The 279410-nt window shown below is 39.4% G+C and overlaps 36 protein-coding genes and 3 non-coding genes across 88 annotated transcripts; 19 read left to right on the top strand and 20 right to left on the bottom strand.

Moving 5' to 3' along the window:
* Positions 1-3328: 3328 nt before the first annotated feature.
* LOC111600534 (transcription factor collier) lies at positions 3329-40816 on the top strand. The gene is made up of 11 exons (XM_023316672.2): positions 3329-3793; positions 9498-9715; positions 9772-9827; positions 19680-19753; positions 22024-22092; positions 36204-36285; positions 37360-37540; positions 37763-38044; positions 38126-38270; positions 38338-38627; positions 40591-40816. Exons 1-11 carry the CDS (start codon positions 3618-3620, stop codon positions 40680-40682), a joined length of 1665 nt encoding a protein of 554 aa, XP_023172440.1. The 5' UTR covers positions 3329-3617; the 3' UTR covers positions 40683-40816.
* A 4045-nt stretch (positions 40817-44861) lies between these two features.
* LOC111600592 lies at positions 44862-47376 on the bottom strand. Of its 2 annotated transcripts, none has more exons than XM_023316785.2 (2): positions 46817-47376; positions 44862-45749 (listed from the first exon to the last, which is right to left on the bottom strand). In XM_023316785.2, the coding sequence occupies exons 1-2, from the start codon at positions 47052-47054 to the stop codon at positions 45193-45195; spliced, it is 795 nt and encodes a 264-aa protein (XP_023172553.1). In that variant the 5' UTR covers positions 47055-47376; the 3' UTR covers positions 44862-45192. The 2 variants fall into 2 exon arrangements, with proteins under 2 accessions (XP_023172553.1, XP_023172552.1); XM_023316784.2 differs by lacking the exon at positions 46817-47376 and adding an exon at positions 45975-46330.
* Positions 47377-50461: 3085 nt separating this feature from the next.
* LOC111600561 (patronin) lies at positions 50462-70751 on the top strand. 33 transcript variants are annotated; one of them, XM_023316715.2, is made up of 25 exons: positions 50462-50588; positions 51432-51821; positions 55754-56065; positions 56137-56225; positions 56289-56424; positions 56492-56742; positions 56812-56912; positions 57983-58135; positions 59284-59397; positions 59679-59885; positions 60774-60836; positions 61033-61176; positions 61248-61377; positions 61440-61806; positions 62101-62202; positions 62487-62633; positions 62810-64510; positions 64865-65101; positions 65158-65356; positions 65804-65878; positions 66151-66240; positions 66785-66889; positions 68510-68578; positions 69731-70013; positions 70258-70751. In XM_023316715.2, the coding sequence occupies exons 2-25, from the start codon at positions 51792-51794 to the stop codon at positions 70400-70402; spliced, it is 5250 nt and encodes a 1749-aa protein (XP_023172483.2). In that variant the 5' UTR covers positions 50462-50588; positions 51432-51791; the 3' UTR covers positions 70403-70751. The 33 variants fall into 33 exon arrangements, with proteins under 33 accessions (XP_023172483.2, XP_023172486.2, XP_023172485.2 ...); XM_023316718.2 differs by having other exon boundaries at positions 50462-50603; positions 66151-66222; XM_023316717.2 differs by having other exon boundaries at positions 50462-50603; positions 68516-68578.
* Positions 70752-72214: 1463 nt separating this feature from the next.
* On the bottom strand, positions 72215-73049 carry LOC111600565 (U3 small nucleolar ribonucleoprotein protein IMP3). Its single transcript, XM_023316749.2, has 3 exons — positions 72837-73049; positions 72572-72783; positions 72215-72508 (listed from the first exon to the last, which is right to left on the bottom strand). The coding sequence occupies exons 1-3, from the start codon at positions 72971-72973 to the stop codon at positions 72312-72314; spliced, it is 546 nt and encodes a 181-aa protein (XP_023172517.1). The 5' UTR covers positions 72974-73049; the 3' UTR covers positions 72215-72311.
* Positions 73050-73125: 76 nt separating this feature from the next.
* LOC111600564 (anaphase-promoting complex subunit 10) lies at positions 73126-73975 on the top strand. The gene is made up of 2 exons (XM_023316748.2): positions 73126-73339; positions 73416-73975. The coding sequence occupies exons 1-2, from the start codon at positions 73201-73203 to the stop codon at positions 73868-73870; spliced, it is 594 nt and encodes a 197-aa protein (XP_023172516.2). The 5' UTR covers positions 73126-73200; the 3' UTR covers positions 73871-73975.
* Positions 73976-74046: 71 nt separating this feature from the next.
* On the bottom strand, positions 74047-77352 carry LOC111600566 (ras-GEF domain-containing family member 1C). The gene is made up of 6 exons (XM_023316750.2): positions 77179-77352; positions 75987-76956; positions 75159-75920; positions 74955-75098; positions 74694-74899; positions 74047-74634 (listed from the first exon to the last, which is right to left on the bottom strand). Exons 2-6 carry the CDS (start codon positions 76812-76814, stop codon positions 74397-74399), a joined length of 2178 nt encoding a protein of 725 aa, XP_023172518.1. The 5' UTR covers positions 76815-76956; positions 77179-77352; the 3' UTR covers positions 74047-74396.
* A 524-nt stretch (positions 77353-77876) lies between these two features.
* Positions 77877-82487, bottom strand: LOC111600547 (digestive cysteine proteinase 1). The gene is made up of 5 exons (XM_023316692.2): positions 82145-82487; positions 81949-82083; positions 79034-79252; positions 78764-78972; positions 77877-78666 (listed from the first exon to the last, which is right to left on the bottom strand). The coding sequence occupies exons 1-5, from the start codon at positions 82238-82240 to the stop codon at positions 77964-77966; spliced, it is 1362 nt and encodes a 453-aa protein (XP_023172460.2). The 5' UTR covers positions 82241-82487; the 3' UTR covers positions 77877-77963.
* Positions 82488-83120: 633 nt separating this feature from the next.
* Positions 83121-85622, top strand: LOC111600586 (protein 5NUC-like). Its single transcript, XM_023316776.2, has 7 exons — positions 83121-83223; positions 83540-83775; positions 83831-83981; positions 84043-84299; positions 84396-84672; positions 84726-85026; positions 85082-85622. The coding sequence occupies exons 2-7, from the start codon at positions 83552-83554 to the stop codon at positions 85567-85569; spliced, it is 1698 nt and encodes a 565-aa protein (XP_023172544.2). The 5' UTR covers positions 83121-83223; positions 83540-83551; the 3' UTR covers positions 85570-85622.
* A 275-nt stretch (positions 85623-85897) lies between these two features.
* On the top strand, positions 85898-88168 carry LOC111600548 (protein 5NUC). The gene is made up of 6 exons (XM_023316693.2): positions 85898-86199; positions 86254-86389; positions 86458-86714; positions 86767-87043; positions 87236-87536; positions 87591-88168. The coding sequence occupies exons 1-6, from the start codon at positions 85970-85972 to the stop codon at positions 88166-88168; spliced, it is 1779 nt and encodes a 592-aa protein (XP_023172461.2). The 5' UTR covers positions 85898-85969.
* Positions 88169-96519: 8351 nt separating this feature from the next.
* Positions 96520-102623, top strand: LOC111600567. 3 transcript variants are annotated; one of them, XM_023316752.2, is made up of 4 exons: positions 96520-96571; positions 99300-99675; positions 99772-99921; positions 101697-102623. In XM_023316752.2, exons 1-4 carry the CDS (start codon positions 96520-96522, stop codon positions 102613-102615), a joined length of 1497 nt encoding a protein of 498 aa, XP_023172520.2. In that variant the 3' UTR covers positions 102616-102623. The 3 variants fall into 3 exon arrangements, with proteins under 3 accessions (XP_023172520.2, XP_023172519.2, XP_023172521.1); XM_023316751.2 differs by having other exon boundaries at positions 99769-99921; XM_023316753.1 differs by lacking the exon at positions 101697-102623 and having other exon boundaries at positions 99772-99925.
* Positions 102624-104011: 1388 nt separating this feature from the next.
* Positions 104012-105909, bottom strand: LOC111600588 (protein 5NUC-like). 2 transcript variants are annotated; one of them, XM_023316779.2, is made up of 5 exons: positions 105605-105909; positions 105411-105546; positions 105069-105325; positions 104727-105003; positions 104012-104316 (listed from the first exon to the last, which is right to left on the bottom strand). In XM_023316779.2, exons 1-5 carry the CDS (start codon positions 105802-105804, stop codon positions 104041-104043), a joined length of 1146 nt encoding a protein of 381 aa, XP_023172547.1. In that variant the 5' UTR covers positions 105805-105909; the 3' UTR covers positions 104012-104040. The 2 variants fall into 2 exon arrangements, with proteins under 2 accessions (XP_023172547.1, XP_030082034.1); XM_030226174.1 differs by having other exon boundaries at positions 104012-104284; positions 105605-105906.
* A 735-nt stretch (positions 105910-106644) lies between these two features.
* On the bottom strand, positions 106645-108773 carry LOC111600539 (protein 5NUC-like). Its single transcript, XM_030226168.1, has 6 exons — positions 108542-108773; positions 108336-108486; positions 108019-108275; positions 107670-107946; positions 107309-107609; positions 106645-107255 (listed from the first exon to the last, which is right to left on the bottom strand). The coding sequence occupies exons 1-6, from the start codon at positions 108763-108765 to the stop codon at positions 106675-106677; spliced, it is 1791 nt and encodes a 596-aa protein (XP_030082028.1). The 5' UTR covers positions 108766-108773; the 3' UTR covers positions 106645-106674.
* Positions 108774-111956: 3183 nt separating this feature from the next.
* Positions 111957-114970, bottom strand: LOC111600535 (protein 5NUC-like). Its single transcript, XM_023316673.2, has 7 exons — positions 114884-114970; positions 113947-114182; positions 113736-113886; positions 113415-113671; positions 113059-113353; positions 112700-112997; positions 111957-112637 (listed from the first exon to the last, which is right to left on the bottom strand). The coding sequence occupies exons 2-7, from the start codon at positions 114165-114167 to the stop codon at positions 112078-112080; spliced, it is 1782 nt and encodes a 593-aa protein (XP_023172441.2). The 5' UTR covers positions 114168-114182; positions 114884-114970; the 3' UTR covers positions 111957-112077.
* A 2963-nt stretch (positions 114971-117933) lies between these two features.
* Positions 117934-120962, bottom strand: LOC111600550 (protein 5NUC-like). Of its 3 annotated transcripts, none has more exons than XM_023316695.2 (7): positions 120799-120962; positions 119795-120023; positions 119587-119737; positions 119278-119531; positions 118931-119225; positions 118573-118870; positions 117934-118514 (listed from the first exon to the last, which is right to left on the bottom strand). In XM_023316695.2, the coding sequence occupies exons 2-7, from the start codon at positions 120013-120015 to the stop codon at positions 118030-118032; spliced, it is 1704 nt and encodes a 567-aa protein (XP_023172463.2). In that variant the 5' UTR covers positions 120016-120023; positions 120799-120962; the 3' UTR covers positions 117934-118029. The 3 variants fall into 3 exon arrangements, with proteins under 3 accessions (XP_023172463.2, XP_023172465.2, XP_023172464.2); XM_023316697.2 differs by having other exon boundaries at positions 120873-120959; XM_023316696.2 differs by lacking the exon at positions 120799-120962 and adding an exon at positions 120089-120165.
* Positions 120963-122375: 1413 nt separating this feature from the next.
* Positions 122376-122894, top strand: LOC111600549. The gene has a single exon (XM_023316694.2). The coding sequence runs from the start codon at positions 122376-122378 to the stop codon at positions 122892-122894; it is 519 nt and encodes a 172-aa protein (XP_023172462.1).
* Positions 122895-125319: 2425 nt separating this feature from the next.
* Positions 125320-129803, bottom strand: LOC111600530 (KH domain-containing, RNA-binding, signal transduction-associated protein 2). Of its 3 annotated transcripts, none has more exons than XM_023316664.2 (9): positions 129584-129803; positions 128595-128989; positions 128419-128543; positions 127607-128094; positions 127444-127545; positions 127140-127375; positions 126466-126794; positions 125990-126384; positions 125320-125580 (listed from the first exon to the last, which is right to left on the bottom strand). In XM_023316664.2, exons 2-7 carry the CDS (start codon positions 128914-128916, stop codon positions 126712-126714), a joined length of 1356 nt encoding a protein of 451 aa, XP_023172432.2. In that variant the 5' UTR covers positions 128917-128989; positions 129584-129803; the 3' UTR covers positions 125320-125580; positions 125990-126384; positions 126466-126711. The 3 variants fall into 3 exon arrangements, with proteins under 3 accessions (XP_023172432.2, XP_023172434.2, XP_023172433.2); XM_023316666.2 differs by having other exon boundaries at positions 125990-126381; XM_023316665.2 differs by lacking the exon at positions 129584-129803 and adding an exon at positions 129287-129529.
* A 161-nt stretch (positions 129804-129964) lies between these two features.
* On the top strand, positions 129965-133886 carry LOC115483803. The gene is made up of 4 exons (XM_030226122.1): positions 129965-130396; positions 130454-131112; positions 131844-132765; positions 132845-133886. Exons 1-4 carry the CDS (start codon positions 130090-130092, stop codon positions 133459-133461), a joined length of 2505 nt encoding a protein of 834 aa, XP_030081982.1. The 5' UTR covers positions 129965-130089; the 3' UTR covers positions 133462-133886.
* Positions 133887-136198: 2312 nt separating this feature from the next.
* On the bottom strand, positions 136199-143038 carry LOC115483817 (alpha-protein kinase 1). Its single transcript, XM_030226169.1, has 2 exons — positions 142839-143038; positions 136199-138777 (listed from the first exon to the last, which is right to left on the bottom strand). Exon 2 carries the CDS (start codon positions 137905-137907, stop codon positions 136309-136311), a length of 1599 nt encoding a protein of 532 aa, XP_030082029.1. The 5' UTR covers positions 137908-138777; positions 142839-143038; the 3' UTR covers positions 136199-136308.
* Positions 143039-143673: 635 nt separating this feature from the next.
* LOC111600584 (dynein light chain roadblock-type 2) lies at positions 143674-144215 on the bottom strand. The gene is made up of 3 exons (XM_023316771.2): positions 144114-144215; positions 143981-144059; positions 143674-143918 (listed from the first exon to the last, which is right to left on the bottom strand). The coding sequence occupies exons 1-3, from the start codon at positions 144114-144116 to the stop codon at positions 143707-143709; spliced, it is 294 nt and encodes a 97-aa protein (XP_023172539.1). The 5' UTR covers positions 144117-144215; the 3' UTR covers positions 143674-143706.
* A 1051-nt stretch (positions 144216-145266) lies between these two features.
* On the top strand, positions 145267-161409 carry LOC111600571 (myotubularin-related protein 14). Its single transcript, XM_023316756.2, has 6 exons — positions 145267-145993; positions 158117-158901; positions 159170-159808; positions 159909-160088; positions 160150-160551; positions 160818-161409. Exons 1-6 carry the CDS (start codon positions 145877-145879, stop codon positions 160951-160953), a joined length of 2259 nt encoding a protein of 752 aa, XP_023172524.2. The 5' UTR covers positions 145267-145876; the 3' UTR covers positions 160954-161409.
* On the bottom strand, positions 149392-150095 carry LOC111600581 (glucose-induced degradation protein 8 homolog). Its single transcript, XM_030226173.1, has one exon. The coding sequence runs from the start codon at positions 150045-150047 to the stop codon at positions 149433-149435; it is 615 nt and encodes a 204-aa protein (XP_030082033.1). The 5' UTR covers positions 150048-150095; the 3' UTR covers positions 149392-149432.
* Positions 161410-161519: 110 nt separating the features above from the next.
* On the bottom strand, positions 161520-162929 carry LOC111600577 (pinin). Of its 2 annotated transcripts, none has more exons than XM_023316765.2 (2): positions 161936-162929; positions 161520-161896 (listed from the first exon to the last, which is right to left on the bottom strand). In XM_023316765.2, the coding sequence occupies exons 1-2, from the start codon at positions 162836-162838 to the stop codon at positions 161687-161689; spliced, it is 1113 nt and encodes a 370-aa protein (XP_023172533.2). In that variant the 5' UTR covers positions 162839-162929; the 3' UTR covers positions 161520-161686. The 2 variants fall into 2 exon arrangements, with proteins under 2 accessions (XP_023172533.2, XP_030082032.1); XM_030226172.1 differs by having other exon boundaries at positions 161521-161893; positions 161933-162929.
* A 665-nt stretch (positions 162930-163594) lies between these two features.
* Positions 163595-165454, top strand: LOC111600576 (actin-like protein 6B). The gene is made up of 3 exons (XM_023316764.2): positions 163595-163970; positions 164035-164877; positions 164945-165454. The coding sequence occupies exons 1-3, from the start codon at positions 163769-163771 to the stop codon at positions 165178-165180; spliced, it is 1281 nt and encodes a 426-aa protein (XP_023172532.1). The 5' UTR covers positions 163595-163768; the 3' UTR covers positions 165181-165454.
* A 75-nt stretch (positions 165455-165529) lies between these two features.
* On the bottom strand, positions 165530-167274 carry LOC111600579 (S-methyl-5'-thioadenosine phosphorylase). The gene is made up of 4 exons (XM_023316766.2): positions 167196-167274; positions 166854-167015; positions 165957-166736; positions 165530-165899 (listed from the first exon to the last, which is right to left on the bottom strand). The coding sequence occupies exons 2-4, from the start codon at positions 166902-166904 to the stop codon at positions 165861-165863; spliced, it is 870 nt and encodes a 289-aa protein (XP_023172534.1). The 5' UTR covers positions 166905-167015; positions 167196-167274; the 3' UTR covers positions 165530-165860.
* A 119-nt stretch (positions 167275-167393) lies between these two features.
* On the top strand, positions 167394-169144 carry LOC111600573 (threonylcarbamoyladenosine tRNA methylthiotransferase). Its single transcript, XM_023316762.2, has 2 exons — positions 167394-168407; positions 168461-169144. The coding sequence occupies exons 1-2, from the start codon at positions 167409-167411 to the stop codon at positions 169121-169123; spliced, it is 1662 nt and encodes a 553-aa protein (XP_023172530.2). The 5' UTR covers positions 167394-167408; the 3' UTR covers positions 169124-169144.
* Positions 169145-169162: 18 nt separating this feature from the next.
* On the bottom strand, positions 169163-175784 carry LOC111600572 (uridine-cytidine kinase-like 1). 5 transcript variants are annotated; one of them, XM_023316758.2, is made up of 9 exons: positions 175356-175695; positions 174126-174356; positions 171396-171682; positions 171224-171330; positions 170982-171152; positions 170321-170457; positions 170068-170254; positions 169414-170007; positions 169163-169348 (listed from the first exon to the last, which is right to left on the bottom strand). In XM_023316758.2, the coding sequence occupies exons 1-9, from the start codon at positions 175418-175420 to the stop codon at positions 169232-169234; spliced, it is 1896 nt and encodes a 631-aa protein (XP_023172526.1). In that variant the 5' UTR covers positions 175421-175695; the 3' UTR covers positions 169163-169231. The 5 variants fall into 5 exon arrangements, with proteins under 5 accessions (XP_023172526.1, XP_023172525.1, XP_023172528.1 ...); XM_023316757.2 differs by having other exon boundaries at positions 174126-174374; positions 175356-175694; XM_023316760.2 differs by lacking the exons at positions 174126-174356; positions 175356-175695 and adding an exon at positions 175728-175784 and having other exon boundaries at positions 169164-169348.
* Positions 175785-175969: 185 nt separating this feature from the next.
* Positions 175970-181721, top strand: LOC111600570. Its single transcript, XM_023316755.2, has 3 exons — positions 175970-176358; positions 176493-176656; positions 176917-181721. Exons 1-3 carry the CDS (start codon positions 176301-176303, stop codon positions 181516-181518), a joined length of 4824 nt encoding a protein of 1607 aa, XP_023172523.2. The 5' UTR covers positions 175970-176300; the 3' UTR covers positions 181519-181721.
* A 354-nt stretch (positions 181722-182075) lies between these two features.
* Positions 182076-183128, bottom strand: LOC111600580 (proteasome subunit alpha type-5). The gene is made up of 3 exons (XM_023316767.2): positions 183029-183128; positions 182820-182966; positions 182076-182759 (listed from the first exon to the last, which is right to left on the bottom strand). Exons 2-3 carry the CDS (start codon positions 182950-182952, stop codon positions 182155-182157), a joined length of 738 nt encoding a protein of 245 aa, XP_023172535.1. The 5' UTR covers positions 182953-182966; positions 183029-183128; the 3' UTR covers positions 182076-182154.
* Positions 183129-186384: 3256 nt separating this feature from the next.
* Positions 186385-188019, top strand: LOC111600589 (skin secretory protein xP2). The gene is made up of 4 exons (XM_023316780.2): positions 186385-186466; positions 186593-186823; positions 186886-187365; positions 187457-188019. Exons 1-4 carry the CDS (start codon positions 186458-186460, stop codon positions 187724-187726), a joined length of 990 nt encoding a protein of 329 aa, XP_023172548.1. The 5' UTR covers positions 186385-186457; the 3' UTR covers positions 187727-188019.
* A 1113-nt stretch (positions 188020-189132) lies between these two features.
* On the top strand, positions 189133-214564 carry LOC111600604 (RING-box protein 2). The gene is made up of 2 exons (XM_023316799.2): positions 189133-189286; positions 214093-214564. The coding sequence occupies exons 1-2, from the start codon at positions 189133-189135 to the stop codon at positions 214272-214274; spliced, it is 336 nt and encodes a 111-aa protein (XP_023172567.2). The 3' UTR covers positions 214275-214564.
* LOC111600602 (facilitated trehalose transporter Tret1) lies at positions 191213-201438 on the bottom strand. 2 transcript variants are annotated; one of them, XM_023316796.2, is made up of 8 exons: positions 201374-201438; positions 197995-198243; positions 196100-197142; positions 195780-195930; positions 194060-194185; positions 192324-193109; positions 191971-192256; positions 191213-191910 (listed from the first exon to the last, which is right to left on the bottom strand). In XM_023316796.2, the coding sequence occupies exons 2-8, from the start codon at positions 198103-198105 to the stop codon at positions 191723-191725; spliced, it is 2691 nt and encodes an 896-aa protein (XP_023172564.1). In that variant the 5' UTR covers positions 198106-198243; positions 201374-201438; the 3' UTR covers positions 191213-191722. The 2 variants fall into 2 exon arrangements, with proteins under 2 accessions (XP_023172564.1, XP_023172565.1); XM_023316797.2 differs by lacking the exons at positions 195780-195930; positions 196100-197142; positions 197995-198243; positions 201374-201438 and adding an exon at positions 194259-194535.
* Positions 205292-205364, top strand: Trnam-cau. Its single transcript has one exon. It is a non-coding gene; the product is annotated as a tRNA-Met (tRNA).
* LOC111600603 lies at positions 210964-211862 on the bottom strand. Its single transcript, XM_023316798.2, has 3 exons — positions 211749-211862; positions 211310-211645; positions 210964-211244 (listed from the first exon to the last, which is right to left on the bottom strand). The coding sequence occupies exons 1-3, from the start codon at positions 211842-211844 to the stop codon at positions 211098-211100; spliced, it is 579 nt and encodes a 192-aa protein (XP_023172566.1). The 5' UTR covers positions 211845-211862; the 3' UTR covers positions 210964-211097.
* Positions 214565-214976: 412 nt separating the features above from the next.
* On the bottom strand, positions 214977-215049 carry Trnam-cau. Its single transcript has one exon. It is a non-coding gene; the product is annotated as a tRNA-Met (tRNA).
* A 201-nt stretch (positions 215050-215250) lies between these two features.
* Positions 215251-215323, top strand: Trnar-ucu. The gene has a single exon. It is a non-coding gene; the product is annotated as a tRNA-Arg (tRNA).
* A 15-nt stretch (positions 215324-215338) lies between these two features.
* LOC111600598 (small integral membrane protein 12-A) lies at positions 215339-215839 on the bottom strand. The gene is made up of 2 exons (XM_023316790.2): positions 215615-215839; positions 215339-215550 (listed from the first exon to the last, which is right to left on the bottom strand). The coding sequence occupies exons 1-2, from the start codon at positions 215742-215744 to the stop codon at positions 215414-215416; spliced, it is 267 nt and encodes an 88-aa protein (XP_023172558.1). The 5' UTR covers positions 215745-215839; the 3' UTR covers positions 215339-215413.
* Positions 215840-216567: 728 nt separating this feature from the next.
* On the top strand, positions 216568-229943 carry LOC111600585 (F-box/LRR-repeat protein 20). 3 transcript variants are annotated; one of them, XM_023316772.2, is made up of 10 exons: positions 216568-217252; positions 225480-226696; positions 227140-227256; positions 227322-227405; positions 227476-227570; positions 228119-228296; positions 228364-228552; positions 228755-229048; positions 229111-229323; positions 229417-229943. In XM_023316772.2, the coding sequence occupies exons 2-10, from the start codon at positions 225989-225991 to the stop codon at positions 229522-229524; spliced, it is 1986 nt and encodes a 661-aa protein (XP_023172540.2). In that variant the 5' UTR covers positions 216568-217252; positions 225480-225988; the 3' UTR covers positions 229525-229943. The 3 variants fall into 3 exon arrangements, with proteins under 3 accessions (XP_023172540.2, XP_023172542.2, XP_023172543.2); XM_023316774.2 differs by lacking the exon at positions 225480-226696 and having other exon boundaries at positions 216739-217252; positions 229417-229933; XM_023316775.2 differs by lacking the exons at positions 216568-217252; positions 225480-226696 and adding an exon at positions 218959-219189 and having other exon boundaries at positions 229417-229933.
* Positions 229944-231714: 1771 nt separating this feature from the next.
* Positions 231715-261050, top strand: LOC111600601. 2 transcript variants are annotated; one of them, XM_023316794.2, is made up of 8 exons: positions 231715-232804; positions 250950-250991; positions 254865-256274; positions 256337-256473; positions 256783-258160; positions 258224-259117; positions 259188-259528; positions 259679-261050. In XM_023316794.2, the coding sequence occupies exons 3-8, from the start codon at positions 255015-255017 to the stop codon at positions 259872-259874; spliced, it is 4206 nt and encodes a 1401-aa protein (XP_023172562.2). In that variant the 5' UTR covers positions 231715-232804; positions 250950-250991; positions 254865-255014; the 3' UTR covers positions 259875-261050. The 2 variants fall into 2 exon arrangements, with proteins under 2 accessions (XP_023172562.2, XP_023172563.2); XM_023316795.2 differs by lacking the exon at positions 231715-232804 and adding an exon at positions 247586-248479.
* Positions 261051-263396: 2346 nt separating this feature from the next.
* LOC111600536 (acyl-CoA dehydrogenase family member 9, mitochondrial) lies at positions 263397-265773 on the top strand. Its single transcript, XM_023316674.2, has 3 exons — positions 263397-264527; positions 264595-264919; positions 264977-265773. The coding sequence occupies exons 1-3, from the start codon at positions 263452-263454 to the stop codon at positions 265499-265501; spliced, it is 1926 nt and encodes a 641-aa protein (XP_023172442.2). The 5' UTR covers positions 263397-263451; the 3' UTR covers positions 265502-265773.
* The last annotated feature ends 13637 nt before the right edge of the window (positions 265774-279410 follow it).

Raw genomic sequence — 279410 nt, 5'->3', positions numbered from 1 at the left:
TTATCAGAAAAATTAGCTGATTTAAGCTTGTACATCGTGCTAAATAAACAAATATTTAAATATTAAAAATATCAAATTTCTGGAAAAAAAATCAGGATATATTTAGATATCAGGATATATTTAGATATATTTTTGATCAGGCCAATTAATCTAATTAATTAAAAGAAGTCAACTTGAAGTCAACTGCCCGCTCTCCGAAGTCGTGTCATCGCTGTCATTTAATGTTGTCTTTGTTGATTTTGGCTTAAAGTTAGGCCGCACATTCATTCATTCAAGCATTTGTGTTAATAAGGACTCATTGCACGCATTTTGATAATCCCTTAAGTCGAACAGCGAGAATTTAATTGCCAGACATGAGGACCAGTTGAGCGACTGCCACTGAAAGTGCCTGTGACCGAGGCTTATAACTTAGCAATTGGTTAGTGAGTGAGCCGCGGTCATGTAATCCAATTGAAAACAATTCGAATTTGCGTTTCCAATGACAAACAAATGGTAGGCAGAGCGGGCCAAGGGAAGGAGGCGCAACGGGACTAAGGTGAGGGGAGGCAAGTCGAGGCGAGCCGAGGTGAGGCGAGGTGTTCTATGACAGCTGCCAGGCAATGTATAAAATTTTGGTACCGGACCCCTGGGCCCAGATCCCATGGAGAATAGCGCGTGATAAAAGGGGTTAATCGAACGTCCGCTAAAGTCGTTGGACCAGCGAGCGACTATTCGCTCGGGAGCATCGGAGTTGCGGTCTCTGGCACGGATTTCACTTCTTTTTGTTTTTGTTTTTTTTTTTTTTTTTGTTTTGTGGTCGAGCGGGCGCTAATGAGTTGCCTCAACTGGAAAATTCAGAAATTTTTCTTAAGTTTTGCGCGTAGATTTTTGGGGCTCCAGCAATTGCTTAATTGGCGACGCCTGGGGACATGGTTTGTTGCCCTTTTGATTCGAGCATTAAATATGAATGTACTTGAGAATTCCTGCGCCTTATTGACTCACACAAATCTATTGGGAGGCATTTCGACTGTCACTCAATGGCCAAAATAGACCAAGCCACAAATAGACAAATCTATGCAGAACTATTGAAGAATATGCCTATGCGTAGCTCGCAGTTGGGTTTTGACTGAAAAACAGATTCAAACGCCCCTTAAATTAATTCACAGAAGCGAGGCACAGCCAACCCTTTGGCTCTCGCGTCTCTTTCAATGGCAACCGCAAAGGCGGAAAATGCAAATGGTTTGCTTGCCTGAGCCGACTGCCCGTTGACTTTTCTGACGAGGCGTAAAAATTGTAAAAATTTTGTGGGCGGTTTCGCTTATGTTTGTAATTTTCGAAGGCAACACCAAAATGCTAATCCAAAGGCAGAAGTAGGTACTCGAAATTGTTTGACAACTTGCTTAAGGCAAAGGAAAATCCAACAATCTTTTCATTATTCCCCGACTTTTCAACTAAAGTCAAATATTAATAGAACTAACTGAAGGTAAGTAAACGTAGTTAAGCTGACATTAAGATGTGAAGGTAATAATGTTCTTAGAAATTATATTCAAAATATTAAAAACTAAATAAAAATTCAAGAAGTGAATAAAGACTTAAGGCTAAGTTTTCGGGGTGATATATGTACGATTTTAGATTTATTAAAAATGAGTTAACAATAAAAGAAAATTAAACTAAATAAAAAAATTTTCTGAGGCAAAATTCAAAAACATGTTAAGTTTATTAAACAATAAATTATTCAATAAAATAAATTTATTTTTGTATATACATTTAATACTTATTATAAATTAAGACTTCTTGAAAATATTTAATTTAGATATATATATATTTCATTTAAATTGTCGCGCAAAATGGACAGAGAAATTGTTGTTCTATTTTGTTTCATTTCATTCATTTCGTTTCGCTGTGCACTGCCCGCAAGCTGTGCCACTGCTTAGCCGACTGCTTGGCAAAGAGCAGTTGGTACGCTCTCTCGCGCGCACTGCTCTCTTTGGTTGCATGGATTAAGTGCCGTTGAGACCGCATTGGCCAATCAGCGACGGGCACACAATGACATTTTGTTTTGATTCCCAACTGACTTGATGTTCGCTGCGCTGTGGGATGGGGCGTTGACACTTTTGGCTGCTGGTTGTGCTGCTGCCTGGGCACCGAAATGTTGGCAGCCGTTGTCTGGGAATAGCTATAGATAAGCCAACGCGAGCAAGGGGACCTGTACTTGGCCCAAACAGTTGGCACAGCGGGCCCGTCTAGCAATACATACGCCTCTCGACCAGGTTCCATGGGGCACCCACTTGGGCTCTGCAGAAGAGTCGGAGACACCGATGCTGCTGTGTCAATTCCAGCGTCCCACAACAGGTCAGCGTCGGCGTCCTGGTCCCCACACACACACACAAACACACGCACGCACACGCACACATTCAGGTGCTGCTATACACACGCATATAAAGAGATATTTTCTGCTCGCTTTGCTCTCCCGCTCTCTCTCTCTCACTCGCACTCTCTTGCTCAGGTGCCTCTCGCTCTGACTCTTGGCTCTCTGTCTGGCCCACGTCCTCGCCCAGCCAGCGTCGAGTCGTCATCGTTGGTGGATGGTTGCTGACAGTTCGGCTCTCAACGGACGTCGGACGACGGACGGGCACAGGTTTCCCTTTGGCCTGGGCCTGTGCCACGACGCTCTATGCCTGGCCTGCAAAAACCACCACTCCCAGCGATAGGTTAGATTTCCATTCGCTCATGCCTTGCGCGCTTACTCGGTCGCAGGCAAGTCTTATTGCTGCTGCTGTTGTTGTTGGTGCAGCGTGCACCCTCTCCTGCCAGCCACCCGCTGTGCTCCTGCGGCGCACGCTCGTTTCGTTTCCACCGCGACTTCAACTCTCGTTGGTCGTTGCGGCTTGACTAGCGCTGCCTTCGCCGACGTCGCAGCTCGCAGCTCGTAGCTCGAAGCTGCGCAGTTGCCTTGGCCGTTGCCGTTCGATTGCAGCAGCAGCATCGCAGCGGACTCGGATTCAGTTGGGGTTTAACAGCCACTCGGGACGGTAGCGCGCGCCGCTTAAACTTGTTGCGAGACCAATTTTCCGAAAATCCCAAATTCTCCGCGGTGCATTGGCACTTACACACACACACATACATAGCATACACCCGCTCACCACGGCCTATACCAATACACAATACTGGGTTCAAATCAAATCCCCAATTACAATTGCCTTCAGTGCCAATTTGTGCGCCGGTATTAAAATTAAGGGCTCCGCATCTCCAGCTGTATCCGTATCTGTATCTGTAACCGTAACCGTATCTCTATCCGTGTCGCGCTTTATTGATTGCCGTGCCTCTCCAGAGAGATCAAGTGACCCAGACAACAACAACAAACAGCTTTTTGTGCTCAGTGTCAAATCGTGGCAATAATTGCAGCAGCGCCATCGCCAACAACAGCATTCACAACGGCTGCCACAATTGCCCCAACACCTGCCGCGAGCAACTACACAAAGGTGAACGACTATCCGTACGCTGATCTCCATCAGCATCAGCACCATCACTTCGCTAGCACAGCGCCCCTGACCAGCGCCGAGAGCTTCAAGCTGCGCTCCGAGGAGCCGGTGCCGGGCTTCAGCTCGGCCTCGCCGTGGCCCACTTTGGAGCTGGGCATGGAATGGGGACGCAAGCTCTATCCCACCGCGGGCCCCCGATCCGCTGGCGGCTTGATGTTCGGCCTGCCGCCCTCAGCGGCGGACATGAACCAGCCACGCGGACCGATGACATCCCTCAAAGAGGAGCCGCTGGGCGGCCGCTGGGCCATGCAGCCGGTCGTCGATCAAAGCAAGTAAGTCAAATACAAAATAGACTGTGATCAAGTGAACAGATGAGAGTGAAAAGCAGTTGAAAGTGTTAAGTAAACTTGAGTGTGGCAGAATCTATGTCTTTAAAGAGCTTAAAGCCAAAGACTTCATCTGAGATTGTGAATAGTTTTGGTCAGATGCTTGTATCCCTTGAATTTGAATTGGAATTATTTAAGTAATTACAATATATATATAATCCAAATATCTGTATCTGTATCTACTTAAGCAAAAGTTCATCAAACGCACAGTTAAATTTTCATATAAATCAAATTCTTCGCAACATTTTCGCATTGTGCAATGAAATCTTGGCAACATTTTCGCATTGTGCAATCAAATCTTGGCAACATTTTCGAATGACTTCAGCAACATGTTTACTAGCTAATATGTTGATATAATTTTGTTAGATCTGCACATAAATTTCTGACTTACAACTTAATATAGTTATTAAGTATGCTGGTCAATTTGAATCACTTCTTCTGCGCATTATCAATTTCGAAAGCGTGGCAACATCTCACATGTTGCAGCAACAAAAAAAAGTTTCAACAAGCAAAAAGTCTCCAAAAAAGCGTTTGTTTACTTTTGGCCAAAGCCGGCTTTAGCCCGATACGAGTGCCCCCGGGGGAAGATATTGGCGAAAACCCGCAGCCAGTCGGTCAGGCAAAGGGGCTTTTTATGGCCGCCCCCGCAAGGTGGCCCAAAACAACAACAAATTCCACTCAAAATCTCACTCAAACAAGAAACAGCTCGGCTAGACATCTTCATAAAGGGCGCCGCACGCACTTTCCGGGGTTGACTTCTGATGCCGGAATGCTGACGCCGTAATGCGTAAGCCTCTTGCCGTGGTCGTTGCCGTTGCCATTGCCTTTGAGCTGGTGTGCTTTTTATTTTGGACGCTGCGTGCGCTCAAAGGGATGTTTTTGTTGGCGCTTCACTTTCGCTTTTGCCTTCGCCTTGGCGTTCATTTCAATTGAATTACAAGAAAGAAGAGCGCCCTCCGGCTCTTTTTGGGGGTTTGCAGCTGAGGCAAAAGCTTCGCCTTGTGGCGCGCTTGTTTAGTTGCGTCTGAGATGTTTCTAGCGTGAGATGTTCGCGCCGAGAAGAAGTGCGCGTGTGGCAGAAAGCGAAACAGCAACGGCAACGGCAACGGCAACGGCTTCAGCCACGGGAATTGCGAGTGCGACTGCGACTGCGAGTGTCACATTGTTGAAAATGACCGCGGGCTTTCATTCGGTGCATTCAGCGACGGCAAATCAACAGCAGCAAACCCACTCCCACACACACCTGAGCAGCAACACAGGTGGCCACAGCAGCAGCAGACATTTGCATCTGCTGCACGACGACAATCTGCATCAGGATCACAATCATAATCAAACACTGAACAACACAAACCTTAAGATAATGCGCTGTGATGTGAGGTAAAATTGGGAAGTTTTAATAAATATCAAATATCATGTGATAAGGGCTTTAGATTTCATGTGAATATTAATTATAGCACCTGGAAATCATATCTATTTGTGGCTGATAAGTTTATGAAAATATTCTTAGCTCTCACTTCTCTTAACATTTTCCAGCTGTGATATTTATTTTTCAAGCTCTTTCTTCATAATAAATAGTTGATATTGGAATAAAAAAAATTAATAAAATAAAATATACAAATACAAATAGCTCAAAATGCCAGATTTGAACATATTTCAAGCCAATAACTAAATGCGCTCATTTGTGTATATAATTAAGTAGAAAATTAAATATATTATTATTGAATTTTAAAAAAAAAAAAATATAAAATTTATTCTAGATTTGCTCATTTTAATATAAATATAATAAAAAATAATAATATAATAAAAATAAAAATAAAATACTTAATCTTCCAAATAAAATCTATATATTACAATTATAAATATATTAATTTTTAGTTACAAAATTTAATATTATGTTTAAAAAACTGCAAATTCAGTTAAATATGCACAAGATTCAATTAACAAATATTTTTTATTTATTTGTTTTATTTTTTATGAGCGTAGAATAAATGTCAGATTTCTGCTATTCAGTTTTAAAATTTGTTTTGAATCATGAATGCCTATTTGAAATATTTGTGAAGTTTGAATAGATATTTCGAAATATTATTAAAATATTAAAATTATAATTTATTCTGATTTTTGTGGCAAATAAGTCAGTGAATATTTTCTTATTTTCTAGTTTCTCTCTTGAGCGATGGCAATATACACATTTAATACATATATATGTATTTTTTTCTGTGTTTTTTTTTCTATAATAAGAACTATATATCTTTAAAAATGTCCCCATATTCATTAGGAAATTGTATTAGATTTTTTATTTATACATAGAAAAGGAAACAAATCCTTTTGTTATAAAAGAAATACAAATAAGAGCCCTGCAGTCTGCAGTTAATAATTTAATAATATTTTATCTGCATCTCTTGGAAGTTATAATTTCCACTTCAAGTGTCTCTCACACGTGAATGGCAATTGCAACTGTAAACTGTCTTGTTGAAGCCAATGTATTTTAAAACTTTGCCCAAGGAATAAATTTCACACTTATCTCGGGCTAATCAATACTTTTTGCTAGGTAGACCTTCGGTTATTTATTTATTTATTTATCTATTGTCGCACACAGACACACATTGTACTTAATATTAGTTGAAAGTTGCAACAAAATGTTCGAACATAAATCAAAAAAAAATATTCGAAATTTATTTCAACAAAGATTGCGGCGAACTGCAATCGAGTAAAACAATGCAACAATGGCCATAAAATGGATAGCAACACACGACAACAACAGCAACTAAGGCAACAACAATGACTGTAATCGAAGTGTATTGTAAATAAAGTGTCCTTTTTAAAGGACATTCCATGGAAGTTTAGTGCAAAAAAAAAAAGAGGGAAAAGCGCAAAATGGAAATTCACGTGCGCGGAAATAGGCAAAACGTGACCACGACTCATGCCTCGCCCCGCTGGCGCGCCCACCTGCTGGTCACCTGGGCATCGATTTCCGACAATTAAATGTTGGCATAATAAAATCAACAGCAAAACGGCCACAAAACGTTTTTCGCAAATTGGCGGCAAGCGCAAACAAGCCAGAGCATGAAAAAGTCCACACAATTGCGACTGAAGTCGGCAGAGTCAACAGTCGAGTGCTTAGCCACAGAGCGAGCCAGGAGGCGAACACTTTTTTATTTGGCCAGCTAACTTTTTGGTCGGGTCATATACGTATACCTGCATATATATGTAGTCCTCCTGCTGCTCCATAACAATAACCTTTCGCCCAGAATGTAACATGTCTGGCATTTATGTGTCGTCCCCGGACTCGAACATCACTCGCAACTGGTGCAGCTTGTGTGTGGGCAGCCACTCCCAACTTGCCAACTCCGAACTCCAAGCTCCAAGCTGCCCAACACCTCGCCTACTCATTCACCTCTGTGCATTGGTCCTGGCACATTTCTGCTGCAGCCACAAATTGTCTAATTTCATTTGTTTTTGCAAATTGCAAAATTGAAATTGCATTAACAAAGGAGCAAAGTTGCATTTTCCAACTGCCTTTGTGCCACAAATGCCAAATATTCGAAAACTGTTTTCAGAGACCTTTAAAACTAGAGCAGCTCAGAAAGTTTACAAAAATATTTGGTCTATAAAAATTATAAATAAATTGCAGTTGGATGAAAGGGAAGCTTGGAAATTTTTAAACAACTTTTTGAAATTTTTTTAATATAAAAAAAATTAAATCAAGTTAAAAAATAAAGCAGCATTTTCAACTACAAAAATGTTAAGTAAAATATCAGAAGCATAAGATTTATACGAAATCTTTTTTGACAGAGCTTGAAAAAAAGAATGAGTGAGAGAGCGTAGAAAATATTAATGATTTAAAAAAAAAAGCTACATTACCAGAATATTCAAATATATTATAGAGAATATAAACTAATAAAACGATTCGAACTTTGACTGTATATAATTGAATTTTTCGTACGTTTCGATTCGTTTGCTAAGTTTTATTAAGGTTTTGGAACTTTTTAAAATGTTTACTTGATTCTAAACTTACTTGAGCTTCGCATGAGTCTACTCAAACTCAAATATAATTTTCATTTCATCTGAAGCACGACTATTAATCGACATTCAAAATTTTGGAAATATTTTAACATTTTGGCCACCGATGCGTAGTTCAAAGTTCTGAGTTATGAAATTCCATACATGTTCCAAAAGACAAAATTGCAGAGAAATGGACGAATAGAAATAGAAGAAGTTTGGAAAAACTTGAAATACAAAAAAGTATTAAAAGTGTTAAAAATTTAAATTTTGAGAGTAGCTAAAAAATATGGAAATTTATTTTGTTGCATTTCCAAGTTTAAAACTATAAAATCTAAAGTTGTACTAAATATTATAGATTTCATTTTAAGACAAAAGAAATGGCAAATTGAAACAGTATAACTAAAAGTTACTTGAATAATTAGTAAAATATATATATATATATATTATATCATATCATATCATGGACATAAACATAGTTTAAATTGATAAAAAAAAACCTCTGCTCTGCTTAATCAATATATGTCGCAGTTGCAATAATTCCGTCGAATGCCCTTGAGAATCAATTCATGTTTTGTATCAAATTATTATTTATATAAAAGTAAGGTAAACAAATAGTAAAAAAAACGGCGACATTTGCTGTTGGCATAACTTAAATTGCTTCGATTTTGTTGTTGTTGATGTTGTTGAGAGAGCGAAGTGGATAATTTTGAAAACGATTTATCATTGAGGCTATCATTAGCTGAGCAAAGTCCTCTAGCATTATCCTTTGGCAAATGTGTATATAATTGCGCCCGGACATTGGATAGTTGGCATAGGAGCTGGGTAGCCGTTGCCTGCGCGCTACTTCTTGACATTTGCCTGAATAAATAATAGAAATCTGATAAAATCAGCATTTTCTAAATTAAATTGTTCGTTATGCATATGCATGTGTGTGTGTGTGTGTATAAAAGAAAAACGCAGACGAACAACTCGGCCGTGTCCGAGGGTCGCAGCTCTACTGTTAGGTAGTTAGCATTGCCCAGTAATTGCGCTGACAGACAGCAGTCGGAGAAGGAGGCACAGACACGAGTCATAAGCCATAAGGTGAGCAGCAGGAGCAGGAGCAGGAGCAGAAGCAGCAGCAGGAGTAGGTTGCAGTGTTGACATTTGGCATATGGAGTGGACAAGCCTTTGGCTCATGTCCCATGTCCAAGTTAAGGTCTATGTGTGTGTCTGTGTGTGTGTGTGTCTGTCCTGTACTTATAATTACAGTGTTTGCTTGGCCCACATAACATAAATATTTGTTGACGAGTCGCTCGCCCGCTCGCTCGTTCATTCTTTTGCTTCTTGGCCAAGAGCCGACCCCTGCCTGAAGCTGTTGTGTGTTAATTCCTTTATTCATCAGGATTATTGTGTCACGTTGAAGTTGCGCTTATGCGCTTTTAATGATAGCTGTCACTGGCCACTAACCACTAGACACTGGACACTCGACAGTGGACAGTGGCTGCTGTTTAAATGTCACTGTCAAGTAATTGAGTTGTCTGTCCCAAAACAGTGTGGCATATTAGTTGGGAGCTCGCCTAATTGCGGCTCTATTTACATTGCTAATAGCGTAATTTGAAGTAGGCCTCCGTTTTTAAAGACACCTTTTTTCGGCTTCTAATTGCAGCCTGGGCATTGGACGCGCCCACTTTGAGAAGCAGCCGCCCAGCAATTTGCGCAAATCGAATTTCTTTCACTTTGTGATTGCGCTCTACGATCGCGCCGGGCAGCCCATCGAGATAGAGCGAACGGCCTTCATCGGCTTCATCGAGAAGGACTCCGAATCGGATGCCACAAAGACCAACAATGGCATCCAGTATCGCCTGCAGCTGCTCTACGCGAATGGTAAGTGCCAACTCTGTACACTGTGAACTAAGCTAACTAACAACTATCTTATGCAGGTGCCAGACAGGAGCAGGACATATTCGTGAGGCTCATCGATTCAGTTACCAAAGCAGTAAGTCAACTATGCTTAATTTGTAGTTCTCGCATTCAATTAAAAGTGAATTCCATAAAACAGCTTTAAAATAATGGAAGTAAAATATATTTAACTGATTTGCAAACACTTGGATTATTCAATAATTATTAAATCTAAGAGCAGAACTTGGTCTTGAAGCTGCTTTTACCTGAATTTAGTTTGCTGCTTATGAAGTTTTTGATGAGCTAAAAACTATTTCTATTTACTTCTAAGTGTCATATTCCATTCTTAAACATATTTTAATGATTTTCGTTGAGTTGGCAAATTGATATATATTATTTATATTTGTATATGTATATTTAGATCATATATATTATATTACTAACAATTATTAAGTTGATTTTAGCAAAAAGATTTCTAAAAAATTTTTAAACAACTTAAGTTCATGAGTTGATTAACAGTAATAAGCAACATAATATTAATAATATTAATAATGATAATAATATTAAAAAAATAAAAATAATATTAAAATTAATAATAATAATAGTAGTAATAATAATAATAAAAATAATAATATTAATAATAATCAAAATAATAATAATAATAATAATAATATTAATAATAATAATAGTAATAATAATAAAAATAATAATATTAAAATTAATAATAATAATAGTAATAATAAAAATAATAATAATAATAAAAATAATAATATTAATAATAATCAAAATAATAATAATAATAATAATATTAAAAATAATAATAATAATATTAATAATAATGATAATAATATTAAAAAAAATAATAATATTAAAATTAATAATAATAATAGTAATAATAAAAATAATAATAATAATAAAAATAATAATATTAATAATAATCAAAATAATAATGATAATAATATTAAAAACAATAATAATAATATTAATAATAATAATAGTAATAATAAAAATAAAAATATTAATAATAATAATAATGAATATGCAGTGCCTGAAAATGCTTCATTTGCTTTTAGCCAAGTCGTTACGCTGGCCAATGCATCTGTACTGTACTGTACTGCATTTAGTATTGCTACTTACCAAAAGAAAAACTCCTCTCTTAAATTGCCTCGCACCTTGTCCACTTCAACCCTTCTATGAGCTGAAGCTGCTCACTTTCCTCATTGCACCCTCGTCCAGATCCCACATTGTGCACGGCAAACCTTCTCAGCGAATTCGTAAATTCCTCTTTTCTTGGTCACATTCACTCTATTATTTTACCCACTTTGACTTCAGCTATAGTCCTTGGTCCTTTCTTCCATTCACCTTTGGTAGTGCAGTAGTAACAGAAGATACTCTGCTTTGTCCTATGAAATACTTTCAGAAATAACCACGGCCCGAGATCATTCGTGTTCCCTCTGATATAGTAGGAATAGTCATCGCCTTCCAACTCCTATATCTCTCATTGCTCTCATTCATTCAGTCTCACTGCTATAGTGGCTTTATATAGTCGTCCTATTATATCTATCTAGATTCATTTGAAATGCAAAATGATTTAGAGTCTGGCTGGCATAGAAATGCATATTAAGATACTAAATGTAAGAGCTTGAGAGTTGCTCTCGGATAAACAACTTAATTTGATTGCTTTAGAGCCAAATCTAATAAAGATTAATTTCAATGCACTTAAAGTTCATTTCCCTCTGGCTGGGCTGCTCAGTTTTTTTAGGCAAATGCCTTGTGCCACGCAATCGAAAACTAATTCATTCCACTTGGCTGGCGCTGCTTCGGTGTCCGTGCACTCTGAACTCGCTGGGCTACGTCTTTTTGTGCTGATTCGAGCATAAGTTGCATTCGAAATTGATTGTCACGGCTAATTAAGTGTGTCCCAGGTTGTGCGTGTGTGTGTCCTGCCAATAAATTGAGTCGTCAAACGGCGCTTCGCAGTTGAAGCTGGGCAGCCAAACGAGCAATTCATTCGCACAGGACAGCGCATCGGTTCGCCTACGAAAGGGGTGTGACTGAGACTCCGGTGTCTGTCCCGGTCCAATCCAATTGAACATGGCTAATGCGCTTTGTTGTGGGTGCTACGAATAGATGTGCGTTATACGCGCTGCAGGCTATGCCAGTGCACCATATGTCAGCTTTGTGTGGGCCTAATGCGTGTGCCCTGCCCCCTGCCGCATGCCGCCTGCCGCCTGTGTACTGCCCCTTTTCTTTCTCGCTTTTCAAGGGCAATTAATTTCTCGAGTGACAAATTTTTATAGACGTTTGTCGTTTCGTTTGCTTTCGTGCAATTTCTTGGGCATTCCATTATTTTGGCCGTCCATTGTGGGCGTTGCTCCGTTCACCCGATCGCAATAAATTTATCCACAAATTATCGATACCTAAGCGTAGCCCATAGCCCGTAACTGGTCACCAGTGTCAGGAATCCATTATGTGAGCTGTTTTCGGTGTGAATGCGATGCCGAAAACATTTACACATCCAGCTAAATATTTCCATTAACAATGCCAAATCTCACGTTGTTTACAATTATCAAAATACGCATTTGAGAATGAGAAATAATAATTATAAGGCATATATTTCATAGTCAATTAAAATTGTTATCGGCAAATCATTTTAAATTGAAATGAAATTAATTGATTTCACTCAGCAATCTAGAAACTTAACAGCTTTTAAGCTAGCTGAATAAATAACGAAAAAATTCACAAATTATATTAAAAAACAATATGTATATATATATTTCAACAACAATCAAATTGTTCATATACACATAGGTATATCTGGACAGAGCAGTTAAGCTTAAGAATAATATATTTTTGCATATTTGAGTAACTTTTGTTTCATAGTTCTTTGTTTATATTACAATACAATTACAATAAATACACTCAAAAAGTTTAGCTCGAGTCCTTCGAGTGCTTCACTCCCCTAAAAAGGCTGTGCAACATTTAACTGTCTGTCAGTTGTCAGACGAGTTTAAAATGAGTTGCAATTGCCAGAGTCAACTGAACTGAGGGCTAACAGAAAAAAAGACGAAAGGAAAAGAACAATCATTTGATCGGATTAGTTGGATTTTGGTATACTTGCCAGAGCTGGTCAGACGTCAACCCCCTTTGAATGTTCTTTTTGCATACGCGTGTCGCACGGCGGGCGCAGTGTTTTATCTGAGGCACAAACGGTGCGTAACAGGTAAACAAGGAGGCGGACGTGAGCCGGGGATAAGTGTATTCTTATCAAGGGGTGCCGCATTGGCTGCAAAGTGAAATTTGAAACTGTAGCAGCAATGCGATTAAACAGCATCCAACTGCTGCGTGAGACATTGTCTTAGGCATTGATGTGAAAGCAATGCCAACGCTATACAATTGTCACGTGCCGCAGCCAAAAAAGAGAGCACGAGAGGGAGAGAGAGGGATAGAGACAGGAGAGAACCCTTGCCTGTGGGTCGCGATTTTTATCGGCGTGCCCTCACTTCGCTCTTGCTGGGAGGCTGGCAATGTTGCAAATCATCGTCATAATCATAATTACATTCGATCAGATAACGGGCAATACAACGCGACCAAACGCCACGAAGGCGGCGCAATTGCAATTTGAGCTAACGACCAGCAGCAGTAGCAGCAGCAGCCGCAACAGCAGGAGGTGGAGGAGAAGGAGTACCACGACAATCAGGATGTGTACGGCTCAATTGGTGCGGCGTTCGCTTCATTTGCGCTCATATTTCATAGCGCGTTCGCGTACATGTCCTGGCCCGGGTGCTCGGCCTGGTTTGGTGGGCCCAGCATAAACATAAAACAAAAAGCGACTGCCAACTGCGACAACTGCCCGAAATCCTTTCGGTTACCAGCCCCGCTGCCAAAAATCGCGCTTATCGCGATTTACACGCATTATGCGGCCGGCCAAAAAAGCGCAGCGAAATTCTAAACCGAACAACAGTAAAGGGCGATTGGTGATTGGTGATAGGCGGCGATTAATGCAGCTAGATAACGGGATGTGCACATTGTGCAGCAACAACAACTCAAAATAGTGAGCCTGTTCACTATGTGAGCTAATGAGTCGCTGAACCGCCTAAAAAGCCGTTACTGCAGTTGAGCTGCCCAATCGTAAACGTGGATAAATATTAGAGATGTGTAGAAATAAATGTGACCAGCACCAAGTCACTATCTTTAAGAAAATAACAGTTGCTGTGTAAAGTCACTATGTCTACTGTGACTTTTCAACAATGCTTTCATGCGACGTCACTGCATATGCAAAAACACGTTTCCCAGTGCAACTCCAAACGAAATCGCAATAATGCGCATCACTAATGCATATTGGCGCATACACTAACACAAGCACATAGATCACACACGCCATTGCCAGCGCAGTTGTTTGTCTCGCTCATTTTGCCGCACACCCAACATCGTGCGGTTTCTCTTGCTCTCTCGCTTGCGCCTTTGTGTGTTTGCATCGTGTTAATTAAGCGATAATATTAATTTGTGTGTCAACACTTAAAAATAAAGCGTGCAAAATTTTCGATTAATAACACATTTCACATTTCATTTTGCCATTTTATCCAGTTAACAATTGCTTTTGTTTTTATTGCTCTTATTGCTGTAGGCAGTTCAGTAAATTTAACAGATTGCACAGAAAACTCGGCAAACAGAGCGCCATTTGCGCTGCTGATTTGCTTGCATATATGTATGTAAGTATGTGTATGTGAATGTGTATGTGTACATATCTCTGGTGTTGTGTATGGCAATACGATTAAAAATGCTTTCACGGCAAGTGCTTTTTTCATTTCTGCGGTTGACGCTGCACTGTGGGGCAACGAGACAAAAACTGCATTTCATATCGCGCTCATTATGCAAATATTTTTGTCTGCAACATTTGCACATATCAGTTGTGCATATGTATATATGTAAATATATTATGTTAATATGTCACACATATACATATATTGTGTGCTCGCCCTGTGCTCTGCCCTTTATTGTCTATTTCAACTAGAATATTTTACCTTAAACATAATTCCTTTGAAGTTCAAGCTTATTAAATAATTTTTTAAAAAACACGTTTTTTATTCTAATATTATTTATGTTAGGAATTTGTTTATATTTATATAAAATCAATTTTTAAATTTCATATAACGTAATTTTTTCAATTTTATATAAAATAAATTTTTTCAATTTTATATAACAATATTTTTTTTATTAATATATGTGTACAATTTGTATTTAAAAAAAATATAATTTCAAATAATATTTTTCTTTAATTGAAACCTCAAGCTGAAACTTCAATTTACATAAAATAATTCAAGCTCTTCGAAAAACATTTTACGAGCACGTCTTGGCGAATGTTCGCATTAGGCAGACTTTATTGTAATTAAATATGAATTTTTTGTTTTTGAAAATAATTATTCTAACAAATATTTTAAAATAAATATTAATATGACTGAAATGTTGACTCAAGTTCAGAACATTTACCCATCAAAACGGCCATATAAGGCATATAGTCTATATATATATATATAGTTTATTTGCTGATATAAATCCTTACATGTTGTCCTTTTACGAGTCCTGAATTCCGGACGCTGCCTGCTGCAAATTTATGCGTTAAACCGGGCTCCAGAGCTGCGCTGATAAATGATGCTTTAATAAATTAAGAGTAACCCTCGATGTATTTTTTTAAATATTTTTTTATATAAACAAAGGTTTTTTGCTTGTGCTGTAGCCGTTTGTTGCTGCCAGCGATAATTTATCTTGTTTGGCGAGATTTTTATTTTCACGTTAAAATATGCAGCATGCAAGCGCGTAAATAATGCAAAAGCCGTTGCGCTTTTTATTTTATTTTTATTATTATTTAAAAAGCGATAATAACAATTTGCAAAAATAAAAGAGAGCAAAGCATTTAACGTCGCGTCGCAATGTTGCAACATTTTTATGCAGAACGTTTAAATTTTAACAGCCACGTCAATCGGCAACTCTTCAGCTACCAGCTCCACCTCCTGCTACTGTTCGTGCTGCTGGCTCAGCTTTCATTACCAACTGCTGCCTCCATTTGCCTGCCACCAGTTGGGCTCGTCACATCAACACTCAGTTTTCTTTTTTTGTAGCTGTCTGTTGATTTTTTGTTGCTTTGATTGTTCGTTTGCCGTTTATTTTATTTTTTTGCCAACTCCTGCTGCTGCTGTTGCTGCTGTTTGGTTGGCCGCCAGGTCAGCTCTGCTCTGCTCTTGTCTGGTCTGTGATAAATCGTAGTTTAAACGCTTTTCCTCCAGTTTTTAGTAGCTTCCGTTTAGTTTTTTATTAGATGCAGCATTTAGGGGCACTTTGCCAGTTCAGATTTGCTCCAGATTCGCAGCCGCACTAATTGTTTCATCTCCTGTTCGCCCCAAATGATTGATGGCTTTGGAATTTGCTTATTTCTCAATGGACTTCCTATGAATGGCTTCCGTGTGTGGCAAAAACTTTATGCGGGCGATAGAACTGGAGGCAGTTCAAGTTTTGATATGGAAATAAAGTCGAATTTATATTCAAAGCAAAAATTTAAGATGTTTTATAAACAATTGTCTTGTTTTTTGTTGATAGTTACTTAAAATTTTTATTATTTAATTAAGTATTAACTATTTTTAGCTCACTTTTCGATATAGAATTTTCTTACTTATTTGATTTTTTATTGACTCAAGCTCTCTTGATTTCTGATAATAAACTTTTATAACTAATTATGTATACTAAATGCTTATTATGTATACTATATTCTTTAATAGATATAACAGTTAAAGTAGTGTGCTAAACTCTTCAAAATAATGCTGGATTGGCATTATTAAAGTTTTTTTTAGAGTTGTACAAGTTTAAATTATACTAAAATTAAGAAATATATATTTAATACAATTGAAACAGACTCTATTAGATAGAAAATTGTATGGCAATTCAATATATAAGCATTTATTATCTATATAAAATATTTATTAGCAACATTAGATTCTGGTTATAATGCCTAAATGCAATATGCAAGTTTTCCCCTTATCAGAGCTTCGAAATTCCCAAGACATTACCATAGAAATATTTTAAGACTTGAATTATACCAAAAAAAATCGTATATTAATTTTTATACCTTAAGTAAGCTTTTTTTTTTAATTTTTAAAATTTTAAAAATTTTTTTTAAAATTTATATATTTTAAATATATTTTTTAGCAATCTCAACTTTTTTCACTTCAAACATTCAATATTATTTTTTGTAAATATTACAAATACATGAAAGCAAAATCAATTTTGGCAAAAACATAGAAAAGCCATTAGAACATTTGTACAAAAATCGTTGACGAAGGATATGCCAGCGGAGTCTGTTGACTGAGCTGGGCCGGCTTTGGAGTGGGCCCAACTCTATAATTAGCTCGCACTTGTCCCACAAAAAGCAAACTCACACTCGGCCAACGAGCTGGCAACTAGTTGACATTGAGCCAAGGCATTGGCTGAATATCCTTTGCAGGATAGTTGTTGTTATCCCTGTGACTTAGAGAGGGCTTCAGCCGGGCGGAAGGGCAAGGCTGTTAATGTTTTTACTTGTCGGGGGAAATTATTAACCCGACAAAAACGGGATAATAAGGGATGATCATAATTTTACATGTGGCACTGATGCTGTTGGCTTTGCCTGTGCCACAGCAGGGGGTGGGCACATTGGGAGGGGGTGTGATGGGCTGGTACTCGCTGCATGTTGCCGACTACCGGTTACCGGTTGCATTGAAATTAATTTCTGATTATCTGTTTGGCTTGGCCCAGCGAACAACAAAAACAATGCACATATGCTTGTGACGTCAGCAGAGGCACTCGTCCTTGACGTCCTTGCCTTGTGGCAAGTGTGGCATCACTCGCCGGTGGATGATTCGCTCTGCCATGTGTATCTAGGTAGTTATTGTTATTACTTTTGCGTGTACACGGCGCACGGAGTACATGCATTTTTACAGCTCGTACTGATAGTGATGAATGAGTCCTGCTTACCCACCCATGAGTCCTGCCAGCCAGAGTGGGGGGGCTTGCTGGCGCATATGCCGTGTTTTTCACCCAAACTAATTCATTGGATGAGTGTTGGATTACAGAGTGAGCCGGCCAACCCGCTATAATCATTTTTAAATTAGAGAACTATGCGCCTTTTCTGGGTGGTGGCTGCTGCCTCTCTCCCTCGCTCGTTTGTTTATCTATTTGTTTTTGTTCTACGCGAAGGCTAACACACACTCGAGTGGTCGCCCCTTGGCATCTTCGGCTCTTGAAATTGCAGCAGATTGTCTGACGAGAGAAAGCTGCACTTGCGGTTTCCATTTCCCTGCCTCGGCGACTGCCAAGTGCGTGTGCCTCGCACATGCCACAATTTTTGTATAGTCACTGCCACTGCCACTGCCAATGCCACTGCCACTGGCACTAAAATGTTTTGCCTACCCCGCCCGAGTTTTACTTCTCTTTTTTACCGCCTAAGCAAATATAAATACAAATACCAAAATTGCCCCTGCCACAGTTATTATTAGCCAAAATTTCGACCACCCGCTTCGAGTGTGTCAATATTTGCTCGGTCCGTGTGCCCCATATGTCGCAGCGGCCTTCTGACCAACTCGAAGCTCTCGAGTAGTTGCACTGTAATTAGCATTTATGTGTGTTTGCCTTTGTGTTCCTGAGATGGGGCGGGGGCAGGGGCAGCGGGCGCTTGATAACAGGCTGCCATTGATTTGTAGTCATGATATACATATATCCATACGTGGCGACGTTTGTGAGGTGGAGTTAAGCACTCGAGTCAACGAATCAATAGCACGGATCAGTTGGCCTAGATTTGCGATAAGAAAAACCGTCAACAAAACAGAGGAAACACATTTTTGAAAAAGTGTTAAGCACTTTAAGCCTATTTAGTAAAGCTAATTTGTATTTAATATACTTAAGAGCATTTCTTATAGTTCATGTATGCCAATTATTATGGTACTGATAATATGAAATAAAGCCGAAAGTCAGCATGAAAAAAATATTTAAGAATTACAGAAAACCTTTTTTAAATATATATTTATTATAATATATATTTAAATATTTTATTTAAATATATATTTAAAAAAAAAAAGAACAAAAACCTAAGTTCCAAATTGTGCAAAATTTTAAATACTAAAAAAACCATGAAATATTTTTTTAAATATTTTCTTTCCTTTATCATTTACAATAGCATTAGTAATAATATATCTAATCTATACTTACATTCTCACAGTATAGCATAATTTAAAAATAACTTTTATAAAATATTTAATAAGCCTATAAAATTAAAAAAAATTCTTCTTGTTTTAAGTATTGAATTTAAATATTGAATGTATATATTTTTTTAATTTTGATACTCACGTTAGACATTATAAATTTATTTTATAAATTTTAACTTATTTTTTTAAATCTTTTATTATTATTGTTTTTAATTTCAAAACTAAACATTCAATTTTAATAATAATTTCAAGTTTATTTGTTCTATAGATTTTTATTATTTTTTTTTTTTTTTCATTTCATAATAAAGTTATATTTTTATCGATCTTAGAGTATTTTTAAACATATTTATAAATATAATAAGTTTTATAAAACAATGTTGCAATCAATTTTTTATTAAATAGATTAAGCTTTTTAAAATTACTTTAAAATTATTTAAGTATTATTTTATTTAATTTTATAAACATATTATATTATAATAAAGCAAAAAGAGTCTTCAAAGACTTGCTCGAAATATATTGCTTTACCAGAGTAAATGTCATCCAAGCTTGCGTAACACATAAAGACAATCTCTTAAGTCTAGTCCAAATATTGCAATATTTTCGAGCAAGCCCTGACTCTCTGTATAAGCAGACATCAATTCCAATAGTAGCTTTAAGACCAGCTAAGACCGTGTAGCTAGCAATTACTTACAATTTGAGTGTGCTCAACTCCATTGCAGGCCATCATCTACGAGGGCCAGGACAAGAACCCGGAGATGTGCCGTGTCCTGCTGACGCACGAGGTGATGTGCAGGTGAGTGGCTAATTTACCGAAATTCGGTTTCTGTTTTAATAATCTGCAAATGATTTGGCTGCATTGACTTTTGCTGCGACTCGCACTGCTCACACTAATCCACACCTTTGATTCCCTTCAGTACCCCTGCCCCTTCCTCACTGCCTCTCTTGGGAGGTTTCAGTGGCCGCTCTGCTCTGCTCCCCAGAGCTTCGTCCAAGTATTTATATATTTGGCTTGTAAGCTTTACTGTCCTCGCTGCCTTCTCTGTTCTTTTGCTTGTTTTGCTTTTTTTGTTTCTTTTTTTTTCTTGTGGAAATTGGCAGCTACGCTCATTTGTTTTAAGCGTTTTCCGCGTGATTTTTCCACTACGCAGCTTTTGTTTTCTTTTGAATTTCTTTTTGCTTTCTTTGAGCTTTTTGTGGGCGCTTCCCTTTGCTGGCTGCTTTAATATTGTTGATTTTTTTAGTTTACCTCTTCTGCGTCCCCCCAACTGCCCTTGTTCCCCTCTATTTTATCCTATTGCTGTTCCGTCCGTCCGTCTGTCTGTCTGTCTGTTTGTCAGCCTTCGTTTTATTTTTACGCTCAAACGCACGAGAGCTGAAACGTATAAATGGCAGCCACTCCACCTCTCTTTCTCTCTCTCTCTCACTCTCTTTCTATCTCGCTTTCTCTGCATTTTTTCTGCTCTTGCTATCGTCATCTAGCATCATCATATCTCTGGGCAGTTCACCCTTCTAGCGCCCAAAACAGAGGCTGACAGTTGAAGGTTGCCTCCAAAATAATACAAATGAAAAGCTCGCACTGCATGCACGACTATAATATACCCTGCAATATGTTAGTAGTATAGGTTACAGCAGAAACATACTTTTTCCAAATAGACCAAACTAATATGCCCAATAAATTATGCGATTTATAGCCTATGCTCAGCGCACCTTTTCGATTATTATAATAAAATATATATAATTTCGAAATAAATCCATTTTTAACTAGTTCGAAGTGTATTAAGCCCAAAATAGCAAAAAATCCAAACGCACAACAAAAAATTACACAGATTCGCCCCCTTTTTTTAGCCAACTGCCACCACCCAGCGCCCAGCGTCCACCGCCCCCCGCCCACCTCTATGCGGCACAGCTTCAGGGTGCGCTTGGCCGGCCATCTTTTATTATTTCGGATTGGCACCCAGTTTTTATGTTTGCGTAGCATTATCAAAACAAGGGGACAACGCACAGGGGTTGACTGGCCCCTGACTACTGTCTCTGCCCCGTCGCTCTTGCTGCCTCCAACTCCACCTCCACCCCTGTGTGTGCCACCCGCTTTTAGCCTTAGCTTTCGCTTTGGCCAAGAAAGCAGCAAAAATCAACAGCTTCGCGTAACACAAAGCAAATACAATGGCGTTGGCGTCGGCGTTAGCTTTTGCGTCTCAGTCGCAGTCGACGTCGCAGTCGACGTCGCAGTCGACGTCGCAGTCATGGCAATGGCTTCTTCTTTATCGTTTGGCATTTCGCCCATTTTAGTCATCCATGTTTATGTTGTGCCCAGGACGAAGCCAAAGCTCAAGCTTTAGCTGCAGCCACCCAGTTAGTGTTCCCGCCCCCTCAGCCATCCCCCACAAACGCTGCCCAGCGGCTGTGCGGCCAAAAATTACGCAGCCATTGAACTCAATTCGAGTGTGCGTGTGTGTGTGTGTGTGTGTATGAGTGCGTGCGTGTAAAAGGAATAGGAAGAATGCATAGCGCCAAATATAGCAAAAATCTCTTGGATGCGTAATCTTATATTATTTTGTGGCACCAAAGAAAATATTTAAATATATTTTTTTATATATGACAATTGTATAATATTTAAATATAACAAAATATTAAATATTTTTTGAATATAAAAAATAAATAGTTAAATACTTAGCTAATATTCTAATAAATATTTAACTAATATTTTGTTCATTTAATTAATTTGTTTACTTATTTTAATTAATTGCTTAACAAATTCAAATATATAAAAATATAAAAAATATATATATTTAATACAATTATAGAATTTTTAATCAGATCATTTAATATTACAAATAAAAAATATTTTAATATAAACAAAAATTTAGTTTTTAAAGATTAAATTGGTTATTTTTTATAACTATTTAAATTTAGTATCTTAAAGTTAATCAACTAAATTTATTAGTTGAAAATATTTTAAAAAAATTCTAATAAATATTCATTTAAGTTATATTTAAGCCATAAAGTTCAAGGAATTCCTTTTAATAATTTTTAACCAATTTGAACTTTTTCTTTCACCTGCAGCCGCTGCTGTGATAAGAAGAGCTGTGGTAACCGCAATGAGACGCCATCGGATCCCGTCATTATCGATCGGTAAGTTGTAGCTCGTAAGCCGTAGTGTCCCGTCGCATGGAGCCCAATACAGCTCCAGCTTCAGCTCCATAGAAAAGATGACATTTTAAGCTGCTTTTCATCATCGTCGTTGTTGGTTTTTTTTTATTTATTTTGCCTGCCTGCCTGGGCCACTGGCTGACGGGCTGGCTGCCTGACTGGCTGTGTGTATTGCGCATATCGTTGATTTATTGGCATTATTATCAACTGCAATATAAAACATGATGCGGCAGCTAGCCACGTCGAGACAGCAGCCACAGAGCGAGAGCCAACAGCTCGCACAGCTCTGAAAGTTCATCAAAAAGGCAAATTCTATTTTCATAAATTTTGTGAATTGTAAATTGAGACGAGTGCAGCAGCAGCAGCAGCAGCACAGCAGCAGCAATTCGACACCCCAAAGCCCTTGTTACCCTCTCCCTGCTGCTGCTGCCTGTCTCTGTCTCCGCCCCCTGCTCATGTCACGTGTCAAGCGAATTATGTTAATTGTATGCACATCCTTGCGGCTGCCACTTCCCAGCCGGCAGTGCGTCGCCTCTAATTGGCTTCCACAAAATATTATTAGTGGCTTACAAATTGTTTGCTCAAGACATAAGTAGCCGCGCAGTAGGCGGTCGATTGCGGAAACTGAAGCGAACTCGATTTTAATTGAAATTGCAAAATGTTTACCCAAAATTATATTTCAAAAGAAATCTTTCAGTTTATATTGTGTTTAAATATGAAATACGTTTCTCAGTTCTTAGCCAATTTAAGCTGTGGAGAGAGAAGCAATAGCAAATTACTTCCATGTTATTTTCTTTGCTAATCAAACTCTCAACGATTTCCCTTCATTCAGTTGCCTCATTGAACTAGCTGCTATGCCAACTATTTGAATACTCAATTCCATTTGGACAGTCATGCTTTAAGTTCGTTTGTTGTTACAGTTGTTGTTGTTGCTGCACGCGACAAGACTGTTGCAACTATTCCAAGTGATCAAAGTGGATCGCACCATATGCAGATGGCGAACGATGCGACAACTTCATCGCAGTCCCTTCAAATGGTGTCTGAAACTATTTGACTACTGGCCACATTCGCATAGAGGCCCACTAGATTGCCCGCCATGGTGGTATTCTACGAAAACAAGGGACTTAATGATTCTATTACATATTACAGCCGAAGCGTTGAGGGACGTTGCAACGACGTTGCAGATGGCGACTCATTTATGCGCTGGCCAGGCCGGCTAGGCTGGCTGGTTGGCTGGCAATCAGACCATAATTGGTGTCATAATTAAATTTAATTGATTGCCTGTTAATGTTGTTTGCTATACTAGATAAAATGAAAAGAAAAAGCAGAGCCTGCCTTGGCAGCAGTTTGCAAATTAGGAAATCTATAGCAGCAACAGCTGGTGCAACGAGCTGCGAGCTGTGGCAATGGCTGCGGCAAGATCAGAAGCCCATTCGCATTTATGATCTTGTTAAAATTGTTGAGCGTGTTTTGCTTTTTGTTGCATCGAAATGCCAGCAAAGAACAGTTACTGTCCGACAGACAGAGGGATTGCATCTCTGATCTCGTATCTGGGATCTGGCAACTCGCATCTGGATCTGGTATCTGTCCACGTGCTCAGGCGCGATATTTACGATTATTAATTCATTTTTCGCCTGTTTATTTGCGCTATGCGAGTGAGTCGGCTTGTTAGCCGCACAGCTGTGGCATTGACCAAATTGGTTAATCCCAGCCAGCCCAACGCATTCCTGACTCTCAGTCCTGAGTCGTTGGCATTTTCGCTCGGCACATGTCGCATTTGTCAGCCTACCTGTAACTTTTGTCGGCAATCTCTGGGAGATGGGTGATGGGAGATGGGACGAGCGAGCGAGCCAGGGAGAGAGGTGCATATCAATCAGCAACTCTAAAGTTCAGTCGGCATGGATCACTCGAACTGGCTCTGCGCTGCTCTGCTCTGGTCTCATTGATATGCCAGTAGTTCATGCCGCCTAAGACGCAACTCGTTCTGCCTTTTGGATAATCTATGTGTATGCAACTAAATGTTGCAAGAGCTCCACACGCTAAAGCGCTAACTTGGCTGGTGGTCGCGCACATTTTGCCACTCAAGCTACGATATTGTGCCTGGGCCTAAAACTTGTCACTGGGCGCGCAACAATTGGAACTGATTGAAAATTCCGACTGAATCGCTGTCGACAGCATTTCAAAGTGCGCTCGGCTCGGCCTGGCTTCGCTTGACTTGGCTAAGCCAAAAACTCTTGATACATATGACAACAACAGCAGCCAGTCAGCCAGCCAACAGACACAACACCAATCGGCCGCCCAGTTGCCTGCCACTTCCATGACGCTCGAACGTGTGCCGTGAGAGCTGCTGCAGCTACTGCTGCTGCTGCTGCTGCTGCTACTGCAACAGGAGCAACTCCAACTCCAACTACAACAACAACCAGAGCCTTTGCTTCCACATGTTTTATTGATGAATTTCTGTTATTCATGCAACGATCTGCAGTTGGCCAGCAGCGCGAGCGGCTTTACAGATCCCGAAATTGCGCACACAATGCAACGAGCGCACAGTGGGCCCAAAACATAGCCAATCAATTCAAAATCAATTTCATGCAATTATATTTAAATTGTTATTCTCCTGCTGCTAAGCAGCCAGCTCTAAAGTATTTTTACAGCGCTTAAAAATGGCTTTAAAAATATTCAAAGTTTTTAAATTCTATTTCTAATCAGATTCCAATTGGCATGTATCAGCTAGTTTAATCTTTGCCTGGATATATAAATTCATTAATATAAATTAATTTAAATAAATTTACGACTTTATAAATTCATATTTTTTACGTTGATAACTGCAAAAACATAATTTAAATATATTAACAAAGTTTCTAAAAATATATAAAAAAAAATAAAATGATGAACTTAAAAAATGTATATATATATATATATATATATATTTTTTTTTATTTCCACATTAAATATTTTAATTTTTACAAATATACCTAAAATATAAAAAATATATATATATGAAATAAATTAATATAATTTAGATGAAATTAAATAAGACATATTAAAAAATATATAAGTATGAAAACTTTAAAAGTTTTATGAAAGTTATTAAAAATTAAAATGCTGTAAGCTATGTGATAACACTAATCAAATTCAAGTTACAACATTTTAAAAGAAATTTATATTATATATTTTTCAAATAATTAAAAAATATTATATATTGTTTTTTTTTTTAATATTTGATTCCTCTTAAACACTTAAATAAACTTATTCGTATTCGATAAAATATATATAAATAAAATATATATATTTAAAAAAAATAGTAATATTGAATAAATAATAATATATCCTTACTAAATAAATATATAATTCTATTCTATTACTCTATTCTATTCTATATTCAATTTTTTTATTTTATTTTCAATTTGTTTTCTTTATTTTTATTTCTGTTATTTTATTTGATATTATTATATATAACAGCTAAATAAATTAAATATTAAATACTTAATGAATTGGATAGTAAATCTTAAAAATATATAAAAAAAATATCTATTTATTTTATATATTTTATATATATATATATATATATATATATATATATATATATATATAGTTATATATATATATATATATATAGTTATATAGTTAGACCAGCTCAAAATATTAATCAACAAAATACTGAGTTTATAAATTCTAATTATTAAGGCTGTCTTCAACCAAACATGAGCAAAACTTGAGTAAGTTTTTTGTAATAGTTTATATATTCATTTGAAACTACCATTTTCTGGCTTCAGTAAATTTCTTGAATAAACAAATTATTTAAGTGTTTTAGTCACAGTGTCTAAAATTATATCAGAGGATTTGCAATTACCAGCGCAGGTGAGGACACAGTCAACAGCGACAGCAGTAGCAGCTACAGCTTTAGCTTCTCATCTACCGCTCTCTGCTCTCCTCTCCCCCCTTTCTCTATCTCTCTCTCTCTCTCTCTGTTTCTTCTGCAAGCTTGAGGAACCGTCTCGGTTCTGCTTTTATTTATGATTTGCGAGGACATTCGCAGCATTGTGTGGATCGATTGCTACGCATTTTGTCTTATTTTTTCGTTGTTTTTGTTGTTGTTGTTTTTGGTATGCCCTTCGTGTGTGTTCCATAATTAAGTGAATTTAAAGCGCACTTCGGCGGTGGTCGCATTGTCGCCGCCGTGGAACCAACTGCAGCATTTCTGTATCCCACTCTCTCTCTCTCTCTCGCTCTCTCTCCCTCTGTTTGTTGTCGTTCGGCTAGCCAATTTTGTGGTTGTTGCTTGTGTCGACTGCGACATGTTTCACGTTTTTTTCACACATTTTCGTTGATCGCTGTTGAACTTGAGCTTTGTTTCTGTTTTCAGTTTTCTGTTTTCGGTTTTTTGTTTTCAATTTTAATCTCATTTTATGCGGCCATTACATGGGCACATCTGGCGTATGCGTAATTAGGCTCTATCTCTCTGCATTAACACACATACACACACACGCACACTGCACTCACTCCCGCAACATTTAACGATTATCGCGTGTCAAATAACCGATTCGACTTTTTAATTTGAGTAAATTGTGCACCAAAAAAGACGAAAAAAAACAAACGAACAAATAAACAACTACAACATCAACCATCTGTTGGAAAAGCGGAAAATTGTTATTTGCAAGAGTGGCCAACACAGCTGACAACAACAAAACGAGTGGAGAGGGGCGCCAGAAACGTAGCGCAACAATCGAAAATTTGCCGCTTTTGCATTTATCCATGTCATTGGCATTTTCTTCGCTTTATTTCAATTTTCTATATTTTGTGCCCGACGCGACAAATAAACTAAGTGCAAACTCACCGGCAACTGCGCCCCGCCCACCAAAACCATCAAACCCCCAAGGCCTCCAACCCCAAACCCCCTCTACTAACGACGGCGACAAATAGAATTGACGTTTTGTGGTGTCCAATATGCAAACCGCTTGGTTGAATACAGTGGAGGCCAGCAAAATGGGTCAGCTGAGTTTAGTTTGAATTTAGAAACTAAAAATAAAAAGTTGTATTCAAAACATAAAATTCGTAAACTTTGTACTTCATGAATACTCACAGAAGAATCATGTGTAAAAACTGATCAAGCTCTTAGTCTAGCTACAAGCTTTGCCCATTATTGCGCGCCATGACTGTAAACAGGGCATTGGCTGCGTGCGGCAAGCAAATGTTTTTGTCTTTTTTTGGCCATTGCATGCCTTGATAATCGCGCTAAAAATGATGACAAAACTGCTGCTAGTTGTGGCTACAATTTTTAATTTTCTAAATGCATTGAAACCCATCCACTTCTGCCGTAACCAGACCAGGTGGACAAATGGCATGAAGCGTACGAGACTGTGTTGGCTACATTGCCAGCAAGTGAATGAGTAAGAGCGAGAGAGCATGTGATGTTCACGCTTTGGGGGAGGCTACTCAAATATTCAAAGCGACGCAACAGAGAAAAAAGGAAAAAGTACCGTAAAGAAATAAAACGCAGACACAAATTTAACGGCACTTGTGGTCAGCCATCGACAGGCATATGAAATATTGGGCAGACAGAGACAGAGACAGAGAGAGGAAAAGAGAGCGATAAGCAAAGAGATAGACGGAGAGCAGAGACTCAATAACAGTTAATTATCGCTAAAGATAACCAGCTCGTACATTTGCTACTTTATCGCTGCCAGACAGTCGCGTCCCAGTAGATGCAGCCACATTTCTTTTGAAGTGGCGTCTGCGACTGCACCTGATTCGCACCTCGTAAATCAATGGGAAGCGCAAAATTTCGCATTTTCGAATTGAATTTTGCATTTCAAAGAGCTCGCACAATTTGCATATTCGTTCGGCTGTCTATTGAAATTGAATTATTAATGCAAATTGCTGCTCATCCTCTAAATGGCATTCGATGCGCATCGTTAGCTCCTGGGAAAAGAACAGTTTATTAAATCATAAATATCTATTTTCAAATTGCAGAATAATATTTTACTGCTTTTTTTTTTTTAATTTTGAATATAGCGCATTTTGACTTGCCAGCTTTAAAAGTGTTTGCTGGCATTTGTTTAGTGGCTTTAACAAATACTAGAGTTATTTTGTGTAATATATACCAGCATTAACTAAACTATACTAAACTCTTTTTAATATAATAATAATTCCATATACTCCAAATTCCCATATGCCAAGGTTATCCATTTATAATAAATTAGTTGAGCTCGAGCTCTGATGGAGCAAAAGTACATGAAGTCAAGTTAGAGTGATTGAATGCTCGACTTGAAAATACCTTGCACCCTGTGCCGAGCTGAAACTCTTAGCATTTTAGGGTCATTATATTATATTGAAATGCCAAATAGTTAGAAACTTAAATAAAACCAAATAAAATATAAATTTTTATCGATCTTAAACCTATGTAATGACATATGAGGAAAAAATATTTATTTTTATACCCTGATCCCATTAAAAATGGGAAATCAGGGTATAATGGTTTTGTGCAAATGTATGTAACAGGCAGAAGGAGGCGTGGCAGACCCCATAAAGTATATATATTCTTGATCAGGATGACAAGCCGAGTCGATTGAGCCCTGTCCGTCTGTCTGTCCGTCCGTCTGTCCGTCTGTCCGTCTGTCCGTCTGTCCGTCTGTCCGTATGTGTGAACGCGTGGATCTCAGCATCTATAAGAGCTAGAGACTTGAAATTTTTTTTGTAGGTCCGTATATAGCACGCGCAGGTCAAGTTTGTTTCAAATATTCGATAACTATTCGCATTTAATTGTTATCGAATAAAAACATTATTGAAATGCAATAAATAAATTATATCTCGAACGTCTTAAGAGCTAGAGCCTCCAAATTTTGTATTTAGTCTTATGTATATTTTATGCAATTTTGATTTTTGTTGGATTTTGGATACCGGCTCCAAATTCCCCCAAATTCTTAGAATTCAAGTTTAGTTGGAACTAGGGCCATTATGTGAAGACGTTTGCATCTCAACCAAGCCAATAGGATATGTAGATCATATGCTGAAAATTTCATTAAAATCCATTAAGTAAAACAGAAGTTATTAAACAAAACGTTTGGTCAATTTGCAAAAGCACATGTCAGCAGCGCCACGCGCACGCATTTTTCCTATGCTTGTGCACACATACATTCAAATGCGTGTATTCTTTTCTATTCCAAGAATTGAAATTGCGATTGAATTGAGCTGAATTATTAGCTGCTACTTATGTTCAAATTTGCAACGTCTAGCGTAAGAAGGGCAGTGGCTGCGTTAGTAGAGGCGCGGCTCGTATGCAGATTGGTCCCGGTTCGAGACCAGTGGGGACGAACAATTTTTTATTGTTTTATTTTTTTTTTAATTATGAAGTGGCGGTGTTGGTAGAGTTTGTGCACGTTGCGCAAATAATCCGGGTTCGAAACCTGGTCTCACAATGTCGATTTTTATTTGTTTTCTTTTCTTTTAATACTCGATAAGGAAAATATTAAAAAACTCAAAGGACTGGGATCAGGGTATCTCCTAGTCGGGCACCCCGACTAGAGCTTTCTTACTTGTTCATTGCATACTTATTAGAATAAATATTTATTTTCTATCAAATGTGTAGATTATGTAGATTACGAGCTTGCTAGATCAATACAGCATGTCATGAAGTTTAAGAACTTGCATATATAATGCGTAACACTGCCTGTTATTTATAGGTTAACAGAACCAATATACCCTAACGTTCCATTTTTAATGAGCATTAGATATAAGAAAATGTTAAAATTCTCAAGTTCATTTTGAAGATATATGTATAATATAGGACTTTCAGACATTGTTTAAGAGCAGAACGAATATGCCCTTTATGCAGATTCCTAATGAGTATTACAAGACAGCTTATACAAATTTAATGTATCTCAACTTTACAATGTATTTATCTTTATTTCGACATAACATTTGGGCTATGATTGACTTCTCTTAGTTCGCTTTAAATTTCGTATAATTTCTAAGATTTCTATGCCTCGTCAAGCAAACGATGAATTAACAATGTTGTGTGCTTCAAACTAACTGATGTGCATAATTGAAAAGACCGCGAAGTTATTTAAAATTTACAGATGCAGATACGGGAAAAACGTCTTGGATATAGGTCTGATTAGGCAGCTGCTAAAGGAGCTCCAACTCATATGTGATTCCGCTTGGCTATTTGCCGTTTCAGCCATTTACGCATGCTGCATAATTAATTATATTAAAAGCGTTAACTGGCAGTCAACACACACACACACACATACATATACACACTTGCGTGTGGGTATAAAGTAGTTAGCATAATTTGCGCATTTCAATAAGGTCGATAATTTGATGGCTCAGTAGTTCGCCAAAGGTTAGAAGCAACTGCCAAGGCAGGCATAAGCCAAAAAGGAGTAGCAAAAGTTAAATCCACACACAGATACACACACACACACACACACACACATGCACAGCTACAGCCGCACGGCTGTCTAAGATACTTTCGTTTCTGCGCTCGTCGTTTGTTGTATCTTTGTCTGCTTGTAGCTTTTATCGATGTCTGATATTTAACCTCGATATGGTATTTTTATGGTCACACACACGCACACACATGCTGCGTGTGTGTGTGCTTACAGAAATAATCAGTTTAAAGATGAAGAAATCGCAAACAAAAAGAAAAAGCTGCCATTGTTGTTGCCAAAAAAACAAACACAACAACAGTTACGAGGTATTTCCCTGGTCCCAGCGGCATGACATTGAGTCCCAAAGCAACCCCCAACACACACACACGCACGCACAGACAACTCTACCAAAAAGCAGCAGCAGCCGCCCCCTTCGCACTTGTTTAGATTCATTCACGAAAATGAACGCATGCAAAGCTTCGCTCAAAAGACAGCCGAAAATTCACTCAAAGACTCACTCATTCACTGTCGCTCTCGCTCGCGCTCTCTTCGCTCTTCTCTCTTCGCTCCACGCTCTTCTTCTCTCTGCCAGCATATGGCTGCTGAAGGCTAAGCGAAAGTGTTTTCAACAAGTTCCATGCTAATGTTTTTCTCTTCCGGATGAACCACAATGAAAACGAAAGCGTAACAATAACAAGAACAACGACAACAGCAGCAGCAAACAAACCGCCCTCAAAGTCTATTGCTATACAAAGAGTCCCAAAAGCTATGAACTCTCAACAAGGCGAAGACGTTCGCAAGTCGCAAGTGCGATTTTGATAAGGATTGTGCCGACGCGACATTGAGATGGCTAACGGGAAATCTTTGTAACTGTTGAGGGTTTGCGTAAACTGTGGACTTTCGACTTTCTGTGTGTCTGTGTGAAGTCTTGTGCGTGCGCCGCGAAGCGTGCAGCGCTAAGCTGAGAAAGAGCATAAATAAAAGTTCCAACAACAATAGAGCGAACAACGGCAGCAGCCCTGAACCTGAACCTGAACAACAACAGTAAAATGGTGACGTCGGCGGCTATCTTTTGCCTTTGTATGTGTGCGTGTTTGTGTGTGTGTGTGCAAATGCCATGGAAATGGCGCCAAAGTAAGTTTATTCTGTCTCTGTGTGCGTGTCATTGACTTTATGCGGCAATAAAGTTGAAAATTTTGAATATTATCGTTAGTGAAAAATTAGCGCCAAGTTGCCCGCAGCGCCAGCAAGGTGAATGGGCAGGTATGCCGTCCTGACTGCTCACCTGTGCCCACGGCTTAAGCGTTTGGCGTGCGCCACAAACGCTTTCGGCTACATCCTGTTGACGCCCTCAGATAATATCGCCGAATGCTTCGGCGAGCGAGCATTGAGCCCGGAACCCAAAACGATTTATGCACGTTTCGTATTCATCATTAAATTGTTGTGAAAAGCGATGCAAAGATAAAGCTCAAAGTTGTTATTGTTGTTGTCGTTGTTGTTGTTGTTATCTTAACTGTTGTTGTTCTTGTTATTGCTGTTGTTGTTGTTGATTCACAAATTCACAGTTAATCGTTGGCACGAAATTCGCGTGAAGCTGCAAAAGTTTACAACCGGCTCGAATTTATTTCAATTGTTAAACGAATGCCAAAAGGCAATTCTTAATTATATTGCTTTTGTTTTTTTTTATTTTTAAGCAGCAACATACAGTTGTTCTTGTGGAATTTATCATATTATGAGCTATATAATAAAGAAAATAATTAATTTTGTAAACATTTCGATTATATAAAATATCTTAGAAAAGTTCTTTAATTTGTTTAAAAAATAAATATTTTTTTTTTTTTGTAATGATAATGAAATAATATATAGTAATATTAATGACTATATTTGATATAATTGCTTAATTTTTATAATATTTAAAGTTCTAGTCGAACCTTTTTTAATATTAAACTTCATTTTTTTTAATTACTGATTGAACTCTTTGAGATAAAACAGAAATGTGATAACATTTACTATTTAAAAATATATTTACATTGATTTTTGCATTTTCATTTATTCTCAACATTTTTATATTTATTAATTTATATTTTAATTTTTTAATTTACATTTTTATATTTATATTTTATAATTTAAAATTATTAAATATTTTATAAAAATATTATAAATTATGTAGTATTCATTATTGCACTATAAAAATAATATAAAGAAATTAATAATTTAATTTTTAAGAAAAATTAAATTAAATTAAACTGAAAAGTTTCTGAATTTATCGTTGCAAAAAATTCTTAGAAATTCAGAACTTTACACAAAATATATATAGATATATATATCTATATCTCTTACACATTCAGCTCATCAGTTGAAACTTTCCTTGCACTTCCATTTAAGGAATTTTAGGGAATTTCGCTTTTCAGCAACTTTAAAGTCTTAAGCAGCATTCGAACACAGTGAGCCATTGACAGCTTTAGTCCTAAGAAGAGAGTAAAAAAAAAAACAAATATGAATGACCAATTATGCAGTTCGTTGGGTCTACGTGCTCGAGCTGCCAATGGAGTCAATTCATGGCCATTTTGTACATTTTGGCCATTTTGTGCTGGCCCGGCCAATGTCGTGTGCGCGCGTCTGATGATGCGTAGCTTTTCATTAAATGAAAATTTCGCCTGGCTGGCAGGCCAAGGCAGGTGGATACTTTGTTGGCGGCAGCCAAGACAAAGATGTAGCGACACTTTGATTTATTGGCAGGACGCGAGCTGAATTTTTAATTGTGCCAGCAGCCGGGGCGGGGGCGAAATCCAGGCTCGGCTTCAATCGAATCAGCGCAAGGATTCTCACAGTCCTTCGTGCGGCTGGGCATATGCAAATGGGACGACACGACTCTTAGCTCCGACAATTTATGCGTCCTGCCAGTATATTTGACAACATTGTAATTCAAGCGTGCAACGACCACGGCCGTTTCCCGATACTTCCGAGAAAGTCAATTAGCTGTCCATAAAGATGCGCAATGCTGACAACGGGGGTTGGACGCTAGCTCATGATCCATAAATGAGTTAACCTATGCAGCTCTCAATATCCACTCGATACGTATTCAAATTACAAAGTTGCATCTGTGAGGGACTCTCGCTGTGTAACTCGATATTGCATCTGACAGATACGACACGGCGCTCAGTTCCTAGGGGAATGTCGATGGCCTTGTTAATGATGCTGCTCATGTTGTTTGTTTGTTGTTGCTGTTGGCACTGTGTACGAAATAAAAAGTAAAGTAGATGTATGCAATGCAAAGATAAACACATCTGTTTTCATTCCCTTCCCGTCAGCAACTCGATTTCAACAAGCTCACAATCAGCTCGCATGGCCCAATACCTACTATATATATATATATATATACATGTTTATATATGCATATCTGCACATACATTATTCAAGGTTGGCAATGTATCCCAGTTCATAATTAATTTTTGCCTAACGCGCGCCCTACTCAAACTCTACGATAAGCCGAAATGTTGTTTGAGGCATGTGTTGGACTCGTGTCTTTGTTTCTTTTTGTGATTTTTCAAATTCGAATTCGAATTCGAATTGAATGAACATTCATTTATTCTGCAGCAATTAATATTTATTTATAAATCTTTTGCAAAAATCATAAGCATTTTCGATAAACGTAATCTCGTCGAAATACATTTGTTATTTATGTTAATATTTAAATCAAATAATTTTTTAATACTCGTTCACGTGGAGATAAGGAATGTATGTTTGCCTGACCTCAGGCAAATCTAGAAATACTATGTCTAGTAACTAGAAATGCGGCTTACACAGTCGCGTGCACAATCAAAGACTAAATATCTTCTACCTGCTATATCTTCTACCTGCTATATCTTCTGTAACTACTATATCTTCTATATCTTCTATATTTTCTATGTTTTCTATATCTTCCGTATCTTCTATATCTTCTATAGCTTTATATTTTCTATCTTCCACGGTCCATCTTATATTTTTCATCATCTATTGTCTATATTCCATCTTTCATATCTCACTTTCTATCATTCATCATTCATCTTTCATCATGATGGAAACATTTATCTTTCATCTTGCATCTTTCATCTGTTACTTTTCATTTTTCATCACTTTCCATCATTCATCTTTCATCTTTCATCTTTCATCTTTCATTTTTCATCTTTCATCTTTCATCTTTCATCTTTCATCTTTCATCTTTCATCTTTCATCTTTCATCTTTCATCTTTCATCTTCCATCTTCCATCTTCCATCTTCCATCTTCCATCTCTCACTTTCCATCATTCCATCATTCATCTTTCACCTTTCATCTTTCATCTTTCATCTTTCATCTTTCATCTTTCATCTTTCATCTTTCATCTTCCATCTTCCATCTCTCACTTTCCATCATTCCATCATTCATCTTTCACCTTTCATCTTTCATCTTTCATTTTTCATCTTTCACCTTTCATCTTTCATTTTTCATCTTCCATCTTTCATCTTTCATCTTTCATCTTTCATCTTTCATCTTTCATCTTTCATCTTTCATCTTTCATCTTCCATCTTCCATCTCTCATTTTCCATCTTTCATCTTTCTTCTTGCATATTCCATTTTCCATCCCTCTCCTATCTTCTATATATCGATATATCTAAACCGATTGAAAGCGTTGCAAATAGAGCAAAAATATATCTTTTAAAGTTGTATAACTGAAAATCAACATTTAACGATCGAGTTGCTGTTGACGCCTTTTCTTGCTTCTTGGGGCGTGGCACACAGTAAACAAACTATATCAAGCAAAGTCTTGAACAACTCCAAAGTGAGGCAGTTAATGCAGCTTGCTGTAAGTTGAAGAAAATCAAAGTATCAATAGGAAATGCAAAGTATCGAAAGTAATTAAAATGAGATCAGATAAAGTAAAATCTTAGCATCTGCAGCAGAAACGCATTCAGCTTCATCACCTTCAGATGCTCAGACAGGCTAAGCCAACTACTTGCTAGGGGAACTCATAAACTGGGCAGAAATATCTTTCAACACATCTGATGCCTTTAAGGATATCCTCTTAGCTCTCATAAATGACAACAACAACAATGACAACAAACATTTATGACACATATGCAGATGTTTGCGAGCTGCCTGCCCCTGCCACTCGCTGTTCAAGTCATGTGCAACGCCCCTTCAACTAATTTGTCCAATTTGTCGAGTGAAAAACAACGAAAAGCAGCGCGGAAAACAGTGTGAAAAAGGGAAAAGCTGCGCAAATGCCAGCCAATTGGATGGGGGAGGGGGGAGCCCCGCAGCGACAGTAGCAACAAAATATTATTTCGGCAAATAAAATCAGCGGGGGAGAGGCAGTGGCAGAGCAGGCCGTCGGCTGTTGCTGCACGTATATATATTTTAGCATTTAAATGCGCGACACACGGGTGTCAATTTCTCGCATATCCTGCCTGCAGGACATCCCATTCAGATGGCTGTCACCCTCTGAGTGCACGTATCGCACGCTGCGCTGTCACGCCGCAGGCCGAGGCTGGTTTTAGCCAGGCAAGTGGATTGACTCAGGCCGCAGGCTAAACATCTGCCGCAAAACGTGGCAAGTGGCAACTGCAAAAGGCGCAACCGATCATTAGCAGCTTATAAAGAGCTCTGACTCAATCAGTAATCGAAGCTGTTGCCCTGCTTTCGCTGCCCATTCTGAATGGCTGCATTGTTAACGAGTTTATTTTGACATCTTTTCGTACTTTCAGCTTTTTCCTCAAGTTCTTCTTGAAGTGCAATCAGAACTGTCTCAAAAATGCTGGCAACCCACGGGACATGAGAAGATTTCAGGTGAGTCTTCATATGATTGTTCATTCAATAGCTTTAAGTTGTATCTAAAGATAGGGAGATCTTTCCAGAGCCCTGGACGTCCGGCAACTGAGAAACTGATAATATTTGAATATCTATCTTTATATAAAATGTGCTAGATTTTTAGGTTACTGAGCTAAAAATCTAGCACATTTTAGATAAAGATAAAAATTCAAATATTAGCAAATTCTCAGTTGCAGAAGGCTTTAAGTCTGCAATTCCTTGTAGTTTTAGTTCTATATATCTAAAGCTACTTCAATTTTTAGTTATCTATATCTGAAAGCTCTGCAAGTCTTTGCTTTTTATATGTATAACTCGACAAATGCCTAGATCTTTATATATGTTATATTTCCTTGAATACCTTAGCTTGCATAGCTGAAACTTTTTCTGTATTCTTACTTGAAGTCCATTCTGTATGCATATTCGAAACTACTTGAAGTCATAAGTCTCTATTCTTCATACTTTTGCGTGACGTATAAATGCACATCTGATAATGCCAAGATTCCCATGTTTGCATTGGTGAGACTTCTAGAAGTCCTAGATCTCTCTAGCTAAGGACTCTTCAAGTCACACATAACTTCTGGGGCTGCAGTATAGTATAACATAACTCAAGCTTAAGACTACTTGGAGTCCTGAATCTGCCAGAAATGGCTAGTGTATTCTAACTCCATCTGGAAACATGGCATGTGGTTCTACATCTGTAGATGTCTTTCAAATTTCAAGTCTCTTCATATTTATAAGGTAACTTCAAGCAGCTTCAGACTTGTCTATCTACAGTTTTTTTAAATTTATAGTTCCAAAAGTCTAGTAAGTTCTTGTTCTGTCTGAATTTTGTTTTCAATCTTATCTCTGCATATTCGAAATAATGGAATATGATTCTAGCTTTATGTATATCTGGAAATTCTATCAATTTTAGATCTCTTAGATTTGTAATTTCTTGGAGTTTGGGATAAACTCGAAGAGCACCTTTCTCTAACAATAGATTATAAATATTTTGTCTTATTTAAAATATTTGCAATAATTTATTAATAATATTAATAATATAATTCCTCTCAGGTTGTTATCGCCACCCAAGTGGCCGTTGATAGAGAACTGCTGGCCATCTCGGACAATATGTTCGTGCACAATAACTCGAAGCACGGACGCCGCGCCAAGCGACTGGACACAACGGAAGGTACAGGCAACACATCCCTGTCCATATCCGGTCACCCCCTAGCGCCCGACAGTACCTACGATGGTCTGTAACTAAATTCCAATTACTCGATCAGTTAGTTAGTTGCCTCCGCTGCGGAGCACATTTCTTTTACTTTGTTTTCAGTTGAGTCTAAGTTCTGCTTAGAGATTTTCCTTTCGATTCTGTAGCAATTGGCAACTCGAACCCGTTTCTTGATTTTTCTTCTGTTAACTGACCAACGCCTAGCCCAATGAATCTGCCAACTGACGCATTCCACTATTTCAGGCCTCTATCCACCTTTGCCCGTGGCCACGCCCTGCATCAAGGCGATATCGCCCAGCGAGGGCTGGACCACAGGTGGCGCCACAGTCATCATCGTGGGCGACAATTTCTTCGACGGCCTGCAAGTGGTCTTCGGCACAATGTTGGTCTGGAGCGAGCTGATCACGTCGCACGCGATACGGGTGCAGACACCGCCGCGACACATACCCGGCGTGGTCGAGGTGACGCTCTCCTACAAGAGCAAACAGTTCTGCAAGGGCTCACCCGGACGCTTCGTCTATGTCTGTAAGTAGAGATAATATTGCCCGCTCGCCCCCCACCCGAAGCATGTCTAAGCTTATGTTTGCCCTCCCATCGATCAAGCAGCTCTCAATGAACCCACAATCGACTACGGCTTCCAGCGACTGCAGAAGCTGATACCCAGGCATCCCGGCGACCCGGAGAAGCTGCAGAAGGAAATCATACTAAAGCGCGCCGCAGATCTCGTCGAGGCACTCTACTCCATGCCCAGGTAAGCCTCACCTCAACTCAGCTGCCTCAACGGCAAGTATCGTAATGCTTCGCTTGCTACTCAGCAGATCGCCCGGCGGCTCCACCAGCTTTAACTCGTACGCTGGCCAACTGGCGGTGAGCGTGCAGGATGGCAGCGGCCAGTGGACCGAGGATGACTATCAGCGCGCCCAATCGAGCAGCGTCAGCCCACGCGGCGGCTACTGCAGCAGCGCCTCAACGCCACACAGCTCGGGCGGCTCATATGGCGCCACGGCAACCACCGCTGCCGTTGCAGCCACAGCCAATGGCTATGCGCCCGCACCGAACATGGGTACGCTCTCCTCATCGCCAGGCAGCGTCTTCAACTCAACTTCAAGTAAGTCTCTATAACTTGGAATCTGCCAGATTCGACTTGGAAACTAGTTGATATATAAATATATAAGATTTGGTATAGAAAACATTTCTAAGTAATCTAGCAGATAGTAAGTAGAGCTCACATCTGAGCTCTACTTACTATCAATGCTCAGTTATTGATATTGATTAATGATTCATAACTCAGGCCTTACTAAGGAAACTAAGCTTAATGAAGTAAAGAAAAGCCAAACAACAAAAGATTGACAGTCTGCAGATTGGATAGGTAGCTCTATTCAGTTGATATACAAATTGTCAAATATTATTCAACTTCAATAATATTTTTGCTGTTTGAACTAGTTGCGAATCGTAAGCCTCAATGAACGAAAAGTAGGAAAACGAAAGTGTACAAAAAAGGAAACTATCAGATTGCAATGAAGTTGTATATAATATATAATATATATTATAAATCTATCTATATAATTCTCTCGTTCTTTTGTTAGTCGAAGGCTTCAAAGTTTTCTATATTAATCCATTCTCTAAAAAACCTTTGCGAATCTAACAATATTTCCAATATAATTTTTTCAAACATCATTCAAATCTAAAATATAAAAAGCTACAAAAATTATTTTCCTATGTTTCAAACATTTTCAAAGTTGTTAAAAAACATTCATAGAGCTACTTTTCGACTTAGCGAGACTTTACTGTAGCTAATAGTGCATATTTTTTTATAATTTTCATAACCAACCAACTCAACCACTCAATCAAAACCGAAACAAACAACTACTCGCATATACTATATACTCGCCCCAACTCTGCCCCGCCCCTAACCGCCCACAAAGTGAATCAAAATTTGCTCAGCAAGTGCATTTTCGACATTAATCCACCAACAGTGTCCGTGTCGACGCCTTGGCATTCGGCTCTTGTGCAGCATCATCATGCCACCGCCGCCGTCGCCCACCCGCATCACTATCCGCATCCGCATCAGCCGTGGCACAATCCCGCCGTGTCGGCAGCGACTGCGGCGGCCGTTTAAGGACTGCAGGATGAAGCAGCAGCAGCAGCAGCAATAAATGCATGGAGCATCGAGCATGGATCAGGCAGCAGCCTATACAACTACACACGCACACCCAAGCACACACACACACACAAAGAGCACAATCTTATCGGCAGCGACGCCCCCTAAATGCGTGACAAGAACAAAAACTAATCAAAATTGGCGCCATCTGTTGGTCAATAGCAGCAGCTGCTGCTGCGATAACAGTGTAACTCTCCAACTCCAATTCAAACTCCAACTCCAGTTCCAGTTCCAGTTCCAGCGAGCGTGGGTGTCTGAGATTCCGTCGTTGTGTCTGGCATAAAACACATACACAACAGCTACAACAACAACAACACACAACCAACACACGTTTAACGGTATTTATAATTTATTTTCAACATTTTTTATCATGTTTAATTTAAATTTAAATAATTTGGCTATTTTCAAAAATACTTTTTACGCAAAAAATACTTTTTGCAAGCTTGCTCAAACTTAACCAGTTACTGAAAATTTAACGAAGAGTAGCTTAAGCGTTGAAAGTCTGTAGACTTTTGAGGCAGCTGCCAGTAGATGTTTGACGAGTAATAGAATTCTACTGAGCTAGTGCCTTTTTAGTTCGAAAAATAAATAGAACTGTGTATAGCTTTCTCTATGTAAAGCTGATTTTTGGATATCGAGTTAAGTTTTTATTGAAGATTTTTTGTAATATTATAATATAGATAATAAACTAATATTATAATATTAGTATGTCTGATATTTGAAGATATGCGCATTATAAAACTTAGAATTTTTGAAAAGGCCTAGTCAGGTTTCAGATTTGAGTAGAGCCTGAGGAAAGGTAGCAGACCGTCTTCAATCAAATTTGAATGAGCTGTAGCTAGCTTAAGTATACAATAGTTATATACCTTATATATTCTCTATACTAAACCATTTTCTCTCTTGTTTTCAGGAGTCAGCAGCTTGAGCTTCAATCCATTTGCCCTGCCCACCTGCAACACACAGGGCTATAGCACCAGTCAGCTGGTGACATCCAGTAAATAATATTATTATTAAGGTAGTCGGATGTCCTTGCTGAAGTAGCACACACACTCACACACACGCACACACACACACACACACATCCAAAAGTAACCAATGAAAATGAAACAAAAACAAAAAGACGCTCGAAAGTGCAATAAGCGATAAAAAACTGTTTCCAAAATTCAATAATATTTAAAAAATTTAAATTAAATATTTATTGAAAAATGAAAAAAAAATAAAAATAATGAAAGCAAGTTGTTTATTTTTGATTGATTACTTTTTTGATAAATGTCCTTGTAAATGAAAATAAAAAGAAAAAGAAAAACTCTTTTAAGTCCATATCAAACTAACAGAAAACATATGAAAAAATTAAAAAAAAGAAAACAAATCATTCATATCATATAATAATATCATAAGATAATGTGAAGTTCGAAACGGAGTCGACTCTGCACATTTCAGCTATGCTTGATTAATCGATATATGTACATATATATATATACCATATATATACTATATATATCAAATATTCTATCGGATGTAGTAATCAAAACTGTGAATAGAACAAAATATACCAATTTACACCTAAATATACCAACATTAATACGAACCATCTGAAAGTAATACGAAAATATTATACAAAAACGAAAACGAAGAATGGAATTAACTTAAATCAATTTTGGATATATCTAAATGCTTGTATACGAAAATTAAATACCAATACATAAGAAATACATAAACTATTATATATATATACATATATATATATATATATATATCTTCTTTTTGTTTTGAAGTTCGAATACAAACAGTTTATATCATATATCATATCATTTTTCGAAAAGTTATACGAAGTGAAATTTGCCCCAAAAAAGTAGATAAAGAACCGTAATCAAAATGCTAAATACCTACAAATAAAAGTTATATATATATACGATTGGGACTAGCTAAATATACCCAAACATATTGAAATTTGCAAATTAACAAATAAATTAAAGTAAATAGCATAAAGCATACTTAAAGAACGATCTTTGGCAGTCAAATGGTGCACTTAATCAGATCCCATCTTGCATGAACTAAACTCTATAAAAATCAAAAACAATATATAAACTTCATTCGTATTGAAACATCCACTATAGAGAAGAAGCAGAGCAGCAGAAGATTAATCAACTAAAGACATTTGTTGACTAGCATCACAGCATATAATATCATCTACACTGACGAGCAAAACTGTAACACAGGTTCAATGTTCTCACTTCAACGGTCTGTATTATCTTTTCTACTTTATGCATGATTATGATCATAGTCTTGTTTCGTTAGTGAAATATTTGGCTCTTTTATCTATAAATTTGAAGACATTTGATTAGCGATAAGAGAAATACAATAGCAAAGAGTAAAAAAAGTCAAATGTTACAGTTTTGCACTCGCAGAGCAAAACCTATTTACTTTTGTTTCAAAGCTTTTTTTACCATTAAAACTTATTTGTTTTTGTTTAAATCGATAAGCCTTGATCATTTTAAGTCAATTTGCAAAATAATTATGATGGCTGATGAAAAGAAAAAGGAAATAATCGAATTATTGATAGGGGGCGAATCCGTTAGGAAAGTGGCTAATAAATTTGGTGTTAGCCACATGACTGTGCAGTGTTAAAAACAAAAACAGTTCAGAAAACATTAAAATCAATAAAGGAGGCCGACCGCGACTTTTAAGCCAACGTGACACGCGCCACTTGGCTAACTTAGTTACAGGCAATCGCGACTTTATGCCAATAAAAGCGGCTAATGTGTTAAATTTAAATGCCAGTGAGTGGACAGTCCGTCGCAGTCTCGGCAGATTGGTGCTTAAGGCCAATGAAAGAAAAAAAAACCATTTCTAGCTAAAAGGCACATTAATTTGCGTAGAAATTTTGCTATAATGCATGAAAATTGGGCTCTAGCTGATTGGGATGCCATAAGTTACAAATAAAAAGCTTAAACGATGCTAAACTAATTTTTTCAAGGTTATTTGGTCAGATGAAACTAAAATTAATCGTTTTAAGTCAGACGGACGATCGTGGTATTGGACTAGGAATCCCACAGTCCAATCGGCAAATACAGTGCGGTGCACGGTGGCGGGTCCATAATGGTTTGGGGCTGTATTTGTACAAATGGAGTTGGGCCCTACTGTTAATCGATGGGATAATGCGTAAGGAGCAATACCTAAAAATTCTTCAAGAAAATTTGGGAGGAGTCATTGGCAACATGGGTCTGGCTGTTGAAAATTGCATTTTTCAGCAAGACAATGACCCAAAGCACACATCCCATTTGGTGAAAAATTGGTTATTGAACCAAAAGTTTCAAACTATGAAGTGGCCACCGCAATCTCCAGACATGAATCCCATAGAAAATGTATGGAGCCATCTGAAATCGCAGCTTGCGAAATATGCGGCCCCTCCAAATGGCAGGATGGAGTTGTGAGAGAGAACGAAGGACGTTTGGTACTCGATTCCACCTGAAATGGTGCGACGCTACACGCAAAGTATGCCAAACCGTATAAACAACCTCAAAAAATCAAAAGGGCTGTGGACCCGTTATTAAAAAAAAATTAATAAAAATATTTGTTTAAAAATATTTGCAGTGCAAAACTGTAACATTTGACTTTTTTTACTCTTTGCTATTGTATTTCTCTTATCGCTAATCAAATGTCTTCAAATTTATAGATAAAAGAGCCAAATATTTCACTAACGAAACAAGACTATGATCATAATCATGCATAAAGTATAAAAGATAATACAGACCGTTGAAGTGAGAACATTGAACGTGTGTTACAGTTTTGCTCGTCAGTGTATATCTATATATAGATATGATATATGGAGGTGCATATGATATATATAGTAAGAACATTGTTTATTACTCGATCTGTAGGATTTATTGTAATTGATATTGTATAATAATATATACGCGTATTTCTAGAAACAAACACATTGAAAGCTATAACAAACAATTTATTGATACAAAAAAACTAAGAAAAAAAAAACAAATAAAAAGAATAAACATTTCTAGTTCTAAGCATTGCATAAGCCATACGAATTAGCTCCAGAAATCGATTTGTAAATTATACTATACTAGTAATGCTCTCTGTTTTGTAAATCTCAACAAGTTATTTAAATAAAATTTATTTAAAACATAAACGAAACATTTTTGACAATTTAAAACTCACTCTAAATTGCGGAATCAAAACAAAATTATTTTGGAAAATTTCAAGACAGATTGTAGATCTAAAACGGCCATATTACCCGATTTGCCCTGCCTCCAATAGGCGTAAATATGCCTACCATATATTTATAATCTTCGGTTGTCAGTGCGTATATTTATTCAAAATTTCAAGTCTCTCGAAAATCTCACATGATAGAGTTTCTGTTATACTTAGTAGAATATAATATTTTCCGATTTGTCACGAATATGAATAGGTAACCAGAGTTCAGCACTTTCTTGTCAGAAATGTTGTTGGAAATTTTTGTTTTGTTTTGGAAGTGAAAGAGAATGACAGTTAGATACCAATAAGCACAATTTGTAAAAGGTTCAAATATCTGAAAAGAACTTTTCACATAAGATTTGGTTTCACAAAGCTTTTGAATTTTGTTATAATCTGGTTTTCTAATATTTGGTATTTCATTTGGATTCAATAGAAACTTATGCGTATTATATTTTCTCATCCACCGCTGCCCTGTTTGAATTGTATAGATAGGCTATAATATATATAGAATACACTATATGTATATGGACTAAACTAGTACGCTGTAGTCAGATGGTAAAAATAATACAGTAATCTAAAGATTGCTAAGTCAACAAAAAGAAACGTTCAGCATGAATCGTGATAATCTCACATTTAAGTTTGCTACGATAAGCACCACAGATAAGATTATTTGATGAAGCCAAACAAATACAGGAGAGTCTTTAAATAGATTTCTTAAATAACGTTTGATGATGTGTTCTCTGAATGATTTTGAGCATGTACAAAATTGTTATACACAAGGCCAGAGCTGGGACCCATCTCATATAGGAAATATACATTTATACACGAAGAAAAACAAGTTAAAAATTAGTATAGAAACAATTTGAGTACAGTTGATAGCGATTCATTGCACCATTGGACAACAAATTAAAAGTTGTGACTGTAAAGATACATTTTACTTAAAGTTATTCGATTATAATGTATGCAGTGTTTTGGAGTTCTTAGGTAAATTTATTAGCGTTTTGTAAGGTTTTGCATTAAATATTTGAATACATTCATACAATCTAAATTATCAATATGAATTCCTCTCTGTTCATACATATGTTGTGTGCTTATTAATTAAATGTTCCAACAAAGATTGCAAATTGTACGTAAAACATACGTAAAAAAGAAACATTTTAACCTACATGAATAATTGTTGATAAGATACAATTTACTTTTTTTTTGTTATTTTGTATTATTTCTGCTTTGTTTTCCTTTTTTTTTTCTTGGATAAATTTAAAAATGATTTATGCATATCCGTAGCTTATACTTTGAACTACTATTCAGTTTTAGTCGTAGTCTCCTCACTCTCTTTGTACAAAATTTCATGTATTTTCGAGCGCACATACAGCTTTCGGCTCACTGACAATTGTCGCATAGTTGGTACGAGGCTCAGTGCGAAGTAATAGTCATCGTCCTTGAGCTGTTGTTCCTCCTGCTGCTGCTGTATAACGTAGCTAAGCTGCTCGCTGACCGTTGTCAGCCGCTCAATGGATGTTTCCAAATTGTTTTTCAATGTCTTTGCAGCGCTCGAGGGCGCTGAGACCACTGTGGCTACAACTGGATTTGCACTGGTTACCCTGCTGCTAGTCATTACGGTGACTTTGTCGCCTGTGTCTAACATTTCATCCTCGACCACTTGTATGGGACTGTAGCAGAGCGGATCTTCATTGTATATGATGTCTTTGATGTCCTCGCTAACTTCGTCGTTCTGCTCGTACTCCTCCCATTTCTGTGGCAATGCACCAGCTATAGATGCATGTACATCGATTTTCGGTTTCGCCACACGCAGTGGCTCTCGCACAACTTTTGCCTTGGCGATGCGAGACGTTTTTTCTGCAGAGACGACAAATAAAAAAAATCACAAATCTTTTAGTTAGGCTCTGCGATAATAAAATCATATGTCAATTAATTGCCGGCTCGCAGCTGTAAGGCAGGGCTGGGCGTCTCATCGGTTTACGATAGTTTCTAATTGGGGACAGTCGCGCGGGATCGATAGGTGCGTCGTCAATAGGTCAATGCATGTTGCTGTGATAAGCGCTAGTTGCATATTGCGTTTACCTTTTTTTAATGTAATAACTGCTGGTCGACTAACGGGGCGCTGTTGTATGGGATTAACGAGCACCTCGTCAGCGTGCTTGTGCCTTAAGTGCGTCCACAAATTGGTTGTATTGTTGCCCTTTAGATTGCTGGCCATTCCACCACGCGATATATTATTGCCACAATAGCGACAAACCGCAAAGTTTTCGCACTCCTCATTGATGTCGTAATGCTGCCAAACACTGCTAACGCGACCTTTAGGCATTTTTATTTATTTTTCTTTATAAAATATTTGCGCTCAATTATAATTTTTTCCCACAAAAAAACGCAATAGCGATGTTAGCGTTGTTGGCGACGGTGTTGGAAAATCCTAACTGAAAACAGTGTTGCATAACGACAATTTATAAGTCAAACAAAACAAAGAAACTAAATTACAAAAAAAAATCAACATTTAACATTACAATTATAAAATCATATTCGTTAATATAAAACATTGCTAAACTTATTTTATTTTTCAAATCTGATTTATATTCATATAGCGCTCATTAAATTTGGTTTTCAGTTCGTTTAGCGAACTCCGTATTTTTGGCGCACCTCATATACCCTCAGCTGATTGTATGTAATTGGTGGAAGCAATTTAAAAATTTAAGATAGGCAATTTAACCTGCCCGATTGCAGTGCCTCGAATTATGGAGCATACTAAATGCATAGCACAACATATCACAACACTAGGAAAAGCGGTGGCAGTAGCGATGACAACAAAAAAAACAATATCAACGACAACAACGACGACGACGATACCCGTCTCTGAACACGCGTGGCAGTGTGAGGGGGCGTGCGTGAATATCAGATCCAAAACTTACCGTTAGGCGTGTGTAAACATCTATGGCGCAATAGACTGCCAGTTCCTGTTTTCCCGCTGTAGGATAATAGATCACCACAGGTTTTACAGCAGGCATATGGCTCTATTCGATCATCACACGACACCAGGTTAAAGAATCTCCAAACACAACTTTTTGCATTTCGTGGTTCAACCAATTTACAACGCTTATCGCCCGACTTAAGAAGACTTCTTAGCTCCGATTTCTTTTCGACGTGCATTGTTGCTATCCTATGCAGGCGGTATCAACAAAAAAATATATAAAAACCAAAATGTAAAATGTACTTTGCGACACGCATGTCACGATTTTTAGTCACGCACAAAACCGTGTTGCAAAGCACGACAGTCCAATCAATGCAAAACTTTACAGCACTAGCACGAAAGTGCACGAAATATTATGACGTCACAAATCCATTGCTTTGCGGCTAGGGACAGAAAATTCAAATCTTGAACTCAAAAGGGGAAATTTAAAATTTTCATAAATTGTGTACTATTTAATAATGCTTTAAAACAATTAAAATTCCACCAGTAAAATCTCGTGTGTACACACATATGGTGTGTAATTTCTAGTCTTCATTAGTAAATTTAAAAAATTCAATTATTAACTATATAATAGTGTTTGCTTAGGATGCCAGAAATTCTTGATCAGAACGAGGGCGAGAGTACTTCATAAATGACAGGACAGGTACAATGCACTCAATACCATTTTTCGGAGAAACAGCCAGTTAGTTATAAGTTGAATTTTCTTTTTATGTAAAAAAATGCAATAACAAGCATTCAAATTGGACGTTTAATAATAATATATAGAAATATATATATGCTCTACTTTGTCTTGTGTATATAATACCGCAATAAGGTTCGTCCAAATTTCACTAAATCTTTGAAGCTATGATTCACATGATTCAGATATGCCATCGTCCAATTCCATGTTTGCGATGGCACATCGATAAGCCTTCGATACTTGCAGTGATATCAACATAAGCATCTGATATTAATTAATTTAAGTTGCGTTTAAAAATTAAGAATATACTTGTGACTTTATTAAGTTTGCTTACTACTAAAGTTAAACCTATCATTAAATCAGTGTGCTGCATAATTACTGTTGGATTTCGTATACAATCTTAGCGCCGATTGGCTATGGCGGCCGGTCGATAGTCATATTTGGCATTACTAAAATACAATCACACCACAAGTATTTAATTGACTACAAAGTATTTCATTGTATGAAATTATGGAATAGACATATTTAAGTTCCTTTCTAAATGAGCTCAGAGGCATACTTCAGTTGATTTAAATCATAAACTATTTCGCGTTGTGTAAAAATAATACTGTGCTGTCAAAGCAGTCCACTCAATAGAAGGCAAATGACTCATGAATCTGCATAATCGCTTTTGGCATACTGATTGGTACGTATTGATATATATACTAGTAAGTATGAGTAGATTTTTATGTGAATTTGGACTATTAATAGAAAAATCGTCGAAAAATGAAAGATGAATCGGGCAGCTATGACAATGCCTCGATAAGAGACAGAATTAAGAGTGGAGAATTTAAAGTCGTTCCGAAACGAAGTCGTAGTAGAGTCTGGAATGTCTTTTCCAGAGTTATTGATCAGAATGGAACTGAGATTAATAATGTGATATGTCGTACGTGCCCAAGTGTCTTCAAATTCCATGGCAGCACTTCGAACTTGGTTCGACACAAATGCTATAAGAATGCGATTGAAGATTTGGATTCAAATGAATCGCCGAAGGAAATGAAAAGAGTTAAGGTCAAGTATTGGAATATACGTGAGAGTACGGATGAACAGGAGTACAGTGCTGATACTACAGATCCATTGGATGAACAGAATAGCTCATCTATACTGGACACCGAAACAAAAGAAAAACTAGCTTTTGTCTTAAGTGAATGGACTGTGAATAACTGTCGTCCTTTGGAAATTGTGGAGGATGCCGGCTTTAGAAAACTGGCAGAACTTTTCATTGAAATCGGCGCCAACTTTGGTAGACAACTCAAAGTGAAAGAACTCTTGCCTCAGGCAGCCGCCATTTCTGGAAACATTAATACGCGCTACTATGAATCAATGGAAAAGTTGCGCTTGGAAGTGAGTGAAGCTAGAGGCCATGGATACAGCATTACCTGCAGCAGTTGTCCAGATAGCTATATGAAGAGCACCCACCTGTGCTTGACTATGCATTACGTTAAGGACAGTGCACTAGAGCATCGATTGCTTTCATTTAGTTGCCTCGAGGAGCACGACTGCACAGGTGAGCATTGCTGGATATATATTAATAATTTTTTAATATATTTTTATTTATTCTTCTATTAGATTCAATTTTCAAATCAAAAATTGATCAAATCATGAGCCAATTTGATTGCGAGTTGATTGAGGACAAGCCCATTTTTGTAACAGCTGTCGATTCAAATTTGAATGAATTATCCCTGGGAGTTGAAATCATAAACTGCATGAGTGATTTGCTCAATAAACTCATTGAGCAAGCATTCAGTGAAGTAACCGAACTTAAGGAAATCCTAGGCCAAGCCAAAAATCTCATAAACTATTTGCAAATGTCGGGCGATTCAATGAGCTTAGATCATCCGTTAATCAACTACGCTCCAAGCAGATGGAATAGCATATACCATATGCTAAGCTCAATAGATATCAATTGGTTGGATATCTTAAATCTATGTGGAGAGAGCAGAGATGGATTTGAACAGATATTAAATTTAAAAAATAACGAGATTTCGTCAATAGTCCAGATTCTCAGCCATTTCGTAAAATTCTGCAATATTTTAGAGGATGAAGTGCAACCAACTTTACATTTGGTTATTCCAATTGTACACAGATTGCGAAAGTTATGCAGCGGCTCGTCTATAAACGAACTTGTGGGTAAGATGAAGTTCAAACTGAGAGAGCTTTTGGAAGAGTTATCAACCAAATATATTCGCAAACATCACAAGATGGCCATGTATTTGTTTCCACCCACTAATCAGCTGCTGCAGTGCACCCAGGGCGAAAAAGAAGAGACAATTGAGGAATGCAAGTTATTAATGAAAAGATATTGTCCCATAGAAAGCGAGCATCAAGAGGAAGTTCACATCAAACAGGAATTGGATGACGATGATTTGTTCTCGGATTTCGTTGCGTTGCACACAAACGAAGACAAAATTATGAGAGAAATTCGAAGATATTCCGATCTTCAAGTGCCTCTGATCGATGGGTTCGATGTCTTGCATTGGTGGCACTCAAACAAAGATAATTTTCCGTTGTTATACCACATCAGTTGTACAATTCTGGGCACACCTGCCTCTAATGTGACATCACAAAAAATATTTGCTAAAGCGCGAAATTTATTGAATGATGTAAATCATAATCATGATTTGACAAATAAAATAATATTTTTAAATAAAAATTATGTATAAAATGAAATGCGTTTGTTTTAAAAAATGAAATGTTTAACATTTTAAAAATATCTTTGGTATTATAGTATATATTGTATCAAATGATTCATATGATTCAGTTAAACAATAGCGTTGTTGATAGTTTGATAATTTGTGGCGGTTGGTCGATTGAACCACAATCTACTGCTGCCAGTGTTAACAAAGGCAATATATTGACACTGTTGAACACTTGCATTCAGAGAAAATTTTAGAAGAGCAGCAGCTAGTTGTTATTCGATCTTAAGTGCATTTGTAATTAAATAGAAAGTGTTAAATTGAATGCGAACCGAGCGCGTAGCGTGTAAAATGCATTTGTATGAATCCAGGCGGTAAAGCAATGTTAAATTTAAGAAAAATGTGCGTTTACCACGCACACATAGCTTCATTTTTCGGTCATCATTTCGTTGCTGCTCGCAAACTGACGTCAACGTTGGCGTCGCTGCCGCAGTCGCTGTCGCCGTCGTCATCATACGCCTAGTCGCCAATGAGAGCGAAGAGCATAACAGTGTCTACCAGTCGGACGGCGTATCGCGCATAAAAGAGAGAGAACAGTGGCGAACGCAACAGCAACAACAAGCAAGGCAAAAAAAATGTTTTCATTTATTACTGCCTGCAATTGCGGAAAAGTGGAAAATTGCAAAAAACTCAACTGCCACGCCAAATATTGTGCACTAATTAACCAAAAACTAACGTCAGTTTATCAAAAAGTGCCTTTCTGTGTCTATTCTGACCCCTATTTGCAACAGCTGATGCTGTGACAAGCCACTAAAAATCATTGCCACCTCTGCCGCTGCGTAACTGCTGTTGCAGTGCACTGCTCTGCTCTGCTCAGCTCTGTGCTGCTCTGCTTCTGTTATTCTGTTATTGTGCCAAGCACAATTCCACGGCAAAGTCAACCCCCTGTTGCCGCCCACTGCAAAGTTCGCCCAGTGAATGATTCACATTTTTCCTTTGCTACTTTTCTCCTCTTTCTATGTTTTGTGTTACTCCGCATGTTGTTGTTGCTGTTGCTGCTACTGTTACTGTGCTTCGCGAATAGTTGGCAAATGCGTGCGCGCAATTAATTTTTTGCGAAAAATTCAAAAATATGTAGTTGTAAAAGTGCTTATAAATATTTATATATGTTTGTATTAATGTGTTTGTGTGCGTGATTTTAGGCTGCTCGACGGCTGAAGTGAAAATTCCAAGCCAAAGAGAGAAAGAAGAAGAGGAAGAAAAAGAAAGAGAGGGAGAGATAGTGTGAGTACGAGAGCAAGAGACCCCAACATAATAAGGAAAGTGTGGAAAATACAACGACAACGGCAACGACAGCAACAATAAACTGCTTGGCCAGTGAAGAAAGAAAAGTGAACTGCAAGTGCAGCGGAGACTGGGCGTCGGACAGCCAGTGACATCCGTTGCCCCCGCTGCTGCAACTGCAACTGCAGCAACAATTTCATTGCAAGAATTTAGTCAAAAGTCGTTGGCTCGGTAGACGGTAAAGTGCAGCGTCATCATCGTCATCTCCCATCTCCAAGATGGATGCCGAAACACAGGAAATACGACAGGTAAACATATTTTTAGCCATTACAAATGCTAACCCCCCTGTTTTAACAGAAACTAATCCGTGTTGTTGTTGGTATTCGTGGGAGCACACACACAGACTCACACAATTGTACATACAATTGTATGCGTGTGTGTGTAAGTGCTTCTAATAACTTATTATGTGTGTGTGGCTCGCAAACTAAATATCGCGCTCATTAAAATTCCTGCACTGACTGCGACGTCGATACCGCAGCCGCTGCCGCTGCCACTGCCGACGTCGCTGTCGTAGCTACTCCCCAAAGATTTGGACGACGACGTCGCCGTCATTAATTTGCTTAACGCCTTTGCAATGCGCTCATCAAACTCTGCTAGCTTCTCTGCTGCTAGCCATAAGCGTAACGGCACAGCGACGGCAGCAGTAAAGTCAACTTCGACGTCGGCGTTAACGTTCAGCCACCTACTCTCTTTGCCAAAATGGTGCGCTGAGGTAACCGCTCACGCCACGCCGCCGCTCCCACTGACCGGGCAAGTGGCTAGCGCCTTAATATGCGACCGACACCTACTTACCGTTTGACTGGTTTTTAGCCCAATGCAAACAACAAAAGCAGCAGCAGCAGCGTCAGCAGCAGCAACGGCGACGTCAGCAGAGCAATCAGTGTGACCAGCTGCTTCGTATTGGCACTGGCAGACTGCTGTTCGCTGCTGTTCAATCAACTTTAAAACTCCCATTCATAAATTGGTTCCACAGCCGGAAAATACTTTTCAATGCGGCTGCTATTGTTGTTGCTGTTTTTGGCGTAAACGTTTGTTATAGTTGCTGCTGCTGCTGCTTTAACTGCTGTTGCATGACCTAATCGCTAAATACAACAGCCAAGAACAAACCTACATTTATATGTATGTACATGTGTTTGTTTGTCTATATAATGTACGCAAAACCAAGAAAAAGAGACACAAAAATGTAACTGATTAACTGACGGTCTCACTTTTTGACAGTTTGGCAACCTTCAGAGCTCGATTCTTAGCTTTTAAATAGGTGTGTAGCTTGCTTGCGTGCGTGCTGCCTGGCAGCTGGCCCCTGTCCCCTTCACTACATTTGGCTTGCCTCCCTAGAAAGCTAAACGCCTCACACACAATCGACTGTTTCCAACTGTTTATCTAGCTGCCATTCCAATAGCCGCTGTTGTTGTAGCTACAGCTAAGCTCTTTAAGCAATTAGCGCATTATGGGCTTTTAAAACAAAAAAGAAAAGGAAGCCCATATAAAATATAAAGCGCACGCTCAACAGCCTCAAAACATTTGCCGACAATGTCTGCGCTGTTCGCTCTCTCCCGTTCACTTTGCGCGGTCTCTCTCTTTCCCTCTCGCTCCATTATCCAAAAAAAAGTTCGCTCACAATTGTCAAAGGCAGAGAGTTTTTGTGTGTTCCTTTTGCATTTATATTTAGCCTATCGTCACATTTCTCTGGCACGCCAGCCAACAACAACAACAACAATAACAAGATAACGACAAATTCATAAATAGCGCCAAGCCGTAATTTGAATTGCGAGCACTTCCAATATGAAGTGTATTGGTATTGGTGCACTCAAAAATACACACATGCATGTCTGGATGTAAATACGTGTGTGTTCCATATGTACTTATTTATACATACACAATGCTAGAAGCGACAAAAATTGAACTATCTATGCCATCCATGTGGGCGTTCAAGCCAACAGCAATTTATTATGGCTGCTGTTGTTGTTTGACAGCAAAATGTTTACATTTTGAAATTTGAGTTTGAAGCACATATACAAACAAACACTTGGGTATTAAATAATAATAACAAAAGAGCTGAAATAAAATGCATTTTCTTGCCAGTTTTGGCGCTGGTGGAAAGTGTGTGAAGAAAAACTGGTTGCACAGGAAGTTTGGCCACCTGTCCACATCTGTCTGTCCGCCATTCGACTTGTTGGCCAATTCGCATAGTTCGACGGTCTTCGACCTACGGCAACATATTTTTAACCTGTTGCTCGAAAAACTGCAGCAAATATATCGATTTTCAACCCAACTAAAAACAAAAACTAACTTTTCCCATAAGTAACAAATGCTAAAAAAGGTCATCCATATTATGATAACTTTGTTTGAAGAACTGCGTATTTCTGTATTCTTTCAATAATGAGTATATTAATGTTAAGTTCGAATTGTGGACAGAAATAATAATATATGTTTCTTTATCTTCATGACCTTGTGCAATTATACCAAAAAATAATTTAATTACATATTCTCGCATAACATAAATGCTCAAAAGCCAGTTTATGTCTTCCGATATTACGCATATATGAAACAAAGTATAAAACTTGTTCAGGCTTAAAAGCTCATTCGAGTTGAGACTATCTGACTGCTAACTATGTTAATTTATATATAGTTATATTATATATAACCAATAAATATATATATATAATCTGATATGATATTATATGATATATATATTTTGTAAAGTTTTAAAAACTACTCAATCAATCCTCATTCATATTTCTTTGTTGGAATTATTTTATATTTTTTTTAAACAAACTTATAATAGTTGAAAAAAGAATCCTTCAATTTTGTGCTCTTGTTTAAATCAACATTCCAGAGAAACAATCTATAAATCTGTTATTTGGTACAAAACAAATAAAGGTTTCTTATCTATTATTGGGTCAGTTTTATATACCAACATAATCCGGCACTTATAAATAGTTCAAATAAAAGCGAAAACAGAAAAATTTGACTTCACTTATCAAACACATTCCATAAAGATACTAAAATGTCGAACATATGTTTGTTTAAAATGGTTTCACTTGTCGATAAGACAAATTGAATCACAGTTAGAAATTGTAAGTCTTATCTCTGAGTGCGTCTTCGAAATTAACAAATCGTTGAGCCAAATTGTCAAGCAATGCGCGTTCGTATTCCGATTGGATTCCATTAAGAATCTAATTGAGTAAAGTACTCCATAAATGGGCAAAGCTAGGCGGAGGCGGAGACTGTGTATGAGTAAAATTGATAGTTGCATTTGAATTGATTCAAATTGAATCGGAGTTAACAATGGCAACAAGACTGATCTGGGAGTGGGTCGACTGGATCGTTTAAGTAATCCGTCAGATATGTCTGCTCCCTTTGCGATAAGATTCCATTAAGATTCCAATTGAACAAAAACAGCAGTAAAAAGAACTAATAAGAGCTCATGCTCAAGTTGCTTCTAAGAAAAATGGGCAATGCTCAATGGCTGAGGCGGAGACTGTGCATAAAGTATGAAATATTGTTGCAAATGGAAATAACTTTCTGCTCTTGAGATTCTAAAAAGATGCAACAGCAAGAGCAAAAAGTGTTCACTGTTTGGCCACGGGCCATGGTATGGGCATTCCCTCTTTTTCATGCTGAGTGACCATCCAAGACAAACAGACACACGGACAGACAGACACAACGAAGAAACGGCGCACGCCAAGCCAAACACCAGCGAGTTTATCGAACTCATATTGAAGATTGTACGCATGGCTTCACAGAGATACAGATACAGATACAGCTGGGGCACAGATACACTTACACAGATATACACAGACTAAGCTGCGAGAGTGCACTACATAATTGCTTCAATATGAAAATGCAGCATTAAATGCGCCGTAAGGCTGCCAGCCAATTGCTGAATTTGTTTATGCTTTCTTTTCAATAACCTTCTCTATTAGCCGGATGTAGGCTTTGACACAGCATGTTGACAGAAATTGCACTCAAAGTTCATCAATCAAACAGTATGCGAATAAGGTATAAATATATATATACGTCACATAAAAAGTCTGCTTATTTGACTTGCTAATGCAGATAGATAAGAACTATACATTAATTGATTGATAATATTGGAATACTACATAGCTTATTTACTCATATTGACTGTTTTCCTTATACCAATGATTATAAACAATATTTCTCGGTGGTTTTGCAGGCTCGTCAACGTGCTTCCGTCAAATGGCTGCTCTCGAAAGCATTCAACAATCGCGTGCCAGACAACCTAAAGGAGCCGTTCTATCGCGATCACGAGAACCAGGAACGTCTCAAGCCACAAATCGTTGTGGAGTTGGGCAACGCAACGCTTTATTGCCAAACTTTGTCCAATTTGTACTCCGATCCCAACTACCAAAGCTTAAATCACTGGTCAATATTACAGACGCTAGCGCGCAAGGGTGTCCCAGTGGCCGAGTCCTCGGACATGCCCATTACCGAAACGGTATTAATTCAAACGAATCCGTTGCGAATTGTAAGTGATCCTCGTTAGCTCCAAATATTAACTGATGTACTTCGATAACTAACTATTTTCACTATTTACAGAACGCCCACATGTCTGTGATAGAATCGCTGATGGTTTTATATGCAAAGGAAATATCATCGGGTGACCGTGTCATGGCGGCCATACGGAGGTGTGTAGCAAACCAAGTTTTCTTTTGACATCAGCTTTAATTAACATCTTTTAAAATTTTCAGAATATCTGGCACCAACTATCAAGCGCCTCAAGGCCAGTCCTACGAGCAGGGCCTTCTCGCATGGATATCGCATGCGTGCGCCGCGCTTAAGAAGCGCATTGTCAAGGAGCTAGAGTCAAGTGTACCGGATGAGATCGTAAGATGAACAATCATTTTAATCAAATTTGTAATTGAAATATTAATTTCTCTTATATTTTGAACAGGGTACGCGTCTGCAGACACCGGACATACCGCCAGTGCGCGACTTTCAGGATCTGTGCGATGGCATCTGCCTTGCGTTGCTCATCTCCTACTACTGTCCCAAGGTGGTTCCGTGGACGAGTGTGCGCATCAACTATTTGCCTGCCGTCGAGGACTCCATACACAATATACTGCTCGTTAGCAGTTTCTCCCAAAAGCATTTGCCATACGGCGTCTTCCATATGACGCCCGAGGACATAACATATATGCGAGGGTAGGTGCTTCTCGATACAGCGAATTATTTGCTCGGTTATCACAGTTGCGGCTTCTCATTTCTTGACAGCTCAATGAAACTGAATCTGGTGTTGCTGTTGACGGACTTATTCAATTTGTTTGAAATACACCCAGCCAAATGCGTCTGTTATCCGGGCATGGATGGGCAGGGTAAGTTACAGGCCATATAAACCATTGAACTATGCACCGCATCGCATTCCAAACTACCTCCCGACCCAACCAACAACTATCCAACCCATTGGCGTTTGTGTGTTCTCATCTGGGGCATGTCGTCGTCGTTGTCTTCGTCGTCTTTGTTGTTCTGTGAAGTTTGGTTCATAAGCATATTTTGCCTTTGATTTGCTTTACTTTTTTTTACTTATTACTTTTATTTCTTACGCTGCATTTTAATTTTATGGCTGCGTTTTTTGTTTTGTGTAAAGAAATAGAATTTCAAATTAATCTATTAATTTGACAACATTTCGGTTTATGGTCAATAAACTCAATGGGAAATAAAATACGTTAAGAGCGTAAATATTTACAATATTTCAATTCATATAACAGTCTTCTACATAATGTAGCGATTCGTAGTAATTTTCGCACAATAAATTCTCAGCATATGAATTGTTATCTCTTTGTTTGTCTCGCGGAACTATTACTAATGCAGCTTAGTTAAGAACTGTTTCACTAAGCAAATGTATATTTCAGGATTGAGCAGTCACAAGTTGAATCACTCTTTCGTTGATAGCACCTTTTGCTTTGCAGTTAACCAGTCAGTAGACCATAAGAAAATTGCTTTGATTTACTGCGGTTGGTTATCCCATCACACAAATTGGCGCCCAACAATCATATACCACAATCATTTAGTTTCGATCATTAATCCGGTTGCAGTCATCCCGCACCTGAACCATTTCGAAAGCAATATGAAGTAGCTAACATAATAAACAATTCAATACAATTCAATCAAATCAAATCAAATCAAATCAATTTTATATTTGAATCTCTTTCTTTGTTTATGTGCAAACGCTTGTGCAAACCACAAATCACCAACTGAATGGGGTGTTAACACTATGCTCTCTTTATTCAACAATACACACACACCCAAACACATGCAACCACAACGACAACAACTACAACAACTACAACTACTACAATATTAACAACAACAACAACAACTACCTCTACTACTGTGACATTTCGTATACTTTGATCGACTGACGCCTGGCTGACGTGCCGTGTAGATGTCATCCTCAGGCGGAGCCAGGGCGCCAATGAACACGGAATCTGCCATAGACGGGGCCTCACTGTGCAACCCGTAACGCCCATACCCGATTTACGCAGCGATCTTGACCAGCCGCCCATTGGGTCACCCTCGAGTCGGCCGCCGTTTCAAGGTTTATCTCTTTGTCTCACTCTCTATTAATTGCAAAATATACTCAAGGGGTCCCCTCAGACCCCGAGAGCTATTTCTTTCTGTGTGTTTATTGTGTGTGCCCCGCCAACCCCAGCTCAAATTCCATTTGTTTGTTGCCTCGTTTCTTAACGTGAATGTTTTGCATTTTCATTGTTTGTTGTTTGTTTAATTGTTCGTTTGATGATCGTTTGCTTGTTTTGCTCATATTCCGTTTCTGATGTTTATTTCCCTTTGCCTCCCCCCACTGTGCCGCCGCCGCTTTGTTCTTGCAATTTACCAACTAATACTAAATAATTGTAGTCTTGGTCAACTAATATCACAGCCAGCATTCAAATGTACACCAGTTCGTATTAATTAGTAGTAATATATCACAAAAAATTGGAGTTGTTTCGGAAGAAACTCTGCTCACTCATCTGTTTGATCGTTGCATCACATGAGATACTTATCTCCAACACATTTCGAAGCACCTTTTGCAATGCATCCACAGACCTACGCAACTAACTGACAAGACAATTAAGTAATATTCACATTGAATATGGAAAGCTAAACAATGGATAAGGAAAAAATTATTTAGTAATATTATTTAATGAGATTTAAGGTATTTTGGGCTAGAGTCAAGAACTGCTTAAGAAACCTAATCAAACCTGTTTATACACAGATTTTCATTATAAATTTTAATGCACTTAACAAGTATTACAGATAATCTTGCCTTTATATTGTATATATACAGTCCAGCTATATATAGCTAAAGTATAGTCTATAGTGCTTTATAGAGAGAGAGGTCTTCTACGCAGAGAGATCTTATTTGAGGAATAAATTTGGTTAAGATGAAACTTTCAACTCAAGTTAAGACTCGTTTTCTTTAAGCACTTGCACTAGTTCATAACCAAAGGGTTTTTACAGGGTATTTTCAGCGAGATTCAATGCTTAGGCTATAAAAGTTCTATGGGGAATCTTTCACAAGTTATCTTTTTCGAGCAACCCACACCGAATTGTGACTTCACTTTAAATACATTTATATTTTGCTTTTGCTAATTTGAAATGCATATGAATTGGAATTTTGAATTTATGTTATTTTATAAGATTGATTTTTATTTGGTTTGTGTGAATTTCCATTTGTATTTTTAGTTCCGCACACAAATTCATTTAGCGTCGGCGTCGGCAGCTTAAATCGCAGATCAACTCCGCCCACCGAGTATCAAACGATGCAGTCAAATAACTTTGATGGCAATCAGGCCGAAGGTAATTAACACTAGACTCCTATTTACGAGCTCTTTTCTTTTTTGATTAATTTTAATTTAACGATTTGTAATCGAAAATTGAAGTTTTTAATTTTTAATTGCAATTATTTTGTTTTGTTTCTTTCTTTTCTCCTAAAACACCAACCGAAATGCCAACCACACATGCTTTAACACTGCCCGATTCCCACATCCACGCCCACTTGCACTGCGACGCTGCTGTCGTCAACGTCACTGCCACCGCCACCGCCACCGTCGCCTCTCTCCTCGATTCGCATGTGCCAGCTTTCGTCGTGCACAAGTCGCGTGGCATTACCACACTCTCATCCATGCACTCGCAGCAGCAGCAGCAACAGCAGCAGCAGCAACAACATTATCAGCTTCAGCACCAACAGCAACAGCAGCCGCAGTCACAGCAGGAGCCCTTGGTTCCAGCTCGCTTGCGCCAGGCTAAAGAAAAGAACAATGTCGAGTCGAAGGCAGACGAGAGAGGTTTGGCAGTCTTTTAACTCATATTTCATATTATTTTGCCACACATTCGCGTGTCCGATCCCACAACTGCGTTAATTGAGTTCCAGAGTGTAGGCAACTGAATAATTAGCAGCATTACGTGTCTATTTATTCTATTTGGAGAGATCGCATTGGTAGTGGCTCAGCTCAAGAGAAAATATTCAGTCTTGTCAGAGTTTGAAAAGAAAAGATCTTAGATTAGCAAGAAGCGAATGCTTTAACTGAAGTAAGTTAATGCGATTTAGTTTAACTTCATGCATTAGTTAAGCTTTCTAAATAATAGGCAAAGGAAATAGGAGGATTTTGAAATCATAGTTTAATAAATAGAATTCTTGGAATTGTAAATTGAATCGAGTCGAATTACCAAATTGAATCGCTTGGAATTTGATGCAAATGAAAGATAATCTTTTACATATTTTATATTTGTATATGAAAGGCTTAAACCAGTTTGACAGAAGGCATATAGATATAGATTTAAACCATGAATCAAAGCACCAAATGTGTTTATGCCACGTTCTTAATAGATATCCAATCTTATAGACGTCAAATTAAATGTATAGATACGACAAATATTTAGACTTCCGATGCAGTGATCGAAGAATAACAGAAGCTAGATTACATTTGCTATAACTGCAGACTTTCGCCAAATCGAGCTGAATTAGTTTTTTCTTAATGTAATTCCCACGAGCATACATCACACTTTCTTTTTATTTCTTTTAAGTTCATTCTGTTTGTTCTTTTAATCATAATTTGTAAATCATTTCAAATTTCATGTTTGTTAAAATAATTTCTGTTTTCATAACTCTTATTATTTACTTATTACATTTTGTTTTCAAATTAATTTGATTCTTAAATTAACAATCGAAACAGGCGATTTTGTCGCTGCGGGTCGACCAAGTAACTGGGATCAGAACCGGCGTCCAAGTTTCGCAGGTATGCTAAAAATCTCTCACTAGTCGCTGTTTGAATTCCCGTGCGTGTTTGTGTGTGTGTTGAATGTCTATAAGATATTTTGTTATCTTTGCTTTTGGTTATTTTTATTAACTAAATGCGAGTAGCTTTCCCCTTCCATTTGATCGGCGAGCGTGCCAAATATACTGAAGACTAACTGTGAATAATGATGTTTCAGGTCGTCGCTCTCGACGAAACTCCTCCAGCGAAGACTCGCAATTGACAATCGAGAACTTTGGCGGCTCACAGGATCAGCTAAATACGCTGGGACGCTACGAGCGTGAACGGGACAGAGAGCGGAAGCTATCGAACACAAGCGTGGGTAAGAAGAGATCTCAATTGTTGATTCTTCGATTTCCATTTCTCAATTGGCTTCGTTTATTTCACTTTCAGAACCAGCCGTAGCTGTGCGATCCTCAATTGCAGATGCTCGTGGCACATTACAGCTAGGCTACGATACGGATTCGGGATCTGAAAAGCAGGATCGCGAAACGGAGAAGTATTCAATGCGTCGACAAGCTAGGTGAGTTAACCAAAAGTCAAATGAGAATAAACACCTAAATAACTATTTCTGTTTTATTTCAGCAGCACCGACAATGTGCCCACAGCCTCTGCGCATAATCTGTCCAATGCGGGCAGTCCGTTGCCGGCGCGTAACAAGCAACATTCCATCGACAGGGGAGAGTACTCGAACGCTGAGCACTACAATGATGCCCGATCGAGTGGCTATGATCCAGAGAGTACACCTGTGCGTAAATCCTCGACCAGCAGCATGCCAGCAAGTCCGGCTGCCTGGCAGTATGAGACATGCGACGATGACTTGCGCTCGCTGGAGAATGCCACCAAGCTATCGACGATGCGTATGAAGCTGGAGGAGAGGCGACGTCGCATTGAGCAGGATAAACGCAAGATCGAAATGGCAGTGATGAGGCACCAAGAGAAGGTTTCTCAGGTTGTAAAAGCTTGCAGTCTACTACAATTAAATTTAAGTCAAAGAGATATGCAGAGCATAGACAGAAATGAATTGCAGAAAAATCCGGACATGATTAGATTTGATAGATTTTAATGGTTTTCAAACTCGAGACAACCCAAAAAAAAAAATTAATAATATTCACAGCTTCAGCTTCAATCACATTAGCTTAACTAGCCAAGAAACTAAGTTTTTGTTAGAATCTAACAATCCGAGAGTTTAATGTACACGCATGTGTAACTGTATTATTAATTGAATCTGTTTATTTTCCTTTAGGAGGACTTGGAATCGTGTCCCGACGTCTTAAAGTGGGAGACCATGAGCAATGATTCGAAGCGCACGCCAGAAATGGACCCGGCTGACATGGACAAATACCAAGTGAGTTTAACTTTCACACGCAACTCCTGCATCTCAATGTGTCCACTCCAGCGCTTGTTCTAACCCTTCGGATAAATGTTAATTCGCTTGTCTCTCTCGTTTTATATACCTCTCCCCACACATTGCGTTTATTCTATGTTCGTGGTTGCTTCGACATAAACATAACAATTGTACACAACAAACACACTCAACACTCACACAACCACACACATTAACACACTTAACATTGGTCTTGGATGTGTCCTGTCTTGGAATACGAAAAAAACACACAACCCACAAATCAGCAAAGCATTGCCATTATGAACATGAATCTGCAGGATATCCAGCAGGATATTCATCGGCTCGCCACACAGCAAAGCCAAATGCAGGCACAGCATTTGCAAGCGCAGCAGCTGATGCAGGCACAACAAATAGCCAACATGCTGAACCAGGTAAGCAACACACAAACACGCACCACGCATCTCACCCAATTGCCAAATTAACAGAGAAACACAGTTTGGTTTGTTATTTCTTTTCTTATACTTTTTGTCTGCATTTCGTTTCGTTTGTGCCTATGTTCTTGACTAACTGTAAATTTGTGCTTCCTACCCGCTAACCGCATCCGCAGCAACAAACCTATGGCTCGCAGCAGCATCTGGCTGAGCACCATTACCAGCAGCGACCCATGCAGCAAAGCTTTGGCTCATCACCGCATCTTCCGCAGGCCTTCAATGCGCCCGTCAGCGCCTACAACTCCCGTCCGCCCAGTCGCGATCCCTACCAGCAGCAGCATCATCCACATCAGCAGCCCATGCAAATGCCTCCGATGCAGTACGTCAACGAGCACGGACAGTACATGTCGCCGCCCGCTCATTACATGCAGCCACAGAGCCTCTACAGCGACAATGGTGGTGCACCCTACAACAACCACTCGCCGTATGGAGCACCTCCGATGCAGCAATACCAACAGCAGCAGCAGCACCCGCAACGCAATAGCGTCTACGATGAGTACGGACAGCCGGCCAATCACTTTTACCTGCATGAGTCCCCGCCTCAACCGCATGCGCACCCACAGCGTCGCACCTGGGCACACTCGGCCGCAGCGGCTGCCTACGAGCAGCAGCAGCAACAACAGCAAGCTCAGCAGCAGCAGCAGCAACCACTGCTGGACGTGAATGCCTGGCAAACACAGAAGAAGATGCAACAGCAGCAGCAGCAAAGCTGGCCTAATCGGCCACCTTCCAGCGCAGGCGCGTCTCAGGGCTTTGTGCTGCATCAAAATGGTGGCGGGGGCGGCGGGGAGTTGCAGCATCTGTTTCAGGTGCAGTCGTCACCGCAGCATGGACAGCGTATGCATGTCGGTGGCAGCGGTAGTGCCAACGGCGTACAGCGGCAACAATCGCTGACGAATCTGCGTGACAATCGCTCACCCAAGGGAAACTTGGGCCAGCCTATGGGCATGGGGCAGTCGGAGGATATGATGGCGCCACAAAGTATTTGCTTCATCGGCGACGAGGAGGATGTTGACGAGCTGGAGCGTAATATTATCGAGTCCATGCAATCGACTCGAATTTCCGATTTTGTGGTGCAGCAGCAACAGCGGCTGCATCACCAACAGCAACAACAACAACAGCAGCAGCAACAACTGCCGACGGCGCACAGCGGACGCGGCAGCAGCTCCGAGGACTACGATAGTGGAGAGCTCATTTCCAATAAGCTTAACATCACCAGCGGAAATCTTACCTACCGCATACCCTCGCCCTCACGCCCCTCCATACAGGCCAACAGCTTTCAGGATCCACGTGGAGGTGGTGACAGGAACGGCAGCGGTGAGGAGCAGCGGCCTGAGAAGGGCTTCTATATATCCTTCGACAACGACCAGCCGAAACGGCCCAAGCCGCCATTGCGCGCCAAAAAGTCGCCGAAGAAGGAGTCCAGCAGGGATAGTGTGGACAACCAAGTTGTCCTTAAACGTGAATCGCTAAGTCAACTGCACAACAGCAACAATTTCGCCAACGAGGAGGCCAAAAATGCTGCCGCCAGGCACAGCATTCACAACTTCCCCGGCGTCCAGTCCAACTCCTCAGCCGGCAACGCAACCTACAACAAATACACAGACGAGCCGCCCATCCAGCTGCGTCAAATCGCCACATCGGGAGTCGAGCCTGATGTCCACGAGCGTCGCCACCTCGAGGACGTTACCAATCAGCCACAGCAGCAGCAGCCGCTCTCGCCTTCACGCCTGAGGGCTGAGCATAGTATCAGCAGCGCCGAGGCGGCCAAGAATAAGGCGTTAGTCATTGGCGTCGATTCAACTAATCTAGATCCGGTAAGAAATGGGGATTAATTAATAGCGCAACTTAATTAGGTGATAGGAAACTGAAAGACTTATTTCTGTTTATTTCGAGATTATCCAATTGATAATTGATTGATAATATTTAGGCAAAGAAATTGAGCAGAGTAGGCTTCGTAGTGATGTTTGATTTAAATTTTGACACATTTAACACTATAAAATTAACACCTAATTTATTAAAATTTATTTTACTTTAAACAGTTTATTTTTTAGTTTTTTTACATGTAGTTAAAGCTATTTAAGCAGATGGTACTATAAAATAAGATTGCGTCTAGCAGAGGTAACATAAAAAATGGTTTTAACATTTCTTTCTTTTTCTTTTTGGCTTAGGAATCTGTTGACGAAATGGAGCGTCGAAAGGAGAAAATAATGTTGCTATCCTTGCAGCGCCGACAGCAACAAGAGGAGGCGAAGGCGCGGAAAGAAATTGAAGCATCCCAGAAGCGAGAAAAGGAACGCGAAAAGGAGGAGGAGCGCGCACGCAAAAAGGAGGAACAAGTGGCGCGACGTGCAGCCATATTGGAACAACATAGACTAAAGAAAGCCATCGAAGAGGCCGAGCGAGAGGTAACTTTAAACTAATAATATGCTATGAGATCGAACTAATGTACCTTTTGTTGCAGGGTAAAACTCTTGACAGGCCCGATTTGCATGTGAAGCTGCAGCCCCAGTCGTCTAGCTCATCCGCACCTCGTCTTAGACAGCAGCGTGTGACCAGGCCACGACCCAAAACCATCCACGTCGACGACGCCAGTGTGGATATTAGCGAGGCTTCAAGCCTATCAAGTCGGGGAAAGAAGGGCTCAAGCTCAAACCTAACCGGTGAGCGCTGCGTTCAAACTTTTGCACGTTTTTTAAATTCGACCCTAGACACACAACGACAACAAGAGTATTCACATCGAGTAGAATACTTAACTTCCTTCCTTGTCTGTGACTTCAGCTAAAATAATGCTGTGCTTCATTTCTGAACTAGGTTTATAGAGTATAGCCAAATACTATCACTATCTATATTTATTACTGGCTAGTCTGATTTTAATGCCCTGCTTTTTGAACTATGTTTTATGTGCTTAACCTATTTGTAAAGATATAAATCCTTAAATGTGTATATTGCTTGTTATGTGTGTAAAGAATTTCGGCTGGTCGAAATTGTAAAAAATGTTTGCTTTTACTTAATTATTAATTTGTGCCGTTTTATTTAATTGATTTAATTTGCTTTACCAATTTGTTTATTTTTGTTTTAAAACTTGGTTGTCCCCTAAAAATGTACAGGCTACGGTCAACTAAGCTCCAATTCAATGAAAAGAGACTTTTATAGGGGCTCGCAAGACTCGCTTACAGTAAAAGGTAATTTATGTTTTGTTTTATAATTTATTGTATGTCATTTTATTTATTATTATTTTATAGTTTTTATTTTATATTTAGCATGCGATTTTAGTTTGTAATTCTGATTTTACGTAGTGTCCTTGCTTAAGTTTGCTATTTATTTATCCTTGATTGGCTTGGGAACTTATGATTTGATGAAAGTCTCATTTCCAAGCAATGTAGTCTTTATAACACAATAATTTTGGGTCGAAGAATTTTATTGTTAAGTCATAATTACTAATCTCGTTCAACAGAATCACCCGATGATTACCCTAGCACAAGTTCAACTCCGATTGGACGACGGGGATCTTACAAAACTTCCAGAGGTTGGTGCTGGGTAACAAGTAATAAATTCTATTTTTTTTTTTTTGTTTGTTTTTTTCTTTCGTATCTGTTTTTCTACTCCTGCTTTTGTTGGTTAGTTCGTGTGATAACAGCGAATACCAAAAAAAAGATGAAAAGCTGGCTTGGACTTGTTTGACTCGTCCCCCCAACACGCTGATTAACACATTTTTAATTTTACTCCCTTAACTGTAAATTAAGGCTTAATTACCAGAGCTACTACTAAAAAAACACTGCTAAGTTATAATATTCATAATATTCCTAAAACACCAAAAGCAATTTAAAAAATTATTAATACCCACATTAAAAAAATATGCACAGGGTAAAATTCACAGAGGTCAACGTTTTTTTTAGTTTTCTTAAATCTTATGGTTTTGGGGGAGGGTTAAAGGTTATAAAAGGAAAAACGTCGCTTAAGTTTAAGTTTACCAATTGCATCATCATATTTTGTGTTGTGACAAAACTTAAAACAGAAAACTGAACCTTGATTGATATTCGTATTATGCACTCGGCTCTCGTATTTCCCGTGGTGCCAACTTTTTACAGAGCCAACCGTCGAAAGGGGTCGCACTCTATCGCGTATATCAGTTGCTAAGGGGAGCACACTTAATTTCCGTGGCAGAAAATCCAATTCGCTAATGAATTTGTGCGGTAAGAAGCGTTCCACAGCTACAAAAAAAATTTTTGAAAAAAGCTGCTTGCCTTTTACTTTTTACTCTATTTTCTATCTACCTAACTTTTATCTTCTGCTACTCTATATTTTATTTTGTGTGGTAGCCTAAACTTTTTGTGGTTCTGGTTAAATGCAGATAATTATGATTTATGTCTCTTTGTTTTTCCTCTTTTTACTCTGCATTGGTCGAAGGTTTCTTCTTTCATTACTCATTAGTGTGAGTTATTAGATATATCTATTTATATCCTAAGTTATTTTCCTTTCTATAAATATCGTTGTCATTTATCATTTGCTGGTGAAAGTTTACATTCTTGTATTTGTACTTTGCTTATTTTTTAGAAATATTTTCTCTTAATATTTATTCATTAGTTTTTGAATGTAGCTTCTTTTTTTAATTTCTATTTTATTTTTATTTGAAAATATATTTAGTATTAGATGAGAGTAATGCAGAACTCTAATTGCCTTCTATAAAAATTGTAAAAGAAATTATTTATTTTTACCGCCAACAAACAGCTCAAAGAGTATACTATATTTTTATTTATATATTTTTTATTATTTTTTCTTAGTTAGAAGATTTATAAATACTTTAAAATAATTAACAGTACCTTACAACAATGTTGTATACTTAAACAAAAGGTTTTCTTACATGCATTACTCTCCTTTAAATAATATTATTTTGCAATTTATTTCCATAATTTATATTTGAATTTTTTTAATATTGAAATCAATTTGGTATTCCCTTTGCCTACATAAATATAGAGCTCTTTCACTTGGATAGAGTTTTCTAATGAGTTTATTTGTATTTATATATGTATTCAAATATATTTTATTTCGTTGTCAACTTTTTTTTTGCTTACTGAATAATTCTATAACTATAAAAAATCGGTGGCGGCATTTCTGTAAACAATTTCCAAAATTTGTACACTGGAACAACATTCAGTTGCCAGTTTGGAAACGTTTGATATAATTCGCAAGTGGTTCTGGTTTGCTTTTCGACTTGTATTGTCCGCTTATTTCTGGGGAACAGGATTCTGATATTGTGAATTAACCACATACACATCCATATATATACATATACATATATACACACATCGACACGCACATTCACTCACAGTTACTTGCACACTCAAGCTCTCTCTCTCTTGGTCTCTCAGACTGATCATATTTAGGCCTTAAGTATATACGATCTACAAAATTGTTTTTAACTAAATTCAATGCACACATTCTCTTTTATTTCTCGTTTCTTTCAATTCAAAACTTGTGTAAAAATGACCCGAATTAACAACAAATGTGAAAAAAACGAATTAACTAAAAATCTATTAACTAAATCGATAAATGCCTTAACACTCATCGCTCGATCGCTTCCATCGACATCATCCTGTGGCAATTAACCAAATAACCAATTCGAAACGAATGATTTTCGCATACTGCATGGATGGCTCTCTCTCTCTCTCACGCTCGCTCGCTATCTCCACCTGTGTCTCTCACTGACTGACTCCCTGTGGTTGTTGGTGCTTTTGTGTGACCTCTGTGTGTCTCAATGCATGCATGATGACTGATGTTTGATGAACGCAACGATCTGCTCGCTTACCGGTTAGACACAGATTCGGGACTGGGACGCGCCACTCCGCCGCGTCGGGCTCCGTCACCAGGAATGGCGGCATCAGGTAGGCATATGCCATCTCCTTCTGGACCAGGCTCTTTGCCGCCAGGTTTGATATCGAAGCGTCGCGGATTTGATGATGGATCAAGCGATACGTCTTTAACTGCGAATGCTATCATGGAATACTCGGGTTTGTACTTAGTCTCAAAGAATTCTCAAGTTATTCATCCACAACAATCAATCAATCAATCAAGCATCATAATCGTATACATACACCATATACATATATTGGTTCTTCATGCATATACATCATTTGTACATCATTTTGGAACGCCTCATAGAAATTTCACACGTTTCGTTCATTCCGTTTATTTTCGCTCAGTTCTTAATTTGTTGCAACCATATACCAATTGGTTTTTCGTCTTGTATGTGCATTTCTTTCTCAGTTTCATACAATTATGATTTTGTGACATTTAACATACATATCGAGTTTATCCGCATATATATAGATATATATATATATATATGTATATATGATCTATACGAAAGTACATCAATGTACTACATAGGGACGTCGCGCGTATTTCAAGATGCAATTCCACTTCCATTCGTTGTTCCGTTTCGTCGTCAAATCCACGATTTCGATAGTCAAACCGAGCTGTGTCTTCTATAATATTATTATTAGTATTATATGAAAACGAAATTCTAATTAATCCCGATTGGTCCAATTAACCGCTGCACAATTGCAACAAAAAGAAACTAAAATTTATATATATTAAATGCAAGCAATTTTAATAGCTCTAAGTTTTTATCTGATTTTTTTTGTTATATATATTTGTTGTATCTATTTTAATTTTGGAATGTTTTAGAATAGCTAGTTGAAACTGTAAGTACATATAAATTAGAAATTTGCAAGTTCAAAAACTTCGGCCTTATAGCTAAATTTCATAGAAATTTTTATGAGTTTATATATGAAATATAACAGTAAACATGCATACATCTGCTCTACTAATCCAGATTAATACAGGCCAAAGTTCTATGGAACATATCTCTTTTGTATGCACGTTGCCTGAAAGACTAGAAGCAAACAAAAGAAAGCAATTGAAAATATTTGAAAATGAAAAAGCTTGCATTAGCACCGAGTAGAAATCCACGTGTAGATACAAAAATTGTAAATGTAGTTGAATACTAAGTGATATATGCTGTTCATTCGTAGGTCCAAAACTGTACAAACAACCAGCGGCCAAATCGAATCGCGGCATTATACTAAATGCCGTTGAATACTGCGTGTTTCCTGGCGCCGTGAATCGCGAGGCCAAGCAGAAAGTGCTCGAGAAGATTGCACGCTCGGAGGCCAAACACTTCCTTGTCCTCTTCCGGGATGCGGGCTGCCAATTCCGCGCCCTCTACAGTTACTTGCCCGAGACGGACCAAGTGACGAAGCTGTACGGCACGGGACCTAGTCAAGTCGACGAAGTCATGTTCGATAAATTCTTCAAGTAAGTGTTGTGTCATGTTTCGTTCAGATTCGTTCGTTGAGTTATTCACTTGTCCGTTGTGAGTTACCAATTGGAATCGACTATGAACTTTTGAACTTATTCAGTGATCAGGGAGGCAGCTAGTTCAATTGTTCATGAACAATTCCGATTGAGCTGTTCAGCTGAAGCTCAACGAGGAACTGTTGAATTTTAACATGAATTCCTAACTATAGCCTGTCGTTTAACGATTTTTCTCAATTTTCAGATATAACTCAGGTGGCAAATGCTTCTCACAGGTGCACACAAAGCATCTGACCGTTACGATAGACGCCTTCACAATACACAATTCCCTGTGGCAAGGCAAGCGAGTACAGTTGCCCAGCAAAAAGGACATGGCGCTTGTGATTTAAGTCGAAGTACGAAGCTGCTTTGCCCATGGCCCACTATTCTGCAATTTTAAATCAACTGCGAAAGCAAAGCGAATTAAAAGTTTTACTACGACATCAACAGAATGCACGAGTGCTTGGGTTTTGGGGCAGGACTCTAGGGCAAGGATTAGAGTCAGGATTAGGGTCAGGGTCAGGGTATGGCATATAATGGCTTAATAACTAATTGCACACGTTTGAGCGTCAGCAACAAATTGGAATTTACAAATATATTGTATTTATATTAATACAATGCGATAAAGATATTTAACTTGAATGTATACAGCCTAATAATAGAAAGAAAAAACACAACAAAAAAAAAACAAAAAAAAAACGATCAATAGAAAAAACTCCCGATATAAGAGCCAAAATAAAATCCAGCGGATAGCTTACAATTTTTTTGTCACATACACAAAAAACACACATACACACCACACACACATACAGAGAAAATTCAAAGATAATGAACAACAGATATTGTAGAAAATCTTTATTTTATTAATTTGTTTTAAATTGTTATGAAGTTTTTATGCGAAATATTGTTGTTTTGCCCCGAGAATTGTGAATGGGGGCTAAGAACAAAGAATTCGCCAGTCGACACTAATTTTAACGCCACTAGCTATTTATTTGTAAGACTAATTAATATTTACTTTTTATGCAAACTTAAAAAGGATTAATACAACTAATATTTAAAAGATACATACATACATATACCTATGCAACAAACTGAAAAACAAAAAGACTTTTAACTGGCTGACACATTTATTAGCTGTCGTCCTTGTTGTACAAATTATGGAAATGCTAACCACAATTAATTTACTAAATTAATTAATTATTAATTAATTTATTAAATTTTTTAACAAACACACACACCCACGCACTTATATATTTCATCGGAAAGTCAAATGCTTCAATGAACTCTAAAACAAAATTAGTAAGAAACGAGAAATATTTTCAAAAACTTTTTAACTCGTTTTCATAATATATTTTAAAGAATTTTCTTTTGGCTTCATTTTCACACCTTTGGAAATTGACATTTCAACTTGTTAGCGTATAACTGCCATTGACATAACTTTAGAAAATGTTGTCTAAACTTCTGTTAAAACAAACAAACCCCCAACACTTTTCAGACCGCTCAACAGCGCACCTAAATTCTGTTTGTTTTTTTTTAAATATTTAGTATGCATACTTAAATAAACTCATTTCTTTACTATAATTTTATTTGATTTTGTTTAAATAATTAATTTTGATTCGATAATCGAGCTAATTAACAACCTAAGAAGTGACAAACTAATAAGGCATTAAAACTGTGTGAACCGCCATAATTAGAAGGATTATAATTATATGCGGCCTCGGGCATATGTAACAAAATGGATAATACGAGGATTTGATTGATAAAACAAGTTTATAATATGTATGTACTATATATATATTTATCTGTGTCAGCGTTGTTGCGCCCTTGGCGTGAAAGGCTCCAACCTAATGAATTATATTAATGCGATCTAAACATTATTATATGAAATGTAATAAAGTTATTAAAAATGAATAATTTAACAAATTACGTTCACAATTGTATTTTGTTTTCGATCTAAATACCTATGAAATTAATTTTACAATTAAAGAGAAGAGATGTCGCCGTTATTCGAATCAGCAAAAAAACCGCGCGACTTACATTCGGCAAATTCACATTAACGCTCCCTGCGGCGGCGAAAGCAAACCCGAGCTGTTTGGAAAATTCTTAGACGTTGAATTTTAAGTTTTCTAGAAAATAATCTAGTTTTCTTTTAATTTAAATACTTATTTTAATTACAACTTAAAGATATAAAAAACCAAATTTTGAGTAATACAAAATTGGAATTTCATATATTGTGCTTAAATACGATAAAATGGGTTTTTACATTTGGAAATCATCACGCATATCATTGTAACGCAGAACGTGCTCCTTAATTTTGGATCCGTCAACCCATGTAACAAAATCTTGCAAATTCCGAGAGACTAGAAAAGCGGGATCCTTGACCATTTCTGGGCCTACGCGCACATGGCCCTGTTCAATAAGGTCGGTGGCGTGTTTAAGGTTCTCCGACATTCGCACTGTAAGTGTGTATGTGACCCATTAAATTTTAAATAACTATTTTATGTCTAATTTGTACTCACGTTTTACCATTACCACGGGCAAACGACGACGACAAAAATTACTAGCACACATTTTACTGGCGGTCTCTAGACTGAAATGATCATTGGAAACACCCAGGGCATGGAGTTTGTTCATTAGCATGGTAGATGCCTCAGCCTTGAATGGATCCGTTGCATCAAGCTTGGCTATTTTCTCAGCAAGCTCTCTAACTTCACGCGACAATTTATTATACCTGCGTAAACATAAATAAGTCACTATTAAAATTGGTACATACTTTGTACATACTTTGTGTAGTCCTCTCGCTTTTGAATGTGATAGCGCCGTAGGATTTTATTCTCATTGCTGCTGTTGTCCACTTTCCATGTGATGAAATCTACTTTTTTGAGCAACTTCTGCTCGTGATATTTAAGTTTTCGCACCATAATTTAATTTATTTAATTTTCTATGCTGCTCTGCTTGCCATGCACATGTGCGTTGTTATGACGTAGTGTTGGTAAACGTGGGTTGTGGTCTGCGTAGCCGTCAGCTGTTTTTGTTTGACAGCCAGTGTTGGAAATTGTAAAAAAAAGGTTTGCCTGCGAAATGTCAAGCATAATTGAATAAATATTTGCGGTTTTGTTTACGTTTATTAAAAAGCGCTGATCAAAGTATGGCAGCTAGTATTGATGAAGAGTCCACAGCCAAACCATCTGTCACCAGCGAAGAGGATCCGCTAGCCGAAGAACGACTTGGCTATGTACGCGAAGTTGGTTCACAAGCCGTTTGGAGCTTGTCATCCTGCAAGCCAGGTACGTTCTGCATATAGGAAAACGAGCAAGAGTAAAAACAAAATATAATTTAATAATTTTCATAAATTAAATCTAGGTTTCGGGGTAGAGCGCTTGCGGGATAATATAATGGACACTTACTGGCAGTCAGACGGCCAACTGCCTCACTTGGTCAACATTCAATTCCACAAGCGCACCAACATTAGCCAGATCTACATATACACCGACTACAAATTGGACGAGAGCTACACTCCATCGCGCATTTCGATACGCTCCGGCACCAACTTCAACGATCTGCAGGAGCTTCAGGTCATCGATCTGACCGAGCCCAATGGCTGGGTGCAGATACCCATTAAAGATGGCAATGTGAAATCGCTGCGCACTTTCATGCTGCAAATCGCTGTAATTTCTAATCATCAAAATGGCCGTGATACTCATATGCGGCAGATTCGGGTTCACGCCCCCTGCGGCGGCGAAAGCAAACACTATCCTCTCGAGTTGTTTGGCAAATTCGGAACCGTTGACTTTCAAAAATTTGCTACCATACGTTAATTTAAAAGAAACTATAATCTATAAGCTGTTTTTTTTCACTCTAGTATCCATTATAAATTCGTTTAATATAACAGTCCCTACTTGATTCACTCATTTTGAGTTACTTTTTATAGCTATTTAGTAAAGAAAACTGCAACATTTTATTAAAATGTCCTCTGATAATGGAAAGCAGTATAATATTTAGTACTCTATGAGTACACGAATATATTATGCATGTGTAAATTTATTGGAGCTTCAATTTGAATACAAATAACCAATTGTTTACAATCAGCTTAATATGTGTATGTGATTTTGTGTGTTGGTGTGTACCCTAAAGTCTTAAGTACAAATTAACAAATATGATTGCGTTCTTTATGTTAAATTATTATCGTTATTATCGTTATTGCGATTGCAAATGCAACATGGAAGTATCAACAAAAAATAATGTGTACAAACTTTATGGAAGCTTGTGCGAGGCTCGAATGGATTCGATTTTCGCCCTAAAAAAATATGTTGTCTTATGGTATATTTCGAATAATATGTTCTATTACTTTGCAGTTTTCAGCGTTTTGTAATGGTCTCTCTCTCCAGCATCAGTTGGTGACTCGCACTCATATGAAGCTTTCTTAAGACCGTCCTCAGTTAAAACTTCAGCCTTCTGCAAATAGGCCACAACGTTGGCCAACTGCTCGTAGGGGCAATCAAGTTGTTGACATTTATAAAAGTTGCGCAGCTGTGTGCCAAGAAGTGTACACTTCTCAAAATTAAGGAATCCATTAGCAAATCTAAAAATGGATTAATTATTAAGGTGTAAATTTAAGGAATTTAATATTGATGTGCTTGCCTAGTTGGATGACTCTCATGAATGGCGTAGATATCCTTTAGAAATAGCGAGAAGAATGGTATGATGGCACGTTCAATTTTATTAGCTGTTTCGCGTTCGGACCGCCAAATGGCGGCTTTCATGGTTGATCGATAGTTTTGAAAATCAGAACTGGGATTCATTTGATGTTCCAAGCCCTCAAATTTGGTTGTCTGCAGCTTAGACCACTGCAAGAAAATATAGTTTATGATCCAGTAATTTTACTTTAAGAGTTGCACTTACAGTTTTCTTAAGCCGTGATATATTTGTCGTATTGAGAGCTGTCAAAATAGCCATCAAACTGTTAAAATTTCCGATATTAAAACATTCCAAAGCTGTTTCAATCCAGAACTCAATCATCTGCGCACGCTGGGACTTTTTGCCAAGCTGTTGATGGGAAGAGAGTAGGTTAATAACGTGCATTTGATGTGTGCTGGACTTACTCACCTTGAGTATCTCCGTGGCAGTTAATGAGGAGAGCTGATTGAACCACTGCACGTAGGCTTCAATGCTTACATCAGCCTGTTTTGCTGAGGTGCAGTGGGAGCCTAACGTGCTGGCCTTTGTTTGTGACATGCACACTTTAAATTCGCCGTTGCTTATCAATTCTATAAACTCTTCCAGTCGTAACTGCGAAAGGTAGGCATATTCAATGGCATAAAGCTGGTGTGCCAATTCAAATGCGCTGCTGCACTTGGTGAGCACATTATCTGTTTTATAAACATTCGCAGCAAAACGTTTTAGTGACTTAATACTGCTCTGTCGCCCCAACGAACTGGCCGAGGCCTGCTTGGCCAGCATATACTGTAGTTGTGAGCGTCGACTTGCATCCTGGCGATCAAGTGTGTCGGGCAGGCAATCAAGAAAGGAGCTTAAAGCTTTGTTGCCGTTCTGTTTGCGCAACTGTTGAAGCAGTGTCTCGTTCCGAAAGTCATTGGGGCATATGCGCAACCAGTGGCTCAGGAGACGCAGGAGCTCATCTTCTTGTCCGTGGCACTGTTGAATCAACATGGACAGCAGTTCTTGCATTGGTACAAACAGACGAGCGCATAATATAAATGCTAATTCCATGTCCTCGTTTTTGCAGCTGGCCAGAAGCGAGACAAGTGTGCTCAAATTACCAGCGGCTGGCAAGTCTTTGGCATAAGCTGGCGTTGTTTGGCAATCGTTAACTAAATCGCATGGCTCTGTGATTTGTAGGTGCGTGCTCTGTAAATGGAATGCCATTAGAATTGATTTCTATTTATTATTATTGTTGATGCATTGTGTCCTTACCAGCATAGCGACCGACACGGCGTCAGCTTCATCAGCCGAGCTGGGAATGTCACAGTACAAAGAATCTGTTTGCGTGTCGCGAACATTGATTTGCGTATAGGGCATACTCATTGAGACGCTGTGGAAGAGGCCGTCGTGGCCCGAATCGCAACTGCTTATATTCGAGCTCTTCTCGCCCAGGGTTGTGGCAGTTGACACATTAGAGGCAGAGGCCGAGCCAATCACTTGATCCGAGCCGGTAATGGCAGAGCTGCTCGACATGAGTGAGGCATTTGAAAAGGTTTGATTCAATTGACGACCCAAAGGATCACCAGCTCTATTTGGCTCCCCATCAGTTGTTGTCTGTGAAGAGAACGTGGAGTTCGAATTTGTCCGATACTTCAACGCATTCTCTGGCGTCGCACGTGCCAATGCGTTTTGCTGTTGAACTGGCTGCCAGATCTCTTTCTGGTGTGACTGATGGTTGAAGTGCTCTTTGGTTTCGACAGTTCGTTCGTCCAGCACCTGTCCGTTACGGGAGACCAGCACCTCCTCGGTGGTGGTTAGCGAGGATTTAACAGTCAGCGATGTTTCCACTTCAATGGGCTGTTGCGCGAGTCCAGCACGAAACAGCAACTGGTTCAAATGCTCTACAGCCGGCATCTGTCCATCGAGCAGAGCGCTCTTAATGGCACTGGCATCATCCGCCGGCAGGCCATCCAATTTGACCGGCACACCATTGATCAGCAGCACCTCCTCCTGTTGCACCGAAGACGACGTTTCGCAGTCCACAATTTTAACATCCTTGCCGAAAAGAGATTCTACTGCATTCATAATGTCTTCGTCCATTTTGAAGTTTGATCAGTTAGTCAATAGTAGGGTATATGGTAATTAATTAGGTATATGATGTTGGCTTTGTGTTGGTAAAATGCATATGACCCTGGGGGTTTCTTTGGATTAATATCAATGCACTAGACTAGCGAGCACATTTCTGCAATAAGGAATTCGAATTAGGCAATTAGGCAACAAACGCACACACAAAGAACAGTTTAATTATCAATGAAAAATGTTGAACAATGGGAATTGTTATTGAATAAAACGAGAACGTGAATGAGAATTCAGCCTTGTGACACGGGGGTGACAACGCCCACCACTTTCCCAAAAAGTGGGTTGGGCATTTGGGGTCTGTTTTGTTAGAATTGTAGCTACACACCTGCAGGAACAACATTAGGTATTTGCGTTCCAATTCACGCACAATTCACATTTTTTATGGTGTTTGCATTTTCATGCACATTAATAGCTCGTTTCTGTTGCGAAATAAACAGTTTACTTGGCGACTATTTATATTTATTTATTTATTTATTTCCCACTCCAGCAGTGTTGTGTTGTTCACGAATGAGTGAACAATAGAACATGAGAAGAACCACTTGAACCAGTTGACTGAATGATAACGTTTTACAGCACTAATAACAACTACCCGAAACTTTGCGCTCTGTATTTGCTTCACACTCGAATGAATTTATACTGTTTAGTAGATTGAAGCAAAAAAAAGAAGCCAATATTTACCGAATTTAATATATGAAAAATGAAACAACTTATTAATTCATTCATCATTCATTAATCTTATATTATTTGCTGGCTTAAATGAAAGCCGTAAACGCACATTTTACAGCCATCACAATCTTTTGTAACGATGCAGCCCTGGACTCTCCAATATGATAATTGGCGGCAAGTTTTGAAAGTCAAAATAAATGGAGATTTCCACTTTTATGATTAAATCAACGATTTATATTCCTTTATTAATCAATAATAAAAATATATGAAAATAGCGCATTCATTTATTGTAATTAATAAACATGACCTTGAGTTCTCTAATCATATAAAAAGTGTTAATTAAACATTAATCAAGTCTTAGAACAATAAAATTTATTTGTTTGAAATTGTATAACTTTTCTTTCAATACATAGACAAATATTTAGCTATAAAGATATTCTGTCATTAAACAATGGGATAACTGCACTCGGTGGCAATGCCGCAGAAGTTTTTGCCACGTGGCAAGCGGAAGTAGCCTTGTTCGCCCCAGATCGTGTCCCACGAATTCTTGATAATCCAATAGTCCTGTCCATTTTCGGAACCGTAACCAACGACCAGAACGGAGTGATTTACCTCACCCTTGTTACATTCCTCATCCGCATAAATACCACTCTTGTACAGCAGCAAGCTCTCCAGTCCGTACACCGAGCAAGCCAATGGACCCTGAGTAGCAATCACCGTTTTCATGGCTTTTTCATCCTTGGGTGGAATAGCTGCGAATCCGGTGATTTGTGCGCCAGACAAGTTACTCTTGTACTTGCAATTATCCTTCCTATCCACGTAGGGATATTTGCCGCCAACGGCAATGCCATCCTGCTGCTTTACAAAATTGAAGGCATACTCCTGGAAGCCGCCATCGCAGCCATCAAGACCCAGATTCTTGGGGCCGCAATCGACCAGATTCTGCTCCGACAGATTTGGCAGTTTACCCGTTTTCCGGAACACGTGACCCTCAATGGCACCAGTTGCGGCAAACGACCAACAGGAACCACAGTCGCCCTGGAATTTGACGGGCGTGACGCCGCCCTTCTCACGCCAATCAAAGGAGTCAGGCACCTTGGCATTCTTATTCAGCTTGGGTGACAGACGATGCGCCTTCGCGCTTTCTCTGCAAGACAGCAGAAGAAGACATCCCAGTTGAGCACATAATTAGTTTTTGCTATTATATGTCAAAAGACTTGACTTTGATTCGTGCGTTCACTTACTCGCCGGACGATGACTTCCTTAAGCCAGTCAACTGCTTGAGGAACTCAGCATTCGTTAGATCAGCAAATGCATTCACAGCCAGCTCATAGGTCTTAGCTCCGCCCTTGAAGGCCGCATTGGTGGCATCAACCAAGCTCTTTCGTGCACCAAAGATGCCCTCTCTCAACTGACGATCAGCTGCCGAGGCATACGTTTTGCCAGATTGCGCCTATTGAACAGGCAATTTGTTAATCATTAGCTCTTTTTTGGTATTACTCAAATGAACTTACCAAAAATTCACCAAAATCTTTCACATTTGTGATCACAGGCGGTGAAGGCAATCTGCTGGCAATGACTGAGACCGTTTGCTGCAGTCTATTTGCATGCTGTTCCAGATTTGATCCCAAATTTGCAGCAAAGTTACCACCGAAATTTCCACGAAAGCCACCGAACTGAGCAGAGGCTAAGGCCACGAACAGGGTTAGGATTAGCAACTGCCTCATAATGATCTGTGAGCATGAGAGGAAGGTTTCCAAAGGTTACATAAATTTCTATGCAAGACGGTTAACTGAGCTTCAGACCAGAATTTGTCTGTTCTCAGAGAAAAGTATTTGAAATGACATTCACTCTAGAGATTGCATATATATATATATATATATATATATATATATATATATATATATATATATATATATATATATATATATAAGGTGTACAAAAAGTCACAAGGTTTTTAGAAAATGAATAAGCTTTTAATTATTTTTTAATAATATTTAGTATTTCGCAACGGGAACTGTTGCCAGGCTACACAAAAAGCATTTATTGAAATTGATTGTTAAATTCTGAAATCAAGTTTCGCCAGTTAATTAGGCGTCACCAGGTTTGTGTTTATGAACAAATCAAATTAAACGTAAATCTTCATCAATGTGCTTTTTTTTATCATTATCAATGCAGTTTGCTGCTGCTGCTTTATAATTTTCACTTGAGCGACGATTAGCCTGCGCGGTAAAACCAGAAAACCTTGCACCTCATCAGATCGAGGTGATTAAAAAAAGCAAACATTTTATTGACATGCGGTCGCTGAGCTGACTTGCTTTAGAGTTCAGTTAAGTCAGATATTATGCAATTATTGAAAGCACATTTCGTGCTAATTATTTAAAATGCATTTCGCTTTGTTGCTTAATCACATTCAATTAACACACTCCAACAGGATTTAGTAAACATTAGAATTTATACTATTTTAAAGGTTTTAAGTCTGTTGAATCCGAATCGCTTTATCTACTTTTGAGTTTCTGTTCTTGATTATTAAAACTTATTTTTTTAAGACTTTATCATAATATCTGAAAGCACTGATCTTCGCCTTTGAAATTTTTGAAAAGTTATTTATTAAATTGTTCCTTTCTACCTCTCTTTCCCACATTTATGCCTCTCTTTGGCTAGTCTCTTTCAACGCAAGATAGTTCATTAATAAATATTAATTTTATTTTTTTTTTCAAAAATATTTTGTAGCTAAAAAGCAACACTTTAAAATGCCGTCTATTGTTTTTTTTTTTTAAATTTCCACTTTATTGTAAAGATTTTAAAAGTTTTCAAAAATTTCGCTTTCGACACTTTTCTCAAAAAAATCTCAACCACAATTCACTTTCTTTCATAATCACACTCAAAACTTTTTGTCACTTTTATATTATATTAAATACACATCTATATATGGTCTATTTGTATGAGCTATATGAGCTCTTCTCTAGTATTATAAATAACCTTTCTGTGCTGTATCGTCAGTAGCAATGCGAGAGCCAGATGTTAGGAATTGCGCTTTTAAAGCTGCGAGCGTCGTCGGGGCTTGATTCTGGGTTTTCATGCAAATTTAATTAGAAATGTTTAATACGAAAATTTATAAGCCAGTCGCCCCTCGTCTCAAGTTATATGTATGCATATGTAAGTCACAGATATTGTAGAAAAACTGGATGCTCTTACATTTTTGAGTTGTCTCGGCGTTTTTAATGTGTTATGTCTACTGGTTTTTGGGATATATTGACACTAATTAGCGACATGTATAATAGCAGCAGACCTACGATAAAACTATAGATATATATGTATATATTTTGATATATATCAATATATAGATATAAACATTTGTATATCTTCTTTCAAGAAAGCGGAACGGGTTCTTTGTTTGAGTAAACAAATACAAGAGTAGCTCCTAATCAAGCATGTGTACCAGGTGAATACTTTTCACGGGGACTCCCAATTGTATAGATATGTTATTCTGTAAAGGAGGATACTACTTATATATATATTAGTTAAGTTATAACAAAGTTTTGAGCTGTAACTTTACCTTTGACTTACTTTCAGCAGCAGCACAGCTGAATACATAATTAGTTTTTGCTTTTATTTATCAACAGACTTGGCTTTGATTCGTTTGTTTGGTTACTCGTCGGACCATGACTTCCTTAAGCCAGTCAACTACTTTAGGAACTCAGCATTCGTTAGATTCGTTAAGTTAAAGCTTCGCCCTTGAAGGCTTAATAACCCAGCGTAAATTGCAGATAAACAATGGTTCGTTGACATAAGAGGTAATTTTTGGTGAATATTTTAGGGTATGCAATAGGACTTCCAACTCACAGCTCTAGCAACATGTGACTAATCATGTGAGTCACAAGCTGATTCTGGATTCTTCAGTGCTAAAGCTCTTTATTATCTCTCTATTATCATCTTCTGTTTCCACATAATACGTATTTTAAATGGCATATTAATTCGTTGTCTTGTATTAGATTCAATTAGACTGGAGTCGCTCATAACTGATTCCATTCCGAGATGAAGCCAGCAGCTGTTGCTGCACAGCATTAACTTTGCCATGAACATCTTAAATTTGCTTAAATGTGATTGTTTATTTTGTTTTATTTAGGTGTTCATTTTAAATGTTAATTGGAGCTTTGCATAATTTAATATATATGTATATATATATACATATAATTTTTGAGTTGTATAAAAAGCTGGTTAAGATTCAGTTCGTTAATAAATAAATTACGTAATGCATAATGTATGCTGTAAACGTTTGTTATGTTTTGTTTCCTTGTTCTATATATAAAAAAGAAATACAGTTTGCAATTTATGAACATCTTTATATATTATAGTATCTTCAGTATGTCATTTACAGTAATTTAACATAAATAATTAATATACGATTATAAATACAACAAATTCAGTTCTTCTTCAAGGGACGCGGCGTGAGCTTTGGCTCCTGTGGCGGCTCTCTAATAGGCGTTGCCTCTGGCAGGAATATAATGGGTAGACTCAGGTCCACAGGTGGAGCTGCCCAGTTCTCAGTCATGGCGAACCGCTGCAAACGTTTGAGAGAGTTATAAGCTGTAAACTAGGCTAAGTAATATTTTCTGACTTACTCCACTGGGCGCATATATTGAGCCACGTTCGATCTGAGGATGGGCTGACGCAACAGCCAGGATCAGTGCAATCAGAGCTACAGTGATGACCTTCATATTGTTTAGTGTGTGTTGCTAAGGATGCTTGGCTAAGGAATGTTCTCACGATTCGAATGCTGTGCTTGCAATGATTCTGCATTGTGGAGGATTTTGCTTATATACAAACGCCTTTCGCTTTGCCAAACGGATGCAAAAACACAAAGTGCAAGTAAAAAATGTTTATTTTAAATCTTTAAACAATTGAAGTACTCACAAAGCTTCCGTTGTATGAATCAGATTAAATTTATATTGCAATTGCTTGCTTCCTTCATTCATTTTTCACTTTCGATTGCCACAGGTCGCAGCAAAGGATTTTGATATAATATGATGGTAAATAGAATTTCTGCTGCTAAGAGAATTCTCTTTATTTTATGTTATTAACATAATTGATTGTTTGAACAAAGCTAACAAATTTAAAAGAGTATATTAGTTTTATGCAATTGAAATTTCCCGTTTTCCCCATAGCAAAAGGTATTTAATACATAAGTAAATAATTAAACTTTTAATTGAAATAGTCATAATGATATATTCAGAGGTCTTTGGTAGTGCTTGCAGTCGAGTGAGTTTGCAAAAATTATTTTAATCTTTTATCTACTTTATGATGAAGCCAATATTTCGTAGTGAACTTTACATATACAATTTTTACATTTATATTGAATGAATGAAATTTAAGAGCAGCTTTATATTGCCCAACTTATAGGAACTGTTACTAAAAACCGCTTTTTGATATATATTTCCACGCATTTTTTCCGATTGGTATAGCTTCAAAGGCCGATTGAATTTTTGCATAGGGTAGCAGCAAATGTCACCAAACGTCACCGAGAATGACGTATATCATTGCATCATGATAAGGCACTTAGCAAGTCTCAACCGTATCCGTCACAGTATCGATAGCATTTGCCAGCCAGCATCCATTCAATTGGCAGTGGATTCGTAGACGTAGCTGTGGTCGGTTATAATACACTCAAAGGTGTTCATTTCATTCTCATTCTAATAATCTTGTAAGTTTACTCCTTGAAAGTATTTTACTTTGAATTTAAGATTGCAATTTATATAAAACAAAACAAATACTTTTAAATATGTAACTATATAAGATATAATTATACTGCAAAGTGAAGAAGATCTATTAGTATAGCCCATATATATAATATGTATACAAGGTATGAATATAGACCTCATAATTTAAATAGAAAATATGATAGATCGCATTAAGCTGATTTGACGTAAGGTACCTTCAGAATTATAATTAAAGCACATTATGTTTTACACATATATTAAATTATATTTCATATTATATTACGACAAACATTTTTTTAGCTTCCAAGCCAAATGATTCATCCATGGAAACTTTTGGCAATTATCTTGCTACTTGCCAAACAGCTGACAGCAAGTCCTTTAGAAGCGAAGCCCGTGGTATCAACTGAGTTTATAATACTCCACAATAATGATATGCACTCGAGGTTCGAGCAGACGAACGTCAACAGTGAAAGCTGTCCTCCGGAGGATGTCAAAAACAATAAATGCTACGGTGGCTTTGCACGTGTAGCCCATGAGTAAATTGCATAAAAGAGATTTATCACTCAGGTAAATAATAGTACTTTGTTACAGAGTTCGCAAACATCGTGCAGAGGCCAAGAATGGAGGAACTCCAGTATTTTATTTGAATGCCGGTGATACGTATGCTGGAACCGCATGGTTCACAATCTTCAAACATAAAATCGCCAGTGATTTTCTCAACAAATTGAAACCAGATGCCATGGTAAAAAAACATTATTAAAGTGTGTGAAATAATTTATTGATATATTATATTTTCATTTTAGTCTTTGGGAAATCACGAGTTTGATGAGAAGTTAGAGGGCCTCATACCATTTTTAAATGACGTCAGTTTCCCAGTGTTGGCCAGCAATCTGAACTTTACAGGGGAACCAGCATTGGCTGCAGCTAAGCATTTAGCCAATTCAACTATACTCGATGCAAATGGCACAAAAGTTGCTGTGATTGGATACCTCACGCCAGAGACGAGTTTGCTGTCAATAAAAACCAATGTTGAGTTTTATGAAGAGATCGATTCTATCAAGTGAGTAGCCTGATTTGGTTGATTGTCAGCTACTTAAATAATGATAGTAATATTAATTTATACACCTTTACCCTTATGTGAACTGCTTACTTTCAGCGCAGAGGCAGCTAAGCTTACGGCTCAAGGGTATACAATTATTATTGCCTTGGGACACTCAGGCTATAGAAAGGATCAGGAAATAGCTAGGAACTGTCCCGAAGTCGATATCGTTATTGGCGGACATACGAACACTTTCTTGTTCAATGGACCACAGCCAAGTGTCGAAAGTATAGACGGTCCCTATCCGACTATGATAACACAGAAGAGTGGGAAACAAGTTCCTGTCCTTCAGGCCTACGCCTACACGAAGTACTTGGGCAAATTACATGTGAAGGTAAGTTGAACCTGAAACAAACAAACTATATACTAAAGGAGGTTTATTAACAGTTCGATAAAGATGGAAATCTAATCGAATTTGATGGCTCGCCGATACTACTCGATGCTAGCGTGCCGCAAGAGAAGGACGTGCTGGATCTGCTCAGCGTGTACAGAGAGAATATTACAGCATTAGAAAATTCTGTGGTAGGGCATTCCAAGGTGTATTTGGAGGGCCGTAAGGCCTATTGTCGTTCCGTCGAGTGTAATATGGGAAATCTAATTACCGATGCAATGATATTTAGTAGAGTATTGGAAGATCAGGGCGGCGATTACTGGACAGATGCAGCTATTGCCTTGCATCACGCGGGCGGTGAGTACTTGCTGTAAATTCAAGAGAAGTATGAGACTTAAGCCTTACATTTCAGGTATACGCAGCTCAATTGAACGAAAGTCGGATGGAATTATAACTTTAGGCGATCTCATTACGGTTTTTCCGTTCGATAATGATATATATGTCTCACGAATTAGTGGCAAGACTTTAAGAAACGCACTTGAGCATTCGGTTTCGTCTAGATTCAATGAATCGAATGGAGCGTTTCTTCAGGTATCCGGCATACATGTGGCCTACAATAAAGCTATGCCAGATGGTAGCCGTGTTGTATCTGTGCAAGTGCGATGCGCTGACTGCATAGTGCCTTCGTACAGTGATCTGAATAATAACGCCTACTACAATGTGATCGTGCCACAGTTTATTCTTGATGGCGGGTTGGATTTCGCTTTGGTAGAGGAATCTAACCCTGTGAAAATACTTATGCAAAAGTCTATCGTTGCAGCTGTTCGCCAATACTTTAAGTACCGTGACTTCGTATTTACGGGACTGGAAGGTCGCATTGTGTTCACGGGTTCAAATTAATCCAATTTATATACAATAATATTAAGCAGAAATAAAACTCGATCACAGCCAGAGAGCAGTTAAAAATATTTAAATATCAATATTTTCGGGCTTTCCGTGTCGAGATATTAAAAAAGTAAAGTCAGATAATATTTATGAAAGTATGTGCATATATAATATTTTACATTACAAACATTATAAAACTAGCTAGAATTCGATTACCTGTAAATCGGTATTTAGCACAATATGAGTTCACTGAAAGTATCTTTCAATATAGGTACTAATAGCAGTAAAGTTCTTTAGTTTTGAGATATATATTTCGTATATCAGTCTCATTTGCAATGCTGCCTAGTTCATAGTTAACTTATCAACTTCAATCATTTATAGACTAAATAACAAAATAAAAACAGCAAATGAATAAATGAGTCTCAAAAGTGTTTCAATGATCGTCAAGTGGAATGTGGATTACTGGATTTTCATCATACTATTGCTATTGTTTGTTGGGCGAAATCTAGGCTTTAGGTTCTCCATAGTACACAACAATGATATACGAGGCAGATATGTGTCTATAAAGAGCCCCAAAGAAACTTGTCCCATAGGCGACGATGAGCGGGGTCTGTGCTTTGGGGGCATGGCGAGAGTAGCTACGGCGTGAGTATTTCCAACGATTTGGCGTTTGGATCGATCCAGCTGCTTTTTGTTTAGTGTGGCCAAGGCACGAGCTGAGGGTCCGACGATTTATCTGAATGCTGGCAATACATTTCAAGGCACGCCCTGGTATACTTTATACAAGGGAGATCTAGCGGCTGAGCTGCTGAATATTATTGAACCAGATGCAGTGGTAGGAAATGAAAACGTTCATTAAATCTCGTAAACATCCCAGACTTACACATTTCCTGCCTTAAACAGTCTTTTGGCAATCATGAGTTCGATGACAACGTGAAAGGTCTGATGCCTTTTTTAAGGAATGCAAAGTTTCCCGTTGTCTGCACTAATATGGAGTTTGAGAAGAATCCAATACTACGCAACATTACCAACTTAGCCAAGTCGGTTATCATCACAAAATTTGAAATGAAGATTGGAGTCGTCGGCTATGTAACACCCATGACAGTGAGTGAAGTGGCAGGTCTTCAAGTTGAAATTCAAAATGAAATACCGGCCATAAAGTGAGTCTGAAATCGGACTATTTTACAATAATCACGTAGTTTGTCTCATTAGTGCCGAAGTGAAAAAACTAATTGCTAAGGGAGTTAAGATCATCATTGCCCTCGGAAACTCTGGCTACAAAATGGATCAAGAGATTGCCGAGAATTGCATGGATGTCGACATTGTCGTCGGCGGACACTCGAGAACGTTTCTATTCACTGGCTCTCCACCAGCTAAGGAGATACCTGAGGGCAATTATCCGACTGTGGTCACCCGATCAAATGGTCAACAAGTGCCTGTGGTTCAGGCATATGCATTTGGCAAATATTTGGGTAAACTTGATGTCGAGGTAAGTTAAATGGGGAACAATCAGTTGAACTCTCTGTAGAACATATAATATAAATAAGTATTAATAGAGATAGTTAGTCGGCTGTAGGTAGGCCATTAGGTAGGACAAGTAAACACGGGAAGCATTACATAGAACCAATAGACTCATTTCACTATATGAACGAGCATGTATTTATAAGATAAATTCGAACAGTTTGACAATGGAGGATATCTGATCAAATATACTGGCTCACCCATACTATTGGACGATTCGATACAGCATGATATCAGAGTCCGATCTATGTTGGCCGGAAAGCGAGCTACAATAGAAAAACTTGAAGAGAAAATTGTTGGCACAACGAAGGTGCTGCTCAATGGGGACCCATCCGTGTGCCGAGAGCGCGAATGTAATTTTGGCAGCTTCATTGCAGATGCCTTTGTCTACGCCCGTGTTATTGAGAACTACGGCGGTGTTTATTGGACGGATGCTGCAATAGGCATCATGAATGCGGGAGGTAATTGACTTAAATCTTTATATATTCAAGAAACTTTTGACAGATCTCCATTAGGTATACGCTCGAGCATAGATCCGGGATCAGATGGATCCATAAGCGAAATGGATGTCATGAAGGCTTTGCCCTTTGGCAATCGCGTAGTAGTCAGTCGGATTACGGGCAAAGATCTTCTCAAAGCTTTGGAGTATTCGGCCACGTTGCGTCACACCAAGAAAGATGGCGGCTTTCTGCAGGTGTCTGGCATTCGCATGGTCATCAACTACAATCAACCCAAGGGAAGGCGCATCACATCAATAAACGTTCTATGCTCTCACTGTAGAATTCCCGAATACCTGCCCTTAATTAAAGACCGACACTATTCGGTGATTGTGCCCAATTATCTTTTCAATGGTGGCGATGGTCACAAATACTTCAAGGATCCCACAGAACCGAGTTTTGAAGAGCTCGAACTGATTGATAGGGAAATCTTAAACAAGTACTATATGGAGCACAAAGTGGTTTATCCCATGCTGGAAGGTCGCATAACTATAATTAACAAAAAGCGGCGAACAAGTGCCGCATCGACCCAAACACAATGTTTACTCATTCCCATTGTTCTAATTACCAAATATTCTATATTTTTTTATTGGTAATACCCTTTATGATATTTTGTAAAATATATATTTAGCTATATTTATATATATATATTTATATATATTATTTATATATATTTAAGACAAATCAGGAACATATATGCCATAGTACACATCGCGTCTTCTGCCCGTTACACACAGAACAAAAAACATTTGAAGTAGAGTATCTTGCAATCGAAAGGTTTCTCACCTGCTATTAGCCAGACTCTGCATGGAGAAACTGCAAGAGACTGCTAATCGCAGTCATTAATTGACAGCAATACCTAAAGCTAAGGTCTAACTAAGTATGTAATATGATCATCTTCGTTCTTCCACGGTGGATCATTAGCGATCTAATGTGGACTTTCGTCAGCTCAATTTTTTTAGTTTTCGTTAATTACTTAGTGCCGGGTCGTCGCACCGCCAGCTTGTGCATTGACCCTCCACCATTATACGACGCCCTTGGGCAGAGATGTGTCTATTTTTTATTTTACTCCTATATATGTGTGTATATATAGAGCCTCTCTGTAACAAGACACGCACTAATAAACACGGTCTGCTTAATCGGCTCGCACCTACCTTAGCTACCTCTTTGTCTGCCTGCAATCAAGTTAGAACACCAATTTAATCTTTGGCTCTTACCAAGTTGATCTCATCACAATTTCGAGAACCCAAATACAGATGCAATTCAAAAAGCAAATTACTTCACTAAAAGTGCTGAGCAAAATATATTACGTATATATAAATGTTCTGTAGTTTCCGAAAAGTTAGCTTTAAATTATAGTTTAGAAAGTTACGATATATGTTCGATAAAACTAAGTGTTATCATCGGGATTTCCTCTTGGAAAGTATTTTAGTCTAACAGCATAGAAAGAGTTGAATTTTTGTCAAACAGAAACATATATTTTTATATTATATATGAATGGGTGGAGTATGGAACGGTCGCCTGTGTAAGGTAAAAACATTGACTAATTATTTACTTTATGACATTTGCAGTTCAAGTTCCTTTAGAATCTAATACTAGTTTTAAAAATTTTCTGAGAAATAGAAAAATATGCTTGTAATTAGGACAAATATTATTATACTTCAAGTCTCTAGCTAGAACAAACGTATAGACAGATAGATTCATAGATTTGGCTGTTCTTACGAGTCAAGAATATATATACCCTATGCAATCTGCCATGTATTCATATTTTATTATGTTATTTTAGTAATATTTACATCCACTTATATCATAAGGGTCAATCATGTGGCAGGTGACATCCAACGGATCATTAAAAGAACGAGTTTATATTATTATAGTTATAATTTGTTTAGCTAAGCTTTTTCCGCCTTTTGAATTAAACCTCCTGGTTAGCTTGCTTCAATGTGCATTCGCGTGTGCCCGTTGAGCTTGAGATCTGAGTCCCCCCAATCCTTGTGCTTGCCCTTGACTCTAGATACGAGTAGCTACCGGCGCGTTTAGGTGCTACTGCTGCTGTTGTTGCTGTTGCTGATGTCGTGAGAAACACACTCACATACATACATATACACACGTACATACATGCACTTGAAAGGCAAAGGTAAAGACAGCAAATGACTCGGTCGTAGGCGACACAAAACACTATCTGCTGGCAGTGGCTGTGGCTCTGGCTCTGGCTCTGGCTTTGACTTTGACTTTGACTTTGACTTTGAGTTTGGCCTAGGGCTTAAGGCCCTGGCAATGGGGAAGTCTTCTTCTTCAGTAATTATAGCGAGCAGCTTAACTTAAACTCTGTCTCGCCACTTGATGTCAGCTGTGCTTTGGATTCTTGGTTTTCGGCTCTCTCCGGGGTCTTTGGCTGGGCGTCGGTCAAGTGCAGAATCGGGCATTTTGCACGGCACTTTAGCTTTCAGCTATCAGTCATTCAGTCATTCGCTCATTCAGTTAGTCATGGTTAGCAACAACAACAAGAGCAGCAGAAAAAGGTTCTTGAACTCACCCACACCCGAACCCGGACCCGCACCCGCATTTCTATTCGCATTCACAGTCACATTGAATGTCTGCTTAAATGCCGAGATGTTGGCAGTGGCATTTCAATTTGCCAAATAGACTCGCCACTAACTAAGTGTGTGTGTAGGTGTGTGTGTGTGGGTGTGTGAGTGTCTGTTTGTAATGACCCTGGCCGTGGAAATGAGACCTGGGACCATCTGTTAGGCTGACACTTGGTAAGAGCATAGGTAACTCGTAAGTATAAGCTTCTTCGGCCTCCCATCCCCCTCTTCCTCTTCCTTGCCCAATTTAAACGGTAAATGTTCTTATAAAAGAGAACTTCCGTCTTTGAGTTTCATTGCTGACTTCCTCAACTCCGTATTCTAATGGCCATATTAGTGGCACTAACTGGCATTCACGCTGCTCTACATCAAATTGAGTCTAGGAGCTTTGGGGCACGTGAGTGTCCCCACGAAAGATCATGTTCGGTTGATAAGTAGGTTGGGGGCTGAGTATGTGGAATAACAGTTGAAGCAACAAATTAGTTGAAAATAATCTTCATTCAGCGCGATTTTCGTGTTTTGACTTTTGTTGTAGTTGTTATTTTTCATGGCTTTGTTATTTTGCTGCCAGTTGCCAGTTGCCTATTGCCTTTTGCCTTTTGCCTTTTGCCAGTTGGTCGTGATTTTTTTGCCGCAGTTCGCCAGAAACGTTGAATTGGCTTCACCTTTTGACATGGAATTCGAAATGACGTGAATCACACAAAGAGGAACTCAAAACTTCGTTATTGTTGTTGTTGTCGTTGGTCTTTCGTGGACATCATTGGCATGGGCCAAATTTGCCTCGTCCTCATTCTCTTGATTGCCAAGCTAGCTAGCTCTCTGCTCAGCCATAGGCCATTAGGCATCAGGCATTCGGCCAAGAATCGGGAATCGGGAATCGGGCATTGGGCATGCCAAATGCTCATGTCTCTTTGGCTGGCTTTTGTGATCGAAATTATTTACCGTTGATATGGTTATGGCTAAAGCAGCGTACAGCTTGCTCCGATATCAAGAAGCGCACAGACGAGTAATCTGCTTAAGATATTATACCCTAGCATAAGCATATAACAACTTTGTCACGATTCGTGTAACGCATGAGTGGGCGCATTTCACAATTTCTGCAGCACACTTCATACATATTATATACTCATCTATGGCATATATATAGGAAAATATTCATATTTATAAATCACATTAATCTGTTTGACTGATTGGATTTTAATGGTCTATCGAAGACGTCGATGCTAGGATGCTTCAGCAAAAATGAAGTTTTTAAACAAAAAAATCTTTAATAATTAGGAAATATATTCATATATATTTTTAGAAAATCTTCAAGGGCATCAACTCCATTTTCTTTAAAGTGCTTTAAAATAATTCCCTTTTTTATCTATTTTATGAATCAATCGAATTGAATCATTTCAATATTCCTGGCAGACTTAAAAACAGTAAAAAAATGTGTTTATGAGTCAAATATAAATTTCAATTTCAAATATAAATTTCCCATTTTTTTACAATAATGAAATTCTTGAACTATTCAAATATTGATTTTTAAAAAGTTCTTATTTATAATATACATCAAATATATTTGGGGCCAAGCTGATTTAATATTAAGCTTACTTGCTTATGAAGAAGTACTTGACACAACACCAAATACATAATTACGAACACTCAGCGGGTTACTTCACCAAACTGAAGTATTAATCTCGTAATTTATATAGATAATACGGATTTGAAATATTGATATTCATATATATAATATGTATCTAGCCGAATGAACAAATGTCAGACTACAAATTGTTGGGCTTAATGCTTATACTGTAGTATATTTCATAGATAGAGTTTAAATCCAATTCCAAACAACTCCACAATTTGTTGTTCAAACCATGATAACATTAACATTAGCCTTTCGTAGGGTATATAAAGTTCATCTTGGGTAATAATTTCGTTAGTTACGCTTAGCATTTATTGCAAATGCTGATCGCGATTTCGCATATTTTAATAACTTATTGGAAAATTCGATGGGACTGCGAAGCATATGAATTTATGTATGAATAAACTGGAGGGCAATTTTGTGGGCTTGGCCATCACGACACGTGGTAAGTGATGCAGGCCAAGAGATGCAAATGCTGATGACCTTCGCATATCAAGGACAACAGCAGACAGCAGCAAAGGATGACTACAAACACACATACGTACCTACACAAATATGTTTTGTATGTAGATTTACTGCTGACATAGGTTCAAATCAAAAGCAAATGCCAAATGGGATTTGAGCATCGGATCAGCATCATGAGCTGAATGTCATTATAGAATATTTAATCCTTTGATTTGATGCGGAAAATCTACCTGTATAATATAGTTGATAAGCATACCCGTCGCCACTCTCTTCCACTCTCCGCTCTTCAATAGGCAACATACCATGACCATGACCATGTCATCATCATCAGAGCTCAAGTTGACGCTAAAGTGGATTGCGAGTCGCTTTATACAGGAGCAATGCACGCACCTGAGATACAGATTCAAATATTTATTTACACTTGTGTGCGTGCATGTGCGTGTGTATGGGTATGGGTAGAGGCAAAAATAAACCGAAGCAACGACGCGCTGTTGCGCGTCTGCGCGTGTTGCCAAAGTCCGTTTGCAAAGTCGAGGATTTTCTACCAAAAGGCGAATTAAATTCCTCAATCTTGTGCCAAGTTTATTTTTAGACCAAACAGCGCAGAGCCCCGAACAAGTCGCTGCGAAAACTAGCAATGAAATAAAGCTAAGAAAAGGGATACAACGACAACAACAACAACAGCCCAGAAAACGAAGAAGAAGAAGAGCAGCAACAGAGACGAAGACGAAGCTGAAAAGAAGCAGCAGCAGCAAAAGACGAACCAACAAAGTAAGCACACAAATGGTGAAGATCAGAAGATCAACTAGCAGCAGCAGCAGCAACAGCAGCAGAAGCAGCGACAGCAGCAGCAGCAGCACTAAAATAAGCAAGGGAGCAACAGCAACATGTATAGATGGATATGGATGAATGCTGTTAAGACGAAGGCCATCCAAATAGTTGCCTTTAGACGCCAAAGTTCTTGATCCAGCAGCAGAGCTGTGTCGTTACGTTCAATTAAACAGGTCGTTCAAATGAACAGTTCAAACATTCATTAGCACCAGTTCAATGAGAACTCCAAATGAACTGCTGCCCAACGCTGAACTAGTGCGACTCAAATATGAATCATGGAACTTATTCATCATATTGAACTAGAATGTTCAACACTAAATCCCGATAGCGAGAAGACGCGACGCGGCGGTCACATTAAACTGAATGCGTCGACAGGCCTACGCTGCAGCAGCGGCAGCGACAGCGACAGCGGCAGCAACAGCGACGTTACCGTCAGCGTCGGCGTCGCCCCGGCGGCAAAATCAGCTTCGAGAACAACAACAACAACAATAACGTCAATAAACGTTACACGTAGGGCGGCCCAAAATCTTGGTGCGTTCCTCGATAGAATTTTTGATTGCACTACGCACGCACAGACTCGGCCACAACCTCAGCCAACATTTTGCTGCTGCTGCTGCTGCTGGGCAGCAGTCAACAACCGCCCAGATTGAAGCTGAGACATAGGCTCAGCCCTACTTACTACTAGACCCATTGCCATTGCCATTGCCAATGCCAATGCCAATGGCAATGTGGCAATGTGAGGCGTTCGCAGGAAGCGTCTTTGGGCCTGGCCAACTGGGAAAATGAACGCATTCCATTTCCCATGACTCTTAATCACCTGGCCATTATTATATTTACTCGAACTGCGCGACTCGTATATAATTATACCCCACACCCACCTATCCAACTAACCAACTATTTAACCATCCATGTGTCGAATTGGATTAACCATCGATTACGACGCTGCACGTTAAAAAGACACACAGGGGGATGCCACAAGATACTAGAGATGCTGCAGCATCACTCACTAAACGAAATTATATATATAGAATATACGTAATATCCTTAGTTATCTGATTGGAAATAGCCAATTAGAGTTTAAACGTTTTGTACATAAATAGAGAAATTAAAAAAAATTTCTATTGATATAATTAACATAGAAACTTACAAAGTTAATAAATAAACAATATAAATGATTGATTTTGAATATTTTAAAGCACTAAAAATAAATTTATAAAATTCTAGTTTATTTATAATAATTGATTTTTTTCCAAAAATTATTTTTTTAACAATAAAATTAAAGCAGTACAAATGTTTTTTATTTAATTTTTCTTTTTTAATTCGAATTTATATTTACTTAATAATTTTACTTTAATTCGATCTTAAATAATAATAATATAATAATAATAATAATAATAATAATAATAATTTATTATAATATGAGCTCAAAATATTATAATAAATTAATAGTGCTCCCCAATTTTCCACAGTTTTAACAATATCTACAAATTTTTAAAATTAGTTTCTAATATTTTACAAAAATGTTGAATATTGATCTAAAGGGAAAATTATTTGATTTGGAAGACTCTAATTTTAGCAGATGAATAAATAACAAATCGTAAAGCTACAAGCTTTTTAGTTAACTTCTTTCAGAAAAGTCTAGCAAAAAGAGCTGAGATTTTAAATACCAACTATAATATTCCTTGCCAGATAGATTGCCATACATATACACGAGTAAATATAGATGCACATAAACCACTATACATGTTCGAACTCATATTGCGGATCTTTCGGTTGGCTTTTGACTTGATGGTATATTTGATGGGAGCACCCGCAGAATTATTGTCAAAATGCAAAAGAGAAGATCATTATTACATTTCACGCTTCCAGGCAGGGATCGTAAAACCGAAACCACAAACCAGTCGAAACGTCAGCGTCGCAGTCGACGTTTGCCGACGACGGCAACTGCGATAGCGTACCAAATTAATGGAACCACCGCGCAGGGCTGGAGCTGGATGAGCAAAGGGGCGGCGGTGTTCACGACGCAGTTGTGGCACGGGACGGCAACGGGAACGGGAATGGGAACGGGAACGTGAACGGGAACGGGGCCCTGACACAAGCCCAGGTAAGAAGTGGGACCAGCAGAACCTAAAACCAAAGCCGCGTTGTGGGAGAAAGAATAAAACTAACAATGAACAGCGGACTGCGGACTGCGACTCCCATTGGAATGATGGCAGCAGCGTGCAATCCAGGCACGTTTGCATATGTGTGTATGTGTGTATATGTGTATGTGTGCAAGTGGAAGTGTATAAAAGTGTGTGTGTGTGTGTTTGGTATTTCGGTTTTGGCCCGCTTGTCTGTACCTTTGCACCGACGCCACCGTCGCGGCTTTATTGCGCTCTTTGTCTACCATTCTGTTCGGTTCTGTTCAGTTCTGTTCGACTAAGAGCAAGAAGTCATCAAGTCCCAGTGCCGCACGATCGCAAGCACGCACGCACACAAGCAAACACACGCACACACACATACACACACACATATTGCACACGACTACGAAATGCGCAAATAGTTGTTCGGCTTTTGGGAATGGGTACGGGTTCGGGCTTGGATTTGGGTTCGGGTTCGGTTTCGGATTTGGTTTCGGGCTAGTTCTTGTATTTTCTTTTCTACTGCCATCGTCACACGTACATATTTACGTTAGTATTTGTATTCTTCGCTGCTTTCGTTGAGAATTCATTCATGTTCATACGCATACACATACATACATGTGTGTATATATATATATGTGGAGAGAGATGCTTACATACATACATATAAATATATGAATCGGCCTTTTGGGCCTGACCGCCAATTTCCTTTTTAAGCTAACAATCTGGCCCTCTTCACGACATTTACCATTGTGTACTTGGCCAAGCAACAACCGATCCGTAAAGAGCTCACAGCGACCCCAAGCAGAAGCCACGAAAAGTCCTCAGATTCTATTTGTGTGTTCATTTGGTGCAAGGATTTAAGACGCGTCACTGTGTGTGTGTGCGTGTCATTTAGTACTTTGTGCCTGTGCCTGTGCCTGTGTCTGTGTGTATGTGTTGAGTGCGAGTCATCGCCATCGTCCATCGACTCAATTCGTAACGTGCTGCGCGCATTGGAATAGGAAGTTCACATCGCAACTGGAAACTGGAAATTGGAAATTGGAAGTGTTGGCGTTCTGGAATCAGGCAGTCGTAGCAGCAGAAGAAGTCGCAGTCGCAGCAGCAGCGAGTTTCTTCTTCGGCTCTTGACGGTTCGCGGTTGCGTGATATAGCCTGGCTATCAGTTAGTTCAGTCGAAGGCTTACAGTGAACGCGACGCAAAGTGCCAACGGTTCTTCGATCTCTCAACAGCATCTACGCGTTCTCGTTACTCAAATTCCCTTGTGCACAAGAGATCCTCGAGAGTTATTAACCTCTTGAACTAAATCATGGCCAAAATCATTTTGTTTTGTGTGCTCAGCCTCTTGGCATGCGCTGCAGGTTAGTAATAAAATAAATCAAAAATACAAACAAATTAATATTAAATATTTCAAATATTCTGTTAAAATTCAAAATTAATGTATATATCAAATATATTTTTAACATATAGTATTTTTTAATCTTTTTGAAAACTTGAGCTATATTTGAAAGATAAGTAAAATTTAGTTAAATGTAGATTTTTAATGTTGAAATAGGTTTTTACTAGAGATCTACAAATTAATTACTATCTGATCGAAAATGATTTAGAATTTTAATATATTTTTAATATAATATCTCCATATTTATGCAGATATTTTTCCAATTTGTCAAAACACTTCGAAAACTGAGCTAAGCATTGCCTTCAAAAACTGTAGTGAATGCTTCTTGAATTTTTATAAATTAAAAACGTATTAACTAAAGTACAATTCTTACTGTAAAATAATAGAGCACTCCCATCATTATTTCAAAGTCATTAAATATGAATTTTCTTCAAGCCGATTAAGAGTAGAAATGCTTTTTCTATAGCTCTAAGCTATTTAGTTTTTATTTTTTTTATAAATTTCGTTCCTAACCCGACCCGATCTTGAGATCGTGCATAATAATCATTTGGCTGCTAACCGGAGGGAAGTTAGGTGCCAACAAATAACTAGGCAGGAGGCCATCATTTGATTGCATTTGCGCCGCGAGGCTCGTGAATCGAGATTCGCGATTCGCGATCTGTGATCTGAGATCCGCGTTCACCAAAGCTGACTTTGAGTGCATCATTAGAGACGTGCTAGATTCGTGGGGAAACGCTATAGACTGAATATGGGGGCCAGGCAGAGAGCCTAGCTAGGCAATTACCTTGAATTATAGTGCTCCAACTAAGTTTGGAGCTGAGAAACTGGGCGAACTGCAGTTCAATTATTGGGTTACCCGATGGGCTGCTCATGCAGAAGTCCAGGCCAAATTAGCGGCAATTCAAAATGGGTTCGCAACTGCTTTTCCTCTACGCCAAATGATAAAAAATGAGAAAAAAAAGAGAGAGAGAGAGAGAGAGAAAGACAGTTAAGTAGATGCCATTCTAGTTAGATATCCCAATAATTTGAAAGACCTTATTTTAAGACAGACATTCATAATCGAAGATATATTTGATAACAATAATATATTATACTGAAAAGGTTATAAGACTCTAATCTTTACTAGTAACAAATAGAGGGACTTCAAGAAATGTAGGAAAACATTAAAATGTAAATGAAAATAGAAAAGTTTAATGAATTATTAAACAAATAACAAAATGTTTTATAAATAAGATTTTGAAATACAGAAAATATGAAATAAATGACTTAAGGCAGAGTTCAAGTCCTACTTAGTAATCAAAATATATTGAAATGATATTTTACAACATATCGATTTACCGATTACAATACTACAATAATAATATAAAAAAAATAAATATTAATTTTTAATGATATTCAAACTATTGAATAGATTTGGAATAAGCCAAAAATTCTGTATATAAATTTAAATATATTTATGTATTGAGCAATATATATTCATAAATGTAATTAAGATTATCTGGGATCGCTTCAGTGCAATCGCATAATGAAATTCATTGTTGATATATTAATTATATTGATGGTTTATTATATTTTGAGCACAGAGTCTTTATTCATTCACTTCAGTATAGGAAAAGATCCTAACCGAGATAGAGAGAATATATGCATTGGCACTCCGCCTGGCTGTCCGCCTGTCTGTCTGTCTGTCTGTCTGTTTATCTGTTTGCCTGTCAGTGCTACGTTTACTTTGACTCCGATGTGTTTGTGTCTTGCATTTAAAATTGCCGGAAATAATTTCATATACAAGCATAAGCGAGGCAAACATTGGAACCCTCACATAGGGTCTATAGGGTAGTACCCATATAGCTCTCCGTTGCCTAGCCATCACAAGTTCCATAAATAGGCTCTTCCGTTTGGCTAGAGTCAACGAATCAGCATTGAAAATGAAAATATCTATAGCTATAGCTGTTTGTACAACCAATACAAATACACACATACTTAGGTTGTTGTTGTTGTTTAGCATGGTCATGAGGTATTCGACCATTCAAGCCAGCTACCTGTTAGCTCATGTCCAAGCAAAGTCAACTCATTGTCATCTTTGAGAGTTCCAGACGATTATATAAGAAGAAAAAGAGGAAGAAGAGGAGGTAAATAGAAACCCCAAAAGCTGAAAGATACTTTATTATTATTCTGGATACCTTCTACCCAACATTCTTCTTGGCATTGGGCTAATTAATGTCATCATCGCTATTATTTTTCATCAGATTTTATGTAATTAGCTTAAGTAGCTGTATCTGTATCTGTATCTGTATCCGTAACTGTACCTGTACCTGTGTGTATGTGTACATGCAGCGGGTCATAGACCGATAAATGCTTCTGTTCATCATCATCATTACCATTGCCATGAATCATCAAGCACTTGACTCTAACTCGGTTCTCCCTTTGTCCAAGTCGCAGCCCAAGTCCAAGACCAAGTTGGACTTCTGCTTTTTATAGAAGTGTGTGTTTGTCATTCGGATTGCTCGTTTTGGTAATCCTATTTAATGATATTTACTTTGGATACGATTACGATTTCGATTCCCATTGCCGTTACGGTTACGCATTGCGATTGTTCAGTATTCAGAGCGGATTGTCTCACAGGTTCATTGACCGGAAGTTTTTCGAATTGAATTTGATTTGATTTCTGTGGTCTTTTTATTCTTTTTGATTAGGTCAACGCATTACGACTATACATTTGGATGGTGTGCAGTATTTTATCAGTCGTATGAATCCGTATTCACCGGAGCTAAACTATTTCTTGGCCTATCAGTACTGCCGATCACTGGGCCTGCAGCTGGCCTCGTTTGAGACCAAGGAGAAGGCCGAGTCGATGACCACATATCTGAAGAATGCCGGCTATGGCAATTATGATTTCTGGACCTCCGGAAATCGTTTGGGCACGGGCATGTTCCTATGGATGAGCACCGGACTACCGTTCAATGCAACATTCGATTTCTTTGAGAATTCGGCCGATGCCATCCAAGCGGGCCTGCTCGATCCCGTCGATCACAATAGCAACACCTCGCCACAGCGCACGGCACGCGACAGGTAAGACATGATTCGATTATTGGGAAGTTCAATTGCTGCGGAGGAAGCACAGATTTGACTTGAGGCTACCTTAACTTCTCTTTGTCTATATAGCAGCAGTGGTGCCGAGAAGGGCTGCGTCATACTGAAGCAGCCGACGCTGAAATGGATGCCCGAGGACTGCTCTGCCGTTAAGGATTTCATTTGCGAACAGACTCGCTGCTATTACTACAACTATGGCAGCATTCCAGTATCGTCTGCGCAGGGGTAAGGACTACTAAAGAGAGAGAGAGAGAGAGAGAGAGAGAGAGAAAGAAAGAAAGAGAAAGAGAGAGAGAGCAACGATATAAAAAGCAAACAAAAAGAAAATATATAAATCATCAATCATAAAAGAAATATAACTTAATAACTACGTCTACTATTCCCTCCTCTAAGTATAATAAATCGAGCTACACGAATGCTTAAGTTGCACTTTAAGCGTATATTCTTAATTAAGTATATAAACACCCAACCCAACCCAACCCGAAATAAATATTTATATAACACATAACGCAATGATACGTGATTAATAAAAAGTTAATTTAGTTGACCACAAAACGAAACAAAAAAAAAACAAAAGAAATCAAAAAGAAAAACAGAAACAGAGACTCATATACACACACAATGGAACGCTGCCAAGCGTTCAGTTCAAAAAGTAATACAATACTTAATCAAATAGGTGAGCTAAACCCCAAATCGTTAAACTTTACAATTATTACACACATATGCCGTACACATATGCTGATCCTGAATCTAGTTCAGGCTCTGCATATTTGTATCTATGTTATATATCTAATACAGAAGACTAATGCGCAGCTACCAGCCTATTTACTACTAACTTAAAGAACACTACAAATTTATCATAAATATATTTATTTACAACAATTCGAGGCTTAAAACAAATATGATACCAAAACAAAAAGCAAACCAATTTGTGCAAGCAGCGGGAAAAACAATGAAGATTTAATTTTTTTAATTAAAAAAAAATTTATTAAAACTTAATATATATTTAAAAAACAAATCTTGATAGGAACTAACTACATTTGAAAGAAAATATATTAAATCAATTAAACATTATTTGTAATTAAATTCTTTTCGTCAAATTTATTGTCCAAAATATATTTAGATTATTTCAAGAATTGCACTTAAAATTAATTGATAAAAAGATTTAAAAATAATTACAATACTGAATTCAGTGGGAGAAATAAAACGAAAATCGAATTTATAAGGTAAAATGAATAACAAAATAGAGAAAATTAAAAAAAAATGTTAATAATAGTAATGAATAACAATAATATATAGGAAACAGAAAATTAGAATAAAAATTCGAAACCAGTTAAAACATTTAAATAAAGCTGAAACTAATGAAATATGATTAGGCTTTAAGATTAAAAGAGCTACAAAATAATTAGGAATTAATTATAAAAAAAATAGTTCAAATGAAATATTTAAAATTAAAATTGATTATGAAGAACGTAAAGCATTAAAAACAATACAATACAATACAAGCAATACAGAATAATTTAATAATACATTAAATTACTAGGCTGAAGCGTAAAGACCTAAAAACAAAAGTAAATTTTAAAGTAGAATTTCATAATTTTTTCTAGAGGTTTGCACAAATTGGGGCCATTTGAGCGTCACTTTCGAGACTCCTATTGAAATTTGGTGGTTTGGGGCTTAGCTTTTCCCATAGAATGTTGTTGTTGTTGTTGTCGTTGTTGCTGTTGTCACTAAGATTTGTGCTCAACTAACTAACTTTAGCTTCCGACTCGCACTTTCGCACTAACCCAAATGCCAAGCTCGCTGCAAGTCAATCGACCTATGTAACACACTGATGCATATGTATATGGCATATTTTCATAATACATACATGTACATATGCTTTTCTCATACATATATACATATTCATATACATATATATATATATATATATATATATATATATATATATATTGGTTCCATGTATGTAATCTTGCTTTACTTTGCTCCGCCTGCTGCAGACGTCCCATTACTTCAACCACACCACGCACACCTGCCGATCTGCTGAATCTACCATCGACCACGCCGCTGCCTCTCATCATGTCCACCAGCGTCGGCGGCGGTCTCTTTGCCAAGCCCAAGTCATCCATGTCGATGTCGGATTCAGCGCAGCAGCCCTCAACTGTGTGGTTCAAGCTCAATCACGATCGCTCGCTGGTTGATTCGGATGCCACTGATGTGGACGCAGACCTCGAGGCTGATGTGGAGGAGCACGACGATGCTGATGGCGAGACTGATTTCGATGAACATGAGCATGAAACTGGCGATGCCTCCAACGAGCATGCACGTGAACTAGGCGATGCCGACGGCGATGTTAAGGAGCACGTTTTTCCGCTGAACGACAACGAGCTGCACAACGAAATGCATTCGATCGAGGAGCTGCAGCTGCAGCTGCAAGCTCAGGCCAACGAGGAGCAGCCAGAGCATGAAGAGGATGCACCAGAAGCGGACGAGAATGCCAGCGCAGATCACGAGGCGGAAGCCGAGGCTGAGTCAGAGTCTGAGCCTGAGACGGACTCGCACTACGAGTCGTCAGCCAGGGTCAGCGATGCACCAGCAGCTGCATTGCCCAGTTCCACAGAGTCGCCGGCCATCGAGGTGCGTCTGAAGCAGATAGCACAGGATTTCGAGAAGATGACCAGTTCCCAGGAGCTACAACGCGCGGCTGCTGCAGGCGTCAGCAAGGATGAGATGACGCCACAATCCTCGCTCTCACTCAGCGATCTCATCCGCACGCTGCGTCCCAACGAACAGCAAATCATACCACAAATCGACTCCGATTACTCCAATGCAATGCGTGTGCTGGGCAAAACCTCCGCCGTGGTTGGCAACGAGGATTCGCGCAAGTTCAAGGTGTTGCCCGAATCGCACAACTTCTAGCTGACCTAAGGCATAAGTGCGAAGTGTGAACATCAGTTTATGGGGCACTGTCGCGGGTTCCACTGAGGAATGTTCATTATAGATGCCCAATGACGCTTCTCTCTGCGGACCCACAACAGCTAACACATACTCTCTCTCTGTAGAAATTAATTAATCACAATTTGTCCAATCCGAGCTGAGAGTCTGCCACACTTCTTATATACTACTTACTATATAATAATGTATGCTTTAATTGTATGACAAAAAAAAAAACAAAAACTCTTGATTAATAAAACGAATTTGGTAAATGTAAAAACGAAGGCTTTTAATTGACTCCATTAGGTGTTAATGAGGTGAAGTTAATAACTCGCACAGCCAATAAACATAAATTACTTGAGCAAAGTTAGGCGATGAATCAGAGAAGCTGTGCAAAAAAGTGCAAATCATTTTTCTTAATTTAAAGAGGATTAAAAGCGTAAAGATAGAAAATGAAGCTGAAGCCGAAGGTGAACAAATCGCGTTGGACTGTTGGCCCGTTGAAGGTGGACAGAAGACATTAAGCAGAAGGAGAAGATGTCTGCCAAAGGAACTTCGTCTGCAGTTTAGCTCTAAAACCAACTTCAACTGCTGCTCAAACACAGACTCGAGTTCGTTTGAGCTGACTGATGCGAAAGGCAGTTTTACACCTGCCCATATACACATAAACATATACACATCTAAATATATATATAGATGCATTTGTGTGCAGACTTGTGGTTCGTCAAATAACCTTGAAAAGTTTTGCTGGGTCCAACGAACGTATATTTAAAAAAAGAAGAAGTTTCTCTTTTGCTGAAACGGCAATCTCAGACACACAAAAAGGTAAACATTCCTCACGTACATCTTTGAACAGCAACAGCAACAACAATAACAGTAACAGGTAACAGGGATAATTGAGTGCGGAACTTAAGAATCGCGTTTCTGCTCTTCAGTTTTTATGGCCTGCACCCAAATGCTAAAGAAAAACATTTCCAAATATATAAAAACGGTATTATAAAGTTCTTGTCGTTAATGCAACGAAGTTCCAATTTATTTTCAGTTCGAGTTTGAGTTTGGTTTGGGTTTTGTGTCTTAAAATGCTTTTATTGTTTAGTCATTGAGAGTTTTGGTTAGGAGAATTCATCTTTTATGCTTCTGTTCATCTGTAGGTTGTAAGCGAAACAATAGAGCAAATAAAGTTTGCTTATATAGAATACTTTTATGAAAATCCTTATCTTATAAAAGCAGCTCTACACTAGATATTAGGTGTGACTCTCAATCACACATGCTGGGGGACACATGGATATTTCTGGCAGCTATAAATACGAACCTTTAGCTATGAAAATATTTAATATGTTTTTATTATACAACTTTATTCGACTGTTTTACATTTCTTATGTGGTACAACAGGGTATGAAAAAGCAGTTGCTAGGCATGTCGATCGTTGCATACTAAGAGAATTATTAACAGCAAGAAAACAGCAACGTGTATAATGTTAGCTATATAATCATAATCTGTAGAGTTTCTTGGGATCATTTCGGTTCTGGTTGCCGATTTCCTGTCTTCGGCCTCTTTCATATCCATAGAATCAACTCGCGATCTCTTTGATGCCAATATGCCCATAATATCGGCTTGTTGCGGAATCGATTTGTCCAACAATATGGGTTTACCACTGAAATTTATTAGATTCCCATAATCGTCAAACTACAAATGTGAATATATATTTCATAAAAATATATTAGATTGTGAATAGTGTAAAACTCAATGAAAGAATCAAATCGAATGGTTTATTCTAAGATTCATATAATATTTGTTTGTCTGTGATTAATACTACTACTCAGTAAAAAATACTACTAACGACTAGCTTTAAGAGGCTAATCTGTCCTAGCATACGTCTTATGATTTGCAATTTACCCATTACAATAACAGTCAATAAACATTTTTAATTTCCATTTAAGTCGATTAATATCGTTCTACTACTCTAAAGTTATTTAAATATGTCTCGGACGTTTGAAGTATTTGCTTATAGGACATCTTCAAGTATACAAAATTATAGAGTATGTTCCCAACACTTAATTTAGAGCTGCTCTGTAAGTCTTACTACGAAATCTTACCACTAAATTGATTACACCCATATATTTGGTAAACGCATAAGCTTGGAGAACTGGCACTTGATGACCATTTGGCTTGGTCACAATTGTGGGGTAGTTACCCTCTGGTTTCTCTATATCCGGTGGGCTGCCCGTGTATAGAAAAGTATGCGAATGGCCACCGATGACAACATCAACATCAGTGCAGCGCAATGCGATTATCTTATCCATTTCAAAGCCGGAATGGCCAAGAGCAATTATTATATTAACGCCTTGACTGCGTAGCTTCCTCGCCTCGATGCTGGCAGGATGTGTAGGATTATTAGATATTTAGTTCAATTAACAGATTATATATTTTTGCCATACTTTATGGAGGGTATCTCAGCGAAGTAGCCAATGGAATTGTAAGGCACGTAATATTTTGTATTTGGGGTTATATAACCAATAATGCCAATATTCTGTTTAAACTTCCTGATGATCGTTGAGCGAACCAAACTTCTAAAATTGTTCAGCTCTGGAGTCATACGCAAATTCAAATTACAGCAAACAATGGGAAAGTTTGCTCTCTTAAGGTAAGGTATAAATCCAGGCAGGTCCTCATCCAATTCGTGATTGCCAATCGACTTTATAGTATAATGGATCAATCATTGCAACGGGGCATACATATATCTGAGTTATAGATAATTCTTTGTCGATATTTAAGCTTACCACCGCATCGGGCTTTAGTAAATTCAAAAGCTCAGCTGCCAAATCTCCCCCAAAAACTCGATGCCAATTGGTGCCGGAGAAAGTATCGCCTGCATTAAGATAAATCGTTGAACCCTTGGCGCGGGCAGTAGTCACACTTAGTTAAGGTCAGTTATAAGTCAGTTCTTGGACTACCAAATTCCACATTATCTTACACTGTAGCTATCCTAGCGAATCCTCCAAAGCATAAGCCCCTCTCATCGTCACCTTGGGGACACTTCCCACAGCTGTTTGTAACTGGATCGTATCGGGCGTGCATATCATTGTTGTGTAGGAGTGTGAAACTAAAGCAATGGACATGTGTGGATAATAATGTCGACAGTATTACGATACACGGCACTGCTAAGCAATTCATGGAAGTAACTTAATATACGCGCTATTATTTTTTTGATATTAGATGTAAACATGATATTAGAGCTATTAATAAAATGTTGCTAAGTTTTCCAAATTTTAGAAAACACAATACAGTATGTTTGCAAGCGTATTTTAATATGAATGTATGTTTTAAGTTAAAGTCTATTCAGCTTGGTTATAAGCCTCCATTAAAGCTATGAGTGCTTATAGCCTTGCAGTAATTAGACAGACCAGAAATTTGTAATTGGGCTCGGCACTCGAACACACCAACCTCAGGTCGTTGTCGCAGCTATTGTTTGACAGCTAACTGTACAAATAATTGCTAAGTGCTAAGTTCAATGTATTGTTTACTAGCGGCTAAAATCATTTGAACCAGAAGCTGAAGCCCTTGAGTGAATACCAGAGCCGAATCCAATAACCCAGCTCCGAGTTGTGCTTAAGTGAGCTGCGGGCACCTTCAAGCAGCTTTTGATGCGTTGCTTTAGCGTCCCGAAGCTATATTCAAGGCAAAAACTTAGTTGATTCGAACCATACTGAATTAATTCTAAAATTCCGTACTTTTAAATAAATAATAATCATTATCCAAGACGAATTTTTAGGAGTTTGAATAGGCTACAACAATCGAATGCCTTACCTTATATATTGTTTCGGTTCTATACTATCTTGAAGACTGGCATCTCAGCTATTTAGTTGCTTTAATATATTTACATATTTTTCCGATTCTGATCAATATAAAAACATAAGCAAAATTTATAGTCACATAGTATATATTCTTCTTATCGATTGTTAAAAACACTAAATTGTGCAAAATGTGAAATGATTAAGAATTAGATCAAATTACTGCCAATAGTCAGGTACACATTGAGTAGAACTAATTAACGCTGCGATTTACGACAAGTGTAAATAGCATAAATGCGAAAGAACTCAAAAAACTTCTTGTAGAGCGAGTTCCCGACGATTTGCTCTCGCCGAAGCCTCTGAATTCGATGCGACCTTCGACATCGGGATAAACGGGATCCTGTTGATGCAGATATTGACGAACTGCTTCCACAAAAGTTTTCCTCATACGTGTGGTCACATTGATAGCTTGATCAATAAAAACGTATCCATCACCACCACCGAACAGAAATTGTGGCACAATCACGTTGTAGTGGGAGCTCTCATTCAGATTTCTGTAGGACGGCACTGGGCAGTCGGCGCATCGCACTTGCACAGATTCAACTCGATTACCCTCCGGCTTGTCTGGATTGTAGACCACATGTAAGCCGGAGACCTGAAGAAATGCTCCATCTGAATCCTTGAATCTTGATGCGGCTGAATGTTCCAAAGCATCCCTCAAGATCTTGCCACTAATTCGTGTGACATAGAGATCGTTTTCAAAGGGCAGCACGGTAAGCAGATCACTCTGGGTAATAACACCATCGGGCTTTCGTTCAATTGAACCACGTATACCTGAAAAAAAATGGTATACCCAAATTTCTTTTCAATCTACGACAAGTACTTACCGCCGGCTTGATGCAAGGCAATAGCTGCATCTGTCCAGTAATCGCCGCCCTGATCTTCCAATACTCTACTAAATATCATTGCATCGGTAATTAGATTTCCCATATTACACTCGACGGAACGACAATAGGCCCTACGGCCCTCCAGATACACCTTGGAATGCCCTACCACAGAATTTTCTAGTGCTGTAATATTCTCTCTGTACACGCTGAGCAGATCCAGCACGTCCTTCTCTTGCGGCACGCTAGCATCGAGTAGTATCGGCGAGCCATCAAATTCGATTAGATTTCCATCTTTATCGAACTGTTAATAAACCTCCTTTAGTATATAGTTTATTGGTTATCTGTTTTAGGTTCAACTTACCTTCACATGTAATTTGCCCAAGTACTTCGTGTAGGCGTAGGCCTGAAGGACAGGAACTTGTTTCCCACTCTTCTGTGTTATCATAGTCGGATAGGGACCGTCTATACTTTCGACACTTGGCTGTGGTCCATTGAACAAGAAAGTGTTCGTATGTCCGCCAATAACGATATCGACTTCGGGACAGTTCCTAGCTATTTCCTGATCCTTTTTATAGCCAGAGTGTCCCAAGGCAATAATAATTGTATACCCTTGAGCCTTAAGCTTAGCTGCCTCTGCGCTGAAAGTAATTATCATTATCATATATATCATTATTTAATTAGCTGACAATCAACCAAATCAGGCTACTCACTTGATAGAATCAATCTCTTCATAAAACTCAACATTGGTTTTTATTGACAGCAAACTCGTCTCTGGCGTGAGGTATCCAATCACAGCAACTTTTGTGCCATTTGCATCGAGTATAGTTGAATTGGCTAAATGCTTAGCTGCAGCCAATGCTGGTTCCCCTGTAAAGTTCAGATTGCTGGCCAACACTGGGAAACTGACGTCATTTAAAAATGGTATGAGACCCTCTGCCTTCTCGTCAAACTCGTGATTTCCCAAAGACTGAAATGAAAATATAATATATAAATAAATTATTTTACACACTTTAATAATGTTTTTTACTATGGCATCTGGTTTCAATTTGTTGAGAAAATCACTGGCGATTTTATGTTTAAAGACTGTAAACCACGCAGTTCCAGCATACGTATCACCGGCATTCAAATAAAATACTGGAGTTCCTCCATTCTTGGCCTCTGCACGATGTTTGCGAACTCTGTAACAAAGTACTATTATTTACCTGAGCGACAAATCTCTTTTATGCAATTTACTCATGGGCTACACGTGCAAAGCCACCGTAGCATTTATTGTTTTTGACATCCTCCGGAGGGCAGCTTTCACTGTTGACGTTCGTCTGCTCGAACCTCGCGTGCATATCATTATTGTGGAGTATTATAAACTCAGTTGATACCACGGGCTTCACTTCTATAGGATTTGCTTTTATGTGTTTGGCAAGTAACAAAAGAATTGCCAAAAGTTTCCATTGATCAGTCATTTTTAATCTGGATCCCAATAAAGTAAAAACGATAAGAATATGATATAAAAACAGACTAAAAAATATATTATAATGAATATCAACACTCTAACTCTCTTTCAGTGAGAACAGACAGACATTGCAATCTCTCGATATAATGAGAAAACAGGTCTCTAAGCTGTGCATTTCTCTCCTCTTATATATCTCTCGATAGATTGAAATCGCAATGGGCCTCTGACTTGTCACTCTATCTTTCACAGTCTTTCCTTCTCTCGTGTTCTCTATAAGTTATCAAAGATGTTTCAATAGTTTTGTTCTAGGTATACGGTTCACTCCCCTGTTTACGTTATTCAATGCATATATTTTTCATAAATTTTTCATGAGTTCGTGAGAAAAAAGCAATTAAAAAATAATAAGTTAGCTTTAGTTGACAATTTTATGGCTTTTGGAAAGATAAAATAGTGTATTTCATAGTATTTGATTTAAGCTTACTTATTAAAAAGTATTATTATCAAATTTGTTTATAAATTATATTAGGTCTTGCTATTAAATTAGTTCATGACTTTCAAAGGTTATCTTCACATTAATTTAAACTATCCTATAATTATATTTATGTACATTACACATCTTTATTATTTTAAAGGCTATTAAAAGTTACTTATCTTGTGTCGAAATAGTTGTGTCTTAATAGATCTATCTTTTATTTACAGACTCTGTAGACGACTTAATCAAAAATGATATTTGCTGATTATAAATGATTATTGTTGTTGAACAATGTAATGTTTATAGCTAATTGTCCACTGATAATTGGGATATATATGTTTGTATATGTCTCTCAATTTGCTACATTTATCTATTGAGTCAAGTTAATTGCTTCATATTACATAAAACATGGTATCTGAAGCCTGCTCGACAAGCCAAGCAAGACCTAAGCGATACTTTTTAATAAACAAGTTTTTGTTTTGAACAATATTATTTTTAGCCCAGTTAATTTGTTTATTTAACTAATTTATAAAACGTATTCAGCCTTTACCTATACGGCTTCCACTCTAGGGTGACGTTGTTATTTTGTGTAGATGTCAATGACACAAACATCGAAACTTCCCGCAGCTACTACGTAAAATATAGATATATATACAGATTTAAACATATCAATCATATTAAACCTTAGGAAACAAATAAACGTGGCATAAGTAATAGTGTTCCGTTTAAAGTGATCGGCTAGCAAAGACCTTCTGTTCCGTGACGAGCAGTAATTTATACCATAAATTCTCAATTTAAATGGGTTTTATGAAATTCAATCTGTATTAATCGAGTTGGTTAAAACTGTGCGTTTTAAAGTATAGTTGAATTTCACTAATAGATGAATAGTAACTATATAGTATTTGATGTTAAATGCAGATTGGGGGTTTTTAATTTTTTATATATAAATTTAAATATTTTTTTGTATTATAATGACGATAAATTAAAAATAATAATTTTCACTGTTGTTTAACACAATTACAACCTCATTTAAATCAGATGAATAATTCATTTAATTCATCAAAACATTAAAATAATTGTAAATAATAACTTAAAAATTTTAATTTTCATGCTTCACAATTGCCATGACATGGAAAACTCAGAACCGTTAACTCACTTACATGCAATTACTTTAAAAGCAACTGACTACTAAACGAAGGTATGGTATCTCTAAGATACGCTCAAAAAGTATGTGTATATACCCATACCAAAGAGCTGCTATAATAGCCAAATTGAAATCGATTATGAAAACTCTAAAGTGTAGGTTGCTTGGAAACAGGACCATAGCAAGCCAATCAACACTCGGACACATACCTTGCAAATGTAAACAAATGCTCCGTCACATTTGCGAAGATCACAAATGCAACTGGTTCGTGCTGCCAGCGATACAACTGTTGCCACCAACGTCCACAGTCGCACTGTCGTTCGAGCAGAATCAAACAGAGACACAGCAGTCTGCGCTCTTTGAGCTCGCAGCCGGTCTGGCACTTATAGAAATTTGTGACATATTTGCATTTCTAATTGCCAAGCAGAGCAACAATAGCGCAATATCTACGCAAAAGGCAGAGACCGGCGTGAGCTATGACCCCTGAAAGAAGAGAGATGGAAAGTGAGAGTGAGATTAAAAATTGAATATGCAATAATCAGTCGGAGTAAGCAAGATAATTTATGCTCTGTTTCAGTTGCCGTGCGATCGGCCGACCATTTGACGAAAATTGTAATGCACTTACATTTCTGCTTGCCAAGCGGGCCACGACAGCACACATCCACGTCAAAAAAAGAGCAGAGAACAATAAGAGAGCGTTCTGCACTGGCAAAGAAGGAAAGAGAGTAATGCAATGAGTGCGTGAGATTAAGAATGTAAAGTAAGAGTAAGTAAGAATGTAAAGTGAGGGAAAGTGTGACGGAGAGTGGGAATGGGAGCAAGGCAGGGAAAGGGAGTGTGAAAGGAAGCTGTAACATATCGGCGTGCTGACTGCCTTATCGCCTTATACAGACGCACATTATGTCTGTATTTGTACCTGCATCTCTTGTTGTATCTGTATCATTGGCGTTGGGGTAGTGTTGAAATTAAATTGAATAATGTTGCAATTCGCAAACGCATTGAATCGAAAATTGAAGTAAAGTGTCTGTGAAAAGGATTTAATTTTAGAGCACACATTCGCCAGACACACAAAAAACTGCAGCACATGTCTAGTTTATGCAGCGCATATCATGATAAACATACTCAATTTCTAGTTAAGGCATTTCAAGCAAGCAACGTGACAGCTGTTATGCGAATTACTTACAAATTAAAAATAATTCCTGACTATATTAAATTGATATTATAATCTAAAACTCTGATATAGAAATTATACCATATGGTTTATAAAGAAACATGTGGAATAGAATAACCTTAGTTCATTTCATTCTCAATTTAAATTTTATATACTTACGCAAAAATAACGATTAGAAATTGCAGAACTTTTGACGTGATAAGAAATTAAGTTATCTCACGATGAGATTGTGTTTATAAGTTATTATGACAATAAACTTCACGATGTGAACGCAATGTGTAAGCGTCTCGACACGCTATGCTCTAGTATTTACTCAAGCACAGAATGAATTAACGCATACTGCCACACGTGATGTTACAAATAGAAGAGAAACGTAGGATTTTCGATGACAAGATAAAGCATGATATATTGCTCTAGAGATCTATGAAGGCATTAAGATATTTATTGTACATTCATCATCTAATAAATTCAAACTTATGTAGTTTAACAAGTGGGACAGTGCTTCTTTTCAGATATATTTACAGTCAGTTACAAACTAGTTAAAGAATCGTGTGATCAAGGAAGACAATAGTATCAAGGTCACCGAGCCAATGATGCTACCAGCAGCATCCTTGGGTCCAATGATAACAATGCGTCCCTCGTTTTCGGGATAAACATAATGACGCGCCTCCAAGTAATCACCAAATGCAAATTGATCGTTTTTCTGCAACAGCTCATTATAGGGTTCATTTTCTTCAGTGAGAACATAGCCATCGCCGCCGTTCAGTAAAAACTCCGATACGATGATATTATAGTGGGCAGATATATTCAGATTACTGTAGCTAGGCACATTGCACTGGGCGCAACGCACTAAGGCGGAGACCACACGATGCCCATCCTCATTATCGTAGTTGTACTGCACTCGTAAGCCAGCAAACTGAAGAAAGCCTCCGTTCGAGTCCAGGTTTCGCAAATGCGCCGATCGCTCTAGGGCTGTGTGCAATGTTTTGCCAGTAATACGCGTCAAATAGAGTGCGTTCTCGAAGGGAAGCGTTGTCAGGATGTCGCTGCCAGTAATCGAACCAATTGAATTTTTCTCAATCGAAGCGCGAATTCCTACAAAACCAAAACTTCATATGTCTCATGACTATTCCATAATTGAATACTAGCAAACTTACCGCCTCCTTGGAGCAGAGCTATCGGCGCATCAGTCCAGTAGTCATCGCCCTTGTACTCTAGCACTCGAGCATGAACCATGGAGTCTGCAATCAGATTGCCTAGATTACACTCCCTTAGGCGGCATACATTTCCGCCCTCAAGGTTGACTTTGGTGTAGCCCACAATTTTATTTTCCAATCGTGTGATATTTGGACGATAGACTTCAAGCAATTCTAACAGTTCTGGATCCTGCGTAACTGATGCATTCAACAGAATTGGCGATCCGTCGAACTCAATTAAATTTCCCTCGGCATCGAACTAGCGGACGAGTGGAAATGTAATTAAATATCACCTATTTATGAGCTAAGGCTCAACTCACCTGCACATGGATCTTTCCCAAGTATTTCGTGTAAGCAAAAGCCTGAACCACAGGCACCTTTTTGCCGCTTTTCTGAACCACTGTGGTGGGATAGGGTCCTCGAACAGCTTCAGCATTGGTGTCGTCCTTGTCAGCAACAGGTTGATTAGCATCCAAAAAGGTGTGCGAATGACCACCAATGACTATATCAACGTCGGGGCACTCTTTGGCAATCTCCTGATCCTTCTGGTAACCAGAGTGACCCAAAGCAATGATAATCTTAATGCCTTCAGCCTTTAGCTTCTCTGCTTCAGCACTGGAAATAGATCCGTTTGTCTTGATTGATCATAATTATCATAAGATTCAATCATATTTACTTGATTGATACGATCTCCTCTGCATATTCCACATTGTTTTGGTATGAAAGGTTCTTGGTATCTGGAGTCAGATAGCCAATAACACCAATCTTAACTCCGTTGCTCTCCAGTATCGTGGAATTGGCCAGTTTCTTAGTGGCCGCCAAATCGGGCTCCTTCGACAAGTCCAAATTGCAAGCCAAGACGGGAAATTGCACAGCATTGAGGAACGGTATCAGACCTTTTACGTTCTTATCAAACTCATGATTTCCCAGCGACTATAAAATAAAAAACAAAATAATAAATTTAACAAATTAAATTTATAATCCAAATAGCACTTACAATGGCATCCGGCTGTAGCATGTTTAGAAAGGCGCTGGTAATATTGTCCTTAAAGACTGAGAACCAGGCTGTGCCGGTGTAGGTGTCACCTGCATTTAAATACAATACAGGTGTGCCGCCCTTCTTAGCCTCGTCTCGATATTTGCGAACTCTGAAAAAATTTGGTTTTCAAATCAATCATCAGCGCGTCGACTTGAGTCGCGTTACTCACTCGCTGGCAACACGTGCAAATCCGCCGTAACACTTATCCGTATTGGCATCCTCCTGAGTGCACGTGCCTCCGTTCTTGTTCGTCTGCTCAAATCTTGCGTGCATGTCATTATTGTGCAGTATAATGAGCTCTGTGGCTACGCTGGCCTTCGGTTCAATGGGATTGGCATAAGTGTGGCTCAACAGCAAAATACATGCCACAATAATCGACTGATAAGCCATACTCGACCTGAAGAGCTATATATATATATATAAGTATATAAGTTGTATGGTATCAAGTTTTCTTTGCAATTTGATCTGGGATTTTAATTGCAAATGTCAGCGAATTGTTAGCCTTATCAGTGCTTTGATAATTTCATCAAAATAATCAATATATTTATTATTATTAATATCTAACCGAAATTAAACGTCATATTGAATTGACGAACGATTTATAAAGGGCTTATCGAAAACAAAAAAAAAAAGAGAACAGAAATTATCAAAGCAAATCAATTTGTAGACTTATTAAAGCTTCTAAATCTAATCAGAGGGTATATCAAGCCAACACACATGAACAATTCGAATGAAATACGTGGAACGACGAAACACAAGTTTTCTTTCATCAAAATTGATTTATGACCTTTTTTTAAATACAAATGCTAATTAGTGTTACGTATAGCAAATAGTTAGGCATATAATATGAGCCAAGCATTATGGTTATGAATATTAATACATATAAGTACCTAATAATTAGCAGCTAATTCTGCGTGGGCTAAAAGACATGACTCTATGCTGGAGGCAAGATACTGCAAATGCTTCACTCGCTCACTCTCTCTCTCTCTCTCCCTCTCTTTCTCTCACTCACACAGTAATACAATTGACATTTGCACGATATCATCTGGCACAGGTAATTGCTCTTAAATTGCTTTTACAGATCACTCAAGCCCGTTGCTACTTACATGCTCTTCTCGCACAATCCGCCAACAAACTGGCCCGAAATCGTGTGGAACAGCGGCTATAACCGAAACACTTGAACTGCGGAGCGAACGATTACGATACGAACAGCGCGTGGTTGTGTGTTGTTTTGTTGTATTTTTTCCTGTTTGTTTTTTTTTTTTGTGTTTTGGCTCTGTTTCAGGTAGTGGCAATGATTTTGAATTGTATTTCGTTTTTGCTCATTAGATACGAGCACTACGACTCTAATAGTTATTGCTCTTTGTGATTATCTCTTGAATTTTGTTTGTTTTTTTTTTTTTTTGTTGCTTTTGACAAACAGATAGAGCGCTTATCACCTGCCGAATCTGTATACCAGCTAGTGTCAATTCCTTTAGGTAGCTGATAAAAAAGAATCGAGTTCACAATTTGCAGAATATTATAAATATATATATTACATAAATATATATTTATATAGTCATTGCATGTTTTATATAGAAAATACAGTTATTACACAAGTATAAAAGCTACATGTCACTTATCCAAACAGCTGCTTCAACAGAACGTGATGTTCCCACGCAAACATCAACAACAATCCAAATATACATTCATACTTTTTTCGTGTATTTGTTTTAGCTACTGTAACTTTAGCAAGCACTCAAATATTTATATATATATAGGCTATATATAAACACTCTCATAGCTCATATGTCAGTGTCAATATAAACGACCAAAAAAACGGCCTCTTTGTGAACTTGCAGAATTTGCCAATATTAAAAAAAAATAGAAACAAACAAACAGATCTTTAGAGCAGACATTACACAGACCAAACGAATTTAGTAACCAGGAATTTACTATAGTTTACCCAAGATTTTTGACTGCTATCTAACGAATATGTGGATTTATAACGTCCGTCTTTTATTTTGTTTTTTCTTTAAAATTAAAAGATATTGGTTTATCTACAACTAGCATGTCCACCCTTCAAAATCATTTTTAAAATTTTTCAAAAGTCGATATTTATCCCTGATATTAGCTAAGGAACTTATTGATCAGTTGCCATAGACCACCTCTCGCTCGCCTGACATATAAATATTTTTAAAAATTGTAAATGGAATATTAGAGGAAAGACCTAGTAAATATAGATACTTTCGCTCTTTCTAAAAAAAATAGAACATATTAAATAATAATACTCAGCACATAAAAACTTTTTAAAAATTATAGATATTATTATTTTTGCTTACTAAATTAAATTTTGTTGCCAAGTGTTATGATTGATTCCAAAAACTTCTTCAGCTATCAATATTTGATTCGTGATGTGGCGACAAAGCAATATGTTTGTTCTCTCAATTGTAAATCATCAGAAAATAAGCAACATGTCTCACATTATCATTCATATTTATAATATATAAAGTATGCTGGCATTGTACATATGTACGTCGTTAGGCCACATATATAGATTCTGACTTTGACACTTGCCACAAAATATTTATTAGTCTCTGTTCCAAATAAATAATTCTGTTCTTAAGATCTTAAAACGACTGACTACCGACGCCTGACGACTGATGACTGACAACTTACGCACAGTAATTTCCAAATACTCTTTGTTTAGAATGCTCTTATGCAGTCGAGTCGCGATAATTCGTTCCCTTCTAAGTCGAAACTCTCAATAATTCGTAAAACCTGCTGTTCCCTTGAAAAACCCATAAGCTCGTAAAAATGTCACGCAGTTAATCGTTAATTCGCAAACATTATTTTACCTCTTATAAATTATAATTTTCTTGCAATTCGAAATCCAAACGAAATTTGTTATCAGACAGTTAGTTAAGGCGCGCTTATGTCGCTCTACATGCTCAATTTTGTGGATCTCAATAGTTGCGATTTTTGGTTTCCAAGTGTTAAATTGATCTGTACCAATATCAAATAAACGCTTGGTTCTATACCTTATGAATCGCTTAAAACGGAACATAAATTCAGTCACTGATAATGGAACAAAAGGAATTGAAGTGGCGAAACAATTTGAAACAGCTCTATCAACATTCACACGATACGCGAGGAACAAGCTGAATAAATATGGAATATGTTATTATGAATATAAATATTATGAATATATTATGGATCAAGCTGCTTGTTAAATTTACTGAGAAGCACTTTCATGACTCTGTTTGGCAGGTCTCAGATGACTTCTCGATTACACGTACAATTTTAATTAAATTTCAATAGAGAATTTGGGGGAGACACTAAACTTACTTTCAGATAAATCAACACATTGAGGTCTTGAAACTACAGCAGCTCAAATGTACCCAAGCAAATAACTTTGGCAATTTTATTTGACTTTTTTTTTTTGTATTTTGGACCCACGGACAAATCTGGCTAAGCCAAGTCGACGTAGTTGGCCGTACTGATCATAAATATATAATATGAACATATTTAAGTGTATATTACCATTATATAATAATAAAGTATAAAGTAAATAATAATAAATCTTTACACAGAAAACATATACATATGAAAAACTAACTTTTAAAAGGCAAATGGTTTTAATTTAGCACAGATTTTTATTAAACACAGCTGAAAGTTTTCTATTTTCTTTAACTCCAAAGCAAAGTTTGACACTTCCGGGTGTATTTTAAGCAGTCACTAGTAAATTTGCCTGAAACTCACACGATTTTTTCCAAAATATGTATTTATTCGTGAATTTAAGATTATGCTGAAAGTCGATCGCGCTTAACCCCAACGTTCTCACTTGTTTGAGTTTGATCCAACATGGAAATGACAACATTAATATTAATAACTTTGTATCTTATCTTCATACAAGGCGTGTATTATTCGAAGAATCTCGATAGCCTATTTAATTTATAAAATACTCAACTCAACAATAATCATTGGGCAATCGAAAAGCTCATCTAATTCACTTCGGACACATCGAGCAAAAAGTGCTAAAATATTTAATTATCGCTTTATTCGTAATCAATCGAAGAAGTAAAAGTGCACAAGAATATATTTATTTATTTTGACATAATGAAAAATATATAATATACGAAAATATAATTATAATCTCAAATTAGCCATCAAATATATTCAATGAATTTGGTAAATATGCTCATAATTAGTTTATTAGAAGTGGAAATGAGTATTTGAATACTAAATATTTAAGGAAGTTAACGCGATTAATTTATGATTTTGTTATAACTATGCGACCCTCTACGCCAGTGTAAACTAAATTGTTTCCCTCTAGATACTGTTGTAGAGCACCTTTATCATCCTTCCCCAGTAGTTCAGTGAAAGGATTGTTCGCTTCAATGAGAGTAAATCCATCGCCGCCATTCATGAGAAACTCGGGCACCACAACGTTGTAGTAAGCCGATTCATTGAGTTTACTGTAGGAAGGAACTTTGCATTCGGCACAGAGCACTAAAACGGATGTTACTTGATGTCCCTCAGCCATATCGTAGTTGTACTCCACTCGCAGGCCAGATAGCTGCTGAAAGCCGCCGTTGGAGTCTTTGTTACGAACAGACGCTGAGTGCTCCAAGGCATTGAGCAGGGTCTTTCCGCTAAGGCGCGTTACAAACAGTCGATTCTCAAAGGGAATCGTTTCAGCCATGTCTCGAAAAGTTATAGCTCCATCAGCCTTCTTGTTGATAGAGGTGCGTATGCCTTAAACATGTAGGAATAATTAAATCGTGCATCTATCATTAGTTAATGTACGACATACCACCACCCGAAATCAAAGCAATAGCTGCATCAGTCCAATATTCGCCGCCCTTATTTTCCAGCATGCGAGAATACACCATTGAGTCTGCCACCAGATTACCCAGATTGCATTCTCTCAGTCGACACATATTGCCGCCCTCCAAAAGTACCCTGGTGTGGCCTATAACTTGCTCGCCTTTAGCCGTTATATTTGGACGAAACACGTCCAGTAAATCCAGCATATCCTGCTCCTGTGCAACTGAAGCATTCAAAAGAATTGGCGAGCCAGCAAATTGAACTAAGTTTCCATCCGCATCGAACTGCGATTGAAGAGCGGTTTTATTTATGTAATTCAAATAAAAGGTAAGGTAAGGTATTACCTGCACATGTAACTTGCCCAAATACTTCGAATTGGTGAATACCTGAACCACAGGTACTTTTTTGCCACTTGGCTGAACCACTGTGGTGGGATAGGGTCCTCGCACAGCCTCAGGATTGGTGTCGTCCTTGTCAGCGATGGGTTTATTGGCGTCCAAATAGGTGTGCGAATGGCCACCAATGACTATATCGACATCGGGACATTCTCTGGCAATCTCCTGATCCTTTTGATAACCAGAGTGGCCCAGAGCAATGATTATCTTAATTCCTTGATCCTTTAACTTTGTTGCCTCAGCACTGAAAATGAGTTAATGAAAATAACTAAAAGAAAAAACTTCTAAAAACTTACTTGATGGATGTGATTTCTTCACGAAACTCCACTTTGTTGATGTAGTCCTCCTTGGTTTTTGGTGTTAGATAACCAATAATGCCAATTTTAGTCCCATTGACCTCTAGAATTGTCGAGTTGCTCAATTTATTGGTGGCAACCAGTTCGGGTTCCTTTGAGTAGTCCAAGTTCGACACGACAACAGGAAAGTCAACAGCATTAAGAAACGAGACTAGGCCCTCGATATTGTCATCGAATTCATGATTTCCTAGGCACTAAGCAAGGCAATTGTTATCATAAAAAGATCGTTATTATAGTGACCCATCCTACCATCACATCCGGGTGAAGTTTGTTGAGAAAGGCGCTAGCGATTTGATTCTTGAAGACTGTGAACCAAACAGTTCCGCTGAAGGTGTCGCCTGCATTTAAGTATAGCACGGGAGTACCCCCATTATTGGCCTCCTCGCGATATTTTCGGACTCTGAATAAATTTATTGATATGTAAATATATAGATTTTGCAAAATGACTCAAACTTACTCATGTGCTACCCTTGCAAAGCCACCAAAGCATTTATTCATACTGGCATCATCCTGATTGCATACAGAACCATATTTATTCGTCTGCTCAAATCTTGCGTGCATATCATTATTGTGTAGTATAATAAATTCGGTAATTTGATTGGCTGAGCTTTTAATGGAATTAGCGCGAATCAATTGACCAAATATCATTAAAAATACTGGGATAAACATTAGCCTCATTTTTGCAACTGAAATTAAAAATCGAAATATTAAGCAGAATGTAATCTTCTATATAATTCTTTCTATATAATGCCTTAGTTCGCTGAAAAGCACGTCCAAAGCAGGAGAATGTGATTCGGCAAAAGGTAGTGTCTAACACTGTTAGGGCAATCAAGGTAATAGAACATTGTTACGACTTGTTTACAGGTGTTTTCTCTCGTTGATACAAATAAGGTTGTGGGTAATTTAAGCCCTTTTACGAGTATTGTTTAAGTTTACATCTCATTTACAACTAAACCAGTTCACAAATGATAAAAATTAGATAAGAAATTATTTCATGAGAAATTGCAATTTAATTAATTTAAATATGTATATAAAACCTGCCTGTTTTTTATTCAATAAGCCGTTTTATACGAGTTTATTATGTTTACTCAACAGATTATCACATTCAAAAATTGAGAGCGCTCTAATCGAAAATGAACAGCTAACACATACCCAGTTACAAGCTGTTCTCAATTAATATATATATTTGCCATTGGATGGGACAGGAAGAAGCATAATCCACATAATATAAATAACTATTTTTCATCTTTATAATTTTATATAATCCTGTTCAAGGTATACATATTTAATATATATAAATATATATACATATAAAGATATAATACATATATATATATACAAAATCACAATGCCCTGTCTCTCTCTCTCTCTCTCACATTTCCAAGATACAAAGTATAGCAAAAAACAAAATAATAATATCAGCTTTAGGTTTTTCGCGTTATCTCAGCTAAATAAAAGTACCTTATCAACTATATGTACGTCTAATCCAAGTTTAATGAGTATTTTAAGATATCCACACGAATTGTTGGAATTACATTTATTGAAAAAGCCCCTTGAAATTTAAATGGATCTGAAATCGAGCTGTTTAGATGCACTCGTCACACAATCTGTTAGCAAACTGAACTCAAATCGTTAAAAACAGCTTTTAAAATTAAAATCAGTTTTCACTCTCTCGCTAAACAGGTCCCCCGGCTATAGATTCTCTCTATTTGTTGCAAAGAGCACGATCTGATAATGTCAATTACTTAATATACGGAAACTTAAGTCTAATTCACAATATTTTAAGAACAATATAAGAATCTTTAAATTAAAATTTAAATAGGAAAACCATTTTTATTTAGATATTCCACATGATTTAAATAGTTTCATTGTAATCCACAAATATATATAATTAAAATTATTAAAAATATACTATAAGATATGGACTGACAACGAAGAACATCAGCCTTTGTTGCATAGTGTAATTAAATTAAAATATATAAAAAACATATATTCCTTTTCTCTCTGTAGTATACTATATGTATGTACCATCTCCCTATATTAGACTATCAAATCAATCATAAGTTTAAGAAGAAGCAATTCTAATAAAAAATATTTTTATTTTGACTGTATATGTTTTTGCCATTTTAATGTTGTTTGCTATAAAATACACTGAGAAAAATGTATATTATTTTATTTTATTTGAAACACTAATTTTTCTTAAATTATTATTTTTTAATTAAACTACAAAAGCTTAAAGCTGATCAATAGACTGCTTTAGAACAATAGACTTTCTAAATAAAAAAAATTAACAAATATATATATTTAATATTGTTACAAATTATTATTTTTATCAGCTTCATGAAATATAAAATGTTTAGTAATGCCTAAGAGTGGAATAACAGTTTAAATATTATGTGAAACTAGATTTTCAGTGTATTTATAGGGTGTGCACTTATCATTACAATGACAGGTCAAAGCGTAGTCTGTAGCCATCGAAATCGAATCGAAGAGATGGCTGTGAAGCGTGCCAGCTGCAAATGCTTGGCCCGGCTAGCAGCGACACTCAAATACGCTACACTATGCATCGCTGCTAGGGCGCAGGGGAAGCGAAAGCGAGGATAGCCGACACATAGGAACGGCCACGAGACAACGGAATAACTGGGCGAGGGTGAGCGGGACGAGGACAAGATAGCAGGCCGCTGCAGTTAGAGAGCAGATTGTCAGGGGTTGCTTTCGATTGCAGCGCACATATCCTGCCTATATCCTGTTGCCTTCCCGCTTCAGCTGCCGGCAGCGGCCGACAAATTTAAACAGCTGCAACAATTTTTCGGTTGCCTTTAATTTCCAGCCTGGGCACATCCCCTAATGCCCGTCTGTCTCTTATGGCTGGTTGGGGTTGCTTTCAGGATCGCGCTCCCTGCAACAGCTTGGCTGGGGTGCATTCGATGTTCGATGTTCAGTTGTTGTGATCGCCAGGTGAACGAAGGTTGTACCGCGGAGCAAAACCAACTACAGGATATATTCGGGACACGACCAAAACTGAAGAAGATTCTCCTATGTCCGGAAAATTGATTATGAAACGAAAACGTGCAGATCAGCTTAGATCGCAGCAAGCTGACCAGCAGCAACAGCAGGATGTGGACACTGAGTCAACTGGCGAAAAGCGCCATCGCTTAGAATTGGATTCCAGATCGAATACACCGCCAGTGGAGCAGTCCCATAGTCCAGCCATCCATGTTGGCGATGCGCCCAATAGCATTTTGCTGGAGGCACTGCAAAAGATCATGGAGCTGCAATCAGAGCTGGATTCATTTGAACAGGACTTGGATGAGCGGGAGGCTGATGCGTTTGATAGCGACGAGGAGGTGCAAGCGGATGCCGAGGTAGCAGCCATAGCTCCAGCTCAAGCCATAGTCCCAGATCGACGAAGTGAAGCCGAGGCATTGGGCTTTGCCATGTGTGCACGCGAAACGTTGCTCTTTCTGCAAAGCGAGGGTATCTCCACGGAATCAGTACTGTACAAGGCGCTGCTCGGAAAGCTAGTAAGCCAGAGCGATGGGCTATTACATGCTTAAACCAAATGAGCACTAACAAATCCCAATTTGGGACATTCTAGTCAATTTACTGCAATTATATTGTACGTAAAACGAAAATTGCAGGAGACGGAACTTCTAACACAATATATTGAGTTTCAATATATAATAAAAATTTTAGTTATAAGTCAATTTACTCTAGTCAGTTATTGTGCAGCAATATAAAAACTAATTTAAGATTATTGAATAAATTATAAAAAATAAACATACACTTTATATAAAAAATGATTTGTGGCTTCAGTTCGCTTTCAGTTGCGATTTAAAAATAATTGGATAATAATTAATATTTATCCGAACGGAACTCACTATGGATATTTATCTCTTATGGTGTGTGTCTTCGCTAAATGGTGGCATAGCCTGCAGCTTATAGCAGTGCAAGAAGTTCAAAAAATTGTCATTGGCAAAACACCAAAATATATTAAATATATTTTGATTTATTTGAAATAAATAAATACACAAAAAGATTTTCAGCATACATTTTAAATATTTTTATTATTATTTTCATTATTTAATTTTACATGAAATAATTAATGAGAATAACTCAATATTTGTTTCTCTTTATTGTTTAATTGTTTTAGGGCGGGGAAGTTTTTTGTTTAGTATTGAATATTATTGTTTGTATTGTAAATTGTATTTTAACTTGTTGCCATTCAATTTAAATATTATATTTATATATATATATACATATAAATATATATATAATTTAAGTTCAGTATTAAGGTTTTTGGGAACCGATTTTAAGTATGTTTTGTTTATTATTTGTATAATAATAACAATAATTACTTGAAATAAATGTATGTATCTTCTTCTTTATTACTGATATTGTTTTACAAACTAGATTTTAATTGTTTTTAACAATTTAACGTTCACATGGTTATAAGTAAATATTTTTCTTATTTATTTTCATTTTTTTGGACAAGATATTCAATTATCTGATTTTGTTATGAATACAGTTCACTAACAAAAGGTTAGAGTTTTTTTATGTTTTTATATATTTAATCATATATCAATTAGCTCAGCTTATAAGTCATACAAAATAATAATTAGAATAATAGAAAATCAAATTAAGGGGAATTCGTAAGTATTGATGAATTGCGTAGTTTGACTTCGTCGTTCAAACTGGAAGATTGTGTTTCAGACAACAATATTGCTCCATTGATTACATTTTGGCACAAACTGTCATTCATTCTCTAACTTTTTCCAAATCTATTTTAATTTTGGCATGTTCTATATATTTCTGATTGGGAAATATCTTTGCTTTTCATCACACAATTTTCAGGCAATTTGCAATAAATTAGTTTACTAGAGCTTACTAAAGTAGAAAATACAATTGGGAATTATGTTTTGAGCTTTTTCGACTTCGCGCACATCAAGTTATGTAAATTCAATGAGTATTATTTCTCTTTTAAATTAGTTTTTTTTTTTTTTGTTTCAATAAAGTAATCATTTGCAGCATTATCCACATATGGGCTTCGTCTCACAATTTCTGAATAATATAAATACGTATTGTATATTAAGTTATCGAGTATTTATACATATTAATATTTCATAAATATAATTTTAGCTTTACTGTTATTTTTATTTTGTCAATCGTTTGTTCTTTTAGTTTAGTTTAGTTCGAATGTAAATATTCAATTCTGTATTTGTATATATAGTTATATTTAATTTATTTTAAGTGTGCCCAGTTATATAGTTTTAAGTAATTAATCTCATAGATTTCCAGCCCTACTGCACTTTAATCACACATACATATATATAAATATATATTTGTATGCCCGATCTTCAGCGTAGAAATGTTAACAAGTAAAATAATGATAATAATGTAGGATTATTGTAATAATTCATTTGTAATAACCGTTAATTTATATAGATATTCGAATTGATTTGCTATTTTATAACTGAATTTAGCTTTCAGGAAATGCATTTTCTATTCTGAAGATCGAGCAGAATATACATGGATATACATATATGTACGTACGCATTCGAGAAACGTTTACATTTTGTTGTTTAAGCAGATTTATAATAAATATATGTATATATATTAGTATTATTTGTATTATATATGTAAGTCAAAGTATCATAGCCAGCTTTAAGCTGTGCTTATCTAATTATTTAACGGTTATATCTCTTGATAATTTGTTATTTATGCACGCACTTTTAATACGAATATCTTAAAGATGTTTTGCTCTTCGTGTAAATATAGATTAAAAAACCGGACAATATATCCTTGGCATAAATTGTCTGTCGTCCATCGTCCATCAGCCAACACAAGGTTAAAATATCAATTTGTAGATCCAGCTGTATTATCATCCAACGATTTCCTTGCACTCAAAAAAATATATATATGTATATATATATATATATTATTTATATATTAATTTGTTAATGTATATATTGTATATGTTTGTATTTAGTATATACACGTATGTATATATAAGTATGTATATATCTTAAGGTTTTCGTTTGTAAATATTCTTTCCATTTAGTGTACAAAGTATTTGTGATGTTGCTCTCGATTTGTTGCTGTTGATGTTTGTTGTTTTCGTTTTTGTTCTGTTATTGTTTAGTTGTATTTTGTTATTGTATCTGTTTAGTTTTGTATGTGGTTTAGAGAAACTGCACTGGCAAGAACGGAATCTCACGAATATGAAGCGAAGGAATGGAAGGGCTGTAAGAGAATGCAAGTATTAAGAGTATTTAGAGAAATGTCAATTGTGTTTGTATTGTGTGTTAAGTCAGCAGCGGCTATTTGCGAATGCAAATAAATAGTTTATCGTGGCAATAAATATTTCTATGTAATTAAGTATATATTCATATATATCTACATATATATATATATATATATATATATATATATATATATATGCACTGGATATGTATATTGCAACCAGCAGGCATTATTATGAACTCTGTCTACGTATTTACATATCAGATAGTGGCCGTGACATGCGTTTTGGTTGTGCAAGGAATAATGAAGGAATACTGTACTGGACTGAACATGGGATGGTTGTAATATCCATTTGATTAATTGTGCTCTAAACTGTTTTTTAGTTTGTTTTTTTTTTTATGTTTAATACCTTACTAATAGCATACTGGACGCAGTTAAAGTTGTGTTGTTTTGGGTATGTTGCATATTGTTCTTGTTTTTGCTGCCTAATGTGTGAATGTGGTTGCTGTTGTTGTTGTTTTGGCTGTTATTGTTGTTGTGGTTGTTGCTGTGGATGGTGCGTTTGCTGGCAACTGCAGCAGTCATTTGGCCATACATCGCATTCGCTTGGGAACATATTGGATCTGCCTTCATTTTCTTATCGTTCACATTGTTTTTGTAACTCCTATTCAAGTGATTGTTGTTGTTGTTGTAACTGTTGTGCGGTGGGTAATTTTGTTGTGAATGTTGTTGCTGTTGTTCATGTTGCACTGTCAACGATTGTTGTGGAGTATGTTGTTGTGTCTGTTGTTGCTGCTTCTGCTTCTGTATCATAAAATACTCATTATTATTATCAGAGTATATCAAGTCAAAGTTATTGCAATATGGGTCATCTCTTGTTGTTACCTGGAGGCAGCCGCTGTTGTTGTTATTTTTATTGTTGTGCTGCTTATGGTTGTTGGTGCACTCCATTTTTTCAAAGCTGCTGTTGCGTTTGTTGTTGTTGTGGTTGCTGTTGCTGTTGCTGCTGCTGCTGCTGGTAACGAATCGGGCTTTAATGGTCAGATTATGGGTTTTCGGTATAGGACTTGTCGCACTCCTTGTGCCTCTCACACCATCTCCATTGCTGGCATTTCTCGAACCCAGCAAATTTCACCTGTTAACGTGACTGCGGTTGTGATTCGAATTTATACCTGTTGCATTGTTTGGATTTGAAGGCGCCACAGAGCCGCTAGCTGCAAAGTATACAAAATGATTATATTACAATTTTCATCACATTGTACGATCACTGTTAATAACTAATTTGTTATGTAAGGCTGGCAAACTGAGGTTGTCCGCGTAGGCAATAATTCATTCAATTACTAGCTGGTAACGTACACATATTCGGACTCTCGTTGTTAGATTCTCAAACTACTTAAAAAACTTATAACTTTATAATAATTTATCCAGAGAACAAACTCAAAAGCAATAGTTAATTTGCAGTTGACTGATGAAAAGTGGAATTATAGCTTTCGAATAGCATAGTGCTGTCTTCTGTTACAATAGATCGTATTTCTCCCCTTTAATCTCATCTTATGTACCTGCATATCCGGGTGAATGCTGGTAGTAGTCTCGTCGAGAGTAATCCGTTTCATAATCTTGAGTCTCGTAGTGACCACCACGTGCTCCGCCACTTACGCCGCTGATGTTGCCAACACCACCCAAAATGTTGTTGGGCGGCCCGTGGGGCCCGTGACCGTGACCACCGTGCGATGCATAGCTGTAGGCGTCGTAGGACTGATGTGGATCATAGGAAATGCCGTCCTCATAGCCGCGTCTACAATTTACCCAGGCAAATCAGAATGGTAAGTAATTGGGGATTAAAATTATCAATTTCAAGCTCACCCATAAGTTTCATCCATTGCTGTTCTGGCTTTTTCAAGTATAGACATGACCTTCTGCTTGGGAGCTAAAACATTTTTGCTAAACGACGATTGCTGCGAGCTTCTGTATATTGAAATAAATTTCAATTAGGTTAAGCCCTTAACTGCATATCAACAACGTTTACCTGTAATTGTGATGAGATGAATTTTTGGCCATACCGACGCCACCTGCACCGCCACTACTGGAATTAACCGGACCCTGACCCCCCATGGCATTAGCACCAACGTTGGCGTTCTGCATGTGACCCATCTTTTTGTAGCTACTTTTAGAATTGGAGTCGTTATCATTTAGGCTAGTGCTGTCCATCAGCTCCCGCAGTTGCTCCTGCCGTATAATATCGTTGCTGTCCGGTATCAGATATTTGCGCAACTCAGCCATGGCATACGCGATGCGCGCATATGCCTCTGCGGGTGGCGCTATTGTTGATATCTCCACGTGCAGGTCGCTATTCAGGTGTGCATACTTGGGATCCTTAGAGCTGCGCAATTCCTCTTCCTTAGCACGATCTCTCATCGAATTGCGACCAAGCACCGTCATCTTGCACAGCGTTTCCTCCTGCAGGCGACGCAGCGAGTTACCCTTTGGACCGAGCAGCTTGCCCACAAAGTTGAACTATAATGACAGAAATTGAATTAGTTCGTGCTTGAAGCTGCCAAAGGTTCAATTCGCAACTATCTGACTAGACTTAAAATGTATTTAAAATATTTAAATACATTAAGCTATACTTGTTAGAAAAGTTGTGAAAATATCTCACACATTTAGGTAACTGATTAAAGAGGATCAAGCAGCTTGACAGCTTTTAATTGGATAACATCAATGACAATTCTGAAGCCAATTGGAATAGATCTAGTAGTGGCTAAAATAGTTGACTCTCGCATATGCTGTATGACAAATATCTAGCTGTATAATTTATAAGAGGTATCTCTTGTAAATCACCTTGGGATGCTCGCGTATGGGAACCAACACGCGCTGCGATATGCGCAGCGGCTTCTCTCGATATATGTCAGCGTATTTTTGTTCCCGCGACGGAATGCGTCCAGTTGTCTGCACCTTTTCAATCTCTACAAGAAACAAAATTTAATTATTTACAAAAAACTGGCAGACACGCTTACCACCCTCCAACAGCTTCTCGGCAATGGGAAACTTTCGATCCATGCGATTCTTCTCGGCCATGCAATCGCGTATGTATTCGCTGGCCTTTTCGTTCAACTGCACATTGCTACTGCCCTCGGGGCCGCCATGATCACGATCGCGATCGCGATGATCGTGGACGCTGCTATCGCCATTATGGGCACCGGCGCCGCCGCCACTGCTTATGCTCTTACGAGGTTTTCCACCAACACCGCCGCCTCCTCCTCCTCCGCCAACATACTCATTGCTGTCGTCCTCGTTGTATGCGGAATAGTCGCCGTTGCTATCGTACTTTTCGGTCATGCTTATGGGTCAATCAGGTGGCAACAATCAGCGTTCGATTTGACTAATGGATATTCAATGACCCTCACGGCAGCTACAATGATCAATCAATTAATTATTAAATGTAAGTACACATCCAAATACGTATGTATATGGATATATACATGCATTTATATATATATATATATATATATATATATATATATATATATATATATATATATATATATATATATATATATATATATATATATATATATATATTTATATTTCAACCCTTTGACAAAGTCTCATTTAAATCAGTTTTCATAAGCGCATTCAAATTCAAATGCAGCTACTTCTCGTCCCCACCAACCCGCTAATATATGTATATATATATACAAAAACATACACACACGCATACAGCAAAGCAAAAACAACCACCGTGCGAAATTCAAAGTCAATTTGTTGCCGAAAGCCAGTAGAGACCGGTAAAAACGCACATTAAAACATTTTTATTTCAATTGCTGCTTTGGTTGTACACGATTTCTTATCTTTGTCAGCTTGTTGGCCACTTTTTGCCACTCTTTGGCTCGTTCGTCCGTCCGTCCGTCCGTACGACCGTCCGTTTGTCGTCTTCGTTGTCTGTCCTCTTGCTGCACTTTCACTTTTCAGTGGGACGCAGTTGTTTCCACCTACGTACACATACATTTATTGCATTTTCTTGAGATTGTCGCCAAATCGGTTAAGATCCTTCAGTTCCACAGTTTTTCTATAGTGTTTCACTTTATAGCTTATAAGCATTCAGTTTTTGCCTATTTTAAATCAGTTTTTTTAAACGTTTTTGCACGGAATATGTTTTTTTTATGCAATGGCTGGCAATAAAGTTTTGGTTTTCGCGAGGGCTGCAGATTTGCGAAAAACAATGCACAACGAATGAGAGCTGCAGCCAAGTTAGCTTTAATTCGAAATACGAAAATCAGCTGTGCGAGAGCGCTTAAAGGTTGATGTCTAAACTAAGCGAAATGAATCCACACTTAACGAAACGAACTATTGCTGCAATTTAGCCATGGTTTTTTGGTAACTTTGCGTTAACCGCGAACAGTCACACTACTCGGTGCTTTGTCTTTGCGAAATTTTAATTTTATTTGATTTTTCATTTAATTTAACAAGTGGAATTAATGACCGGTATTTAAGGTATGACTCATTAACAATATGCCCAACGCCGCAACTAACAATGCCAACGCGAACTCATGCGTTGAGACGCCCACGGCGCCAGAGTGGCTGTCCAAGCTGGAGAGCCGACGCGAAATGTTGAAACGTTCGAAACTTGGCCACGAGTCCGGAGCCGGCGCTCCATGTGGCGAGTGCCTGGACAAGTGTCCTGGGCTGGATCTGCACTTCTGGCGCAAGGTCTGTCGCAATTGTATGTGCCGCAAGGATCAGCACATGTGCACCGACGACGATGCCACTGGTTGGGCGCAGTTCGAGATTCTTGGCCAGATACGAGCCAAGCCAGCATGTGAGTACAAATTTTGATATTAATATATGTAAAAATTTGTGAACACTTTTCCCACAGACATCAAGATTAAGGCTCTGGCCAGCCAGCCCGTGCAGGTGGAGTGGGTGCCACCGAATGCGGCGCCGGACGTAATATCGGATTACATGGAAAAACTGGGAGCTGCTCAAATTCCTGTTGCCGGCAGCGATGCCGCCCACAAGCGCAAGCAGCAGCTGGAGTTCCAGGTGCCGCCACATGATCTGGACGCCGCGCTCTGCGACAATCTCACAGAGACCGAGGCCCAACAGCTGCAGCAATATGTCCAAAAGCTGCGTGATCAATGCGTTGGCCAGGGCATCGTTGTGCGCGTAGGTCGCCTCAGCCATGGCCAAGTGGAGCACATTCTGCCGCCCCAGCTTCCGGCAGCGCCAGCCGTGTCCGACGTCGCTCGCAAGCTGTTCAACTCGCTAGGAGTGGCGCCCGTTGCGGATGCCACGCTTAACGAGCTGTTATCCAATCCAAAACTGGCCAATGCCCTTTCTATGCAAGGGGCACACGCTCAGCCCAAGCTCCTAGTAGCCTTTGCGGAGCCATTGAGCGATTCCACCACTGAATTCGATGCGCATCCCGCTTTACGGGCAGAAACCAAAGTCAAGTTGTTGGGCATTAGCAGACCCTCGATACAAAGCCTCGTTACGCATGGCGTCATCTACGATAAACTTCTGGGAACGTTGAAGGTAAGAGCGATGCTTAAGGTCTTGTTAAGTTTTTAAAGTAACCTTATTGAGAAAAATTTAAATTTTAATACTTGCATTCTGCATGCTTATTGGAAAAAATCATTTACTCTTATTGGAAAATAGGGTTTTTTTTACTCGCACAATTGAAGTCTTTCGTGTCATAGCAACCAGTTATTGTGTTGCTTAAATTGCAGTTTATAAAAATTTGAGTATTTCTGTGGTGTATTGTCCCCATACATGGTATGTTCCCCTATTATATTTTGTTGTATTTTTATTTGTGGTGAATTTGAGGTTACAATTTACTGAGGTGTAATGCCATCGTATACTTTTATTTGTGGTGAATTTTTCGTCTATATATACTTAGGTGTAATTTCATTGTACATTTTTGTGGTGAATTTTAAGTCTACACTTAGGTGTTGTCTCATCTTATAATTTTATTTGGTGCATCTACTTGTATCGCATATTCAAATGTGTTCAGATTCTACGATACATTTTCACCCAAACACTTAAGTTTCGTTAAATAAATTAATTTTCCCCAAATTTCGAGAAAGCTATATTCAACAAATTAATTTTCCATGCTATTCTTTAAACTGAGTTTAGCTCAAAATGTCTTAGTTTTTATGAGTGAAAATGGGAACTTGTCTTCTAAACTTTTACTAACTTGTCTTTTAGTCTATAATTATTTTGCTTATCATTATTAAGTAAATCAATTTCACTTCTTCCACTTGCAGGAGAAGAACCTAAATATTTCACGGGATGCCCGCCTTGGTCCCATTTCTGAGTTCCGCAAGGAGTATGTGAGCAATCCGCAGTTCAGGGCGGAGATCAATACAGTATGTCCCCCGCCTGCCATGGCAACAACACCACTGAAATCATCCCCATCTACACCATTCCACTCGCCGTTGCCGCTCAAGAATCCGGTGCAGGCCCGTTTTGGGTCTCAAATGCGTCAGGATACGCCCATGCGACGTGTCAAATTCGGAGGCGTGTCCACCATTTTGTATGATTGTGGACTGCCCGCTCATATTGACTACGAGCGGGACCCGGTGTTTGCGCAAATCGTGCAGGCAGAGCCCTTGAAGCAGGCGCTGCAGGAGGTGCGCTCCGGTCGAGCTGCTCCTTCTGTTGTCATTGCCTCAGCGCCAGTGTCCACGGCTAATCTACAGCAGCTCCATGGCCTGGCGCCTGCCACCAAGGCGCAGCTGCAACGCGTCGGCGTAGACAAGAACATGCTGCACTCGGCAGTGGCCAATGCGCCCTACTATAATCGCCTGTTTCAAACGTTGCAGGAGAAGGGCATACGACATGATCAGTGCCAGCTGCTGGAACCACTCAAGCAGGTGCATGATTGGCTATTGAACGATGAACAGTTGCTGGACGACATCGACAAGCTGTTTGCAGACATGGCCAATGCAGCCAGTGCAGGCGGCGACATTAGCTACGGCAACGAGATGCTTACCAACTCCGCAAGTCACGATTCGGGCTTCTGCTCAAAGCCATCAACACCTGGGTATGCGGGCGAGGACCTTAACGCCAGCTTGGGCAAGTTCACCAGCATCCCAGGCATTGAGCACATGAATATGTATCCCAACTGTGCCCCCATGTCGGAGCAATTCCAGCAGCTACAACTGGGCGACTCAAACGCAACGGGTGGTAAGTGAAGCAGAACATATCAATCGAACGACTAGCTATACTACTATATATATAATATGGATCTATTAATTATTTACAGATGCAGCAGCAACAGGCACAGTGGCTGTGTCGAACATCAGCTGCCGCGATTGCGGCCTGGCCATTGAGTTCGGCGAGGTGGCCGTCAAGGCGGAGCGAGCAGGCAAAGAGATCGCTTGGCATCCAGGCTGCTTCAAGTGTCAGACATGCCGCGAGCTGTTGGCGGACTTGGTCTATTTCTTCCATCACGGGCAGGTGTACTGTGGCCGCGACTTGGCCATCAAGCTGAAGATACCGCGCTGCAAGGCCTGTGATGAGCTGATCTTCACCAAGGAATACACCGCCGCCGAGGGCGCAACGTATCACATCAAACATTTCTGCTGTCTGCAATGCGACGAGCCGTTGGCTGGCCAGCAGTACATACCCGATGAGAAGTCCAACATGCCTCTGTGTCTGCAGTGCTACGACAAGTTCTATGCCGGCACCTGCAAGCGCTGCCAGCTGCCAATTGGGCCCGCTGATCAGGGCGTTGCCTGGGGCGACATCCACTGGCATGGACCGTGCTTTGTGTGTGCAGGTGCTCAGTGCTCCAAGTCCCTGATTGGCGGTCGCTTCTGCGTCAAACAGGACATGCCCTTCTGCAGTCCAGCCTGTGTGCGCAGCATTATTCCAGCCTAACTCCCAGGCAACTAACAACAATCCAAACAGTATTTAAAAAATGCGCACAAACTATGATCAGATTTATATATAGTATATATATATGCATATTGTATATATATATATGTATCTATATAGCGTTTCCACAAGCCATGCAACAATGCACAATTACGAGGTTGAATTCCTTTTGCTTTATTTATCTAAAGTGCCTAGCCTATACACTTATATAGCATGATCTACCTATATCTTTATATATATATGTAGTTTACACACGATTTTAAGCCGTGCCAATAGTCTCTTATGGAAAATATCTACACGCTCGCATTCGAGTACATATATATGTATATGAAAGTATGTATTCATACAGATATAAAGTATTATCTATACACGTTTTTTATGACATTTTATAAAGCACTTTACACAAGAAAAGTTTTAAATAAAATATACTTCAAATTGCTTGCAATACACAGGAAAAGGTTATTTATTGAAGAAATTTATCTGCTCTATATATTAAAGATAAGTATAAGTATAACTATGAAAACTAAGTAAATGTTTATATGTTTAGGTTTGTCCATAAAAGTGAACTTCAAATATTTATTCGAGCTTGCGAAACCCTTTAACGAATTTGTAGACGCAGCGGAGTTACGCCTGGAAACCCTGCATGGACCAACTACTGAGCTTGCAGCTTCTGCCTGCACTGTCATGCCTCTGAAAGGGCATCCTTCTTCTATACATTTCGAATATGAAATAGAGTACTTCTTAAGCAACTTCAGTCTGTGTCTAAAATACGCTTCAAGTATGCCTAAATTTAAGCTGCATATTAAAAGTACCGGGAAATTATTTTTCCCAAATACAGCAATAAAATTTCCCAGCTTTTGAATACCCTGCTATAAGCTAAACAGACATTTCGACATTAGTTATAAATATGTAGCCAAAATGCTTCTAGGTGGCAGCCAGATTAAGTTATATATATTTAACATGTTTCATCGCTTTGACCTCAAAATTACCTTAAGGTTTATGCGCAATAACAAGTAAAGCACAATTTAATCTTTCTGTAAAAGAAAGTTCCATTTCGGATAAAGGAAAATCTTCTTAAAACACGAATTTTGTTATATTAATTTTTACGTATTTGCTGGTAGTTTTTATTGGTAATTGCATTTCATTATTAATTAAACATAATATATCTTTTTTATATGTATTATGTGTGTATGTATAAAGATTGTTGATTCCTTTTTTTGTTTTTCATTCTTTATTTTATTTTATTTTTTTTTTTTGACATTTCATTGCGAAAAGCGAAACAAAAGGAAAATCACATAATTTGCTGAATTACAGAGAATTGGTAATTGGGTTAACGTTCTGCTCTCATTCAAGAGTTCCGAGGATGATGATTAGTTAGCCTGCAAGTCCCTTTGTTGCAGTTTGTCCTGTATATATGTGTATGTCGGTGTGTACTCTCTTTATGTATATCGTCGGATCGTATATCGATCCATATAGGTGTCTGTATGTCCCTTAATGAATCGGAATGTCCCTAAAACCCGCCGCCATGAAAAGAAAATGGACTTTTCTGCTGGACAGGATTTTTTAGTGGATCACGATTTGGTTATTAATGCTTAGGTGTGAATAGGTGTATAGGTTAAATGAGTTGATTTTTGTTTTTGTCAAATATATGTTCAGCATGAAATCTATGTTTTCTTTTATTTCTCTTCAGTGTGAGCTACCAATTAGTTGATTTTTTAATCTTAAATTAACACTATTTTGTTTGCTCTCTCGCTCTCTCTCCCTCTCGATCTCTGTTTCTGTTTCGCTTGCTCTTCTTTTTGTTTCTTTAATTTATATATTATATTTTAATAAGTATTAATTACATTGATAATTAGTTTAATCATTATTTTTGCTTGTAAACAACTTTACATGATAGGATTTTTAGTTTAGTTTTCTTTTGTTTCGTGTTTGTTTCATGTTTGTAATTTGCTATAAACAAAAAACTATGCCTTAAAATAATACTTTAGTTACAAGTTTTATTTCTCGCGCTTTGCATTAATTTTGTTCGCCTACTTCGTTTGCATAACTAAAAACAATCAACAAAATGAGTTAAGTGCAAATAAAATAATTATTATTTTCTTTTTGTTTTGTAACTAATATATATATATAAATATATATATATGCGCGGGAGGGGGTCGGGGTGGGTACCGGGTAAGGGGGAGTTTTCTATATAAAACGATAACTAATAGTAGCCCTTAAAGTTAAGTTCGGGGATTTGCTGCAGAAAAAAAAACAATAAAACAAACACTAATTACAAAGCGATCTGGCAACACTGGTTGTGAGGGGTTCTGCATGTGACCAGTGTTGCCACACGTGGCGTGCGAGCTTCTCGCTTTCCTTTTGTTCCATTTTTTCTTTCTCTCGTTCTCTTTCGTCTACTTCCGTTTAATACATAACCAAACCGTGTTGAATGCAGGCAGTGGCAGATCCCAGACACAGACACAGATACAGTTACAGATACAGATACGGACATGGATTCGCATTCAGATTCGGATGAGGATACAGATTCTGTTGCCCCCGTCACACACACTCTCACAGACACACACAAACACACACATGCCCACATACATCTTAAAGCTATACACAAAAAATGTCAAGTTAAATGTACGAAAAGATTTGCAATCGCCAACGTCTTGGGGGCCCCCTTAGAACATAATGCGCGTGAGGAGCAGCCGGAGCAAAATCAGCTGTTGCCGTGCGAGGAAGCCTCTGCCATTCATTTCCATACTCTGTCCGCTCCCATTTCCATTCCTGTTCCTGTTCCTGTTCACGTTTAGCATCACCTTCACTGTCATCTTTGCATCCATTCGCATGTTGCAGCGTCGGTTGTCAACAATTCGTGTAGACGCCTTGAGTGTAATACAGCTCGGTGATCCGCTCCGGCAGCGTGCTGTACAGGTTGGTGATCAGGTCGTGCGGCAGGCGTGACCACGCCTCCTTGATGCGGAAGATGAGGTCGTCCTTGCGCGAGAACTTGCGACCACCGTCAAACACCTCACGTATCAGCCAGCCCCAAATGTTCTCCATAATGTTCAAGTCGTGGGCAATTGTGGGCCACTTTTGCGTCTTTAAGCCCTCAGCATTGAGCAGCTCCTGCGCCGTGGGCAGAGCGTGCGACATCCAATTGTGGTCCTGCAGCACAAACTCTGTATTGCCGCCCAGTTTGCCAACAATGTTGGGGCGCTCCCGTAAGATGGCCTCGATGCAGGACTCAGGACGCTGCTTGGCGGACGAGACTTCCAGATAGATGGGGCCACCGACGCAGATCATCAGGTAGATGTAGACGGAGTTGCCGCGCGGCCGCTGCGACAGCGTGCGCTCATAATTGCGCAGATCGTGAAAGTAGTAGGAGAAACCATCGGGGCCATCCAAATTGAAGCGTCGCTCATCATGGAAGATCACACGGCGCCAATGCTCCTCGCTCCACACGATGTACGTGTTGGCAAAGTTGAGGCGCTCCGTTTGATTGTATTGCGAGAGAAGCGGCTCTGTTTTCAGTTTCTTGGCACAGTTGGCGGAGCCGGACGCAGATGTTGACGAGGCGGACGACGTTGAAGAGGATGACGACGATGACGCTGACGATGAGGACGCTGATGCTGACACTGACGAGGAGCTCGGCGCACTAGCGGCAGCTGTGGCACGCAGCAGCGCATTTGCAGCGGCAGCTATATTGCTGTTGCTGCCACCGGCAACTGCAACTGCGCCGCGTGGCTGATGGCTGATGATTGTGGGTGAGACGCTGGAGCCGTTCGATTGCTGAGTGGGCGCGTGGCTGGATGCAGTGCCTCCTGTACTGGAGCTGGCCGCCGAGAAATTTGAGTTCTGATTAAGCGCATGCACCGGCAAATGACTTTGTTGACTGGCTTGCACCTGTTGCTGTTGCACCTGCACCTGCACCTTGTGTTGGGCGTGATGCGCAGCTGGATGGCTGTGGCTCAGCTGTGTCTGTTGCTGCTGCTGCTGCGGCTGCTGTTGATGCTGCTGGTAGTAGGGATGGTGATGATGATAGCTGATGTGCTGCTGGTGCTGGTGTATTGTTGGCTGTTTGAGCTGCAGTTGCTTTAGCTGCGTCTGCGACTGTGCGAGCAGCTGTTGCTGCTGCGCATGAGCTGCGGCTGCGCTGCTGTTACCCGTCGGCTGGGCGGTGCCCACATAGTTGCCCTGATGATTCAGATAGTAATGCAATGCCATTAGTTTGTTGGTATTGTTAACTGTGCCCGCGCCAGCGGATGCGCCGCCCCCCACTGTTCCCATCGTGGAAACGGGCACTGCTGTGCCGCCTGCCACTAGCTGCACGCCTCCTGGATGCCCATGGGCGGCTGCTGCAATGGCGCCCGCACTGGCGGCCAACTGAGCGGCTGACTTTGGATCGTAAATGAACTTGTTAAAGTTCTGCAGATCGTCTGGACTGAGCACTAATGTTTTCATTTGAAGTCTGGAGTGTATCGCTGCAACTTGTTGTCCTTCTCGTATGGTTCCTTGTTGTTGCTGTTTATGTTTACGTTGTGGATTTATGCTTTATGTGTTTTCATGTGATCAAGCGATGTGGCAACACTGGTGTTTCGTAAATGCAGTCGAGTGAGTGCGCGGCTCCAAGTTGACTACGCTCACGCACACGCACAACGACAACGACGCACTTTCACGAATGCGCGCAGCTCGTCGACTCGCTACTGCCGAGATTTCCAAATTCGTTGTGCGTTCGAGTTTGTATTAACGGTTGTTAAGCAACACCGAACACCGAAATGCCGAACAGCAACAGCTCTATGCCAGTCAGAGTCTCTCTCTCTCTCCTCTCTCACTTGTTGTCTTGCGCTCACGCAATGTCCAGCTACGTGCGCTCTTTCGTTCGATCGCCTTTGTCTACGTTACACAGTGGGCGTACATGCGTGCGTATATGTGTGTATGTTATCAAAGGGCTGGCCCTGGCCCTGCTGCGTGTTTGTCGAACTAAACTTCAGCTCAGTGGCTCTCTCGCCCGATTGCAAAACTCGACGACGTCGTAAAAAGATGTCGGTTTACTTTCCCACGTACATACGTGTAAGTTGGCAGCTCCGTTGGCGTCTGCGTCTATGTGTGTGTGTGAGAGTGGTTATGTGTGAGTAGAGCTCTTTCAATATGTTATCCTCTTTTGTTGAAGTGGTTTTTCTTGTCGGTTGCTGTTGCTGTCGTCGGTTGGTTGCTGTGCAAATGTTTCCTTGTTTCTTTATTCTGCGTGCCGCTGCTTCGATGTTGCCCCTAGCTGTTATTGTTGCTGTTGTTGTATTGCTGCTTTTAGGTATTCAGTTGTCGTCGATTTACCTGGAATGAAATAAAGCAGGTACGTATGTGAGAAAGAGTCTTGTTTCACACTTTGCATTGTGTTTTCTCATACAATATATGCAGTACACACACGCACACGAATCACTTATATAAATGCATTCACATGCACGTATATATATATATATATATATATGTATATGCATATGTATATGTATATGTATATATATATATATATACTTTAAGAGTTACTTGTGTGTGCATGGGCCGAAACATGTATTCCAATAATTTCTTGGTGAAATCTTCTTTGTGCCCGACAAAAAAAAAAAAAACAATTCGGAACAGATGTTCAACGTACTCAGATTTCAGGTCCCCGTTTCCCTATGCCAAAAAGTAAATAAAAGGTCGTCTGTCTCTCTGTCGTCATCGTCGCAGTTGGTGTCTTTTGTCGTTTCTTTTAAAATGAGAGCACACGCACACACATGCACGCATAACCGACACGCACACACACACACATGGGCAAGTGCAGTTGCATTTCGTATTTTGGAAATCTTTTGGGATTTTTTTTTTTGCGAATTTCACTTTGCAGGTTGTTTTGTTTCTCTGTTTTGTATTTCGGCATAAGCAGTTGGGTCAAAGTTCAACTGCTCAAGGAGAAATTTACAAAAAATGTTGTGTGCATATATGCTGTGTATTCAAACGCAAACGCAGGTAGGCAGATGATTCCGCCGGCAGGTGTTGAAACCAAAAATCCTAAATATATAATCACTATCCAGCTGCTAAGAAACATGTTTTTGACTGATTAAACAACAGAGAATAACTATGTTTACACATACATACACACAGCTACAACAGGGACTAAAAACCGGTTGTCAATTGATGTCTAAACTAAATGAAAAAAAAAAAACAGCAAATTTTATAAAAAAAATAATTCAAGTAAATGTGACCCATTTTTGGCTATGTTTTAACAATTAATGTACAGTGTATATACTTGCTTTAAATAAAATTATTATCAAGGTTTTAAGACAATGTGATTAACTTTTTTTTATATATTTCTAATATTTTTATATTAAAAATAAGATGTAACTTAAATATTTTAAATAACTTGGCTAAATAGAAATCACAAAAAAATTAAATTCATAGATCGAAGCTTTGCAGCCCTGGTATATTCAGACAAAATCTGTTTTAAAGACAATCGGATTTTTTGTTTTGTGCAACTTTGTTGCGTGTTGTTCGGGCAAAAACGAATCCAAAAATAATTTTGCTATATTTGAGTTTGTTGTTGTTGCTGATTTGATGAGTTTTTTTTTGTTTTTTGACGATAACGCTACGGCATTTAATATATGCATTGTACACACTCATACATATATATATATATATATATAAATATCTGTATATGTACAAAAGACATTTAGTGTACACATAGGCCAATGTTTCTACGTGTTGTTCCGAGCTTTGCGAACAGAGACAGACGAACGCTTCGGTAGACACGAGCAGCGGCACGCACGCACGCACAAGTTTCAATCCCGATATTTCAGTTGCTCCCCGCTCCCCTCCACCACTGCCTCTCCCACAACAATTAGCTAATAAATTTGATTACTTTGTATTTGCGGGCCCAATGCTAAGCTGCCCAAGCCAACATTTGCCCGTACGATGGAGCCATTTCCTAAATGGTGTGAGTTTCCCATTTTCTCATTTCTTCAGCGATTTCACAGTAATAATAAAATGAAATGAAAACCAAGTCCGCATAACAACAGGGATGAAAACCGGTTTGCTGCCCAAAAACTAGAGTAAGGGAAGAAGAAAGCTGCTGCAGGGCCATTCGCCTCTGTATGTGTGAGAGCGTATGTGTATGTGTGAGTCTCTTTGGGGTTGTTCATTCGGCTGCGATGCTGTGTGTGTGTGTTGTACTGCTGCTGCGATATAAGTCGGTCGCCTGTCGGTCACTTTTGATCGAAGCGAGCGCAGCAGCTGGTGAAGCAGTTTAGAGACAAAGAACAATAACTTAATGCATTTATAATATTATGAAAAGGTTTTTTAAAAATATGCAAAATATGTAAAAAAAAATTTTTAATTAAAATTGATAAATAAAAAATTTTAATTTTATAATTGATTGAAAATAAATTAAAAATTTTAATTTTTTTATACCAATACTTCAAATCAATATTCAAATCAAATTCAAAGCATTGAAATCCCAAGTAGTGCTGCACTTATAAATAATCATTTAAAAATACTTCCTATCAATAGATCAATTTATGATCAAAATTAACATTTCATTTGTTTAAATATTTATTGCTCGGATAGAGCTCAGATACAAAAGGCACAGATCGCATTTATGAAATATTCAATCTTTGCCCACCGTACGTAGGGGTCGAAAGTTAAACACAACGAAGAAGAAGAGACCACTTCGATAAACGTCACGCACACAAGTATAGCACTGATTGATTTTTTTTTTTTCAAATTGGTCGCGTGGTATGTGAATATTATCTATCCTACATCTGATGCGATAAGATATAAGCAAACAACGATCGCAATAATATAGTTATTATTATTGGACTTCAAGCTGTAGCAATATCGACCTGATAAAAATAGATACAATTGAAGGCCCTAGATAGTTTGAGCCATCTGCAAAAGTAACTGTTTATTCGAATTGGCTGACTAAGAAAATTAAAAGGTAAAACACACAGACACGTTTGACTCATGTTATCTTCCATATGATTCAAGGAAACAGTTTTTTTTTATGTTTCTGCGACTTTGCTGCTGCTGTTTTTCGCAAGTGATTTTTACTTTTTTCAATCCACCATGTGATTCACACTTGAGAATTTATATTTACAGTTTCACTGTTCACATAGCATTGATTATTGATTTCAAATTGATTATTACAGATGCGCATAACACATTTGAAACGCTAACTTTTAGGACACTGTCTGCTTTCAATGCACTGAAAAATATTGCAATTTGCTGTTGTTGCTGGTCAAAGACATTAAACTCTGTATGTGTGTGTACATGTGTACAAGTGGAATGCGACAAAAAAACATACGCGAATTACGCGTTGCGGGTGGGAATTGAACCGTTCGAACAGTTACGTTGTTTTGTATAGCGTCGCGTTTTACGTTTTACGTATCACATATGCATTTAACGAGAGCTCTCCTAGATGCACATACACCAAACCAATTCGAGCACATGTACATATATACATATGTAAATATCCAAAAATATAAACGAACCCAACGACAGCGACAACAACAACAACAACAACGAACTGATGTTCGCCAGAGCTGTACGTAATAAAATCCCTTGCGCTGCAATGCAGTCGCAGTCGACAGCGCAGTTGCTGCGCAGCACATGCTTCGCCTCTTATTTATAAATTGAGCCAGCCCTTATGTGTTCAACTCTGTTATGTACCAGCACCAGCAGCAGCGGCTGGCGAGACATACATATGTACATACACATTGTCTCTACGTAGTACGTGCGTGCATGAGGTTTGTCTGTGTTCGTATGCGTGTGCGCTCTTGTGTGATGCCATCGTCGATATTGAAAGTATGTATGTATGTATGAACATTGTACATAATACGACGTATCGACGTTGGTTTGTACGGTACGAATCGTTGAAAATTGCTTGGGTTTGCGAACAACGGGACGAAGATCTGATACGAAGTGATTCTTTTTTCAGTTAATTCTTTATATATATACATATATACGTTAATACGTACTATACACATATATATTCATGAATGTATGTACATATCATTTTCATTTTTCACGGAACAAATATGGCTGCACAGAAACTTGCGTTGAAAACGCTTACGCTGCTCACATTAAAGCTTATTAAAACTTTTCACATTCACACCAATTATATATATACTATATATATATATAAATATATATATATATATATACATATATACATATATAAATGTACACATATGTACGTAAGTATACATGTATTTCTGGTTTTTTAATCAAATATTGAAAGAACGAACGACCATTAAATGCTGACTGGCTGATTGGGGAGCGTAGATTCCGTTTGCGTTGCCGTTTGTTGGTTTGAGTGCGTGATTACGCCATTTTCTTTACTCTTGCACGCCCAATTTCACATTTACCTCTTTGTTAAATTTTTGTATTTATTGCTTTGCACACGCGTACACTGTGTTAGCGAATTATTTAAAGTGTTTTATATATAATATTTATATATATCACTATTAGCTATATTTTCCCTTTAATGATTTTTTAAATGCATTTGTTAAAACTTATAAGTTTTCACCACTACCACACACACGACTTGTCGACAGACTCGCTGAAGTTAAGGAGATGGCAATATCTCGATATTTCACAAACGATGATATTTCTACTATCGTTAATTATTCTAAACAAACATACCTTATCGATATTACAAAATCTGTAAATTATATGTTTTTAATTTCGTCATAAAACAAATATGATTTATATAGTGTGATGTTTGTTTTGAGATATGAACGCAAAAGTTTATATTAATTTCCTTTTAGTGGAGTTTAAGTATTTCCTTACATTAACAGCACATTTCAAGTATCGATAAGATGCAGAATGCTTATTAAAGAGTTGAGATGGTTATGATACGAAAAATTGATCAAGTAAAAGTAAAATGTAATTTTAATATATACGTATTTAAAATTTTTAAAACAATTAGATTATAGAAAATATTCTACCATCAATCGATTGCTAACATTTGGTACCAGCACAACAGCTGAGCTCTGTTGATGTAATGTTAACATTTCGCTTTTTAACCAGCTGCTAAAAACCATTTGCAAATGTTAATCAAGATGTTGACTCCCCCAATGAGATCACGATATGTCTTCCATGACTTTCTTATATATATATATATATATATATATATATATATATATAAGTATGTCAGATTACTTATTTGTATATACATTAAAATTAGGGAAATATGCAACTTTTTATCAGCTATAAGTTTCGCCTAATAAGCATTTAATCGGTTGGATTTTGAATAACAATAAGAATAAAGTCCTTGTCAGGTGCGACCATAATTTCATGTTTCTTGGACCGCACTCGCAGGAATGTCATATCGTTGGATGGGTCGAGATCGCGCACCACACTCCGCGCTTTGTCGGCCAGTTGACTCATCAAACCCGCGTATTGAACGGTTGTTGTGTTGTCAAGCGTTGATTTAACTGGAATACCTAATAAGCCAACTCTGCGTTACTAAGGCAATGAATGAAATGAATGAAAATTTTAAACACACCTTCATTGTTGACAACAATTGTTCCGACGACACCTTTATGGCTTTGGATTCGTTTCAGCGTTTCTTCTACTTCTTGCGACTGTCAGTAAAAATTAATATAAATTGATTTCTTAATGTTTTGCCATTTATTTACCATTTTAACTTAGAATGTAGTTCAATCCCTTGCAAATTGAATGTTTTGCAAAAAAAAATAACTTTTGTTTGCTCGATACGGTGGTGTGACCACCTAGCAAGAAGAGAAAAAAACCATATTTAATAAAAAATACTAGTCCAATGTTATTTATTATTATGCCTTATGCAATATTTTTTTGAACTAGATTTATTTAAAAAAATTAAATATAATTTCTGTTCAACATTTGAACATTTACAATAAAAATACCATTTACTTAAGATATCTGCATGCGGGTCACACTGAACACCGGTATTTGACCTGCAGACCTATATAACAGTCGTTAGCTCTATAACTTATCCATGACAACCCAAAAAAAAAAACGTATAATAGACATTGACCGAATTAATTGATTAATCATGATTAAAGCTGCTCCAGAAAAGGTATAACTGATTTCAATTAGAATCTCAACATTTAAAGCAAAATAATTATTTATCTATAGCCACCACGAACGAGGCAATATGTGGAAGAAGCTTTTCAACAAATTCAAAAGAAGAAAAACATTCGTGATATTGTTATTGTAAACGAATTGGGACATCCAGTAAAAAGCACTATGGAGTTTAAGTCGTCTGTCAAATTTGTAGGCCTCTTTCAAGAGCTTCGAGGCAGAATCGAGCGAGGAATGGAACACATTGATCCAAGTGATGAACTGTTGATGCTACGGGTACGCACTAAAACCCACGAAGTTTTGTTAGTGCCAGACGCTAAAATAACTGTAATTGTTGTGCAGAATGCAGATAAATAAAGTTGATAGCATTTTAGTGACAGTAAAATTTTCTTATAAATATTGAATTTGAATTAGATGCCAACCGGGCTAAACTCCACTCCACTTTGTTGCACTTTTGCGTTAACAGGAGTACTCTTTGCGTTAACAGCGCAATCGGTTTCACGTTATCGATGTTGTGCTCGGTCTAGTATTTTTGACATATAGCGCTGTTATAAAAGTAGATTAACTCTGCTTTGGCTTTGTTATTAATCAAACTTTAGCTACATATTATGATTGTTGCCAATAAGAAATAATTTAAAATGTTAAATTAATTTTTGTATTTATTGATTCAGTTAACAACAATAATTGAATTCAGTTAACAATTTGTAAAATGTAGTAATGTCATTTACAACATTATTGGCTGCGCTGTTAGTATCATGTTCGTAAACTGTTAAGTTAACATACGAAATGAACGGGAGGCAAGCCCAACACATACGTACGCAGAGTTTTGTTGTGTTCGGTCGGTGTGCTATTTACGTCGTAATTAAAGTAAGAGCAAAAATACTAGCGCGTAATTAATTAATCAAATTTGTACGACTTTGCTCAAAGGTGTGCAAATTGGTTCGTTTTTACCGCGCGGCGATGCTAAAGTGAATGCTGACGTCGCGGCAAAAGTTGATGACGTCGCGCTTCAGCCTAAAAAGGCGTTGACAAAACAAACTTGAAAACGGAACGCAAAGCAAATGCAGACATAAAAGCACAACAACAAAATAAAAAGAAACACCTGAAAAATTCGGTCTCAAACGCAGATACGATAGACGCAAAGCAGAAGTAGATCAAATATATTGTTTAAGCAAATATTCAACTATACTCGTATTCGTATTCCTATTCATACTCGTGTGTGAGTGTGTGTTTGTGGGTCTTTGCAATATAAGATTGTGCAAGTGTGCGAATCAGAAATAGAATTTACAAACGAACGCGACACCCACACAAAACGTACGGTAAATGCAGCGCCGCAAAAATGAGCAGCATAACGCTAAACGAAATGGTCAACGTGACACAGCTGGATTTACACGATCTATTAGAAACTTTCGAAAAAAAATCATTCGAGGCGGTAGCCTTTGAGGAAGGCACAACGGTAAGTCAAAAGCCTGTAACGTCAAAAAGCCTGTAGGCGCCGCACGTGCACGTGCAGTAACATTTCCGCTAACAGTGCTGAACATTGCCAAAAAGAAAATGTAGACGGGGTAGGGCGTGCAGGGATGTTGCTTAAATTCGCCTTAACAGCAAAATTTACTTGTAACCCACCCCTGTCCTTTCCCTTCATGTAGCCGCGCCCAATGGACTGAAACGTAACCACTGCTCTAAATTATTTTCAATTGCTATCTCCCTCTAAACCCCAATGCTCTGCTTAATGGAAATCGATGAAAGCATCTTAAGATTTGCACGTTTTATATCAACAGCCAAAAAAAAAAACACGTAAAACTACATACATATGCTCGTCTGCTGCTTGTTCTTCTTTAACTTGACATGCTTTGCCATCGTTTCGAGTTACGGTTATGTTTGTTGCTAGTCAATTACAACATTTACGACTTTTACAACAAACAGTTGACACGCACTTGACTAATTTGTTTGTTGGCCCCATTTTCCCAATATTTCATTATTTATGTGGGCTGCATAAAATTACGTTTTATGAGGCAAAAAGTTCGATTGCGTTTATATATATAACAAAAAGTCAATTTACTTTTATATATACAAATATATATAATATACAAATCGACTATCGCAAAAAAAACCAAACCCATTTGCAAGATTTGTGGGGCGTACAGCAATACTCTTGGTCATTTCTGTTGCATCTTCGATATTCTCTGTTAACTTCCTGTTAACCTGCATGTTAATTGACCGCTAAACGCTAGCCGGCAACAATAACAACATGTGTAAATGCACATGCAAATGAGCCTGTAAGTGTGTGGGGGAGAGTAAGACAGTGAGAGAGGGGCAGAGAGCGTATTTATTTATATATGCAAATGAAAACCGCAAACAGTTGGCAACAGCGAAACAACAAATGCCATACAAACGTGTGTATTACAAAACTTGGCACGTAACAGCAACGAGTCAACTAAAACGCTGCTACCGTTCCCCTTCCCTTTCCCACCGCCTCAATGCATTTACTCAGCTGCAATGCAATAATGATAAGCGCAAATGCTTTGCAATAAATCGAAGTGAATTCGAAAGAAATATCCAAATGTTTGCGCTGCCTGTTGCATTGTTGCAGCTGCACTCTAAACTTTAGAATGTTGTGCACATTATCTATTCTCTTGTACTTGTTCGTTTATCAAACACTTTTGGCGCTTATCAGCGCTGAACGCAACTAGTTTCTTATCAGCGCACAACTTTGTCAGCGCAAAAAAGAAAATAAAAAGAACTAAAGAAAATAAAGAAGGAGGAATGTTAAATGTGAATGTTCTTTCTCTAGCATTTATTTTCTTTTTTATTTAAATTAAATATTGTAAAAAAAAACCTAATGAACTCAAAATACCCTTGTGATGTACTTATGTATGTATGTATGTAAATCTGTCTCACAATCACAAATTGAATTATTTTATAGCATATCAATTGAACACGTACGATCTGTACGTGTTTCAGAGCTTTAGAAAAATTCAGTTTGTAGTCAAATTAACTATTTAAACAAAGCAAATTTGATGTTGTAATTTTTACATATATTTGTTTTTTTCTTTTGTATTATTTAAGCCATACGAACTGAAAAGGAAGTAATTCAATATTTTCAGTAATATTTTGTGTAGTTTCAGTATTTCTGAAGTGAATTAGAAAAGGTTTTTATAAGCAACTTGAAAAAAAAAAACAAGTGTGCCTCCGACTACTTAATACCCGCTCACGGTCTCAGAATAATTAAATCATTTCCGGCTAATCTCAAGATGTCAAATCTGGCTTCAATTTCTTCGAACATTTCGAAGACGAAATTTCAAGTCTCTGAATCCAAATTATACTGTACAGTACCTGTGGTAGCAGCTGGACAACAGGGCGTAAATAGTATTAAAAAATTATATATATTATATATATAAAATCTGTTACAGCTACTTGCATAGGTCTTGCAAGTTTGGACTTACATTTAGAAAACAATATTTTAGAATTCGCTTTTCGTCTGAATTTATTGCTTGTTGCTTATTGTTTATTGTTTTGCTTTGTTGTGCACTCGTCAATCAATCAAACAGCAATCATTATAAAGTGATTAGACCCGTATCAATACTCTACTTTATAAATACAACCCAAGTTTCTTATCAAAAAAAAGAAGAAGAAGCAAAGCGCCTGCACCTCATATGACGCTAGCTGCATTTTAATTTGAAACTTTTCGTATTTTTGTTGTTTTCTTTTCTTTGTTTAAAGTTGTTTACTTAACTGCTTCTATTTTTTTTTTGTTTTTTGGTTTTGTTTTCGTTTGTGTTTCTGTTTTTTTACTTAAGGTTTAATTTTGTAGAAATTATTTATAGCTTTAATGCTGGCACGTGAGCAAACAATTTGCGTTTCAGTTTAATTTTGAATGGGCGCCAGATCAAGTCAGAACTGACTGAACAGGGATCAAAGTTTAATTTCAGGGTATTACATAAGCGCATATATATAAAGAGACTTTATATTTATTTTTATTATAGAGAAAGACTTGTAAATACTCATGGCAAAGTAAAACAACAGCTTTACGACCAGAACTAGAATGGGTAGAGAACGATCATTAATAGACTGAGAGTAGCACGATCTGCGAGTTCTAAAAAATTAAAAACAAAGCAAATAAATTATATAAGAAATACTCCTAATATACATATATAAATTGCAACTGTTTGATATTCACAAAGGGTCGAAATAATCCCAATACAATTAAAGCTGCTCTAGATACCCGTTCAGAGCATATCAATGGCATCTATCGATTATTATCGATAATAGATAATAAGATGATCTATTGAAAAAAACAGAAAAGTCTCTACACCCTGTTGTGGTATACGAGATTGCTGTGGACGGACAGGTGGACATGAATATATATACCCTGAAAATCCATTCTCTACAGATAACTTAACTATCTAAAGTCCACATACGAAGTTAGGCAGCTGTACATCTTGTAGTCATCTATGTTATGATATATTTGTATATATATAAATATATATTAGAATATGCAATTTCAAACAGATAAATATACTTAACTTATAGATTGAATAGTTATATCTGTGCAATAAGAGAAAAATGTTTTGCTTTTTATACGGACAGATGAATGGTGATCAAATTGACCATTGCACAAAGCCAATATACTCTTTTTACTCTCCTGAACGAGTATAAAATGAATCCCTCTGTCTAACCCGATTTCTTATGAAGAATAAAACCAATTGAACTTGTTACACATCAAGATATTTGAACATTGTATTTTAAGCACATCTAAAAAAAAAAAACATTGTATTGTATACATTTATATATATATATATATATATATATATATATATATATAGATGTAGATCCAAGATTTGTATAGTTTGCAGTAGACATCAGATGTTCGTCTGATCGATGGATCGATTGATCTAATTGTTTTGCATAGCCCGCTTCAGCTCGAACTCGAAGTCATCCATCTCGAGATCGAACCCATCACATCTAACGGCACAGCCGTCCTTATTGAGCTTCTGCTGTGCCCAGAGTATTAGCTTCACCAGGAACATCATTTTGGGCTCCATGCACGCAGTATGACCGCCTCTGCGCAGAGCCGAGTCGAGCTCACGTTTCTCCTCAACGGAGCGCTGTGCGGTCCGTTCCATGTCTAGTTCTATGTTCGTCTTACTGGAGACGCTGTTCTTATAGTTGTTGCTCTCGCGTATTAGCTCAATGAGGTGCAGCTGCTGCATGTGAAAGTACATGTAGTTCTCGCTCTCAAATAGTTTCGGGTACAGCCGCTTGGCCATGTCGATGGCATATTGAACCTGAGCGGTGCGCACAGCGTTCTTGATGCGCTTCTGATATTCCACTGGGTCCAGCTGTGTCGTCTCCGATTCGAGTCGCGCCACAGCCTCGAAGCCCTGGGCCACATCCAAATAGCCTTCTGCCACTAGATATTTCATGATTAGCCAATTGATGTCCGCCTGCTTGGACTGAAAGCTCTTCATGCGATGTGGCCAGCCGGTGCGCTGGTTACTCCCAGCCATCTTAGAGAGATTTATATATACCGTTCGATTACTTAATTTTTGAGAAATCTGTAAAGAGATAGCAATTATAGAGAGAGTGGGCTGGTTTGCTTGGAGAAATAACCAAATATATATATTATATAATAATAATATAAAGATATAGATATTTATACAGAGAGATCTCCATAAATAAAAGAGGAATTAATATCATTTTATATGATCAATTTCTTATAAAAGTTCTTGATATCAACTTTTGATTATTCCAGGATAACAAGGTATATAGCACTAAAGATTCTCGAGCATTAGAAAGGAAGGCAACAATTTGCAATCAGCTTTCATCTGTTGCCAAGGCGATTGAGCTGATTAAATGTTGAACTTCAAATGCACATCAAAAATATTGCAAAAACACGCACAAAGCAAACAAATCAGAGGAACAAATTGTTTGCCGTATGCGACTAACAGATACTCTGTAAGATAGCAAACAGATCTTTACACATTAGATGAAACTACTTACCAAATATATGTGAGATTATATTAACTAGCTTAATTTGATATACATTTTAGTTGCCTTTGTGGAAAGGAATAAAATTGTTATGCGATTTGTTTCCTTAAAAATCTTTAATGTGTATAATCTCAAATATCCAACAAGCACTCAAACCATAATCCTGATCAAGAACATATATAATATATATGGTATCGGCCACTGCTCCTTGTAATCAAATAAAATCTATATACCCAGTTAAACTATTTGCAATGGGTTCGGTGTATGAAGAGCTCAAAGTGCAAACATAAAGTACAGTGGTCGCTCGCTAAGTTGTTAGGCTTGCCAAAAGTTTAATTGTGCAACTGTGTCTTTGTATTTGTATATATGTATTTATATGTACAAAGTAAACTCTAGAATATCTGCTATTACAATTTTTTTTTTTAATTAAAAGAAAATTTAATAAAAGTTTTGCTTTTAGGCATTGTGTTAAATGATTTCTTATATTACATGCCCATTACCAAGAATTGGTTTAAAATTATTTAAAATAATTCTTTTGAAATATGTTTTAATTCCTTGAAAATTAAATATTAAAAAAAAAAATTTTTAACCTAAAAATTGAGTTTGATCAAAGCTGAAATTTTAAAAAAATATTTTTATTTTTTAAATTACAATAAAAATTGAAATAATTAAAAAATAAAATAAAAAACATTTTATTTATATGCAATATTTTATTTTGATTATTATATTTCAAGCATGCATCACTGTACTATTTAAGTGCTCTACGTATTACTTTGCTTATGAATTATCATTAAAATTAACAACAATTTTTTATTGCTCATTTTATAGTATTTTTTAGCTTTGTTTGCATTCGGTTTTAATTTTTATTTTTTAATTTTATTTATAACAAACCTTGCCCAATGACATTGACATTGTGTGTGTGTGTGTGTACGTTAATATGTGTGTGTTTGTGTGTGTGCAGCCCGTTATCGAGTGGGCGCCAAAATGAGATTGTGTACGGGGCTGGGCTAGCAGATAAAAATAGTTCACAACAAATAAATATGCAACAATGTACAAGTCGTATATAAAGTATATATAGACTATATATATAATTCACTTTCAATTGTACCCACCTGTTGTTGTTGTTGTTGTTGTTGTTCTGCTTAGTTGCTGCTTAGCCAAATGTTAACGTTGGCCAAAATGCATTCGAAAATGTTGTAGACAACGACAAAGAAACGCAGCAGGCAATAGAATTCCAAAGCCAAAAGGCTGAGGATGGCCACATACAGATGATCTTCCTGCAGCAGATCCATGCAGACCAGTACTAAATACACTTCTAAATATATATTTATTTTTTTTTATTTTACTTTCTTTTTAATTGGCTGCGTAATCAAATTTGTTGGGGTTTTGCGTTTGTAAGTGCGACTGCGACTGCTGCTGCAGCTGCAGCTGCGTTTTTCTCGTTTTCCTTCCGTGTGTTTTGTGTATCTCGCCTGGCAGCTCGCATCCAAATCGCTTCCAGGCTGCAAAAACGCCCACGCGCCATCTGCAGCAGCAGCAGCAGCAGCTGCACTTATCGGGGGTTGCATGCAGCCGGCAGTACAGTGTTGACTCGCCCAGCGAACAAATTGTGCATTTGGTCGCCAGTGCGCAGGACGCCCACGCCATCATCTGTCTAACTGTAGCTCTCAGCTCTCTTCTGCCTCCACTCTGGCCTCTTCTGTGCGCCTGTGCCGTTTGGCAGCGCCTGTGTGGGTGCAGCGACCAAGCTTCACGTTCTCGTTCTCGTTCGTGCCGCTCTTCTGCCCACTGTAATGCGTTGTCATTGTGTGGGCGCTTTGGAATACGGTAGACAGGCGCACATGAATCAAAGAAGCCGCTCAGCTGCGACGCATTCCAGCGAAATGGCCAAGCGTAAGTGCACAGTGGAGCAAGACACTTGAATTGTGGATAACTATTATTATATTCAATTATTAATATATGAGTCATAAATGAAATATTCTTAAATATATATGCTTCATTAGGACTACGTATTATTCAGACGATCAGGAACGTGTCAACTGTTCTTCACAGCTGAGTAACTCAAAAAAATTATATAGTTAATGAACTGAACGAAAGAACTCAAATAAAAGCTTAATTGTATGACAGACTGAACTTGATTGAAGTTTGGACTGATCTTAAATATAATAATGTACAAAATATTGAACGAAATATAGTTCAAGGTCTTCAAAATTGTTCAATTACAGTTAATCATATTTAAAGTTATTATTCAAATATGAATTTTTAATGCTTATTTTTTATGAATCATTTATTCTGTGAAACGCTTGAATAAAATTCTAGAGGCGCTAAAAAAAATCAAATTTTAGAATTAGTTAATTACGCATTGAAGAGGACAGAGGTATAATTATTAATTAAGTAATATACAAATTTTTATAAACATATTTATAACAATTTTTTAATATTTTGCTTTAAAAATAAGTTAAATTTATTAAATATATTCTATTTATTTTTTAAAAAATATATGAATACCTTAATTTTTTTCCTTGGAACTACTTGGCAAATATCCTATTAAGGTATTTTGGCATTGAATTTCTATGCCTCGTCCTACTGTGCCAATGTCACTTTGGTCCTTTGCTACTTGCTATCTGTATCTGGTTGCCTGTTGCACAGTGAACTTAAGCCGCGGAAGTGCTGCATATCGCTCGGCCTTGGGTTCGCCTTGCCTGTTGCCCTGTCTGGCATTAGTTACGCTGTATTTTAGCGTGGGACGCGCCACAGACACTTGGCACAGGTGTGCAGAACCAAGCGAAACGGTTGCAACTGGGAATCTGGCAGGTCGAGCGCATGTCCGGGAGAGTGACTAACGGAAGCCAATGCTCTTGCAGTTGCAGCTCGTTTCGATTTGATTAGCCAAAAGTTTCCAATGCGTTACTGCCATTCCAAGAGCGAACGAAAACTAACGGACGGATGGACGGACAACCAGTTGCCATTATGATGTCTGACCCGGTCCCGGGCACAGTTGCAAAGCCAGAAAATAGGTGCGCATGATTTGTCCATCCAGTCTCCAGCTGCACGCACACATCCTGATTAGGATATGCCGATGCTGCTGCTGTTGCTGCTGGTGCTGCCTGCTTTTTATGAATGCCTGCTGACGAGCAGATAAAATCGATAATAATTGAAATGGCGAACGCATCTCTGACAGCATTTAAATGTTGTTCCGAATTGAGGGCTTCAGCTGCACATTTGTATTTTTTTATTATTTAGATAATCTAAAGATCAAATGCTTCATCCATTTTTTTTTAAATATACTAATTTATCATTATTATTCTTATATAAATATGTATATAGGCATCTGTGTAGCTACATATTTATAGTGCTCTGGTAATATTATATATATTACTGTTATTATATTTCAAATGATAATCATATTACTAATTATTATTATTTAATCATGTTACTAAAAATTATTATTAAGAATTGTACCTAAAATTAGCCATATAATATATAACAACACAATTGTTTTTAATATACTAAATATTATAATTAAATATTCAATTATTTACCACACCCGATTAGTAGAAGAAGATCACTCAAGATCAGGGAGATCAGGGATGCAACTGCTGCTGCAGGCTTGACCTTTATATAGGCAGCGACACTCCCACTCAAAATCGAGCTCAGCATTTAAACCATCTCTGAATTAGGTTTTCTTCTCGATCAATAATTGAGAAATTAGAGTCGTTTCTGATGTTGTTAGAATTCTACCTGCTGCGCAGTTCAGCTCTTCGTTCTCCCTTTGCGATATAGAAGTCTCTTGAATATCCTAAGGCAAGATAAAGCTTGATTGATTGACAGTGAAATATAAATGTAGATATATATACAAAAAATTGCAAATTATTATGTTCTAAATATATTATATTATTAAAATCTGTGTTGACAATGCTGTTTACTTGTATTGCAGTTAGATAAAAGCTCTTTCTAAAAGCAACAGCGTCATATCTGTATCTCTCACATTCTCTCCATTTCTCCTCCTCCTCCTCTCCCCTCTCTTTCTCTCATTCTAACAACTATAGCCAAGCAAAAAGCGCTTCCGTCTAAACAAGTATATATTTGTTGTTATTGCAAGAGTTGCTTCGGCCGAAGCTTTTTTAAAAGTTGTGAACAATCGAGATATGCAAATGTTATTAATGCTCATAAACTTCATATGTAAGTGCACCTATATCTATGTATATAAAATGACCTTGTCAAACTGCATATTCAAATACTCAATTAATTCATGATTTCACATTTACATATTTCATATGTTAATAATTAATATCCTATGTTTGCCTATCCACGGCATTTTGTGTATCGTTATTGAAAACTTGTTCGAGGTCTTTGAACGCTATAAAACTCAACGAAAATAACAAAAACAATTTGTGTAAGCTTGGAAACAACAACAAAGTAAACGGAACTTTACAGAATGCATGTACCAGGTGTGGTCAGTGGCCCGGCCTAATGTGAACTTGTTTCCAGTGACGCTCTGTCGCTGAATAATTCATTCAAGAAAAGCAATTTTCCGTGTTCAGCAATTGATGAATATGCATGAACAGTTACATGCACACATACATGTGCATGTACATGCATGCATGTGTATGTGTGCGTGATGCCCATGATAAGCTTTGCCGAAATGCCTGCAAAGCCACCGAGACTTTTATTTACATGCTGTGTGTCTTGTTTGTCTGTTTCTCTTCTTTTCTTTTTCTTTTCATTTCTTTTCTTGCCGTCGTCGTTGTTGCTGTTGCTGCTGCTGTCTCTGCTGCTGGCCTGGTCTTGGACTGTCATGGCGTCGGTGTTGCTGTCGCTGGTGGTTTTGGTTTCACTTCTTGATTGGCCGTTCGATTGCAGAAAGCGCAGTTGAAAAAAAAACCAACTGTGGAACTGTGTCGCGGTTGCAGCGACGGTTTCTGCTTGCCCAGCACTGGCAAAGTCTTCAAAATCCGGGTTTGTAAGAAAACTGCATTGCTTGAGCCAAGCGTCTAGCGTAAGAGAGAGACAGCGTGAGGAAGAGCGAGATTCAACTACAGACCATGTAAACTGCTTAGCTGCAGCAGTAGCAGCAGCAACAGCAACAGCCTTCGTCTTAAATTTGTTTTTTTGGGTCAGGGCAGCAGCTGATGCTGATCGCTGCTATAGCTGTGACGTTGACAGCAGCAGTAGTAATACTAGCAGCAACAGCAACAGCGACAGCGACTGTTGCTACGATAGCAGCAAAACTATATTGCATTGGTGTCTGTCGGTTTCTGTAATCGCTAACCGACGACAGCGACGACGTCAACGACAACGACAACGGCAACAACAAGCACTCAAAACTATTTTACTTTCGCGCGCGTCTGTTTGTTGTTTTTAAGTTTTACAGCGCCTTATTAACAGGCGCGCAGCGCCAAGAGCACAGCCAACTGCATGCTGTGCCTCGCTGCGCTTACAAAGAAAATAAACATGTGCACTACACAACAACAATACAAGACAGCAGTACAAAAGTGCAACAACAATAACAGCGGCCACAAGCAAGCAGTTCAATATACGCACACATACTCGCATACAAGCCAATCTCCTCGCTGTGTGCGTGTTTGCGCTTGTAACACCATCAACATCAGCAGCAACCGCGGCCACAACTACAACAAGTAGCACTGTTTCACTCACACTTACAGCGAGACTGCGAACAAGTTGCCGATAAAAATGCCAAGATTTTTAGTTTCTCAACTACACATATACATACACGCTCCTTGACTGACTCTGACTCTCTGGCTCTCTTACTCAAGCCAAACACTTGTGCAAACTTTTGCTTGCATCGAAGAGAAGTGATTACAGCGTCTTATCTGCCTGAACCTTATGTGTGCGTGCGAGAAAGAAATGTTCCATTCGTGACCCAACAATTACATTTGACTTAGAATTCACTTTGGCTTTACTAATTACGCTTGTCTATAATACACTTTTTTTTATAGATATGTCAATATATAACATCTTACATACATGTGAAGATTAAACTAAAAATTTTGTTGTGTATTGTAAATTATTTATTTTCACTTATACAGCTTCTCTGCTTAAACATTCAAGCTGTCAACTGAACCGTTTCTTTTGTTGTTCTTAACCGATGCCTACATTTAACAGTTGTTCACCGCAAGCTTTCTCACTACAACCGGAATTCACTCTCCCGCCTACCTAACTCTCACCTCACACACACATTCGCAGCCGCTTCTGTCAATTGCGTTTTAGTTGTTTTGCTCGTTTGTTTCGCTCTGCATAGTTTGTGTGGTATGTGCGTGCATGTGTGTACAATTTTACACATGTATTTGGACAGTGTGCAAGTGGGTGTTTGTCTTTTTGCCACGTTTGTTTTGGTATGTGGGTTCGCTAGTTGCGCCGCATTTGCTGTTTTAATTTTTTTGCGCAGTTTTGCTTAGCTCTTGTTTTATTCGCTTCTCTCTTGATTTTGCTTTGTTGTGGTAAAAACCAGTTTTAATGGCTTTGCATCAATTTCAGTCAAGGCTTAGCTTAGTGGCTATACGTGTATTATCTCCCTTTTATTAACTATTCGCCGTCCGATGGACACATGATGGCGAATGCGCAAACCCTCTAGGCTTGCTTACGATCTATTTTTAGGAGCTAAATTAACTTGAGATTGCCCGTAGATTAGTATTTGTACGCGTGAAACGATTATTATGTTCCTTTTTGCCATATTTGATGCAGTCAAAGTTTTAATATAATATAATAGTATGAACTATAAAGCTAATTAAGTACTTTTTACACTTAGTTGCTATAGACAAATTACGATTTAGAGGGTGTGTTTGAGGTATTTGAAGTGTAACACACTTGAGGTGAATCTATAACTCCAAACTTTTGATCCTAGCCCCTGCTGCTTTAATACATCTCTAGTAAGAATGAATATTAAAATGGAGCTAAATTTTCTGTGGTATTGCTTATAAAATAAATATTTTGTGACTTTCAAAGTATTAGAATATCTTTTGATTTAGATTTCGAAAGATGAAAAATTATGTATATGAAGTGATATTTTCTAAGCGTGATCTTATAAGGAATAGAGTAGTCAATCATAGACTTAATGAAACTAATTATTCACTCGATTGCAGTTGAAAATAACCAGAACCAGACGTTAATATCCAAATGCATTATAATCTACCTAGCCGCCCCTCACATATTGCGGTCTTATCGGGGAAGGGGTTTCTGATGTGTCTGAGAGTCATGAGCAAGAGCAATTGACCTTATAAAACATTTCCTTTTTATGTTTTATCACTACAGCAATTTGTTAATTGAAATTGAAAAGCAGGAATTGAGAATTTCACGGTTAGTCGACTTTATTTAATATGGACGATAACCCCCAGCGGGGTCCAACGGCATTTAATTGTGAGTTTCAGACTCTGATCATGATGATTATCGCATGTTAAAAATAAAACGCGTGCCAACTGCCAGCTGCTCAATGAAATTCTTAATGATTCCAATTTTAAATATATATTTATATATATATTTCCGTTGCTCTGAAAATGTTTATATTGTTATTTACATTAAATTTAGCGGCACTGATAAAAAACAACGTAAATATATTCTTTACTTACAGGAGTATGGCATCTCAAAAAAATGCGAGTTTCTGTTCAAGCTCGACTACAGCCTCATTGAGCTGGACAATTCGAACGGGCTGTTGAGTCCTCGCTATCCTGGACGCATACTCATACCGGAATACGAGCATGGCCACATGGCCAAGACGCTAATACCCAGCAATGGGCTGGGAGGTGGCGGCGGCGGCTCATCGGGCACAACGACAACGGCGACGCCGCTGAACGGCAGCGCCAACAGCAATTGCAGCAATGGCAGCAGCAACAATGCCGCCAACGCTGGCGTAGGCATTCAGGCCTTTGTGACCTTCGCCAATCCGCTGCAGACGCCACAGCATCCGCAACAGCAGTCGATGCCACAAGTACCGCACCAGCAGTCGCAGCAGAACACCATCTATGAGGATCAGTATGATATACAGCGCATACGTGAGCTGGTGACTATGGCGAAGTATGCGCGCTGCAGGCAGCGCTTCGCGGTGCCCGTTATAATGTATCGGGGCAAATACATCTGCCGTTCGGCCACATTGTCCGTGATGCCAGAAACGTACGGCCGTAAGGTAGTAGATTACGCTTACGATTGCCTCAGCGGCAATTATGCCGCACCCAATGGCGAGGAGAACGAGGCCGACACCACGGACGAGTCACTAATCAATCACATCAACGATCAGGCACAGTCGCAGTTCAGCTACGATGAAGTCATCAAGAGCGACATCCAACTACTGAACACACTGAACGTGTCCACCATAGTAGACCTCATGGTAGAGAATCGCAAAATCAAATACTTCATGGCGTAAGTCCACAAATACACATCAAATAAACTTTCATTTAGAATAAGTTCGAGAACAGTTCATTGGAACAAACTGCGGAACTTATTCAGTGAACGCTAATATTCAGTCGATCCATATTAGACGTTCAATAGTTCATGTTCCACTGAGTTGTTCAACTGTTTTTAAACGATATGTTCGAATCGTTTAGAAACGAACTAGTGATCGAACTAGTGAATGAGTCGACTTCATTCATCAAATTGAATATTAATAATAATTAAAACACTTTTACAGCGTCTCTTCGTCGGAAAAGGCGGATCCGAACAAGCACTATAAGAGCTTTAACCTGCTATCGCTGCCGTATCCGGGCTGTGAATTTTTCAAGAAGTTCCGGGACAACAATTACATGGCCAAGAATCTACACTACAACTGGAAGCAGTCATTTAACGATGCCAACATTAATATACCCAATCTGGGACCCGCCGCCGACATCGACATCATTTGGCCTGAGTACAGGGACTGGGATCTGGTCACTATTACCCAAAACTATCTGCGTGCCACGCTTAAGTATATACAGGAAGATAACTCAGGGCTGCTGATACACTGCATAAGCGGCTGGGATCGCACGCCCCTCTTCGTCTCCCTGGTGCGCTTATCGCTGTGGGCCGACGGACTCATCCATCAGTCACTCAACGCTTTGCAAATGGCGTACTTTACTCTCGCCTACGACTGGTATTTGTTTGGCCACCAGCTGCCCGATCGCCTCAAGCGGGGCGAGGACATCATGTTTTTCTGCTTTCACGTCCTCAAGTTTATCACCGACGAGGAGTTCAGCATTGTGGAGCACCGCAAGCGCACCAAGACGTCCAGCAGCAGCGGTAGCAGTGTCATTGTCATCAAATCCGACTTGTGTGACGATGAGCCACTCAAGGAGTAAGTACATTTCAGCTAAATATTTTCGGTTTAGGGATCATGAATATCCCTATTATATTGTTGACTCACTAAATTTGGTATTTGGTTTATGTTCCCGCAGAGATTACATTTTGGCCTTCGATCAAGACAGCAACGATAGCTACTCAAACTGTTCCAACTGTGATATGTCCATAACAGATAACTTCTATGCCACAACAACAACAACAGCACCAGCAGTAGCAGCGACTGCACCACCAACGCTCGTTAATCCGCTCACCAGTCGATCCCCGAATCCAAAGCGGTAATACATTTACTTGTCTAGTATTTACAAGATATTTGACATTGTTTTCCTGTTCACGCAGATCCCGCACTAGCCCAATTTCTGTGCCCGGCTCGAATGCGCGCCAGCGTCAGGAATCGACTTCATCGAACGGCAGCTGGCAGGTGGTCACGGATACCGGATCCATTGACTCCATGATGAATGGAAGTTACATGATGCGCTTTGTCTCGCAGCAGCATCAACAACAGCATCAGCAGGCGGACAACATTCCAATGTGCAATGGCGGCAACGGATATCATTGCAGCACAAACACGCCCAGCGCCTATCCCAGTGCCAGCGGCAGTAGCAACAGCAACATGAGCAACATGAGCAACACTAGCAACAGCAACAGTAGCAACAACACGCACGGTTTCGTTAATGGTTCCTCCAAGGATTCTGCCAATGCCAGTGCCAGCGCAGCAGCCTCCAAGCAGTGCATCAATTTGTAAGTTCAATTCAATCCATTATAAAATGTTCAAATGAACTTGCATCGTTAGTGACTACTCTGTAATTTTGGTTCAATAGAACTAGTACCTAATATCTAATCAGCCAAACCAGGGCTGCAAGCCACAAGCTACAAGCACGATTCAAATTAGAAGTTTGATCCAGTAAAATTATTAACAATAAGGGATTTAAGCTGAAGCAGTTTAATCACTTGAAACTTTTTACTCTACCTATTCGAATTAATAAAGCTATGTTTATTCCTTGTAGACGCAAACAACGGTTAAACGCTGTACGCGCGATCTTCATACAAGCTTATGGCAAAACGATTGGACTGAAATTCAAAGAAGGCTCCTCAATGAATCTGGCGACGTTTATTGGCAATTTGGCGGATCAGCTGTTTTAGGTTATTTGGCTGATAACTGAACTAAATCTGGAACTAGAACTGGAACTGGAACTGAAATGTGCACCCGTTGAAAGTATGCCACATGATCACATCCACAAGGACCGACCGACCGATTTAACCGACCGACCGACCGATGGACTGACTGCTGGGATTGTGGCTTTGTTGTTTGTTAGTTAGCCTTGTTAGTGCTGCGCTTTTTTACCATGGACTGTATTTTGTAGACATGTTGAATTACGTTCTTTGTGACTTGTTGATAATAAAAAGAAAACAAATGCGAAAAACATAACAAAAATAGTAGAGGAAAATATGCAATGTACAAGTAGCCAAGTTCCTTGAGCGCAGATCAGCGCCTGCACTCCACATCCTATGGACAACAAATATATATATCTATATATATATACCGTGCAATCCTCTCCAGGCGCTGTAGATAGCCAGCTCAGCTGCATGCATGTCCCATTTGTTTCGAAAAAATGTTTGTTTATACAAAAATTGAAATCAGTTAAAATAATAGTTCTAAGTTGTAATTTATAGTAATGTATTTTTTAAATAAACTTATTGTGCATTTGATATAAAAAACTAAGCGTATAATCCTTCTTATTTAAAGTTTTTCAGATTGAAGTAGTATTTGGCACTGAGCGAGCCTCTTTATTGGCAGTTTCTGATCTTCTTTCAGCTGATCAGAGACCCCTTCTATGATGAACTTACATTGTTATCCAACTTCCAAAAAACGCAACTAAAAGCGCCTTTTGCTTTTCCGCCTCACATTCGACATAGGCAAATGGTCTTTCAGATCCAACCGCTTCAGTCTCACTTGAACCCGCTTTACATAGTGCTTGGCGCTCTTGAGCGGCACATAGCGCAGCTGAAGATCATCTTTTTGAACGGGTGCTACTTCTGACTGACTCTGTAGCTTCTGCTGCTCTACTTTAAGAAGATATGGTGGATCTTCTTTGATAAGTTGTTTGGAATGGCGATCAATTGGTTCTGGAGACGCATACTCTGGTTCAGGCTGTGGGTGCTCTGGTTCAGCTTGTTGGTGCTCAGACTGTGTGTACTGTGGTTCTGGCTCTGGTTCAGGCCGTGGGGGCTCTGATTTAGATTGTGAGTGCTCTGGTTTAGGCTGTGAATGCACTGATGCAGGCTGTGGGTTCTCAGGTTCAGACTGTGGTTCTGGATGAGTATGTTCTGGTTCAGGCTGTGGGTGCTTTGGATCTGGCATGCAATGCAGGTTGTTGAAGTTGCTGCGGTTGATGCTGATGGAAGTAATACTTTTAGGCAGGTCTTTGACGCATATTTTCTTAAAAAACTCATCGTAATCGCTCTGCACCAATTGAGCTTCTTTTTCACCGAGTGACTTGCACACTGAACGCCCATCGCGCTCTTCACTAAATATGGCATCCAGTACCTCTACCTCTAACTGCCTTTGCAGTGTCGGCGACAATTGTTCAATGAACGGCAGCTGATTGAGAATAAACAATTGCGTTGGAGTAACTCCCTTGACGTTCGCTCGCGGCTTGACGTCCATCATCTTGCTAATTTTCCACATTATAGTGTGCAGTTGTTTTGGCCATCGGTCCTGTTGTTTTGTGAACAAGGGACAGATGGAACGCAAGATGTCCCAACGCCAGCGGAGCTCCTCAACGGAAAAGGGGGTACTGAGCTGTAAGCCTTCGTACCCATGGTTGAAGGCCTTGGCTATTTCCTCCCAACCCCACTCTTCGTAGTCCTTGTCATCTTGGGGATCCACCGCTTTGCTAAATAGGTATGGATACATGTAGATCAGTTCGAGAAGGCGAAGATCGTTTAAAACTATTTGAGAATTCGCGTTTGTATTTGTGATGTTGATTTCTATTTGTGTTGAATCCTCACAGTCATTATTGTCCATTATGTTATACTTTCTTTTTTATTTCAATAGTCTAGACTATTGTTTTTTAGTTGTTAATTTGAGATAAATTTAAGAGAATAAACTAAATGAAGATGGACCTATCGATAAGAATACTTATTTTCTTATCGCTAGTGATGGGAGCTAGAGATGATGCCACATGTATCATCCCTAACCGAGCCTTGCGATGCTTATTGTAAAAATTAATCGCCACGGTATTTGACTTTTATTGCAAGCTGAAACAGGAATTCACTTCAACTTTCGAGTTAAGGGATGATATGTTATATCTTATTTTATTACCTTTTCAACTATTCATAATATAACTATAACTATATAATATAATTTTAATTATAAAAAACATTATCAAATGGGCTAGCAGCTTACTAGGCTTGATTAATTTTTTTATTTACTATCTTCACAGTTGCATAGTTAGTTATTCTACGCAAAGTACTTTATAAATGTTGGAAATGTTTTAAAAATATTTTGCAGACGTTACTGCAAATTCAAATTTTGGCTGCCTTTTAAGACACTTCTTGTATATCGATATAATTGCGCTTTAATATAGAATTATTCAACACTTGTTGCTTAAATGAACTGGAACTGCTTGTTTATTCAACTCGATCATCCGTACTTGATTCGTTTACTGATTGCTTGGTGTAAAATATTAGTTTCTTATATGCCATGTTGCAATGCTTTTAATTAAATATTTATTGAAATTTTTTATATACAAGTAATATAATTACAATATCATAAACAAACACTAGATTCGTTCATTTGGGGGTAGTACTTTTGTTTTTCTTAAATTATTGTGTTAGCCAACACTGTTTTTAAGCATCTGCCGGTGATTTGAGGCAGCCGTGTACACAATATACACACATTTTGCAAATAATTCCGTTGTGAAATAAGTTAAAAAGTTGCAATCAAAACGCCAAGATGAGTGGCGGAACAATGTTGTATGGCGGCGATGAGATTGGTGCGCTAGTTTTTGATCCTGGGCACCATTCCCTGCGCGTGGGATACGCTCAAGAAGATTCGCCCAAAGCTGAAATCCCTTCTGTTGTTGGCATTGGTACCAGCGCGCCCGACTCCAATCTAGATCCAGAGACGAAAACAGACAATAACGCTACGCCAAATAGTGAGTACAAAGAAGACAGTACAATTAATATTTCACTAAATAACCCTTACATCGTTCACAATAGATGCCGACGCGCGGAAGTTCTATGTGGACACAAACTACGTGAATGTCCCTCGGTCACAGATGGAGGTGCAAACATATATGAAAGACGGCATGATAGACAACTGGGAGCTATTTGAGAAAGTCATCGACTATGCGTACGCAAACGTCATACAATCTGAGCCAGAGTATCATCCGGTGCTCTTTTCAGAGGCTTCGTGGAACGTACGAAATAACCGCGAAAAGCTAACCGAGCTTATGTTTGAGAAATACAACGTGCCAGCCTTCTTTCTGGTCAAGAATGCTGTGTTGGCCGCGTTCTCCAGCGGACGTGCCACAGCTCTTGTGGTAGACAGCGGCGCTACACATACATCGGCTGTGCCCGTGCACGAGGGCTATGTGCTCTCTCAGGCGGTAGTTAAATCGCCGCTTGGTGGCGATTTCCTTTCTAGGCAGTGCAGGCAGCATTTGGAAAAGCTGAACATTGACTTGTCGCCCGTGTATAAAATAGCATCAAAGGAGGTTGTCAAAGAACGAGACAATGCACGTTTTACACTGCGAAAATTGCCCGAGAATCTCACACAATCGTGGCAGAACTATATGGTACAGCTAATGATGCAGGACTTTCAAATGAATGTTCTCCAGGTGCTGGAGAATCCTTTTGACGAGCGTGTCGCCTCCCAAATACCTATGGTTCATTACGAGTTCCCCAACGGCTACCACCAAGACTTTGGCTCGGAGCGCTTCAAAATTGCCGAAAGCCTGTTCGACAATGCAATGTTAGGAGCAGGACAACTTGCTTCCACCAGCGTTGGAATGTGTGATGCGGATGTGCGTTTATCACTCTTCGGCTCCGTTGTGGTGACAGGTATATGTCAGGCTTATTTAATCAACTTAATCAGAAGACTAATCCAATTTATTGTCTTCATTTGCAGGTGGAAACACACTTCTTCAAGGTTTTCCCGAACGGCTCAATCGAGATTTGCAATTGCGCGCGCCCTCGAATACGCGCCTTAAGATGATTTCAGCAAACGGCAGTGTCGAGCGAAGGTTTGGCGCTTGGATTGGTGGCTCCATACTGGCCAGCATTGGCACTTTCCAGCAGATGTGGATATCATCGCAAGAATACGAGGAGGCTGGCAAAAGCCAAGTGGAGCGCAAATGTCCATAAATTCAGCTCTGCGCCAAGCAAGCAAATTCCAATTATTATTGTATATTTAGTAAACAGATGATAATTTTTTATGTAAACTATTTAGTGTGCACCCAGATCAATGGGCTGCTTTGTCAACTGACCTATTTAGGTTCCATTAACAAGTCTATAAATGTATTTTTTCTTGATCTTATTTCAAGAATTGGGGTTTGTTTTTATAGCTGTCAGTCGACAGACTATCTTTCTCTTATCTTTCACCACACATTATAAGTAAACCTAAAAACTCATTTTTAGAGATATGGTGAAAATATAAAATGCTTGGCTGTTTATGGATATTCTAAAGCTGTATTTGATTAAGTAGTCTTTTAGGTCAGTAAGATACGGTTCGTTTATTAGAGAACTTTATCAGGATATATACTAAAAATCATCACTTGTTAAAGATTTATATTATTTGTTTAGTGCATTCGTTGTGCGGAAATGTAATTTTAGGATTGATCGTTCGCTGATGGAGGTTTGTAATGGCTCTCTGGTTTTAGGATAAATTCTCTATGCCGCTTGCCCGGTTCCACTTCATAAGCAATCTTTATAGAGTGAAGTTTTGGCTCATGTATCTTAGAGTTCTTTGAGTAGGCCGGCTTGCCAAGCGGCTTTCGGCGTCGAATGGTATCTTTGGTTATTTGGGTGCATAGTATTAAAAATCGTCACATGGCACCGGACATAGTGTTGTTGCAGACGCATTGCTAAAAATGGGATCAAGATGCGTTAAGCAGGTATTCAAATTGTGAAGCTGTACATACCTTGGCATTTAAAATGTCTTCAGACCAGTCTTCCTTGGCAATGCGGCCAACAGCATTCACTAGAATCTTCTTCACCTTAGTCACGTTCTCAGCAAAAGTCTTGAGCACATCCTGCACGTTGACACCTTCGCAACCCATACGCCAGCAATCATAGTCAGTAGCAATAGCTACGGAGCCATATAACAAGCCCGCCTCCTTAGCCAGAACAACTTCTGGGCAAGTTGTCATATTGATCAGATCTCCGCCCCACTGTCGGAACATGTTACTCTCCGACCGGGAGGAGAAACGCGGCCCCTCTATGGTAACAATAGTAGCCTTATCATGTGCATCGTACTCCAGTTCCTTAGCCGCATCTAGCAGAACCTTCCGCGTGCGCTCAGAGAAGGCTGGATACATGGGCAAATGACAAACGCCAGTCATGCCCGCGTGCTGGCCATCATAGAAGGTCTGCATGCGCTTGGTGGTGCGATCAATAAAGTCATGCGGCACCACCAAATTACCTGGCTTAATGGACTCTCTGAGAGAGCCACAAGCAGTCGACACAATCAGATGTGTGCAGCCCACCTGACGCAGGGCCCAAATGTTGGCACGATAATTTACATTGGATGGCATTATATCATGCTTGCGACCATGTCGAGCCAAAAGGACACACTGTACCCCTCCGATTTCACCTTCAATGAGGGAATCAGACGGAGCACCGTATGGAGTTTCCACTATCTTTTCCTTACGCTGCTCCAAAATGTCCGGATCATCCAGACCCGAGCCACCAATGATACCAATCTGTGATTAAAAATTATTGAAAAATATGTAAGCGTGTATTAAATGTACATATATATTCATTTATATTTTCTATATATATATACATATATATTCAGATAAATGGATGGCTCTTCTCACCTTAACTGGAATCGGATCTAGATTGGTGTCTTTACATTTAATGTGTATCATTGTAATAGACGGATTAAAATGCTGTATACCGGATTTAAAATGTGATGAAGAACTGGTCGCTGTCTCCGCGCTGATAGCGTTGTTGTTGATAAGATGTCAAGTGTAGCGCAGCTGAAAAATGTAAGGCATACTAATTAATAAGGTGTGGGAGTTATAGTTTTTACAACAACAGGTTTCATAAGAACATGAAACTTTATCAAATGCTGAAATAAACTTAATTATAAATAAAATTACTACAATATAACAATATTTTGAATTTTTCATTTATTGGCAATAATAGTATTTGATTACAATGCAAATTTTTGTAAATGTAGGGTGTTTTTGAACTTGTAGCAGCTTAATAGCTTTAGCTTTGTCTGACAGCTTACACGAGAGACAGAGATCGTTTTTCAACACTGTTTTAACATTTTCTGGTCACATTACATTTGTAAGAAGCAGACAAATGTAAACAGCTGTGTTCATGCAAGCACATGTGCCGATGCACCAGTTTTACGAATTAAGCCAATGATGGGATATGAAATTGACTTGCCTGGCAACGATATAGATGATATAGAGGACTTGATATCGCCCGAAGATATAAAACCGCGTGAGCGTTATGAAAACAAACAGAACGTTACAGTGCGTGCGAAGAAGCGTGCACAAATCAAGCCCGCGTTATGTGATGGCGACACAGAGGCGACGCCACAGCCGCAGAAAACCATTTACGAAAGTGTTATACCAGGCACCCAAAAGGTTTATGTGAAGACATGGGGCTGTGCACACAACAACTCGGACTCTGAATATATGGCCGGCCAGCTGGCAGCGTATGGCTATAATTTGAGCAGCAAGGACGAGGCAGATCTGTGGCTTCTCAACAGTTGCACCGTAAAGAATCCTTCGGAGGACACTTTTCGCAATGAGATCGAATCTGGCATGCGCAGCGGCAAGCATGTAGTTGTTGCTGGATGCGTGCCGCAAGGCGCCCCAAAGTCCGATTATTTGCGTGGACTATCCGTGATTGGCGTGCAGCAAATCGATCGAGTTGTCGAGGTGGTCGAAGAAACTCTGAAAGGTCACAGTGTGCGCCTCCTCCAGAACAAGAAGGTCCACGGCCGTCGAGTGGCCGGTGCACCATTGTCGCTACCAAAGGTGCGAAAGAATCCGCTAATCGAAATCATATCCATAAACAGTGGATGCCTCAATCAGTGCACCTATTGCAAAACTAAGCACGCACGTGGCGATTTGGCTAGCTATCCGCCGGGTGAAATAGTTGAGCGTGCACGTCAATCCTTTGACGAGGGTTGTTGTGAAATCTGGTTGACTTCTGAGGACACCGGTGCCTACGGCCGGGATATTGGCAGCTCATTACCAGAACTGCTCTGGCAACTTGTCGAGGTCATACCTGAGCACTGTATGCTACGTGTTGGTATGACGAATCCGCCCTACATTTTGGAACATCTCGAGGAGGTAGCCAAGGTGCTACAGCATCCACGTGTTTACTCATTCCTTCATGTGCCCGTCCAAGTAAGCTGCTATAATTAATTATATAAAACTTTTATTAAATTGATTTTTTGTAGAGCGGCAGTGACTCAGTACTGGGCGAGATGAAGCGAGAGTATTGCCGCAAGGACTTTGAGCACGTGGTCGATTTCTTAAGGTCTCGTGTGCCCGGTCTGACAATTGCCACTGACATTATATGTGGCTTTCCCACAGAGACGGAGCAGGACTTTGAGGAGACAATGACAATGTGCAAGAAATATCAATTTCCCAGTCTGTTTATCAATCAGTTCTTTCCCCGACCGGGCACGCCGGCAGCCAAAATGGAGCGCATACCAGCTAATCTGGTAAAGAAACGTACCAAAAGGCTAACCGATTTATTCTACAGTTACGAACCGTACGCGGGTCGTGAGGGCCAGTTGTACACGGTGCTGGTAACAGAAATATCACATGATAAGCTTCACTACGTGGGGCACAATAAGAGCTACGAGCAAGTGCTGCTACCAATGCGAGACAACCTGCTGGGCACTCGGGTGCGTGTGCGAATCACAGGCACAAGCAAGTTCAGCATGATGGCCGAGATTCTGGACGAGGAGAGCGACTGGACACGTTGTGACTATAGCAAACCAACTCAACTCACGACATGCCAGCGCAGTCGAGGCCAACACTATATAGGCATCGCTTTATTAGTAGGCGCCATAGCATATACGTTGCAACTGCTTTATCGTTTGTTATCTCAGTGAAATAAAATGACAAAAAATGGATATTGAATTGATAATTTAAGTAACGATTGGTTTAATCCTAATTGTATATATATTACTAAGAATCTTATTTCGCTGTTATGTTGGCCTTTAGTACTCATCCGAGGGTTCGGTGCCAAAGTAACGATCGCCAAAGTTGCCAATACCAGGTATTACATAAAACTTGCTGTTGATCTCTGGGTCCAGAGCGGAAGTCACAATTTTCACCTGCTCAACCAAGAAGTATTTATATAGTAGAGCATATATATGGTAGTAATACTAATATAACTGACCTTGGGAAAGGCATAGGCGATCGAGTGCACACCTATCTCGGCCATCAGCAATGAGGCAAGAATAATATTCTGCTCGGGAACATCATGATCGAGTAGCACTCTGATGGCCATCATGGCGGCAGCGCCAGTCGCCACGGTAGCATCCATCAGTATCACTTTAAAGTCTTTTATATCTTTGGGCAGGCGCAGATAGTAAAGCTCTGGCTCGCCCGTTTTCAGATTTGTCTGTATTAGAATCTTGCCAATGCGTATGTCCTTGCATACATCACAAACGGCCTGCTCCATTGTTTCACCTGCTCTCAATATGGATACGCCGCATATCTTACGGGACTCCATGCGTTTGCCCTCGTAAAAAACACCTTGCGGTGTCTCCACGCAAGTTGCCTTAAAAGGAAACAAACTTAATGCATATTCTATGACCAGCCGTATAAGCCGCTTCGAATAGAAGATAAACTCATCCCGCGACGTATTCTTGCAACGTATGAATGTGTGCAGACCCTTAATTTGTGGCGTTGGGTGCAATAAATGCAAAGATTCTGGCATTGGCTGATCCTTATAAGAATTGGCCAATGTTTCACGTAGCTTAAAACCACGCTGCAAGTCAAATTTAATTGGTTGGTCAATTGGTCAATTGATCAGGCGCTTGTCTCTTACCAGTTGCAGCTGTGTATGTACATGTTGCACTATAAGAGCTATTGCCACTTTGTTCTCGCCCCCACGTGGCACAATAATGTCCGCATGGGCCATTGTAGGCGCTATATAATTAGCGTACGACGGCTTTACCATATTTAGATATTGCTTTAGAACACCTTTCAAGTCACGTCCCCGCTGCGAGATATCACTGAAAGTTTTTTAATAAGTGATTATTAGATCAGAGCAGCTCTATCTATCAAATCGATTCGCTTACCGCTTAAGTCTTCTTGCCAGACGAATATCTGGGTCTGTGTCCACAAAGATTTTCATGTCGAGCAGCTTCAGCACCTCAGAACTATGAAAGGTAAGTATACCCTCGAATATTATAACATTAGCGCCATACATGGTTTTCTAAAAGCACATAAAATATTATTTTAAATAAGTAACAGATATTTACTATAGATAGTACATATAATATAATGTTTGAAAAACTTATCTTTACTCCACATCATATAATAATATTGAGTTATCGTACTTTAACAGCTGCTATAAATATAGCATAGGAGATAAGATGTGACATAATGTGTGACATAAATATATTTGATAACTGTCGTTGTTTCATATAATACTTGTAGAACAAGGCATTGCACATTGTATACCACTCGATATTTTTATATATTTATATTTAACATTATTTTATGATCATATTGTATATTAACCCATTTCTTTTTTCCTGCCATGGAGAAATCGATTTCATGCAATGCGAGTTTCACAAATTGTTTATAAATTATAGTATTATTATATATACACTTAATCTAAACAATTAAGACTGTTCTGGATCATACATTCTTCTTCTGCTTGTTACATACATTTTCACAAAGCCATTATACCCTTAATTTAATGGATTCAGGGTATAAAAAGCCCAATCAAATTACCGTCTGACTCTCTCGGCCGTGCGTCACAAAATTGTAAACTGGAACTTCCACCTTTCTGCCCTCCTTCAGTTTGGTGAGAACATCGATAAGCAGATCAATGTCAAATGCATCTGGATGATCAAAGTTATATTCATTGATGAGCGCCAGCTCATGTTGCTTCTCATTAAGGATCTACAAATAAGATAAGAGAGCTTTAATATGATTTGCATGTTGAGTGTGTAGCATTCTTCACTTTTTTATACCTTGTAAAAGCAGTCCATGGACAATAAGGTCACCCAAGGCACATCGAGGCTTTCTATGATTTTCTCTGCCACAGTCGTTTTGCCAGAGGCACTGCCTCCGCAAATGCCTGCAAATATATATAACTATATATAAAAATAACTCAGCTATAGATATTGAATATGATTTACGCACCTATGACAAAGGGTTCGACCTGTTGGCCGGCACAATTGTACCACGGCGGTCGTCCGGCCGTATAGATGGTGCGATTATTCGAGCGTATTATGCCCTCGGACGGATTGGCAGTGGTTGTCTGGTTACCAATCGACGTGGTTCGCTGACGACGTCCCGAACGCCGCATCGGCGACTCTAGGGCCGACTTTGCCGGCACAGTTGTTGGCGAGGCCGGGCAGCAATTGAGTTCGCTGCCCATTGCACTGGTATCAACGGCGATCGGTTCGGTAGCATCTGGACGATCATCGCTGCAAAAGCACATCAAATAAGAAAATATTAAAAATAATATTTAAGACTCAGATATGTACAATAACGATTAACTACAACACACAACTGCAACAAGTTTCAAGTGCCAATAAAAATATCAGTTAATAAACACTGATTTCGCATTTAACGTGCTCCCCTGCCTTTTTATTTTTCAGATTAGATTCAATTGGCACACGACAACAGCGATTCCCGGTTCCCTGTGCTTCATCATCGCCCAAATATTTGCAGAATAATATCAACTAAAAAAGAATAAGAAAAGTAGAAAAAACCCCACTACTTGATTTGATTTTTTTAGTATAATTTAAATTTTCATTTCAGCTGAGTGGTGAAACTTTATTTAAGCAAAGTTTGCTTTAAATACGTCAAAAAAGTGAGAGTTAATCTTGTACTAAATCAAGTAGTAATCTATTAGTACAAGTTCTTATTAAAATATTTAAATTTTTCATCGGTTAACAAAAACTGATTTTTGATAACTATGTTTATGAGTCTTATATTTCTCTTTATGTAGATACACTTATTGAAGATATATATATATCTATATACTATATATATATATATATATATATATATATATATATATATATATATATATACACATTTGTTATGTATTATACATTGTATGAAAAGTGTGTAATACCCTCAGCTAAGAGTATTAAAAACAATGCGCAAAATCTAGGTATCTTAATCTATGATAAGCAGTGACTAATTAGCTCTATCTGCCTATTTCTCTCTCTCTCTCTCTCTACATATATCTTTGCGTCATATCTGTCCAATCGTTTGATAAAACAGGGTATTACAAGGTTTGATATTCAAATTATATTTATAATTGTGATTGTATATATTATTAAACAGAGTCATTATTAATCATAAGTAAAAATCAAATGTATCAGTTTTCATTACCATATTGCTCTTGCCTCGTTTATTTATTTACCATCCAATCTCTAGAGTCTAGACAGTACACAATAATAAAGACGTGCACACATCACAGAAATTCATTTCAGACACATTTCCCAAACCAAAGTAATAGAACACTTTCGAGCCCCAAACAGAATCGACAAAAATACACGCGCATGCATGTTTACAATAGTCTACTATATATACATATATAAAAAGATATATATATATATATATCTCAATAGTAAAATTGATATTTTATGTAAATAATAATGGGGTAAATGAATAAACACAAAAAAAAAACAAAAAAAATGATGACAAGTAACTAAAATAGCAATTTTATTGCAGATCCCATTTAAAAAGATAATATTTGTTCCTGTTTTATGTTTTTTTTTCGATACCAAAATAAGTAAGCTTGTTCAGCCACTTCAGGTAAATAAGCTATAATATATGGCTATATAATGCAGTCTTCCCCTGTCACCACCCCAAATAAACCAACCATTTTCAGTCTGGAGGTATGCAAAATTCTCAGACGAGCCTCAAATAACCCTTGCGGAAAATGTTCGCTATCCACAATTCAGTCAGTCAACTGCATAATAATGCAAAAAGACATACATACATACGTACATATGTGTGTAACTAAGTATGTAAACTGTAATTACGTCTGCTATACGAGTACCGTTCATTGCACTCATTGTGGGTGTCGTACATTATACACAGTATTTATTCCTTAGACATATTCGCAATTTTCAGGCAATTGCTGCAGCCGTTGCTACTGTAGCTTATTTATAGTTGAACAGCGCATGAACATATGTATGCATGCATGTATGTATAAAATGTATGTGAGCATTGATGAAGCTTAATATCAATATAGTGCGTGAAAAATATGGTTAGGGGTTGGCTTCACGTGTTGCGACCAACAGGTTGGTAAACCTCAAGGACACAAACAGGAAGAGACAGAGAGAGCGAGAGAGTGACAGACACAAAGAGAAAATGCCTTGCCAGACACACACATATACATACATACATATGTATCTGCACATAATTGGAGCGAAAAGAAGAAGAGGCCATATTGTTAGGACGCATGCATAGAGGCAGACGTGGCTTGATCGCAGCCATATTGAAACAAAAACAACAGCAGAAAAAGCAGTAGCAGCAGCAGCAGCAAGAGCAGCATTTGCTGGCGCTGTTTTTTTTCTCTCTGCGATGCCAACCCGACAGCGGCTAATAAAAAGTTGACTCGGAGACTCGATAAACGATATTGAAAAGAACGTTAATTAAAGACAGAAACAAATACTGGAAGTAACAACAAAACAATTAGAGCTTGAGTTTAAGCACAAACACACACATAAGCAGACAAGTACATAGATATGCGAGTGTGTGGTGAAAATGAATAAATAAATCCAATACGAATGATACAACAAACAATGAAATGGACACATATGGACATACAACACACATACACATATCCATACATACATGTGCTTACTGTATGCTAATTTAATGTGAATAAAAATGCATATGATTTACATGTGACTATGACCGTTGCTTTTGACTGCAGCCTTAACCTTCTTCAACGGGTTGAGCAGCTGTAGATGTAGCTGTGCTTGTGCGTGTTGTTGTTGCTGCTGCTGCTGATGATGAGTCGCTGCTGTTGGTATTGGTGTTGGTGTTGGTGTTAGTAAGCCGGCTGATGGAAATACTGAAGGTGTTGCTGATTTTGCTTTTGCGGTCGCATCATTATTATTGCTGCTACTTTTGCTGCATAAAAACGTAATGCTGCTCATTTTAGCCAATGAGCCGAACCAATCCGACAAGCCGTTTCGTTCAGTATATCAGAATAAAGCAACAAAATGGGTCAATCACTTGCGTACACACAAACAAAAGCACAGGCACAGACACGTCCACAGACACGCACACAGGCACACGGCACACTCCCACACACACGCACGTATGTTTTCACAATGTGCCTAACGCCTTTTGCATGTGATGCGATTTACTGGCTGCGCTACAGAGTAGCGTGCTTCCGAAATAAATTTCTATTGTTGCTGCTGTTTGTTATTGTTATTATTTTATCTGTTAGATTTGTTTTAGTATATGTAGTGTATTGGCTACCGGCACCGGTCAAAATGCAAGCAACGTGATGCAGACGCGTTGGAGAATGACTAAAATGTGTGTGAAGAAATCGCAATCGGCCGTTGTCTATTTCAGCGACTGTCTATTCGCAGAGCTAAGGTTAGAAGCAACTGACGACGTCGACGTCGACGACGACGACGACAACGACAACGACAACGACGACGACGACGAAGGTACAGCCGAAAGGTAGAGCAGCCACTTTTCTGTTGTTGCTTGATGTTGCTTCGTTATAACTGTGCTTGTGTTTGTTGTTTGCACGAAAAAACGTTTTTTTATTCTGCTGCTGCAACAGCGTCGAGACTTTTTGACGTCGACGTCAAATTTCAGTAGCGAATGAAACTTAATTTGATCATATGTACATATATACAGTTTAAACATATATGGATGTATATATTTACATGTATGTATGTTAGATATCTAACAGAACCACGCTATATCACACGGTTATGTATAACAATATGTAAAATTATTTAAGCATGCATGCGTGTTTGTGTGTGTATCTGCATACATAGGTACGCGATTTGACGAATTTTAATCGCGTGCTCAAGTGTTAAGGCTTCTCGGTGATGAATGAGTTTTGGGTGAATTTCACATATCACTGTTAGCACCACATATTCTTGTTACCTGTCGGAACTTGCAGAACTCGCTGGACTGTAAAATTTTATTTGTTTTGTCTGTGTCACAGACATATTTCCCTAATGTTATGTGCTGCTGCAATTGCAATGTTCAGAACGTTAGAACCACGCGGTGATTACTTTGTCGTCTCTCTTGCCCTCTCACTCTCTCTTTCTCTGTTGTTAACGTGTGCATGTAGTATACCTCAGAAATGTGCGCAGTTGCGGTTTTATTGTCTTAACACTGGCGTTTAGCCCAACGTAATAATCAGCTGAGTGTAATGTACCAAATATAATAAAAGCAAAGAATAACTTAGAAGCATATTTTTTTAGGCATTTGGGCAGCAGAGCAAATTTAAATTTATATATGGTATACGCATACTCGGTATTTTACGATGCTCAGTCAGCTGTTTGTGGTGAACACGGAAATTGTGTAACGTTTACTTAACACTGATTATTCAAATCAGCTGCTTATTGTGGTGGATAGACAAAAAGTGGTCATGGCTATGACAGCTATATTGTTGCTACATGACGATATTTGCATATATGCATATACACTGCATATTGTTGCCCTGGAGAAGAGCGATCAATTGTTTTAAATTATTTTGTACATACGATACATGGCACAACTTGTTACATATAGTTACAGGGAAAACTGAATATTCGTTAAAGTTTATTTTAAATTTGTAGCGATGGCAGTCTAACTGTGATTCTACTGCTTTCGGTGAACATAGTTCCTGAAAAACTGTGACTTCAATATTTCGTGACATGTAGCAGTTGCTTATAAAAAACACATCTCTACTGCAGCTAGCGGACGCAACAATATCAGATAATTTCGTGAACAGCCAGCCCTGGCACTGGACAAAACCTTTTTTATTTTAACCAATTGTTTATGTTGTGTTGAAATTATGATGGAGTAGCTGTGCAAAACTGGCTAGTGCTTCTTTCAATTAGTATGGCCTATATAAATATAGCAGAATGGACGCCCGACCAAGTTACAGACTGGATCCGAGGTAAATCTATGGCTCACTTAACAGGTCAAGGAAAAGTGCAGCAGCAGCAACAACAACAACAACATTCCATTCACATCAAAATTGTAATTGAAACTATTTCTTTAATATATTTGTCTTTCCTACTCGTTGCATAGGTCTCGACGAATCCATGGAAGCGTATTTATACGAATTTTCAAAACACGAAATCAGCGGACGAGCACTGCTTAATATACGGCCATATGAATTGGAAAATTTGGGTATGAAGGCCATCGGCCGTCAGGAAATTGTCCTTGAAGCCGTTGAGAATCTGCGTAACTTTGTAAGTTTACCCTCATTTTATGGTCCATACTAACGGCAATTAGACGATATCTTTATATATATATATACACATACAAATATATACACATATATATATAAAGATAATGTAATAAAAAAATGATGAAAACTTTAAGTTTAGTTATTGTTAAACGGATCCCAGGCTTATAAACTAATGCTAGTTTATATATTCCGACAGTTGCCGCTGGTCTAGTGATTTTAATTTAAATTGCCTTAAATACTAAATGATTATTTTTTATTCAGCATTATCACCTGAAGAATGATAATCTACAGTTTATGGCATTGCATGTGGGCACTGCCGCTCGCAATTTGCATCGTGAATTGGCCAAGAATCATGCGGACAGCACAGATATTGACACTCGCACATTACATGATATAACCCGCACGATTGCGACGTTGAAGCCGCTGATTGGGAATTTGGAGCGATCGCCGTTTCGCAATCAGGACATGTATCGGGAGTATTGTGGAAATGTGTTGCGCTGTGGCTTGGAGTTGGCCACGATAGCACACAGGGATCGCTTTGCAGAGCGTCCAGTTGCTCAGATCAAAGCAACAGCAGAGCGTTTGGAGCGTCTGGCTAATTTCATAATACAAGATATTTCGGATCCGATGGTTCTGCAGCCAGCATCTCTCAATCTTGTGACACTAAAAAAGCGTGAATCAGATCTGGGCTTTAACATCGAATCGAGCTATAATGGCATTCATCGCGTTACTGATATCAAATACAATTCACCTGCCCATAATTCGGGTAAGATCGAGGATGGCGATGAGATCGTCCAAATTAACTACCAGACAGTCGTCGGCTGGCAGCACAAGACTGTGCTTCATCATCTGTGCGAAGCTCTGCCAGATGTTGTGCTCACCGTGAAGAAACGACCGAAGCATACCAAGATGTATGGCCAGATTTATATGCAGCCCTATCGGCTGCCAAGCAAGAAACGCAACATGGCCAGTCGATGGGCGGACAATTTGCCCAGTCCGAGTCCACGGGCCGCCTTCCTAACGCTGGAATCGACGCACAAAACGCCGCGAGCCGATGACGGCAAGGGCGTCAAAGTGAAGGAACTTGTGAAGGAGCAGGTGCAGGCGCAAGCTGCTTCAGATTCGGATTCCAGTTGCAGTGATATACCCACGCCCACTGATCCAAAGTCTGCCAGTCGCGAGATGCGCTTGTACTATCCTAAGCCTAGGGCACTGCTGCAGCGGCGTAACACAATTTGTGGTGATGAATTCCTTAGCTTGAAGCATCCACATTTGGTGATACCCTCTTGGCATGAGCGTAAGCCCGGTAGCGGCGGTGGCGCAGGTGCTATTTGTGATCCTGGCTCGCCCAGCATTCGAGACAAGTCTATCTCGTTTGGTTATGGCCTCGAGATAGCTCCCCGACCCACAACCTGTATAGGTCTGGCAGCCAGTGAGAGTGCGGACACAGACAAGCGGCTGTTCAACGAGGCGCGCAAATTAAAGCAGCTGACCGAGGCGGGCCTGGCGTCCCAGCAGCAGCTGCAAATGTTGGATCGCTATAAGCCCGGCGTTAGCAAAGTAGTGCGCTTCGATGCTAACATGAAAGTGGAGGATTATGTGGTGAAGAACGAGAAATTTACGTGCAATGTGGAAAATACCATACTGGAGACCTTTGAGCCAATACCATTCGCCGATGAAGGTGACGAGGATGCGCTAGAAACGCTGCGCAGCTGTGCCAACGAATCCAGCGCCGAGCTAATCCAAGCCATGGAACTGGCTACACGCGAAACGCCGCCGCTGGCGGAGGCCATCAACACGCCACTCATCCAACAGCAGCAGCAGCAACAGAATCGCCGCGGGCGACTAGACAAAAGTCACAGCACGCCAGCCTATGATAATTCGGGCGAGGAGGAGTCAGATACGCCACCGCCAGCCATTGAGCCGCGCAAAGAATTTCTGCTAGTGACGCCGCCAGCACCACCGCCGCGTCCGCGCAAACAACGCGAGCTAACACCACCCGTTGTGCCACCACCGCCGCCCAAGCCAGCTAGCATGCAGCAAGCAACCACTGCAGCGGCTGCAGCAATAGCAGCAGCAACAATAGCAACCACAATAACCACAGCTAGAGAACAGGAGATCAGTGAGTTGTTGACACCTAGCAAGACGCGTACGTTGACGTTGAAGAAGAAGCACAGCCTTATGGCTAAACGGCGCAATACGAACCTCAAGCTTCTGGGCACTGGGGACATTCAGGGGCATCTGTACAGGCGTACGAAAAACTTGCGTGGAGTCACCTACTGGGCACGCATCTACTTTGTCATGCTGGATACCATTTTGTATGGGTTTCGCAGCAAGCAAAGCTCAAGCGCCAGCTTAGTTATTTTCCTGCCTGGCTTTACTGTGTCGCTGGCCAAGGAGGTGCACTCGAAGCCGCATGCCTTCAAGGTGTATCACACGGCCAAGAGTTTTTACTTTGCCGCCGAATCACTGGACGCGCTTAATCAATGGGTGGAGTTTCTAAGACTTGCCTCGCTCAAGCTGCCAGCGGTTAGCAACGAGACGTGCAGCAGCAAGGATCTATACTCGGAAAACGAAAGCTCTGGGGAGGAGGAAAGTGATGCGCTTATAAGCACAAACCTTTGCACACCATCACCGCAGGCAGCCAAAGATGTGGTTGCCACACTGGCAGCTGGTGGCAGTGCTACGCCCACCAGCAGTCTGAGCAGCAACAATAGCATGAAGCACGACCGTGGCTACTTTGACTCGTTGCGCAAATTCACAATGGGCACGTTCAAGAGCAACGCCGCCAAGAACAACTCGAGTGATATACCCGTGCCAACAGCGAACTTTCAAACGTTTCGCAAGGTGCCCGGTGGCAGTTGTGGTATTCAGATAGGCGCCAATACGCCGGGATATCATGATCCGGCGCAGCCGCCCACGCCAACAGCCAAACCGGAGCAGCCGCCAACTGCATCGTTGCCGCGCAAACTGTCACGCAGCTCCAGCCGCAGCTCTGTGGTGAGCGCTGCTTCGACGAGTCTTGGTCCGCCAAATTCGCCGGCGCCCACGATCAACTCGCTACAGCAGCAGCAGAGCTACGATGAAAGCAACAGCCCCAGTCCCAGTCAGAGCCAGAGTCCCAGCCAGAGTCAGAGTCCCAGTAGTAAGTCGAGTCTGAAGAAGGTGCCGTACCATTATCTGCACGCATCAAATCCGAATTTGGAAGTCTTTGAGTATCATCACTCACATACGAAAACATTTATGACGAAAAAGGTAGGCGGAGATGGCACCTTGGATCCGCATCACCAGACGAACAATATACAGGGATATATGACGCTGAAAGATTTGATGCTGCGCAAGCAGCTGGAGGAGTCACAGGAAATGTACAATAATCGTGTGCATCTCGGCGTCGAGAAGCACAACAGACACTTGCGTACCGACTCCAATGCCAGCCAGCAAACAGCAACGGGAGTGGCTGCTGCGCCAGCAACGGCTCCGAAGCAAGTCGTCAATGGCAGTGGCGAGAAGCCGGCAAAGATACAAAGCTTGAGTCTGCCCAAGACGCCGGACTATGAGTTCAGCTTTAAACCGGAAGACGAGAGTATTAAGCGCACGCGCACCAAGGAGGGCCAAAAGCTACGTGACTTTGGCTACGAGCTCATCTTTGGTGATGAGCCGGCAACCAGCAGTAGCAGCAACAACAACAATAGCGCCAGTGTCTCCAGACAGACGAGTTGCAATGAGCACGAGAAACAGCTGTTACTACAGCAACAACAGGAGAAACAGCAGCAGCAGCAGCCACAAAGCACACGGTCCAAGTACTTTCTACGCTCGCAGCAGCTGTCTAGCTTTCTGCATAAAAGCAACAAGAAACAGCAGCAGCACGATCACGGCGAGGTGGGCTCCCAGTCGAGTAATAGTGCCAGCAGCAGCAAGAAGAGCAAAAATAAATCCAGCAGCAGCAGCAGCAGCGACAGACGTTTTCCATTCCCGTCGGTGACCATGACGCTGCCACTGAACAAGAAGTGCAAGTCCAATCATGCGATCGATGGCGGCAACATTAGCGGTAGCGGCGGCGCCAGTAACACCAGCAGCAGCAGCAACATTAAAAAAAGCCAAACGTACAATCAGGATCTGCGGGACAAGGTGGCGGGCACCAAATATGATGCGCATCGCAAGAATTCGGCGCCCATACCCATCTTCTCCAAGCTGTCCATATCATCAACATCCGGCTCCAGTGCGACGCCCACACGACCTTCAAAGGAGAATCGCTTTCTTGGCTCGCCGATGCTGCATCGCACACTCTTTAGTCACCATCAACAGCAGCAGCAACATCAACAGCTACAGCAGCAGCTGCATCAGCAGACGCCCAGCAGCGCGGATTTGGATGCGGACTGCGATCAAGAGATATTCTCCCAAGTCATATTTCCAATGCAAAGTAGTCAGCGTAGTCGTTTTACAGCTGCATCTAATACGAATTTGTGTGCGTCTGAATCGTTGTTGCCGCCTTTGCCACCAGCTCCGCCGCCGCCAATATCATCAGCAACAGCAGCAGCCACTGCTTCTGCCACTAATTCTGCTGCACCTTCGGTTGCTACTGCAGCTACGGCTGCTGCTGTAAAAGAAGATATAGCCCTGGAGCAGCCAACAACACCAAAAGTATCCAGCACCAACTCGGTAGATTCGAAGGCCGCCACGCCGGACTATCCAAATATGGAGTGTCCGCCAGTCTTTGAGCCGGAAATCTATTCGCTCAGCGAACCCAACACGAGCCTCTCTCGGCTTATGCTGCGCAACAACAGCAGCAGCAATACAAACACCAACACCAACAGCAACAATACAAACACCAATAGCCCCAGTAGTGGGGAACATCAAACTTAGGTGTGATGTAAACAATTGTGAATGCTCTATATATACATATATACATTTACATACTATATACTCGTATAGATAAGTATATATAATTTTGTTCTTTTTGGTATTTGTCGATTGATTATTCATATCCTTTTGTACTCACATGCCCCATTAGCCTGATCGATACATATATATATATTTAGATTTATGCATACGAGCCTTATTTGCATTATGAGATTTCGATTTCATCTATAAACAAATATTTAATTACACACAAAAATCAAAGTCTGTGCATCGTAGAAAAACGCTAGAAAAGAATATTAATGAAAATTCTATATGATTTGCCTTTACAATGCGATTAACCAAGTTAATCGAAGCTGTTTGATTTGCTCAACAGTTCGTATCTAGCATATATATATTTATACATAAATGCATTGTAGAGGGCCTTTTAGGACAGCCCAAATGGGCTCCCTCTAATATTTTAGTTAGTATACACAAAATAAATGAATACGTATAAATAAAGTCAACTGTATATAAAAAGATAAATCAAAATTGTCTTTTCCTAATATAGCACAACTTCGAAAGATTATCGATTTAGAATCCCTTTATTCACAAATATTTTTTCAATAACCAAAATGTTGCAGTATGTAAAAAATAATGCAATTAGGCCAGATTTTCGATAAGCCTCTTCACCTCACTCTCGGGCATCATTGTGAACTCTTTGTTTGTTGTTGTCATGGTCATTAGCTCGACGTTGGTCTCGTTTAGTTTTTCCTCCATGACTTGCTTAAGCGTGTTCAAACACAAGTTGATGGCATCGTTCAGTGTCATCTCTGGCGTGTATTTGTCCTGAAGATTCTGTTGGGCGCCCTCGCTGCCCGACCCAATTGCCTTGGCGCAGTAGCGTATATATGTGCCGGAAGGATCCATATGCCAGAGCTGCGGCTGGCCGTTTTCGATGCCGGCAAACAGTACGGCCACACCAAAAGGTCGACTCATTGCGGAGGCACCATCGCCGTCACCGCTGTCACCGAACTGTATGGCCAATGTAGAGACAGCCTGGGCACATGACTCAACGGTCATCGATTCATTGTAGACGAACCAATGATTCTGACATTCAACGCGTGCACGTTCAATCAAGGTGCGCGCATCGGCCATTAGTCCAGATGTGGCGCAGCCAATGTGGTCATCCACCTTCACAATCTTTTCTACTGTCTTCGGCACCATCATTGTTGAAGTGATGCGCTTTTCCACGGCCAATACAACGCCTGTACAACACTTGCGAATAGTTAATTTGAATTTAATTGTGAAAATTTTACAATACTTACTGTCGTTTGTGCAAATGCCAATTGCAGTGGAGCCCAATTTGATAGCCTCTATGGCATACTCTACTTGAAAGAGGCGGCCCTCGGGCGAGAAGGTGTTGACACCGCGATCATACTCAGAGCGTGTAAGAAACATGACGATATTTTCAGCTGCAAATCAGATATATAATAGCATTGACACATCTATAATAGAATGAAAAAATTTGGCTTACTGCTTTTTTAAATTGACTTTTAAACGACAAACAAACCAATTTCCAAATGCCGGAGTGACTTTGATGCTAAAATGACTTGCGTATAAAATGACAGCGGCAGTGCTGCTAAATGCTAAAAATAAACAGTGCTGCATAACAGAATCAGGTGGCAATATAAATACGGCCACACTGCTTCGTCGCCGAAGCGCCAGAGTTTGAATTGTCTGCATTATACAAATCAACTTAATCATGCATAAGTACCACTTTTATCTAAATGCATTTTATTTCTATTAAATTGATATAATTATATATGTATATAAAATTATATAATAAGCATAATTATATAATAAGCAGTCATTTTAGTTTCTTATTAAAAATAAAAGTGAAATAAAGCGTTTACTGATTTCCCTTGTTGGATATGAATCCAGTTTTCTGTTGATGCGGTAAATCTCACAACTGTTCAATTTAAATTAAAGCGAGAAACTGTTGCACGCATACAGAGATATAGTTGATATTTTTGTTTGTGATTGTACTTTTTAACAACTATGACCAAAAAAATATTTTAAAAAATCATACATATGCAAATTTGGAACACTTTTCGTTAATTTTTAACAATTTCAAGGACTTGTCGCAAAGATGTTAGCAACTATCTTGGTACGATTGCTTAAGACTGATTTACTGATACCTTTTAAAGACATTACATAAGGCCAAGCAAAGGGCTAGACAATCTCTTTGTTTTTTTATTGTTGCCAAATAAGAAATGGAATTACTAGGTCAAGGCTAATGTATGGCAACTGGCAACTGGCAACTGACACCCGGCCCTTCTATTACACACTTAAGCTTTTCATAAACTTCGTACAAAAACTGACTTTTCCAAAGGGAGAGGCACTCACAATTAAAACGAAGGTCATTGACCAAAGTAATAGTTGCATATGTAAAAAAACATGTATATACATTAGCTTATTGTATTAAATCTGTAAAACTATTAAGCTGTAAAGCCGTAAATATGCGACGAGAATTGTTGTTACACAAATAGCTAACTCTAATTCATAATTAGAAACGCAATAATGGGCAATTAGTGCGCGAAATATAGCGCTCAGCTGCATGTTGAAATAGAATAGGCATGTAAATGCTTATGTATCTGCCGTTCCACCTCTTTCATCGTTCCACCTGCCTACCCCTGCTCTCTCTCTCTCTCTCGTCGTAGACTGTCTTCCGCGTCTTGTGCGAGTTTCGAAAAAAGAAAAAAATGTGTTTTATGCTTTATTGCTGTTTAATACATTGCTAATGTTACTCAGCGAATGTCTGTCTCTATGTGTGTGCTTGTATGTGTGTACATATGTTTAATTTTGGGTTTTGTTTTAGTTTAAAGCTGCGGCAGGCAACTGCATGTTGGCTTTTTAAATAGCCAAACGGCTGGGGTATCTGGCTATCTATTCAATTTAATGACTCTTATTGCACAAACAAAACCTAACACACGCACACATCTACATGCATAAATACATACATATATGTACATATATCACGTGTATGTACAGTCACGCTGTTAGCTCCTACAGGCTGTAATCACGAATCGTGCCACATCGAGTCAAGTCTCCAAATTGTTGTTGGCTGACTCTGTGGCATGTTTCGAACCTATCAAGGCTGCAAATCAAAATGGTTTTTTGAACCGAACCACTTTGAGCCCGGAAGCTTGAAACTCGTACTGGAACAGATGGAAAAGAAAGAGCTGTATCAAAATCTAAAAAGAATTATATGTAATAAAGATTAACCAAACAAAAATCAAAATAAAATTACGTTTATATATAATAATATAGAAAATATTATGTTTTAAAGAGTATAAATAATTGATAATAAAATAGACAAATAGATCGGTAAAATAGATAATAAAATAATTATTTATTTTAAATCTATTTTATAAAAGACATAAGAATATAAATTAGGTCTAAATACTTACTGTAAAGGTTTTCATACTCTTCCATGAATATTCTTAATATTTTTTATTTTTAAATGAATTTTATATATTTTTATTTTTTGAATATTAAAATTATTGTTTTAAAATTTTTAATTTAATTTGAAATATATAAAAATATTAATTATCTTTTTCAAATTGTACTTCTGTGTTTAAATAATATGGTAAATGATAAATATGAAACTGAAAGTTCTTAAGAAATGCTTGAAGTGCACATTATATATATATAAAATAATATTAAAAGATATGAATACCTACATAAGTTATTAACTAAAATTTAGCTAAACATTATTTGTGATCAATTCTATGCATATACATAAGAAACCAAATATTTATAACTTGTTAAAATAAAATGTTATGGGAATATACAGCTATGCGGGTTTTAAAACATTTAGTAAAACAAGTTAACGAAATGAATAGTAATTTGTTTAGGGCTGCATGTGAAAAGCCTTCCACCAATAAGAGTATCTTGTGTACAGTTTAAAACTCAATGCCAATAAAAGAGTTAAAGCTTGACAAAGAGCGGGCAAACAAGGTAAAATGGGATGAGGCACAAAGAAATTATGATGTATGGGCTATCAAATGTCGTACGCATTGGGTTTAACCTTCGTCATTGTTGCTTTTGCCACTTACCACACACATTTTGTTGGCGACGAGTCATTGAAATAGAAAACAAATGCAATCGCTAGTCGATTTGCATAATCTAGCATTGATATCAAAGTGTGTCTATTGATATGCCTCTGAACGTATCCCATTCACGCAGGCTCCAAAACGCGGGAACGAGACGAAACGAAACGAAACGAAACGGAATTAACGCGATGTCAATGTCTGGCTTTAGCCATTACATAAAGCCAATAACTGCAGCTATAACTAGCTTAATTCATATTGTTATTATGTATGTATGTAAGTGAGTGCGTGTATGTATATGTATATGTATATGTATGTAAATATATAGCTGTATATCTATTTACATTTATCTATCTGGGTCTTTGTAACGATTTCCTAGCTATTGTTATAGGATAACGACCCGAAGACAACGTTGTAACACATCAAGCATAGCTCCTGACTTGGCCAACGGGATGAACGCTATTCGATATATGAGAAACAAGTTGTTGCTCATATAACACACAGTTCCCCTCAACATTTCATTACTAAGCCAAATCCAACAGCAACAGCAAAAGCAACAGCAACAGAAATAATAACAACAACAACAAAAGCTTCAAAGTTGCGAATGTGCCGCAGCTTAAAAGTTGTTGCCGCAGTCGCCGATCGGAGATCGGAGATCGGAGTGAAGCGGGGGCTAGGGGAACTGGGGGCTTAGTGAATTGCGTTGCGATAGACCAATTTTTTGGTGTGTATAAAAGCCGAGTGCAGCGAGTCAGCGAATCAGTACCAACTGGGATCTCGTTATTGGTATAACACAGCTTATTGTGGAGTAATTGGTTTTCCTCGTGAGACGTCAAAGCAACAGCTCAACAATGCGAATGGTAAAGGAAGACTCGTTGCGTTTCATTTCTGATCTATGTGCGAAATATTAACTGGTGTTATTGTGATCCGTTTAAGGAGTATTCAGTTATACAAATATATATATATATATGGACATCCTTTTACAGTTCGTTCTTCCTTGTCTCGCCGTGTGCGTGGCAATGGCCCACTGTGCGGCCATCGATGAGAAGGCTGAAAGCAGCCAAGCTGAGGATGCTGGCAAGACTGTGGAGAAGCGTGGCCTCCATCTGGGTGACTATCATCATCATCATGAACATATCAAGACAGTGACCATTGAGAAGAAGGTGCCGGTTCCCTACACTGTGACCAAGCATGTGCCTTATACGGTTGAGAAGAAGGTAAGACAGCTTGATCAAATGATAAGGAGTTGGTCGATTCATCGATTCATTCGATTTGCCAGATCCCATACGAGGTGAAAGTCGATGTTCCACAGCCATATATTGTAGAGAAGAAATATCCGGTGCATGTGAAGGAATACGTCAAGGTTCCCGTTCATGTGCCTAAGCCCTACATTGTGGAGAAGAAAGTACCATATGAGGTGAAAGTGCCCGTCGACAAGCCGTACGAAGTGAAAGTCCATGTACCAGAACCATATGAAGTGATCAAGAAAATTCCCTATGAGGTTAAGGTGCCAGTGCCACAGCCCTACGAGGTGATCAAGAAGGTGCCACATGAAGTGAAAGTGGAAGTGCCAGTGCCCAAGCCCTATGAAGTGATCAAGAAGGTGCCGTACGAAGTTAAAGTAGAGGTCGAGAAACCATATAACGTTGAGGTTGAGAAGCCCTACGATGTTGAGGTCGAGAAACCGTACACAGTCGTTGTCGAAAAGAAGGTGCCCTACGAGGTGAAGGTGCCCGTCGATAAGCCCTACAAGGTTGAGGTAAGTTTTCGAGAGAGTCCTTTGGCTACTTCTTCATATTCATATTCTATTTGAAATCTACATTTTGGATCCATATATTTTGATTCTCTAGGTGGAGAAACCATATCCCGTGCACGTTAAGGTGCCCGTACCACAGCCCTACACTGTTGAGAAGAAGGTACCCTACACCGTCGAGAAGCCCGTGCCTTATGAGGTTAAGGTGCCCATTGAGAAGCCCATACCCGTCTACACGGAGGTGAAGGTGCCCATTCACAAGGAGATTCCCGTACCAGAGAAATACCACGTCGAGGTGCCGATCTTCAAGCACCACGAGGATCATCACAGCTACCATGGCCACCAGGGTCACCATGGTCACTATTAAAGATGAAAATGAGCAAGAGAACTTGGCATGACTGCCACCACAGAACGCGAGCACAAGGAGTATACGAACATCAACAAGAACAACGAGGTAAAGAATATGTTAGAGAAGACACAAGGACACTGGCAGAGAGTCTTTGTCGCAACGTTGAGCTGGACGTTGAACGGGTGATAAACACAAGGAGGAGAGGAAACAGAGCAGAAGGAGGAGCAGCACAAGTAGCAGCACAGAGGACAAAACTGATTAGCTGGCTACTTGGCAAAAACAACAACAACAACAAAACGAGATCTGGCGAATTTCGTTTAGCGAAATTCGCATATGTTTTTAAGCCAAATGTGTTATACTTTTATTTGTATCATTGTTTTAGTTTTTTATTTAAATTATAAGCGAAAGAAACACTGAAAAAAGAAAAGAAAAACAAAGCCACAGCGAAATGCATTAATTGGGCGGAACGGAATGGGAAATGGGCCGCTTGCCATTTAAGTGAAAGTGAAAAGCAAAGTTTGCGACCCACAAAGCGTGCAGCGTAACACAAATGAAGACGGAAAACTGAAAACTGAAAATTGAAGAAAAACCAGTTACCAGCAACCATTGTTGTTGTTGTTGCTGTATCTGCAATTCGATTGTGTATTCTTGGCCAGTTGGTTATGCAAGAGGCACACGAGCGATTGCATAACGGAAATTAATTACAGGAAGTGTAGCTTCATACACTCGAATTAACAAAATCTGTCTGGCCAATCACTTGGCAATTGTAAATTTTCGCAATTTTTCGTTGCTGTTGTTGCCTTACTTTGTTTTCTTTAACTGCTTTGTCATAAGACGTTCGAAAAATTTGAATGCTGCATTAACAGAGACACACGTACAATCTTTCACACACACACATTCAGACATATCGCATTTGCTTGGAAGGTAAGACCTGTCTTCGCCTGGCTTTGCATTCAGCTTGCCGCATTTTATTTTTATTGGTAATTGAAGCTGAGGCACCTGCTGAAACCCAATAAAATCAAAGCTTTTGGCCTCGTTTTTGGTCGAAATGGTAATTGTAACAGTATCGTGATACATCATGTGGTTAAATTGCTAAATTGCTATTGTCTTACGAAATGGTAAAGCACTCGAAATTGCAATTAAAATACATTCATTGCGCAACATTGCAATTGCTCAACAATTTGAATTGTGCGCCTTAATAGTGAGCGCCCTGTGACGGACAGAGTTGTTTTACATCCTATAACAGGGTGTATGCTGTGTGGATGTTGTGGAACTTAGTCATCTGCACTCGCCAATCAGCTGTTATTGTTGTAGATGCAGTAGAAGAAGAAGAGTGGCATTCACATTTCTCATTAAAAACAAATTAAACAAAAAATTTATTTAAAATAATTAGTGTATGTGTATATGTATGTGTATGTGGAAAGATGGCCGATGATGGAGAAAACTCAGTGGATAACAAGCTCACAGACGACAACAAGCCAGAGAAAATGTTTACGCTAAAGAAATGGAATGCTGTTGCAATGTGGAGCTGGGACGTCGAATGCGATATTTGTGCCATTTGCCGCGTTCAAGTCATGGGTAAGTCGTACTAGATCATTCCTGTTTATAAATGTATACTATATATGCATATCTGATTTACAAAAGCAGAGAACAAACTTTAGATAAGCTATGGCACTATAAAGAAAAGCGCAAACTACACTCCAAACAACTGCAACTGTAGATCTGAAAAGAGTTTCTTTAGCAGGATGAGGCATTCTTTGAAGACTTAAGGATCTTTGGAACTCGAAGCTCTGAGCTGAACTTATACTTAAAACACATTGATCTGGCCATATAACTTAGAGCGTTGCTCACTATGCCAAAGAGATTCAAACGCTTGATTCTGAAGACGTCATTATTTATGAAATGCTTCATATAGACCAACCTTTACGGGTATAAAAGCCTTTGTTAAAGTATTATCAATCCTTAGTTTCTAAGAAGTCATTCTGTACACACAAAACACTTTTCTAATAGAAACACATTGGCCCAAATAACTAGTGAGATGAGCTGAATAAGGATTTCAAGCATGAATCGAATTTCGAATAATCAATAGTACATAAAGGACTAGCTCATAGCAAAAGTCTATATTGTGGCCATAAATAAGTGTGTTTGAAACACTAAATAATTAGACTCTATTCAGAAAGGTTTGTTTCTGTATGACATGTATACGAATAGCACTTTTCTAGATTCTCAAATCTAACTAATTAAGATCAGTCTTACAATGAAAAACTCAATTGATTATCCCAGATTTATTCTTAGAACTCCGCTAGCTGCGATACAAAAATGATAGTTGTGTTTAAAAATGTGATGTTCTAAAGATGAGATCTTCACAGAGCTTAAGTGACCTCTAATGCAGTTCATCGTTCAGTTTATATATATCCTATATCATGCTTAGTCATATTTTCAAATGTCTTCTTAATCTGGGCACATATAGTTTCCATTGACGTTCGGTGATACGAATCTACTTCTAAAATATCCTCGTAAATCGAGAGAGCTTAAGAGCTGGGGTCTTATATTTGTCCATTTTTGTGTGGCAAATCGGAAAGCATCATATGTTGTTGCATTCATCTATCTCCATTCTAATATGACTTGAAAGTTCATTGACAATTTGGAGAACATAAAATTTTGCAATCTTTTATTTTTAGATAGTGAATGCGTATTATACGACTGTTATGGTCTTATTTGTTTTAATATTTATTATATTCTAGATGCTTATATTTCCAATGACCGACTAAACTAAGAAATCTCAAAATATATATATTTATATTTTTAAATATCCTTAAAGGAAAAACTTTTTACTAACGCCAACAAATATATTTGGATTTAGTTAAGAAACCTTATGCAAGATGGTTTAAAACACACTCTCCTATACAATTCTATTTTTGTATTACTAAGATTATTTTTGCCGTTGCATTGCTTTGTGTGGTATTATAAAATCGATGTCTAATCTGTCAGCATTCATCCAATAAATGCAACGCCATATAGTTTGCTTTGTAAATTGGATTTGATTATGAGCCCGTAACATCAGCGATAAGCGATCGATCGAGTCGAACTGCTGCTTGACTATCTGAGACTTTGTATTCATGTATAAGTCGAATATTCTGTAAATATCAATATATAGAGTCTAGCTCTGATTACGTTGCTATATATATTTTTTATATAGCTATATATTCAGATGCAGCTCATGTGCACCGCATGTATATGTATGTGAGGGCATATATGGTGCACTCTAGAATGGGGATTGGGAAATAGACATGAATATATATATATATATATATATATATATGTGAGTGCATATAAATTATAATGCTCACGTATTTGCGACCGACATTGTGAAACTGTAAATTACGTTTCGAAGGTCGCATGCAAATATTTGATATTGCATTAAAATAGTTTTTTGGCATGGGCGCAACTTCTTCAATTCTCAGAGGGGTTCACGCTGACTCCGTTTAAAAAGAAGAAAGTTCATTTGTTTGTTATTATATTCATTAAATTTAATTTATACATTATTGTTTTATTTTCTAAGTAAGATTCTTGTTTCCAATATTCGAATAGCCAATTAGATTCAACTTGTTTTTGGGGTGAAGAAGGAATTGGGTATAGGAATAGGGAACATTATTAATTTGCCTTTTTTTAGTTCTCTTATCAACTACTTGTCATTTTTCTACAGAGATTCGACTATTCGATTATTCGATTCATAACTCATAATTTACAGAATCATAAAAACTAATGCGACTTAGCGACGATATAAATAATAATAATAACAATAAAGGAAATTCTTTTGCTAAATAAAAATAAAGCCACGCTCAATCGACAATCGACAATTGACAATCGACGCTAGCTATAGTTATCGTCATCGATGACGTCATAGTTATACAACTTAAGCACTAAGACACTAGACTAATATTTGGTTTGATCGCTTCAAAGATCCTTCATCTTCTGTATTTCAATCTGGTGCGATGTGAAGATCTCACAGAATTACATATTGAAGGACAATGGCTTAATATTCGCAACCGAGGACATGCGACGGACGCGTCCCATCATCTTGCGCTCAATATCCTCCAGCGTCTTGCCCTGCGTCTCGGGCACATAGATTATCACAAAGAACAGGCCAACAAAGCAGATGGCGCCAAACATCCAAAAGGCACCATGTGCACCCATGAAATCTACAGATCCAGATAGTTTAATAAATGATTCCGAGAGCATCTATCGTTTGGTTGGCTTACCTATCATATCCTGGAAGGATTTGGTTACCACAAACGTGCAGGACCAGTTGAAGGCGGTTGCCACAGAGGCAGCAGAGCCACGTATCTTGGCCGGCAAAATCTCGCCCATCATTAGCCACGGAATAGGTCCGAAGCCCAGCGAGAAACCCAAAATGTAAACGACAAAGCAACTGAGCGGCAGCCAGCCCACATTCGAGGTATCCATGCCCGTGGACTTGCAATAGAAGAAGCCGCCCAGCACGAATAGCGTCAAGATCATAGCCACATTCGAGACGTACAGCAGGATCTAGGAAAAGAGAGTTTTGTTTGCTATAGCACTTGATTGATGACTGGAGACGCGCTTGTCCACTCACTTTTCTGCCAGCCCGATCGATCAGCAGCGTTGCTATAAATGTAGCCATAAAGTTGACCACGCCCACAATGATGGTGCAGACATTGCCATCGATGGTGGAGCCAGCATCTTGAAAGATTTGCACGGTATAGAAGATGACGGCATTGATGCCGCTCAACTGCTGGAAGAACATCAAGCCGAGCGATATGGACAGAGGCTTCAAATTGCTGCGCTTGAGCAGCTCAAGCATTGTATTCTGAGTCGCCTGTCTGTCGGCATCTGCTTGGGAGCGCATCAAACCCTTCAGCTCCGGCTCCACATCAGCCTCCTTGCCGCGCAGCCAGACGAGCGCCTTGCGCGCCCGCTCCTCGCGCCCCCGGCTCACATACCAGCGTGGTGTCTCCGGTATGAGGAACATCAGTATAAGAAATGGAACGGGCAGCGTGCCACCCAGGAAGGCCAACATCGACCAGTCCATGTAGGTGCCGGCCACAAAGCACAGCAATATGCCAATGTTACCAAACGCCGTGGGCAACAAACCCAGTGTGCCGCGCACCTCCGGCTGCACCGTTTCGCCCAGGTAGACGGGCAGCGACAGCGACGCAATGCCCACACAGAAGCCAGCCAAGAAGCGTCCACAAAGCACCATCACCACATTGACAGCACAGGCGATCAGCAGCCACGAAATGATGAACGGCACAGCTGTGGCCAGAATCGTATTACGCCTGCCCAGGTACTCAATGAACGGACCGCCAGCTATGCCACCAGCCAGACCAGCTAGAGGCATAATGCCGCCCACCCAGGAAGCCTGCAAGAGAGAGAAATGTACATGGAATTAGGGATTTGTTTTCAATTTCTGCTGACTTCAGCTTTACTTAAGAGTATTTCAATTCATAGTTCGATCTGATCGGATATAGAAGTGCGAATTGAGATTTAATATTTCAACACAAAGCTTTATTTGTTATTAGGGATATAGGTATCATATTTGGCAATTAGTATCTCAAGTCAAAATTTCTAGACAGCTTCTAACAGAATTTGAAATTAATTTCAAATATTTTTTAATAGTCAAAAATTTTTAAGAAATTCTGGGTAATTTCAAGTTGAATGAAAAGAAAAATTTTTAAATTTTTTTAAATATTTAAATATTTATATATTTATTATTTTTTTTTTATTTTTTTATTATTTTAGTTTTCTGCTAAGAACTACTCTAAAAATTTGACAAAGAACTTGACAAAGAAAAAATCCAATTTCAATACAAAATATTTCCATTTTTGATAAGAACTACAAATTTACAATCGAAAATAGTTGTGGACTTGAACTCACAGCCAAGACCTCGTCAGCTACCCATTGCTAAGGTCACCTAGCTTCATGAATCAATTCACTTTATGACTATTTCAATGGAAATATGAATGCTTCAACAACATTTAAGAATTTCATTGAGTCTAGCCAAGTTTTTGAGTTCAAAGTTGTCAATGCAAATCAATTCTTATTAGACTCGGAAAGTATTCGAAAATGTTAGCAAATCTTACACAAAAGTGAAACTTAGCTTAGAATAACTTGAATTGGGATTACTCAAGCTAAATATCTTATGATCTGTTTTATCCTTAGCTGAAATGTGATCAAATAGGCAAAGGAAAATAGTTTGGACTTGAGATCTGAACACAATTTTGTTGCATTTGATTCTAGCTCAATTATGATCATTGCACTTTCAAGAACTATTCTTAACTGAATTGGACTATAATTTCGTGTTAGACTTACCGCTTGAGGTGTTACCACAAAGGATGTCAGCGTGGTGTTTGTCATGGAGACCAAAGCGGGCGAGGTATAGGCGCTGGCAAAGCCCACGACCAACGAGCCCAGCGACACACTCAGCGCAGCTAGCACCTGAAATGAGATATGAAAAATATATTAATGTGATAGATGTATATGTATTAGTGCAGTTAAAGCCGAAATCAACCTGAGAGTAGGTGCACTTGGCCTTGGGCTCATCTATGGGCACCGAGAAGGACACGTGCGTGTCCGCGCGCATAAGGATCTTCATGATGGATCAAACACTGAGAGTCGACTTGATTTGAAATGAGTTTGTGTTGCAGTTGCAGTTGCAACCTTGTTGCACTGCCGCCTTTCACTTTAAACTTTCGAAACCTTGCGAGTGCGAGTGCCGTAGAGCTCGGGACGCTTCTAATGCATTGCCGGACGGATGAAACTCAACTGAAACTAAAAACCTGTCATTTGGAGCTCGACTCGAATGCAAGCTAGGCCGTTAGATTTTGAGAACGATTTGCGCGGTCACGTACATATAACATATATGTATGTATATATATTTACATATATATTTATTTATATATTTGAATATAAATATATATATATATATATTTGCACAAATGCTTATTATTATTAACTGTTGAACGTCTTATCAACATGCATTTCATCAGGGCTATAGCCCAATAATTGATTATGTTTCCGAGCACATTAAAGATGAGCTTTAGCTAGCTTCATCCACAGCTGTTGACATTCGCTTATCACGCTGTTTACGTGTGCCGCTTCACACAAAGATCGCGATAAGGCGCAAGATGCGAGGCTGGGGACTATCCCGGGAGTCGGTTTAAGTCGGTTTCTTTCGCGTCTTTCGACGTGCTGCCACTAATATGCAAAATGCAACTAAGCTAAGCGCACATTTGGCCAGCAGCAGCAGATGCAGCCAGCCCAGCTCAATCATGATTGAAAGGGGGCTAGAGGGTCGATAAGATACAGCTGACGGGTCTATCCGACCCTCAATTCATTCAGTTATTGAGGCGCTGGCTTGTATTTTTAGTCTCGCATAACTAACTAACGGCGTTATTTCAGTATCAATTTCAATTAAAGACTTAACGAGGGGTCGACAGCGCCGGGCAGTGGGGGTAAGTCCAATCTGGGCGTGCGAAAATAGCCCGCCACGCGCTTCTCCAATGGCGACCCACAAACTAAGCGCTAAATTGAATGCGCGAGTGGTTGCTTTATGGCAATATTAATGCCATTCATAAGGCCATACCCCAGGCACCCACAACATCACCTCACATCACTCTCTCCTTCAGCGTCGCCCACGCATGTACAGTCACACGTTAGAGTCGAGTGCTCCATTATAGGCGCCAGTTTAGCGGCCGCAGCAGTCGCGCTTAACGACCCAACAATAGGCTGGCTGCGATAATGTTCATGCCATGTTAATCGCAACTAATCCGAATATTCTGATGCTTCACAGATCGGACGAAATGGGGTATTACGCATGTAACTACTAGAGCACTAAGGAGATGTACCTGATAATCAGTCACTTCTTTTCGATTCTCATATACATATAGCTACAGGTACAGTATACTATATCAGCACAGCTACAGTAGACAAACACCTCGTATAAACGTCATAGTTTGGGCATAGTCGCATTATCAATTTGAATAAGAAATTGAGATCGCATGCGAACGCTGTCGTCATTCGTTTGACCTACCTGTGTCCATATATAGATGGGGTTCGTTGTGGGCCTATAGACCTCCAGCTTGGGCTTGCCATCCTCGGTGATCTGTCGGACAAAGGGCACGGCGTGGCGGATGTTGTCACCCCGCTTATTGCCCATGTCGTCCATTTCGTAGAGTCGACGGCTGCGAATAATAAAAAAAGAAATTGCGTCATCGTAGAACGTAGCTTGAGAGATTGCAAATTGGGGCATGAGCATTGAGGATTGAGATTAACGAATCTGTGATACGAATTGGGGTTTAGGAGATCAAGAATGGATGGTTAGGAATCAGCATTGTTTGGCTAAACACTCACCTCTTGCGTGAATCTGTGCTAATGGAGCGCTGCTGTTGGAAGTTCTGTCGTGAGCTGAGGAAATCTTCGTCGCTTTCGCTTTCCAGGTCCTTCAGGTCGATAATGACTGGCTTGGTAATGTCCTTGGGACGATGTATTAGGCGCTTGTGTTCGGCGTCGTCGCCCTCCTCATCGCTGTCGGTGCTGGAGCCCTGTAATACTTTGTCGAGCTTAAAGGTGACCCGCGGATCGAGACTCTGATGTTTGCGGCCTTGGAACTCGCGGCGCGTCTTATGAAACTCCTCCTCCGACGATGAGTCCTTGAGCAGATCCTGCAGAAATCGTGTGCCCTTAATGTCAAGCGAGACGTGCTTCTTCGCCTGAAACTGGCGACGATTATCGTTGGCCAATATGTGACGCAAATCCTTGAGTATGCCCTTGTGATCGACACTAGTTGCCTTCTGCTGCTGGAACCCGATGCGCTTATCCTCGAAGCTATCCTCGTCGCTGCTCTCCGCTGCCTTGCTGTTGCCCTGCTGTTGCGGCTTCTCGAAGGAGACACGCGAACCCTTGAGCGATTGCTTGCTGCGCTGCAGATCGTCTCCACCGGCGCCAGTCACAATGCTCCGCTGCTGGCGATCACGATGCGGCTCCAATGATGTGGGCGGCGGCGGCAAAGGCGTCAGCTCCAAGCTGCCACTCGAACGCAAAGCTGTTCTCTGTTGCTGGATCTGCTGTGGTGGCTCGTTGATATCGTCGTCCTCGAGCAGCGGACGAAATGAGAGCGGCGGCTCGTCGTCCACGTCATGCAGCAGTCTCAGCTGCTGCTGCTGCTGTTGCTGTTGCTGTTGCTGCTGCTGCTGCTGCTGCTGTTTCTGCTGTTGTTGCTGTGGCTGTCTCAGCTGCTGCTGCAATGGATGCAAATGTGGAAACTGCTGCTGTGGATGACGCTGTGGCGCTGCCTGGGGAAAGGGAAACGGATCCTCTGGCAATATTGTGTCCAGACTGGTGCCCGTATTCGATGCTGACAGATTGCTCTCCACGCGATGATAGCCCAGCTCCTCCTGCCAAAATAAACGAAATGAATATTAAATTTGAATTCGTCGAGTACTTAAGCTTAAGCTTTCAATTGCGAATATAACTTAATCGCGCCACAATGATTACCACGCTCAGTTGCTCTTGAAATCAAAGCCAAAGGTTGGTCAGTCTTATCTCCTCTGTTTAGCTCTGACAGCTCTTACACAGTCCATAGATCTCTCAGTCTCTAGCGGCTACACGGCTATGGCTTCTAAGACAGTGAAGCATAACTCTAGGGTTTTTATTTTATTTTTTTTATGCTAAATACTTAAGCTATTCTAAAGGAAATGTAACTTCAAATGGTTATCAGTTCAGGAACTTTTTGTCAATTTCTATAGCTTCTTGACTGGATTTATCTGTTGTCTAAAGCTATATCATATAGGTAATTAAGTTACTCTAGGGAACTATTCAGATCATTTCTATTAAAGGCTTATCTAGAATGTATTCAAACAAAATCTTTCCACTCATATATAGACATATAATATATAATAAAATGTTTAGTTACTATTGAAAGAGCTAGAGACTTGAGATTTCTATGTCGGGCAATCTCCGAGTCGGGCAATCCCGACTGGACTTTCTATACATTTTCTATCGAGTTTTTACAGCTTAGTAGACCTCGTAACTTCAAGGTATTTTTTTTTTTGTGGCACTCGCAATAGGAGTCATAGTGCCACATCTGCATTATTGCTGATGCACCACCTTTTTACCCAGCAGCATCCAAAAGAATGTAGGTATGCTCGCTGTGAAGCAGAGGCTTCTTGCGATAAGAGGACGCTGTCATGCTTCCATCGGCAGTTCGCATATTAATTGAGCAGTTGGCATATTAGCAACATACTTACGCCAGCTCTGGTTAGTTTTTCCTTTAATTTGCCCATGGCGCTGCTTAGCGGCTGGTGATGATGGCCTCCACCTCCGCCCCCGCCGGCGCCTCGATTATCGCGTCCACTCATCCTGTATCAAATTGTGTCTAATGTTGAGCTTGAACTCTCCGCTTCTACCTTGGGGGAGTTGAATTCTTCTGTTAATTTTTTTTCTCTTGTCTGTAGAGGACTCTAAGGTCTCTTCTTGCGTTTAAATTTTTGTCTTTGCTGCAAAGAATAAACAGTTGGGAATTATAAAAATATATTTGAGAAATGAGCTAAAATAATAAGCAAATGAAAAATATATTTTATAAAAATAAAAAATGTATAAAAATCAAATTAAAGAAATAATAACAATAATAATAATTAATAATAATAAAAAAATAATAGCAAAAAATAATAATATAAAATAAAAGTTCAAAATAATAATAAAAACTTAATAATTAAGAATAATAATAATAATAAATAAAATAATAAAAAAAAAATAGAAAAAAAATATAATAATATAATAATAATGAATAATATAATAATAATGCATTTTCTTAATATGTGTGTTGAAATCAGTTGAAAAGCTCTTGAACTTGTTGCAGCGTTTACTTAACTTATTTATGAATTTAAATTTCTGCTTAAAGTTTTTAATTAATCTATAATTAACTTAGAATTGTGACTATTACAAAATGACTCTACTCTTGCTTAATAGACTTTAGCAGATCTAATAAACTGATTTAGTTGTACTTAATCTGACTTCTCGCTCATCAGACTTAAGAAGAATTTTGTACTAAGATCCTTAAGATGGAATTTTGCTATTGCACATTCCTTTCTGTCAGTGTATAGTTATTTATAGTTATTGCACTTGGACTCTATCGAAAGTTCAATTAGGGCTAAAAACAAATGATAACTGTCACCACCTGTAAATGTCTGGGCTTTATCAGCCTTGGTTTGGTTTGTTTGCACATTGATAGTGCTGCGAGCCCCTCCTAAATAAATATGGTCTGAGGTAAAGCACACTTTTCAAATGAAATATAGATATTATAATGTCTGCTGGATGCGCATACATATGTGTTTGTCACATACGGTTATATAAATATTCAATATTATGTAAACATATAGGTCTCAAGTCTGCACGCGTGACCAATTATACAGTCAGCGAAAAGTATATGGCTATTATAGCCATCAGAGACGTTAAAAAAATCATTTACTGTTCTATTAGCTATTATTAATAATATATCTGACACATTTTCTTTCACTTATGCCAAATTCAGTTTTTGTTTTATTTTTCTTCCTTTGCTTAGTTGGCGCCTTTTCTCACTTTCACAAAAAAATATTGTTTATGTTTCAAAGAATTCTGTTTTTAGTTTGATGGCATGCGGCAATTGGCAATATGTTTATTTTCAAAAATTTTCCACATTCGACTTTGACTTTGCGACATTTTTATATATTTTTTGTTTTATTTATAAGCTTAAAAAAATTAATGGTCATTTTTGTGGGCCAGCGAAAGTTAAAAAAGAATATATACGAGTTGCTTGCTCCTGCGTCATGTGATGGCGATGCTAACGGTGAGCGTGGGCGCCATGACGTCGACGTCGACCGGTGACTGCGACAGCCGGCGACGGTAGCGTCGACGCCTTTCTGGCTGCTGCCATTTACTTATTTGGCTCTCTCATCTCATCTCCCTCTCCCTCTCTTTCTGTCTTTCCTCTATTGATTCGAGTAGTGACATAACATGAAATGCTGCTATTGCCTTACAATTTGAACTACACACTTATATGCACACACACATATATACAAACATGCATACATGTTCTAAAAGCAATTACAGACATTTGGCTTGCATTATTTTCGCAAATGCGCCTCAAATTGTGCTGTTGCCCTTGAAACATTCATAAATGCATTAATGCGTGAGTGGGACTGTTGCTGCTGCTGTATGTGTGTGTCTGCTGATGATTCACGTTAAATTCATGTATATGTATTTGTTGCTGAGGTTTTTATCTCTAAATGCCCTAATTAATTATGATCTATCATGATAGCATACAACAAATACAACTCCATAAAAATACGTATATGGTACATAAATACATATGTGTGACGCGCACACACACACACACACTTTCGCAAGTTAGCGACGCATCATACTTAGCTATGCTCTTAAGCGCAGCTCACACAGCGTGCTCTTTTGAAAACTAATTTTCTCTTATATGCGCTCACGTGCTGTAAACGTTACATAGCTCTCCCACAACTCACACACACACATGCAAAAGTATACACACAGGTGCAAATTTCTGTTGCTGTTATGACGGCTCATTTGTCAACAGTGCAACGTTGCTCGTTTTGATGCCTTTTTGTTTTTGGGAATTTATTTTTAAAACAAAACATTTATTTCTTAAGTGCGGCTTTGTTTTATTGTTAATTAACAAAGTCGAGCCGCAAGATGCGGGTTTTTTTAATACTAGGCAATCAGTCTTGGTTCCAGACGAAAACTTTAATTTAGTTCAATTGATATCGCCCACGTTTAGTCGTATGCTTCACGCTTAAAATTTGCAACAAAAAAAATAAATAAAATGCTTGCTCGTATTTTCGCGAAATACGCAAATACACTACAATATATATAAATACAATATATATATATATATATGTATATATATATAAACTATCTCTCTCTATCTATTTGTTCACTCTTCTGTGTCTCTGTATTGCGATAAAAACCAATTCTAAATTTAAAAATATTTTCACGGTCGAGCGTTCTCAAAAATGTTTCGAATATTTTGCAATTTAGCTCCTTTTTACTAATTGTTTTTGCTGTTATTTGTTGTCGCCTTTTCTCTATTTCTATTAGTTTGTTTTAGCCTTGGTAAGTGCGGGTTTTTCGGGGATTTTTTTAATTTTCTTCTTTTGCTGTTGTTTTCATTGTATTTTTGCCATTCCGCCATTCAAATTACGTAAAACTATTGCATTAAATAACTTAATACACCCGACTGGACATTAGTGTGGCTCATTAATACATTTTTTTTCGCGAATTGACGTAGTGCGAAAGAAATGCGCATAAATTTACATAGCGTTTGGCTCAGACATTTTCGCTGCTGTGTTTTGCATAAAATTTAAAGAAACGACGCGACACAATAAATTCGATAAGGCTACGACCGAAACTTGTAGCACGAAAAACTACAACTATTTTTGCGTATATACAATGATATATAACTCACTATAACAGTTATTTAATTGTACAATTTTTATTTTTATTTTTTTTTATTAAATACAATTTCTCGAATATTTTATATATATATTTTTGTTGACGAACGTGTAATTTTGCATAGTTTCGCTATTTCTTGTTCGCTCGACAGACAAGCTAAATATTTTTTACCTTTTAACAAACTACTAAATGTGATAATATCCACATTTGTGGCACTAAAGCACGAGATTCGAATGCGCAACGTTTATATAGCTAGCGCACGCGAAAGAGAAACCTGTTTGCGCTCTCTCGCACACTGACTTGCAAGAGAATAAAAGCGCCATTGCGCCCATGTGTGTAAAATATAAATCTGCATATGTATCTGCTGTGTGTTGGCAAGGAAACACAGACACTTTTAAGAGCAACAGCAGCAGATAGAAAAAAGTCATGAATGAATTGAGGCGCCAACACATACAGTTGTGTGTGTTAGCGCGTGTGTGTGTGTGAGTGTGTGAGTGCGTGTGTGACGACGACGTTGTTGGCATTAGGTTGCAAGTGGAGAGCAATGTCAAAGGTCTCTGGAGTTAGCGCTTGGCGCGCCTGCGCGACTGACACGAAACTAACGTCACTCTTTTCTTAGAGGACGTGCCGCGACACAGTGGCACCATCAAGTTTTTATTGATTTGTTTTGGCTACAGCAGCTGATGCTGCCGCTGCCGCTGCCGCTGCCACTACCGCTGCTCTGCGGTGGAGTCGTGTTAATAGCCAATTGCTTTGCTCGCATGCGTTTTGTTTGCGCCAATTGATTTTTATTTACACATATTTTCAATTGAATATTATTAAATTGACTTTGAGGGCGCGTGCAAATTAGGCAGCCTTGGAGCACATTTTGCGTGCCAACTCTTCAGTCCAAGCAGTCACAAATACTCAAACTCGAACCCGAACCCAACCCAACTGAATCCAATCCAGCCCAGTCCGAGTCCGAAACAATCAATTTTGTTTATGAAAGCTTAATAATTTATTATTATTATTGTGACATCGTTTGCTATTAGTTAGTTTTGCGCTTATATGCCTGCAAATCCCACTTCCAATTGTAGGGGGCTCGTCTTTCAATGTATTTCGCAAAAAGGCAATATTATTGCCTATAAATAAGACAGCACGATTGTCAGACAAGCAAACACTAATACACAGACACACACATACATGCCGGCGCTCACGTACCGAAACGTGTACTCATGCAGAGGATACTGTGAGCTAATGGGCGCGTAAGCTTGCACGTTTGCGTATGAGTGTGTGCATGATTAACGGAAAATTTCAGCTAAGATTGTTCTTCAATCACGTGCTCTCGAATAGGATATATCAGTTCATATTTCAAAATGCTCTCTTTAAATTACCGCTCATATATGTATATGTAGGTATATATATATTCATATAGTAATATAGTAATATATATATATATATATATATATATATATATATATATATATATATATATATGCACATATCTGCTTGATATCATTTTAGACTAGCCTTATTAAATAGTGTATATGTACTAGTATATAATTAAAATTTTGGCTGAACAGGGTATTGAGTTGTTCATCAGCATCCCTGTTTTCTTTTTACGGTTTAGCTTAACCAACGACCGTCATTTGCCCTCGAAAGTGTTTCGAGCTGACAGTCGTGTTTGACCAATAATTATTGCATATATCAAGGTTCCACTGTAAAACAAAAGTAAAAATCATGTGCAAAGCAATGCGAATACATATTTAAATTTATATATTAAATTATTATATTTAAATTATTATATTAAAAGAACAACGAAACTGAACTTAATATATAATCAGGCAATTAAGAAAGGACATTATTCGATGGCTTTTAATATTCATACATATACAAATAAGTACATACTTTACCGTTTATCGAAATTTATCAATATATCATATATAGTTTTTTAATAAATTCGAAAAATAAATACATTCACTATTGTTTTTGCACTATTATGGGATAATATGCCAATTTCTATACCATACAAATATTTACCTCCCCTTTTTGAAGCAAATTGATAATAAAATGTGATCCATCACTACAAATTATGTTGGAATTTCTGGGAAATCGAAATAATTGATAAGGTAAAAATAAAACTAACGCTAAGCATGACTCAACAATATATATACTGTATGTACATAAATACTATTGTATGTTTATGTATGTGTATGTATAAATATATATGCGTATGTGTAACTTTAAAGCATGATCGCTTCGTCTCACTCATTTTTTATACAAACAAACTCGTGCAATAACAGAAGAGACAGGCCCCCAAGACTTGGCAGTCGCTGCTGTACACTGCTCACAGCAGCAACAACAAGAACAAGAACAAAAGCAAATTTGCAGGGAGAAATAGAGGGGGAGAGAAAGAGAGAGGGTGCGAACAGCGTTGAAGCAGTTGGTAACAGTGCTGTGTAGAAGATGCTCACATTACATAGAGAGTTGAGCAGCCAACTTCGACGCATGCCCTGTCACTCTTGTTGCCTAAACGGCTGATGCAATTGGCCGTTATTGCGTCAGCAATTTTTGTACAAGCTGAGCCACTGATTTGTGCGTTAACTTGGCAGAGAACAGACAGATATACAGTCTGATAAAATAATGATAGTTATTTATAAATGTGCGTGAATTAAGTACATAAGTGACAATCGCAGAACATGAGCTAATTAAAGTTGGGTGGCCCACGCCTTCGCATTTGACGCTTCCGGACGTTGCCCGTAACAGACAGCACGCGCAAATTTAAATAATTTTTCAAGAAATATTAAAAGCTCATTTATCTGATTGCTGTTAGGAGTCACAACACACAAATTGCCAAGCGAAAATTTGGCCGCTTTACCCGTTCCGTTCTCCCCCTAGTCGAGAGTAAGAGAGAGAGACAGAAAAAGAGAGCTCGAAACAACTCTCTCGTAACTCTGCTTTTATTGGCACACACATACTCATGCACGCTAAAGAGCGCAATGCTTTTAGAGCGATCAACATCGTCGCTCTTTTAGGTGTAATTCAACTAAATGTTGCTAAATTTAGCATTCAAATTCTACAAACATAAAAACAAAAGCAACAAGAAATTAACTTAAGCATGTGATGTCCGACGTTGCCTCACACACCCGCCTCTTTGCCTAGAACTACACAGCTGTATGCAAATGTGTGTGTATTTATTTTTTTGTTCTTACTCAATGTGTGGGCTCATTTTGGCACACGATACAAGCAGAAATACTTTTCAATGTGTTTCAGATATACACATATGTACCTACATACATACGGCGGCGTATAGTATGCAAGTTTTGTGGCGACTGACGAGCCTCCCACTAATACACTCAAATAGTCAGCAGCACACATACACATACATGCATACATCTACACTTATATACACATTTTTATAATTCTGACAAACCAATTGCTTTTGCTTTGACTCCAGTAGCCGTAAAAAAGAACTGTTTAGTATTATGAACTAACTTTGGTTTTATAGCCGAATCTATTGCGGTTATCAACCGATTTCGCAAGCGCACTGAAATTTTTGTTTTGTTCATTTCAATGTGGAATTTACGTAGTTACTAGATGCATACTTAACAAAAAGAGTCGAGCAGCATACACGTGCAGCGAGTGCAAATATTTGCTCTTAGTTACTCACTCGAGTAATTATGGCTAAATGGCCTTCACTCAAGGTCAAAGTCTCGCGTCGCTGACCGGTTCAAGCGTGAATAAAATCTTTACGTAGATTGCGCCGTATTTTGCTAATTAGCCACATACACACATGTATCCCATGTTAATCTATGATATATGTTTTCTATATATGCTTAAATATATACTTATACACTGTATACACATACATGTATAATATGTATGCATATGTAATATATTTATCAATATGTATATATTTGCAACGTATTTCAGTATATTTCCATACCTTAAAATTACGTGTAAAAATGTTCTAAGTCCTTAGCACATTTCATAAAAGTGAGAACTATAAACAAAAAAAAAGAATAAAAATTTTTATTCGGATTCAAAAAGAGAAAATAAATTTGCCACGTGGCTGTTTCAAGTTGGCAATTGAGATACGATGCGAACATAGCCTCGGTGGCGCAGTTGGCAGCGCGTAAGTCTCATAATCTTAAGGTCGTGAGTTCGAGCCTCACCCGGGGCATGTAAATTTTTTATTCTTCTTCTGTCCCTATGGCTATTTTTATTTATTTCATTTTGCTTTTTCTAATCTCAAAAAACTTTTCACACAGCAGCCCAATAAAAATGTCAAGCGAAATAACAATTGCGTGCAGCAAACAATAATAATAAGAATAACTATCATATTACGACAATGCTTTTGCTTTATAACGGTTGCCCAGTCTAATTCCTTCATTCCCGCTTCAGTATTTTATGACAGTTAATCTGTTAGACGACAGTATGTCTGTCTGCCATTCGGTCCAGTCCAGTCGGTCGTCAGTAATTTAGTCATAGGTGTAGCTTCTATTTACATTTACAATTATTTACTATTTCACTATTACAGTTGATGTTCAAGTAAAATAGCGAATAACAATAACACGACATTGCAAATGGCATTCATAACAGATTTAATTTGGTTAAAAACATTTTTAAATAAAAATGCTTTATTTGTGGAATTATTAAAAAATAAAAACGTACGCCGCAAATTTAGATATAAAATCTGAGCTCGTCGCCTTAAAGCGTTTTAGCGAATTCGCCTTACTCAATACTCTTAGAAAAAAATCAAATTATACGTTGAGCACTGTCCAAATCCTTTAAAGCGAATTCACTTAATTTAACACTCTTATAAAATATACTATATGTAAATTGAAATGAATTGCCTTGCTCTTATAAAATATAAGATTCCATGAGAGAGAATTGCCAAAATTCCTTAAGCTGAATAGCCTCTAGTAAAATGTAAGCTTTTATAATATTTAGATATGTCAACCCATAGTAAGGGGTAGCTAAAAGTGGACTCAAAAATGTGAACTACTCTTGATTAGTATTTGAAAGAGCTGCCATATCAATATTTGCCTGCTTTATAATAGTTAAGGCGGGAAAATTAATTAACGTCTATATAAAAACAAATATAATTAGGTTTAAGAGTTCATTCCATAATTTTGTGTATACATATAAATATTTACATATTGTTGTATATGAATATAATTTACATTAGATCCCTATTAGATAATACGTGCGACTTAAGCTCATCTTTAAATAAGTAGTATAACTAAACTAATAATATACGAAATATAAAATACAAATTAGATAATTTGAGACAATCTTAATATTATTATTAAAACTCTTGGACATTCAGCTCGCTAAAAGATAGAAAACACGTGCTTATGTAAAGCGTGCCAAAAGATGATATCTTGCAGTTCACGTTGAAGTCTCGGGATTGCAAGGTCAGCGGGACAAGAGATTGTGATAAGGGAGCCATGAAGATACAATGCACATGATAAACGGAGAGAATTACAATTTGTTGTACTGTAAACACGCTTAACGGTTACCGTACAAAATTATGATCGTTTAACATAAATAGTGGGATTATATATATTTTTTATTCGAACTTCTTTCATTTAAATTTCATACATTTTCGAAGAGAAACTTTTTAACCAATGGAATATTTTTCCGTAAGAGTTGTGAGAGGCGGCAGCTGCAATTGAAATGCCCTATGTATGCATGCGTGTATAAGTGTATGGTGTAAAGTAAGTCCTAAATTTAACACGAGAGGAATTTCTTATGGAAAATTCCCACACATTCACAGATATACAGACTTTGCCATGTGGAGAAATGCAAGCATTTTGAAAAATAAATGTAAAAGGCAACAGCGAATCGAAAATCGAAATTTTCCATTCGTTTGTCGAACGCGTTGTGCGATGGATGCACTGAAGAGTCAATACCCCCGTACCCCTGATTGCTCTTACGTGCTCTTATTCGCTCTCTTCATCTCACGGCCTGCACACACGCGCACACACATATATACAAACACTCACGCCGCAACGCTTTCGCGTACATCGATTCTGTTTTTAAAATCAATTTCAAGTTTCATCTTATTTTGTGGTTGTTGTTTTTCTTATTTCTTTTGCTCTCTTTTCGTTTGCCATTTCTCTACTCTCTGTGTGCATGTGACTACGATCATTGGACTTTGGGCATGTCGACCTACAAGTGGAACTTGCCAGAACCTCCTGGTTCCGCCTCTGCCTCGCTCTGGTTAATGCACTTAGTTACTCTGCACGTTTTCACAAATACCTCGTGAAAGGAAGGCAGATTGCCAAAAAGGTGCCAACGACTTGATTTCCGATTTGGCTATAGGTTAATCGTGTTATATGCAGTACACATTGTTACTTTAAATATAAATGTTATATATATATATATATATATATATATATAAGCATATATGTAAGTACGTAAGTACATTTTTTTTCGATTAGATATGTCTTATAAAATAAATTCCCTTAAATATATATACATATGGTAATTAAACACTCAGCTGATAACTGCGTTTTTCCTGTGTTCTGTGCTGTCCGCCCTCACGTTAACAGTTAGCTAACAACATTTACACTTTCCACTTGGTCACATGTGCGACTTTACTCAACTAACATTCACACCAACTCGTTATACAGCAAAATATCCCAAATGAACGCTTTCACAAAAAATCCTTCATAAGCCTAAGTCATTGCAACAGCGTGCAAAGCTCAATAATTGTTTTTTGCGCAATTCGGCCCTCGCAGCCTATGCTGAGCGATGCATTTAAGAGCACAGTGTACACAGCGAAGAGTAGAGAACGCAAATCTAGGGTAAGAAGCAAGAGCGAGCCGGTTTTGGGGGCACGTTCGTTTCATCGTTGTTGTTGTTGTTGCTGCTGGTGCTGGTGCTTTGGCATACAAGACAAGCCCCCGTGCGTGACGTCACGTAAACGCAACCGTTACAGTAAAGCGAAAGAGAAGAAGAAGAGACGAAAACGAGTTATGTTCATTGGGCGATAAATGTGCAAGGCAACAAATGGAGAGGAGTTCGGCGAAATGCGACGGTCAGAGAATGACGATTCGTGCAACGTGATTTGCGAAATGAAGGCAATTGATCAATCAGCAATGGAAGCAGCGTGAAAAACAAACTGGAAAATAGGGAAAGAGTAAGTGCATTACCATGTGACCGCTTTTTCACTAATTAGACGCAGCTATCGAAAATGGATAGCCCCTCCCGCTCCCCGGCACGCGTGTCACATGTGTGATAAGTGTCGAGCAGTAATATTGTTAATTTCAGACACAAAACTGCTAACTTCTAACAATTGTCATGCCGCGAACAGTTCGGCCGTTTACCCGCTTACCCGATTACCCGCTCACCCGTTAACCTTGAACTTAACACTCGTCGCCCAGTCACAAGTTACATAAGGCGCAGACACAGAGCGGCAGGGGAACAAGGGAGGGAGACAACAAGAGACGGCAAATTTGCATATCTCGCCTAGTAGGCGCGCTGAGTCTGAATGCATTAGGCCCGGTTCACTGGCGTCTAGTCAGGTGTTGCAAACCGGAATTTGAATTGTTTAAACGTTGTTATATTTATAGATGTCTGGTCGGATCAGCCGACTTGACTAATAAAAATATTTCAGATGCCAGTTGAACAGGTTTATCATGCTTCATCACCCCCCATCACTCTCTCTTTCTCTCTCTCTCTTCGTCTCTTACATTTGCCCTTTGATGAAATAAAGCACGTCTATTGCGTTATATGATTTTGTTCAATTGAACTAGTGCAAAGCGGAGCGAATCTGTGTTGCAATTGTGGAATATTTAATTGAACTAATCGAAGCATAGCTGAAGACGAAAGAAGGCGAAAAAAAAGTCACACATATATATATGTTATCTAGTTATATACTTAATAATCTATGAACTAAAAATATAGTTTAATCGCTTATAAAATTTTTAATTGGTTTTTAATGATTAGGCCATAAAGAGGTGTACTAAAATGGTATTAATAAAAAGTAGAACAATAAAAATCCGTTTTGGGATCATTTGCTTCGATTCATTGATTCAATTGAGTGATAGAGACTACAACTGTTTCAGTATAAATAAATTAAATGTGATTGTAACAGATATATATATATATATATATATATATATATATATATATATATATATATATATATATATATATAGATATATATCTAATACATGTAGAGTATGACTAAAATCATGTCAATTTGAGCGAAAGAGCTTACCTGTTAAGTTATATACTCTACAATCCTTCAGCAGTTACAGTTATTATATCCAGTATTCCAGTCTACCTTCCAGTCATGACTTTTATACTTTTCACTGAATATATATCGCAGCAGAAAATGGTTATTAAAAGTAACTACCTATATACAGTTAGCATTCTGTAGTCGGGAGTTGGAAAATTACAGTCAACATTCCACTCCAATAGAATTCTTCTTATTATGTAACGCTCGCAAGTCACCTGAGTTTCTCGGTTCTCGGTGCTCGGTTCTCGATTCGAAGTCTGCGTTTCTATCGCGTCACTTGTCACGTTTCATTTGTCTGCGCCGTTTCACTACCACCTGACTATGCACATTTTTAATTAGCTCGTTTTAATCGCTGTCGTCTGACTGTCGCTTTCCATACTCGTTTGCCCATTTGGTCAGAGATGCTTGAGGCGGACACACCTTCCTTTTATCGGCCCTATCGGACCCAATCGCACTTAAACAGCATTGATAAGAAACAAAACGGCAGTGCTCAACTGCCAGATACCCTGTATTGAATTATTATTTAGTCGAATCTTTCTACAAAATGAACTAACTCAATTGACCAGCTAATTAAAATGAGCTAGCAACTTTACTCTATTAGACGATTGATCAAAATTAATGCATTTCATGGGTTCTACAATGGGAACAAGTGAACTTATTCATTTGAAAAGTTCATTAACAGTTTATTTATTCTAGTGAACAGTTCTTCAAAATAAACTAGTGAACTTATTCACTTGGTTTACTTAAATTTATTCCATAAAGCAGTTTATCAAAATGAATCAGTTAAATTATTCAATGGAACCAGTCAACTAAATGAACTAGTTAAGTTATGCATTGATTTGTGAACAATGCAGTTCAATTGTTCAATAGATCCATACATTCTGTATGAAGTCCCAATACACCCCATTTCTTAGACACTCATTTAATACAGGGTATAGAGAAAACAACTGTGCAGTTAATTAATTGACTCACTCGAATTGTTATACCCGGAACCCATTGAACATACGAATTCAGGGTATAATGATTTTGTGAAAATGTATGTAACAGGCAGAAGGAGGCGTGGCAGAGCCCTCAGCTGCTATATGTATGTGTTGGTGTAGCTTCAAGTCGGGAACAACACTGAAAACAGTGTTGGGTAATGTATGGCTATGATTAAGTTCTATTTATTGCTTTATATTGTATATCTTGCAAAACAAGTATCGTAGCTCATTTAATATAGTTTATCAGTGTTGAAAACAGTGTTGGCTAATGTTGATTTTTTTGTATTCTATATATTCTAAATTCTATCATGTATCGTCTACTATGACATACAAACATAACATAAAATATAAACAGTGCTGAAAACAGTGTTGGGTAATGTGGCATAAAATATCTAATAATGTGTTTTCTCTCAATTTTTCACTCTAGTTTCATGCAGTGTTGTACCAGTGTGCGCCGGCCCCCATAACAAAACAAGCCCTCGTCAGATATATATATACTATATATATACATATAAATATATGAACGATGTGTGGTTTTATGTGTGAGCAGTAATTGTTTATTGACTTGATTGGCCTTAACTTGCACAGACAATCATTTTATTGTTATTATAGAAAACACATATGAATTCAGATGAAATCTAATGTCGATCGCTGAATTGAACGGCTGCGTAATGCTCTAGCCCTAGTCAAGTTTCTCGAAGAAGACCTGAGTCAGGGTGCGTGCAATGCCGTAGGCATAGAAGGTAAAGTCCAGACGATAGACACCTGTTGGCACCGGCATATTCACCTTGGTAAAGTCCAAGGCAAATTTGTCCACCATCATGTAATTCTAAGGAGTTGATCGATTAATTGACCGATAGATTGACTGGCTGACTGACTGACTGTCTGGCTTACCTCAGTCCAGGGACAGGAGTGATTGAAGTTGCTATGCTCCCTGATCGTATCGAAGACGAATCTCTCGAATGACAGCCGATACTTGCGGGCGGCCATCAGCTTGCAGAAATCGAAGAGTATGTTATAGACGAAGGGACGATAGCCATCACTGCGCTGGAAGCACTGCAGCCGGGTCGTCAGGTTCGTGATGGGCAGCTGCAACAGGCTGACCTTCAACGACAGCTCCACCTGATTGCGTCGCACCACCTTCAGACGGCAATAATCGTAGCGGCAGAAGCCCGCATTTGTCGGCAGCTCCAAGCACTTGACATTCGTAAACTTCAAAAGGCGTGCATGCTAGGTAGGGTTTATCAATCAGTTGGTTATTGGCTAAACTAACAGCTAGTGTCTCTCTCTCTCTCTCTCCTTCTCTCTCTCACTCGCTCTCTCTTCCGCTTACCGCTGCCTCATTGAGCAACATCCATAGTCCCAGTTGTAGCCACATAGCACGCATTTTTCTATCTAATTTCCATTTCGAATTTCGGACTTGTAACATCCATACTATAGCACTTTAGCGCTATGGCTAATATATGTGCCATTTAATAATCGATTAGCAACAGGTTATTTACCTGCTCCAGGTAGCTTATCAAAATTAAAGCTCAATTTTTTGATAGCAAAGCAAATAGCAAATGAATGTCCATTATCATTGTCAGTGGGAGGGAGACAGAGCGACAGTCTCTCTCTGTCTCCCTCCCACTAATACCGCACTGTCTTTCTGTCTCCCTTTCACTGATAATGCGTGTGTGTGTGAGAGAGGGAAAGGATATAGAGAATGAGGCTCACTCTCTGCCTGAGGGAGACGGATTCGAAGTCAAAGTGCAATCAAGGGAACTTTATCTTTCCGTTCTTATCAGGGAATTCTCTGCTAAGAAAATTCCTTCTTAGACATCATGATGATGATCCATAGATAACTGATCATGATCATGGAAATTTATATATATGATTTTTAATATATGTTTCTGTTTCAGTTCAAAGACCAATAGCCTACTTAAGTTTAAGGCGCAATTTGTAGTGTTCCATCGGCTGTTGACTTCGTTAGCTGAAATTCGCGGAAAAACCTTATAAGTAATGTTAACAATTTCCTGTTGTGGGTTTTCAATTACAAAACGCAACAACAACAATACAAAAAGAAAAAAGTCTCTTGTGCTTTTTCACACCAAATATGAACAAAATACAACAACAGAACAGCACACATAATTCTTTGACTCATTCAGTGCTAGCTCCACTTGGCTCCGCCCCCTCGGCCCCTCAGTCCCTGTTGCTGTGCATCATTTCTTTTATTTTCATTTTCCATTCGCCATTTCTGCCGTCGTCAGCAGCCGCCTTTGGCCCAGCCACTGTGGCGTATACTTGTTAAATGACGACGCTCTCGATCGTCGTACGAATCATGCGAAATACTCTGCTGAAATGCAGCAAACGGTTATATGCCTATGCAGAATGCCAGCTCATATGCTGCTGCATTTTAATTTTGTTATTATTCACTAAATTGATATATCTAAATATATATGCATATAATTATTTTCCTACTCCATTTATTTATTTTATTTTTTTTAAATTTTTTAATTTGTGTATTTATAACGTATTCACCACTCTCCCAGCAACGTTTAATGTAATCAACAGCAATTCCAATTGGAAACCACAGCTAGTTAAGGCAAGTCTAATCAGAATACATGCGTTGCCTTTAACGTTCAAAAGTAAACTACAGTTGTATCTTTTAAAAGTGTCAAATTAACAATTTTTTGTTTATCATTTATTTATTTGTTATTTATTGATTATTTTTCTTCTTAGCTGTAAATCAATTGTAACTTTCTTGACTGTCTTAGAGAGTATCTCTAAGTCGATAACAGGTGCTAGAGTCAGCGTACTTACCTGTGTTTTGTTTTACTTTTTATGTAGGCAGTACGTATTATAAATTTATGCAAACGCGTTCAGATTTCGAAATGTCAACACCAACACCTGCACCTGAAATTAGCGCAGCTCAGGTGATGCCTAAGCACACGTACACACATACACACACAGAGAGTCGGAGCATAGCTTTTGCATTGCCTTGGCAAATTTACAAAAATTCTCAGAATTATTTTTTATAATTTTTATTGTTTTTAGGTGAAAACCGATGCGTTTCCAATTGGGAAAGTCAGTGACCTCTCCCACGAACAGGCGAATCTGATTTGGATCACATACGCGCGCTTAAACCATATTTAACTCAATATTGAATGAAGCGACAAAAAAACATGTGTATATATGTGTGTGTGTGTGTGTGTGTGTGTGAACTGTTGAATGAACGCGAATTAAATCGCAATGCGATAAGAGTGCACATCAAATTGCAACTTGCAATTTGCGAAATCTGCGAATTCGTAACCAGAGAGAAACGGGAAACAGTATTAAGTCAACTTTTACACATAATTCAATTGTTCTACCAACGCATAACATTTGAAATAATATCTGCGAACTTTGCGCAATAAGTAGTCCCATCTCTCTCACACTCACTCTCACTCTCGTCAAGCAAGCCTCTAATGAAGTGTTGACAAATAAGACAGCTGCAAGTGGTTGACTTTATATAACACTTATTTTTGCTGTTGCTACTAAGTCACATTTAATGTATTACGTAGCACACACGTCTAATTGACGACAAATGCTTTTTGCTTACGTCTTTCCTCGTGGATTCTCTTCTATTGTAATTCTCAACTGCCTGTTACTCGATCGCTGACGTATTTATAACTTTTCGCTGTTCTCTTTTCTTGCAGATTCGTGTTTACGTTGCCAGGCGGAGAACAAACGGGATGTGTTGGGTCGTCAGGATTGTGTTGTTGTTTGGGGCGAGTGTAATCACTCGTTTCATCACTGTTGCATGTCGCTGTGGGTCAAGCAAAACAATCGCTGCCCGCTGTGCCAGCAGGAATGGTCCATTCAGCGCATGGGCAAATAAGCCATGGCTGCATCTCTCACTATAACAATAATTAAGCTAAAGAGCATGTTAACGTTTCTGATATAAGCAATAACCTAGATCCATTTTAAACTGTCAAGCTGAATAAATACAAAAGTAAAACAAGACTAAGAAAGAGAACACCATGCAACCTGCGTTTTTCTCTGGACTTGAACCCCGAACTTCTACCAACACCACCACTCCATTTTTGCGTTATTACGTGCTAATTCAAGTAAAGTAGTAGCTAGTTATTCAACCACAATTCTATCACAAATTCAATTTTTTGAATATTGCGTGCGCATGTATAGGACAGATGCGTTTTGTTTAGTAACTTCTGTGTTAGCTAACGGATTTCTATGAAAATTTTTATAATATATTCTACGTATTCTATTGGAGTACTTGTCACCTGATGCAAAATCTTTCACATATTGATGTTATTTTCAACTGAACTTCACTTTAAAATCCAAAATATAACATAAATCAAAATTGACTAAAATATACATAAAACTAAATAGAAAATTGTAAGATTCTTGCTCTTAGGCCATCCAAGTTATAATATAATAAATATATTTCTATCATGCTTTTAATCGATATGTCTGTTACATACATTTCAACAAACGCATTATATTCTAATTTCCCATTTTGAACGGGAATAGAGTATAATATATACAAACAAAAATAATTTTTAAAAATAAAAAAATTACATGCCCCGGGTGAGGCTCGAACTCACGACCTTAAGATTATGAGACTTACGCGCTGCCAACTGCGCCACCGAGGCCATGTATATCCTCACGTTTAACAAAATACTTAATTCAGAATTGTTCTAGACGCATTCAAGTTGTTTGTACAGCTTTGAATATACTTAGAACGGTTTTCATTTTTTTGTAAGCAACCAGCAGGCGCAACGAGCTTTTGCTTTGAATAGGTTGAAAAAACTCCACTTGGCTTGTATAAGTTATTGGCGAACCGTCCACCACCTGTCCCTTTGGCGCAGAGGATAGCGCGTTGGACTTCTAATCCAAAGGTCGCGGGTTCGATCCCCGCAAGGGATGTAAAAGTGACATCAATTTTTTTTTTACTATTTTATTCAACTATAATTTTATTTTACATTCCTTATAATTAGGTAACAACCTATTCAGCAATCACGCCTTCGGCTGCAATGACGGTGATAAATTTCGCTCTAGCACGGAGCTAGACAACTTTAATTTCTCCACATTAACTGCGTTTTCTACTAAATTTTCAGCAACTTGGCGCTGAGAGCGGATCTCTTGTATGGAAGCTATAATTAAAATAGATTAATGATTAGGGAATGTTATGTGGTTACGGGTAAAAATGTCACTTACGACTATATGGCGTGTATTTGTCGGATAGAAGACTTTCTAAATTATAACCAACGAAGCCAACGACGGCAGCAGCTGGTAAAGTGATATAAACAGCATTGCGCCGCAGGAGAGCCATAATTATTGGCCACATTTTTGTTTTTTATTTGTTGATCAAATAATGCAGGAAAGATTTTTGACGGAAAAGACAACAACCCAATGCATTCAGCATATTCACCCAATATACTAAACGTATTAAATTTGGGCACAAAATATGGTAACACTCACAGCACCGGCGAATGGTGGATTTCAATGCCCTAATGTGGAAATTGTACAAATATATATTCTATCTTTTACCTACAGCGTAAAATATCGTTACCTTAAAATCAATTAATAATTTATATATAAAATAGTTCGAATTGTAAATAATGCAATATTTTATTTTATCCGCGCATTTTCGATTTTGTTATCGATAGTTAATAATGCACAAGGTTCTGTTTTAAATAGCATATAAGTAAAACAACTTAAATATTAAATTTTAATTTGTTTTGTAAGCAGCTAAGACATATGCAAATAATGCAATATTTTATAATTTATATCATTCTACATTGCTTTCGAATATGATTTCATAAATTTAAAAAGCTTTGTATCGATTGGTAGCAGTGTGGTAAAGTCTCGAGAGATTATCTTGGTAAATCGATGCATCTCGTATAAAACGTATCGTATTTAATTCTTACTGCACAGTATGTATTTCATTAATATTTTATAACGTACGATAGCCATTTAATCGAATAAGTGGCTTGCATTTCAATTCCTGTTAGTTAACATAACTTTTTACATTTTACAGCTGACCTTGTTGTTTATAGATCATCGTATATTGCATGTCCCCAATAGAGATGAACAGAAACGTAGCACAGCTGATTTGCATCGATTCATCGGATTCATCGCTACTTTATGGTTATCTCGTCGAAATTTTCACAAGAAAAATAAACATAAACAGAACAAAGTTAGAGCGAGACGCGCAAAGAGTGGTGAAACGTATTTAATGTTATTGCAAATTTTCATTGAAATGTTGCAATCGCAAAGCAAACTCGTAATTGAGAACAGATAAAAATAATATCTTATCGTTGTGTATATATTATATACGTTAAGCAAGTGTAATGTGCATAAAAATAACTGCAAATAACAATCGAAAACAAAATGAAAAAAGTGCTCGACAGGGAAAAAGTTATTTACGCATTAGGAACAAGTCAGCTTAATTACACTTTCAGTTGGTTATAATGTATAATTACAACGACGTAAGAGCAGCAGCAGCAGCAGCAACATCGCTAAAGAACAAAGAACTCCAGTGCATTAATAACCAACTGGTGCAAACGCAGCAGCAGCACCAACAAACACAAAAACAACAAGGGCAGCAGCCGCAGTGCGACGCATAATTTCCTGCTTACCCACACTCTCTCACACACACACAGGCACTAAAGAGCGTGTGCTGTTGCGCGCGTGGGAAGAGGACGCCGTAACGGCCGGCCAACAAAGAAAAATATCTCCGCAATAGAGAGCGCGAGCGAGAGAGAGGGACTGAGAGAGAGACAGAGAGGGCAACGACAGCAATTCGTATCGCAAAAAATGACCAATTCGAACCATCGCCATCATCGAATCGATGTAAGTAGAATATCTTATGTGCATTATATATAAATATCCCTGTACGGTTGCAAGCAAATAAGTTTGCATGTGTATCTAAATATATGTATGTTGCTCCATTCACACGAAAAGCGTCATAAAACGTAAAGAAAACAGAACCTTGTTTACTTTGTGTAGCCTAAACCCATATTGGAAACGCGTATGAAACTCTGGTGTTTCCTTTACTTTGTCTCGTCTGTTTAGCTGACTGGGAATGCAATTTAAGCGCAGTACCGACAATAATCAAAGCAATAAAAGCCAAAAGCAACAATAAACAGCTTCATTGCCTCTCATTGGCTATTTCATTTAAAACGTATATATATATATATATATATATATATATATGTGTGTGTATGCATGTGTGTGCGTGTGAATGTGTGTTCATAGTTGTTGCTCTTTTGTTTGCGCGCATCGGCCACAACACTCATCCAAACATATGCATGCACACAGACACAAACTCCAGACAGTGAGACAGTCAGTCAAACAAGATTACCGCCCTTTGCTCTGCTCCTCCCCCATACACGGTTGCAGTTGTGTTATGCTCTCACGCACACACTCACACACACACATATATATATCTATATATATATATATATATATTTCCTTTTATGATTTCTTCTTTACATTTTTGTAGCAAAGTTGGTTCTTTGTCAGAGCAAAATGTCGCCTTTGTTGGCGCTTCACGCTGTTGCTCTCATGCCCTAGCCGCTCCTAAAAGTGTAAGTGGCTGCTACCCAACCCCGAACTTGTCCCAATGTTTGTCTTTTAACACAAGTTAACAGCGACTTAAGCAAAAGTGCAATAAACTCGTTGACGTCGACCCCACTGTCGTAACTGTTCCCATCCAGTCTAGCTCAAGCTAATGACCAATGCTAGGAACTTCTTTGAAGTCTTCAATACATATACACATGCATACATACAAAAGAACATTAGGGTAAGAGTGTGTTTGACTCAGCGCTAGACATCTAATTGGAAGCAGAGTACAACAGCCCGCAACCCACTCTCCTCTTATAGAGTTGCCCAACCCATGCTAATTGCCTGAAGGGGAAGTCGTCGATTTGCGTTGTGGCTATCAGTCTCAGCTGTCGAAAATGGATTTAAAATGTGCATGAGTCAATGTATATGTGTGTTAGCTTACAGTTAGATTCCGTCTGGGTTGCTGTTGAAAACTAGTTAACGGCAATAACAACAAATGCAAACATTGACCACAGGGCTTTTCAGCGGAAAAACAGCTGACATGAAAGTACAACTGTCTGGCAGCACTATGCATGCAGTTAAAAAGTGAATGCAAACATACATATGTATGTAAAATACAGCCATTCATAGTGTTAGTGCTGGTGTTGGTGGCGCTTTAAACGCAGCAGTGGAATTTTAGTTGGTTCCATGCCGACATTTGTTTTTGTTTGTCAAACGCTTGTGCTCTCTCACACTCACTCTCTCGCTAGTTCGCTCTGTCATCGGCACTCGTACATACATATACACTCATACCAACGCTCTCATTGAGACTTTCGTGTTGTTATTTTTGTGGGTGCATTGCACCGCCCCCTCTCACGCATCTGGCGTGCGCTCTATAGTATCTGCTTGTGTGTGTAAGTGTGACCCCACATGCATTTTCGAGGCCCGAGCAGAGCGCATTCGAGCTGCAGCTGTTTGCTGCTCGCTCAGTTACCATTCTGTGCTCTGTTGTTATCCATGTCGACGCGTTGTTGCGGTCGTCGCTGCGCTGTCATTGTCTCGCGTGTCTGCATTTACTCTGGTTGTGTGAATTTGGTTTTTCCAGCGCATCCACATAACAAAAAGTAAAATTTATTTGTGTAAAAATCTTTGAAATTCTTTTGCTGAATTGGTGCGCGTACTATGTAAACGTCGCACAGTAATCAAATAAAGCAAATTCAGAGGAAATTAAACAGTAACAAATGGTACGCGAAGTTTTTTTATATTTTATTTATTTATTTACTGCTGTTTTTTTTTTACTATCAACTGGACATGTAAAAACGTAACTTAAAATGTGTTAGTGCCTGCTCTTATACGTGCGCGTGTGTGTGTGTGTGACTGTTTGGTGTTTTTGCATATAACACTTTATTACAGTTGCCATTAGTTTTTTTTTTCTAGTGTGTCGTCAGCTGTTCTCTGTTCTTTATCGCTGTCTGTTTTGCACTCCAACGGCAGTGCCCTCACACTGCTGCAAAAGGGAAATTGTTATGCTTTTGTAATTTAGTTGACTCTCTGTGTCTGTGGTGATAAGATTTTATTCTTTTTCATTGTTTTTATTGCGTCTCGCTTTTGATTGTTATTTGCGTGCTCGCATAATACTTTTAGGTACATGCATGCAGAAACACGCAGACAGATGCATGTACATACATACATACATTGTACATATGTACATTCATATAGATAGCTGTATGTAGCACAGATATGCACACGGATGACCCAGTTTTCGTTGACCTTGCGGCCTTCGAGAGGCCCATATACAGATTGTCATATACTTTTAGTGTACGCATGTACAAAAATATGTATGTGCGTATGTATGTATATCAGTGCAATAGACTTAACAATCGACACACAGCTGACTGCCTGAATGCCTGACTGGCTGGCTGGGCTATTTGATTTGGCCATGGCTTATATAAATACACTGCAATTCCCATTTTTTTACAATACAAATATAAATAGCTTTTATATGCATATGCATAGGTTAGTAGTTCTTCTGGCCATTACATTTTGTCGAGGTCGCTGTCCATAAAAGCATTAAAACAACATTGTTCGATATGCAGAGTTTGCATTTTAAATATTGTTTACTTTTTAAGACGATCAACACATTGTCTCTATCTTTGTTACACACAACCATACCTAAACACACACACATACTCTGTCTCTTCTCTTAGCACCTTTGTGCTTGTTCGCTTTTGCACCTCAATTGCGTGTACGATTCCAAATTGTTTTTGACATTATGCCTCTCAGCTGTTCGTAGAGCGTGTTTTTCTTCCTCTTCTTTTTTGTGGGTCTTTGGCTCTAGCTTCTACGTTCCTAACAAATCAGTGTACAATGTCCAGATAATAACCCAGAATCACGTATTCTGTTTACGTATGGTACGTACGTACGTACTTATGTTAGTGAGAGGGCAGTCTAAAAGCTTGTATGCATTATTAAATGCATATGTATATGTGAATGAAATTAGTTTTGATTAATGTAGTCAATGATAATATATAAAAGTAAATAGTTCTCAATATTTTTTAAAATCAAAAATATGTTTATGAATATAAATGTGTTGTCGACCCACCCTCGTGCAAACAATCAAATGTTCTGCAATCTGTGTGACCGTCGCATCTCATTGTAGCAACTGAAAAGTGTCCACCTAATCATGCGAAATGAATTGAAGCCATTTAGTTGAGTTAAAATAAATAAGAATTTTGATGTGAGATGATTTCACACAAGACATGAAATATGCGATAACTGTGCTCTTTCCCTCCCTCTTTCACTCTCTTTGTTGCCCTGCCATTGTGCTTACTGTATATCTAAGTGCATAGAAAGATTTGTATAGCAAATCGGTTACATAGATTCTCGTCGATTTGACAATATAAGAGTTGACCATATAAGAGCATGCGGATATTTGTTGTTGTGCGCCATCGATGCAAGGCTACAAATTAACATAGACATAAAGACATGAACATACAGCATGTGTGCCATCTATTTCTATGTACATTCATGGTACGTATGTATTTGACTTATATAAATGCCAATTTAATTCAAAAGCGTTGTCGCTCATCGCATGAGTCCTCCAATCAGCAATTTAAAGATCTTCAATGTGACGAATGAGGCATAGATATGCATACTAACATACATATGCGCTGCCAATAATAAGAGTTGAATTGAATATTAAGTGTGCGTGAACTCTCTTTTTTTGTTTGACTCTTGCTCGCTCTTTGATTTGGTTTCCTTAAACTTTGCTGTTGATAGATGAACACGGATCAAGTATGGGCGATTACTCTTATAAATTTATACAAGTATTTGCATTTATATCTTGAGCATAAACTTTCTTTATGAACTGTTTATTATGTTAATGTTATATTTGTGTGTTATTTCATCAATTGTATATTTCTGTATGGATGTATAAATACATATACATATACATATGTATGCGTGCTTATGTCTACATCTACATCTACATATACGTATGTGTTTGAGCTTTGCATGTATTTTTGGTTACTCGCTGGTTACTTCCAGTTATTGAGCCGATCATCAAGTTCCAATCAGCTGGCCTGCTATATGAGTGTATGTAGTTTTATTCTTTGGTCGCTTTACTCGAATTCGCAACACGTTCGATTGCCTTTTTAAATTGGCTTTGATGATTTTTCATTTAAGCTGAATGCCATACATTTTAAATATGTACATATATAAGGGGGTGGGGAGAGGGGGAGTTGGCGCATGGTCATTGACTGGTCGTCCGTTTTTGGGGCCTCAGTTGGAGGCATAACTCGAAGCGTGTGAGTTGTCAATTATGCACGAAGCAGAAAGATCAGTTGGCCATATAGGGTTTAGACAAATATTAATTGTATATGTATGTAAATTATATGTTTTCCAGTCCTGTGGTGACTGAAAGTTAGGTTGAGAGGCGACTGTGCCTCTTATTGCTGGCCTCGGGCTCAGACAATGAAATAAGCCATTTAACGAGCAAATGACGGAGTGAATATTTATTTAAGCGGTTTACTGGAAGAACGCTTTTTAACCCTGCTTTTAATTGTTCTTTTTTTGAATAATCGAAACAGTTAATTTTATTGGTTTTTCTTATTATATTCACTATTTTTAGTTTTACTTATATGACACCAATTTTTAGCATGTCCTATCAGTACGAGTTAAAACACGAGACTGATCTATATTTTTACAAATCATAGCCTCACCGGCGTAAGTAGAGTTGCTCTTGCCAGGGCTGTTCCTTAACATGTCTAGCACCCGATAATAAGTGTTGAATAATACCTTATATTAAGTGTTATAAGCTAACTAAGTGTTATAAGTTAACTACCCCCCCCCTCAAGTGTAAGGTCGTCCTCGACCGACCCAATTCCAGCGACGACTCCTCGCAAGTGCTTCGCGGACTTCTTTGCGTCGATGATCCACCAAAGAGTGAGGCCAATGCAGATTAAAGCACAGCATATGGCTCCTCTTTCGGAGTGCCGTACAACGGCACATCATCAAAGTGCACCATTTCGGTTCCTTGGTCGCATATTAGCAGCGGTGACCAGCGAGTCGGTGCAGGTGTTCTCGAATGAAATCCGCAAGTCGTTCTCATTCACATTCAATACGGAGCAGTATGAGCAGCGTACTGATTCTTCGCTATCGCCGTTCAGCAGGCGCTTACTAAGCTTGCTCTTGCGCCTACGTATGTGGCGTCTGTTGAAGCTGTTGGTGCCCGACGTGGACGTGAGCCTTGGCATCGGATGATGCACACCAAAGTTGTGCAGCCGCAGCGACTTGAGTGTGGCTGGCGCCGTCGATGACTGGCCGTGCACGTGCCCGTGATGGCCGTGATGACTGTGTCCCACCACTCCAGCGATGCTATGAGCCGTTACTGGACGAGTGATGTGTGTAGTCTGTCGGCGCGCTCAGCTGGCGATTGAATTCGGCCTTGCGGCGCGTCAAGTCCGTCAGGCAGTATTTGTTCAGATGGCCGTTGCTGGAGACAGGGCTCTTGGGCGATGATGCCAGATGCTGCGTATAGGCCGAAGGAGTTGCTGCTCACGCTTAGCTTATTGCCGGCGTTGTGCAGCAGATTGTTACAGTTCTTGCCGCTGATCTTGGCTGCCAGCGACTGCGACACCGGCCGACTTTTTGCTAGGCGCCCTGTACTCCTTGTCGTCGCTCTCGCTGCGCACCGATGCTCGATACGCAGGAAATGTCTTCGTCTTGCTCTTCAGCGAGCCGTTCAGCAGTAGCTGCTGTTGCCGTGCGGCAACTGCCGACAATGCCGGCCGCTGCAGTTGACGTGACGCCGCTGTGAAACTTCTTGAATTAATGCAGTTGGCGGTGTTTTGGGGATTTCTTGACTTGGTTCTAGTATGGATGAAGAGTCGCTTGGCTCTGCCGCCGCGAAGAACTCGTTAGTTGTTGCTTCTACTGTTGGTGGTGGTGCCGTGAACAAGGGGATTTCCTCAACGATTCCGCTTGTAGATTTGCCTGCTGTGGTTCTGGCTTAGCATCCAACTGTGGTGCGAATAGAGCTGTTGCTGGTCCTTGTGAAAATATGGGCAAACTCTGTGATGTTGGGAATAATGGAACTTCCGAAACAGGTGCAGTTGACGGTGGTGCAAATAGTGTAACCTCCTGATTTTGATTTGAAGAGCTCTTTAGCTCTTCCCTCTGAGTCGGTGACTTAAAAAGGTTGTTGCTTGTATCTGGTGTAAGTCCTTGTGTTGCGTTAGTCGGACTGGAAAAGAGAGGAACCTCCTGAAGTGTATCGGCTAGTGCTGGTGCAAAAAGCGATGTAGTTGCTTCGTGAGTCTGAAAGAGGCCCGTCGATGCCTGTGGTGTAAACAGCGATGTTGCTGGCCCAGTTGGGGGTGGTGCAGCCGCAACAGAGGAACTTCCTGGCTTGGCGCTGGTGCAGCTGACGGAGCTGGCGCTGTAAATAGGGCAACTTCTGTAGGCTGTGCTCCAAAAGGATTAAAAATAGCAGCAGGTGCTGCGAAGGGTGCAAAGGGCGTGGCTGTTAAAGCTGTTTGCTGGCCAAAGCCTGTTGCGGGCACTGCAGTTTCCTGAGCTGTCAGTGGACTCTTGTAGAGTCTGGTACCCTTCTGCAGGCGGTACGAGGAGTGTGCAGGTCCTGCCGCTGGTGGTGGTGCTGCTACTGCCGCTGGTGGGGGAGTTGCTGCAGCCACTGATGGCGGTGCAAACGTTGGAGTACTCTCGATTAAACCAGGTGCTTGAGCAGCTGTCAGTGGCTGAGGGACAGTGGCTACTTGGGTGACTGTCGGAGTCTGAGCGTATGTCGCTGGCGGAGCAGTTGCCCCAGGCTGAGTAAATGTCGGTGGTACCGCGGCTGGCGTTGGCTGAACACCGGTTGATTGCCCAGAAACAGCTGGTGCTGGCGTAAAGAAGTTACCAACAGACGGAGCTGCAGCAACTACGGAAGGATTGATGTAACCACCTACAGTGGGTGGTGCTACAGTGGGCGAAAAATAATCAGCAGCAGCAGGCGGAGCTGCAGGCGTAAAAAAGTTTGCAGGCGGCTGCGGTACGGCAGCGCCGGATGTGCTTATGTCAAAGTAGCCACCAGAATCAGCTGGATTGTAGCTGGCTGGTGGGGGTGGCGCAGGTTCGTTGGTTCTGCCTGTGGCCGATTGCACTAGACCCGAAATATTCTGTAACACGCCAGTGGGCACTAGACTAGTGAGTGAGAAGAGACCACCGCTCTTGCGTTCCTCTTGAACGGCTGGTGGTGCAGGCTGCTCGAATGCTGCTGCTGCCGCCGCTGCCGATGGCTGTGTGGGATATGGCGGTGCTTGGAAGGGATCAACAGCTGGCACTGGCTGCTGTTGCTGCTCGGAGAGACCTGGTATGGGTGCGTATAGCTTCTTTCTGGCACTAATGCGATAAGTGTTCTGTCCGGCCCCACGTTGGGCGCCAATTATATGTTTTCCAGTCCTGTGGTGACTGAAAGTTAGGTTGAGAGGCGACTGTGCCTCTTATTGCTGGCCTCGGGCTCAGACAATGAAATAAGCCATTTAACGAGCAAATGACGGAGTGAATATTTATTTAAGCGGTTTACTGGAAGAACGCTTTTTAACCCTGCTTTTAATTGTTCTTTTTTTGAATAATCGAAACAGTTAATTTTATTGGTTTTTCTTATTATATTCACTATTTTTAGTTTTACTTATATGACACCAATTTTTAGCATGTCCTATCAGTACGAGTTAAAACACGAGACTGATCTATATTTTTACAAATCATAGCCTCACCGGCGTAAGTAGAGTTGCTCTTGCCAGGGCTGTTCCTTAACATGTCTAGCACCCGATAATAAGTGTTGAATAATACCTTATATTAAGTGTTATAAGCTAACTAAGTGTTATAAGTTAACTTGTATGTATATGTATTACATTATAAAGAAATCCATTTGCATTAGCGTTTGCATTGTGACGACGTCAACCTTGGGTAATATTTTAATGTCTTTTAATATGTCTTTTTGTTGTTCTATTTCTCACGTGCGCGCCACGCGTAGCAATAAAGTAAAAAGCTAAAGCAGAATTCGAAACAAAAATAACAATAACAAACAAGAATAAGCAATTAAACAAATACAAGTTCCTGGTGTAAAATCAGCCAAAAAGTGCACTTGATACGAATAGAGGCGGCGCGAATGATTAACTAACGCTCTTCATTAAATACGCCATTCAAAGAGCAGCAAAGCAAAAGAGCGCTACGCAGTCTCTTAATCATACATTTATGGTTTGTTTTTGTTAAGCAGCCGAAGCAGCCACAAAAGACAAATAAAAGCCGAAGAGCGGGGGAAATATCACGACATACCCAAATACGCAATTTGTGAATAATTTAATCGTGCATTCACACGAAGACGCAAACAGCAGCGAGCGACGGATAACGTCTTTCTCTCTCGTTAAGTGAGCGAACGTCAGTCGAAGAGTTGAAGCTTTAAAGAAAACAAGGAATAAAAAGACTAAAGCGACGCTGTTAAACGCTATCTCTTCCCACTTGAAGAGCTTAAACGAACCCTTAATGTTTGCGCGTAGTGGTATTAGTGCTGCGCCCAACAGCGGCAGTGGCAGAGGCAGCGCTGATGACGGCGGCGGTGGCGGCAGCAGCGGTGGTGGTGGTGGTAGTGGGGGAGTCGCTGCTGGCAGTATTGAGTTGCTGTGTCCACCCAGCGGCAGTAGCAGCATTAGTGGCAGCGGCAGCTTCAGTAGCAGCGGCGCCAGTACAACGGCGACTAACAGCACCAGTGTCAGCGTCGGTGCGTCTACGCCTGCCGCAGCTTCGGACTTGTTGGACGACAGCGCTGAGAATAACAACAATGCGAATACCAATCGAAATTTGAGCTTACAGCTGAGCAACAGCAACAACAACAATGTGAACAACAATAGTAATCACAGCAATGGTAACGGGAGCGTCAGCGTCACTGGCAGCGGCAGTAGCAGCACCAATCTAATCAGCGGCATCTGCAGCAGCATTTGGCGCACAGCGACCTTTGGCAGCGCAGCGCCCATTGCTAGCATTATGGCAGCTAACAGTAATAGCACCAGCAGCAGCAGCAGTAGCAGCAGCAATAGCGGCAGTGTCAGTGGCAGCGGTGTTAGCGCCAGCTACTCGTCCAGCGCATCCTCAATTTCCCCAGCAGCCAATGAGGCGTGTGTTGTAGAGCAGAAGCAGCAACAGCAGCAGCGTACCCAATTGCAAATACAGCTCGGTGCGGAGCAGGACGAGCCCGTAAGATTAAACACAAAAGAAAACAAAGACAAAACAAAAAGAAAGAAAAAACAAAAAAAATGTTGCTTTGATTTTTGGTTTCCACTCCATTCACTCGATATGGCATCTCTCAGCGGTCATTCATCAAGGCTATCATTTTGTACATAGCCCCACGCCTCGCCTCGCTCCACAGCCTTGCCTATACCTTTGTTGTATACTCTCTTCTATCTTTTTCTCTCTCCCTCTCTGTCTTTCAGTCTCGAGCATTGTTCATCAATTAATTTGTTCTTTTCGTTTTTTTTTTTGAGAATTGTTTTTGGGGCAGCCTCAATTAAGATCGGAGTCAATTGTTTTGTTTTGGTACAGCAAACGCATTAAATTCTATTAAAAGACAAATCACTCCATATATTTACTTAGCTCTTGTGTGCATGTACAGTTGCTGATGATTTTGTCACAATTCGCAGCAAACATTCCTAGGCGCCACCGAACTGGACGATGAGCTAATCAAACAACTGCCAAAGGAGGTATTGCTACGCGTTTTCTCCTACCTGGACGTCGTCTCATTATGCCGCTGTGCCCAGGTGGGTCTCACAATTTCAATATGCATATAGATTAAACTAAATTAATTGTGCGTGGGGCATTGCAGGTGTGCAAATATTGGAATGTGCTCGCCTTGGACGGTTCCAGCTGGCAGAAAATCAATTTGTTCGATTTCCAACGTGATATCGAGGTATGTAATTAACAGTTATACATGGTTACATTAATTATCAATTTGCCTATTCTCTCACTCCGTACGACAGGGTCCGGTGATCGAGAATATATCGCAACGATGTGGCGGCTTTCTCAAATCCCTATCGCTACGTGGTTGCCAATCCGTGGGAGATCAGTCCATCAAGTAAGCTAAAAAAAGAGGATATATATAAAGAGGATTCAAGAAATGAGTGTGTTTTATTTGCTGCACTCAATCACATAGTCGCTCTCATTACTGTTAATGATGTGAAGTAAGCAAAAATAGAAGCAACGGAAACTTAAAGCTGTAGAATATGAGAAGAAAAAGAGTCACTCAAAATTATTCCAATGAGAGCACTAACGCAGTCAATTTTACTGCTAAAACAGCAGAAGCAGATCATAAGAAGAAAGCAAATCAAAACTTCACTCAAGAGAGAGAAAGAGAAAAAGAGCGAGTCAGGCACACAGAATGAGACGCTCTTAAATATAAAGCAAACGAAAATAGAACATCATCAATATAACGGGGTTACACAACTAACCCTTCAGTTCTGCTAAAGAGAGCTCTGCACGGAATAATGAGAGCGTTGATTGTTATCTCTTTGTGTCCGTCTAGTTGGATTTGTAACTTAAATTATAGGAGTTTGGAAGCCATGACATTTACTCAAGTTAATAATTCTGTAATAATTGAATGTAAATGTTTTTTTCATTATGTAGAACTCTAGCAAATCACTGCCACAACATAGAACACCTGGATCTGTCGGAGTGCAAGAAGATCACAGACAACTCGGTCACAGACATCAGCAGGTACTGCAGCAAACTGACGGCCATCAACTTGGACTCCTGTTCGAACATAACCGATAATAGCCTTAAATATATATCGGATGGCTGTCCAGTAAGCCAACTCGACATACTAAATAAAAATAATAACAAATTGCATTAATTTTTGTGACTTTTTGTAGAACCTGCTGGAGATTAATGTGTCCTGGTGTGATTTGGTGTCTGAGAATGGAATCGAGGCGCTGGCCCGCGGTTGTGTCAAACTGCGCAAGTTCAGCAGCAAAGGTTGTAAACAAATTAACGACAATGCCATCACGTGCCTGGCCAAATACTGTCCCGATCTAATGGTGCTAAATCTACACAGCTGCGAGGTAACGCCAATTGCAACTGGCTCATTAAGAATTTCTATCAGGCATCACAAACTAGTAAAAACATGTGAAATAATTAAAATCTATGTGTGGTAGATCTACATACATATGCATATATATAGCAGATATATATTAAATGAAATTGGAAATAGAAAGCTAACGGTTTAGCCTGATAAATCTGTATCTCTATCTAAATACTTCACAGACTATCAGCGACTCGTCCATACGCCAGTTGGCCGCTAGCTGCCCTCGGCTACAGAAGCTGTGCGTGTCCAAGTGCGTGGAACTAACTGATCTCTCGCTGATGGCCTTGTCGCAGCACAACCAACAGCTGAACACCTTGGAGGTGTCCGGCTGTCGCAATTTTACGGACATTGGTTTTCAGGCGCTCGGCCGCAACTGCAAGTACCTGGAGCGCATGGATCTGGAGGAGTGCAGCCAGATAACGGATCTAACGCTGGCTCACCTGGCCACCGGTTGTCCCAGTCTTGAGAAGCTGGTAAGCTGCCAAAGAGCCTATCTTAAAGTTAAGCATTTAATGCAAAGTCGCTTCACTTGCAGACGCTGTCACACTGCGAACTGATTACGGACGATGGCATACGGCATTTGACCACGGGTAGCTGTGCAGCTGAGAGCCTCTCGGTGCTAGAGCTGGACAATTGTCCATTGATCACGGATCGAACGCTGGAGCATTTAGTGTCGTGCCACAATTTGCAGCGCATCGAGCTCTTTGACTGCCAGCTCATTTCACGCGCGGCCATACGCAAGCTGAAGGTGGGCGTGGTAGCAATCAGCAGTAGCTATATATAGATATATAGAGTATATACCATTTGCTGAAATGCTTTTATTTGTCTTATTTGCATGCAGAATCATCTACCAAATATCAAGGTGCACGCCTACTTTGCACCTGTAACACCGCCTGCTGTGACAACGGGGCATCGTCCAAGATATTGTCGCTGCTGTGAGATTCTCTGAGATACGGCCATTGGCTTTGCCAGACGGATAATGCGCAAATCTGCCACGGACTGATGTTGGCCTGTTTGCATCGTCCTGATTGCCATGCTCCTAAGCCTGATGCTCATTGCGATCTTGTATTATCTCAAATTGCTTGAAAGCAACTATTGAACGGTGAATGGTGACTGATGGAATGATGAATAATGACGTCTGCAGGAGGCAAACCAGAACACAGCAACGCTCACACACACACACACACAGAGACACACACCAATAGAAACTGTGTATAACTAAAGCAAGATTCTAATAACTCGATATTTAAGCATACGAAACACACGAAATTCGTTGTCCAAAAACGAATCGAAGCAAAACATTTTTATTAGTCTTTAGTTTTATTTCTTTTGCAAGAGTTTCTAAAACTCGACCCTTCAAACATGTAAAATTGTGATTATTTTATTTAATATGCTAAGCTGTTATGTTAACTAAATAACGTTTAATGATTTTTGTGTGTATTATTAGCTATTATTATTTGTAAATCTCTCATTTCGGTTTCATTTTTTCTCTCGTTTCGTCTGTGAGAATAATTGTCAATCAAATTTGCTTTTGCATGTAGATATACGTACATGTGCATATGTATTTATACATGTATTTTCACCTGAATACTGTCTATAATTTCTGACACACACACATACGCGTACACACACAAGAAGCTTGCATGCTGTTTAGGTGTTAATGTAATTATGATTTTATGATAAGTGAGAGCAAATGCATATAAAAACTACTTATATATATATATATATATACATATATACATAACTGAGATTTTAATCAAGTCTAAACATGTCGATAGAACCACAAAGCGTTCACCCACACAAACACACACACACACACACAACTACACACACACATACCTTACAGTCAATGAATACTTTTAGGCTATTTCCCAATATAACTGTTGCTATTTTCCGGTTTTTATTTAATTTAGTGCCAGCTAAATCATATACATATATATTTAACATAGAACATTATACATGATACACTATATATATATGTATATATATATAGTTGCACACACACACACACATTGCACGTGTGTGTTTGGCTGCACACAATGTCAACGAAATACAAACTGTAAATTAAGCCATAACAAATCGAAAACAAACGCAAACTAAAACCTAAAAACAAAAACGAAATAAAAACAAAACAAAAAACAAATAATAACCATTCAAGTGCAAGCAAATCTTTTACACACAAATAAACAAACAAACAGATGGATCACGTTTCTAAAACACAATTCTCTCATACAATATATATATATAAATACTTAGTACATAAACACATGGTAAATAAATCAATATATATATACATTATGAGAAAAATATATATATATATTTAATTATATAATTCTATACACATATAATTGTCTATTTTGTAAATGTATTCCACACGAAAAGAGCGGGTACAACACTTCCAATTGGAACTAATTTTTGTCATCTCCCTTCGAGTTTCTACCAATTGGGTTTTACACAGGTTTCTTATACGAACTAAAGCTATGCTATTGGTTACTATGTATGTTTAGCTGGAGTATCAAGAAACCGAGCGCATTTCTTATAAGAATCAAATCTATCGTATTGGTGATTACACACATCGTATTTGAGTAAATTCAAGGCAAGCTGCCAGTGGGAATTTAATATTAATCTATGTGTAAATTTATTTGTTGTGCTTAACACTAATTTAGCATTTAAAATATCAATTGGTTGCCTGATCTAATGGCTTGTAGCTAAACAATCTATAGCTAATTAATTAATAATTTATGTGTTTCTATTAATATATGAACCAATAAGTGCATCAATAGATTTATAAAACCATCAACTTTAATTAACTTAACTTAAGGACTATATACAAAAACGACAAATATTTATTTAACTAAATAAAATGTGCTAAGCTTTCGAAGGTGCATATGTAAGTACATTAATATGTGTGCAAACAATATTTAAAAAAAAAAACTCATTTTTTACATTAAAAATTGGGAAATGCCAAAAATTATATTTCAAATGTCCGCCCTCTTCAGTAATGCCCCATCAACAACAGAGTAATGTAATAAATAGCTGTGACCCTGTTTTCTTCGATATGTGGTTATCGCTCAGCCACCACACTTATCGCCGTCATTGCTCGATGTTTATGAGATACATTTCGATTGAAATCGGGTTGTACTTGTATTAGTTTGTGGTTGACGAAGGCATATCGAAATAATAAACAATTATGCGGAGTTTATTAACAATCAGTTTTTGCAGCTATGATTAAAAGCGTGTGTATGTGTGAGTGTGCGCGCGCGTAATTATGCAAAGCACAGCTGCCAAAGACGCTCCAAACGGCGGTGAAAGTGTTATTGTTGTTGCTGTTGCAGCGATATTGGCTTTGTTCGCTAGCAGCAGCCACTGTGGTTCAATTTGTTGTGGCATTTGCTTTAGCAGCAACGATCAATTTTCCCTAATAAAGACAACCAAGAGAAATACAGGAGAGAAGAGCAAAAGAAAAGTTAGGCAGACAAGTGAATAACAATAAAATCAAACAATTGGCTTTTTTCTTTTAATTATTTTTTGGTTTTCCGCTTTGTATGCCAATAAACTTGCAGTGCTGCTTGCGTTTACAGTTACATTCATACATAGAGAGATATGTATATGCTGTAAGCTATAATAAGTTCAAGGAAAGCAGAAAGCAAAATGCGAGAAACAGAATATGCAATGGAGTAAAATAAATTGACGCCTTCTGCTTGGGCCTCGCCTTGCCTCTGTCCACTTCATATTATGTAAAAGGTGCTCTGTTGACTCTGGTGCACCTGTTTTTAGTGTGCGTGCAATAAATATTAATTCAATTCCTGCTGCATGTAATAATAATGTTTAAAACGGAGCCAAATAATCGATGTGCGAAAACTTACCGTTGTCGGCTATAAGCTGGCGCGGGGGCAGCAACAGCAGCATTTGCAGCAACAAAGCACAGCTGAGCGTCGGCGTTGCTTTATGTATGCGTGTGCGTTTGTGTGCAATTGAAAAAGGAAGGAGTGGAGAAGGCAAATAACAACAGTCTCAATCGGAAACAGGAGCAGCAACGGATCTGTGAAGCGAATCGAATCGAATTGAATTGAACCGTTGCAAATCAATATTTATTATGCGAAAGCCCAACTGAACTGCAATAATGTCTAAGTGAAGCGACAAAACTAATTGGCAACAACAATATAATCGGAAAGCTGTGGGGCAACCTTGCAAGTTCTTTGCCCTTCTATTTATTCGTTTGTTAAACGGTAAGTCGGCCATTTTGATTAACATTTCGCTTTGGGTTTGCGTCTTTTGCGAATTACGTACCAAATTAGCATTACGTATGAAAGTGTGTACCTATTTATATATAAAAAAATATTTATATAAAAGCAACAATCAAAAAAACATATAATTGTTTGTTGTTCATATATGAACCTACATTTGAATTTGAGTATAAACAATCTTAATGACAGTTAGCATTCGAATTTCACAAGAGAACTTTGAAGATTGCGATGTTCAGCTTAAAACTTGTTTCTGTTCTAAGCGTGCGTATGTATGTACAGATATGTATGTATATATAGATGTATGAAAAGATATGTACATCGCATAGCAACGTTCTACTTATATAGATTGTGTACTATATACATATACATATGCATGTGCTAGTCCTCATATGGGCATGAGTAAATGATTTCAATTCACGTCTCACTGCGTCTCATTTCAATTTTTTGTTGACAGACAAACAGCAGCAGCAGCAGTAACCTCCCTTCTTCCCATCCATATTTTGTACTCCCCCGTTGCAAGCGCACACGTTTGCTTTTGTTGTAGCCGTCTTAATCAGCTGTGTGAGTCTTGACGACGTCTACGTCGCCGTCACCGTCATCGCCTGCTTTGCTTGATTTTTTTCTCTTCTGGTCTTTGCTGCAGACAAAGAAACTGTTAGCGCGTCTCTCTCTGCCTTGCTGTATATCCTTGATTTTTATTCGTTTGCGTTTTGGAGCGTTATTTTATTTCCTTTTGACGACGCCAGCAGCGTGTAGACAACAAAGAAAATGCTTGACAGATTAACTAAGTGTGTGTGTTTGTATTGATTTTTATTTTACATACATATATGCAAATTAAAGATCATTAAGCGAGAGTAAATGGGAGATAACTGTAAAATGTTAAGTTAACTAATCAACAGAGCTTACAAGCAACACACACACAAACAAATATTTAGTAGTCATTTTTTTTTGCAAAATACCAAATCTTATTGCTTACCCAAATTGCGTATGTTTCTATGAATATACGCATATGAATAACTATCACAGTAGCTGAGTTAAAGATAGAACGAGTGAGAAACAAAGGGAAAGAGGGTGGGCAGAGAGATAGAGAGAGGACCGTTGATCTAACAGATTCACTGGAATTTCCAGTTCAATATGGAATAACTTACATCTCTTAGTGCTAAGTAATGGCATTGCAATTTCAGTAATTTTATCTTCTTACTTAAGATCTTGCGTCTACTTGTTGCTTGTTTTCCGCATTCGTCGACTTATCATCTCGGCCTTATCTTTGATATTTTATTCATCATGTTTTCCCTCATTGTTCTATTTATTTTGCATACCTTTGTGGCGTCGTAGCGTCGTGGCTCCAGCTCATGGCTAAGCATACATATTTATAATTATATATAGCGATGCGTAAATTCATAAACATTTTTAATTTCATTAGATCCCTAGAAATACGTAACTGTCAACAGCTTTAACTTTATTTCTATGCCTAAATATTATCTGACTATCAAATTGATGAAATTTTAAAATCTTTTAAACATTTAAAATAATACTTATATATGGCTATGTATATGTGTACGCATAAATATATATTAGCTAAATTATTTTAGACATGACCATCCATATTTTTTTTATTTATATGTTGAACAATCTAAAGAGGTAGTTAAGTATACAACATATAAGCAAGATTACCATAAATAGAAATGTTCATATATGCACAGACATATCAATATATATATGTATAAATAGACAGACAAGAGCAGACACATAACAGACTAAAACAGACACGTGAGAAGAGACGTGAAGAAAAAGCTTTTTGCGCCGTATATTGAAAAGTGAATAAATTCAGCTTATGTATATAAATACTGTTTTTAAATTATGAATTTAACCTACTTTAACTATCTTTAAAAAATAATATTTGTTGTCCATGATATTTAAAAGTACGCACTGAGAACAGTGGGTATTGTCAGGTCGTTAATGATTGTGAAATGCCAGAAATTAGTTCTTTTTCTTGTTTTGAGTCACAATGTCGAAGCGGTTGCGTTTTATATGGGCCTGCGGGCCAGATAACAGAATATAACGCGCACAGTGGTCTGAGCTTATCAAATACAGTTTTATTTCTTCTGATAATCTGGCAGTTGGCATGGAGGTAGAGAAGGTCTGTGCGCAGTTCAGAGTCATATATTAGTTTTAGTTGATAAAAAAATGAGAAATGAAAATTGTTGACAAAAAGTATATTAACGACATCATATGTACATATATATGTATGTATGTATGCATGTATGTGTGTTGCACTGCTCTAGAAATTAACAGACTGTTAGGAGAGCTGCTACACACTCAAACGCACTGACATCTACAGGTTGCCCTCTCTTTGCGAGTTGATCTGTCATTTACGCTGTACTCTAAATATGTTTCAATGAGCACATCCTGAGTCTGTTTGACACCAAGATACTTGAGCTATTTGCATTGCAATGCATTTGCTGTTTTGAGGGAGGTTGGTCACATTGATCAACAGCTTGCTTTATTATTTTGGAGACCCATGCTACGCAATATTTTCAAATTTTACCCCATTGCTACTTGTTGTTGTTGTTTAACGGACACTAAGCTAACAAGGGGAAGGAAAGGAGAGTTGTGGGTGAGAGAGAGTGAGCGCGCACAGTGACCCCGCCATCACCGACGTTTCTGCCGCTGCTGGTCTTGCTGCTTCCCGTTCCGTTTCTGTCGCAGCCGCAGCCGTTGCCGTCGCCGTCGCTCTCCTCCTTTTGCGCTTTATTTTACGTTATTTGGTTTTTGGGTTGAATGACTTTGGACAACGTGTGCGCAAAAAATAAAAAGAAAATAAGAAAATAAAGAGCGTAACATTTGAGCGTTGCCAGAGAGCCATTGAACCCACCAAAATGTAGACAGCTGATGGACGCCGCTTTGTGTTAGAGACGAAGAGAGGAGTGAGTGACTGAGTGAGTTGGTGGGCTATGAGTTAGAGATGGACAGTGTGAAGGACTGGTATGTAGATGTCTCGTGGCACCCTTCGATAACAGTTACAATACTTTTTTTTTTGTTATTTCTATTATGCTATGTTCTCATCTAACTTGCTTAATGGTGATAGAAGGGGGCTAGCGGCTAGACTTCAACGATTTTGCTTTGATTGATATTCGTGTGCATTGTTTTGATGGAATTTGCGTTTCATTTTTATACACCATCATACACACACACATGCGCACAGAATTTCTCTAAACACGTTAGCACAGAACAATTTGTTTAGGCACTCATATATATATAAATTATATGTTTTCCAGTCCTGTGGTGACTGAAAGTTAGGTTGAGAGGCGACTGTGCCTCTTATTGCTGGCCTCGGGCTCAGACAATGAAATAAGCCATTTAACGAGCAAATGACGGAGTGAATATTTATTTAAGCGGTTTACTGGAAGAACGCTTTTTAACCCTGCTTTTAATTGTTCTTTTTTGAATAATCGAAACAGTTAATTTTATTGGTTTTTCTTATTATATTCACTATTTTTAGTTTTACTTATATGACACCAATTTTTAGCATGTCCTATCAGTACGAGTTAAAACACGAGACTGATCTATATTTTTACAAATCATAGCCTCACCGGCGTAAGTAGAGTTGCCCTTGCCAGGGCTGTTCCTTAACTTGTCTAGCACCCGATAATAAGTGTTGAATAATACCTAACATTAAGTGTTATAAGCTAACTAAGTGTTATAAGTTAACTACCCCCCCCCTCAAGTGTAAGGTCGTCCTCGACCGACCCAATTCCAGCGACGACTCCTCGCAAGTGCTTCGCGGACTTCTTTGCGTCGATGATCCACCAAAGAGTGAGGCCAATGCAGATTAAAGCACAGCATATGGCTCCTCTTTCGGAGTGCCGTACAACGACACATCATCAAAGTGCACCATTTCGGTTCCTTGGTCGCATATTAGCAGCGGTGACCAGCGAGTCGGTGCAGGTGTTCTCGAATGAAATCCGCAAGTCGTTCTCATTCACATTCAATACGGAGCAGTATGAGCAGCGTACTGATTCTTCGCTATCGCCGTTCAGCAGGCGCTTACTAAGCTTGCTCTTGCGCCTACGTATGTGGCGTCTGTTGAAGCTGTTGGTGCACAACGTGGACGTGGGCCTTGGCATCGGATGATGCACACCAAAGTTGTGCAGCTGCAGCGACTTGAGTGTGGCTGGCGCCGTCGATGACTGGCCGTGCACGTGCCCGTGATGGCCGTGATGACTGTGTCCCACCACTCCAGCGATGCTATGAGCCGTTACTGGACGAGTGATGTGTGTAGTCTGTCGGCGCGCTCAGCTGGCGATTGAATTCGGCCTTGCGGCGCGTCAAGTCCGTCAGGCAGTATTTGTTCAGATGGCCGTTGCTGGAGACAGGGCTCTTGGGCGATGATGCCAGATGCTGCGTATAGGCCGAAGGAGTTGCTGCTCACGCTTAGCTTATTGCCGGCGTTGTGCAGCAGATTGTTACAGTTCTTGCCGCTGATCTTGGCCGACTTTTGCCCGTCGTCGGTATCGTGTTGCTGCTGCTGCTAGCCGCCCTGTACTCCTTGTCGTCGCTCTCGCTGCGCACCGATGCTCGATACGCAGGAAATGTCTTCGTCTTGCTCTTCAGAGAGCCGTTCAGCAGTAGCTGCTGTTGCCGTGCGGCAACTGCCGACAATGCCGGCAGCTGCAGTTGACGTGACGCCGCTGCCGATGAGGATGAGGATGAGCCGGCAGCCGTGGCAGGTGTCGACAGAGATGGGCAGCGGTTGGAGCAACTTGGTTCTAGTATGGATGAAGAGTCGCTTGGCTCTGCCGCCGCGAAGAGTTCGTTAGTTGTTGCTGGCTGATGAGCTTCTACTGTTGGTGGTGGTGCCGTGAACAAGGGGGTTTCCTCAACGATTCCGCTTGTAGATTTGCATGCTGTGGTTCTGGCTTAGCATCCAACTATGGGGCGAATAGAGCTGTTGCTGGTTCTTGTGGACGACAGGATAAATCGTAATTTTTCTGCAGGCTTTTTTAATTTTTGGGAATTTGGTTATAAAATGTATAGTGTTGATGGATTCCTCTAGCCAAATTGATTTTAAATCTGAGGAGTCCAAAATGTTTGGGCTAACAATGAGCCTTCGCGAGAGTAATAGCAAGCATTAAACTTTGCAACTCGATCGTCCGCATTCTGTTTCTGGACAGTGTTTCAGTGTTTCAAATAAATAAATCAATTTGTGAGTTTTGGCTATCCCGAGAACTCCATTGACAGCAAATGTTAACTGGTTAAGCTGGTCTTGAACCTCAGTGTTTACTTCTATCCGTCTACTGTTGGCATTCATTAGTCGCATTTCAGTGGACCTAATCTACTCTAAATGACCGGCATCGGGTGTACCCGCCACCAAAATGTTTTATAAAAATTATGCCAAGTGGCTAAAGGTAAATTGAAAAACTATATCTAACTTATTCTAAATTGCCTAGCGGCTTATAATAAAAGGTGTAATAAAAAAAACAAGGGAGTTATCTTAGGTTGTCCTTGTGGACCACCCTTCCTTTAATGAGGACCTCGGTCCCCAGGTCTGCTTCCACGGCCTTCTCGACACATAAAGGTGTGAGTTTGTTTCCGAGCCGTCGGTTGGACTTGACCAAAACCTTGTCACCAACATCGAAGACTCTATTCTGCCGCTTTGCGTTCTCCCTAGCTCTGAGCGTCGTCTGAGCGTTTCTGATCTTTTCTTCTATCTTCTCTTGTGGCTCATCAGAGTGCGCCTGAACCACATCAACTGGTCTCTGGTCGATGACCGAATGAATCGACTTATTGTATTCGGTTGTGGCCAGTAAAATGACTTCTACGGTGTCATTTATGCCTTTGTCGATCTTTATGCATCTGGCTAGCTCTAACAGAGTGCTGTGAAAGCGCTCAACCTGTCCATTCGATATGCTATGCAATGGTGGTGCATTTGAAATGCTGACCCCATAGTTGTTTGTGAGCATAGTCATGATGGTCTCTGAATTCAATGACGGTTCATTGTCACAGTAAATGGATCTGGCTTTTGGAAAAAAATTCATAAGTTGCATTACGGCTGGCTTCAGATCCACAATGGTTCTTGAAGCGATCGGTTGGACGATAGCAAACTTAGAGAACTTGTCGATGCAAGTGAGAAAGTATTTCTTGTCAGTGGAGAAAATGTCCATGTGTAACATCTCTCCTACATGTGAGGGGATCGGTGTCTCTCCAAGCTCTTGTTTTTTGGGGTGTCTATCATACTTAGCCCTAGCACATGTTTTGCAGTTTTGTACTATTTCCTTGGCAATTTTTGCCATCCGTGGAAAGTAGTACTCGGAGAGTACCTGCTTAACATTTTCCTGTGCAGACCTATGGGCCCTATTATGCTCGACTGTGAGGATTTCCCTTCCTTCTCCAACCGCAAATATGTCCACTACGCGATTTTTGCAATGCCAGAACTTTGTGGCTGGGTATCTTCGCACCAATGTATCTTGTATCATTGCAAGCGTGTGTAAATTACAGTGGAGAGCATTTACGCATTTGGGTGAGACTACATCTTCGAGCTCGTCTAGCAGCGATTCGACGCATGTATAGCTGATCAAGTAGCGTTTCTTATTTCCAAAAAGAATAAAACTTCGTTTTAAGGGGAAACGCGCCTCTTCTAGCACTATCTGGTTTTGAAAACAGTTCAAGGGTTTGTCTGTCGTCTCAATGGTGTTGGTGAGAGATACCTCACTGTGGATCGTTGCTGCGCAGGACTCAATTTCTTGCTCATTTATAGCGTTGAGCTGCTGTCTTGACAAGGCATCCGCAACCAGATTGTCCTTGCCAGGTTTATAGAAGATACGTGCATTAGACTCGTCAATGCGCGCTTTCCACCTTTTGATTTTCGCATTTGGATTAGATTCCGAAACTGCGAAGGTCAAGGGTTGATGGTCAGTGAAGATATTAATGTCTTTCACCCCATACAAATAGTGCCTTAATTTGGCAAGTGACCATACAATGGCCAATAACTCTCTCTCATTGGTTGCATAGTTAACCTCACTGTCCTTCAATGTTCTTGAAATCATTGTTATAGGACGACCCTCTTGAGACAAAACTGCACCTATGCCGTGAGCCGAAGCATCGGTCGTTAGATCGAATGGCTTCTTAAAATCGGGGTACCTGAGCATTACATTCTCGGATGACAAAATATCGCGCAACTTCTGAAATGCCCTCTGCTGCACTTCAGAGAATTGAACCTTTATATTTCTGGACCTATGCTTACTGACTGTTCCATTTTCACCCTTCAGGATATTCGAGATGGGTCTTGCTATTGCGGCGAAGTCCCTAATGAAACATCTGTAATAACTTGCGAGGCCTAGAAATGATCTAACCTCGAACAGCGTTTTTGGTTCTGGATACTCCTGTATTGCCCTAACCTTTTCAGGATCCGTCGTGGTGCCAGTGCTGGTGACTACGAAACCAAGAAAGTTCACGCTTTTCTTAAAAAAACGTGACTTTTCGACGGAGACCCTCATGTTTGCTTCGTGTAAGCTTTTTAGGACCCAATCCACGTGTTTAATGTGGGATTCCTCATCTTCTGAAAAGATGATTACGTCATCGACATAAACATAGCAAAATTTGCCAATCTGCTCTCGCAGTATGTCGTCGATGGTTCTTTGAAAAATGCTTGCTGCATTCTTTAATCCAAAGGGGAGTCTTTTGAACTCGTATTTCCCCCCGTTCACAGAGAAAGAGGTTTTTTCACGGTCGCGTTCAGCGAGTATGATCTGGTGATAACCAGACTTGAGGTCTAATGTTGAAAAGAATTTGGCTCTCCCCAAATTCCCCAATATCATTGATATATTTGGCATAGGGTATTTGTCCGGCACGGTTTTTTCGTTAAGTTTACGAAAGTCCATTACCAACCTCATTTTCCTATTGCCCGCTTCATCAGTGCCCTTCTTGTCTACTACCCATATTGGGTTATTGTAGGGAGAGACGGACTTTTGAATTATATCATTCTTTAGTAGATCTTTGATTTCTTTATTAACGAAATCAGCCGCTCCCATTGGATATGGGTAAAGCTTGGCATAGATCGGTTGCTCGTCTGTAGTCCTAATGGTAGCCACGACTGATGTGTTATACGGCAACGCCTCGTCTGGGTCTGCAAAGGCCTTTTGTCTGGTCTTCAGCATTTTCAAAAAAGAACTTCTAACTAATGGGGATGCGTCTGCACAGTCTACATTTGTGAAATTTACATTTTTGCATTTGTGGAAGGTGATTGGTTCGACCTCCGTGCCCCACTTAAGTTGTCCTGAAGCTAAACAAAGCGAAGCAGATGCCTGCTTTAGCAGGTCAAGGCCTATAATCCCATCAAAGGTTGATAAGTCCGGCAGAATAAAAAAAGTTGCTTTTAACCCAAACATTGAAACAAAGCATTTGTGTGTAATTTGTGTCTCGCCGTGAATGGAGTGAATTTTGAAGGGGGACTCTACCGAGCGGACGCCTTTCAACCCTTTATGTGGCCGAATGAAATTCTTGGCCGCGCCCGTGTCTATGAGGAATTGCATGTGAGTCCCTCCTACTCTTCGTCTGATGACGGGTAGAAGGGATTTACTCCTAAAAAATTAAGGGCATCAGAGTTATAACTAATAACGTCATTGATTTGTGCCGCTGCGCTGGAGGCAGCATCAGCACACACCTCTGCCCCCTGTCCCGCGCCTTGCGTGACGTGATTCAACCTTTGCTGCTTTCTCAGACCGCCTGTGCGGTCAGATGCGGGGTGCTTCCTGTTCGCGTAAGCAAGGGCCTGAGTGGGCTGCATTACCCTTGAAAAGGAAGGATCGACCTCCATGGGCACTGGTGCGCCATTATTGTTGTGCTGCCTGGTGCTTCGTGGGTCAGTCCGAAATGGGGCCCTGTTTTGCTTGCTAAAGTGCGGATTCTTTGTACCGCTAGCTTGTCTTTCGGCTTGATGCGAATACCTCTCATATTGGTGACCCTGCGCTTTTGCATGCGGCTTGCGCTCTTTGTCTTCAAGACTTTTTGCAAAATTAGCCGCGAATGAGTACCTTTCGTGATTCGACTCGACCTCTTGCGCGAGAGCTAGCGCTGAAGGCAGATCTCTGGGCTTTGCTGCAAAGAGCACATCTGTTAGACTGCGCTTGAGACCCGATATGAACACACGCAACGCATCGTCGCGGAATTTTTCACATAGGCCCTTTGCTAAAGCCGGCTCATATGACATATTAACTTTGTTTGTGAGAAGAGCGAGTTTCTTCTCTACTTCATCATAATATTGAAGCAGGGACAGGCCACCTTGCCTCAAGGTACTTAATTCTTGTTCAATGACATGAATTGGTCTCTTATCACTGTATGTGAAATCTAGGCGATTTATTATCGCATCAAAATTCAGCACAGTACCAAATGAGGCTAGCACCGCGTCTGCGGGGCCCCTAATCTTGCTTCTTATGATGATGACGGCCTGATAATGACGAGAACTGCCATTATACGGTCTGAAGATCTCGTAAGTGGCTAATGCTGCCTGCCTCCAAGATACATACGATTCCTGTACCCCTGCAAACTCAGGTAAGCATTTGACGGCATCTAGTGGCTCGTCACAGTGAATATCGTTCCTAATTCCTATAGCAGCATACGCTACTACTTGTGGGGCGGCAACGTTTGCTACCGCTATTTGTTCAGCTAACTCATTAATTCGTTGAGTTAATACATGTTCCCTCTGCTGGTTTACAGCGGCCTGTTCGGCTAAAGCTTTGCTAGTAGCCGTCCTTATTATTTCCGTAAGCTGATCTGCATCCATTCTACCTGATGGTGGGGGAATTACACAGTCGGAATCTGAGTCGCTAGACTGCCTGCGAGGGTTTCTATATTGGTTGAACCGAGACATGCGCAGGTCAGTGGTCGCGAAAAATAAAACGGGCCGTCAGAAGATGGGTCGAATTACGTCGCAGTTCTGAACTACGAGAACTGCATGCACAACTTCAGACACACAGAAAGTAACACAATGTAATTTTATTGACGATCTGAATGATCAATTGCTGCCACTAAAATTCCCAAAGTAGTCACTCTCACTTGGTTCTGATCATTAATTTTTTTTTTTTTTTTACATGCAATTGCAATATAAAATACTCGCTAGTCCTAGCTATTTTTTTATAAAATAAATTTTAACACTTTTTGTGTTTGAAGAAAAATTTTGGCTAGAGTATCCACTTACAAGATTCAACTAACACAAAACAAAAAAAAAATCCCTTTATAAGATCTGTCAATTGCAGCTCCCGCGCTGCTGTCTTAATTGTTGTTGGTTGTGGAGTCCGCCCCACGTTGGGCGCCAATTATATGTTTTCCAGTCCTGTGGTGACTGAAAGTTAGGTTGAGAGGCGACTGTGCCTCTTATTGCTGGCCTCGGGCTCAGACAATGAAATAAGCCATTTAACGAGCAAATGACGGAGTGAATATTTATTTAAGCGGTTTACTGGAAGAACGCTTTTTAACCCTGCTTTTAATTGTTCTTTTTTGAATAATCGAAACAGTTAATTTTATTGGTTTTTCTTATTATATTCACTATTTTTAGTTTTACTTATATGACACCAATTTTTAGCATGTCCTATCAGTACGAGTTAAAACACGAGACTGATCTATATTTTTACAAATCATAGCCTCACCGGCGTAAGTAGAGTTGCCCTTGCCAGGGCTGTTCCTTAACTTGTCTAGCACCCGATAATAAGTGTTGAATAATACCTAACATTAAGTGTTATAAGCTAACTAAGTGTTATAAGTTAACTTATATATATATATATATGTATGTATGTATGTACATATTTATATTTTTGTTGTGCTTACAAAAATAAACGGAATGGAGTCATCGCACGACAAGAGGTGACGCCTGCTTCTTGGACTCGACTCGTTTCATTAAAACTGACGGCATCATTCAAAAGTTAATTTAATTTGAAACTGTTTTCTCCCCTTAATGATAAATGTGGTTAGGCTCTTTGTTAGCCAAGTTAATCAAAGTGCGTCACCGCCCACCAGTTTTATGCTAAATTTACATTACTATTTACTCACATATACAAAGTGAATTTCAATTACGCAGGCAAATCTTAAATAAAAATATCTGAGCGAAATAGTAAAACTACACATACATGTATATGCATTGTATATATGTATGTATATTTGTATAAATATTATTTACTTACATAAAAAATGTACAATTCTATAAAAAAGCACCTGGATTGGTACATAAAGGAAAACGTACCTGTGTACTAAAAGAGGACATGTCGTGGTAATCTGTTAAAAGTACACATGAAAACATTTTTAAACAAGCCATAAATAGTGCTTTCTGTACGGAGTCAAGTGTATCCTTGATTAAATGTGAATTGTATATTTATATGTCTATAGAGCGACACCTAATTTGCTGGTGTTGTGGGCGACATTTGAATATTACAAAATGTTTGCTTTGTTATAAAAAAAAAACTGATATTTACATAATCTTATCACTATATTGCTGTAATGTCTGAATTCAAGGAGGAAAATAATAATAGTTTATACTTTGATATATTTTCAAGGGTGTTTAATCTTTAGAATTTCATTATATTGTTTCTCAGGTGATGAAGTCTTTGTTTATCTAGAGAAAAAATGAGAAAAACATTTGTTGTATGTAGAGGGAAACTCCCATAAGTATACAACATGCATATCCGCGTGCATAGATATGTATCTGTATGTAAGAATGTATGTAGTTATATATTCCTTTTAGATATATACATACACACGTATTTACACAGTACCCGTCCCTTGTATAACAATCGTCTGCCGAGCGTCTATATTTGCTCGCAATCAATCTCAAGCGGGAGTCCAATGGTCGCAATACAAACACACAAACACACACAAGCACATGCATAGAATCGACAACAATTTGAACAATTGCGTTCTATACAATTTCACATTTATAGCAACGTGCGGACCATAACAAAAGTAGAAGCTCTATAATTTATAAGTTATGGTAAATAAGGCACCCACACAAATGTTCCCATAGAAGCACACACATACACATAATTACTAAGTTGTTCGCATTTAGCGATAGTACCATAGTAACATTATTGTACATATTTAACACTATTATGTCGCCTGCTGTTAATTTTATTATTGTTGTATCTTCGCTTTCGTAAGGCTTTTAACCGTTTGATTGTTATAACAGCTGATCGCCGTAATTAAAAACAACTGCGCACAAACAAACATATGCACATATACATTCACATCCAAAACAGCCAACAAACACTTGCACTCACACACACATTGAAAGAAGCGCTGTCTTTTATCAACACCTAACCCCCAACACTCATCAACAGCAACAACAACGGCAGCAGCAGCTGTGAAGCTTAAGTGCCGCCAGTAAAAAGAGAGACAAAGACAGAAAAAGCGAGAGCAAGAGAGTACTGAAATGAGTGCACAAGCTAGCAACATTTTTGGCATGGCCCCCACATGCTCATACATACACACGCACATACATATACAATACCAAAACAGTGTGTGCCCATTTATGTTAGTGGAAAATAAGCAATTAACTTGTTTAAGCGAAAAAAATTAATATTTGAATAGGTTCACATATGTGTATATGTATATAGGCAAACTTTTGAGGTTTATTATTATTATTATTGCTATTTCTCAAATTAACTAAAATAAAACAATTTCATTATTATTAACAATTTATAGGGGTATTTTGTTATTCAATTCTGTTTAATTAGACTTAGTTGAGTTAATTGCAAGTTGTAAGTTAAACGATCGAGTGACTTAATCTTCATCTGCTTCTGTTCATCTTCTTCATTTTTCTTTCTATGCTGTTCCTCTTTCGTCAGTTGCGATCTATGCGACGCACCTTTTTACCGTTGGCTTTTTTGTTGTTTCTTTCTAATCATGGAAAATTTTGAAAAACGATTCGGTCTGGAGTATTCTCACTATTTGTTTTTTTTTTTTTTTTGTGGGAACACGTTTTATTTGTACTAAGTACGTAACACGAGGAACACTGCAGTCAATATTTGTCATCTCTTGCTAGAGCTCGATAAGCTGAGAGACCCTAAGTTCTCACTCGGGTCGAATTTAAGAAAAAGTAAGTTTTTGAAATTCTCACTTTAACAAATACAAAATTAATTTTAAGATTCGAGAAACCATAGGGAACACAATATATTGTTTACATATATTTAAAACTTGGTAAATATATGTCTTAGATACAACCGTGATAATGCTTCGAATATCAATATACAATATACTCAATCTTATTGAAATCATAATTTCAATATTATAAAATCAATATCCCTGAAAAGATAAATTTAAATAATACTAATAAATAATAATCTAATAAAATTTATAATTTAATATTTTGTGCACAAAAATGCAGACATATAAGTATGTAGATAGTTATGCTTCTAAACGTACACGCACACATACAAATATGTGCCTGTGTGTGCGTGCGCACAAGGCAGACAAATCCCAAATTCAAGGGTTCAACAATTTCTTTGCTTTCCTGTTTTGGCACAGCAGAGGACAGACATAATAAATATGTACATATATATATATATATGAATGTGTATGTGTGTTAGTTTATATGTGTATTGGTTTGGGAGGAGAGCACGTCGGGCCAGACCAGAGAACCCAGACAAGAACACGCTGCTGAGCATTTTCTTTGTTTGTACTCTTTGTTTTTGCTTTTTTTTTTTTGAGTCTTTGTTGTCGCGACGCTGTTGTATGTCCTCCGACTTTGGTTGCTTGGGTCATTTAAGTTAGCTCTTCGTCTTGCCGTTAAGTGATTTTGTTTGTGTGCATTGCACTGTGCGCTGCGGAGCAGAGCAGAAATCGCATTCAAATCATATCATATCAGCTTGGCCGATGAGAAAAACAATAACAAATGATGTACGCACTTATGTATGTATGTATGTAGGTGTGGGTGTTGCTGATAAGGTCGTTGATGCAGTCCAAAGTAATGGCCGGAGAATGAAAGAAATAAAAGAAACAAACATCAATCGAATCGAACCTTGCTGTTGCCGTTGTTGTCTGGGTCGCTAACGGCGGCGCATGCGTTTTTGCGATGTTTATTTGCTTTGCAAAGCAAGTGAGGAGCCAACAAGTACTCAATTACACATACACACGCAGCACACTCAGAAAATAGAATCTGCCATATACGTATATACATATATACATGCACACAAGAATAAGTATATAAAGCAAAAGCAACATCAGCACTTAACGACTCGACGGCAGCAGCGCAGCAGCGCAGCAGCAGCAGCAATCAAACATATGGAAACGGGTTCGCTGTATGTGTGTGCGAGTGTGTATTTCGAGTTGTCTGCATGGTTTTGTTATTGAAACGCTATCACCAACACTACCAACAATTTGCCTTTATATGTACATACGTGAACTCACAATACATTCTCATTTACTTTTTACTTGTCGCGCATATGTTTTGAAGTGCTGCTTCTTATATTTTGGACTCTCTTGCTCTCACTCGAGTGGAAATCCCATATGATTTTTGTATACATGCGCAGCAACATTGTTGACGCAGCAATCTTGGCAACATATGTTGCCAGCAAAGTGTAGTGTCTGTGATATGTATTGCCATGCCTAAACTAGCTACATAAATGTGTACATAAATAAATGAACGGCGTAGTTTCAATATATAACATACACATTTATGTATATAAGGCACGTTCGCTTTGTACATAAGAAACTCACTCACATATATATAATCAACAAAGCAAGCAAGTATATACCTTCATATGTATTTATCTGGCGTGTGTTTCGCTGCTGCCGTCGTGTGGCTGGGCTGCGGCTCGCTCAGCTGTTTTAGAAAGTTGCTGGCAACGCTGACGTTCATTCAAGCAGCGACAGCGTAAGCGACAACATCAAAACGTCCCAGGTCCAAAATCGAAATACAGCCAAAGCAAAGCAAAGCAAAAGCTCCGTCGAAGCAAGCTAAAACTTGGCTGGCTGCTGGCATCCCACAGCAAAAGTGCAAGAGACAAAAAATTGTAAATATATACATATTTATGTGTGTATATATATGCGTCAATAAACCAAAAACTGAATAGCCAAATATCAAAATCGAAGCAGTGAACAAGTTTTTCAATAATTTTTTTGCGTTCAGTCGCCCAGGTGCCCAGTGCAAAGTTTACCACACTCTCGCAGTTGCCTGCTGACGTTTGTTTTCTTTTATGTTTTGTTTCGCGTTCTCGTGTGGAGTACATACATAGACATCGAGCAAAAAGAGAGAGAAAGAGACTGAGACGCCTGTTTATTTGTGTGTGTGCGTTATTGTGATTGTGTATGCGTGAAGCGAACGTCCTCTTTTAATTCATTTCAATTCCGTTCAGTTCAGTTCGAGTCGATTCAATTCACGTTAAAAACGCAACGCAAAACCGTTGAAAATTCAAATGCTACGTTCACATTTGGAATGCTGCTGCCGTTGTCAGCCGCTAAGAACTAAAACAAAGCAAATACGCAAACACCAACAGCGACAGCAACAACAACAACGGCGACAAAAAACTAACACGGTGAAGAGTTAAAATAATGCAAACAAACAGGAACAGTTGAAAATGCGAGGCACAATTCAAAATTAAGCAAATTTAAAAGTTTTGAAAGCAAAACGCAGTCAGCAAACGAGTGTTAAAAAAATAACAATTTCAGATAAAGGTTTGTATTTATTTTCTATATATGTATGTATGTATGAGTGTATGTACGTTTTGGTATATTTACATGCGCATGTATGCGTACTGTGTGACGTCGCTGCAGGCACTCAGCTGTGCGTTGCGCATGTGTTGGTGACGTAATACCATGGCATAGAACAGCAATAACAGCGTAATAGCCAAAGCTTATAAGCTTGCCCACCCACACATGCGCACATATATATATATATATATATATATATATATAATATGAAGTGACACACGCGGCTAAGCTTTTCAGTCAGCGTCAAAGTTGAATAATTGCAGATCACACACACAAATGCACACAAACAGAGAAACACTCTGGGAGACTATGCGACGCCCCCTTCAGCGTTGGCGTTACGCTTGTATAACAAATAAATAACAGAAAAGCAATTCAGATATCGCTCTTGCCTTTTGCTCACTCGTTTGCTTGCTTCACTCACTCACTTACTCACTCACTCGCTCGCTCCACTCCCTCAAGTTATTTACTTGTATGTGTATGTGTGTGTCGGAGAAACAGTGTGTGTGAAGTCAGGAAAAATACATGCTTTGAGTTTTTTTCTTTTTTGTAATATAATTGACACACTTTTTCTAATTGTGGAGTAAAGTTGCCGTTTGTTGGTGTTTTCTCGCTCACTCTTACACATACACAAATACGTATGAAACGTGGATCGTTTATCAAGCTGTCAAGTTTTGAGGCGCGGCGCTGCCAACTTGAGCCACAATCAGCTGGTACGTCGCAGGTGTGAACAGACGAATAAACAACATCGTGCAGTTGTTAGTTAGAGCTTTGGTTAACAGTTGCTATTGGTGCTGTTGGTTAAGTGATTTACATCAACAGCCACTTGCCTTGTGTAACCCGCAGAAACGATAAGAACTTAAAAAATAGAGCGTTCAGTTGCGCAATATCAGCGTCACGCATACAAAGATAAAATTTCTGATCGTCAAGGTTAAGCCGAAGCAATTGCTTGCCGAACCGGTTCAAGCTGGGATCCGGTAAACTAGTAATAAATTGTTCCGATAGCTTATTAAATAAAGTAAGCATTTGAGCAGATTCATTTTATTTTCGAACCATGTCGTTTTACAGTTGCCTTTTAATTCCAAATGCTAATTAGATTCATTACAGCTTTCACCTATTATGAATATACACACGTGTGCAAGTGTGTGCACACGATTCTGCTTCATAGATAAGACAATGCCCAAAAATGGACAATCAAATGCGAGTCTCAAAATAAAAACAAAAACCAAAACAGACAACAAACAGCTGTTGCTATCTTATGTACATTTATATACATTTATATACATATACATATGCATATATAATCGTACAGACATAGATAAGCATAAACTAAATTTATTTGCTTTCATTTTGTTGCTGTTTTGGGGCCAATTTGTAGCTTTTGTTGCCGTATTGGGCACTGTAAAACTGTAAAACCCAATGAAAGAGCGATAAAAACTACTCACACACACATACACATACTCAAGAATTCAAAAATGCGTCGCATCGCGTGTAATTTTATACGTGCGCAGTTGTTAATGTAAATGAGCAGAGAGCTGAGAACGTGCGTGTGTGTGTGTGATGCAGAATAGCAAAAACGAGTGTAAAAAGTTGTTGGTATTCCATAATCAAATAAAATAAGAAAGCGAAAGAAAAACAAGTAAAAATAAAATCGTGCAATGCGCAGGAGGCATTGGCTCTTTGCTTAGCTTCTCCACACTTGGCTCGACCGAGCGGTCATTTGCTTTTGCTCCTCTTCGACACGTTGCTTCAGCTCACAGTTCTGAACGTGAATGTGCGTTTGCTCTCGATTTGCAAAGCGGCAGCATTTTGAATTTTTGGCTAAAAATAAAACGCAAGCACACTCACACTCATTTGTAAGTAGTTGCGTCTTGTTGTCCTGTCATCGTTTACCTCTCTTCTGGAGACGTTCCCCTTCCACTATTTGTGGAAGCGAGACGTACTCACGTGCTCACGTTACAGACAAAGAGGAAGAGCAAAAGTAAACGCGACTGCTGTTGCTGCTGCCTTAGCTGCTGCCGTTGCTGATGCCATGCGTTTGTTTACAATTTAATCGTGTGGTTGTGTTTTTGCTTTTTACAATTACTGCGCACATGTGAGCGACGCTCAGACTGTGTGTGTGTGTTTGTGTATACTAGGGAGAGTAAATGTGTAAGAGTAGGAGAGCGCGAAGCCATGTAACTCTTTGTTGAGCATTGTATAAGAAACAGGGTGCCTCAGTCTGGCAATGGAATAATTTAGCTTGGCTACTAAAATTAATTTATTCCCTTTTCAATGCGCACGGATAATAGCGATTTCTAAACAATACTTTATTATGTACACGTGTATATATGAGCTCAATTAGCAATTTATATACGTATAATATATCTATGTATATGTATAAATAACCTTGTTTAACTTCAATTAAATAACATTCATTCTCTTATTCTAATTGCAGCAACAAAGCAAAAATAATGGAATTTTAACAAAGTTACGAAAGGTAAGTGTTGTAAAATGTATACAGAACGCAGAAAAGTGGATACCTAGAGAAAAAAATGTTCAATTGCTTTGGGAAATTAGTATTGTAAATTATTTCATTTCAAGGTATATGCAGGGAAAACAACACAGAGAAAAATGCGTTAGTAATGCTATGATTAATATCAGATTTATAATTATTTGAAGAAATATATTGTAGGTGAGGGTATTTAAGTTTTGGTTAGCCGAAGCGTAAATTTTTTTATTCTTCTTCGGATTTAAAAACCTTGAGTTTTTGGTATCAAACGTTTTCAGCTAGCAAAAAGGCGTGTAACGCCTTAACTTATGGCCTCTCTTGTCTATGATATGATATATAAACATATATATGTACATATGTACAAACATCCAGTACATATGTATTACACTTCAAAGCGAACCCCGTATCGGAAGGTGCGCCTTCTGGAGGCACCCACTCAAACGCAACGGTCGCTCAGCTGTGAAACGCCAGAAGAGGGCGGCAAAGAGGGCTGTCGCCCCACGTGTAGCCACATTCGTATATACTTATGTGTATGTATATGTATATGTATGTACATATGTAGATAAATATGTAGATACATAGATAGATGGATGGGTAGCTTGTAACATGGGCACTTTGTAAGGTCGACAACGAGGTCAACAGCGATTCGAAAAGCTCTATTGTCTAATCAAAGTCATCTGCGGGCTACACACACGCACACACACATGCTTGAATAATTGGCCAGCGCGTGTAAAATGGCATTCAATATGAGTGAAAATAACAGAAAGACATGCACATATATTGTGTGATGTAATATGCGATATATATTGTCGACTTGTCTTAATTACGATGCGAAACTTCCGTCTTTCGTATGACATTTTGTTGTTGTTTTGAAAAATGAACTGAGAATTTAATGCAAGAATATTTAAACCTACATGTACATATACATACATACATATGTATGTATGTGCATATACTTCTGACGCACTTGACCAAAGGGTGACTAAGTAGACAAAATGGATGTGACATGCTTGGAAACTTTTCCATATCGTTGACGCTTTTTCGCTGCACTCGCCGACATCGGCGTCCGCTGCCTTTGGCGCATTTCATAATCAAATATCAGCCAAATGCAAAGGAAGCAGCAGCCAAGCGAAAGGCGACTGCGACTGCGACAGCGACAGCGACGGTTGGCGGCGATGGCGACGACAGCGTCGGAACTTGTTTTTCAAAGTTTTGCAACACTTTTTGCTTTTCAAATATACAATAGTGAACTGGTTTTTGTTATGTGCAGCGCCATCTAGCGACGGTTTAAGCTATTATTATCATATATTTGTATGTATGTATGAATGTAAGCGTTGTGTGGTTGTGCGCACATAGTTTACCTTTCACTGTTGTTTTAACATTATATTTTGCTTTTCTTCCTTTCCGTAATTTTGCATAACGGCACACAAAGATTCACTCATACATACATATTTCAATCAAATACATAAATGCAAATTTTGCACTGCGCCTCGAAAAAATGTGCATTAAATAAGCAGAACGCACTCAGCTAAAATAAATCGCACACATGCATATGCATACGTGTATATATAGACAGAGAGAGGGAGAGAGAGACAACACATGCATTGACACACAAACGGTTATTGCAAAATCAAAAGCATGCCAAGGACGGCGACCAAAGCGAAATTTAATTAATTCACAATGAAAACAAAAAGTGCAATTGATTAAGTATGTTGCCAAAATGCCGTTCACTTAATCTCAGCTAGCACACACACTCCCATACAGATTGAAATTCGTCTTTCCCTCCCACTTCCATTAGTTTCTCTAGCCAACTGCCACGTTTCATTTTTTTACGTTCCGCCACGAGCTGTAAACCATTTCAACTGCGTCATATTTTAAATGATTAATAACGGCCTCTTTCCTGGTACCACAAAAAAACACATGTGCTAAAATGTATATACCTAGTAAAAAGATATAAATATAAAAGAAAACATAATTTATGCATAAATGAAACGAAAAAAAAAAAAATAAATAAGTAAAAGCGAAAATGCGATAATGTAATCAAATATTATTAAACTCCGCTGTTGCTACTGTTGCGGTTATTGTTGTTTGGACTGTTACGTTCCATTCGCTTGCCCTCATTTTCGTACGAGCTGTTATGACTGTGTGTGTGTGTATGTATGTGAATGCTTGTCTATTGTGGGCCAAGTGTATATGTACATATGTATGTATGCGCAAGCGACCATAAACAAAACTGCTTACGCTCACATCTACGCTCAAAATATGTGTGAGCAAACATTACCAACTGATTGCGAGCAACCAATACAAAAATCATATGTTTTCTAACAGCGCTCGCACACAAACACACACATTCGCTCAGTGCACTTTGCATCCTCTCTCTTTCTGTAAGGTTTATACACAGAAACACACACATACAGGAATGTAGACTTCGTCTCGCGCGCTAGTTATATATTGTGTATGCAGGTCAAGAAGAAACGCAAAAACAAAAGCAAAAGTAAAGACAAACATGTTTACCAGTTGACTGAGACATAGAGAGCGACAGACAGAGAGAGCGAGAGAGTGGCAGAAAGCGATGAAAATGTGCTCTGTGATATTTGTGTTGGTTTTGAGAACATGTTGCCAGTGTGTTGAGCAACACATGCTTAAAAAATTTAACACAAATACTGAACAGCTGTTCTTAGCTATTTGTATTGGGCATTTGTTGCCAAGCGCGACTTAAGTAATTTTTAGTTGCAATTCCTCTGTTGCTTGACCTTCGAAACATTGCAAAGTGTTTAAATGGAAAAAAATTGCATGTTGCGAACTAAGCTGAGCTTCTGCTATATCAAATGACGTCACAGCGTTAGCAACATGTGCTGTTACTACTGGCAGTTTGAATAACTACAACGCCAAATGCATGTTGCCTTCCACCCTCTTTGGTTCTCTTTAGCTTACTGTTGTTGTACTCGCTCTGTTCTCTGACATAGCAACAGCTGCCTGATTAAGTAACGACCTGGTTGCCTGGTTTTTTTGGTGCCACATTTTTGAGGCCGTGTTAGTATGTCGTCGTCTATAGCGAAACGCATGTAATGCAAATGCAACAGAACCTCAGGATCTAGGCCAAAGTAAATTTCTATCAGTTTATATAATGTATACATATGTATGTCTGTATAGGGGGACCTTCACAGCATAATTCAATTTGACATACAGGGTACCTCTGTTGACCTAGTTTCCATCCAAAAGCTGGTGACATTCAAGCTGCATTTTCCCAATGCCATTTCGTATATATTTTTATTTACTTTTTTCTCTTCTCATATACATAGACAGATGTATGTGTGGCACCATTGCAATCAATATTCAAACTATGTATGATAGTAAATGCAAAAATTTAAGTAAATGTAGAGAAACACTTGGTAAAGCGAGAGTAAATCTAACTGATTGTGCGATAGAGTTGATGAATTTAAGATCTTTTTATAAATTTGGATAGTTTTCAGATGTTTGATTAAATTCAGTAAAGTTAATTTGTTTAAATATTTTTCAGAAAAATTTTAAAAATCTTTTTCGAAACAGCTTTTCAATATGTTCACTAAAATTGGGGATTCAAGTTCAAATTCCATGAATAAGTTCAGTTGGCTAATGCTTATTGCATTTCTAGTTCACTTAGTTCATTCTATTTATAGTGGATGAACCAATCAACAGTTCGGATCTAGTTCATTATTCGTGTATAACTGACTTAAATGAAAACCTGAGCTCATAATCATAAGTTGAAGAACTTGGAAATGAGTTCATGGCAGACTAGTTCATTTCACTAGTTCATTTCCATAAGCCGTTCCATAGAACAACTCATCTAATCACAAACCTTTTGCTCTCTTTCTGCTGTAGTGTACTTCTGGTGCAGGTGCGAGAGGACGACAACCACATCTAAAAGGGGAAGAGAATCAGTAGGCGCAGCAGAAGTATACAAGCGAGAAGAGGAGAATTCTGTTGAGAGTGGAGGAGGAGAAGGAGCAGCAGCACTACCAGCACCACCACATGATACCCACAAGCGTTACCAACTCACCGCCAGCCGCTGGCCTGGCACAGAATGGAGCCGGGGGAACAGCAGCTGCTGCTGTCGGCGGAGCTGCTGCTGCTGCTGCAGCAGCGGTAGCAGCAGCATCGTCGGCGGCAGCGCAACAAAGCAACTACAATTCAATTGTGCTGGGCCTGGCCTCGCTTATACTGGAGGGCAGGCCCATATCTGACGATGAGTACCAGCAACAACAACAACAACAACAACAGCAACAGCAACAACAGCCACAGCCACAGCAACATCAACAGTTGACGCCAGCGTCGAGCAGTGGTCGCCATTCACCACGCCCCTCCACATCAAGGGCAGCCATTAACATAACAACGAATCCTTATACAATGGCCAGCGGAACGCCACGCTCCGCTTATGGTCAGGCGCAGGGATATGGACATGTATATGGATACGGATACAACTGTGACTATGGACAGAGCAGCAGCAGCAGCAGCAGCGGCGGCAGCAACGGCAGCAACAGCTCGAGCGTCAGCAGTGCCACCCATCAACGCTGGACCCAAAAGCTCTGCCAGCTGCGTCAGGTGTCGCCGGCGGCTCAGAGCATGAGCGCAGAACCGGAGCTGGTGGCGCTGTCCATTAATGACCTCAACGCGGATCGTGGCGACTTCGAGATTGTGCGTCGCGTCATGTTGAATCGAGTTGGCGCAGCTGCTGTTGGAGTAGGCGTAGGCGCTGGAGCAGGAGTTGGTGAGCATCTGGCCAACAACAGCTCGAGTGCTGGCAGCTCGCCAGGCTCGGGCTCTGGCTCTGACAACATATTACACTCGCTGCAATCGCTGGCAACCACCTGTCTGCGAGGCGGACCCGCTGTGACCACCGAGACGCGCCCCTTAAGCCTGGGTCTGGGCCTGGGCTTTGGCTCGCCAGCAACAACAGCAACAGTCAGCGCGGCCAGCCTGCTGGACTACAACTGCAGCAGGCCGACATCTGTCGGTGGATCTGCAGGAGGAGGCGGAGGAGGAGGATTAGGAGTAGGAGGAGGAGTAGGAGTAGGAGTAGTAGGTGCAGCAGCCACATCAACAGCCACTGCCAGCAACAATGCAGTTGGAAACGGAACCAGTTCAAATTCCAGTTCCAGTTCCAGCTGCACCACACGGCCCAAACATGGGCCACACTGTGATCAGTTCCTCAGAAAGATGGGCCTCGCCAAGGGCGAGTCTGTCGCTGATACCGAGGAACACATCTGTGATATGTCTTACGTTAATATAACCGTGAGTTAAAGCTATCGCTATCTCTCTCTAGCTAATGTCAACTAACAACTCATTACTTGCAGTGTTCCCGCTGGCGTGCCCACTGTATGAAAATGGAGGCCATCCTAGCACGCCGCGAGCCCGTCTGCATCGAGGTTTACTTGGGCCCTGCCGGCCATAAGATTCTGCTGGAGCAATGGATCATTAGCGGCAAGGAGAAGTATGTGTAGCAGCCAAACTAGATCATATTTGGATTATGTATTCAAGTAGAGGGAATATAGCCTGTCCAATATAAGCCATCCCTATTGAAGTAGAGGGAATATAGCCTGTCTCATATAAGCCATCCCTGTTAGCTTCTGGTTTCGCATCCTTGACACAGCTCAAATTACATCCAGCGCTAAACCTGTATTTCGCTCTATCTCTGTATGTACTCTGATGAGAGATCCTATAACTGTCTGCCTTGGTTATTCCATAGTCTCTAGTCGTGGCTCATGAAGTGTTCTGTTGCTAATCTTGACTATTCTTGCAGAGTGCCGCCGCCGACGATGACGCTGCCGTCGCTGTGCAGCGCGATTCGAAGCCAGCTTTACTTTTCACAGATCGTGGCCTGGTGCGATCTGTTGCGCAAATGCGATCCCTCGGTCTATGACAGCGGGCGCGTCATCTTTGCGAGCGGCAACAGCAGCAATGCTGGTGATCTGGCCGGGCACAGTGGCTCGACGAGTGGTGCGGCGGCAGCAGCAGCAGCAGCAGCTCGAATGCGACGGCCGCGCCTCAACATCTTCTACAGAATCCGGCCACACGATCTTAGCTGCAGCAATGCCAATGGCAATCACAACGATGGCGGCTTCAGTGCCAAGGCGAATGTGCACAACTTTCCGCACGTCAACATTGCCGAGAACTTTAGCGTTGCGGTCTGCGTGAAGAGTTTGCCGCGCTTCAATGGCGGCCTGCCGCACGTTTCGCCATCGGTGTCCAAGCCGCGTGTAGTGCGACCTGTGCCGGCGGCAAGTACACCCACTGGCGGCGGAGGCATGTGCGCGGCCACGCCCACGGGGCTGGGTGCAAGGATTGCCATTAGCACAACGCCGCCGGCAAGCAGCTGTGATAAATATGGAGGCAGGCAGCAGGAGGCAGGCGACACGGATGACTTGGACGGGCATCGGGAGAAGCAGCTGCAAAAGTACCGCAAGCGAATGCAACGACGCGACAAGAAACGTGAACGCAAGCCCTCGGAGCAGTTGGAGTCCATGGAGCCCATGGACGAAGGCAACGAGGAAACGCAAACGCAAGCAATGGCGCTCACAGTGCTCACAGCGCCGCGTCGCATTGCAATGATCTCGACGGGCACGCAAACCTCGCTGAGCAGCTGCCAGCAGTGCGGCAGCGAGAAGACGCTACTCTGCCTCAACTGCGAACCAGGCGGCAGTGGGCACGGTAACGAAGCTGCCGAGGATGATGATGATGATGCAGACGATACAAGTGCCTCTGAAATGGAGGACACATCCAGCTGCAGCCTGAGCAGCTCCGATCTCATTGTCGGCACGCCGCGCAGCAAGGCCGAGCTGCTGCTGCAGGCCATACAGCGCACGCCAAAGAACCGAAAGCCAATGCCAAAAGCAACAGCAGCAGCAAGAGCTGGAGCAGGAGCAGCGTGTAACGATCTCAAAGTTGGATTAGTTCAGGGTCAGAGTCGCAACAATCAGAACAACAATCAGCTGAAGCCGGCGCCAAGCAGCGGCTGTCAGGTGTGCAAGCGCCAAAAGACGCAGCACAACTTTGCCAATGGCAAAGGCGGAGGTCCACAGCAAACGGAGCTGCATTCGAATGGAACGAACGGGCACAGCAAAGGCGGCAGCGGCGTGGACAACGACGAGGACAACAGCATGGAGCAGGAGCTGGCAGTGGTAAGTCAAACGAGTTCCCATTCATTTGCCTGTTCTTAATTCATTCTTCATTCGTCTTTGTAGTGCGGCTCGACGAAGCTGACGCCCAACATCGATCGCTGCACATTGAACGCTGGACAGGAACGCTGTCAGACGCCAACAGATGTGGATGAGCGCATTGTGGTGCAGTTCAAGACGCCCATCAGTCATGTGCCGCTCAAGCTGCAGGAGTTTCAGACCCAGCAGCAGCAGCAGCAGCAGCTGGCGAATCTGCCAGCCAAGGCAACGAATCAGCTGCGTCTTAACTGCAATGGTACCATGCTGGACAGGGAGACGCCGCCGCCGCTGCTGTCGCCGCTGCTGCGCAAGGCAGTGCCCAAGGTTAACCTGACAACGATCTTCTGCAGCAACAGCAACAGCAGCTGCTCGGCGCCCATTACGATTGACAGCGGCGTGGCCTTTTGCTTTGAATCGCCAGCACTGAGCTATGCCCAATCGCAGTCGCAGTCTCAGTCGCAGTCGCTATTGACGCCACCGGAAGCAGCTGCTGCCAATTTGCCCGTGCAGAAATCGTACTCGGCGCCAACGTTGCCCAACGCGCTGTCTGTGTCGCCGCGCTTTGCCAAGCAGGCGGCATTCTATAAGCGACGCTCACGACATCTGAGCGATCGCTCGGATCGCAGCTCGCTGGGCTCCGATGAGCAGCTGTCGGACGAGGATCTCGAGTCGGGCATGTGCAGTCCGGCGGGCTCGCCACTGAAGTCACGTGCGCGTCTAGCCACCCAGTTTGGGGGGCGACCGTTGCTGGGCAATTTGGAGGAGTCGCTGCTGCAAAAGCGGCTGCTGCCCAAGATCGAGGTCGCAGGCTTTCGCCTACAGCTGGGCGCTTCGGGCGGCTTTTGTCCCACACAGCTAACCATTCCGGCATCCTCCTACTTCTATGAGCTGCACGGCGAGACGCTCAGCACGCCCTACCTGGTGCGTAACCCCGACTTGTTATATGTGAATGACTAAACTAAATGAACCCTCTGTTTGGCTCTCATTACAGTGCGAGATTCGATTGCCACGCAAAGGCTACTTTGTGCCGCGATCGGGCACTGTGCAGGCCACGCTGCTGAATCCCATGGGCACAGTGGTGCGTATGTTTGTCATTCCGTACGACATGCGCGATATGCCGCCGTTGCATCGCACGTTCATACGCCAGCGCATCTTGGCCGATGAGCTACCAGGCACGAGTCCCTGCGTCGGGAGCATCGTTCTGCAGAACCAACAGCCAAAAGCTCGTGAACGGGAGCCGGGCAGCCCAACAGCGACGAGCACCACCAGCAAATTGGGCCACTTCATAAGCGCTGAGCAGATGAAGCGACTGCGCTACTCCATCCACCTGAGGTCAGTGATAAGGAAGTGGGAGAAAGGGTGAAGATTGATGAATGGAGGGAACGGAATGAAGTTGCCTTGGGAGGGGAGAGAAGAGATTGGGTTAAGCTCAATTAAAAAATGCAATAACGTATTGAAATTTTGTATCTCTGTGGCTTACAGATTCCAGACATCTCGATCGGGTCGTCTGTCGCTACACACGGACATTCGATTGTTGATCTCGAGGCGAACGGATTGCGATACGGCGGCGGCACATGCCAAGGGCCTAGTGGAGGCGCCCAATGAGCTGGTGACGGACACGCTGATGCCGCAGGAGCCGCGATACAGTGCGCGACAGGAGAGTCCCGGCAAGATTTAGTAGTTGCTGAATGTCCTGGGCGTGGCATGTGTCAACAGCAACTGTTGCGCCGGCGGCGACATAATGCGACGTCTGTGGAAGCAGCTGCAGGTGCGCTGGCAACTCTGGCAGCAATGTCCCAAATATCAACTATAGGCAACCTTAACAGCGGAAATCGAGACAAATTTCCGATTACACACTGCTTCATTAGTTATTCTAACGACTCCTACCTGCCCAGCCCTATGAACCGTCTGTTTAAGTCACTTTAAGGCCTCTAGTTTAAATTTCAAAGAGAACATTTCGATGTACAGCAAAACACAACTCTTTCTATCTCTAACTCTATCTCTGTTTGTGAAGGGGCCAACAACAACAACAAAGAAAAACAAAAAACAAAAAAGAAATATCTCAATTTACACTGAATCCTTGGAGGTCCACATTAATAAGGGCAGCTAACTCTCGTCCCGGACTATGATCCGGGCAGGAGCAGCTGCAGAAGCTGCTCCGCATAGCAATACTAAGAAGTAGTTACAACAAATCATATGCAATACGAATATAGAAATGAGTGCGAATGAATGAAAAGTGAGTGTGAGTGAATGAACTTATCAAAGAGGGCAACGACAATAGGGTATCTATCAGTTGCCCTTACCAAATGTATGCCATGGATGCAGGCAACTTCTATCTATTTTGTTTACCTGTAAACCAGATCTGGCTAACACGAGAAATGCGTTGAAGCAGAGTTAAATCTAGAATACCATAAATATCTCAGCTTAAGTTATGGCCTTATCAAATTTATCGTCTATTCAAATTCTTATCACACTTTGAAGATTTTTAGAGTTAGTGTAAATCGAAAATGTTTTCACACTGATTTCGCAACTCGCTTAGAGTTGCAACTTGACTAAATTTCTTGATATGTGTGTAGAGTGTGTAGAGTAGAGCATCTATAGAAGTGTGAAATTTGGAGACTTGTGCTTGTATGAGTGTGTGAGTGAGTGTGTGTGTGCGAGTCCAGCTCATATCGATCGTTGTTGTTAGCGTAGCGTGCGATCTGCAAGCCTGGATTCAGTCTATTGTTCAGATCAAATTGAAATTGAGTTCTTTGCGAATTTCTCGATTGTTTAAATTTCTTAAATTTCTTATTCATTTTCTTTTGTATTCAGTGAGTTTTTTGAAAGCGTGCCTGTGATACGATATGAGCTGTTTGACATTGAGGTATTTCTATAACATATATAGACCTTTAGTTAAACACAATTAAACAAATTCAGTTTGTTTGTTTTTTGTTCATTACAACAAATGCAATTTAAGTGGTAATTAGTTTGTTTTTGTTTGATTGTTTTTTTTTCAAACTCTTGCTTGCTTGAAACATTTGCCAAGTAGATACATATATATATAAATATATATTCTCTGTATATATGTTCTCGTAATTGAATCGAGCAACTTTCAAGCACAACTGTACTTCAATAATAACGCTATAGTTAGTGTGTGTGTGTACGGAGTGTACATGATATAGGTGCGGGTACGTAGCTACCTGTGCCACATATACGTCTGCGTGTGTACATACTTACAACTGTGTTAAATTCTAATACTAAACTCTTATTTCCATTGATACCTGACTATAACTATGTATAACTAACTACCGCTATTAACAAATTTTCAATCTAGGTGGTATACAAATTAAAGAATAAAACAACAATAAAGAAAAAAACCAAAAAAAAAAAAAAGAAAATATACAAAAAAGAAAACAGTTCCACACAAACAAGTGAAACTAACAGAAGAAAAAAAGAACAATTTGAATACACAACACACTAAAACTAAAACAAAAACAAATGTTTCTTTATTCGTTTAACTGTTTTAAGTAGAGAGCTTAATGTGCCCAGTCAATAGCAATTATATAACACCAATATACAAAATGAATCAAATAAAGGGTTTTGTGTTTTTAATCCAAATGTAGAAAATGCTTTCATTTCTTATTTAAAATGATGGCCATTATGAAAGGAAGATTATCACTTTTAATTAAATACCATGAAGTCTATTAATCTCTGTTGTCAATTGCAAGTTGTATATATAAATTCCAACTGCGCGCTCTCAGCGAAGATTAGTTCCAATTTCAAATTTCAAACCGTGCGCTCTCACAGCTCAAATTCCATTTCATACGTTCCATTCCATCCATTGCTTTCAAGCATTTCAAATTGTGCGTTCCCCAAATTCTTTTGCGGTGAATCCCCAATTCCAATGTGCAAGTATTGTTATCACTTCTGAAACGCTAAGGTTGACCGCTAGTTCAGTCAGCGGGCGCGTCTCATGCCGGACAGCAGCAACAAATGGGTAATGTCAGCGCCAAATGTGATTTCGAGACGGGATTGAGTGACTCCTGCTGGGAGCTAGTAATATCTTATCTGGATGTAGTCAGCCAAGTGCGCTTGGCACAGGTTAGCAAAAGACTTTTCGGCATCTTTAGAAACTATGCAAAACGACGCTATAAGCACTTGGACGAAAAGTTAATTCAAAACCTAAGCGCTGAGGAGTTGGAGCAACTGCTACAATTGATCGGGGACCAAGTGCAAAGCTATGTGAAATACAGTCGTGGTCATGCGTTCGAACAGCTCTACAGGCGCCACTTCGAGATCATCGTGCGGAACTGTAAGCAATTGGAACGATTCGCCTTCTATAAAGTGTTGTTGTGCCCAGAGCTTACCAGTCAGTTGAGCCAGCTGCAGCATCTGTGGCTGCGTACCGATGCGTGCGCCTCGCGTTCCAGGCTGTTGGAAAGCCTCATTCCACTGCAGCTGGAAGGGCTTGTGCTGCGGGGTGCGCAGCTGAGTGCCCAGGAAATGCACCACATTTGCAACATCGCCAGCCTAAAGGAACTGGACATCTTCTGTGCCGAAATACCTATTGAGCAGCTCTGTAAGCTGCACCAGCTGGAAAAGCTTCACATGTCGATGCCCTGGATAACTAACGAGAAATTTTTGGAACTGATAAAAGGACTGCCACAACTGCGAGCCATCTATGTGAACAATTGTCCATCTATAACTAAGGATGCTGTGAGTCAAGCATATGCTTGGATCGGAGCGAGTGAACAAAGGCATAAACTCCAGATCAACTTGTATAAGTCTGCTGTAAAGATGGGATTCCCTGAGGAAATTACTAATGATAAAAATGAACATACGCTACAAGTAGAGAGAGTAAAACTGAATTGAATTGTTAGAATTATTAATACATATAAGTTATTATAGAAGCATGTGTTCTCAAAATATTTTTGAAATCTCAACATCAGAAATGTAATTTCAATTAAATAAACGCTCGCCATAATTATCGATTTACAATACAATCGATATGTTGACATTGAATTGTGCACATAAAAATAAATAGCAATTGCCCGTAAGCGAACTGCAATATCTTAAATATGCAATTCCAGTTATGTGCAACTATCGAATAAGGCAAGTTTACAATAACTTATTCAAAATGTGCTGCAATAAACTAAAAAAGACGCATAAAAATACCGCATTGCGAGTAAGCGCTATCAGTTACTCGTTACTATCGAATAAGAATTAATTAAGATTGTCCATCTCTATTGTCCGTTCACATTACCTAATTCGAGATGCGTTACCATTTGTTTTCGCGTGCTGTTAGAATATTAAATCAAAATCACAATAAATGCGGAACATTTCTGCTAGCGCGCAGCGCAGGTAGCAAGGCGGCCACAAACAGCAGTAGCAGCGTCAATGCGCAGCAATGGGCAGAGGACAGTCATGCACCGGAGGAGGCGAGCGCCGCAGAGCAACAAGGGCTGCCGGCACGTGAACCGCTGGCAAAGAACCTCTTTGTGGGCTTAACGGACAAGGAGCTGCTCGGGTATCCAGAAGTCATAGCACGCGAGGAAATGGCCAGCTTGCAAAACGCCTTGCTGCCGGTAAAGAATTACTTTGCAGAGGAGCAGCAAAAGCAGCCGCACTCGCTGGAGAATCTGCAACAGCTCGGTCTCTATGGCCTGAACGTGCCCACAGACTACGACGGCAAGGGGTACAGCTGGAGCGCCAGTCTCATAGCCAGTGAACCAGAGTCCAGCCACACGAGCTTGGCGCTCGGCCTGCAGTCGCATCGCATTGTGGTGGACATGCTGCGGGAGCTGGGCACACCGGAGCAGCAGCAGAAATACATGTCAGCACTGGCCAGCGGCAAGCTAATAGCCAGTGATGCCATCTTCGAGTACACACCGCCCGAAGACGACTTATTCGGCACCCAGGCCGTCTACGATCTGGACAAGAAAACCTGGCTGCTCAGCGGCGAAAAGGCATTCGTCGTTGTGGCTCCAGCTGGCGCACGTCAACTGTTCCTTGTGCTGGCACAGACGAATAAAACAAACGTGCCGGGTAACATGGGGCGGGAGCTGACATTATTTCTAGTCGATGATCAGCAGCCAGGCGTGCGTCTGGGTGAGACACATGCCACATTCGGTTGCCGGGAGGCGGTCATGCGGCGCATTCACTTCGACCAGGTGCAGTTGAGCACTCAGCAAATCTTGGGCCAGGCCTATGAAGGCAATCGCCACTCGGAGCAGCTGGTGCGCTTCAGCCGACTGCGCAGCAGCCTGCTGGGCATCGGCTTGTCCAAGCGGCTGTTAAATCAGCTAACCAAGTTCAGCGTGGAGACGACACAAGGCGGCGTTCAGATCAAGTAAGTGGAGCAAGAGTAGGAGTATCCTTTGGGCATCTGTTCATTTAAAAAAATCTTGTTACTGTAGAGATTTGGAGCTGACCCGAGTCAACCTGTCACAGGCAATGTGCTCCATATACGCCATGGAGAGCATGCTCTATCTGACGGCTGGCATGATGGACGAGTTTCGCGGTCAGGACGTGACGCTGGAGACTGCAATTACGAAATATTACACGCTGCAGCAGCTGTACGCGATATCCTCACAGAATTTGAGCCTTCTGGGACCCGCGAGTCTGCACAGCGGACAGCCAGCCGAGCTGGTCTTAAGGGACACTGCTCAATTGTGCACGCAGGGTGAATCGCTGACCACGTTGAGTATGTTCATAGCGCTGACTGGACTGCAGCATGCCGGCGTGAGTATTCGGTGAAACCATTTGGAGCAAACCAATCAATTCCCGCTCTATCAATAGAAATGCATGAACGAGGGCGTGGGCAAGCTGCGGAATCCACTCTTCAATCCCGGACAGATATTTAGCAAATTCCTCAGCACAGCCAGTGTGGAGAATCCCAAGACGAACATGCAGCTGGCAGAGCATGTGCATCCCACACTCGAGGCACCGGCCCAATGCATCGAGCACTCGGTGGCGCGCCTGCACATGGCCGTGGAGCTGCTGTTCACGCGGCATGGCAACGCCATTGTGGAACGGCAGAACGAGCTGCAGCGCCTGGCGAACATTTCGACCATCATCTATGCCATGTGGGCGAGCATTGCACGCGCCTCTCGCTCCTATTGCATTGGCCTGCCCTTGGCGGATCACGAAATGCTAACCGCTACGGCCATTTGCTCACAGGGTCGCGACGATGTGCTGCGCCTTGCCATGGAAATCCACAATGGCAACTATATGAACAACGATAACAATCTGCTGCGGCTCTCCAAGCAGGTGGCCAAGAGCAAAGGCTACTTTGCGGTGCATCCCCTGACGTTTAACTTTTAAGTGCTTTGTTTATCTATCGCATTGTTAACTGGTATTTAATCTGTAAAAGAAAAGACCAAATCGAAGATGGCGCGAGATACAGTATATATAAAGACTATATAATCGGGTGTAATTAACTTATTGGAAAATTCGAATTGACACCGAAATCCACTCAAATTTGAAGTGCAAAGCTTGAGTTAAGCAGTTCAACAGTTTGTTCCACTCATGTTAACTGAGCTAACAGACCCATGTTAAATAAAGTCTCAAGCGTTATTGAGTGCCTTTTGAACTGAGTTGTTTTTAAGTTGCCTTATTTGTGAAACACTTAATTAAAAAAAGAAGAAAGAGACAATGTTGGACTGATTCCACTCAAAGTCGGCTCACATTCAAACTCAAGTAATTTTTGCACTCACATAAGTTAAAGAATTGAGAAAATTTAGAATATTAATAACTCTTCTGAGCAGCTTGTTGTTTATTTTTTTAATTATTTTGTTTATTATGTGAAATACACTCAAAAAACAATGTTCAGGTGTGTTTAGGCTTGCACTCAAAAGTCAGCTCAGTCACGCTCTCTTTTGGGCAGCGCTGCCGACGTCGAAGGCACCCGATTCCACTTCATTTCAGTTGCCACATTATTGCATGGGCTCATTTTCGTTTCGGTTGTTGTGCGGTTCACGCGCGAATTTGTTGACGGCAGTGGAAAGTGCGAAAAGTGTTGCGAATTCAAAGCCTTATTTTCAGTTCAAAAATTATACATACTATGTGCAGTGAAAACTGTCGTAAAGTGATGCACGTTTATCATTGTGGGCGGCTGCACTTGTAACAGTTGTAGCGGCATAAGTGGAAAATTAAAATTTTTGAAAAGCAAATGTGAAGAAAAACGCCCACGGCGAAAATTATTGCCCCGAATCGACGTGTGCATGTGTGCATATGCGTGTGCACGCGAATTTGTATATGTGAGTGCGGGCAAAAATAAGGGGAATAGGTGAATTGAGCATATAAAATTGTTTGCCAAAAAAGGGAAAGCAGATGAAAATCAAATGGGAATTGCGGGCAGGCCTAAAGCTACGCAATCGCCAAATTTCGTTTCTGTGTGAGTGTGTTAGAAAAGCAGACAAACAAAATACGAAAGTGCGCAGCAAAGCGAGGACAGCGATAAGCAACAGCAGTCATCGAGCAGAGTTTTACTTGACACAGGTAAAGTTTTTCTGCAAGACATCAACTTGGCCGTATTGCTCACCAAATTTTACCCCAAAATGTGGGGTGTTACGCACAATTTCTATTCGTATTCGCATTTTTTTTGCCGGCTCGCTATTTTTCGTTCCCTTGTGGGGAGGAACAGAATTTTGCTGTTCTCTGAGGCGAAACAACAACAATGGAACAAAATTGCACAAGAGAAACGGAACTAGAAATGTCCCTTTTCTCTAAAAAATACGCAATAAAGGGGGTGGAGGTCACATAAATTAAACACCTTAAAAACAGAGAGATTGAAACGGATTCTTGAGGGACGAAATGTGAGAAGCAATTTCAACATAAACCGCCCCAAACAATAAAAAAATGGTAGAAATTATATACCAAAGAAAAAGAAGAGTACCAGCAGCAGTAGCAGTAGCAGAGTTTTGCCTTCTATTTCATTTCGTTTCGTTCCGCAGAGTATGTAATTTTTTGTTTTGTTATTTTTTTTTTTGGTCTCGGGGACAGTGAACGCCATGAGCATTGGCACACGACACACACACATTCACGTGAGTTAGTTGACTGAAAGAGAGGGAGGCGACCAAGGAGCATAAGACAAGCCGAAAGAGTCACCGGCCAAACGATTCCACTGGATTGTATTTTTCTCGGCCCGTCGTAGCTATGCGTGAGTGTGTATACATACATGTGTATAAATATGTATAAGTATATATATATATATATATATATATATATATATAAATGTGTGTGTTTGTTTGCGTGTGTATGTTTGTGGGCTACAATCCATCAACGCAGAGGAACGTCGGCTACAACAGCGACGCTGCGTCGTCGTTGACTCTGTTTGCTTTAATTTGAGATTTGCTCACGAACTTTGCAGTGTGTGTGTTTGTGCATGTGTGTTAAAATTGGCAATGTGGGTGTATTGTAGTTGTTATATGGCATCTAGTATTTGGCCTATGTCGAGCAGACAAACAGACAGACGTGAACGTAGCACACAATGCCACGAAGTGGATTGAATTTGGATTTTGCCATCTTTTTTTGCGTTTCTTTTACGGTCCAATCTCACAGTTCCCCCACTCATTGCTTAGACTGGAAATGTTCTATTGTAGTTGTTTTAATCGTATGCCTAAGCTTTTTTCGCTCGAAAATTATTAATCAATTAGCTTTAACTTGTTTCTGTGAGTGACTAAGCATGTCGAATAGCCATTGCAGGGCTAGCGCGAGCTTACTTTGTATTCAGTTCTTAAGCTTTTTGATTGTACTTGAGCATTATTGCATATTGACGGTTCGCTGCTTGCGCTTGCGCTAATTAGCCGTACGGCTTAACTTAATTGATAATATAATAATTTTTAGTTAAGTTGTTTTGTTTGTGTTATTTTTTAAGTTGGTTGCTAGCATTTTGAAGATAATTATGGGGGTGATACGCCTTGCTACACACGCACACATATCGCAACCCTCATTTCGATATGTTTGACATAAATCATTTTAATGACGACCAATACATTTTATGCACATATGTACACACGCACACACACACAATGTCTATTGTTGTACATACGTATGTGTTTCTGTACATTTGAAATATTATCCAAACGCATAAAATCGATTTCTAATCGTGTAAATAAATGGCGACAAATGCTGCGCCCCCAAATGGCAGGTGGCGATGGCTGCGGCAGAAGCGTCACAGACATACATACATATGTGTTTATTTATGTATGTGTGCGTGTGCTAGAGTGTGTGAGTGAGAGAGTTTGTGTATGCTTACGAGTGCGATTGGCAGCAGTGCCTGGCATTTGTTTCACGGCGCGTCTGGCTGGCCCAAGCCCAGGCCCGTTGCCAATGTTGCACCTTGGGCTCCCACTCGAGAGATGCGCGCGGGTACAAAATGGGAACGGGAATGACGGCGACGACGACGGCGACGGCATCGGGCAACCGAAATCGAAACGACGAATGTTTAAGCTAAAGCAAAAGCAAAAGCAAAGCAGAGCACAGCAGTGCAGTTGAGGGCAGCGCAGCAACAGCACCATCAGCAGCGTCGTTTAATGGCAGATAAGCGTAAGCGAAGAGTTCGGGACACAACAACAAGACACAAAATGGCAAATGCCGAATGCAGACAGCAACAACGACAACAGTAGCATCGAGAGGCCATAAAAACCAAACGTTGTGAGGCCCGTTGGAACAATGAGAGTGGGAATCAAAACTGGCTCTGACTGATGTCAGTTGGGGCTGCCCACTAATTGGATATTGGGTTTGGAAAGGTGGGCATAGCTATCCTCCTCCTCCTGTATTGTAATGCACAGCCACACATTTTATTTGTTTTTGGCGTACTCACACGCATTCTCACTCATACACAAACACTTTTGAACTGCAAAGCTGAAAGTGCAAAAAATCACACGCCAAATGGGGACAGAAAGAGACACAAATATGCAGTCGAATAGATGGATAGATGAGCCGATGGATAAATGAAAATTGAATTTGCTGTTGTCGGTATTGATGATGCGGCTGTTGCTGCCGTTGTTGTTGTTGTTCTTGCCGTTGGCCACGTTTTGAAAATATTGGTAACAATTGAATTTATGTTGTGCAGCTGCAGCTGCAGCTGCAGCAATAGCAAATACTAGAGATGAGTGCGAATTGACAAAGCCCCCAAACTGGACCTCAACGCCTCCCACTCTATGCGTATTGCTTTCTCTCTTGCTCTGCAATACCAATTGTTTCGTTGGGTGCTTATTTGTAACGCGCTGTCGCTGTCGCCGTCACTGCTAACGGTAAACAATATTCCATTGCATTTTGTACATTTTCGTTTTGTTTGTGAGGCAGCATTTTTTTTGTGTTCCTTCTGCTTTCTGGTCTCGTTTTCGTCGGGCCAGAGTTACAAAACATTTTTAATTAGCTCTTTTAATTAGATTTAATTGTTTGTCTGTCTGCTTACAAAATAGTAATTAAATGTAAGCGTTCCTGCATGAACGTATGTAAAATTTAATAAATAGCAAAATTAATGCGAATTGTTATATTTCTCTACTTAGACCCTTGCGAGCCCATGAACGATTAATAGTTATTGTTGGAAATTTTTACACATACCCATACATATTCATATTTTTCAAATTTGATTGTAATTATTGAATATACATATATGGGTACGTACATATGTATGTACATGTATATTAGTAGAATGGAGGATCTCAAATAGGCTTTACCTAAAAACCAGTTTATATTTGTTAAGTTAAAGGGTATTTCGTATACCCGATACAAAGAAAAAGAATGAAAAAAGATAACTGTTCGCTCTGCAGCTACAGGCAGTTGGCATAAGGAAAGGACCGTTATTCCCTCTGCATGCACATATATATATATGTATTTGTATGTGTGTGCACATATTATTTACAAACTAACGCAAAGCTCTTAACAATACTGAAACCGGAAGCGCTGCGACAAAATGGGTTCACTTGCGACTGCAATGGGCCTTATCAGAGAGCATTTGGCAACACTTCGAGCTGGTTGCCCTGTTGTCGTCCACTCGCTTTTGTTGTGTGAGAGTTGCCTCCAAAAAAAATGTAACGAATCATCGAAAAAACAGTAGCAGAAACAAAAAGAAACTAAAACGGTTCTCGTTATTCTCTTTGCTTGTTGTTGGTCTGCTGACGCGACTGCGGCTTTGGGTGGAATTTGTCGTTGTTGCTGCCTGGACACGCGATTGCCTGGCTGGAATTGGGAGAGTGAACGTAGAAGAGAGTGAGAGAGAGAGAGAGAGAGAGAGAGCGAGAGAGACAGAGCTAGAAGGATAAATGCAGAAGAGGCAAGAGCAGCGCAACCCCAAAAGCTTTTACGCTGTACTTTATTATGGGCATGACAAATGTTCAAGTGTGACCCTATGTGTGTGTGTGTGTTGGATATAGCAATGAGCGGGCAGGTGGGTGGGTGGATTGAATGCTGCTTATAGCCTCGTGGCAAAAGTAGCTGCGACTGCGACTGCGAAGACGACTTCGCCTTGACGGCCGTTATCCAACGAATTAAACGACTCGCACATGTGGCTGACTATGTGTATCCATATAAGTGGGGAATACTCTAGCCGTAACTTGTGTTTGCATGCGACGAAGGTTGGTCCCCCCGACCCCTCCCCACCTTCTATTGGCAGCTCCTGCACTGCTCTGCTCTGTAAATTTTGTTGTTATGAGTGTGTGTGTGTGTTTGTGTTTGCATCTTGCATCTTGTATCTGCGCAGCGAGGAGCATTTTCTTGGCTATTGTGGAAATTATACAAAGGCGACTGCGAGGACGACAACGTTTGTCACCATACGAAGCGCTCAACTGTGCCGCCATCCCCTCCCTTGCCACATTTGTAGTTGCATTAGATACACACGATGCAGAAGAGCGAATAAACACACACACACACAACATTTGTATCTATTTCTGTGCCTTGTATGCGGAAATTCTTGTAATTTGCAAAACTTGCCCGGGACTTGCTTGTTCGGGGGTGTAGGCGTTGGGAGGTATGTCGGCCGTGTTGTCGCCCACTGCCAAGAAGAGGGAGATGAAACAAACGCCAGCACCCGGCTGCCAGCAGCCAGCAGCCTGCACATTATCAATAATTAATTAATGCACGTTGCATCAACTCTCGTATAGTGTGTGTGGCACAGATGTCAATTGGAAACAGGACTCGAATAACAATTAGTACGGCTCACGCTTCATTTACGGGACTTTGTTACAGTTTCGTAAAACTCATGAGTTCTGTCAGCGGGAGCTTAAAAAGTCTTTGTTGGGAACTTGACAAAATAAATTATATATAAATCTAATCTACAACTTTCTTACGTTAAATACAATAAAAGATAAGACAAACGAAAAAATCTTTTTAATAATAATAATGAAATAGGAAATTCAAATCCATCCATAGTTAGCATATCAAACAAGACTCATCAAATATAACAGTAATGTCAGTCAGTCAGTCGATCAATCAATCACTTAATGAACTACAACATTTGTGTGTAAAATGTTTGTGTCGGGGAAATCCCTCTAAAGAACTCTAAATCATAAGCTATTGCTTAATGCACAATACTCTCTAAAATATTATTATATTTTATGTTTTGAGAAATCGCATTTCGGATTCATTATATAATAATATACATACTTATTTGAATAAATATACAAGATTGCATTAGTAGGAAGTACTTTACTAGAAGATACGCTAAATTTCATTGAAACGTACAAATTTTTTATTCGATATAAGTTCATAAAAGATTCGTTCCATTGAGCTATTCAGCTGGCAATTAGAGGCGGCTGAACTTGAATAGTTGATCCGAATCGCTACTCGTTCATGAACTGTGTGAAATGAAAAACAATCACCGTTACGGTTCACTCACTATCCGAAAATGAACTGCTATTCATTTCTATTCATCGAACATTAGCACTGCGACATCAGAGTAACTGTTTGATTAAAAACTCTTTATCAATTATGTTTAAGGTAATTTGATTTCAATAATCTCCTTATGCATAGCTTTGGTGTTGAATAATCAGTTCCCAGCCAATTAGTTGAAGCTTGAGCGAAATTCGCCTGCGGTTGTTCGTTTGCCTTTGGCTGGCTATATTTTTGTTCTCTTCGCTCTCTCATCCTTTTTGGTCGCTGTTGCACTCATTTGCTCAACTGATGAAAATTAACAAAAGCAAAGAAGAAGAAAAAGCAAAAAAAAAACGTCGCTCGTTTTGTTGGCTTTGCGCTGTTTCGCTTGGCTTTGCTTTGGGCGCTGCTTTTTGGCCGCGTTTCGCTCTCATTTATTTTGTGCGACGTCGACGGCGGCTGCGGCGAGGGCAGCGTCTGCGGCAGCGGGAGTAGCCGCAGTTCCTTTTCATTTCAAAACGGCCACAAAAACGTCGACAACGCGGGGATGTGCACACACACACACAGCTACGCACACTCTTATAAGTATACACATGCACATACACACTCATACAGTAAGACACGCACGTACTTATAAATTTTTTCTTCCGCACAGTTTTTATGCATGTGTATTCATCTTCTTCTTTGCTGCTGCTGCATCGGACAGTGGAGAGAGAAAGAGCAAAACTTGGCCCATGTTGTTGTAGTTGCTGCTGCTGTTGCTGTTGCTGTTGCCAATGCCACCTTCTGCACGGCACGACACGACACGGCATGGCACGGCTCCTCTCTCCCTCTCTTTCTCCACTCTTCGCATACTCTCTCCATACCTTCTGTCTCATTGCCTCGCGGCAATGGCAGCCAGCCAGGCAGGCAGGCCGGCAACACTGGCTGACGAGCAAGTTTGAATTGTAATCCTTGTTGTTGTAGTTGGCACGCTCGCCTTTAGCTGGCTGCCATTGTAGTTGTTGTTGTTGTTGTTGCTGTTGCAGCAACAACTTTGCCCCGGCTTCCTCTGTTGCAACTCTTTGCACTTCACTCCCCCGCTAACAGGGCAACCAACGAACCAGCCAACCAACCAACTATGTTCGACATCAGCCACTGCCTTTGTCCGTGCCCCTCCCCCTGCCCACAACTGCTAGTGCACTATGCGTTTCCATCGTGTTGTCGTCCTTCTTCTTGTTGCCCTTTACATTTCATTTCTCTTCAGGTCCACCAAAACATTCTGCGCTTAATACACTAACTAGTTGTAGTCCTTGCGAATTGCTGTGAATTAGGTTAATCACATTGAAAACAGAAGACGAAGGTAATTCTCTTTAGTTATTTTTTTTTTTGTCTGGTCTATTAGGCTTCTAAAAAATGAGTAAATATATTTAAATTTAAATATATTTATACAATATAAAATTATTATAAATATATAATGTAATGCGCGTAAGAGTATTAAAGCGTCGACTTGCTTGATTTTGTTGATTCTTTTAGATATATTTGCGCATAACCGTGTATGTGTGTGAGTGTATGTTGTACTTGAATATGGATGTGTGTGCGCTGTGTACACATTTTATTTAGATTTTAGCTGACTTTTGTTTCTACCCGTACTGCCCACTGGCCACAGCTACAACTACAACTACAACGACGACGACGACGACGGCGACGACGACGATGATTGCAACAAAAGTGCTCCATTAGCTACAGCCGCTGCCGCTGACGCTGACTGCGCATTCATCTGCAGCGCGCGATTGCTTTTATTTGTTATTGTTTCGAATGTTGTTGCTGCTGTTGGCTCTTTTGCCCTTTTTGGGAAGCATTACAACATTGTCGCAGTATGAATATACAGCAGGCATACATATATAAAACGTTGTATAATATAAATTAATATAAAAGCAAACATATGAACACGAATATACCTCAGTAGTGGTACACTATGTGCAAGGGTATTTTATTGCTCATACATACAGACACATACCATTTGAATGCCTCCTTCAATGCACACACTGTCATTCGTGCCACGCCACGCCCCCGAATGGCACTGTTATGTCAACTGCAATGCAATACATTGCATTGAAAAGTCTTGTATTTGTGCATATTTGTATATGTGTTAGTGTGTACGTGCGTATGTGTGCATACGGTTGTATTTGTAGGTGCATCTTGCTGCCAGCTTTCACAATTCGTCCATTTTCCATTTCCATTTATCATGCGCGCAATTTTACTTGACATTATTCAACAATTTGCATCGCTGTTTCCGCACCAGCAGCCAAAGTAGCGGCAGCAGCAGCAGCAGCAATACGCATTTCCGCAGCAAAACTTTTGGCAGCGGCAGGAGAAACGGTAACAACAACGGCAACAACAATAAAAGCAACATGGCGATGGCGGCGAGGAGCAGCAGCAGCAGCAGAAAGACAGTCAAACTGACAACCGAACACCTTTAGCCAGCTTCATTTATATTACGTTACACTCTCTCTCTTACACAGACTTACACTTATTCACTCACTCACTCACTCACTCATGACGACTACAAGCAAGTACAAGCCGCAGCATTGCAAAATTTGCTTGCTCACTTCCACGCGTCTGGCATGTTGTAGTTTTTGTTGCTTTTCTGCTTCTCCATGCATTTTGCTTAATTTCTCACTTGTTCCTTTTCCACATGCACACGCACGCATTCACTCACGCAGCTGCTCTCCGACGCTCATTTGATTTAGTTATTGTAGCAATTTTAATTACCAGCACTTGAATGAGCGACGCGTCGCTGCCGACGCTGCAGCCTCTGCCTTGCCTCACAACCGCAACGCCAACAACAATAACAACAAGCTATTCCAAAAAATATATTTAAATGTAAAAAGAAATTGAAACAATACAAATGGCTCTTCGGAGTGACTGCTTGTCTACTTGCCGGGCTTTCCACTTTGGCCCCTGACAACCGCCAGGCTCTGACACCTTCTTCGACTGTCTGTCGCTGCGCTGCGCCCACAATTTCAAACAGCAGCAACAACTACATCAGCAACAACAAACACGTTCGTTAAATGCTGAATAAATTTTCTCATATAATCGTCGTCGCAGTCGTCGTCGTCGTCGTCGTCGTTATTTTGCTCCCCTCTCTATCCCGCACTTCACATACCACTCTTCGCACCCCACTCTACCCCATCCAAAAGCCATTGGCAAGTGTGGTTGTTGTTGTTTTTGTTGTTGCTTCCATCAGCGCTCTGCTGCCGGCGTCGATGTCGCTGCCGCTGCCAGTGCCCGTTGCCATCGCCTCGCTTCGCACTTGGCTTCGGCTTGGATTGGATGGTGTCGTTTCGTTAGTTTAGTTCGGTAACTCGTCGGTCGCACAAGCAACAACGGCAACAGCAGACGGCTAAAGCTGAAGCTAAACCGAAACCAAAACCAAAAGCGGGCGGCAAAGCTAAGAAAAATTACGAAAATATTTCCTGTGCGCCACAAAAATAAATTAAACGTATGTGAATGTGTGTGAGTGCGTGTGTGCGAGTGGGAGAATTAAATAGATGAACAAAAGTGTTAGCAGCAGCAACAAATGTAGAAATGTGCGCTACTCACTCGCATATGTATATCAATATTTATTTATTATTGCAACAAAGATGAAAGCAAAAAAAAAGAAAGATACGAAACACAACAACAATGTATGGGCCAAAAGACGTTGACGCTGTTGGTCGCAGGAAGTGCGACAGATACAGATACAAACACAGATACAGATACACAAATGCCAAACCAAACCAAACCTAACCAAATCGTTTGGGCCAAAGCCAAAGCAGCCAGAGGAGAAGCCAGCGCGAGAACTCAACCAAGCGAGCAGAGCAGAGCAGAGCCCATGGCAAAAGCAGTGACAGAGGCAGAGGCAGAGCAGCAAGTTCTGTCTGCCTCGACGAGGCTGCATGTGTGTGCGTCTGTGTCTCTCTTCTGTGCATGTGTTTGTGTGTGTGCACCCTAGCCACCGTATATTCTTTTGTCAGTTGTGTGTGAACTCTATGCCCTCTCTTTCACTCTGCTTCTACTCCTTAAAAGACGCAACCAAAAAGGATTTAAAATTATTCACAGTTGCGAGATGCTGTTCGCTATTTGCTATTCTTATACATACACATGTTCATACAATTGTACATAAATACTTATATGCTTACATACGTACGTTCAATTTGCAGTTATCTAAAGCCGCCGCCGCCGCTGCTGCTGCTGCACGTTATACACACAAAACAAAATTGTCAAATCAATAAAAACGCGAGCAATGTGTCGCCGCAGTCTCTGTCGCTGTCATAGTCAGCGCTAACGTCGCAGTTGGCGTTCGTTTGCGCTTTGCTGCTTAACAGTTGCCATTAACTGTAAAATTCCGATAGAGAGCACATAAAATACTTGTTCAAATGACAGATTTGGACAAAGCACAAAAGCTAATAATAAAATTTATTGACTTTATATGTGCAAAACAGATGCAGAGAACAAAGTGCAGTACTTTACGCTGTGCTCGTTCTTGTTGCTCTAGTGTGCTTAAACAAGTTACTGACCAATGCAATAATTAGCTAATTGCATGCACACATACAAACAAATATGCATACATACGTACAGCTATTGCAGCTCCAATAGGATTTATTGCGTCAACTTCGGCGTCGGCGTTTTCGGTATTTTTTTCATGTATCAATAATTACGGCGAAGAAACGTTAAGAAAAACGAAATTGAAGCAGCGGCGCAATGAACGAATGGCCGAGCGAACAGGCCAACCGACGACAACAACAACTACATCATTGGAGACATGTTTGCGCGGCAGCGTCGCTCATTTATTTTATGTCTCGCTGTCGTGGTTGTTATTGTTGTTGTTCTTATTCTTCTTCTTGTTGCTTGGCTAGCTGCTTTTGTTATTGTTGTTGGTGCTGCTTGCCCAGCCCGGCCTGGCCGCCTGTTTTCTGTTTTGTGTATGCCTGTATATGTTTGTAGTGTGTGTATATATATACAAAATGTGTGCATGACACGACCCGCAGCGCTGCCAACGTCGCTGCCATAGCCGCAGTCGCTGTGGCTATGGATGTTCACTGTTGTTGTTGCTGTTGTTAGCTTGGATATGCTTTGCGCTTTTTGTTTTCTACTGAACGCCCCTTGGATGGTCGTCTCCCGTTGCCTTACGACGATCGCTTAGCTCCGCTGTGCAAATCAAGCAGTATTTATGCTGTACACAAATATAAATACCTACACATATGTACACACATATGCTTCAATAATAGAAAAGTGCGTGGATACTATTGTGAGTTTCCATATGCATTCGCTTTAGAATACAACTGCACTTTATTGGTTTTGTTAACTGACCGATTTGTTGGCGAGTTAAGTTTGCGCTATTCCATAACTCATTCCACTCAACAAAACTCAATTTGGCTCAGCGCCGTACAATTCACTCGTTCGCCTTGTTGTTGTCGTTGCTTTTATTATAACGCAGCTCAGTTGCGGATTTGTGATTTCGATATTTAGTTGGATTTTCTGTTGTCCGTTTGTTTTTTCCGTCTGTCAGTCTTTCGCACTGTTTGTACATAAAAAGTTGCCGTCTGTGTTTTGTCTGTCTGTTTGTCATATTGTCGTTCAAGTTTTGTGATGCCGCCGCCAACGTCGTTGCCTCTGCTGCTGCTGGTGCTGTTGGTGGCGGTTTGTCTCGTTCCTCGCTGATTGCTCGCGTCTCCCCCTGCCTTTTGCCTTTCATTCCTCTTGCCCAGCTCAATTCCAGCTCGTTTTGGGTGTACGCCGCTGTGCAGTGTTTCTTTTTCATATTGTTTAATTTATTTCGTTGGTTTTATTGTGGTCGTTACCGTCGTTTCATGTGTGTGTGTGAGTGTGTATGTTTTTGTGAATTCGTCATTTCGTGCTGTTGTTGCAGTTCCAGTGTCGGCCTCTAGTTTCGTTCGTTTTACCTTTTTGCGCGCTCTGTCTCTCTCACAGTCTTCTCTGTCCATTGCACACAGCTTCGCATTATCACCGCCATCATCCCTTTAAATTGAACTCACATTTTTGAGGCATTCATCATGATTTTGTTTTCTTGTTTAATTTTAGTCATTTATTTGGTTTGGGCCCTTTTTTCCGTTTCCATGCCGTTTCACGCCAGTCACCCTCGCAATGCACACACATACACATACATGAAACTACAAACATCCATTGCTTTTCACATATACACACTCGCGCATCTGATGCATCTGCATTGAATTTGAATCTTTCACGCAGCTCTAAGCAAAAATTGCACATTTGCTGCGCCTCTTTCCACACACAACAAAAACAACATAATATCAGCAGACATTTGATCGCCTTTCAATGGAGTATTTCCAGCTTCCAATGGATAAGCTTATGCCGAGTCAGGGATAAATTATAAATAGAAGAGAGCGTTTCTCACATTATTTCTTTCAAATTTAATGCAATGCCATATACATATATTATACAAACATAAATAACAATATTTATATGAACAAATAAATATATATCCATTGTCCCATTATACATCTAGAATATAATATTAAAAACCTCAATCATAACATATTAATGAAATAATATTACGCCTATATTACAACGAACATTGTTTAGGGCTTATCACTAGTTACCCACACAATTACTATGATTACGTGTGAATAGTTAGGTTAGGTTAGTTTGTTATCAGCTGCGCAACGAAGGTGTTTGCCGTGTGACATATTTACTTTTCCAATGGCTTGATTGCGATTTTGATGCTTTGCAGAACTAGCACAAACAGTTAAACCGTTAATTGCCCACTCACTGTCTGATTGCTGTCTCTCGCCTTCTTCCGTTCTCCTCATCATCTGCTTCGCTTCTATTCGTTTCTCGTTCTTCTTCTTCGTTCCATAAGTTGAACTGCATTTCATTTAATTGAGAACCAGTGAGCTGTCGGCTGCGCTGTTCGTTCACAATATGAAACGAGTATATTGGGTTGGTGCTGCCCTTCCGTCTGTCTGTCCGTTAGTCCACTTCGCCATTGATTTGGTGTTCTGCCATTGAAACTGGGAATATTGAAGACCGGAACATGTATTAAGAAGAGCGGTGTGACATTGGGACTGGTGTTTGCCACAAATTTGTTATATTTTAAATAATACCCAAGTGTAGCAAGACGAGAAAAGTAATTATCGTGACATTTAAAATGGTTCGAGAGGGGAAAGTAATTATTCCAGAGGTGAAATCGCTAAATTTTTCAGACGGAGCGACCTCCTCCACACATAGACTATTAAATTATATCGTCCGCCCATTAGGGCGTCACTCAACCTGCTTTTGGACCGTGAACGAGTATAATGTAGTCAGCCGCACCCGACTCACTTTTCGACTTGAGATTTAGCCTGTGTCTGTTCAATATGTAGGCAACTCGGAACATATGTAGATACAAAAGCATGCATGTGTTTATACG

This window comes from Drosophila hydei, unplaced genomic scaffold, assembly GCF_003285905.1.
Source record: "Drosophila hydei strain 15085-1641.00,03,60 unplaced genomic scaffold, DhydRS2 tig00000060-arrow-pilon, whole genome shotgun sequence".
Taxonomy (NCBI): Eukaryota; Metazoa; Arthropoda; class Insecta; order Diptera; family Drosophilidae; genus Drosophila; species Drosophila hydei.
The sequence above is the reverse complement of the archived record's forward strand: the minus strand, read 5'-3'. Positions and strand labels throughout refer to the sequence as shown.

Bases quoted from the DNA above. Each gene is read 5' to 3' on its own strand.
- LOC111600534 (XM_023316672.2), top strand. From the start codon at position 3,618: ATGGAATGGGGACGCAAGCTCTATCCCACCGCGGGCCCCCGATCCGCT. The intron at 3,794-9,497 runs GTAAGTCAAATA...TTCTAATTGCAG, and splicing joins CCGGTCGTCGATCAAAGCAA to CCTGGGCATTGGACGCGCCC. The intron at 22,093-36,203 runs GTAAGTTGTAGC...TCGTACTTTCAG, and splicing joins GATCCCGTCATTATCGATCG to CTTTTTCCTCAAGTTCTTCT.
- LOC111600592 (XM_023316784.2), bottom strand. From the start codon at position 46,218: ATGCCTAAAGGTCGCGTTAGCAGTGTTTGGCAGCATTACGACATCAAT. The intron at 45,750-45,974 runs GTAAACGCAATA...TCGTCTCTGCAG, and splicing joins AGTTATTACATTAAAAAAAG to AAAAAACGTCTCGCATCGCC.
- LOC111600561 (XM_023316715.2), top strand. From the start codon at position 51,792: ATGGATGCCGAAACACAGGAAATACGACAG. The intron at 62,203-62,486 runs GTGAGTTTAACT...CCCACAAATCAG, and splicing joins CTGACATGGACAAATACCAA to CAAAGCATTGCCATTATGAA. The intron at 64,511-64,864 runs GTAAGAAATGGG...TTTTTGGCTTAG, and splicing joins ATTCAACTAATCTAGATCCG to GAATCTGTTGACGAAATGGA.
- LOC111600565 (XM_023316749.2), bottom strand. From the start codon at position 72,973: ATGGTGCGAAAACTTAAATATCACGAGCAGAAGTTGCTCAAAAAAGTA. The intron at 72,784-72,836 runs GTATGTACAAAG...ATGTTTACGCAG, and splicing joins AAGCGAGAGGACTACACAAA to GTATAATAAATTGTCGCGTG. The intron at 72,509-72,571 runs GTGAGTACAAAT...ACACACTTACAG, and splicing joins GCCCGTGGTAATGGTAAAAC to TGCGAATGTCGGAGAACCTT.
- LOC111600564 (XM_023316748.2), top strand. From the start codon at position 73,201: ATGGCAGCTAGTATTGATGAAGAGTCCACAGCCAAACCATCTGTCACC. The intron at 73,340-73,415 runs GTACGTTCTGCA...AATTAAATCTAG, and splicing joins CTTGTCATCCTGCAAGCCAG to GTTTCGGGGTAGAGCGCTTG.
- LOC111600566 (XM_023316750.2), bottom strand. From the start codon at position 76,814: ATGGACGAAGACATTATGAATGCAGTAGAATCTCTTTTCGGCAAGGAT. The intron at 75,921-75,986 runs GTAAGGACACAA...TTCCATTTACAG, and splicing joins CCGTGTCGGTCGCTATGCTG to AGCACGCACCTACAAATCAC. The intron at 74,900-74,954 runs GTAAGTGCAACT...ATTTTCTTGCAG, and splicing joins TATCACGGCTTAAGAAAACT to TGGTCTAAGCTGCAGACAAC.
- LOC111600547 (XM_023316692.2), bottom strand. From the start codon at position 82,240: ATGAAGGTCATCACTGTAGCTCTGATTGCACTGATCCTGGCTGTTGCG. The intron at 79,253-81,948 runs TGAATTTGTTGT...TCATGCTCACAG, and splicing joins CGCGTCCCTTGAAGAAGAAC to ATCATTATGAGGCAGTTGCT. The intron at 78,973-79,033 runs GTAAGTTCATTT...CCTGTTCAATAG, and splicing joins AAGATTTTGGTGAATTTTTG to GCGCAATCTGGCAAAACGTA.
- LOC111600586 (XM_023316776.2), top strand. From the start codon at position 83,552: ATGATTCATCCATGGAAACTTTTGGCAATTATCTTGCTACTTGCCAAA. The intron at 83,776-83,830 runs GTAAATTGCATA...ACTTTGTTACAG, and splicing joins TTTGCACGTGTAGCCCATGA to AGTTCGCAAACATCGTGCAG. The intron at 85,027-85,081 runs GTGAGTACTTGC...CTTACATTTCAG, and splicing joins TGCCTTGCATCACGCGGGCG to GTATACGCAGCTCAATTGAA.
- LOC111600548 (XM_023316693.2), top strand. From the start codon at position 85,970: ATGAGTCTCAAAAGTGTTTCAATGATCGTCAAGTGGAATGTGGATTAC. The intron at 86,390-86,457 runs GTAGGAAATGAA...TGCCTTAAACAG, and splicing joins TTATTGAACCAGATGCAGTG to TCTTTTGGCAATCATGAGTT. The intron at 87,044-87,235 runs GTAAGTTAAATG...AAATTCGAACAG, and splicing joins TGGGTAAACTTGATGTCGAG to TTTGACAATGGAGGATATCT.
- LOC111600567 (XM_023316751.2), top strand. From the start codon at position 96,520: ATGGCCAAAATCATTTTGTTTTGTGTGCTCAGCCTCTTGGCATGCGCT. The intron at 99,676-99,768 runs GTAAGACATGAT...TTGTCTATATAG, and splicing joins CAGCGCACGGCACGCGACAG to CAGCAGTGGTGCCGAGAAGG. The intron at 99,922-101,696 runs GTAAGGACTACT...CGCCTGCTGCAG, and splicing joins CCAGTATCGTCTGCGCAGGG to ACGTCCCATTACTTCAACCA.
- LOC111600588 (XM_023316779.2), bottom strand. From the start codon at position 105,804: ATGAATTGCTTAGCAGTGCCGTGTATCGTAATACTGTCGACATTATTA. The intron at 105,547-105,604 runs GTAAGATAATGT...ACCTTAACTAAG, and splicing joins TTCGCTAGGATAGCTACAGT to TGTGACTACTGCCCGCGCCA. The intron at 104,317-104,726 runs GTAAGATTTCGT...TCACATTTGTAG, and splicing joins TGGGTGTAATCAATTTAGTG to TTTGACGATTATGGGAATCT.
- LOC111600539 (XM_030226168.1), bottom strand. From the start codon at position 108,765: ATGACTGATCAATGGAAACTTTTGGCAATTCTTTTGTTACTTGCCAAA. The intron at 107,610-107,669 runs GTAAGTTGAACC...GTTTATTAACAG, and splicing joins TGGGCAAATTACATGTGAAG to TTCGATAAAGATGGAAATCT. The intron at 107,256-107,308 runs GTAAGTACTTGT...ATTTTTTTTCAG, and splicing joins TGCCTTGCATCAAGCCGGCG to GTATACGTGGTTCAATTGAA.
- LOC111600535 (XM_023316673.2), bottom strand. From the start codon at position 114,167: ATGGCTTATCAGTCGATTATTGTGGCATGTATTTTGCTGTTGAGCCAC. The intron at 113,887-113,946 runs GTGAGTAACGCG...AAATTTTTTCAG, and splicing joins TTTGCACGTGTTGCCAGCGA to AGTTCGCAAATATCGAGACG. The intron at 113,672-113,735 runs GTAAGTGCTATT...TTTATTTTATAG, and splicing joins TGCTACAGCCGGATGCCATT to TCGCTGGGAAATCATGAGTT.
- LOC111600550 (XM_023316695.2), bottom strand. From the start codon at position 120,015: ATGAGGCTAATGTTTATCCCAGTATTTTTAATGATATTTGGTCAATTG. The intron at 119,738-119,794 runs GTAAGTTTGAGT...AAATTTATTCAG, and splicing joins TTTGCAAGGGTAGCACATGA to AGTCCGAAAATATCGCGAGG. The intron at 119,532-119,586 runs GTAGGATGGGTC...TGCCTTGCTTAG, and splicing joins AACTTCACCCGGATGTGATG to TGCCTAGGAAATCATGAATT.
- LOC111600549 (XM_023316694.2), top strand. From the start codon at position 122,376: ATGTCCGGAAAATTGATTATGAAACGAAAACGTGCAGATCAGCTTAGA.
- LOC111600530 (XM_023316664.2), bottom strand. From the start codon at position 128,916: ATGACCGAAAAGTACGATAGCAACGGCGACTATTCCGCATACAACGAG. The intron at 128,544-128,594 runs GTAAGCGTGTCT...TGTTTCTTGTAG, and splicing joins CGAGAAGCTGTTGGAGGGTG to AGATTGAAAAGGTGCAGACA. The intron at 127,376-127,443 runs GTGAGCTTGAAA...GGTAAATTGTAG, and splicing joins GCAATGGATGAAACTTATGG to ACGCGGCTATGAGGACGGCA.
- LOC115483803 (XM_030226122.1), top strand. From the start codon at position 130,090: ATGCCCAACGCCGCAACTAACAATGCCAACGCGAACTCATGCGTTGAG. The intron at 130,397-130,453 runs GTGAGTACAAAT...CTTTTCCCACAG, and splicing joins GATACGAGCCAAGCCAGCAT to ACATCAAGATTAAGGCTCTG. The intron at 131,113-131,843 runs GTAAGAGCGATG...TTCCACTTGCAG, and splicing joins AACTTCTGGGAACGTTGAAG to GAGAAGAACCTAAATATTTC.
- LOC115483817 (XM_030226169.1), bottom strand. From the start codon at position 137,907: ATGAAAACATTAGTGCTCAGTCCAGACGATCTGCAGAACTTTAACAAG.
- LOC111600584 (XM_023316771.2), bottom strand. The intron at 143,919-143,980 runs GTGTGTTTAAAA...TTGGCTTATTAG, and splicing joins AATTGTTGTCAACAATGAAG to GTATTCCAGTTAAATCAACG.
- LOC111600571 (XM_023316756.2), top strand. From the start codon at position 145,877: ATGAGCAGCATAACGCTAAACGAAATGGTCAACGTGACACAGCTGGAT. The intron at 145,994-158,116 runs GTAAGTCAAAAG...CTTTACTTACAG, and splicing joins CCTTTGAGGAAGGCACAACG to GAGTATGGCATCTCAAAAAA. The intron at 158,902-159,169 runs GTAAGTCCACAA...ACACTTTTACAG, and splicing joins AAAATCAAATACTTCATGGC to CGTCTCTTCGTCGGAAAAGG.
- LOC111600581 (XM_030226173.1), bottom strand. From the start codon at position 150,047: ATGGCTGGGAGTAACCAGCGCACCGGCTGGCCACATCGCATGAAGAGC.
- LOC111600577 (XM_023316765.2), bottom strand. From the start codon at position 162,838: ATGGACAATAATGACTGTGAGGATTCAACACAAATAGAAATCAACATC. The intron at 161,897-161,935 runs CCAATTGATCGC...ATCAAAGAAGAT, and splicing joins CAGAGTATGCGTCTCCAGAA to CCACCATATCTTCTTAAAGT.
- LOC111600576 (XM_023316764.2), top strand. From the start codon at position 163,769: ATGAGTGGCGGAACAATGTTGTATGGCGGCGATGAGATTGGTGCGCTA. The intron at 163,971-164,034 runs GTGAGTACAAAG...CGTTCACAATAG, and splicing joins CAATAACGCTACGCCAAATA to ATGCCGACGCGCGGAAGTTC. The intron at 164,878-164,944 runs GTATATGTCAGG...CTTCATTTGCAG, and splicing joins CGGCTCCGTTGTGGTGACAG to GTGGAAACACACTTCTTCAA.
- LOC111600579 (XM_023316766.2), bottom strand. From the start codon at position 166,904: ATGATACACATTAAATGTAAAGACACCAATCTAGATCCGATTCCAGTT. The intron at 166,737-166,853 runs GTGAGAAGAGCC...TTTTAATCACAG, and splicing joins TAGATCCGATTCCAGTTAAG to ATTGGTATCATTGGTGGCTC. The intron at 165,900-165,956 runs GTATGTACAGCT...TCCCATTTTTAG, and splicing joins AAGACATTTTAAATGCCAAG to CAATGCGTCTGCAACAACAC.
- LOC111600573 (XM_023316762.2), top strand. From the start codon at position 167,409: ATGATGGGATATGAAATTGACTTGCCTGGCAACGATATAGATGATATA. The intron at 168,408-168,460 runs GTAAGCTGCTAT...GATTTTTTGTAG, and splicing joins TCCTTCATGTGCCCGTCCAA to AGCGGCAGTGACTCAGTACT.
- LOC111600572 (XM_023316757.2), bottom strand. From the start codon at position 175,420: ATGTCTGTGACACAGACAAAACAAATAAAATTTTACAGTCCAGCGAGT. The intron at 171,153-171,223 runs GTATAAAAAAGT...TCTTATTTGTAG, and splicing joins CCATGGACTGCTTTTACAAG to ATCCTTAATGAGAAGCAACA. The intron at 169,349-169,413 runs GTCAGTTATATT...TTGGTTGAGCAG, and splicing joins TCGCCTATGCCTTTCCCAAG to GTGAAAATTGTGACTTCCGC.
- LOC111600570 (XM_023316755.2), top strand. From the start codon at position 176,301: ATGGCCTATATAAATATAGCAGAATGGACGCCCGACCAAGTTACAGAC. The intron at 176,359-176,492 runs GTAAATCTATGG...CTCGTTGCATAG, and splicing joins AGTTACAGACTGGATCCGAG to GTCTCGACGAATCCATGGAA. The intron at 176,657-176,916 runs GTAAGTTTACCC...TTTTTTATTCAG, and splicing joins TTGAGAATCTGCGTAACTTT to CATTATCACCTGAAGAATGA.
- LOC111600580 (XM_023316767.2), bottom strand. From the start codon at position 182,952: ATGTTTCTTACACGCTCTGAGTATGATCGCGGTGTCAACACCTTCTCG. The intron at 182,760-182,819 runs GTAAGTATTGTA...AGTGTTGTACAG, and splicing joins TGGCATTTGCACAAACGACA to GCGTTGTATTGGCCGTGGAA.
- LOC111600589 (XM_023316780.2), top strand. The intron at 186,824-186,885 runs GTAAGACAGCTT...TCGATTTGCCAG, and splicing joins CTTATACGGTTGAGAAGAAG to ATCCCATACGAGGTGAAAGT. The intron at 187,366-187,456 runs GTAAGTTTTCGA...TTGATTCTCTAG, and splicing joins ATAAGCCCTACAAGGTTGAG to GTGGAGAAACCATATCCCGT.
- LOC111600604 (XM_023316799.2), top strand. From the start codon at position 189,133: ATGGCCGATGATGGAGAAAACTCAGTGGATAACAAGCTCACAGACGAC. The intron at 189,287-214,092 runs GTAAGTCGTACT...CTTTTCTTGCAG, and splicing joins TTGCCGCGTTCAAGTCATGG to ATTCGTGTTTACGTTGCCAG.
- LOC111600602 (XM_023316796.2), bottom strand. From the start codon at position 198,105: ATGAGTGGACGCGATAATCGAGGCGCCGGCGGGGGCGGAGGTGGAGGC. The intron at 197,143-197,994 runs GTAAGTATGTTG...TTATTTTGGCAG, and splicing joins AAAAACTAACCAGAGCTGGC to GAGGAGCTGGGCTATCATCG. The intron at 195,931-196,099 runs GTGAGTGTTTAG...TATTATTCGCAG, and splicing joins AGCACAGATTCACGCAAGAG to CCGTCGACTCTACGAAATGG.
- LOC111600603 (XM_023316798.2), bottom strand. From the start codon at position 211,844: ATGTTACAAGTCCGAAATTCGAAATGGAAATTAGATAGAAAAATGCGT. The intron at 211,646-211,748 runs GTAAGCGGAAGA...AACCCTACCTAG, and splicing joins TGTTGCTCAATGAGGCAGCG to CATGCACGCCTTTTGAAGTT. The intron at 211,245-211,309 runs GTAAGCCAGACA...TCAACTCCTTAG, and splicing joins ACTCCTGTCCCTGGACTGAG to AATTACATGATGGTGGACAA.
- LOC111600598 (XM_023316790.2), bottom strand. From the start codon at position 215,744: ATGTGGCCAATAATTATGGCTCTCCTGCGGCGCAATGCTGTTTATATC. The intron at 215,551-215,614 runs GTAAGTGACATT...TTTTAATTATAG, and splicing joins CAAATACACGCCATATAGTC to CTTCCATACAAGAGATCCGC.
- LOC111600585 (XM_023316772.2), top strand. From the start codon at position 225,989: ATGTTTGCGCGTAGTGGTATTAGTGCTGCGCCCAACAGCGGCAGTGGC. The intron at 227,406-227,475 runs GTATGTAATTAA...TCCGTACGACAG, and splicing joins ATTTCCAACGTGATATCGAG to GGTCCGGTGATCGAGAATAT. The intron at 229,049-229,110 runs GTAAGCTGCCAA...CTTCACTTGCAG, and splicing joins GTCCCAGTCTTGAGAAGCTG to ACGCTGTCACACTGCGAACT.
- LOC111600601 (XM_023316794.2), top strand. From the start codon at position 255,015: ATGATACCCACAAGCGTTACCAACTCACCGCCAGCCGCTGGCCTGGCA. The intron at 256,275-256,336 runs GTGAGTTAAAGC...CATTACTTGCAG, and splicing joins TGTCTTACGTTAATATAACC to TGTTCCCGCTGGCGTGCCCA. The intron at 259,529-259,678 runs GTCAGTGATAAG...TGTGGCTTACAG, and splicing joins CGCTACTCCATCCACCTGAG to ATTCCAGACATCTCGATCGG.
- LOC111600536 (XM_023316674.2), top strand. From the start codon at position 263,452: ATGCGTTACCATTTGTTTTCGCGTGCTGTTAGAATATTAAATCAAAAT. The intron at 264,528-264,594 runs GTAAGTGGAGCA...TTGTTACTGTAG, and splicing joins CAAGGCGGCGTTCAGATCAA to AGATTTGGAGCTGACCCGAG. The intron at 264,920-264,976 runs GTGAGTATTCGG...CTCTATCAATAG, and splicing joins CTGGACTGCAGCATGCCGGC to AAATGCATGAACGAGGGCGT.